This window comes from Labrus mixtus, chromosome 11 (genome assembly GCF_963584025.1).
Source record: "Labrus mixtus chromosome 11, fLabMix1.1, whole genome shotgun sequence".
NCBI classification, from domain to species: Eukaryota; Metazoa; Chordata; class Actinopteri; order Labriformes; family Labridae; genus Labrus; species Labrus mixtus.
In genome coordinates, this window is record NC_083622.1 from 28299301 (window position 1) to 28549300 (window position 250000).

At 40.6% G+C, this 250000-nt stretch overlaps 6 protein-coding genes and 4 long non-coding RNA genes across 16 annotated transcripts; 4 read left to right on the top strand and 6 right to left on the bottom strand.

Moving 5' to 3' along the window:
* Positions 1 to 50322: 50322 nt before the first annotated feature.
* Positions 50323 to 57372, bottom strand: gdf6a (growth differentiation factor 6a). The gene is made up of 2 exons (XM_061051184.1): positions 56835 to 57372; positions 50323 to 52582 (listed from the first exon to the last, which is right to left on the bottom strand). The coding sequence occupies exons 1-2, from the start codon at positions 57193 to 57195 to the stop codon at positions 51621 to 51623; spliced, it is 1323 nt and encodes a 440-aa protein (XP_060907167.1). The 5' UTR covers positions 57196 to 57372; the 3' UTR covers positions 50323 to 51620.
* Positions 57373 to 62613: 5241 nt separating this feature from the next.
* LOC132983139 (uncharacterized) lies at positions 62614 to 64915 on the bottom strand. Of its 2 annotated transcripts, XR_009674791.1 has the most exons (5): positions 64822 to 64915; positions 64548 to 64648; positions 63020 to 63066; positions 62798 to 62942; positions 62614 to 62670 (listed from the first exon to the last, which is right to left on the bottom strand). It is a non-coding gene; the product is annotated as an uncharacterized LOC132983139 (long non-coding RNA). The 2 variants fall into 2 exon arrangements; XR_009674790.1 differs by lacking the exons at positions 64548 to 64648; positions 64822 to 64915 and having other exon boundaries at positions 63020 to 63270.
* A 6300-nt stretch (positions 64916 to 71215) lies between these two features.
* Positions 71216 to 83638, top strand: sybu (syntabulin (syntaxin-interacting)). 4 transcript variants are annotated; one of them, XM_061051185.1, is made up of 8 exons: positions 71216 to 71394; positions 75807 to 75853; positions 76002 to 76188; positions 76963 to 77163; positions 78851 to 78950; positions 79066 to 79218; positions 80584 to 80742; positions 81985 to 83638. In XM_061051185.1, the coding sequence occupies exons 2-8, from the start codon at positions 75830 to 75832 to the stop codon at positions 83168 to 83170; spliced, it is 2010 nt and encodes a 669-aa protein (XP_060907168.1). In that variant the 5' UTR covers positions 71216 to 71394; positions 75807 to 75829; the 3' UTR covers positions 83171 to 83638. The 4 variants fall into 4 exon arrangements, with proteins under 4 accessions (XP_060907168.1, XP_060907170.1, XP_060907169.1 ...); XM_061051187.1 differs by having other exon boundaries at positions 77017 to 77163; XM_061051186.1 differs by having other exon boundaries at positions 71219 to 71394; positions 80587 to 80742.
* Positions 83639 to 85932: 2294 nt separating this feature from the next.
* ebag9 (estrogen receptor binding site associated antigen 9) lies at positions 85933 to 94714 on the bottom strand. The gene is made up of 7 exons (XM_061051189.1): positions 94406 to 94714; positions 93959 to 94053; positions 93403 to 93484; positions 93089 to 93244; positions 91899 to 92009; positions 87739 to 87830; positions 85933 to 87239 (listed from the first exon to the last, which is right to left on the bottom strand). Exons 2-7 carry the CDS (start codon positions 94039 to 94041, stop codon positions 87122 to 87124), a joined length of 642 nt encoding a protein of 213 aa, XP_060907172.1. The 5' UTR covers positions 94042 to 94053; positions 94406 to 94714; the 3' UTR covers positions 85933 to 87121.
* Positions 88022 to 91448, bottom strand: LOC132984371 (uncharacterized). The gene is made up of 2 exons (XR_009674917.1): positions 88201 to 91448; positions 88022 to 88137 (listed from the first exon to the last, which is right to left on the bottom strand). It is a non-coding gene; the product is annotated as an uncharacterized LOC132984371 (long non-coding RNA).
* A 714-nt stretch (positions 94715 to 95428) lies between the features above and the next one.
* Positions 95429 to 106027, top strand: ttk (ttk protein kinase). Of its 2 annotated transcripts, none has more exons than XM_061051190.1 (25): positions 95429 to 95559; positions 96026 to 96113; positions 96217 to 96439; positions 96533 to 96639; positions 96733 to 96876; positions 97019 to 97133; positions 97216 to 97297; positions 97396 to 97511; positions 99031 to 99109; positions 99199 to 99307; positions 99426 to 99651; positions 100276 to 100382; positions 100884 to 101027; positions 101111 to 101283; positions 102287 to 102432; positions 102535 to 102661; positions 103140 to 103232; positions 103308 to 103465; positions 103545 to 103696; positions 103819 to 103943; positions 104211 to 104285; positions 104381 to 104557; positions 105377 to 105473; positions 105575 to 105660; positions 105745 to 106027. In XM_061051190.1, exons 1-25 carry the CDS (start codon positions 95557 to 95559, stop codon positions 105808 to 105810), a joined length of 3018 nt encoding a protein of 1005 aa, XP_060907173.1. In that variant the 5' UTR covers positions 95429 to 95556; the 3' UTR covers positions 105811 to 106027. The 2 variants fall into 2 exon arrangements, with proteins under 2 accessions (XP_060907173.1, XP_060907174.1); XM_061051191.1 differs by having other exon boundaries at positions 99429 to 99651.
* A 4953-nt stretch (positions 106028 to 110980) lies between these two features.
* bckdhb (branched chain keto acid dehydrogenase E1 subunit beta) lies at positions 110981 to 171358 on the top strand. Of its 2 annotated transcripts, none has more exons than XM_061051193.1 (11): positions 110981 to 111213; positions 114234 to 114311; positions 119450 to 119518; positions 122882 to 123015; positions 127829 to 127984; positions 130636 to 130744; positions 137237 to 137334; positions 138884 to 138994; positions 161060 to 161146; positions 168268 to 168418; positions 170814 to 171358. In XM_061051193.1, the coding sequence occupies exons 1-10, from the start codon at positions 111018 to 111020 to the stop codon at positions 168406 to 168408; spliced, it is 1179 nt and encodes a 392-aa protein (XP_060907176.1). In that variant the 5' UTR covers positions 110981 to 111017; the 3' UTR covers positions 168409 to 168418; positions 170814 to 171358. The 2 variants fall into 2 exon arrangements, with proteins under 2 accessions (XP_060907176.1, XP_060907175.1); XM_061051192.1 differs by having other exon boundaries at positions 110982 to 111213; positions 170889 to 171358.
* A 24036-nt stretch (positions 171359 to 195394) lies between these two features.
* Positions 195395 to 195857, bottom strand: LOC132983140 (uncharacterized). The gene is made up of 2 exons (XR_009674792.1): positions 195658 to 195857; positions 195395 to 195568 (listed from the first exon to the last, which is right to left on the bottom strand). It is a non-coding gene; the product is annotated as an uncharacterized LOC132983140 (long non-coding RNA).
* A 5056-nt stretch (positions 195858 to 200913) lies between these two features.
* Positions 200914 to 201354, top strand: LOC132983141 (uncharacterized). Its single transcript, XR_009674793.1, has 2 exons — positions 200914 to 201088; positions 201181 to 201354. It is a non-coding gene; the product is annotated as an uncharacterized LOC132983141 (long non-coding RNA).
* A 41088-nt stretch (positions 201355 to 242442) lies between these two features.
* tent5aa (terminal nucleotidyltransferase 5Aa) lies at positions 242443 to 247253 on the bottom strand. Its single transcript, XM_061051194.1, has 2 exons — positions 246049 to 247253; positions 242443 to 245623 (listed from the first exon to the last, which is right to left on the bottom strand). Exons 1-2 carry the CDS (start codon positions 246472 to 246474, stop codon positions 244844 to 244846), a joined length of 1206 nt encoding a protein of 401 aa, XP_060907177.1. The 5' UTR covers positions 246475 to 247253; the 3' UTR covers positions 242443 to 244843.
* Between the last annotated feature and the right edge of the window lie 2747 nt (positions 247254 to 250000).

Consider the following 250000-nt stretch of genomic DNA (forward strand, 5'->3'; position numbering starts at 1 on the left):
CAAGGTGCATGTCCCAAAAAAAAAAAAAAAAGAGAAACAGATTGGTGATGAGCGGCATGGTGGCAAGGATATATTTCTGTCAGTGTCAGAGTGAGTATTTTCAGCCATTTGTCCAGCAGTTAGATCGCTCCGCCATGTGGATGGAGACCTCTCAACAGAGGTCTATGTTTGGGAGATCTCAGACAGACATAATGGTCTGGGGCCGAACCACTGCTCAGTCTCTCCACAGACCAGGCGGAGAAATGGGAGAGAGAGAGGCCTGGTAATGGGCCCTAATGTGAGGACGTATTTATTTCATCCACTGGCCCAAGTAATTGGCTGTCTTTCAGTGTTGCCGGGGTTAAAACGCGGAGTGATGGATGGCAGTTTTGACAGAGGTTAGCCGGCTTCCACTTTCACTGCTATTCTTCTCTGGGAGAGGTGGATCCTGTCACTGATTCTGGTGGATTGATCCACTTTGAACCCCTTGATTCTGAACCAAAACCTCAAAAATTACAAATCACAAACTCAACATTAAATACAACAGGAATTAAGAAAACAATAGAGCTATTAACAGAAACACAGCCCACATACTTACTGTGGACTGGGACATAATTCTCCTGCTTTGGGTTATAATGTCACATTTAAATTCCTTCATGCCGTACCACAGCCACTCTGGGAGTATGGGATGAATGGGCATGTCAAACCTTTTAACAACTAATCTTAATGAAAGCAACGATGAGAGATGATTCTAGAGGGGAAAGCGTAAACCAAACCAATCATAAAAGCCACTGCTATGCTGGCATGTTTATGTTTTCCCGTCTATTAGTAAAAATGTATTGTACAATAAACTCAAATGATTCCCAAGTCAAAGGATCCGGGGGGGAAATGAAGGTCTCTGCCAAGCGACCACCTCCGTTGTTGAAAAATAAAGCCAAATGCGGAAGTGCAAAAAAAATGCTGTTGCTCAAAAATTAATTGAAGGCTTGATCCAAAACCTCTGGAAATCCCCTTAACATCCGTGTTATAATGCTTGTTTACGGCAGAAATAAACATGTTTACAGCCTGGTACCATAAAAATAAAACAGCTTCGGACGTAATTTCAAATTTCTTCATAGGTACACATTATTCGAGGAGAGTATTGTTTTATTAACTTATTAGTTTGGATGACAATAAGGTTAAGAGTTATGCGTAAGAGGTGGCCTGGCCGATCTGACTGACAGGGAGGCATTTTGTAGTTTTTTACCAGGAGGCTTAAGGCCTGTCTCAGCTCCATCTCTGCCTGTTTATAGGTTGACCAGCATGTATTTTCAGATAGCATTTTACATTATGGTGACCTCCGTTGTTGGGCTTCAAAAGTTCACTTTAGAAACCAATGGGTGACATCACTGAGACTACATCTCTGGTCGAGTTTCTTTGTTTATAACCTTCACTGCTATGATGACCCCATACATGACCCAGTGAAATGATTTGAATGAAAATGTCCTCAGTTCTTAACTGTGCCAAAGCCACAAAGAGTTAACTGTGTAGGATCAAGGCTAAAAACAAGGCCAGAAGAGTTACATCTGAGATTGGAGCAAGTTTCCTTTGGCTTGAAGACAAATTGTACAAGTGATTCTAATTCGAGAAATAAAAAACACATCCATGACAAAGAAACAAGGAAATATAAAACCAGGCAAATGAACAATACACCAGGAGGTAGTCTCCCCAGCCCCCACCTCTAATTATTCTTCAGTCTTGGCTCAGTGTCTGGCCTGGCAGGTGGATCCAAGCATCGCCCTGTAAGGGGGCGGGGCTGGCACATTTAGGTACAACTCGGGAGACGAGTGCTTTCTCATCTGCCAGGCCACCTAACCCTTCCAGTTATATAAAATATGTTTAATGCATTCCATAAATCTAATCAAACAAACCCCTCTCCCTCATTACTCCCCCTCATGCCATGCACGCTGCTCCACGCCAGGACAGCTGAAAAATCACGGACCTGAAATCCAAAAACAATGAAGAGGACTTTTAAAAACCAGACGTGGACACAGAGCATGTTTTGCTTTCCTGCTCAGAGGAGACATGAAGAGTTATGTTCTCTATTATCCTTCAGTTGATCCCTTGATTATAGTCATACAGGTTATGCTGAAATTCTTAAGCAAGCTGGGAAAGGGGCTTTGAGCATGCAAAACATACTGCTTTATGGGAATGAATCAACCATGTGACAGCCTTTCAATTCCTCTGAGTCTCCCAAACAAATGTTACTCCTGATGGTCGGAGAGGAAGTATTCGCTGCATCCAAAAGTAAATCAAATACATATTTATGTCTCTATTCTGTGTCTCGCACTCTTTTCCTTTTTTTCTCCCTCCACTTCCTTCTGTGAAGTTGAGCCTCAGCAGAGAACTTTCCCTGCTTGAGCGGACTAGGCCGTAGGGATATTAGTCGAGACAGGCAATAGTGTTGATTACTCATTGGCCATTAGATTGCTTTCACTGCAGTGGCTAAGCCTCCTGCATCATGAGATCACTTGGCTGAGTGCAAGATTAGAGAGCGTGCTTTACTCAAATCCCCCCCGCTCGCCCCCACCCTGTGCCCCGCCACCCCTTCACCCCTACAAGCCACCCTTCCCTTTCCTTTCCCCACCTTCGAAAAAAAAAAGTTCATCTGGCTCCCCTCAGGTCAGCGAGGCAGTGCAGCAGCAAGACAGGTTGACTAGCTGTGCAGTCCTTATTACCTCATTTCCTGTGACCACGCTTTTACCCCCTTTTTTCTTTTTCTAGTGCAGGAACATGTTTTATGATGGTAATACATAGTTAATGGTCCCTATGACTTAATTGTTTTTAGGGTCAATTTGGAGTGACAAATTCAACTGAACCCAATTGTTTTGTTGGCTCCTTGGAACATGTTTGGCAAGCCAGGAGGCAGCAGGTTCTGTTTATGATTTTAGCGAGACCTATCACACACACACACACACACACACAGAAAACACAGGCAAAACTTCACATATGCATAAAACACATGGATAAACATACTGCCACTTCTATTTGTACTTATTGCACCCATGTGGACAGAATGAAGGATGGTAAGAACTTTAAATAAAAATCCTGTGACCTTTTTCAAGCTGAGTTTTATCCCTTTGTTTCTAATGTTGGCTTCTCTCGCTCTGATGGGACTCAGGAAAAAAACAACAAAAGATTTCCTTCTTAAAACAGAACAAGAGAGAAAAAAGCTCACATCCAAACGTTCCCTCAGAGACAGTTGGCAAGAGGAACGCAAAACTTACATCGAGGGTTTATATCGTTGAGCCTCCTCTTCAAAATAAGCTTGGACTTGAAAGGTGGCAAGCAGAGGCAGAGGCATAGCAGTGCAGCTTAAAGCTCATTACTCTCTCTCCCCGGCACCTCGCTGAGTTGAAAAGGCCTCGGCTGCCTCTCGTAGACACATCCACCGGCTCCTAATCAGGTCAACAGCGGAATTAACCAATCTTTTAGATTTGGTCACTGATGCTTGCAGGTTGTAAAAATACTTGCTTTTGAGTGTCATTGTGGTTTACTGTGATATAGTTCTTGTCTGTCATTTCGAACAAAGAGGGAAACTTTGAGCGAGTTAGAAGACGAGGCTAAACTTCAGACAAGAACTCAGAAATATTCAACATATACGTCTGCTTGTAAGTTACTGAACACATTCATTCAAATACTGTACTTTAGCCTCATTTTAAGGCAATGCCATTTTGTATGGGTGTTTTTATTTACGCCCATGGTATACAACTCTACTCCATTTTGTAAGCTCTAAGTTGTCTCCTTGTAATCTATGATATCATATTAACATGAATCTTTAAACATAATAATACCCAACAATCTTAACCAGCTGTAACCTTGAAATGGGGCTTACAGTACATGCAAGTGCATTGGAAGAAGTCCAATAATATATTGCATCATTTGAAAAGACACATAATTCATTGTTGTAAAAAAACATACAGTATATAAACAGCTTTTCTAATTCATGTTTTCTTATACAAACAAAGTGTCATATTTGATTTCAGTGCAGGTGAAAAACATACTATGAAGTCATGTTAATCACAAGTATCAATTATTAAGATAAAAGCTTCAGGTACAGTGCATAGCTAAAAATGATAGAGTTGAGTAAATCTCCTTGTTCCTGGTCTCTGGTGGTCACAATCCCCCAGAGGAACGTCATCAAAGGTTTTTTTAATAATTTTTCAGGATGCTGTTTTGGTTTGTGCCGACCACAGATTATCTATTATCTACTTTCATGAACCTCATTTAATGTGTCAGCAAAATAGTTCCAATGACCCGCCTATGATCTTCCTATCCACAGTGACACAGTGTCAACACGTTAGGCAGACTAAGTTAGCAAACTAGCTGGTAAATGCTGTGGAAAAAATGAGCTGCTAAAACAAGACACCAAATCAATGCAAATGTTGCTTGTTCAGCTAGCTGTGTGAATTAAGAATTTGTTAATGTACAAACAAAACCTTTCTAATGCCATAATATTTTAATGTAGTGTTATCAGCGTTTTGCTCTGCCCCCTAGTGGTTAAATATCATTCAATGATGCTTTAATTATATTTATGAATGCTTTTCAATAAAATACAAAATTTTACAATGTTACATTGCTATTTAATATAAGTTAATGGTTTACTTCCTCCACTACTTGGGCCCATTTATTTGCAACGGGACACATAATGATAGAAAATATATGTTAACATTTCATGACTTGGTTTCTGTAAGGCCAAATATTTATTCCTAATAATAGTTGAAACTTTGTAAACATGTCAAAAAGTCCTTGGATGAGATACTGAACCCCACATTGTTGCAAGCTTCTTCAGATTTGCTTGTGAGTGTGTGAGTATGGCTTTGAGTGTTCAGAAGATTAGAGAAGCGCTATTTAAGTGCAGTCTGATTACCTCCTGTGCTGACTGTCCAGTAGACACACACCCTCACAAACATGCACATGCACACACAGACACTAGGGCAGTTGGTATGCACTCCTATCCAGCCTGGCTGACACAGACAGTCTTACAGCACATTGTCCTTGCTGAGAGGAACATCAATCTCTCTCATGCAGTGCTGCACTATAGGACCATTAAACTGCTCAGATGCAGAGTAGCATGTGTGTGTTTTCCCCTGAGGAATTTTTATAGAGCTTACCTTCTGAAAGACTACATCCCTGCCTTCAACCTCTTTTACTTACCACCTCCTTAACACACGCTTTCTCCCCCTCAACACACACACACACACACACACACACAGGGACACACGTCACCTGTCAGAATGTAATGCACTGAATTCCAACAGAGGTTGTATTGAGTCTTTTAGAAATGTGACAAAATGTCAGCAGACAAAATTGAGGTTGAAATATGAGGTCACAGAGCTCTGACAGTTACAACATAAAAGGTTGCTGATCTCTCTTAAGGGACGGATGTAAAGCCCCCCACCCCCCCTAACCCTCGGTGCAGTTTCCCCCCTGAAGTCATGCGGCCTCAGGGTGGCAAGGGAAGGGTGAGGGGTGAGGTGAGGGGGTTGCAGCAGTGGCAAAGACCGGGGACTTTTAAGTGCTGTTGGAATTTTTGACATCTCAGTGCGGATTACACCTCACAAGCATGACTCTACTGTAGATCGCTGTCCAACTGGACCTATCTAGCCTGTTCTGGGCCTTCACCTTCACCTAAAGCAGGAAAAGAAGGGGGGCTGCATGGGTAAGAAGGAAGCTTCAGCAAAGAGAGAAGTTGGGATTACATGTGCAATCTCAGGCCAGAAAGATGAGGTGACAGAAGAAGTACGCGAAGGTGCTACAGAGCGTCACTGAGAGGGGTCTTAGGAAAACCTGATCATCCGTCAAAGATTTATCTAAAACCCAGAAGGTTAGAAGATATAGTGTAATGTTTTGATTCTATGATCAATACAAAGTCTTCAGTGCAAAAATAAAAACAAAACTCTTCTACACTTTTACCAAGACTGTTTAGTAGGCAGTTCTTGTAACCGCTCACTTGAAACTGTGCGTGATTGCATTGTTTCTCAGTTTATCAGGGTATTAACTAAGATTAAGATATTAATGAGCCTAACCACAGTTCATCTGATTTGTGTAAAGTGCAAATAAACAAGATCTGTGCCTGGCTGTTTGGGCATGTGTTGCACTTTAAACACTCTAAGCTCCAGTGCTTTCTGCAGCTTATCTTGAAATACTTGAGATAAGACACTTTTTACACTGCACGCCTGTATTCATCCCACGGCAGTATGGCGTTATGTGAGACTGATGCTGTAGGCTAGGGGATGCAGTCTAATGAGTGAAGTGCCTGCCACATAACCAGAGCATGAAAACATGACTTCTCTCCCCCACATTATCTTTTAACATTAACTGATGGCAAAATCACAAAACCAAACATTTGTCGCTAAACATCATTAAATATGGTAAAGCTTTAACATTAAGGATGAACCACACATGACTTCATTCCTGTGCATAAAACTTTAATGTTTTGCATGAGAACAAACCCAATTTCCAATCAGAGAGGCTTTACTTTGCTCTGTGATTTGGGCAAAATGCAAATATTCTCTTGATTCACATATTGTTGTTTAGTAAAATAATTGAATACCATCTTTTTTATAACAGAGGTGCTAGGGCAGGGGTGGGCAAACTTTTTGACTCGCGGGCCACAATGGGTTCTAAAATTTGACAGAGGGGCCGGGCCAGGAACAGATGGATGGAGTGTTTGTGTGAACTAATATAAATGACATGTAAAAGCCATTACATGAAAGGATTTGGCCTTTAACAGGTAGCAAAGCGTGAATATGCAAGGCTCATTGTACAGATTGATTTCCAAATGCATTCATTTAATTCCACTCATTCATGTGTGAAAATATGTCCACAGCAAATGCAAAGTCACAAAGCCAGTTCTTGTCGCTTAGCTCAGGAAATTTGTCAGATTTCCCCATTAACTCCCCATATTGAAAATGCGTTGATCTCCTCTTTCAGCTCCCACACTCGTTGAAACACTTTGCCCAAACTTAACCAGCGGACACGAGAGTGGTACAGTAAGTCCTGATGATCCGCATCAGTTTTCTCCAGGAACATAATAAACTGACGATGCTGAAGTCCCCTTGCTCGTATAAAGTTAACAAGTTTTACAACTGGATTCACGACATGATTAAGCTGCAATACAGACTTACACAGAGATTCCTGATGGATGATGCAGTGAAAATAACATCCTGGTCAGGGTTTTCCTCTTTCACTTTATCCTGGATTCTTTTCAGCAGACCAACATGTTTTCCAGTTAAATTTGGCGATCCATCCGTTGTGACATTGGCAAGTTTACTCCAAGGTAGCTTCATTCTCTCGATGACAGCAGACACCTGGTTATACAAGTCCTCTCCTCGCGTTTTTCCTTTCAGGGACTCCATGGTCAAAAACTCCTCCGTTATCTCAAAACTGTCATTAATCCCTCAGATAAAAATGAGGAGCTGACCAGTGTCTTTTACGTCATTACTTTCATCCAGGGCTAGTGAATATAACTTAAAGGACTCAGCCTTTTTGTTTAATTCGCTGGCTATATCTTCATCAATCAGTTCCACACAGCGAGTCACAGTCCTGTGTGATGAACTGATTTTTTCAAACTGGCCTTGGCTCTCCGGACACAAGAGACCTGCTGTCTCTACCATGCATTATTTTAAAAACTCACCTTCGGAGAAAGGCTTGCTGGCCTTTGCTAATTTGAATGCCAGCAAAAAACTTGCCTTGGTAGTTGACTCTTGAATCGCAGTTTGTTGGTGAAAAAAATGTTGCTGAGTCTGTAAATTATCCTTCAACCTCTGAGCCGCAGCCGCCCGTTCTTGCGGGGACTGCTTGCTAGCGTAGTTAGCATGCTTCGTAGCAAAGTGACGGCTGATACTGTACTCTTTGAAAACTGCGACAGTTTCTTGGCATATCAGGCATACAGCCTTTGATCGGACTTCAGTGAAAATATATTTAGTTGTCCACTCCGTATTAAACACTCGGCATTCACTGTCCACTTTTCTTTTCTTTGGTCCGCTCATTTTTACAGAAGGGCTCATACGGGTTCATAGGGCAAAGCGATAAAGTGAAGAAGGGAATAATACACCACACTCTGAAGTGCGCCATCTATTGGGGAAACGCGGGCATTACAGGGGAAAACGAACGAGGTTTAATTATAATAACATTTTATTTAATAATAATATAATTTGGACAAGTTCGGCGGGCCGGATTAAAAAGCCCAACGGGCCGTATATGGCCCGTGGGCCGTAGTTTGCCCATGCCTGTGCTAGGGGGAAGTACAGGAACACACCGAAGTGAGTGCAGATTGTCATGCGGGTATATTTTAGACCATTTATCATGGCAGTGAGCCAGGCAGCTTGCCTCGCTGAATACATCCTGCAACTTTAAGGTTGAGATACTCTGTTGCTGATGATTCCCACAGCTCAAGTGTGTGTAAGAGCCATACCAGACACTGAATTACACGTTTACATTCTTAGCGAGGACAACAGGACATCACAGGTGAGAATGAAGCACAGCCATTACATGACTTACGATTCATCACCTACAGTAAGTCCACTTCACAAGGCGTTAATAAAAGACAGTCTGGGCTCTGCCAACATGACTCACTCTGAATACGTCTTAGTTAGGGGGCATAAGTACGCAAAGATGGATGGGTTAGAGAAAACAGAAAGAGGAGATCATGTGTGCAGCATTTAATTCTTACAATAACAGAGAGAGAGAGAGAGAGATATCAAAGCTGAGAGATAAAATAGTCCCTCAGAAAGCTTTTACCAGAGAGTTCATTCTTCAAATTCCAGTCAGACGCGGGAGCGAGTCCCGCCACTGGCTCATGTGGAATGATTGACATTATTTGCTACCATTAGCCACTAGTTTGCAGTTGCCCTCTGACCCTCCAGCAACCATGTTGTTTGAAACAACTTTAAGCAGTACGGTTTAATCTGCATGGGAAAAAAGCTTGAAGAACCCGTCTGTCCAGGGCCTCTTAGATCAATCAACAATTAGAGGTGAGATAATGGTGGCCGTATCTCCAGGGTGAATGATCGTAGACTCTCCTCCCAGCAGTCTGGGTTTCCCAAATCCCTCCTACCATTTACTAAATGCAGGCACAGTCATCTTTGTGTGTCTTGAACTACAGGGGTTTGATAATAAAAAAAGCAAAACTACTTTTTTTTTGGGGGGGGGGGGGGGGGGGGGGGGGGGCAGACATAAGTTTTGGCCAAGAAGTTTCTCCATCTGCCTCATCAGACTGACGTAAGTGTGAGTTAAGCAGCGCAATACAGAGGCGAGGAAAAGCAGGCTTTAAAAACGAGCAACACATGAAGGTTTTGATTGACATTTTTTATCCAGGAGTTGAAAGCTTGTTTACCATACAGCATGCATGGTCTGTGGCAGTGCTGAGACATTTATGCTCAATAAAAGAAGTTACATAAGGTCTTGTTACAGTCTAATAAAGGATAACCTAACAGCTGTGATGGACTAACAGTGCCACACAGAGTTTTATTTCAGAGGAGACAAAATGTTTTGACCTACAGAAGTCCTTCCGAGAATGATCCTCTTTTTTTTTTGGCTTGACCTCTGTTCTGCCTCCCTGCTGAAACAAAAAGCCGTTACAGTAACATGGTCACAGTGCATCCTGTGTATAAGTTACAAGGAGCAAGTAGTGTAAAAATGAAGAACACCTGAGGTATATCAAGTTTGCAACAGGCTGAACTGTGACCCACCTGTACTGAGCAGCTGGTGTGAAACAAGGGTTAACAACATCGACACCCACACTTGCCTCATCTGTACCCCCTGAAAAAAGCCCCATCTTCACACCCTCTTAAAAATCCAGCAGAGGTGCCGAGGAACTGCGGGCCACATTAGGCTAGGAAAGGGGAACTGAGAGGGGGGCAAAGAGAACCGAGGGAGGTTCCCTGCTTAAGAGAATGTATGTTCAGTGCTACAATGTTATCAGTAATGAGAGGCGTTTTCATTTCACACAATAGGAAAGTGTTTTTTAAACAGCGGGAGAAAACTTCCAGGTGAATGATTCTAGGAAGACTTTCTCTGACATGTGATATCGATTTGCTCTCGTCTGTCAGTAAAGTGAGTCATTGTTTAACTTCCTCTCCAACACCCAAAGCGGGGTCTCCACGGGATGAGGAATGTTTGGATGTTGAAGGATGAGAGTTCTACTGTTGGTAATAATCCTCCTCGCTGTGTTGGGCTGCACAAACACATCAGATTTAAACATGCATCACACCGATGACAGCTCAAAAGCTGAACGTAAACACATGACGATACCGTTTGTGTCAAAAATGTCAACTATTTACTTGTGTATTTTGAAAAGTCTGCAGCACATGAAAGCGGTGATGAACTGTAAATATTGTAAGTACATTTATGAACGCAGCATGTACAAACTGTATGTGTCATGTGTTTTAAATTGTGTTTGTGAATCTAAAAAACAATATTTGTATAAATCTGTTAAGATTTTTCTAAAACATTTAAATTGCACTTACATTGTTATGCATCTGTAATAAGATACTCATCATCTAAAATATAATTGCATAAACCTTTTTTAATATCTGAGTACATAAATTATGCATTCAATGATATATCTGTTGTGAAACGGACTTACTAACAAAACGTTTTAAATTGGTAATGTTGACTTGAGTAAAATGTCTGATTTTATCTCAGACTGTAAACATTAATGAAGCCTGAGTGATGTCAGCCATGTGTTACTGCAGGGGGCTCCTGAGACTCATCTGCAGCAGCCGCAATGTTGGAAATCCTGTCTCAGTCTAGCTTTCAGCCGACCTAACAGACTTGAGAGTCGGAGCTGAGGCGGGTTTTTAGCCTCTTTATCTGCATCAATCATGTCAGCTAATCACCTAACTATCAGCTTTCAACTTTGTTATCAAGGGGAAATTTGGTTTCTAGCCATGTGAAAACAATATGAAGAATCGCAGAAACACAGGCACATAGAAACAACATACACCAAAGTCACCTGCTGGTTCCTACAAGAGCAGCGCACACCTAATGGAGTATTTTTTTTAAATACACCCCTAGAGTTTGTGCCTATGATGACAATAACTAAACAGACCTATTTATTTATTTTTACCAGAATGTAAACACATTTATTTATGCTGTAAAAACTGTTTTGTTTTTTTGCTGTGGTGTGTATGTGACTTCCGGGGTTCCTGGAGCCAGCCTCGAGCGGACACTCAACGAAGTGTGGCTTCATTTTTCAGGACTGGAGGTTGCCGATCAGCTGAAGTGAAGTAACAAAAATTAGGAAATGGTTAAAAATGCTATCAATTGAACCCCTCCAGATGTAACATATCATTTTCAAGATCCCATGAGAAATCAAACATGACAACAGCTTTAACAATAAAGAAAATACAATTATACATCGCAAAATTGTCATCAATATACAGACAGACAACATAGAGAACACAGACAAAACATATTAGTAAAAGAGAAATATTACAACCAGATGTCTGATTGGATATGTTTTAATATATATATATATATATATATATATACATACATATATATATATATATATATATACATATATATATATACTGTATTAAAAATACACCCACACACACACATTTGGAAGAAAAGAAGCAAAAAAGTCCCGCAAAGCCAAAAGTTGGGTTTAATATGCTAGATGCTAAGTACAGCTCTACTCTTCTTCTTTAATCAGATCCAGTACAGTTGAATGAGGCCTTCTTTACATGTTAGAGGATATTGTGCCACAGCTCTGGATACATTCTTTCTCAAATGAAGCAATTTTAGTTTTGCGGTGGCAAAAAGACAAAAAAAGTGACTGAATGAGAGCCTCAGCTTGACTTTCTTTTTAAACTAAAAAAAATACCTAATTTTTTTGTTCAAATGTGATAATGTGAGAGACAAAAGACCATGAGAGACAGCCAAAAGCCACCAGTCCAACTTCTTTCCATTCTCACTGGACAGAGAAAAGCCTAAGGCTGTTGTTTATGTCATGCTACACATGTTCCTCTTCTCAGGAATCAACACTTTTTCCTGTGCGGTTTAATCATTGCGATTCAGGATGCGTCTTTAAGCACCATGGACTTACGGTAGCCTGATAATTGTTTAAATGTGTTTTTTTCTCCAGAGGGCGCTTTGCCTTCTGGTGTGTATGTGTGTTTCTGTTTACTAAAAGGAGGTTAATAAAATAACATTTCCGTACTTCAGGGAACATTCTCTTTCAAAGGAAGTGTTAATAAGTGCACTTTAAACCTGTTGTGCATTCCCAAAGTGATACCAGGCTATCACTCGCTCAAGTACTTGATGCAACAACATTACAACTCTTTGCACTTTTTTTTTTGTTTGATGCTGAGAATCTTCAACTCTAACAAAAAGTGTCAGTACTGATTTCATTAACAGTCAACTGATTCTCCTATCATTTTAGCAAGTAAAGCTGAATCCCAGCCCAGAGCAGATAAAGCTCTTCCAGCTAGCATGAGGACTTCTATACAGTAGTGGGTAGTTGCTGTGAACACACGTGTCCTGCCTTGGACCTGTTTGTCTCGTCTCTCCGCGGTGCCAGATGCTGCACTGATGTGTTCTTCCATATGGAACCACTCGGCTAAGCAAACAGCGAGGAGGCTGGAGCACCACAGTGGGAAGGGAACCATCCCTCCGAGTAATAATAATGAAAAGTAGGCTAACCATACGTCAACTATCCCACATTTACAGCAGTCTCCATCCTTCCTCTGTCTTACATAGCCAACTCCTCTACACTCCTTACCTGCTGTAATCCATAACAGGTTCACAACAAGTGCATTCGGAAAGGTGTAGGGTTTTTCTAAAAAAAAGTGTGATGCTGTTTTGTGCATGTTGATGCTGTTACAAACCAATACTGAAAAGTAAATAGGCCTGTTTGTTGTTATAATTTGACATAGATTGTTTGCTAGAGACTTCATTATTGTCTCTCCTTATTGGTAAAACAACAGTTTAGTTACATATAAACATATAAATGTACTTACGTTTAAGCTTAGCCTTAATAGTTTATTATGAACACATATGTTCTTAAACAATTTAAGAAATCCTTCAAATTGTGTAATTCCAGCTGAGATACTTAATGCCTGTATTGATTTTCCAGGTTTTAACATGGTTGTTGATTTTTCCCACTCATTGAAACTAAGACCATCCAAAAGCCTGAATTTGATCCTTAATTCAAGTGAACATTCACTACTACTTAGGACATAGATAGTCTGACAATAAACTGACCTCTGAAGGAGGAGAATATATCGACCTTACAAATAATTCTCCAGTTAAACAAACTCAGTTCCCTCATGGCAGCTCTTTGATCAGAGAAGATGACACATCCTCTGTGTGTCTGTGTCTGTGTGTTTAAGTCTGCCCTGGGGTCCCCTGGGGGGAAAATGAGAAGGCTTCATTTCAAGAGAAACACACACACACACACACACACACACACACACACACACACACACATGCACACACGCACGCACGCGCACACACACCAGTGGCCCCCCCATCCTCCTATATTACAAAATATGATTTATAGCCCTTGAATACATCCACAAGGTGCTTTAATAAGACAGGGAGCTTATAAAGAGGGACAAGTGATTAAGAGCAGATCCGTTTCCTCCTGGGTCAATGAGGAGCATAATATGGTTCTAGGGGGTGGGGGTGTGAGGGACAGTTGTACAGAGATCCTGCAGGTAAGTCAATAAGATTGTCGGACAAAATCCAACAGCCCGGGCTATGTGAGCTCTGCAATGACCCTCCTCTGTGGGAGATGATATTACAAAATGGAGAAGGAATTCTCCATATATATCTCTGTTGAACAATTAGAGCGGTATTTATCTCCTGTAGTAAACGGCGGAGACGTTGATTGATGTGTGGGTCTTGTTTTTTTTTTACTGCGAAAAAACTAAATGCTCTCTGTGCGACTCCTCCTGACAGAGTCTTTTTGAAACTGAGTCTGTTTAACTCTTAAACAATTACAAACACACTCTGTGATATGAAACAGGCTGCACTTGCGCTAATTGTGGCATTTTAGTCAAAGGGTGGGGTCTCTGGGATCCTCTATGAGGTTAGAAACACACACGCAAATGTGTCTATCCCTCCCTCTGCTCTGAACCTACAGGGAACAGAGTTCAGCTCTGGCTTCAGTCATATACCTCGAGTAAAGCTGAAGACAGTGTTCCGCCTGGGCTGCATGTGGGCTGAAGAAAGTACAAAGATGTGAGGGTTAGATCTAACAAAGGTCAAATTCTGTTTTAAACAGCATTAATGTCTTTAAATAAAATGTAACACTAAATGAAATTAAATTATTTCAATGCTAAATGCATTTGCAGCACATGAATTACAACCAGCATAATTATTTATGCAAAGAGTGAACATATGAAACACACATAAAATGCACATACCTGCACAAGTCAAAAAGAAATACAAAAGTCTCAGTAACAGGCAGTCTCTCTCACACACGCGGGTCTCCAGTCCCCTGTTAGCAGATAAACATAAGGGAAACCCTGTAGCACTTGGAAACATGTGTCTGCTAATAAACTTCATAAAGTTCATTTACAAGTCTACATTTAAAACACAACTCTTCTGCATGTTCACCAACTTAAAGAGTAACCTCCAATTGCAAACTGCTGCATTTTACATTGTCTATAACAAGAAATAGTGCTAAACCATGAACAGAGCAAACTATCCTTACCTTCTCTCAGTGAGCCTAGCGCGGACTGAGAGAAGCACAACACATGACGTCACGCACACTGCGACCTCTTAAAGTGACAGTAAAGGTATTAACAGTTGAACTTCAGTGAGCCACAAAACACACATTAAACATTTTAAAACGAATATTTCTTCAATGTTTATCAGGATTTGGTGAAGTTTCAAATATAAAATAATAATAATAATTTTAACCTGGTTACATTGACATCTCCCATTGTTTTATCGACTGCCTTTTAGAAGACTCAAGTTCAGCCTTTTGGCATCCAACATGTTGAATTTTGGAGCCAAAATGTACAAAATTTGGACAAGAGGATGGTGCTGGAGAGGGGCTTAGGTTTGGCTAATGCCAGATGATAAGAACTTTACAGTATATGCCCATGGCTGCTTCAATAGCAGGTGAAACGTTTCAGGCTGGTGAGCGACAGTAACTGGGTAACCTGTAACAACTGCTCTTCTTATCATGATAGCAGCCAACTTCTCAGCTCTTTAACTCCCTGTCAATGGCTGCCACACTTAAATGAATGTCTGAAAAAACACTAAACTAGCTAACATGCCAGGTACAGTGAGTGTAGACAGCAATGCCCAGTCCTTACAGATTTTCAGCTGCAACATAGACTACTTGGACATGTCTATATGACGCTGCAATAATCAAATGACACAAACACAGCACATGAACTTTAGGTTTGTTAAATAACAGAAGACTGTGTTATTAACCACCAGGCCAAATTTCAGTTATAAAAACAAATGCCAAGTATATAAGATTAAGTGTCATAGTCATGAAAATTAGGCAGTAATCTCTGCTCTGGTATATGCTGTGGGCATATATGTTGAATGTGCTGAAACCACGCCCATTTGAACCACCACGGAATCATAGCAACAAGTTAGAGCCGAATCCCATGTTAGGGTGACCATACATTGTGATTTGACAGGGACCATTCCATTTTCAAGCCCCTTGTCCTGAGTCCCCCCAAATATCTATAGAGCGCTAATATGTCCTGGTCCCAGTTTTAACCAACCAAAACAATACACCAAGCTTGCAACACTTATTTGGCTCTTTATATGTCAATCAATGTTGTTGCCAAAGCTGTTGCTGTTTCAACCAGTGAAAAACATCACTATGCATGAGTCCAATATTGATATGTCTGTACATGTGTCAATCAATCTTGGGGTTTAGGAGCATTTAGCTAGCCTAGCTAATCATATACTGGACATGTAGGCTAGTTGTTATATAGAAGAGTAAGTCAGCGTTTTCCAAAGAGCTCCAGGAAAGCTACAGCTTCCTTTGAAAAGTTGCAGGCAGACTTCCGGTTTGGCGCGCATGGAGTAGAGACGCGTTTACCTTGAGCTCCCATAATAATTATTTCGAAGTTCACCCCACCTGCATTTGACTACTCGACAACCCTAATAACCAGAGGCTACAGGCTAAGCTAACTGACCTGGAAGGTAAGAGTAGGAGGAGTAATGTCAGACTGGTCGGTCTTCCTGAGGGGATCGAGGGTGCACAACCCACTAAGTTCTTCTCCCAGCCACTGAAAGAAGCCCTCGGTGAGGTAGTTTTTCCTGCTGCACCGGAGCTAGAGCGGGCGCACCGTAGCCTAGCTCCCAAACCGGGCCCCGGGGGCAGGTCCCGGCCGGTCCTGCTCTGCTTTCACCGCTTCCAAATTAAAGAGCTATTGGTCTGAGAAGCAAGGAAAAGAGGCACACTGACGTACCAGGGACACACTTTCAGGATATACGAGGACTATTCTCCAGAGGTGGTGAACCAGCGGAAAGAATACAGGAATGTAATGTCATCACTGTACAAGATGGGATTGAAGCCTTCTCTCCTCTACCCGGCCAAACTCCGCATCACGCAGACCGACGGCTCCCGTGTCTGGCTCGGATCGGTTGCAGAGGCTGAAAAATTCATCAAAGCCTTTAATGACTCTTCGTAAACGATCACGGATCCTGACAGGCTAAATGCCTACAGGTTGGCCTAAGTCTGGACTAATTGATCACTACACAGTTAGTATTACCACAAACGTATACGTTACGACCTTGTCTTGATGATACAACTTGTGTAAATTTTGAACACCATCACAGAGGTAATCTGAATATACAGATTTTATGTAGCCTACCATTTATCTGTAATTTTGTTATCTTCAATTTTTTATTATAGATCTTTTCCTGTAGTTCATAGTTATATTTTCTCATTTGGAACTGGATAAGTATAACTATCTAGCTTAGTAAAATGTTAAGTGACTGTAGTTTGCATTTCCTGCTACCCTGCTCATTTTTTACTTATTTGTTTACTTTTAGTACTTATCCACATCCAGTCTTTACTTCAGGTGGGGTGCCTTACATGACATCCTAATGTGAATAATGGAGCAGAGGTTTAGGAAGAAAGGAGCACCAAGTTGGAAGTTCATAGGTTAGTTAGGGAAGGTGTGTTGTTAGTTCCGACAACTGATTTCACCTTAGTAGTGGGAAAAGGGTATTTTTGTTCGGCTGTCACTCTCAGTCAAATGGCTGGTTCTGTTTTGTATCTGATCACTTTGCACATTTGTTACTGGCATATTTAATTTTTTTAATTTTTTTTAATCTGTTGTATAGCAGCCTACGCATACCACATTCACAGACGCACCATGGCCATGGATCTTAACCTTATCAGTTGGAATGTCAAGGGTCTTAATCATCCAGTTAAGAGGAAAAAAGTTCTAGCACATCTAAAACATTTGAAGGCAGGGATCGCCTTTTTGCAGGAAACCCACCTCCGCAGATTAGATCATGCTCGCTTAAAATGTGGGTGGGACAAATTTTCCACACTACTTTCCAGGCAAAGGCAAGAGGTGTAGCCATACTGATGGATAAGCAGGTGGCTTTTACCCCCTCTAGCTCCATAATAGATCCTAATGGGTGTTATATCATAGTTTAAGTAGGTCAACTCTATGACACCAAAGTCATGCTGGCAAATATATGTGCCCCTAATTCTGATGATGCTCAATTATTCCGTCACCTTATTAAACAACTTCCCGATTTAAATTCACACCTCCTCATTATGGGAGGAGATTTCAATTTATGTCTGGACCCTGTGCTGGACAGGTCATCAGTCAGAGCTGGATATGCAGTATCCAAGTCAGCTTCTTGTATAAAATCTTTCCTTTCCGAATTTGGCATATCTGATGTTTGGCGCTCTCTACATCCAACAAGTAAACAATATTCTTTCTTTTCCCATGTATATCATTCCTATAGCAGAATTGACTATTTTTCGCAGATAATAAACTGACCTCATACATCTCTGCGTGTGAATATACAACCATAATAACAAAGGCAAACCGAAGGAACTAGAGGTTGAACTCCCTCTTATTATCAGATGAAAACTTTATAAATTTTGTATCTGAACAAATCTCTTTATTTCTAGAAATCAACATGACCCCAGACGTTTCTGTTTTGACTGTTTGGGAGGCACTAAAGGCATACTTAAGAGGTCAGATTATATCCTTTATGGCCTACAAGAAAAAGAAGTCAGAAGCAAAACAACTGGAAATTAGTAAACAAATAGCGGAATTAGATAAAACGTATGCACATAATCCATCCCCAGACTTATATAAAGAGAGGTTGAAACTTAAAGCAGAATTTGATCAGATCTCCTCATACTCCATCGAAAACCTATTGTTAAGAAACAGAAGCAACTTTTACGAACATGGCGAGAAAGCTGGGGCAATTTTGGCCAGACAATTGAGGGGTGCCAAAGCTAAACAAATTATCAGCAAGGTGATTTCTCAAGATGGCAACGTTACTACAGACCAACAAGAAATTAATAATGTTTTTAAGGACTACTATTTCAAATTGTACACTTCTAGCTCTCCTAACCCTGATGTCATGCAGGACTTTTTTAGGGGCCTAAATATACCATCCCTTTCCCCAGATCAGGTTTCTGGTCTTGACAAGCCAATCACACAACAAGAAATCATGGAAGCCATTCAATCTCTTCGAACTGGGAAATCACCAGGCCCAGATGGCTTGCCGAGTGAATTTTATGTCACATTCTCTAAACAGCTAACCCCTATCCTGTCAGCCATGTTTTCAGATTCGCTTGGATTAGGAGTTCTCCCACCTACTCTGAACCAAGCATGTATAACATTATTGGCAAAAAAGAACAAAGACCCCTTAGATTGTGGATCTTATAGGCCTATCTCCCTGTTAAATACCGATTACAAAATAATAGCTAAAGTTTTGGCTCGTCGCCTGGATGATGTTTTGCCCAGTGTAATATCTACAGACCAGACAGGCTTCATCAAACACAGACGCTCCTTCTTCAATATATATATATATATAATATATATATAATATGCATTGCGGTACTCGTCAGGGGTGCCCTCTGAGCCCTCTTCTCTTTGTTTTGGCCATTGAGCCCCTGGCTCAGGCCATAAGAACCAATAACTCTATACCAGGCATAGTAAGAGGGGGCATAGAACACAAAGTATCACTGTATGCTGACGACCTCCTCCTGTATATGTCTCATGCAGAAACCGCGATCCCTTCAACTCTTAATCTAGTAGAGCAGTTTGGGAAGATATCAGGCTACAAGCTAAATCTACATAAAAGTGAGGTTTTCCCACTAAATTTGGATGTGGCATTATTTGAGAACATAAGGTTGCCTCTTAAAATAACATCGGATAGCTTTAATTATCTTGATATCACGGTGACAAGGAATTATACGGACCTCCATAAGCATAACTTTGCAAAACTGCTAACACAAACAAAACAAGATTTGTCTAATTGGTCCCCTCTCTTCCTGTCGCTTATTGGCAGAGTCAACACAATAAAAATGACTGTACTTCCAAAGTATCTATATATGTTCCAATGTTTACCTGTATTTGTTCCTGGTACTTTCTTCAAAAGGTTGGATTCAGTAATATCATCATTCTTATGGAATGGCAAACGGCCTCGTCTGCGCAAAAGTTACCTACAAAGATCGAAACATGAAGGAGGTATGTCCTTGCCAAATTTTCGATACTATTACTGGGCGTCGGATTTGCGGTGTATATCTTACTGGACATATCATCATTTGGACAATAATTGTCCAACCTGGGTAAAGTTGGAGATCAATCTCTGTGGCTCTGTTTCTTTGCCGGCCCTAGTTGGTTCGTCACTTCCCTTACCGATGACCACGTCCATCACCTCCCCTGTAATCAGTCATACACTAAAAATGTATTCACAATTCAGGAAACATTTTAATCTACCCGATATGTGCCTTTCTAGCCCAATAGCTTTTAACCATCTCTTCTCACCCTCAATGCAGGATGTGTCATTCAACATTTGGCATGAGAGAGGCCTGAAGAGTTTCAATAATCTTTTTATTAATGATACATTTGCTTCTTTTGAACAGCTAGCCAAGAAATTTAATATACCAGGCTCACACTTTTTTAGATATTTACAGATTAGGCATTATATTAAAGGATCTTTGTCACAATTTCCCAAAAAGCCTCCCAATAATATAATAAATAACGTTATGTCTCGTAACCCTGCAGACAAGGGAGCAATTACATCTATACTGGGACTGATCTCTAAACTAGATAACTCTTCCATATCTGATATTATGAATGCATGGGAGCGAGACCTAGAAACAACAATTGATGAGAGAGACTGGGCTAGGATTTTGAAAACAATTCATTCCTCCTCAATGTGCGCCCGACACTATTGGTTTGCTTCAGTTTAAAGTGGTGCACCGTGCACACCTTCCTAAATCCAAATTAGCTAGAATATATCCACAAATAAATCCTACATGTGACAGATGTAAGACTGTGGATGCAACACTGATCCACATGTTTTGGTTATGCCCCAATTTAGAGGGGTTCTGGAAAGCTATTTTCGAAGCCCTCTCTACGATTCTGGGTGTTAGAATTGACCCAGACCCCCTTATGTCTCTTTTTGGAGTAGTTCCCGAGGGGACGCAGCTACCAGTCGGAGGGAAAAGAGTTGTAGCTTTTACCACTCTCTTGGCTCGCTGCCTGATACTCCTGAGGTGGAAGGATACTGCCCCACCTTCAATTTCTCATTGGATAAGGGATGTACTTAATAACCTGAAACTTGAGAAAATCAGATGCACACTGCGTGGTTCTGAAAAGAAATTCAATGAAATCTGGAGATCGTTCCTGACATTCTTTGGCAAACCCTCCACACATGTACAGGAATAAATAGTGAATTTGCTTTGCCTTGACCCTTGACACATTCTATCTACTGACCTGGTAATGCTGCTTCTGGCTTTTTTACATTTATTTTTATTTATTTATTTTTATTCCACCTTACCTATACATCAGAATATTATTATTAATACTTAATTGTGTATATTTATGTTTATTTTATTTATTTTTCACCAAGTGCCTCAACAACTATTATTTCATTTTAACCATCAACAGAATATGGCAAGGTAGTGAAAGTCTTTATACGTGAGTGACAGCAAGGGGTGGGGGATTGTATTGGGGTTGGATCTGTTTGTGTTAATGTGTGTAATTATCTAAAATTATCTAAAATAAGTTGCAAACTACTTTAGTGAGGCAAATGCCGGGCCAACTTAAACAAGCTGCTCAGGAGGTTCACCTTTGCCTACCACTTTGTGTGACAGGTGCAGGTCACTTATAGCCTTGGATCGATACATGTTGGTTTGCGGTAAAAAGTGAAGTGTCCTGATTTGGAGGTTTGAAAATATGGTCACCCTATAGTCCATGTCCTTGTAGCTAATGTAGCTAATGCTAAATCTCAAAATGTATTTCTAATGCTTTGTTGCCATGCTTTGTTTTCTTAGACTCAATTTTACACTGTCAGAATCCTACCTAAAACATTTAATATAAACTGTGTCCGCCATCTTTCCTTTTTTGGAATAATCCAACTCTTCAATCTCAAAGAGGCACGCTCAGCATTCGACTTTTGAAAGTTCTGATATTAATACAATAATCAGTATGAGGTCTTTTCAAAGGCAGCCTTGTTGAATCAACTGTATTTTTTATAAATGTATCTGATTTTATGTCCACAAGTTGTGCGCTTCAAGACATCTCAGACATTTTTTCACAGCTTCTATTTGGAGATCGAGCTTAGAGTTTACAAAATGTGTGTGATCACTCAGTATAAGATCTTGTGCTATCAGACTTGCAAGAACATCTGAAAGCACCTCTGATTTGTGTTGGCATAACTTTGGCTATCATGGCTCATTATTTAGTTTGTTGTAAAATGTCACGCTTGCGGATCTTCATGGTCAGAAGTGACGGAGATCTTACACACTGCTCTTCCCCTAATCTTCTACTGTTTGCTTTTTGAGCAGTAAGCATGATAACAAAAGTAGCCCCATCATCACACGCCTTTGGGCATTAGGGTGTCTCTCAGTTAAAGGTTAATTCTAAATAGCTGGAAGGAGGGGAAGTCAGCATCCTTCTCAATGAGCCATGGCTGGTAGACTTCCTAGACCTGCTGAACATGAAGAGAGCAGCCAGTTTGTTTGTTTTGAAAGACTTTGATTGGGGTCTCACTCGGCTTTGTGATATGTCAAGATATATCTGAGTGGAGAGCTGCGACTAATCTATACCATTTATGTTTCACCACAATGTTGTAACATCACAAACTCAAGTGTTTGTACTTGCTTCCTGTAAATGTGCAGTGGTCTTCTGGATTTACCCTTTACACCTGTGCTGTGAATCTTCACGATGTATTCCATTCAGTTTGTGTAATCCTGTACTTTGAGAGTCCCCCCCTGTCGAATGTGTTGTGTTGTATTTGATGCACTGTAATTATCCTCTTGTCTATATAAAATGAAAAATCTTTATTTAAAAATAAATTTGCTTTAATTCATACACAAATATCTGTATTCAACTGAAAGTAGGACAACACTTTAAAGTCTTGCACATCTGTCAAGGATAAAATTGAAACCCTTTTATTGCACTGCTCTTTCACCCTGGATACGCTGTCGTGCTTCAGCTAGGTCTCAGACCAACACTGCAGCTCAGCTGTGAAGCTGGGGAAGCCATTAGCATCAGAGAGGCTTTAACAGAGACATCCCTGCAGCTTTGAGGGCCACGGCGGTCCAGGCTCCGTGGCCCTTGGAGTGGACTTAGGCGTGTGGCAAGCAGGCAAGGTCTCATCATCACCACCACTCCCTCACTCACTCACAGCCTCCCTTCCCTCATACTCTCTCTCTTTGTGTGGTCCAAAGTGTTGACCACCTGAGAGAGATGGAAGAGAAGGACAGGGTCCCAATCCAACTAGCTCTGTCAGCGAGGTAATGCATCCCCCCCCCCCCCCCCCCCCCATATGTCTGGGTGAAAGACAGATAGAGGAGAAGGAGCTGAGAGAGAGACGGACAGACAGAGAAAGAGAGAGCCTGTCCACACTCCGGCTAGTGTCTGCTTACTGCTAACCTCCCCAGGTCCTGCATTGCCTCATCCTATATGAGCTCAAAATGGGCTGGGACCCATGTGTCAGGGGTCGCACTGTGGGGACTAGGCTTGGCCTGAAAGCCTGGGAAACATGTAGACATTTGGCCATATATACATTGGAGCTGCCAAGAGCAAATACTGCATGCCTGCATGCTTGTGCACAAACACAGAAAAAGACACTACATCTAAAACACATGGCTAAGTGAGTGGGTGTAAAACTGAGAAAAAAAGGAGGAGGGAGCTGCTGTAGGTAAACAGGTTGGGAGCATCGTGGTAGTGCAGAGGGGGAAATCCCCCTGCAGGATCCCTTCCCCCTGTTGTCCTTCCACCACACACCTCACAAATCACAGCAGCTTCTCACCAAAGTGCACATTCCTCAAGATTCAACTTCATGAGAAACATATGGCTGACGTGAATCACATTATTCTTGATTAAGTGAGTATTGGGGAAAGCATCCATAATAAACATTAGACATGAATTCATTAGATTTCTCAAGTGCATAACTATGTGAAGAAGAAAAAAATGCTCTGCCACAGGTAATGCATTCAGGTGATAGTTTAAGTTCCCTGGCATGTGATCAATACAGCCAGCCAAATATTAGGAGAGAAATGCAAACAATAATTTGAGAACCTATGGTTAAAATATTAAAGATTTGAAGGAGGGGGTTTTCTGTCACTCACAATAAACAAACAGCGTTTATACAAAAACACAAATCAAATGATACATCTGGAGACAAGAGGATGAGAAACTATCAAAACAGTAATGGCTTTAGGTTCAATATAATCTACTGTAAGGAAAAGCAAGCAAGTTCCTGAAAATGAGTAAAAGAATTGTAACAGGGTTAGTATACGGGTGCTTGAAATACTTGAAAATACAAATACTACTAATAACTTTAATGTTGTGTTTTAAATGTTTGAAAAGTGCTTCAACTTCTGATAAAGTGCTTGAGATGCTTTGAATTGGAATTGTATTTTTTCTCAAAATAAATAGCTATCTGACTGAACAGCTTCCACATAAAATAAACACCACTCCACCCGGGCCTCACTTGCTCCTCAGTGTGAGTGTGTGACTGACATCTGTCAGTGTGTGTTGGTTTGTCCTGCTGAAGACACAGTGAGTAGAAGTTGAGAGAATACCAGGAGGATGCTTTGGCTGGACTTAACTGTAACTGTAACTGTAACGTTAGTTCCTTCTGGCAACTGAAATGTTGAGCAAATCGATGCATAAGTAGCCAACTTATGGCTAACTGAATAGGCTAACACCCAATTCACACATACTCCGTGTGTGCCGCAGTCCGTCAGCGCCGCGGTTTTGCTCCGTCGGACGGCTCACGCCCATTCACACTGGATCCGTTTCTGGGACGTCAGCGCAGCGGAGCGCACCCATGACACATCACAGGAGAACTACAAGATGCCGCGGGAATAAAGAGAAAAACATGCAAACAACATGTTGCTTTGTCTTTCTGAGGATGCATTGTTGTTCATTCGGTTCCTGTTTTGACATAATGTTGATAAAGTGATTAATAATACGATCGCGAGTCCCTATATTGTGTTTTATTTTGAAATTGACCGGATGCTCTGTTTGTTTCCTTGTCTGACTTCCTGTCCGGGCTGTCATATTCTGTCCAGCTTGACGCGTGCCTGCAGCGTACTCCTGGCGAAAATAGACTCATTGCGTATTTGAAACGGAGCAGAGTGTAGTGCCGTCGGTGGCACGCGCCGGAGACGGACCGCAGCGCGCCCTGTGTGAACACAATGATTGACTAGAGTGGAAGCTAAGTACAACGTAGTGCGCGGCGCTGACGGACCGCGGCGCACACGGAGTATGTGTGAATTGGGCTTTACAGTATCAAAGCGATCACTGGCCAGTAAAAAACATACAATAATTTTAGGCGTGTACAATCTGAAGTTATTCTCAAATCATAATTCTGCTTCCTGGGGTTCGACTAATATCCATCCAGTGACTTCCCCTGCAATGTAGGGTTAGGGTCACTACTGCAGTTAATAGGACAAGAGTAGATTTGTCTTGGCAGCGACAGATATTTCCAGTCCGCTTAGCTCATAAACCTGTTCACTAGCTGTAGTGAACAGGTTTATGTAGTAGTTCTGTCATCTGGTGCGATTACCATCCTGTTGTTTTCTGAGGAGAAGACAGAATTGTTATATTGTAATAAGCAATATACCACAGCTACTGTACAAAGTGCTGGAAAAGCTTGAAAATGCACATTTACTGCTTTGATTTATACAGTCTAATGATGTAGAAGGCAAAGTAGATCAGCTGCAGACAAAAACTGACTTGAGCATGTTAAAGACAGTCTGTTACTAAAATTTATAAAACCTTGGTTTACCTCCAAGCTAAAGTAGTCTGAACATATACTCCTCTGTTTCAACTGAACTTGGAAAGTATTGACAGGAAGTCTTGACAGATCTTGGTTTACTTCAATTGACTTTATTTAGCCATTAGGAACTTCAGTTGTGTAGAAGAGCATCAGTGCACACACAGCTCAGCACAAAAATCTAAGAGTCAAATCTTGATCAGAGCAGTTATGGGGATTTTTCAGATTATTCATTTTTGGTCAACTTTTGTAAAATGAGCAGCAATTTTGTAAAACAAAAAATTAAATGTGAAACTCGTCCTGCAGCTTTAAGAAAACAGAGCTCTATAAGTCATCCCCCTACACCTTACAACATGAAACTTGTAATACCCCCTTTTGTGAATCCTCCTTTACTGTAGGTGTTCACCTGAGTTAAAAGGTGAATACTTGTGCTTTGACTTGTCATGTATGAATCACAGAGATTAAATAGTGTCAGGACGGGAGGAGGTGTACAGTTTGTCTGTTTGGCCTGTGGGGACATGGCTGACAGCTTGCGGAGTCATTACATGAAGAAGAGAGTGGCGTGTAAGTGATGGCATGTCATTTGGTCAATGAACACACTCTACCCTCCAATTCACACCATCCCACAATCAGCTGACAACGCAGATGAAAGGGACGAGACAGTGACAGCACAGTGCTGAGAGGAAAAAATGTAGAGAGACAAAATACAGACAGGAAAAAAAAACTGCCGAATCCAACATTGGAGGAGGATAATTAGAGGGCACGATCTTGTCATGCCATGCGATTACTCGATTCCTGTGATATCCCTGAGTAGTTCCAGTCAGTCTGCTCTATAATCTAAAGCTCGGCCAAGAGACAGTGCAAAGGAAGAAGGCATGGGAGACAGATGGATGCAGTGAGAGAGTTCACAATGTCGTCGGTAAATCATGAACATGAGAGGATTTCAGGAGGTATTTATTCTTATATCTTGACACACAAACTGCATCCTGCGACAACCATAAATAGACCGTTATCAATAGGGTTTAAGAAAATACTTACTGCAGCCATATTCAAAAGTATGTACCAATTAAGTTCCTACATGTAACAGAATAATACAAAGCCAAAAGTGTTGAGCACATACTGACTCATTGCCCAAGGGAGTATGGGAGTATGAAACTTTATTAAGAGTAAACCTAAGGGCATCTAAATTACACCTTTGATTATTAATTACCCAAAAGGCAACCATCTATTACTGAAACCACGTCATCCTGCTTTTGGCAGAGCAGCCAGCCAGTGATTCAGAAAGGTGAAGCACAGGAAACTACTCTGGCAAATTACACAGAGGGCAGGAAGAGTGTGAAGCATGTATACAGGAAAACATCAAGCAGCCTGCAGTCATACAGACTGGTTAAGAGAGAGAGGGGGGGGGGGGGGGCATAGATTCCTCCACCCACCACAATTATTTCTGCTAGCAAATATTTTAAAAATATATTAAGGGTAGTTTAGTCTGTGGAGGAACCGCCATCAAATATTTAAGCATACTGGATTTTAAGAAGAAAAACAACAATACAGGGAAAATATGAGGTGTCACCAAGAACAATGGGAAACTGTGGGTATGATAATTATTGATACTTGAACTGACTATCAGTTATTTCGGCAGATAAACTTCAGAGTCTTTATATATATATCATACTAGGCATAGTTTTGATCTCTGTCAGCTCTTATAATGATGTCACTTCATCATTCTATCAAAAGGTTGTAAATAACTTAGAACGTTTTCACAATGCACGATTGTTTCATACCGTGCCCGAGCATGATTGCCCGCTCTCCCCCGCTGGCCTGCGTTCGCATCAGTACCATTGTTCCATACAGAGAACTCTTGTGTTTATACCCTGTCCGATACAGCAGGTGGTAAAATGCACATAGTTGGTTTGCAGACCAGCCAAGAAGCAAGAAGAAGAAGAAGAAGCAACCGTGGCAACCGCTCATGAATTTAAGTCCATCTTGCTAATGTGGATGTTTTTGTAAATTCTAAGGCACCAAAAATGGCCCTCTTCCTACTTCTACATCTATCGTGCAGCTCAGAGGTCGAAATAGGCCCATGCTGTCACGACGGGAAACTTGATGGTTTTTGAAGCAATAGGAGCCATTTAGAATTACGTCATATCTCGGTCCACTTTCCTTGTTTGAGCACAGATGCGTTCAGATCTCCCACAGTTCACACTCTAGTATACATGGATTGTGCCCGAGACCACCTCTCCATGCTGCCCCTAACTTTGTGTTCACACTGATCAAACCAACCGGACTTTGGAGGTTAAGAATTCAGGCCCCGGTCCCTAATGTGAACCCCCCCCCCCCCCCAATAAGAATTGCATTGGATCTGTTCAGTGGAATTATTACTTCAAGTAAACAAGTAAGTCTCAGACAGATCATCAATTTCCAAACTTACTTTTTTTACAATCTCTGGATAAAATATCAGGCTTCAAATAATCCTCTGAGAAGTTGATGTCTTTCCTTTTTAGCCAATGATGGCTCATTTTTTTTGCGTTTTAGCATTGGGCTTCATATTGAGCAGCTTTTATTTCCACTTGGTTAAAGTATGCATTGCACCCTATCTCTAAACAACAATCACATTATTTTACCATTACTTCAAATGCTGCACTATGCAACTTTATGATTGAGTAATGCACGTGGACCTATGGAGCCCATATGGACTGACAGGACACATGAATCCACAATTTATGACAAGGATAAGGATAAGGATAACTCCAGTTTAAAATGGCTTGGTGTCTTTTGTTTCACTGTCAAAAGTATCTTAGAGCATTATAATCACACAGTTACTTACTCAAATTAAATCTTATATTAACTGATATAACCACCACTCACTGAAGCATAGACACATAATTGAGATATTAGCAGCACACATGAGTGCAGTGTGAGTTTTGTTATTCATGTGTCATGTGATACATTTATTGTGTAGAAATATAGTATATACAGAATAGGCATATTTGAAATATTTCCACAAAGACAATATTTGAGAGCTTCTCCCTGCATCTTTTCAAGGATTGTTATAACCCCAGATAATTTCTACAACAACACCTCCATCACACAAATGACCAATAAAAACTTGAAACAACTATACTTTGTTTAACACCCTGAAAATGGGAGATAAATAACCACTGTAATATTTCCTCATAGTTTAAACATAATTTCAACTTTGTAATATATGCACCTTTCAGACAGTTGAAACATTCCCTGCAACATTATTTTACTTATTAACTTGCTATAGTTAATGTTCTAAAGGCTTTTATTGTATAAAGTGATCTTATTGGTAAGATTATTGAATTAAAAATTCTACTGGCATTAATGATAAACTGTAAACATACAATACATCTTAATTAGATTCTGCCACACTTGTCAGCATGACTTTAAAATTAGGCTGTAATAGTTCTTCTCAGTTCTGACTTCACTTTAATTCTTCTTACACTGCATTATCATTTGTCTCACCTGACGTTCAAAATATTGTTTTTTGGGCAGAAGTAGCGGTCTCAGTTTTAATGCTAGCGTGACAACATTGATATCATATGAACTACTCTGAATCTGTTGATATCAAACATGTTACTGTAGCTCGCTGGGAAAGACGCTAAATATAGTTCCAAAGTGGACTCTTTTTGACCGCGATGTAATATTTTTATAAAATAAGGTCGTATGAAATTGTATCTGTGAAGGGGTTTAATAAGATATATTTATACATAAAACACAAATATGATCCAAACGATATTCTTGGCTGAATTCCTCTAACAACTGGTTTAATCTGCAGCCTGCCACATCTCTCACTCCTGACTTGACTGACCGCTGACAGTTCAATCCAGGTGAGAGGTGGTGGGAGGACTAAACCATTCTGCGCATTCAGAAGGGAGAGGGGCCTTTTAGAGAGACTTCACATTATTTCCAGAAAGGAATTCTGAATGTTTGTTTATTTATTCAGACAATTCTAATTATCTTATTGCGTTTATAACTTAGAGAAAAAACCTTAATAAGAAATACATTTTTATTTCAGGCCCATGAAGGGCCCCCCTCCCCACTAGGGCCCTGGGTAGTCAGTCCCACTTTTCCCCCCACTACGACCCCCCTGATTCCTAAAAACAGATTAAAATCTAAAACAAAAGGTATTTTGACTCGTCCAAAAACTGAAAAACGCTACATTCTTCAACCAAAGGGCTACTGTGGGTCAGTGGTAGAGTCTGTCGTCTCTTGTTGTTTGATACCCAGCTCCTGCAGTTACATGATAATTAACCCCAAGTCACAAGACAAGAAACTCACTATAAAGGCTCAAGTCCATTTACCAACAAACTGAATTATATATCAAATTAGAACTGGAATTTTTTAAACAAAGAGAGAAAACAACTGACATTAAACAGAAACTGTGATATATATCCAGAGAGAAGCTTGAATAGCTTTTGATCCAAACATTTCAACATCAATTAATTTGCACTTTCACTGAGTAGCTGCATCCGCTCCGTCTGGTCGGAGATTTATTCCTGAGAGAGGGAAAGACAACGAGGGAAGCATTCTCTGATTTCAGACTTTCTTTTTTCTTTCTTCTTTTCCTCTTCCTCTTCAGACCCACTCCCACCTCCCACCCTCCAACGCTGATCTATGAAAACATACAAACATGACACTGAGCCGATGATAAACACCAGGTCTGTATTTGGGGAGGAGAGGAAATCAACTCCAGTTCAGGATGTGACCACTACCTCTGCCCAGATCAATCATACTCCACCAGACCTGCATGTGGGGGGCAACCATATCAGTACAGGGGGGGGGGGGGTTGAGAGCTGTACACACAATCCACATAGAGGGACACACACACATACAAACAAAGGCTATGGTAGTCTGTGTGCAGTGCAATGCATACATGGGCACAGCACACACAAAGTTAACAAGACTCCCAGGCAGGCAGGTAAAGAATGAACCTGCTGCAACTGGATTCCAGTGTGCGGGGCTGGGTTTACACTTTCAGCTTCCCCTTCCTTATCTCCCAGATTAGCTCGATAAGAGAATTATGAAACCAGACGGACATCTAAAGCTTCTTGGGGGGTCAACAGTGTGATGAGAGACAGCCCGGGAGGGGAGACCGCCGCCTCCGAAACGCTTAACTCTCCAGCAACATATATGCACACACACATGTGCACCCATATGCAAAGACCCCCACCCCAGGGCTCCAAATTATTCATTGCTCCATCATCCCTTCTTTCCTTTATCAGAACGAGAAAGAGTGAGAAACAAAGGAGGAGGGAAGCAAAGGAAGGGGGCGAGTACAGATAGCCTTGCTTCTGTGACTTCCTTCCTGTAAATTCCAGGTTTTGTGACCCTCTTTCAAGGACAAAGAGCTGAAATACACTTCCCTCATTCCTCTCAGAATTCTCGGGAAAAACCAAAATGTTTCTTTCCAAGTTGCGGGATGTAAAGAACGATAAATTATGAAGGACAGGAAGCCACCTGGTCACAGGATCAGCTCAGCACTGTGCAGGTACGAACATCTGGGTAAGGAGTGTCTGTGAAATGTATGCAACAGTGAGAGGAACGATGTTACTACGTGGGTTAATTAGGAATTACAATTTTTTTAAGCATTTTTACGAATTACATTGAGTGTTTTAGAAAAATACATGCAAGCATTGCAAATGGAAGTATCAATACAGTGAGGGAAAATGGCGCTGATACTGTATGAAATATATAAAGGAGATCTACTACCATAGAAGTTGAAGTGTCTCTTGAAGTTAATCATAAAAACAAGTTTAAAGAGACAGTAGAAGAGTGAACAGTGCAAGGAACTGGTAGTTCACTTGAAGTGCTCGAGTTGAAAAGGTATCTACAAAAACTTAAAGGAAGTGAAAAGTCTTGTAGGAGGTTGAGTTGTAAATTTGTGGCACTGAAAGTAGAGAAAGTGTAGCTAAATAAATCACTGGTGTGAAATAAGGCTGAACTGTTATCTGTGATTGAGTAGGAAAGAAACCCATGTCCATTTTTGTCTTAGCAATTTAATTTAATTTAATTAATTAATTGTCAGTTTAAATACACGGAAAGCAGTTAAAGGTATAGTATGTGAAATGTTATGACAATGTTTACATTCAAATATCTAAATTAATTAAAAATTGACTAAGCCTATGTTATATAATTTTTTTGTTGAGTACTTACATTAGCTCGAAGGGAGTAGCAGAGAGAACTCCCATGATTCCCCGCTAGCCTCGACTTCATCTTTTGCTATTGTTTTGATTGAGAGCCCCCTGGCAGCGGAATTTACATACTGTGCGTTTAAAGGGTAATCTGAAGAGTGAGAAAGTAGGGACTGTGATTTAACTGTAGATTAAAGCTATTTGATGTTGAGATAAAGCCATTAAAGTTGATGTGTTTACATTGGAAGTGTTAATTCATATGTAAGATGTGACAGCAATTGATTTTTCTTTAAGTGGGAATTGGGTTAAATGCCAAGAAATATTATGGTATATGGTATACGGTATATTATGGTATATGGTATATTATAATATGGTGGAATACATATAATCAAGTGGTTGTCATTCTCTATAAATGGTTAACATATTGTGAATAAGGTGCCTTACGTGGAAGAACAAAAGTTCATATACCTTACAATAGCAATTCTATAAGATTCTTTACAACAGAGATTCCCAAAGGTTTTTGCTTCTGACCCACTTAAAACATCATCCATATTGCATTATGTCAAGGGGTTGTTAATATTTTCAGTGAACTGATGTTTTTCTGCCCAGATTTTTTCGCTTGAATTACTTTAAGAAGCCTAAAAAGGTACAGAAGGTTTTTACAAGCGATATGCAACATTTCAGTTAATGCCATGGAAAACAGTTTTTCTCTATGTGTTTCTTTACTGTAAAAGACCCCTCAAGTTTATCAAGTTCCTGCTTTAGAGTCTCTCACAGTACACCTAACAGCCACCCGAGCCACACAGGCCTTGTGCTGATATTGTGTGCCACTGGAGAGAGTATGTTGCATATAAAAAAACGTTTTATTTTCTTTCTTCCACATAGCCCTCAAATTATGGCTGAGAACGTCTCCTGCAAGGTTGGCTGTTGGCAGAGGGGCCTCGGTGCCCTCACCCATCACACGCCCTCCCTTGGGTGAACCCTTACTTGCTGCCAGAACCATGGAGTTTTAAAGAGGCTTTAATGGAACAACCAGCACCACCCAACCCATATACCCCAACCTTCTCTACGTTTCCCCTGCATCTCCAAACCTGCAAGTCTCGGCGTTCATCCATCCCATGATTCACCTTCCAGCTCTGTCATCTGTGACTAGTGACGTACCCTGCTGCCCTGCTGCCCGGGGTATAATGAAACCCCTTTATGTAGATTGCCATTGCACAACACCTTGGCCATCTGATCCCCTGGTCTGGTATCATCTTAACCTGACAAACGACCCCTTAACGCCAACCTTTGTTACACTTGTGCCCTCACCCTTGGCTCAGGCCAGTCATCCTCTCATGCCATGCTAATTTAATCCAAAAACACTTCCTATAGCAGCCTGTTAATGTCAAAGTAGATTTCCTCTGCGCTCTCGGTAACCCAGAAAAGAGCACCACCCTGCTACTCTGCCAGGAACCTTCCTCGGTTTAGTGTTTCTCAACAAACGGCAAATATGCTTCAAAACCAATAAACCTACCCCTGATATTTATTAGGCTGTTATTCAAGTATTCCCTCCCAAAGCTGCCAAATATGCATGCATGCAAGTGTATGCACACACACCTACACACTCACACATGCAGCTGGTCACACACCTTTTGTCAGCCGCAGACATATTAGTAATTCTAATGAGGAGTGGAAGATTAAAGAGTCACGTTGTCTTGGGTGTTACAGTACACGTCTAGCTTTACTATGAGGACCAGAGGTCAAGAAGAGGAACACGCGGGGAGGAAATTGAGAACATTTCTTGATTAAAGGCCTCTGGAACATCTAACCTTTGACTGCACATGCTGTGGTTTTTTTTTTGCTTGGAACCTCCAAAAGCACCTGGAAAGAAAAGAGGATAGAGGAGGATATCCAGGGACTACCACTGCTTGCCCAGACCTCTGGGGACAAACTGGTAAAAGCAGCAGCCAGCTTGGCAGCAGTGGTTATTGTTTGGCTCATGTAACTGTGTAGAATGACATCTGCATGTAAAGGCTGCTCTGTTTTTGTATGGAAATAACAGGCATTGAACATTCATTTTCCTCCCTTATATCCCTACTGAGTCTTTTTCTTTTTCTCTACAGTCCTTTCTTGGTTGCTGACAAAGCTTTGGAAACTATCAAATATTAGTTTAGTTTAATCGTTTATTTGAATCAGGGACAGTGTACAAAAAAAAACATTAGTCTCAGAAGAGAAGAGATGCTTTGTACCAGATTTAGCTAGCTAGCTAATTTCCATCTGTTGTCCCTGGGCAGATGATGGCAACAGCAAAATACAAATCAACCAGTCACACACGCATTTCATAAGAGAGAAGAAAGACATAGAACAATTTACAGATATTAAAACATTATGTACAAGTTCCCCTGAGAGATCTAAAAGGTTGTCGAGATGACACATTAATGCTGACAGGACTGGTTCCTTAAAATAAATTTTTTGACTTCCCGGGTGAAAGTGCAGAAGTTTGTAGAGTTTAAGACTAGTTGGAAGACTATTCCATTCTTTAACGGCTTTCAAAGAAAAAACAGATTGTGCTATAGCGGATATTCTGCTCGATATACATGGCTATTGCACTTGCAGAAAACCTACACAGAAACAATAAAGTCTAGAGTTTTTCCTTGGTTCTAGCTGACCAAGGTGTTAAAAACAATTTGCACGCTGAAAAAAACTTTATGAGGCGCATCTCCACCTCTTCCTCTCATTCTCATGAGACACTGTTTCCTCGTGTCCCCTGACCCCCTAACTCCCTCTTCCCCACCCACCATGTTTGCTTATCAATCCTCCCTCTGCACTGTCATCAATCTCTCAGGGAAACTCTTCTTGTTTCTGCCAGTTGTTTCCTCGACTGCCATCGTGTTTGCTAAGACCCTGCAAATGCGCCCCCTTTTCCTGCCGGGTTAGTCGGAGGCTAATAAAACTGTCTTGGTCAGTCATAAGACACCCTGAGAGAGAGAGAAAAAGACTGTGGGGTTGGTGTATGTGTGTGTTTGGGGGGTGGGGGGTGGGGGGTTAGCAGGGTCATGGGCCCAGGACAGGCTCAGTCGGACCTTACTGGCTCAGCCGAGGGGAGGGTCTCGCCACGAGGACCCACAAAGCTGGAGGATGATAAATGGCATTTAAAGGAGACAGTAAAACACAACTATTGCATAAAGTCATCAGTTAAAGTTAATTAGAAAATATATGGGAGTTTGATTGAATGGGTCTCTGGGGAGTGATCAGGGAGAGAAGCTGCAGGCGAGCCGTAGACAGTCATCGGATGAGCGGCAGTGACTCACACACATTCCTTGAAGTGGGACCTGGTCTGTGTAAAGGACTCCAGTGAGCAGGGATGTTTCTTCCAGAGCAGCCATAAACGCATAAACCATGGGCTTTAATAAAGAACTTAAATATCCAGGTAATCAATTTAAAATCATTTTGTTTAATACTGACTTTTGTCGGAATTATGAGAGATTTATTCTTAATTCAATGACTCCTTGAGAGAACAAAGGGACTGTAACTACTTCATCAACGCCACCTAAATCAAGAGCAAACTTGACTCCGATAACATCAGACTTCACAGACGTGCAACAAATATGATGCATACAAGTTTCTAATTATTCAAATGATTATTGATGTAACATGTATTTCATCAGTTTACACTGGATCATGAACATCATTAATAAACTTCTCCATATTGAACCATGGGCGTGCAAAATCTGATCCACAGAAAGTCAACAGCCAATACATACAGAACACCTATAACAATAGTATGGAGGCTATTATGTATGCTTTTTGTGAGTGTTTCTGTCTGTGTTTGTGAGTTGGTGCTTGTGTGTGTGTGTGTGTGTGTGTGTGTGTGTGTGTGTGTGTGTGTGTGTGTGTGTGTTGTGTGTGTGTGTGTGTGTGTGTGTGTGTGTGTGTGTGTGTGTGTGTTTGTGTGTGTGTGCGTTCATGTACGTGTTTATTGGGATCTGTGAAGTATCAGAGAGACTGCTTTGTTACTGCTTCTGAGTGTTGAGGTGCAGCCATTCATGCAATCTCTGTGTCTGCGTTTCTCTATCATTTTCAATAAGTCTGTTTTTTCGTCTTACTATACCTCAGTGCCTACTCAGTAACATAATTACATATTCCCAACATGCTAACACTATACATACAGGAAAACACGCATAACACCTTATGTACTCCTTTCCATGCCAAATGATTCAATCCTCATTCACCCAGTATACTGCAGGCTCTCATGTTGCCCTGGCTGTGCCTTCTCATGAGCTTTTTAGTCCAGAATTAAAGGGCCACGAAGCCTAATCCCTGTATAACATATTATAAAGTCAAAATAACATTAAGATAAAATGATAGGAAGGAGGAGAGTAGGGTGGGGGAGTAGGCCTGGTGCTGGTGATGATGAATACATCTCTATGGTTTGCACCAAAGGAAACTTTTATGCTGAAGAACAAGAAGCACATGTAGCGAGCAAGCTACCAGGAAATTGGTATAGTCTTGTATGATTTTATAGGGAACTTGGGCATGCCCTTCACATTAATTAGGATGTGGAGTGCGGAGGTATTTTTTACAGGAAACTAAGTATGGAACCCCTGCTGTTCGCCTCGGGGCTACAGCTCCTGACTCAAAAAATCCTAGAGGACTCTGTAACCAGAGTAAAGCAGGATAATGCAGGTCATATGCACACAAACATGCTGACACACACCAACAGGCACGATCACAGACATGCACACAAAACTGATGTACATTGGGAAAACACTTTTTGCTGAGGACAAACAAAAACAAATGACAAAATGAGATTTTGGAGGTTTGAGTGGCATGTGCAGGTACTGTTTAAAAGTGTAATGTCTAGTTTATTGATTCATTTGTAAGAGAAAAACATTATGTGCTTTGCATTTGGACTGATGTTGTTGTGTAAAGATTACCAAATTAAATGTCTTATGATCCTCTGGTGCAAAAAAAAACCTTAATTTGGTTTACTGGGTGTGTATATACTTGTTTTAAGGACATTGCAGGGACTGTGTTCAAATTAAGTCACATTACAGAGACTTGTTTCCAAGAGGGGACAAAAAACATGATCCCAGCAAGCAAGACCTGTAAAGCTGAAACACTTAGTCTTACCTCATATCTGCTTCTTGTTCCCATTCTTCTTCTTCACTCGTGTGTGTGTGTGTGTGTGTGTGTGTGTGTGTGTGTGGTGTGTGGGTGCGTGTGTGCGTGCGTGCGTGTGTGTGTGTGTGTCTGACTGCCCATGTCCTCTCTGCCCACCCAGGTAGTTCTTCAGAAGTACACAACAGTAACGCTATCCTCTACTTGTATGGTACTGTTGAAATGCCCTGTGTTCATTGAGTTAACTTAAACTCAGAAAAATATCATCAGATAGTATTAACACCTAACAAGTGCAAAAATATGTCTTTGTGTACAAAGCAAAAAATGCAGCTTTTAGTCCAAACTCCATGCTGTGTTCAGTTTTCCTATCTACATGAGGGATTTGAAGTAAATGATATAGCAAATGTAACAGTTCTTGGACTTGTCTAAATCAACCTGACTGTTTACTTTTGCAATCATTTTTTACCACCTTCTGTAATAAAACATGAGTGTGTTCACCTGAACCAAAACACACACTTATTGATCTTTAATTTTATTTCCAATAGAATAGCTTTAAATAAATATATATTCCAAGTGGACACAGTTTTTACTATTCTTATTTGAGTGTCACAAGAAGTCAACATGTTTGACTCTTTTAAGACTTGAATTAAGAGTAGAATTTTGCAGCATAAAAGGAGAAATGTGAATTTAAGATAACCTTTGTGTTCTCATGGATTATTTTACGTCTTCAAGGCCTAAAGAAGCTGATCAAATATCGGAATGAGAGAAGACATTACGTCTGATTTCAAGAAATGTAATAATAAAAAATGTTTCACTTTTTTTTGCAATATCTTGAAACTAGAGATTTTTATGGACAAGTCAGATGGATGTGGCTTCTCTCGAGTGTAATGCCATTTTATTATAAAGAGAATTTGACGAATTCACTTTGACAGGAAACTTTTTTTTCACTTTGAAACTCATGTATAACAACCCTCCCTCCATAAATGCTCACTATACTGCGTTTATTCCTGACTCTTTCCTCTCCCACACTGAGGCTAGATGTGCAGTTGAGCGGATGAAGGGCCATGGCAGTGTGTAGCACAGTGTCAGGACAAGCTGTGTCTAAACGTCTCGATGTATGTTTACACAATCTAATGCACAAGTTCAAAGGTGAAGGGGAAAAGGGCTTTTAATGTTTCCGGGTTTATTTATTCAGCCTAGTGCCTGGCTAAGAACTAACTCCTACACTCCCCACCCAACTCAACTCCACCTCCACCCCCCCTTACACGGGGTTCCCACCTCGAATGACATTGTGAGACCTGCGATATGATTGGTGAAGAGCACAATGTGGTCTGTGTGAGTGGAAAAAAAAGACGCTGTAACTTCTATCCACATGTTTTCTGAGGCAAGTTAAGTACACACGGTAGTATATAAGCGCAATAAATCAGCAAACAGGCAACCACAACAGTCCCGCTCGTTTCTGCACAGGGGCGGGGGAGGGGCAGGGGGGCTCTGTTATCAATTTCAAATAGCTCATGTAATTTTCTTTACAAGATCTAAGAACTAAATGATAGCTTTCTGTTTTGTATTGTTGTTTTTAATGAGAAGTGAAATCTGAATTATGTTGGGAAACTTGTGCATCTGTATATAAGTAATAAAAAAAAAACATCTGTGTTGGTACCTTTCTGAGCAGATGTTCAAATAGTATTAACACACACACATATACACATAAAAATTGCTTTAGGTAGGGAGACGTAGTATGCCAAACTTTAACTGTTGTTCCTGAGCAGTCAATCATAAACAGTCGAGCCATTTTATTTGGCCAACTCGCTGTAAGTGGAAAGTGTTGGCACTCTGGACAGAGGCTCATAAAATTGACATGTCTATAAATTCATGCATTTATTGACACAAATTAATAGATGCAATGCCTTCCTCTGCTATTTTATTCTCTACTTTTCTCTGCACCCAATTGGACACAGATTGGGTGGGGTTCCCAGTCTAAAGGAAGTGCTCTTTTTTCTTTACAAAAGAATTAAGTTTCAAAATCTTTTAGTAGAATTTAGCGGCCAGACTAAACAGAAAACATGAAAGTTTACTGTGCACAGATGCACTCAAGTTCAGTTTGAGTCCAGGAACTGAAGCCAAAGAGTCATGGCTGAGTGTGTATTATGACTATCAGGGGGCTCTCTTCTTCAGACAAGGACAAACCATTACATTCTGCAGAGGAGAGGATATTTTGGAAGGGACAGATTGAAATGCATTGCTTTCTGTGTGCAGTCTGCATGTGATGTCTGGGTTTGAGGGGGTTTCCTGCAGGTGATCCAGCTTGTTCCAACAGTTTAGATGGATGCAGGTGAACATAAAACCCCATTTTGTATCAGGTAGTTGCTTTGCATTTCAGGGGCACTAACCCTCCACATCCCAAATTAGTCTATCAATATTAAGTTATTATTATTTTATTACACTTTGTGCATAAACTGCTACATCATACAAGAACAAGATGGATAATTCTTTGTCGATGTTGAACACATTTTGTATGACAGTATATCTGGTTTGTCCCAAAATTTGGATTCTGATCCTATAAGACCATGTGACCTGTTCTTTTGGCAATAGCATTGTTTTATCTAAATAACATTTGAACATATCTGCCCCTTTAAGTAGTGGAAATAAACAGTATAAAACATACTTTTTTCCATTAGTCACCGGTAGCCTAGCAGTTATCTCACAGAGGCTGAAGTCCTTGGAAAAGCAGCCATGCGTTCAAATCCATCCTCGCCCCTTTCCTGCATCTCATCCTCACTCTCTCCTCCTAAAATGTCCTGTCTCTCTTGAGCTATCATATCTAATAAAGGCAAACATGGCCCAAAGATATATTTAAATATATTTTAAATGTATTTAAAAAAAACAAAAACATAAAAACATATTTCCACTATCAGGAGTGTTTTGTGTGCATTTTGTCACATTTATTAAATAATCAGTTTGTCACAAAGGAAACTAATCAGTAGGATTTACTTATTGTGTTTCAATAAGGTCCAAGGAAAATAAAAGTCTGGATATTTGAATGAAAAACGTGAATAGTATTTAAACCAATATAGTAGTACATAGCAATCCCACATGAAACATAATACATTTTTATTTCAAATGTATGTGACGGTACCAGTCTTGTCTAACCCCTTTCAGACTTTTGTGATCCAGCAGTGATCCCACCCAGCAACAGGAAGCACTGTATGTTATGGGTTAAACGTGCCATGAATTATGGGTTAAGGTTTTACCCCGGAAGAGAGTCCTTTAATGTCTCAAATTGCTCGGCAATGAAGGAAGGAATGGCTCTCACATGGCTTTTGTTAATGAGTTATGGTTCCTAAGTCATTTTGTTGTATTACATGTATTGAAATGATGCATTTCTGCAACTCCTCCCCTCATTTTTAACTAACGCTATAACAGGCTCCAGGCTTGAGAACAAACCGACTCTGCTTTTTCCAGGCTCATTTTCTCAATTTCGTCCTCGCTCATCCCCTCCTCCCTGTGCTAACGAGATGTGCCAGTCACAGGACACCCTGCTGGCTGCACCGAGCACTGCCTCTGTGGGACAGGTGAGGAGCCGGCTTTTGCCGATCAGCCTGGCTGGAAATCAGGAATGCCCTTCTTACCCTCCTCCTCCTTTTCCTCCTCTCCTCCTCCTCCTTCCCTTCCTAATGGCTCATACCAAACACACCAGGAGATCTGTGACCGCACCATGAGAAGACTGCCACCAGCTTCCCCAGAGGTGGAAGATCATGAGCACAAATGCTTTGCATCTGTTTTCTTTGTTTCTCCATGAGCTGGATGTAAAGGGAGACAGTCTAATGTCCCTGGAGGTTGAATGTTCATGCAGGGAGCCCCGATGTTTTTGGTTTGCAAACAGAAAGATACAAGACAGTTGTTTATGTTATTCATATTTCACATCACTTCTGTAGTTTTCATTCATAAACTTCAGAAATTAAGCCTAAGGGAGGCTCAGTTGCAATTTAAACAGCACTCTGTCATGAAACTGTATCCATCAATGCTCACTCTTGTTAAGAGGTTTTATTAAAATATGCTGAAAAGATGTTTCACTACTGCTCTGGTATTTTTATTATTTTATTTTTATGAGAACATCACTTTTTTCCTCCCTTTCCGTTTGGTTTTCCTTTCCTTCAGTTTACATTCTCTTTACTGCCTCTTCTCCAGAGTTCAGCTGGAAGTGCTCTGTTTTCTCCACAAGAATTTTATGACTCTCTAACAGAGTGTTGAGACACAGAAAACTGAAGCAGCACAAGAAAAGACGGTGAGACGGGACTGACAAACGGGGACACAAAGCCACAGAGGAATGAGTAGGAGAGAGATGGAGACAGACAGGAAGACAGAGAGAGAGAGAGAGTGTGTGTGTGTGTGTGTGTGTGTGTGTGTGTGTGTGTGTGTGTGTGTGTGTGTGTGTGTGTGTGTGTGTGTTTTTGCGTATGTGCTTGTATTTGTGTGGCCAACATATTTCAGTGTAATGACTTAGCATTTCTACTTACATTAAGTCATTTCCAAATCTCACAGGAAGTTTGGCTTCCACAGGACATATGGTGTTAAATGTACCTGCTCTGCCCAGTTGTGCTCTGAGTTGAAGTTGATGAGCTACATCTCACATGTTTAATGGTTCACAGCAGCCTTGCAGCATCTGTTCAATGTCTGTCTGAGGGTGGATATGCATTTTTAGGGCCAATAAGTGCACGAGTGACAGGGGTGGATGGAATAGTTCGCTCCAGATTAATCAGATTCAGTGCAATAACCCTGCACAATCCTAGAAGTCTGAACCGGATCTCAGTTCTGACTTGCATTTGGAACCCCTCTTATGTAGACAAAGAGGTAATTTGCAAAAAGCATCTGGATCCGGTGGCAGGGCAGGCCGAGCACTGGAGTACTCTTCCATCCAAAACCCCTCTCCACCCAACCCCCTTTCCCCTCCAACCACCACCCTCGTCTGTTTATCATAGGATCTCTAACACACAATCAAACATGAAAGGATGAGTGCTCGCAAGAGCCCTTTCAGATTTTGTGGAAATGTGACATATCTGGAAACATTTAGCCTGTCATAGCTGCTGCTGCTCTTCAAAGAGCGCCGAGAGGAATAGATTAATGTCGCTTCTGTAACAAACCTTCTTCCTGTCTGTCCTCCTTTCCTACTAAACACATTGGCTCCCTACATCCACTGTAACCATACACAGAGATTACTGACTGTATAGTAACAAGCCAGCAAATCATTTAAAGATGTGTGTGTGTATTGACATCATACTAGTCAGGATTTCCAACTGATAAGGCATTTGTTGTTCATTTAATACTTTAAATATTGCCTCTGTATCCCATTATGTAAACTACATTTACCATAATTTATAAATGTTTTGCAAACTAAATAGGAAAGGCATGTGACTACATACATTTGTATGTCATTCTACTAAGGGGAGGTACACGTGTTTATTATACTGAATTTTATTGCATCACAATGTAATGTAAATATCACACATGCATTCATTAGCATGAGTTATTATTCATTCTCTTTGTATGAGTATTGTACCGAAATGTATCAATGTGTCTTTACCAAATATATGACCTACTCATTTTACACAGTACCAGACCTACCAAATTGACAGAAAAATACAATTCAAATCCTGTAACAAGGTTTCTTTCAGGATTTCCCTTTTTAGTTTCCGTTTATTATTCTAACTCCATACATGTGCCAGTCCAATTCCTGAGCACTGCCGAGGTGCCCTTGAGCAAGGCACCAAACCCCCAAAACCGCTCACTGTGGGCAGCCCCCTCACTCTGAGACCTCTCCATTAGACAGAGTGTAAAACTGAATTTCCCCTCACGGGATTAATAAAGGATAAATTATTATTAAATTATTATTATTATTATTATTATTATTATTATTATTATTATTATTATTAATAATAATAATAATAATAATAATAATAATAATTATTATTATTATTATTAATTATGTTGAGGACTTGGGAGTCTGACTGTTAAGAGTGCACAAGCAGATATTATTGGACAGAAAGTTAATGAAAAGACAATGGAGGACACAAATAGATGTTTACTGCATACACCAGGGCACACCAGACATATAATGACACATGCTGGAGAAATAATGAAAAAGAAAAAAAAAAATTCAATTTGAAAAATCTGCAGAGTGACTCTTTAAGTTATATGCACCAGACAGACAGCCACACTTCAATACTTATCCCCCCCCCCCCCCCCACCATCATTCTTAGGTGTGCTAAACGTCTTTGTACAATTCGTTGAATTCCTGGCTGGACCAGATTAGATTTTTGGAACAAAGCATGCAAATAATCCCAAACATTATTTTTCCTTTTTGTCATACATTGCACTGTATTTTTTTTATTAAGTGAGAGAAAGAACAAAGAGTTATGCAAAGGCCTGTTGCAACAGACACTTCTATTGAGCACTGACAGCACAAATCAAGGCATTTTAACCACAGAGGGGTGTTAAAATACCAACAAACCAGCAACAGGCGATTGAGGATGTCCCAAATTTGCAAGTTTATACCGCATTGACCAGAGGTAGGACCGGGTTTTGTAGCCACAGAGTCAATGTTGGTCCAGCAGAGGACAGAAGATGCCTGTGTGTTGTGCAAAAGCTACCCTTCACTCACATTGGTTCTGTTTGAATCGAGCTGTTTTCACACATGCACCCATGGGGGGGTCTTAATGTAAAAAAAACAAAAACATGACGTACAAAACAACAGATTCCAACACTATAATAACAGTTTTTCCTTTAACATATAATTGAATGCATTCACAGTATCATTGAACGAGTGGAATATAACTGGCGAGCAGAAAACAATATGAAGCCGCTTTATTACGTGCACAACAATTACACCAGTCATGTGACATCACACTTACACGCTCAAAGTCCATGCTCGACTTTGCTCGGAAACTTTACTAGTAGGGCTGTCAGGAAAAATCCTGGGTAAAGTTTGGGTAAAGAATGTGGCCGTTTTGCATGCACACATGCAGATAAACCTAAAAAATTCTGGAAAACTTCAGTAGTTTTGTGCATGTGTGAAAACACCACTAGGTGATGATAAAGTAATCAGTCACTTACCTAATTCAAAAAGTCAGTCAGCTATTGTTCTAGTTTGTACTATTGATTAAGCATGGGGTCAAAAAAATGTCAATGTGTTGGTTGATTCATCACATTTTAGATTACTTTAGTGTAAGTGACTTGTGAACTTCAAGAGGACACATACAAGCAGCTTTTGTCATCAAAGATATTTTTACTCACTAAATTGTTGGCCACATCTCATTAATATTAAGTGCAAACAAAAATCCACCACAAAACCTTGTTTCACTTCATGTCATTCATCATGTCAACAAAGGACATAGTTTTATATGTTTTAAAAAGGGTGACGATGTTGAGATGAAGATGAGTTCTAGTGGACACCAAACAGCAGATACAAACTGGGAGGTGAAGTGTTTTGGCTAGATAGACAGACTTTAAGAAAGACGAGAAAGAGAGACAAAAATAGGAGGTCAGACAGAGAGAAAGGAATGCTGTTTACTCATTGCACTCATCCATAAGAGGGCTCCATCTCAACAGTCAGTCAGCCGGACGTTGTCTTGAGTTCAGCACCACATCCAGCCAACTACTCCTCCTTTCTTCCCCCCAAACCCCCTAACCCTAAACCGTCACCACTTTACCAACACAAAAAGATGCAGCACGGCACTTTCCTTTTCACCCTAGCATGCAACCCCCCCCCCCCCACACACACACACAACCACCAACACACACCCTACTGAACACACACACACACATACACACACACACCCCTGGCCTCCCCCTTTCCCACCTTTGTATCAGTTGAAAGGCATATGGTTACTGCCATCCGATTCCCCTCGACTGAAAGTGCCTTTCACTTTACCGCAGTTCACAAAGAGGTCAGACAACTGCAAACAGAAATATTGTGTGAGAGCTCACTTTTTTTGTGCCTGAGCTCAGAGATGTGAGAGACACAAGAATAGCAGGGGAGAGAGAGAGTCCCTGATAAAGTTACATCTGGTCAAACAAACCTCACTCCATTCCTCATGCCAGAGTGAGAGAATTTATGTTGTAGTGAATAAAGAGCGGTATTTGGGAGAATTGACAGAAACTAACCTCGGACATGCTCAGCCATACATCATTCATTCAGCTCCACATCCTCGCACAGACATTTCCAGCCAGGTTAGATTTCCTGACGCAGCTCAAACAGCTGCGGTTGAAAATGTTTCTGTTTAGAGCAACATTGTTCAGGTTTTCAGTGAAGTCGAATGCAGAAATGATCAGGAACGAGAGGATAAGGGTGCCTTGTTTGAGATGACCACAACAATGAGTAAATCAATCATGGACAGGCGGGTAGGGCTGATAGGAGCAAGGTGTCAGAAATGTCACAGTGGCCGGTGTGTGTAACACGATGAGGCCGTGTTTTAGTCACAACCTCTGGGTCCTCGGGGCTATCTAGTCCCTCCAGCTCTTTGTGCTGCTCGGGTAAATGATTTATAATGAGTGATCCACTGCTGACCTTGTTTGTTAAAAGACTTGCACCTGACAACTTTCCAAAGTATGTGCACGAAAGGAAAACTGTTTCTGACACAGACATTGACCTACTCAGATCTCTAAATGTGTCCTTCGGCTGGTTTAACGAGTCAAAGAATAAATGAGCTCTTTGAAGCTCTGCGATCTCTACCCCAGTGTCCCTATTGTTAACCTTAATAATTGCAGCCATGAGTTGCAGGGTACATTTTCAGACCACAGCCCTGTAATTACACTGCCTATTCAGGCACCAATTTATGACCAATATTTTTGTTGGCATAAAATCTACCAAGCTAAAGATTTGATTTCCAAATGGGAACTTGGGGGTGAACCACACCAAAACAGCCTCTGGAAAGAAACCACACAGCCAAAGAGTCCTCAGCACTTCAAACACTTCCTGCGAATGAGCAGAGATTAATTCTGAACTGGTGTTTACTTTATACCCTTTATGATGGTTCCTCTTGGAAGGATAACATTTGGTGAGAAAGTGTCACTCTTGGTTTTGCTCGAGGCCTGTTGCTTCCCACAGACCTTGGACGAGTTGAGGAGATCTTCCCTCACCAACCTCCATCCCCCCCCCCCCCCCCCCCCCCCCCCCGCCCTTGAGGACCTGACTGACGACTGGCTTGGAAGTGTGCCTCGTTCCACGGGGCCATTAAATATTTTGTTCATCTCACAGGCTGCTGCAGCGAGCTTGGAGGGCATAGGAAAGGTCAGGCTCATGCTTGTGACAATATCATATATATGCATTTCTATGTTTGTGTATTAGGGAATGCAGTGGTGAGGGGTTTTTTTTACCCCTGAATGGAAGACTGCCTCCCACCATAAATCTGTCCCTCATTGGGAAGACAAAATGAAAATGGCCCCGTCATAAAACATCTGTAATGGCTCCATCCGCCACCAACACATAATGGGGCAATTACCAAGAAGGGGGCTGGGACAGCATGAAGCCTTTAGCTCTCTTTGGTTCACCACACAGCACTTGGGTGTATGCGTTTGTGTCTCATATGCATATATGTGTGTACACATGGTGACGCTGATGTCTGTAGTAGGATCAATATTTAAGGATCATAAAAGAGGCAACAACTTTCACTTTCAGCCGTGCATTGACCCTGAACCTAAAGGAACCACTTTAGTCATTCTGCACAGTGACAGGCAGGCTCATCTGATCTGAAATTGCATTATTGATGCCTGATCTTTGGGCGGTCGGCCCAGCCCGGGCTCTTGCATCTTCCACACCTCGTAATCAAGCATAATTGAGGTTAACTGTACGGCACGGCTGAAACGTTAGACAGGTAAGCCGCAGCCTCTCATGATTAATGTAGTGCGTTAGTGTTCTGGGCTCTGACCTTTTGAGATAGGCCAGGCCCCATTTTTAAGTGAAAGCTCTGCCTCTGCCGAGTTGTGGAGTTGTCCATCAAGCCTTCCTGCAGCCCACCACCCTCCACCCCACCAACATCTCCCCTCCCAAAGGCAGATCCTTGTCTTGCTGCCTCATTGCCCCTGACCCATGTTTGTTTGCCTACAAGTCTCGTTTTACAATGCAGAACCAAAAGCTCTGTTTACCACCCAGGTCCCTTTTTAAATGTGGGAGTGTTTTGTGTATTTCAGAGACAAAGTTCATGGGTATTGATTGAGAGTGGATCAGAAGTGAAAAATTTCAGATCCTGGGTTTTTTCCTTACTTTTTCGCATGAAATAATTTTCAAGGCTACATTAGAGCTGCTTTGCTTTTAAATAATTTTTTACCCCTCCAAAATTGCAAGTCAAAGCGTTCACTTTAGGCCTGAGTTGTCCTCCTTGGTGTTCAGACCAGTGAATGTCTTTGTCCGGCCCCTGTTAGTCAACGACCCTCCCTCTCCTCCGCGGATGTGAATTGGCAGCGAGGTCATGTCCTTGCCTTGCTCCCCAAACATAAGCATTGTCAGAGTTAACTGAGTAAATTTACTTTGGACTCCAGCTCATTCAGAACCCTCACACAAACACACACAGACACTGAACACAAAAAAAAAAAGATGAACTTTGAGTACACAAAAAGGCAGTCTTCTTTGCAGGAGAATCAGAAGGTGTACTTGTTAATCAGGGATGGCGAGGACCAGGGTCACCATGTGTAACATAGACCAGGGGCAGTAAATGGATGAGGAGGGGTGAAAGGGCAGCCTCAGACATTCCTTTCGAAAATAAACAGAACAAAAGTGAGTTTCCCAGGACAGGTATTCCAAGCAGATCTATCAAACTGACTTAAGGTTTGGTTTTTTTGTGAGTTGTTTTTAGACATTTTTGTCCAATATACATATTTTGTTTCCCATGAATTCAAATGAAAGCAAAGTTTTCACTGCAGTGGAAATAAGCTACATTAGCTCTATCCTCATGTTTCAAGGGTCCAGTTGGGAGTGAATTTAATGCAATTAGCAGGTTATCTTTGTTGAAGTGGAGGTGTCTGCTCTCTTCCTCTTACCGTATGGTCTGACAGGAGGGAGGGGACAGCTTTCTGCAGGACCACAGAAGAAGAGGTGGAGGAAGAGACAGGCAGCTGCCCCCTTATAGGAAACACCCTGGTCTTTTGTTACACTTAAGCTGCTCTCTGTGGGGTTTATTATCTGTCTCTGCTTAAGCAGCAGCTGCCAAGTGCAACTACCTCCTCTTTTAAACAGCAAATTTTTTAGAGTTTAAGTTCCTGGAAAGTGAGTAGAAAAAAATCAACAAAGCACATTTTTGTTCTGTCAAAATAAGTCTAAGTGGATCACAGTAGAAAAGGGATAGTGACCTCTGGCATTAAGGCACAAGCAAGTGTATTTAATGTTCGGGGCCGACCCTGCCTTTGTGTTGAAGCCAGTGGTTCAATGGAAGGCGGCAGTAAGGGTCACATCAGGCATCTGCTGCTTTCCTGCACTGCTCATCTGTCCATCTGTGTACGCTGTGACCCTTCTGTCCACTCACAGAAACAACTGCATACAGACAACCAAATCCTTAATGTTGCATGTAAATGCACACAAACACTGCAGACATGTCAGATTATTTTTTTATTCTGTGTCTGTTTACTGCAGAGAAACAGCACCTTGCTTTGGTTTGGCTTCTTGGCCAGAGAAAGGTGTCAGTCTTTATTACAGAAGAACTATAGTATCTGCAAACCAAAATTGTGCAAACTAGAAGAAAGTAGAAAATGTGATGCAACAAAGATAAAGGAAAGAAAAACAGCTAGTAGCAGTTTAAAAATCCGTCCCCTCTTATTGATTCGCCTCTCTACATTTGAATTGTATCCTTTCAACAAATCAAAACACAAGATCTAAGCCCTCCCGATCAAGTTTGTAATGCACCGTAATGCCCATTAGACAATATCTGCTTGCTAAGAGGTCCCTGCTGTCTGGGAGATCAGCATGATTTATGTCTTTCTTGTCGCTGATGAGGACATCACTGATAACGCAGAGGTTAAGTATGAGGAACATTTATGTCTTCGTACGGGCCAAGACTTTTTTTTTTTTTTATATCTTGGATAGGCTCCCGGGCTTTTCACTCACAGAAACACCTAGTAGATCTTCCCTCATGCAGTTTTACAGATTTCTAAAGAGGAGCCTCTGTGCACAGATGTGGGGTGTCAAGGCTATTTGTGCTCTAGATGAAAAGGACCCGTCTCTGTGCTGGTTTCAGACTGCTTGGACTAATATATTAGGACCGAGTCTCAAATAAACACCACTCTCTTTTTTTCTGCTCTCTCTGCTTCAGTGTGCAGCTTAGGGACAATAAGCCAGTTGTGATGAAGAACTTTATAGGAACATTTAACTTGAGAGTGAGGGATTGAAGCGGGTAAACAAAGCATTCCTTTCCCTTTCATCACCGTTTAACTGTTCCCTTCACATTCAGTCTCACCTCCAGGCCTGTGCCCACCAGACCAGGGAACTTGTCAAATAAATATAAATCAAAAAGTAAACGTTTATCCCACAGGATACCATGAAAGTTGCTCAGAAATGTACACTGGATTGTGAAACATTACACTGTTTCTAATCCACGATCAGCTGCACAGCCTCACCGCTGCACGGTATCTCCCATGGTGCACTTGTGCAGCGGGGATAGCGTGGCTGACAGCAGCACCCCAGCGATGGTGTTCCAGACGTTTAGCCTGGAGGGCCATTTGGTTATACTCAGGGGAATGCTTGTTGTGTCAGTCATTTGCAGCGACCGCTAAAGAGTGCACTTAGCATCCTCTGTTTCCCTGTAGCAAACATGTGGGGAGTGACATGATACTGTACAAGAGCCTGGACAACATATAACATTTCAAAGCAATTTCCTAATTGTTTCCAGGCCAAGGTCGATAGCCTATATGGAAGCAATCCCTTCTTTCAAACTTTTTTCATCCACAGATTGAGAAACATTAAAGTGTTAAGTAAACTTGACCCAGGCAGGCTAATTCATTGGGAAATAGTTGTGGTTTGTGCATTCAGTGCCATATCAGTGACAGTCAGTCAGTGGATTTCCTTCTGCTTGGATGGTCACCATATGTTTAGATATATGTTCTGTGGGGCACCATCCTGAAGCAGACAGTCCCTAAGTAATGACATTTGTTGTCTATGATGAGAGACTGTTTACAGAGGGGAAGAATAGATTAGCATATCTGAAGGCAAAGGTAGACTATAAGTGCTCCATATGCTCTGCATTGTTGGATCCTACTGCTATAAAACTTTCATTTTAGATAGCCTATAAAGCCATTATAGTATTTATTTCCCAACAGGTCTCATAAGAATGCGGTGTTTAACTTTATGTAAATGTATTCTCTAGGAATAAGAAATATGTGTTTTGTTCTTAGCCTGATTGGATATACGCTTGATATTCACACAATAGAATGTTACCCAGAAATAAAGGATTTCAGAGAGAAAAAAATAATAATGTGATTTTCTTTTCATGTGATTAATCCAAAAATTGAATCAGGAAAATGTATTGGCCTGGTATACCTTGAGTGGCCAGCGATTTTTGTAATTGTCTGTGTTTTTCCTGTAGTTGGAGGCTCTAACCAACACTTCCAACAAATGAAATGAGGCCAAAAAGAGTTGCATTAATCATCAGAAGTACCAGACTTTGTTTTGAATTTTATTTGTACAGTAATGGTGTGGAATATTATCCAGTAATATATGTAAATAAATGATCTTATATATCATTGAAAAAGCTCTTTACACTCTAACTGAATGCACCTCAAAACTCAGATCCGATATGCAATTATGAGGTAGACATTAATAATGGTATTTCCACCCTCTGCGAAAAAAAACTGAATACACCTTAAATTACTCTTATCAATGTACGAAATATATGATTATCATGAAACTCTGTACATCACAAATAATAAAATAATTATAGAATAGAAATTATACCGATTTGAGTGCATTTTGTATATTTACAAAGAAATGCCGTTTTCTCATTTCTCTATTCGTTGCACTTTGTAAAGTATTCCTGTACAAATATTTACAACTCAAAAAAATAATGAACAGCAGTGCATTCAAAGCTAATGTGCATTTAAATATCGTCTCGTTCGCGAGTCTTTCTCTTATATTTTCGTCATCAGAAAGATGGACTCTCTGCCTGACCTGCGTGTCCTTCGCGCAGTCAGTTGTGGAAGTGCATTTCGTAAAGATGCTGACTTTTGAGCAAAAAGTTCGCCTCAGTTATGTGCTTATTTTTTTAAACAACGGGAGCCCAGTCAGGCACGAGTCTTTCTGTGTGTCCTTTCTGTCCACTGGTCTCCAGTAAGGCAAAACAATCTCTTGACGGCATTACTGTCACCACCATTTTATCTCCTCTGCTCAGAACAGTCCATGTTTGTGTGTGTGTGCGTGTTTGGTATGACATATGCACCCCCTTTTTTTTGGGAAACAAGCACTTGCTCGGGTCTGTAATGACTCCAGCTGGACGGTGGCAATTACGGCCTGGATGCACAGACCCAAAAGAGTCCGGCCTGGCAGGCAAGATCACACGGCAGAGCTGCAACAAAGCGCTGACAGGCAGAGCGCTGTCCTCTGCTCTCGGCACGAACAGGTGCACAGCCGGGCTCCCATCACAACAGGCTCCCATCCCGCCTCGTACCCAGTCCCTGTGCCATATGGACACGTCTCACTCTGGGAAACAAAAGCCTGTTTGATGAGCGCTGACCTGTTGCGTGGATCGGAATGAAGGCGTAACACTTTAAGGCAAAGAGTGTGAATTATTGTGACTGTGCTGAGTCTGAATAAATAGCAGAAATCACCTTCGCGTCAAAGCATTTCAGACCGTTGAGGGCTTCAGCTCTCTGCAGGGACCCATCAAGACTCATATTTGATGTGAAGTCTTTTAAAGTTTTTTATGAACTAAAGGGCCGCTACCTGCACCCGCACTGCTCCACCACCATGTCCTCATACTGTTTGTACACCACGTTGTTCCCTGAGTCTATGTACAGGATGCTGATGGGGCTGAGTTTGGTGGGGACGCAGCAGCTGGGCGGGGTGCTGTTGGGGTCCATGGAGTTCATGAGCGTCTGTATGATGGCGTGGTTGGTCGGCTCGAGGTGCGACCTGAGGGGGAAGTCACACACACCCTCGCAGTGGTACGCCTCGTAATCCAGGGGCGCGATGATCCAGTCGTCCCAGCCCAGCTCTTTGAAGTTCACGTGCAGCGCCTTTTTGCTGCACCTGGATTTAGACTTCTTCCCGTGCCTCTTTCCGTGCCGGTTACTCAGCGCCGTCCTCCGCCGCCGTCGGGGCCCCTCTCCTTTCACTCCCCTCAGCGACACCCCCTCCTCCGCTGCCGCCTTCACCGCCACCACCTCCTCCTCCTTGTCGACCACCGACCTCCGAGACTTGATCTTCTCCTTCATCTCGTTGAACAGGTTCTCTCTCTTCTTGGAGCGCGTGTAGGCCACCAGGATGGCCTTCTCCCGCTGGGACCGGCCGCTCCGGTCCAGCCCCAGCTGCCTCAGGTCCACCTCGGTGTCTGATTTACCGAGAGTGACGCGGAGCTGGAAGCAGAGTTGGTTCCCCTGCTGATGGGTGTGATGATGGTGATGATGCTGGTGTGCTTTAAACATTTCCCACACATCCATAACCTCCCAGCCGGCCTTGGTGGAGTCCAGCGGGTCAAGGGACCTGGAGTCCAGCAGTCTGTCGGAGCGACAGGGGTAGAGCTGGATGTCGTACAGACCCGGGGTCTGCAGGGGACTCTTCAAATCCCCGCGCGCTCTCCTAAATATCCTTAATTCCGCCCCGACCAGCTCCTCTTTGTCTGAAAGGGTTGAGACATCAAACAGATACTTTTGTCTTCGCAGAGGAGAGTGCAAAAGATCGTCTGCAAGGATAAAAGAAGAAAATAATTGCAGTCAGATTCACTTAGGGTGTACAGTGTTCAGAGGGAGGGGGGAGGGTGGGAGGGGGACTCATTTTCTTCCACAGAGGCCTTCTCTCTCTCTCTCTCTCTCTCTCTCTCTCTCTCTCTCTCTGTCTATCTCTCTCTCTGTCTCTCTCTCTCTCTCTCTCTCTCTCTCTCTCTATTTCTCCCCCTGTCTCAGTTGTCTTGTTTTTCAACAAACTGTAACTGACAAGTGAAAACCTCACAGTTAACACCATGTTTGTTATTGATCAAACTTTTGTACCGTCCTAAAAATCTTTGTATTATTACATCTTTAAATCAATTAAGACTGCAATTTCTCTTCAGTTTCTTTGATTCGATGTAATGCTAACATTTCTCAGTATAACAAAATGATTTGCATCTGAAGAACCAACAATGGTTCCGTTTTACAACGAGTGTTAAATGATTCAACCGTAAACTGTAGTTTCTAACCTTCCTTATTTTCCTTTGCACCTTATTGGCATAACGACTATTGGGAATTATTATCTATTGTTATTCAGAGCATACAACTTTCATGTCATAACGATGAGATCCGAATCGTTTGTCCTCGCATACATAAATGTGATAGGCAAAGCATATTCGCTAAGGCAAAATTTCGTTGCAATGACAATAATCCAATCAAAATGAAACGCAATGCCGCTTTTAATCAAAGCCGGCATGTTTTAATGGAACATATTCTGCCTTCGTTTCACTTGATGACAGATTAATTATTAATTTCCAGCTCCTTGACAGGGGTGGAAGTGAACTTTTCCCTCTCTGCAGTCTCTAAAGCTCTTAAATCAGAACTTCAGACATGTTTTCTTTTTGGGGAACTCTTGCAGAGTTGTGAGGCAAAAGGAAAAAAAAGAATAGAAAACAAAACAAGGGGCCTAGTGATATGAAGGCCCCTGGCTGCTACCAGACACAACGGACCAAAAGGCGACATACTGTACACTCAAAGAAACAATACACAATTAATGCATTATTCTCCGCTGCAGACCCAGGAGGCCTGCAAAAATATTCCACCGAGGCATCCAATGAGACTGGAATCTAACAGGGTGGAACAATGCATGAAAAGGCGGCAGCGTTCACTAAACGCATTTTTTTTTTATCTAAAAAAAAATGTGAAATGCACTTTCTACTGTGTTTAAAAGCAAAGTTTTGTATTAGTGTCAATTATAGTCAGCATATTTGATCAAGCTGCAACTTGGTGCATATATTTTCTACTTGGTTTGATTAAATTCCACTTTAACAAAGTCCTTGTATTGTTCCATGTTTTTTTTAGGGGATATAAAAAATGGCAATTAGGAGTGATATAATGATCTTACTTCCAACATTTAACCTTTTGTTGGGATGTTTTTGCTAAAATTGTCAGCAGTTTGCTTAAATGCAGAATTAGAAGAAGAATTCATCAAATGAAAAGGGCCCAATGATTTACGCGTAGGTATGTGAAAATGTATATGCACAAATGTTAACCTATTTAATAAAATTTAAATTTAAATCCAAAAGTGTTACTTTAATTAAATCAAAGCGTGTGATTCCCTTCTTTTCTATCTCAAGGCTGTTTAACCAAAATAGCAGTGGCATTTCTCTATCCCTGTGTTATAATTTATAAAACTTTGTTCTAAGGAGGTATTTGAGTCTAGTTGTCATTTTCCCTCTGTGAGCCCTGCCGAGTGCCGAGTCCAGCAGTAAAAGCAGATTGAAACCTTGTGCTCGTTTCAGGGATTTGTGCCGTATGGTCTGAATTAGGTTTCTTTTTTTTTAATAAGACCTCAAACAAATCGAATACAAGTTCACCAAATAATTAACAGTTCTGAATTCCCAACTTCCTCATTAAAGCACTTCCCCTCTTATATTTCATCCCATCCTGCCAACGACAACATTCCGCTTCAAACGCGCCTGCACGGACTAACTGACTGACTGACTGTTTGGACCACTGAGAGATATTCGTGTTGACAGTTAAAAATGTACAAAGTTGTCTTAATTTCATTACTATGTTTAAAACGCGTTTTCCCTTAACGCATAAGATGCCTGCCGGTGGATAATTGGGGAGGAATTCGATGAATTTAACTTTGTGGTTATAACTGCACCCGGCGCACTTTTGTATGACCTTGTATCTTGTATTTTGACAAATGAAAAACATGTTTTTGTCATCTATGCCTCTGTTGGAGAGAAGGAGAGAGAGAGAGATGGAGTAGGGGAGAGGGAGAGGGAGAGGGAGAGAGAGAGGCCGGACTGCACCATCTGCGCTTTAATGAGTTACCCCAAGTGCCAAAAGTAATTTTCAGATTCGAGTTATTCTTTTCTGATCTTGCCTTTGTGACCTCCAGGAAATACCCTGCCTAGTTTTATAAGCCAACTTCATTTACCTACAAAAGTGTGGAAGCCAAAGCACCTGTAGATCATAGGTGCGCACACGGTAAAACCTGCATGGATAATTCATGCGTAAAAGACGCAAAAGCTGTTACTTTACGGGTGACAAAGCTGCCTCATGAGTGTTTTTTCCTTATGGTTTTGAATAATGAAACTTCTCAGCTGAGGTTCATTCAGCAGGTTAATGCAATGCAACACATTGGGGATGCTGGGAGGAATCCCAAAAGAAACCAAATACGCTTGAGCTGAAAGAACGGGAAGAAAAATAATTTTCCGTAATTAAAGTGGCGGTCGCAAAGGGAGGTTCCGCAGGGAAAATAAATACGAACCACTTCACAGCGTAGAAAATGGTCTTCCATATTTTTTTTTCCTCTCGTTGTTTTTTGGTGATGTGCCCATCGTGGCCGAGCTGGGTCATTATGGGAGAATAGACAGTGTTTGATATGTTATGACATGAACACTCAATTGGATCACCGAGTTCAAATACTCCAACCAGCCGTTCGATGCCAAGCAGCTCTCAGAGGGTACAGCTCGGGGTCAGAGCCAGTGACACATCACATCAAAATCACAGGAGAAAGTGAGGCGTTTCTCCTATCAAATCAGTTCACACTGCAAGAAATGGCAACAGCGAGGAGCCTTTAAGCTTTAACTTCATTCTTAAAAACTTATTTTTGGTCAAAAAAAAAAAAAAGTTAGGGTGGGATAAAGACGCTATTGTTTCGAATGGAGTCTGGCTGATTTAGAGAAAACGTAGTATCCTTTGATATATGATTTTATTATTTAATATAACTTCAATTGAAAAGAAACGTGCAATGCAAAGAATGAATTGCAGCCCAAACGGAAGATAATGTGATTTAAGCATCCCGCTCTGTAGTGTAAATCTCGTGGTGATGGATGTTTTTTTTGCAGCGCGCATTTTGGGACTGGCAGTATTTGAGACAGAAGGGAATGCAAACATAGATAGCTTTTATTTCTCCAGCAAATATTAACTCGGCTTATGTTCCAGGATGTGTGTTGGATGTGTTAGTGTTTATCAGTTAGTGTTTGTCCACGCGGGTTGGTCAAGTCGCTTGGTAACACATGTTAACTGACCCAAACACCTGCTTCTCACACCGAGCCGCTCTGCCATGGCCCCCAGCTTCCTTTGTCAGCACAAGTGGGCCAAACTGAGCTCCATAATGGCAACAAATTGAACTTTTTCCAATGTTCTGGATTTATGGAGTTTGTATTTTTGAATGTTCAGGATTGTGCTCAAGGTTTGTGTTTGGACGTATAGGCTACATGAAAAAAAAATCGAAAATGAAAGAAGAACAATAGGGTCTTATATCAATGAAAAGTTTCACGTATTCACGTGGTGGTTGGGAGCGGAGTAGTTATGCTGCAGCTTGCACTGACAGTGATTTACAGCCTTCATTTAGCGAGCGCCTTAATTAGTGTTTTACTGTCGTGTTACCCGGAGGTTAATTTAAGCGTAATATAACTTAATACTCGGAAAAAGTTACGGGAATGGCAGCTGTGCAGCTTAAAGATCCGTATGTAATGAAAACGTTGTTAATCATCAACATGTAACTTTGCAGCTCTTAAGACTCTTTTAACAAATATTGTGATTTAAGAGTATTTTGTGCGCGTAAAACTACATTAACACGTCATTTGACCTGATCCGAAACGTGCGTAAAAGTTTCCGCCGTGCATTTGCTTTTCCTTAATTTTGATTAACTAGTTTTTTGTAACATTTTCTTCACAAGAGGAGACTATAAGACATGTCAGCCGAGGACAAACTGTGCCACAGAATTATGCAAGAGTGAGTCGATGGAGTTTGCAGCAGACTGAAACCAACCTGTTCCTCTGTCCACAAAACTTGTTATGGTGTTGGCAGATTTAGAAGAGCGGAAAAAGCTTGCGTTTAGTCCGAGCTTCTCTGCAGCCGAGTATGTCCTGTATATGGAGAGCATGTATTCATGTGGCACAATAGCGTCCTTCAGGTCTTCTTTGTGATGGCCAACGATAGGATGCGAAGACGTAAAGATGTCTTTCAGGTATTTGGATGACCTTTGTCCGTCCTGATGAGAGATCCTGGCTCCCCTGTTTCTCCTCGGCGCAGAGGGAGAGATGATAGCAGCAGATTGGAAACACGGTATATTCCCAGGGAAAACAAGCAGCAGGCCCAGATATAGCGTCACGAGTCGAGATGCGTCCATGGCTGGAGGAGTCACCGGGAGATGTTAAGAAGCTCTTTATTTACCGCTCTGTGAAGTTGGATTCAGGGGGCCGCCAGAGTCGGAGATGGTGTGCGCGTCAGGGTCGGAGAGCTGCTGCTTTTGCGCTCCCCTATCCCACCAGAAGAAGTGCGTTTTGCGCTCTGGACTCAACACAAGAGCGGAGACTGTTGGGCCGAGGGAAACACGCCCACATGGTCGCTCAGTGCAGGGCTTCCCAAACGATTTCATGTCACAGACCACAAAACGGACGCGCATAAAAAAAGCCAAAGTACCGCCATTGGAAAAGTAACTGTGGTTTAGCAGGCAAATGCTGAACAGTCTATGCCGCCCATATATATGTTGTGTTAACTGTATTTTACGTGCCAGCTCTGACTTTACGTCATTTTAATTGTTTGACTAAATTACATTAAAATGAAATCATGGCTAATTATGCTGACTCTTGTCTTAGAAATAAATGAAGCCACACATGTCTGAGCAGCATGGGTGTCTTTAGATTATCAATAAGTTTATAGTTGAAAAAAATATGTAAATCCAATTCTTTCTTGGTTTTGTTTTTTTAACAGAAACAAAGTTATTGTCCTGCTTATCACTAGTATTTGGAGCACTGACGCTTTGAAGGACATGTCAGATCTGATTAGATTAGATTGTACGCACAGATAGGCTGAAGTCGTCGTTTTGCATCAGGTACTCATAAAGCAATTGCATCTTTGAAAGAAACATAATTCAAAACTGAATTTGACACTTTTTAGTGCTCGATTATTAATTCTATTAACGTATTAGTGGGATGAGACAGTTTGCTGGAAGAAGGGGGGGAGAAAGATTGATCTAAACATACATACATACATACATACATACATACATAGAAACATACTTACATACACTGAACACAGGCGTCTCGTGCATTTAAATAAAACCTTGAGGCTCGCTCACATTCATTTCAAAATATTCAGCAACTGGTGTCGACCTAAATCGAACGACATCAAAAACTTTGAAACGACACTACTGACCTCTAGCGGCCATTGCTACTTATTGCAAGCCGATGTTTCCCATGTGCAGGAGTGTACGGAAGATACAGAGACGACAAATGCTGCGTTCATGTCCCCTTGAAAAATCTGCGATTTAAATATCCTTTATCAGTCCTGATCAGCTTCCAAACATTCAATTAAATTTCGTCTTTTTTATTGAGAGCAAAGTGTAGAACTATCAAACATTGTGGTAAGCATGCACATTAGGGGATTGAACTTGCAGGTTGTATTTCCGAGTGCTAGCAACACATTTAAAAGAAAATAAAAACATTAGTAAATATAATCTGTTACCTGGCATCCATATGCGTCATAGGACTTTCCTGGAGCAAAATCCACCAACAGATCGGAAGAGGAGAGATTTGTAAATTGATTGATTGTTAAATCTAATTTAAAGGTGTACTATGTAGATTTGGTAGTGAAATTTGAAAGTTCGAGAAGTAAAACTGTTCCATGCTATATTTCCTGAACTAAATACAAACACCTTATTCAAAGGACAAAATGGGTCCCTGGAACTCTGTTTTGGAGCTAAAACGGTACCAGGAGACAGTTATAGTTTCACTGTTGCGGCCCACGACCATAACTTCTCGCTTTCAAACATTGTTCCAGGGACCAAATATTTCTCTGAGGACAGTTTATATATAGTTATGAACATATACCACAGAATCTGTAAATTTATCCAACTTTCACATTTTTCGACCAAAACTCCATGGTGCACCTTTAAATTCCAAACTGTGAAATATCCTGGTAAGTTGCCTAACTGAACCCTGTCATATCAAAAAAAGTCCTAATACAGTAGCCTACCACATACAACCTTTATCCTTTATGGTAACACTTTATAATAACCATCATCTATAAAGGGTAAATAAGGGTAAATATATAGTTAATTAACCATTAATTAATAGTTATTTACTGTTAACAAACAATGAAATGATAGTTAATAATGTTTGCTAATGATTTGTAATACTATAATTTATGTTATGTTAACAGTTTATTGATGTTCACATTATAACATTTCATACACTTTATAAAGTGTTTGTTAATGATGACCAAATGATTTATAAATCTTTAAGAGATGGTTTATAAAACATCTATAAACATTACAGAGATACATGGACCAGATATTTGTTCATGGTTTGTAAATATTTTATAAAGCAACTATTAGCATTATTTGGATGGTTATTATAAAGTTGGAACTGAAGATTATAATCCCTTATTAATACTTTGTAAAGCATCTATAAATATTTTTTAGATAGATAATTAATACTTTATCAATGATTAATAATTGGTTTATAACCCATCTACAATCATTATCCACACCATGTTTGTATGCCTCATTAAATGTTTCATAGATGACCTATAGAAGATTATTTTTTTGCACACCAATAACAGTATTGAAAACACTATATTTTACAAACCTTTAAGTTAATGTTGACTAGAAGGAAGACTCAGGGGGAATCACACCGAGGACCTGCCAAGAGATCACCTGATTGTAATAGAGTGGAACGAATGGCTGGGTAAAAAACATTATAGTGTTTCTTTAGGACGCCTGCTTGATGATATTGTTAAGTGTAGCCCAGGTTTAACTATGACACATTCCTCTATTTTAAAATGAACATATATGTAGTGGAGGTGTAACTCAAAATATAAAGTTATTGAAAGGTAGTTAGAGGGTTAACTTTCTGTTGTTGTCTTTGAGTGATTTGATGAATTTGTAAGTGAGCCAATCGGTGAACTCTATTAGTCCGTGAGCCGGCCAATCCAAGTATCAACGCCTTATTTGCTACATATTTTCCTACAAAAATGAAATCATAGGATGGGTTTAATATGTAGCCAAAACCCCCTTGTATTCATATGTCATGTGTCATACTACATACCTCACTGAAATCACAGTGGGGTATGTAGTTAATGTAATTCATGATAGCAAAGATAATACCTATAACTCTTAAGATACTTATAGTATAATATAATAATATATTATTATATTATAATTAATATAAGACCACCAGCCACCACGGCTCAAAACATCAGCATATAGCTCTTTATAGATGCTCATACTGATTTATATATTTTCATATGCAGCTCATGCATGTCTCAGTATTTTGCTGTCTTTTTTTTATAGTATTTTGTCGTAGATGTCCTGACCTTGTCTGTTTGTTTTTTTGTCATGTATTTGTCCCCAGTTTGTCATGCTATTGCACCTAATAATAAAAATTAAAAAAAATACTTACCTGTGCTTCTGAGTGACTCACAGTGCTTGCCTAGTGGCTCCTTGTTCCCCTTTTTCGGATTTTGAACGTTTTTTTTTGTTTTTTTTATCTTTTTGTTTAATTAAATATTTTACTTCCATATCTGCAATTGGGTCCAGTTCCTTGTTTTCCACTTCCTGACAGTTTCTTGCCCATGTGTGCAAGGCTTAGTCCTGCCTTGTTGCTGTTCTGCCTTCATGGGCAAACTTTTAAGATGTGCAAGGACCTTTTTATTCCATTTGAACTACTGTAGCTTTTTCTTTTTGAAAATTCGGCATATATCCACAAAACACAGGACCCTGCTTCAGATGAAAATGTTTCCCCGTAGTGAGTTAATATTGTGACACTGTCATAGACATGCGATGGACTTTTTTTACATTTCAGAATGATGGTTGTTGTCTTACATGACTTGTGACATTTTGATGTAAATCTGACTTTCTATCTCAATTACTTTTTTTTATCACACTATTCTGACTTTGGCCTTTCTCATTTGGCCAACATGACTTTTTATCTCATAATTTGAACTTTCTTTAGGTCGACCATGTTATGTTTTCCCATTGTCTATTTCCTATTGTGTCCAAGTTTCAATCTACTGCTTACATGCACTTTCCTAATATCATGTTCCAAACATAAAGCTGGATCCTCTCCTTAAACCACATTTACACAATTATCCTTTATTTGCCATGTAAACATGTAATTGATCATTTTCTCCATTATTTTGCACATTTTAATGCAATTGGTCTGTAATGTCCTGGACTTGTACAATCTTTTTCTTGTAAATTAGAGCTAGGGGATATTTGTTACAGAAGTGTATTTGTTTTGAACACAGAGAACATCTTTGTGTGTGTTGGAAAAAAACTAGGATTAATACACGAGTAATAATTTCTTTGACTTTGTTGTTAAAGAGTTCCTGAAGATTGAATAGACCTTTTTTTTGTAGCAAATATTCTCAACCTGTCATTAAAACACTTTGTTTCATTGCATTGGATCCAAAGATGGATTTAAGGATGTTATAAACGACCTGTGTCTTTAAGTGTGTTATATGCTATATGAAAAGTTCTCAGGTCTCAGTTTGATTTGAAACGGTTTGTGAAACATTATCCTGGAGAAATGTCAACTTTCATCAAGTCAAAGATCATTTGTATAACACCTTGGTAATTAAAGTGCAGGGATTTCTCATTATATGGAGAACATTTTTACAATAGCTCAAATGAATTGTCATTATTAAAAATGTTGTATTGAAGGAGCAGTGCTGAACGACAAAATAAATATGTGACTCTGGTGTGACGAGCCCTCCACACCGTGCTGCTGGTTTGTTCTCTGTTACAGGTTCAGGTCAAGGCGGGGTCGTAATCAGGGGATGAGCTGCACCTTGGCCCGGTGTAGTCCTCATCCATATAATCCTCTCTTCAGGACAGACGCTCTCTCTCTCACCTTGTTCTCACATTTGATCATTGTAAATAAACGTGGTGTTATTTTGGTAGAGCTCGTCTTCGACTCCTGTTTTTGTTGCAGCCTCAGAGCCGGGTTGTAACAATGGAAAGAGTTTCTTCTTTCTTCCATGTTTTGATATCGTTTGACACAATACAGACGCAATTACTCTCCACTGTGGATCTTCCTCCAAAAGAAAATATAAATGTCTTTCAACAGATATTTTGTCAAATATGTACTTGAAATTGGAAATTTGATCAACTCCTCTGTTGGATTTCAGGATTGCATCATATTGGGTATGATAACAGCAGCAAAACATAAACTTCTAATTAAATAATTCAGAGTCAGGATATTCAACATTTTTGAGAAAACCTGTTTTTTCCTTAAGGTGATATTATTAAGGATATATAGATGACCCTGACATCAAAATAAAGAGAAAATACCAACAGTTGACAGAAGAGATTATTCATGGATCTATATTTATTCAGATTTGATTTGCAAACTCTGTTTTTGCAGCTGATTCTAAATGTTGTGCCGACCTCCTGCACATGGGAAACATCGGCTTGCAATAAGTAGCAATGGCCGCTAGAGGTCAGTAGTGTCGTTTCAAAGTTTTTGATGTAATTCGATTAGGTCGACACCAGTTGCTGAATATTTTGAAATGAATGTGAACGAGCCTCAAGGTTTTATTTAAATCCAAACTCGTCCGTCTCCTCTTTAAATGGAGTCCTCTGTTTGCTTTGAGGTCTCAGCTGAAACAATACAATTGTTTAGTGGACATACATCACAAATAAAATGAAGTTCATCTAATGTCAGAGAAATGTTCCTCAAAGTGAGCCATGTTTTCTTATATATTCAGAGCTGTTTTCATGAAGTTACCGTTGACACTTGTCTCTCGTCTTTTCTTCTTCTCTCTCGTTGTCGGTCTGTTCATTCAGCCTCATCCTGTCTGTGTCCTCTGTGCTGCTTCCTGTCTCCTCTGTTCTGTTGTTCAGGGCTCTTCTTTAGATTTCACCTCCTGTTCCTGAAGAAAAAAAACAAAAAAAAGAATCAAAAAGGATCCCATGCTGAAAACAAACGTTGTGTAGGAATCAAACTCACCTTTTTTAGATCCCACCTGTCCGCTGAGGGAATGAATCAAAGAGACGCTGGGACATTCAAGGAACCAAAAAGTTCATTTTGATGAAACAAAATGTAGCTCACATCACATGACCTGATATTAAGTGACATCATTAATCATCACATCACATCAGATCAGATCACATGACAAGACAACACATCACAACAGAACGTAACACACAAAGACACAACAAGACACAACACTGCACAACAAAACAAAACACAAACAAGACAACACATCACATCAGATCAGATCACATGACAAGACAACACATCACAACACAACGTAACACACAAAGACACAACAAGACACAACACTGCACAACAAAACAACACATGACATGAATAACACAACATAACACATGAACACAATATAATACAGAAACATAATATCTGAAAAAATCTAACAAAACAACAAAATACAAGACAACACATGACGTAATATAACACAACATTAAATATTTACACATTAACACAACATCATGTGAAAAAACATAAAAATCTGAAAAAATCCCAACATCACATTAATATCCCCTGACTATGTTTTCAAGTTTCCAGTTTTCTATTGTTAAGGTCTTAAGAGCCAGAGTTTACCGTATTTGGATGAGAGGAGGAGTCGAAGAGGAGCAAGAGGTTACCAACAGAAACATATCAAAAAGTTAGCAGACAGTCTGAGCCCGTTGTTAGTTGATGAGCTGGTGAGGGAGCTTTTTGACAGAATAAGTCGACAACAAACCTGAATCTCAAACAAGAGCTGCAACAATAAATGACAAACACTAAACAAGATTCATGTTCAGTGAGTAAACACACTGATATGTGCCTACAGCGAGAACAACCAGAAGTTCATGATAACATGAATAGATGCTGTCACTGTGATATAACTCATTGGTTTGTTGCCTTTTTAAAGCCCGTTGTTACCTGGAGACACAGGTGCATTAGAACCAAATACTAATACAAGAAGATACCAGATAACCAAACAGTCTGGACAAATAGCTAGTAAACACAATGTTCATGACATTAATGTAGTATGAGACTGAAGTTATCTAAGATGCAAGAGTTCATAAAACAGCAGACTTGCCCCTTACCCACATTCATTTCAAAGGTTAGAGCAGCAGGAGAATGTCAGGTACCAGGAACTAAAAGTAACAGGTTTCTCATCACACAATCCTGATAACCATGCAAGAGCCATTACAATTCAAACAATGTAACAAGCCAGGTACATTTAGCTTATGTTTCTATCATACTTCATATTCAGGTTTTTGTTTAATTTCAAGTTAATTCTGATGCGACCATATTTGGACATGAGGAGGAGGAGCTTGAGAGGAGCAGGAAGTTAGCAAATATCAAGTTATCAGACCAAAAGTCCTTACTCCTTATCAATTCATTAGCTGCTCAAACAGCAAGTTTCCAGAATGAGTTTCTACATTAAGTTATAGTAGGTGATAACATCACAAACACATCACAACCATAGACTGTAACGCTTTTGTTGCCTTTTGGAAGCGTTTGTTACCTGGAGCCACGGGTGACTTGAGGAGAGGGTGGAGCTGAGGAGGAGCGCTACATGAGAACAACTTTGTGCAGGAGATGTTCAATATAATGCTGGAGGAGGAGCTGGAGAGGAGCAGAGGTTAGCAAATGCTTATTTAGCATGTGGCTAACTCATTAGCTGCCTAAAGATAGTGATGACAAAACATGACATCACAACCACAGATTTGTTAAATGAATGGATGATCCCACTGTAATAGAACTCATTATTTTGTTGCCATGTCAAAGCCTTTTGTTACCTGGAGACGGAGGTGACCATGTTTGAATACGACGGTGGAGCTGAAGAGGAGCAAAGCACTGGCAAAAGACAAGTTACACGACCAAACAATGTAACAGTGTTAAAACACAGAACAACACAATATACCAGGTACAGTGAGTAAAGACACTGATACCATGAGCACAGTGTTAAAACACAGAACAACACAATATACCAGGTACAGTGAGTAAAGACACTGATACCATGAGCACAGTGTTAAAACACAGAACAACACAATATACCAGGTACAGTGAGTAAAGACACTGATACCATGAGCACAGTGTTAAAACACAGAACAACATAATATACCAGGTACAGTGAGTAAAGACACTGATACCATGAGCACAGTGTTTAAATAATTCAATGAAATCCTGGGTGTTTCATTTTCACATTTTTGTGATTTTTGGAGGAGAGGAGGAGCTGTTGAGGAGCAAGAAGTTAGACCAAAAGTCGGGACCTCTTATTAATTCAATAGCTGCTAAAACAGCTAGTTTTCTTCACATTATAGAAGAGTTATAACATCACAGCACATCACAACCATAGAGCGTTAAAATGGATGTATCCACTGTGATGTAAACTTTGGTTTGTTGTCTTTTTAAGCCTTTTGTTACCTGGAGCCACAGGTGACCATGTTTTGAGGAGAGAGAGGAGCTGAGGAGGAGCGCTACATGAGAACCACGACGTATGCTGGAGATGATCATTATAATTTTATAATAAATTCAACTTCTTCTTCTGTGACCATATTCAGAGGAGAGGGTGGAGCTAAAGAGGAGCGAGATGTTATCAAATGCCAAGTCATCAGACCAAACAGGGAGTGCCCAAAGAGCTAAAGAGAGAAAACTACATCACACATCACAACCTTAGTCTGCAAGAATATCTGAACTTAACTTATCTAAACTTATCTGAACTTAACTTATCTAAACGTATCTGAACTTAACTTATCTAAACTTATCTGAACTTAACTTATCTAAACTTATCTGAACTTAACTTATCTAAACTTATCTGAACTTAACTTATCTAAACGTATCTGAACTTAACTTATCTAAACTTAACTTATCTAAACGTATCTGAACTTAACTTATCTAAACTTAACTTATCTAAACGTATCTGAACTTAACTTATCTAAACTTAACTTATCTAAACGTATCTGAACTTAACTTATCTAAACTTATCTAAACTTAACTTATCTAAACGTATCTGAACTTAACTTATCTAAACGTATCTGAACTTAACTTATCTAAACTTATCTGAACTTAACTTATCTAAACGTATCTGAACTTAACTTATCTAAACTTAACTTATCTAAACGTATCTGAACTTAACTTATCTAAACTTATCTGAACTTAACTTATCTAAACTTATCTGAACTTAACTTATCTAAACTTATCTGAACTTAACTTATCTAAACTTATCTGAACTTAACTTATCTGAACTTATCTAAGCTTAACTTATCTTATTCTATCTTATCATATTCTACTCAACACAGTAGCTTATCTTGAGTGAGGACGCTTCCGTGGAGGCTCTCCTTCCGCCCGAGGAGGAGCGAGAATGGGGGGGGAGAGGGAGAAGAGGAGCAAGAAGAGGTAGAAGAGGGAAAGGAGGGAGAGAAGGAAGTAGGAGGGAGAGAAGGAGGGAGAGGAGGGAAAGAAGGAGGGAGAAGAGGGAGAGAAGGAGGGAGAGGAGGGAGAGAAGGAGGTATAGGAGGGAGAGGAGGGAGAGGAGGGAGAGAAGGAGGTAGAGGAGGGAGAGGAGGGAGAGGAGGGAGAGGAGGGAGAGAAGGAGGTAGAGGAGGGAGAGGAGGAGGTAGAGGAGGGAGAGGAGGGAGAGAAGTAGGGAGAGGAGGGAGAGAAGGAGGGAGAGGAGGAGGGAGAGGAGGGAGAGAAGGAGGTATAGGAGGGAGAGGAGGGAGAGGAGGGAGAGAAGGAGGTAGAGGAGGGAGAGGAGGGAGAGGAGGGAGAGGAGGGAGAGAAGGAGGTAGAGGAGGGAGAGGAGGAGGTAGAGGAGGGAGAGGAGGGAGAGAAGTAGGGAGAGGAGGGAGAGAAGGAGGGAGAGGAGGAGGGAGAGGAGGGAGAGAAGGAGGGAGAGGAGGAGGGAGAGGAGGGAGAGAAGGGAGAGAAGTAGGGAGAGAAGGAGGGAGTGGAGGAGGGAGAGGAGGGAGAGAAGGAGGGAGAGGAGGAGGGAGAGGAGGGAGAGAAGGGAGAGAAGTAGGGAGAGAAGGAGGGAGAGAAGGAGGAAGAGGAGGGAGAGAAGGAGGGAGAGGAAGGAGGGGAGGAGGGAGGTGAGGATGGAGAGAAGGGCGGAGTGGAGGAGGGAGTAACAAGAGGAGAGAGAGAAGGAGAAATAGGAGGCAGGGGAGGAGGCAGGGGAGGAGGGGGGAGGAGGAAGAGGAGGGAGAGAAGGAGGGAGAGGAGGGAGGGGAGGAGGAAGTGGAGGAGGGAGAGAAGGAGGGAGTGGAGGAGGGAGAGAAGGAGGGAGTGGAGGAGGGAGTGGAGGAGGGAGTGGAGGGAGAGGAGGGAGAGAAGGAGGGAGAGGAGGGAGGGGAGGAGGGAGAGAAGGAGGGAGAGGAGGGAGAGGAGGGAGAGGAGGAGCAAGAAGAGGAGCGAGAGAAGGAGAAAGAGAAGGCAGGGGAGGAGGGGAGGAGGGGGAAGGAGGAAGAGGAGGGAGAGAAGGAGGGAGAGGAGGGAGGGGAGGAGGGGAGGAGGAAGATGAGGCAGATGAGGAAGAAGAGGAGGAGCTCACTTGAAGGTCAAGGATCAAGCAGTTAGAGGGACAGGCAGGAGGAGAAACAGAAGGGGACCTGGGTGGAGACGGTTCTGGAGAGCTGGCTGCTGCAGGGACCCTCAGACTGGTCTGATCCGGGTCGTGGACAGTCCAGTGGGAGCACTAAAGACAGAAACAAACCAACATTTCAACATTCAAAGTCTATTTGAACTCGACCTGGTCTGAAGCCTTAAATTAAACTGTGTTACTATTTTCAGTTTGTGTGAAATGTCTGTCATGTGTTAATGTGAGTTTTAAATGTCATTTAATAAACTTTAATCAATCCTCGTTTAATCTCAAAGTTATGATCGTGTCGACAGTAAAACAGTTTTATTCAAAGAATCAATCTTACGTCGTCCATGTTGACACTCTTGAGCTTCGTGATGATGTTCAGTCGATGTTTGGAGAACAAAAAGTCCTTGATGAAGATCTTTGTCCAAGAAATCCTCCAAAATATCAAACTTTGAAAGCACAGTGAATATTTGCTGCTGTCTCTCACTGAGATTTGTTTCAAAGTACTTTGACTTTGTTTCTGTTCGAATTACTTAATTTTAGAATCGTCTCCTGGCAACCTGGGTTACTATGGAGATTTGAAGTAGACTATTTAAATCTACGATCTACATTTTTTAAAAATATATAAAACTGGGATTTATTTTTAGCCAATTATTTTTTTGTCACATGCACTTAATAGTCTTTGGTTTGGTAAACTTCATTACAATATATTCAAAATGGTAAATGGACTGGACTCACAGCACTTTTCTAGTCTTCTGACCATGAAAACCCCAGATTTGTTTGATTTTTTTTGCACATATTAACCCTTCCGTGCATGAATTATGATATCAGGTAACCAGTTGTTTTTTTTAATGCAATTTGCAATTTTGGTGACATTATTATTTATTATTTAGTTACAGAAATTTCCACCAGTGTGGACATGATGCAACCCTAAAATGCCCAAAATACTTGTATTTATTTATTTTGGAGACCAATTATCTGTCCTCATTTATAGGTCAGGTTTTGGTGACGGGTTGGAAATCATCGGACAGCCCGAGGTCCATTCCACGGAGGACTACGGATTCCAGATTGTCCTCAGATCCAGATATACACAGATTCCAGTGTTTCCAGAGTGCACAGATTCCCAGTCCTGTTGGTTGGGTGGGGAGCCGGATCGTGACTTTGACTCTGACTTTAGAAGGATTTTCCCTTCCTTGCTCATCGTGTGGTATGACAAACACTGACACACATTCATAAGGGACAAAAAGGGTTTTCTTTTTGTGCGCACTTGATTATTTTAGTTTGTTATTTTTCACATCTGTCATACCTGTTTATCTATGTATGTATGAACCATATTTTGTGTATTTAATATACAGGTTCAAACTTTCATTCTGGTGTGGAAATGCTCTTTATTGATATTCAAATGATCTGGCTCTTAACAATCTAGTTTCTTTTGATATCGGTCCACATTCACATTGATGACAACATATAAGATCAAATTCTAAAACTGTTTAGACCATTACTAAACTGTAAGAAGGGCTACAGAAGCAAATAGATACAAATCAAATATAGCTGCAAGCAACAATTGTAGGGGTCGAAGCATTGAAACATTGAAGTAGCAGCAGCAGTATCTGACTTTGTCAATTTATTGATTGTTTGTGTCTCTCTGGCCTCATATGCTGTTTGTTAACTTTGCTGTTGCAAGAATTGGGGAAAAAGTGTTTGCATTAAAATAAAGTTGTCATTTCTGAGTTGTTGTGTTATCTTCTTTTGAAGTCCCATGACTTTCTGTTCATAAATGTGTGTTACTTGATGTTTTATAAACCACTTAATATTTTGTTAATTATAAATATTACAAGCATTAGTTGCAACTTTATAATAGTCATTCACATATTGTTTATGAATGGTTTATAAACCATGTATAAAGAAATTGTTAACGTTTTATAAACATCAATTCCAACTTTATAATAACCATCCAAATAATGTTAATAGATGCTCTACACATTATTTATGAACCATTTACAAAGTATTATAATCTTCAGTTCCAACTTTACAATAACCATCCAGATAATGATTGTAGATGGTTTATAAACCAATTATTAATCATTGATAAAGTATTAATTATCTATCTAAAAAAATTTATAGATGCTTTACAAAGTATTAATAAGGGATTATAATCTCCAGTTCCAACTTTATAATAACCATCTTAATAATGTTAATAGACACTTTATAAAATATTTACAAACCATGAACAAATATCTGGTCCATGTGTCTCTGTAATGTTTATAGATGTTTTATAAACCATCTCTTAAAGGTTTATAAATCATTTGGTCATCATTAACAAACACTTTATAAAGTGTATGAAATGTTATAATGTGAACATCAATAAACTGTTAACATAACATAAATTATAGTATTACAAATAATTAGCAAACATTATTAACTATCATTTCATTGTTTGTTAACAGTAAATAACTATTAACTCACGGTTAATTTAGTATCTATTTACCCTTATTTACCCTTTATAGATGATGGTTATTATAAAGTGTTCCAACCTTTATCTATAACCTTTTGCATGGTATTTGTTTTGCAAGCTTTTTTTGTCCTTATTTTCGAGAAAAACGTTAGGGGCGGTATTTCAGGTGAATTTCTTGCAGCAGCATATATTTTGCACTTGTTTTGGCCTAATTCGGCCTGTCACTCTTTGATTAAATGATTACCTTGAGAAACGTGCGAGTGCAGCCCAAGCATTTAGCCTAAATTGCAGGGACACAAAATAGGGATTCAGGTCATATTGGGATATTATTGTCAAGCCGTTAAGTCCGTCATCATCCAGCAGAGGGCCTCAGTGATAAGAAGAGAAGCAGCTGCTGACAGATCGCATGTTGACATATGATTCAGCACCACCGAGTGCCCAGAGCGTCTTCACAAGCCAATTTGACGCATGCGTAATGATAAACAGCTGCGAATGCGAGACCAAGCACGTTTATGTTTGGGTATTTCATCAGTCACATTGAAATATTTTATTCATCTGGACTACACTGACTATCAGTCGGGGTTTTTTCTTAATTTTTTGTTTGATTCATGGCGCAGTTTTCAGGCTGTTGCCATAATGATTTTTACATGACATGAATAAATGAGGACATAAGAAACTGCTTCATTCCTGATTTCAGCACCATGGAGAGCAAACTGGCTCGTACACTGAGAGGTAGTTCAACACAGTACACACAGACCTCCTGCCGGTGTTCAACACATACTTGGCCTGTAGGCTATGTCATGTTGTGCGTCAAACCGGCTTTGTAATAACGCGAAACTGTCAGAAACTAAATGAAAGATAATTAAACTATCAATCACCATTAAGCATCAATGATGAGCACATCTTCGTCAACGTCATGTTTATGAATAATATCAATGAGGACATATTAAACCCTCTCAGATAAAAACGATATGGTCTGTATATTTTGGCCCACATGCTATTTGACCCTGTTCTAGATTTACGCATGTGCAGAATAAACGTGTCAGAACATATAACCTATTAAGCGTGTGGTTGGACTGGAGGGGATTCAGTGGTTAAGTAATGCCTTGAATGCATTATGTAACTCACTTGGGATGGTCGTCATATTGCGCGTGCACAGTCAGTGGTCTCTCTTCTTGTCCAATCGTGCGTGTCCTCAGTCAGCACTCTCTCCACCCAACAGCAGCAGAACGCAGGCTGCCACCGCCGGAGCACCAGCAAAGGAACGACCCTTTGTGCTTCACCGACTGATGCGCACTATTCTAAGGAAAATCATCACCAGACATCCAGGTGAGCCTTGTTTTTTTTTTTTTAATTTACCTTCATGGAAGAAGAAGAAAAAAAGTAAAAAATCCCATTATTTCTAGAGGGCGAAAAAAATGAAATGAACAATCGAGAGGATGGGAGCAGGTGAGGTCAGGAGGAGATGTTTACAAGTTCAGGATCGTGTCATTTGTCAAATTATATAAATTCTGACGTGTTTTTTAACAGTTAACGTTGCTTTTGTATGAAATGTGGTCAGATTATGCCTGGCTGAAGTTGACTTCGTATGTTATCATTGTTGAATTCCTGAGTCGTAGCCTTTATTCGAGGCGGTGGCATCTCGGCGCCTGAGAAAAACATCCAGTTTCTGTGGGGGCGCTGCATGAAACAAAACAAACCCCCCGCTGGAAACAACATAATAATATGTAAAACAAAAAGGCATTGTGGAAGAAGATGCTATCACTGTCAGGTGATACTGGGACACGAAGATGTCTAAATTTGCATTTAAAAAAAAACCCATTGGCGTTGGTGTCAAATGGGGAAAACAAAGAGAGGCATGTAAACATGCGACCACATGGGAGACACTTTCAAGGGTTCATTGTTTAGACCAGGGGCTTATTTGAAGGGCGGTTGTTGCCGAAGATGTTACATTTAGTTTAGAGTAAGTATTAAAAAGGATATGGAATCACTTCTACTGTGTTTTTCTATTTGGCACATGCCTAATAACCCTTCAGTGATGGACAGAAATACACGTAATGAATTCATGTGTTGGTGTCATACCAACCTTATGTTCTCTGGAAGAATACTGGCAGCAAAAGTGATCATCAGTGATGACATCATGCAGGGAGAGTGATGATGCAAAAGCTGTTGAACTACAGAGCAAGTGCTTTGAATAAGATCCTGCTTAGAAGAGAATGAAATCTAAGAAACATTTTCCAATACATTACTATGTGATTAAAAAAAAGGAAGGGTTGCTGCTTTAAGCTTATGGCTTTTATCTTTTTAGCTTCATCATGTTAATATATTTGACTTATTTTGCTGTCATTGTTGTGTTTTATATGGATTGTGGATTTGTGGTTGTCATATAGGGACAAAAAAATGTATCATATCTTATTGGGTCATATCATCATGTCTTGTCATGTTGGGTCGTGTTGCGTCCCTTCCTGTCATATCATAAAATGTTTGTCACTTGAGGAGTTCATATTTGTGACTCAAATGTCTTCATCTCTGAAATAAAACTAATTGCCTATTCATTCATCATCATATCTTCAGAATAAACAGAGTTTATTGTTGTGCTTGTTTCAAATTGCAATGAACAGCTTCACATTAGTGGCATATTGTGGCAATATTAGAGAGCACATAGATGAGGAAGGATTAAGGACTTTATTATTATTTACGCCCACTCCATGCTGCAGACCATCTGGATGAGGGAAAAAGCCTAAATGCAGGCTTAAAGACTTGTTTACCAGTCATGTACACATGACTGACAGCTTCCATCCAGTCGTCATTTTTTTCCTGAAACATCTGTTAAAATGAGATCAGGACACTTTTCATGTGTTTGTATGAGCAGGGAGTGTGTCATGATGCAGATAGTTTGGTTGTTGGTCATTTCAAAGAGAGCTGAAAATCCTGTGTTTGCAACTTAAGGTAAAATTTAGCCTGTCCCTCAGCAGGTAGCCAATCAACATTGTCTGGAGTCAAGCAGATTATCAGGGATGGATCAGAGGAGTGAATGCATAATGTTGATTTAGTCCCATCACAGTGAAGGTGGAAAAGTTCAATTTTAACACAGACAGCACAGTGTTCAAGTATCTGTATGCCACTGTATCATCTCAAATTGATCAAGTATCTATTCTTTCAGGGATTTTTTGCAAAGAAAGAACGCACATGGGACAAATAGTATGAGGTGATTCTAAAACATAGTTTGACTAGTTTAGCTCTTGACAACTTATCTATGACTTTTTGTTCTTTTTGTTACCAGCTCCCGGAAAATGTTATATTTGCTTTTAGTTGCATTCATTTTTAAACGTTTTTTCATAACTTCAATTCCTGATCAAGAAACATTTCTATTTAAATATTGATCCCCTTATTCATCAAATCTTTTTGTTTTGTTTCCAACTCCTCACCATTTTAAATTATCAAACAGATTTCATGTTGGAAATGTTTAAAAACCATCCATCCATAGCCATCCATCTATCATCCATCTATCATCCATCCATCATCCATCCATCCATCCATCCATAGCCATCCATCTATCATCCATCCATCCATCCATCTATCATCCATCATCCATCCATCCATCTATCATCCATCATCCATCCATCCATCCATCATCCATCCATCATCCATCCATCCATCCATCATCCATCATCCATCATCCATCATCCATCATCCATCCATAGCCATCCATCCATCCATCCATCCATCATCATCCATCCATCATCATCCATCCATCCATCCATCCATCAATCCATCCATCCAGCCATCCAACATTGGCTTGCTTTCTCTCTGTAAGATTTCATGAAAATTATCTTTGGCACTCATCATAAGAAAGTCTGTTGAAAAGCAAAGTTTCTCAAATGGTTTCTAAAATGTCATTTGCATAACAGTTGGAATGTAAGTCAGTAGAGCTTGTTGAGTTTATACAGAAGCTCCCTGAGCTCAGACTTAAAGACCAAAAGACAGACTGTTCATTCAGCCAGAGAAAAACAGTACACAGCTGAATGGTGAACACCCACACATCACCTCAGCACACTCCAGATATATTCTCTCAGTGAAGGACAGTGTATCAGGATGAGCGGCAGAAGCCTTCACTCTCTACACATTTACTCATAATTGGTCCCATCTAGCCTGAGACATTCATGTAGCTCGGTTGCTAAGACTGTTGCTAGGGCATGACTCTGGCTGCTTTGCCCTGCTTGATGCCGATAATCTAATTCTGCTGTGCCAGTGTGCCAGGCAGGCTGGGCCCTGCTGCTGTATGGTGAAGCTGTGGATACCGAAATCTGAAAGTGAAACTGCAGGCCACCCAGAACCCAATCTATTTTTGAGGCTGATTAAAGGAGGTGGAGCTTGATTCCCACGGCTCTCTGCTCTATTTTTGCAATCCTCTTTGGGCCTTGATGGTTAGAAAAAAATAATTTGTAGGTATTTGTCTTTGGCTGCTCATACAGGAAATGTGGCTTAAGTAGGGCATTAAGAGGTGATATCACTTTTTTAATGATGTTGGTTTTTTGGGGGGGGAGATGAGTTGAAATCAGGACAACACTTGCATCTGTAGAGGGGAGAAAAAGAGGAAGGAAGTAGAAGACAGGTTCAGATTCACTGATGCGTCAGCAACACAGAGACCTTGGGGTCAATTACATCATCAGATGCAAAAAAGAGGGGGAAACACGAATGCGCTTACGCAACTAACCCCCTCAGGCAACAACCTTTTCGAGGAGAAAAAAATAGACGTGGAGGGAAGTGAAGTGATTGTATAAAGTTGATTCAAGCGTGACAGAAAATCTGCATTATTTAGCACAAAAGCATCAATAAAATATGCTACTTCCTTGTTTTAATGTGTGTGTGCCCAACCAAAAGTTCAGTGTTAGATAAGAGTTTAGTTCTACTTTGGTCTCTACTTGTGTATGTAATATTGCTCAATCATCTTTAATATCTCAGTGAAAGAAGCACTTTTGGCAGCAGCCCAACAGTTCCTGTTCAGGAAGCTGATAAGGAGAGTTACTGAAGTTTATCTTAACAGAGGGAGGTACTGAAGTAGGACACCTTTCATCTTTTACTGTGTTGTATTTACTTAACTTAATCCAAAATGGAATCGATGGAAGAAAAAAAGATCAGGCATTTCCTGTGTCTTTGTAGTCTGTGAAATCTCTGCCCTTTTGAAAACACATTAGCCGTGTTAATTGAGTTTTTCTCAAATGAAATTGCTTCATGCTAGCAGCACAGCTATATGGCAATAAGGGATTGTAAGTTGGTCCACTACTCTGGTCCTGACCTGAACATTTTATGTTCAATGGATGAATTTATGTATAAACATTCATGTTCCCCAGAGGATGATTTACCGACTTTGTTAAACCGGCACCATATCTTGTCGTGCCAAAAAGAAGTTAAATATCTGTTCTGATTTGAAAAGGTACTTGTCTGTATATTTTTAGCGATGACGTGTAAAAGTGGCTGGCTCTGGGCTTCTTGTGCCATCTGTACCAGGCAGGATGTGTGTGTGTGTGTGTGTGTGTGTGTGTGTGTGTGTGTGTGTGTGTGTGTGTGTGTGTGTGTGTGAGAGTGTGTATGTGTGGGGGGTTGAATTAGTGATGTAACAGCGTTCAGACAGAAGGCCCTTGTTGGGAACAGTTTGAGCTCCACATCAAGATGCTGCCACATTCACAGTCCACAGAAAAATGACTCACCTGATTCTTCTTCTATTTTTCGCTCATCAGGAGAGAACAGTACGTGAAGCACAATGGGACCATTCCAAGAATATGAGGTTAGTGTCAATGCTTTTGGTAATGGCTTTCTGCATGTTGTGAATGAGTCCTTTCCAGAATGTTTTTTTAAAAGCATTAAACCAGAAAAATAATAAAGTTGAGTTGCTACAGCCCTGCCTCAGCACTGATAGATGTTGCTTTAAACAGGAGAAGAAGTCACCAGAGAAAGGAAGTCCTCGCAGCCGCATCCCACGCTTGGTCCTCCATCCCAACAGACCAAAAGACAAAGGCTCCCCTCTATCTGATTCACCTTTTTCAGAGGAGGAGGGAAAGGAGTGTGACATGAGCTCAGACCACTCCAAAAGGACCATCAGCACCAACAGCTTTTGTTCAGGTAAGAGTTTCAGTGTCAGTTTGAGGACAGCTGAGTTCATAGCCTATACCTGAAAAGAAATCACTTTGTTCCACGTGGGCTGTAAGGTGCACGATTGTGCTGCGGTATCTCTTTAATATTTGGGAACAAATAAAACCTAACCTGTATGTGTGGTGACAGCAGAGGTGGCAGAAGTATTCAGAACTATCAGTAAAATTTCAAAAAATACATAAATATTTAAATAGTATTGAAATAAATCAAGAGTACTAACCTCTCTGTTTCAAACATCTAACATCGTACTACTTTTGCATTTAAATGTGGCTTACATTTGAGCACATTGCATGTTTCCAAGGTGAAGTTATTTGAATGATTTTACATGATGATCATTTTTTAATCATATCTTAAAATAAATGAATATAATCTCACAGTCTTGATGGTTTGTTTCAGTCTGTTTCCAAAATATTGCCACAGTGCAAGAACGTTAAGAAATAAGACGTATGAAAATGGGTTATACGTTGAAAGTAAGAAGAATGTCATGTGCTTTCTTAAAATTGAGAAAACTCTTATTCATCTCTACATATTGCAGATTTATTGGCTTGATTCAATTCAGTTAATGACACACATAACTTGTTGGGGTTCAAATGTGTGTGTGTGTGTGTGTGTTGTGAAAGCTGTTGTGCTATCAGACAGATAAGGACCGGGCTGAACCTTGAGCTCTGGCTGCCTGCTTGTGTTCGCTGCCTGCCCCGCGCTGTCTGTTTAGGCTATTACTGTCTGTGTGCCTGTTTACAATAGATGACACCGGCTGCCCCACTAGTCAGTCTGTGTCCCCCTCCAAAACCCCGTCAGGCTCAGAGCAGAGTGACCGCACCTCTCCCAAACTGCCGGAGCGCAAGACCAAAGTGAAGCGAGTGAGGGTGATGGCCGAGGGAAGCGGCGAACCAAGGAGCACCCAGAGACACAAGAGGGAGATGAGATCGGCCATGAAAGCCAGAGGTAAAGATGGATACAAACATAATAATGGAAAGATGAAGAAATTGTTTTGTTTTTGGGTTTTTTTCTCAGAAAATTCAAAATGAAGATAAAGGACAATTTTAAATCTTCACCTCAGGGCTACACTGATATTATCAAATCCTATACTGTATGAAAAGGTTTTGTATGTTTTACAGTGACTTATGTTACAGTACATGCACAGACTTGTAGCAAACTGCATATACTTCTGCATGCCAGTGACTCCCTACAGACTAAAGAACAATAACTGTGTTTTTGTCATATGTCAGCAGCTAGCACATTCCCTGGTATGTTGACTTGAACAACAAACACTAGTTGGGAAGCAGCTGCTTATCTTAGAGCAGAATAATAACCGGAGTAAATGGTTCTCTCCTTACACACATTCCTGCTGAGAGTTTCACTTGTATAAGATCAATATCACTCTAATATCTAAAAGCTAAATAAGAAGCTTCAGCCATGCAGCTGCCAAGTAGGCCTACTTTGGAATTTTAATACAATCAGCAGTGCACTCTTCCTGAAATAAATAAAAAAACATTTTATTCTGAAGAAGCAGGAAGAACTGCCTGATGATGAGTCAAAATGAAGAAGAAAGCTGATTGGTGGTGGAAAAGCAGTTCCAGCAGCTTAGCCAATTAGACTGATTAGCAGGAGGTTACTACACTGATTGAATGTGCACTGACCCTCATTTGACTCACCGAGTTGAGGAGGATCACTTAGTTCTCAAGTATTTTATTTGTCACAGTCATCACTGGACACAGCACAATGGTTTTGTTTGGCAGCAAGAGATGCCTCTCAGGTAGGCCTATGGCTTTGAATTGAAAACCAACACAGGAATAGCTATTTTGAAATGATTTAAGTTCTAGTATTGTGTTTATGTTCAGGAGGCGATGTAGTGTGCAGATACATCTCATGACAGGGGGTCATGACCACAGTTGAGTGTTAATGGCATTTGGGATTACATAAAGTGGTTTATCTTCAAACGTACATTAGTCTAACAATGATTTAGATTGTGGGGGAGGCACATGAGAGAAGCTGAGTATTTGTTAAAGGCACTGCTCTCTGGTGATCAGAGATTAATGTTAGTAGAAGTTTCTAGATTTCACTTGATTCTAACAGGCCTATAGCCTACATAGACAGTCTTAGCAAAGGGATAGACTACTATAGAAGACAGTTCAAAAACCTAAATGATAGCCTAAATGTTGATGTTATGGGCTAGAAGCTACTAAAAGTGGACTAGCATTTAGTGTGAAGCCACCACAGAGACTAGGTGAGAGGGGAAAAAAACATTTTTCTTGCTGAGGTTCAGTATTTTTACTTATGGTTTGGTTGCTTTGTGACATTTTTAACGATGAATTGTTTAAATATATTGTACAAGAAGCAAAGTTAAAGATATTAAGTTGCCTAAGAGACAACATTATACAAAGTTAGCTAATATTAGCTAGCTTTAATCTAATGTTTGCTAACATTAGCATGCAGAAACCACCAGTTCTTTTCAAAACTAAAAAAAGGGTTTATCTTCAAAACTCTTGGTGTACTGAATTGAATAATATGTATTGTGTTTCCTCATAGTTTGTCTACATTTAATGATATTTTAATTTTATTTTATATAGCCTTTTACAAGTTTTATTGTGAGTTTGCTATACTCTAAACACATTGATGGTTCTTCCTTTAGGTAGTGAAGCAGACTTCAGCTCGTCCAGCAGCACAGGCAGCCTGAAGGCCAAGGAGAGCCTCAATTTTAGTTCAGCTGGAAAGAAAGCACCAACACGCAGGTATGAATATGTGTTTCATTACTGTTTGCCGAGACAAAGAAACTTCTCTCTTAAGTAGAACTGAAGTGTTCATCATGTAGCCATTAATCCTTATTTTGTGCATTCCTTTATAAAGTCGTGGGGCCCACGTAAGACCACTCCCAGTGTTCAAACCAGCGGGGAGCCCTACGGCAAACCGGGATGCAGAACTCTATGCTCCCTGCAGGACCCCTCCCAGAGTGGACTCTTCAACCAACAGCAGCAGCTGCAACTCCAGCCCCACATCCAGGTACTAAACAAGACTTTAAAGTGATTAATTATTCAAAACCACAGAGTAAAGACCGTAGGTATAAAGTTGTGGATCATCTCCAACCTCTATCCTTGAGGATTCATTACAAATCCACCCTTTGGTCGGAGAAACAAGAGGATTTCAAAGACTTGAGAGATTTGTTTTGTGGTTCAGGCAATGTGCAGTATAATGATGACTATAGGGGTGGGCTGGATTAAGCTCAGACTGTTTTATCATTTCCTCTCTCGCATCCGTCTGGGATTATACCGGTCATGATTTGGCTGTGGTTAGGATTAATGAGGATTTTTTGGGGGGAAAAAAAAGCAAATGTCTGATGCCCAGACAGTGACCCTACCTGTTGCAGCCAAATTGTAACTGGATTATATTATTTTGCCTTGGATTTGTGGTGCTGCAGGGTCAAACAAATGTCAGATTTGCAAAATTAATGTATGAATTGTATAGCCTGAAGGTGCAACAGTGATTGGGACCACTGTGAATTGCTGATACGGTGCTCCAGGCTATATCTTGAGATGTTTACTTCTTCGGCTTTATATTTGTTGGCAACTTAGGTCTGCATAATATTTAACCAAAAAAATCTTCTCTCAGCCGAATAAACGACTAGCACTAGCATTTCAAGTTTTGTGCAGCGGCAGAATCTCTGCTCTTTTATCTCACATTTACAGCCCCCATGAAATTTCACTCTTGTCACTTTAAGACATTTCCTCTGCGTGGCTAAGTGTCATGTGACATCTTTCCCTCTCACATGGTACCTTCTCCTGGGCTGTTTCTATTTCTGGCTGGGATGCAGAGCGCTTGCATCAAAGCTTCAAGCATGTGAGGTTGCTAGGATATTGGGCTCGGGAAAGAGAGGGGCTTACATGCTGCTTTGCATATTGTCCAAATCCACCCACTCATCCTCTATAGAAAAAAACCCCCCACAAATCCTTTTATCAGTTCTCTTTGAGCATGATAAAACACTGATCATAGGACATGCAGGGGTCGTTTAAATGCTAATGCAATTAGCTTCTAGATTAAGGGGTTATCTGGTAAGGTGATTTCTTTTGTTGACTCTGCTTGTATTTAGATAACCAGCCTTTTTTCTGGGGTTTTTTCCCCTCTAGTCAACATGCCAGTAATCCTGTGTCAGACAGTAATTCCAGGCTTCAGAGAGCATCTGCCCTAACAGCACTCTTAGTCTGACAAATTGCTGTCTGCATGGAGCCATTTTATGTTTAAAAGTCAAATTGGTTTGTTTTCTGCTGTGGCTTCAAAATGTCTAGTTGGAAACTGATTGATAATGTTGGTTTTTAAGGGAAAGGGGGGGTCAAAGTTGCCTTTCACCAACACACCTGTCTCTGTGGTCAGCAGAAGAGCGAACCTGGGTCGATACCACTCCTGTGGAGACAACCATGGCATCAGACCCCCAAACCCCGAGCAGTATCTCACTCCGCTACAGCAGAAGGAGGTGGCCATCAGACACCTGAAGACCAAACTGATGGAGTCTGATAACAGAGTGCATGACAGGTCAGTTAAGCAGCACAGTCGCTCCTCAAATTGTATCTGTTGGTCTGCTTTTTTTTTTTTTTTAAGGCAGAATAATAGTAGTTTTATCAGGGGGAAAGTAAAATCATAGTGTGACATAATGCCTACTGCAGCTCTGCTCAACCGTTAACATCCTCCTGTGAAGTGAGAAACCACTGGAAAATGACTTACATAAGATGCTTGTTAAAACTATAGAAATATGCACTCTACAATCACAGTAATTCATTTGAAACATGTACTTGATCTGCTCTGCTTCATTTACATGAACAAGTACACTAAATGGTTTTGGATTATGTAAATCATCTAAAAAAGACTATATTCAGGGGTGCAGGCGACCTAGCTGTTAGGTCTTGCCCCATGTACAGAGACTATAGCCCTCCAAGTGGGAGGCCCGTGATCCACTGTCACTTCCTGGTTTCCTACTCTACCCACTCTCCCATCACAAATCTAGATTAAAAAAAACATTGTATAATGCTGATGAAATATCAAAACATTTAACTTTTTAAAAACATGACAATGAAGAAACCTTATTGGCTTCCTGTCTACAATTTTAATTGCTCTGTTGTATATCATCATCATCATCAGAGGCTTGATGGTTGTAGGTTACTCAGTAACTGATATTTGAGTGCATGAAAGCATTGTAAGCTTAAGGGGGGTTGTGTAGGGTTTGTATGTGCAAGGCCAGCGCACAAACAACATTCCTGTAGATTCATGGGCTTTATATTTAAGACTTTTTTGTCATAACTTTCACTATCATGATTCTAACTGCAGCTTAGTATTGCCACTACTTCTGTAAGAGATATAATAGGTCTTAAATGGGTTGATTATTTATGCAAGTGTCAAAACAAAGAGGGTGACTGCATTGTCATTGTTTTCATCATCACTGATTTTGAGGTTGTTATTTTTTGCCTTTTGCATTGGATTATTTTGGCATTACTTAGGGTTAGGGTTATTATGATTTTTGAACGAACGAGTCACAGTTACAAGCTCACTTGTGGTCTCCACAGCATTTTTTCAATGTTTCAGTCGCTATAACTCCCCTGCTGCCTGTATTATTATTTAAAGGTCCTTGAAATCAGGTAGATGCTTTTTATTTATCTCTGAGAAAGGAATGGTAATATTTTTAATATCAGTATACAGTGTATAACTCACCAGAATTAGTGTATTTTTCAAAATCTGACGGCATTCCTTAAGTAACTGAACACTTTATTTTATCTATGTTAGGGAGACTGAGATTGATGAGCTCAAGTCCCAGCTCTGCAGAATGAGGGAAGATTGGATTGAAGAGGAGTGTCACCGTGTGGAAGCTCAGCTGTCCCTCAAAGAGGCTCGCAAAGAGATCAAGCAGCTGCGTCAGGTGGTGGAAACCATGAAGAGCAGCCTGATGGAGAAAGACAAAGGTATCCAGAAGTACTTCATTGACATCAACATCCAAAACAGGAAGTTGGAATCCCTGTTGCAAAGCATGGAGCTCGCCCAAAGTGGTTCCACCCTCCAAGATGACAACACCTTAGACTTCATGTGCGACAGCCCTGATAGTGGTGGGAAGAAGATGGAGGAGGAGGAGGTCGGACTGGAGCTCGGGGAACAAGGGGCAGAGGCGATGGCAGACAGTGGGCTGCTGGTGAACGATGAGATGGCCAACCGAGAGGACATTTTGGAGCAGGTCCTCATGTCCACTGCAGTGGATTTCAGTCAGGACTTGAGTATTACACTAATGCCAGAGTCTGGACCTGGGGTGTCTGCCATAACAGAAGAGGGACAGTTGATTGATGAGTCTGCTGCACCGCCACCAGATCTACCAAATACAGTTTCCACTGCGGTCACCTCAAGCGCACCTTCCCAGCAGTACACAGAAGATAAAGAAATCCAGACTGAAATAATGCCCATATCTTCAGACCTGCAGGCTCTGCTCCTCCAGCTGCTGAAGTTTCACGGAACAACCGGGGACACAGCTCTGTCAGCCTCCACCAACCTTCTGGGCATCCCAAACCTACCCGCCTCCTCTTCTTCTTCCACTGCCAATTTCCCCGAATCCACACCTCTGGCACCCAGCATGCCAACACCTACCACCCCAGAGAGCCCCGACACCTCCACCGACTCCGGCATGTGCTGCTCTGAACCTGCAGAGAGCCGCCGCTTCATGGAGGAACTGGACTTTGTTGTGGGCGAGGAGGAACCTCTTCTGTCACCGGGTCTGGATGTGGTCGGAAAGCGTTACTGGAGCAACAGCTTTTTTGTGGATCTGGTTGCCGTGGCAGCCCCGGTTCTGCCAACTGTGGCCTGGCTTTACTCGCGGCACGGCGTGGACGGAAGCGCTCCGGTGTACAACATTGCTGCGCTTATCAGGGGCTGTTGCATCATGGGATTGCACTCTCTTCGTCAAGTCTCTCACAGGCCGGATGTGTAAAGGCTTCAACCACGCATGCACACGCCTAACTTTGAACTGAAAGCACTTAAGCATTTTCTCGAGAGTATTTGTGAGATTTGTTGGTTTTTTTTGTTGAACACTTGATGCAGTTATTTTTGGTTCCAACACTGTTTCTTTGCACTGTACACTCACCATGAGTTGAAGCGAAATGGTGACATGAAAGGGATTATTTTTAAGGGGTTATTTATTTATTAATCATTTCCATGTATAAGCTAATCATCTGGGTAGATGGTTAAGTGATATCATCGTCCTGTGGTGTCCCTAGTTGTCCCTGTGTTTGGAAAGCTAGGTGTTTATGTTAGAATGAGATTTGTTGGTGGAGAAAGATTGAATGTTAGTTCCTGTTTGATGGGTTCTGAGAATTCAACTGTTTTTGAGTTAATGTTCAAAAGGAAACTTTAAACCTTCAGCCAAAGCTTTAATGTGAGTTCACTGTTTCTTGTTTTGTGAAGAAGTGTATATATATATATTTTTGTTCCTCCCCAGGAGTAGAGCTTTATTCATTAAAGCCTGTGTATTTGTTCATAGAAATAAGTTCGCTTCAAAGCAATTGACACTTGTTATGTGCCTGAGCTATGTGCAATACTGTTGGTTTACATCAAATGTCCTTGTATCTTTATTAATAAAGCATGATAAAAAATCTGTACCTCTGGTCTTCTTACAGGTTAGTTACAGGGAAACAAATGGCTGAACTGGAAGAGTAGGTTAAAAAAAAGTTTTGCAGGAAAGACAGGGCGGGACCGGGTTTATTCATTTGCACAAGATGTTCACATAAATTATTAAGAGGGAAAATATGAATGCAAGTGCAACCGAGCAGTGTTCTCTTGACAGCTTGTGTTACGTAGAGCTTTCTTGGGCTGTATTTTCAGGCGTCCCTTGGGTTGTGGGACTGACGGAGGAAAGTGCATTAGATCCACTTTACTGGGATCTCACAGAAGCTGTGAAGTGCAGTCAGCATCTTCACACAAGTAAAAAAAAAATACTGGGTGAATGCCAGAGCAGACGTTTGTCTACCCATGAAAACTATTAATATTTTCTTTAGTCAGTACATGATTAACACCCATATTCAAAGGAAATGTAAGAAAAATGCATTTAACTCACACTCTAACTTCTCTACTTCTGTTACCATCTGTTGAAGTGTCAATTGCATAACCATGACCTCTCGCTTTAGAAGGCAACAGACTAATGATCCATCAGATGCTCTAATCCCCACACTAGTCTTTGGATGCTGGATTAAATGAGTGGGCAGCAATGGCCGTAAATCAAACAGCTGCAAACACAAGAGTCTTGTGCAATCAGTAGTAGATTGTGAAGCCCTTCAGGCCAGTTATTCGCCCTCACAGCTTGTTCCCTTTCTGAAGCCTAATGACGTGCATTTTCCCTTTTTGAAAGTGGGCCAGTCTCTGGGAGGCTGTGGCAGGCAGGCAGTGTCCCCTGACAGATTGAGGTGACATTGTAATTGGTGTCATAGCCAATTGTCAGTCCAGGTTAAACGCCACCAGAACAATAGAATGTGAGGATGACAACAAGACGAGTGAGTATGCATGCAGGCTGTTCTGTAAGTAAAGCAGTGCTTTTAGCTAATGGCTAACATCCAAATATTGACAATGCTAACATGCTGCAGATTAAAAAATACATTTTGTGAGCTGAATCAAAATTGTGCATGTTAGCATGGTATGCTAATAATTAATAAAGTATAAATTCTTCTTCTAATAAAAGGCTTCATAGCTAAAGCCAACAGGAATGTCAAAGGTTTGAAGGTGGTTGATCATAGAACAAAGTATTGGACAAGGAACGTTTTAACCCAATGATGGCCCTAGAGAAGAAATTCATGATGAGGGGAACGTAACTCGATGTACACAAATCCCAAGGCAATCCGTTTTTAAGCTCTAAACATATTTCAAAGAAAAATGCGACTTTGATGCGGGGGATAAGGAAGTCAGGTAAACACAATTTACACAAAGTTCATCCTCTGGGCACCATGAACATTTGAACCACATTTTATACAAATTGAGGTTTCTGTCTTGAAAAACAGTATACATTGACCAACCACTACTGTCATCCCTAGAGCAACACCCCCCACCATAGATAGTTTAGACTCATCAGTTGTACCAACCACAAAGTTAAAATATCTAATTATCTGTCAGGGATTATTCCTGTACCAGAAATCCTCAGTGTTTAAAGTTTCTCATCCGGCAGGTGACCCTAGACCCAAAGTTATTCACCTCTACAAGTGTGATTTAAACAAGTTTATAAAAAACCTGCAGGACTTATACAGGAAAACAATCTTTCAAACCTTGTGTGTTGTTGAGCTTGTGGACTTTTTGGATTGGACTAAGACAGTTCCAATTCACTGAAATCTAACTTTCAATGATAAAGAGGTTATCTGTAATTCATTTTTGGAGAACTTGATAAAATGAAAGAACAGAACATGCAGCTTATCTCAATGAAGAGGGTGGGACGAGTGCCTTTGTAAAGAATACACTAATCCATTGTTTGCCAACTCCTCCATTCATGAAGTCTTTAACTTGATCATGCACGTATCAAGTTTAAAGAAAAGAAGAGAATCAGCACGCCAGTGAAAATGAATCATTTGATTTGGTATTAAATCCAGTATTTCTTCTCTAGAACCATCAATGAACAAATCAGAAAAAGAAAACTCTAACATTCAGATTAGAAATGTCTCCCCCATCTCCACCCAAGTCATGAACCAGACACCATAGACCTGACACCATACTGTATCATTTCTGTTCATTTTAATTTACAAGGACTTTTCTCACTTGACAATGTTTCCATGACAACAGCTTGCCTATTCCCAATGTTACCAAATCCTCCAACAGTGGCTGGTAATATCAGTAAAATAATGCATAACAGAATGTTCTTTCAAAACCATTAACTTCAGTTAGCCTCGTGTTTACAGAGATGAGAAAGAAGCAAGAATTTAATTTCCATCTCTGTATGGAGACTACATTGCGATCATGATTCATATTTTATAAGGACTGCGCCTGTTCAGTGAGTGTATCAGTTATTTAAGAGCAAAGTAACCGTGCCCATGGAATAAAAATAAGTCATTGATGGGTTCTGGATAGTTTCTTTCTATATCAGAAGCAGACAAAGAAAAAGATGTAATGGCATATCTGTGGCCATGTGATTACCATAGGAACCCACAGCAAGCATTTATAGATGGGCAACACTCAAATCTGTGGTCACTAATACATACTAAGATTGAATATCTCCTGCCTTCATTTTAATGCTATTTTCCAGTGTACAACAGGCCGCACAGTACAGGGAGATCCTGAAATATTGCGCAACATTAATTAGAAAAAGAATAAAGATTTTAGACAATGCAAGACATAAAAATCAAATCAAAACAATTAAGCAAACCAAGACATCCCTGGCATACAGTGATGCTTACAATGAGTTATACTCCTTTGTCATTAAAGTTCATAAATAAGACAAAGACAAGGAATTGTTTGCCCAAATTGTGTCTGAAAAGGTAGCACAGGTACCTGTTTATTTACAGATGTTACTGGGGGAAAACAAAAAAACAAAGTAGATCATTTTCCGTCGCAACCGTACAGTTTGAATCAGCTCCACATGGTGTCTTTAAATGCTGCAGCTAAGATGAACCAGATAATATGAATACAGTTTTCCCCTGAAGACAAGAATTACCCAGCAACATGAACCGATATTGTCTCCTCTTTAGAATGATGCACGTTACACTGCTGCAGCTAGAAAACACATGAATGTGGCTGCTGGTGGAAAAAGGATGGAGAAACAGGAGAGTTTGCTTACAGATGAGTAGTGCGGGTGGTCATCCTGGTCGTTTTGATAACTTAAAAGACAGAATAACAAATTATTTAAAGTCTTTGCCCCCCCCCCCTCCCTCCCCTTCATCTCTTCTGCTCAACACTGAGCATTTCTAAAGTGTTACGAGAGCTTGACTGCAATTTTTTGTTCCTTCTTCATCATCCTCTGAACCTCTTTCTCCATCTTCTTCCTTTGCTGCTCCATGGACCGCTTTTCTCTTTCAGCCATCTTCTGTTGTCTGGTAAATGAAGGCAAGACAAACATGGGAAAACAAGCCATGTCATTACAGTGCACATCAATGGAAGCTAGGACAGCAGGGTGTGGGGAAAACAAAAAAATCCTATTCCTTTCTCTTGTGTATTTATTTCATGGCTTACACTGCCACCTGTTGGCCACTTTTTGAACATACACTCCTCACATAGTAAAAAATTCACTTGCAGTATTCATCTCATAAAGAGTGAGCCTATAACATGCCTTCCATTGGAACAAGAGCAGATGTGGTGGGTGTTAAAATTATGTTAGACAACTAATTATGCTGCCTGTTTGGACACTGATTTATGAAACGGACACTGATTTATCAGACACACAGACACACAAACACACACACACACACACGTTCCCATAACTGGCTGTCAGGATTTTTCAGTTCTATATTCATCACTAATAATTCACCAAACTGGTACAAGAGCTAATCTAATTTACGTAAAAAGGCATTGAAGCAATTTTTGAAAGGTTACCTGAGCATCCCCTCCGCCTCCCAGGCAGCATCAGACTCGTCCTCCCAGGCGTTTGCGTCCTCCTGCCAGGTGTCCATTTCTCCCAGTTCCGCCTGTACAATGAGAGCGTTTACAATTCAGAAGGATGGCCTATGATTATAGCATTTCTTTCAAGTTTTCAAGGTTTCTATTTTAATTTTTTATGAGTATTATAGCATTTATATTGCAAGTGCTTTAATTTTAGAATTTAGGTTAAAACTAAGGATTGCAATTTGCACCCCTTTACCAATCACTCTTTTAGCTGAGTAAATGATCCCTTCACTGCAAAGGCTGAAGTGATTACACAATCTAATGTGCAAACATGACTTAGTCTTTGCTTACCAGCTGTGTAGCGTCTTAAGGCCCCTCTGCAACATGGGTCTTCAGCTACAGAGAGTTCCTGTGCTATGGAAAACATTGTGCCCAAGAAGGCACAACCTGCACAACTAACCTCTCATCTAATAAAGGTTATCTAGAGGCTGGTCTTACCACACCTCAGACCAGCTGTATGCTCCTCACAAGACCCTCTGCAGTTTGCATTTCGCCCGCACGTGGGTGTGGATGACACCTTCATATAGCTGCTGCAGAGATCATACTCCTCCCTGGATAGAGCCAACACATCAGTGTGGATCATGTTCCTTGACTTCTCGAGCGTCTTTAATACCGTCAAGCCCATGCTAGTGAGAGAGAAGCTGGAGGACATGCTGGTGCAAACCCCCTTGGTCTCATGGATCATAGAATACCTCATAGGTAAGCCACAGTTTGTGAGGCTGCAGAGCTGGGTGTCTGACAATCTGGTGAGTAATGTTGGAGTCCCGCATGGAACAGTCCTACCTCCTCTCCTCTTTACCATCTGCAGATCTGACTTCAAATACAACTCCAACTCATGTCATCTTAAAATATACTCCGATGAAACTTCTATCGTTGGGTGTATTGAAGATGGACAGAAGGAGGAGTATCAGGGCCTGGTGGAGTGGTTCATGAGGGTGTGTGGGGAGAATCACCAACAGCTGATTGTGAACAAGACAAAGGAGATTGTGGTAGACCTAAAAAGGAATAAATCCTCTCCTTTCCCTGTCTGCATTAGTGGGACTGACTTGTAGGTGTAAAACTGGACGACAAACTGGATTGGTGCACCTAAACTTACACAATCAGTCTGTTGTTGTGAGCATCATGAATGAAACCTTTAATGCCCTTCCTTTAATGAATTTGCCTTGCACAGAGAGCATAAAAAAACACAATACAAACAAACATTTACAGGACAGCACATAAAAACACACTAAAGTATCACCTGGTTAAATTAGGTATTTCAGCAAGTTAAATAAAGTGCAGAGTGCCGAGTTCGTCCTGTATAATCAGAGCTTATTAAGAAGCTGAATACTGTGTGGAACAAAGGATGTAATGCCTCTTTTAGTCCTCATCCTGGGCATTCTGTACCTGCGCCCTGAAGTCAAGAGTTCATACTCTGACCAAAGGGGGTGCAGAGGGTCAGCTGTGATCTTGATGGCTAAATTCAATGTGTACCGGTCTGTTAGGAAAGAAATTATGTACATTTGCTTCCCAGTTATCTTGCTGCCTAGTTTAACAACCTTTTCCAGTTTGTTCTCATTTTGTAAGGACAGTGCTCCTCCCCAACACTGAATACAAAAGGTCAGCACACTTTCAATAACAGTCTTGTAAAATAGTTTCAGCATAGTGCTGCCAACATTAAAATTTCAAAAAATAGAAGCGCTGTTGAGCCTTTGCATACCTTGCATTTGTGCTGGCGTTGCATGTCAGTTTGTTGTCAGTTATTGTGCCAAGATACTTATACTCTTGTACATCTTTGCTGTTGTGTGCTGGTTAGTGGGCCCTGGGCACCAAAGTAAAAGATGTAAACACACTGATCAAGAAGGCTGAGTCTGCATGTCAGGTTGGATAAGATGGTTGAGGCCAGAATACTGGCTAAACTGTTCTCAGTAATGGACAAAGTCTCCCACCCTCATATTTTAGAACATTGCACGTATAGTTACCTAGTATGTGTCTTAATATTATCATTACTCTGCAATCTTGTTTATATCATTTTATGTATTCTCTGCAACTTACTGACCTCAGTTGTTTAGTATCTTTTAGCCTTTAGTGTGTTTTGTGTGCTACTTCCTCTTGTTGTTCTTTAATGTAATGTCCAGTTTTTGTTGCTACAACAACACAATTTCCCTCCCGGGATTTAAGAAAGTTATACTCTCTCTTTCAAATATCTATCAGCCTGTCTATCTAAAAGAAAGGTTAGAAGGTCATTCAGACAGTCAGTTCGCAAATGTTCATTCTGTTTGAAAAGGTGGAGGGCCATGCTGGTCTCCTGGAAGCGCTAAGGGAAGACAGTCCGAGGACAGACGAGGAGTTTACACATCATTCAGCTTTACTCTTGGATTGTGTTAATCGTAACTATCATCACACACTGGAAAAAGCAAGCAACACCTTCATTGTAAAGCTCAGTGTCCAAATGCAATGTCAGCATACAGCAGATACTCTGTGTGTAAGGACTATTGATTGCATGTTTCCTGGAAAATGTTTATGTCTAGCTTTTTTCTAAGCCTCATTAAGTCTGATTGTATCATCTAAGTGTGTGGAATACCAGGATTTCCACATCTCTCTGGTCACTTAAATTTGTAGATAACTTTTTTTTTTAAGTAAATTGTCAGATACATTGGCCCGACAAGTATCCATGACAACAATAATAATCACAAGCCTAATTAGTTTTACTTATTGAGAGTGTACATTCTTTATACAGTGAACATACACAACACAGGGATCCGTACTAATCGTCTGTATCAACCAGAGGTGGGACAAAGTCATTGCTTTGCAAGTCTTTGGTCTCAAGTCCCGAGTCAAGTCCCAAGTAAAGACTGGCAAGTCTCAAGTCGAGTCAAAAGTCCTAATCTTTGAATTTCGAGTCCTAAACAAGTCATTAACTCTCTTCACCAAATGAAATGCCATTTTAACAGAGTAATAATTAGTTACAGTTACACAAATCATGATTGATTATTTGATTTTATTTAGCCTACTTCTTAAAATAAAATAACAGTACCAGTGTGACTGACTCTGTTTTGTTTATTTTTCCTAAATTCAGTTTTTTCCATTTTTATTTGACTGAATTCTGTTTAATGGTGTGTTCCATTAGATCAGATCACTGATTTGGGTCATTTTATTAGATCATGTCAGGAAATTGAGACATTTTTAAATATAAATTAGCTCACCTTTATTTATTTTCTAAAAAGGTATCATGCCTAGTGCCCAGGCCACCCTTGCTCCCACTTTTTTTTACAGTGTGTGTGAAGACGTTCCCAGACTACAGCAGGCTGTGAGATAACAGCCTACCAATTTCAATGTACTGATTGTTGATAAATACAGTATGCAGACACAGTGAGAGAGAACGGGGAATAGTCGAAACGGCCGCTTGACTGGATTATGTACCCTCCCGAGCATCAAGACTTGGTCCATATCGACAGTAGATATCAAGGTCCATACAGATCACGGACTGTGTTGCGCTAAAAGTAAATAGATGCGCGCGATGGCTGGCGTTCCAGTGTGTGTGTGTGTGTGTCTGTGTGTGTGTGTCTGTGCGTGTGTGTGTGCATGTTGCAGGCGCGAGCTGACACATACACACACAAACAGAAGAGGAGCAACAGCGAGAAGCTGCAGGTACATCAAATTCCGTCCGTGTTTTGCGCATCGCTGAAATCATATATGGGACCTAAAATAACATTAAAACCTCAAGTATTTTCGAGTCATTAGGCTCAAGTCCAAGTGAAGTCACGAGTCATTGGTGTTGAAGTCCAAGTCGAGTTGCAAGTCTCTCATTATTTTGTCAAGTCCAGTCCAAAGTCATCAAATCTGTGACTCGATTCCAAGTCATGTGACTCAAGTCCACACCTCTGGTATCAACTTTTACGTCCCTCGCTTTAAGGGTATCCAATTAGGTTTTTCTATCAAACATGTCTATCATTGACATTAATCGGGTTAATGTTGTATTTTAATAAAGCTGCATTACATTGGGCACTACTGTCCAGAAGAAAACTCAGACAAAACTGCTAAAGATTCTGGATGTGTGAGAAACAGAGAACCTGCCGGATGCTTCAGGCGGTATAAAAGTTCAGACTTACCGAAGGTGGACTGAAGGTCATCATGTCCTGAGAGGCGGCCAATCTGCTGGAGAAACCTGCCGACCCATCAGCCACCGGGTAGTTCAAAGGCTCCCTCTTCTTCAGCACTATCTGCAACACGGAAAGCACAGATTGTGTTTAACTAAGTCACTTTGTAAGGCATTACAATACCAGTCTTGATATAAATGTATAACTGGACAGAATGCAAGAGAAACGTCATGTTAGTTATTATGTAGGAACACTATTTTGTGCACTGTCATGCTCTCTTGCGTTTAGATGAGAATTATTTACACAGTGAATATAGAAAAAACTCAATCAGTCACCTCAATTTCTTTAAACACTAGTGTGAAGATTCTGTTGGCTGACCTTTTATTCATTCTACATCACATTCAAATCCATCTTTAATGAACAGAATATATGGTGATACCGGCTGTACATCATAGCAGGTAATTCAAGTTTACCAACTACTTTTCTTCATTTTGCTAAACTGTCATCTGCCATTTTTTTATCTAGACATACATGAGAAATATATTACATCTTTGTGTGTACACCTTATAGCAAGATCATAACAAGCTTTGTCTACTTTTGTACAAACATGTTGTACAAGCAGGAGGACAATGCTGGCCAGGATTTGTCAAAGACGCCTGAAAAAAACAACAAGCTCCTACATTTACATCAGCTGTGCATGTATGACTGTATTTACTGTTTCATGTCTAGAAACAGAAACCATGACGTTAGATTCTGTGAAGCAGTGGACTTGTGCATTGCAGCATTCCTTGACCAAAAGCTTGGATCAGCTCACAAAGTATCTGGGGCAACAAAATTGATGATGGACTGATGACATGTCTCAAAATCGGAGTCACCATAGCTTAAATATTCCCTGCTAGAAAACCGGAACTGTTATATATTTTAGCACATATTTGATAAGCTTGAGCATACACATGAGGAAGTTATGTTTTATTGATGTGGACATGTGGAGGGATGAAATGGACATTATGAAAAAAGACTGCACACTTAACATTTATCTTGATGTCTGAGGACATGTTTAATAAACAAAGGACATTTTTAAACTATTAAACACTGCCAGATATGTGACATGTAATAAAATGATCTGTCCCAGATGTTTTGTATTTCTTGAATTGTGCATCTCCATGGTGATGATAAATCAGCTGTACTGTCTGCAAACATACCTTCTGTGTTTTCCTGATGGTGGGAGCCATGTCTTTGAAGTAGTCCGGTTCGTCATCTTCCTCGTTGGGTGAAGGGGAAACATTTCCGTTTCCACCTTCGATCTTAATACTTGTAGGAGCATCTTCATCCCAAGAGCTCCATTCCTCAATCTCTGGCTGTGCAGATAACAAAATTAAATACAATTTATATGTGATAGAACAGTTTGTGAATACAACAACAGTAGCTACTACATGCAAGTTCAAAATAATTATTACAACTGTTTTTTTCTTTTAAAGATATACCCTAAAATTATGTTAATGGAGGCAATACTGACCTGTTTTGGTACTGATGATGAAAAATCCACTGTTGTTGGGAGAGTAATTTGATCACCGCTGAGCTTACGGCCCCTTCCAGTCCTACCAAGTCAAATCAGAACATGTCAAAAGGATCTATGTTGTAGAAAGCAGCAACTTACAGAACACTGTTATCAGACACTAACGTCATGTATCTTTTATGTAGGGAGATTGATCCATCGTTAGTAAATACATTTCCTTGCAGCATTATAGCCAGTATGGTTAAAAAAAAAAAAAAATAACTCCTCTTTCCGGGAGCCCTGTTTAAAGGCAGTTCCACAAAACTGCCTTGCAAAAAGGAATCAACATAATTTTGAATCAGATTTCAGACAAATATCAGCATGCACAGATCAGGAACAATATGTTTATGTGTGGTTGTGAAAATGATTTATAAGTAATAACAGCTATTTAGTGATGTTGATGTTATTATGTGCATCCCGTCCTTTTGTCATGTGTGTTTGTTAAGTAATGTTGCATCGACAATACTGTTATTAAAGACAATAGTGTGTATTAGTGTTACTTGGCCTTCAGACTTACCTGCATATCAACCTTTTAAAGAAAGAGAGCAAGCTGGCAAGACATGTGCAGATCTTGAAAAGACGGAACTGAGTGATGGCCATGATGATTTTGGGCTATTGGGAAAGGAAGGAGAACATATTAGTATTAGGGTTTACAGTGATGTAAGAGTGGCTCTTGTTCTACTAAAGAGGATGTGAAACAAGTCCAGTCTAAACCTTGTCGCCACCATCACCATTGTAATGCTATATTGGACGTGTATAGTGTTTGCCAATGTTGACATGTGGTGCAAATATTATAACTAAACAGCGCTGATTTTATTCTATTGGTAGATTCGTCGCAATTTTCACCATGAAACAAAAACATAAGGTAAGGTATAAGACAACCATTACTAATTGTAAATTAAAGAAACGCGTCTTAAAATATATGGAAATTTGCATCCTAGTAATTACAGAAAGAGATTCTCACCTTGCAGTATGTCAATAGACCGTATGCAAAGCAGCTGCTGTCTTCTTGTATCCAGAAGAGAGAGGTTCATTTATTGGCTAACCGTTCCTTGCTAGCTTAGCTCACAGGAAATCATGATATATCTGAAACCCTTAAATGTATGGCCAGGACAACACATTTGCAGCTACAAAATATATCGTTGTCATGTCAAAACCAAGCATGTAACAGCTGTTCATCCCGATGAGGTTTCATGACCAAACTCCTTAATTTGTGTCGTCTCTCATCTCTGTCCCATGGCTGCCATCTTTGAACTGGGAGGAGCAGGAACAGGGAAGTAAAGCGTGGTACTGATGCATTCACGTACCGTGGGAAATTGAGCCAGCTCCAATCCTGGCTACTTCCATAAACTAATTCCTCCTTGTAAATTGTTGAACTACGACGGAGGATTAGGGCCATGTTAAAATTGTTTTATTTTTTTTTATTTCGAGATTAAAGTCCTAAATTTACGAGTTTAATCCAGTTTAATCTCGTAAATGTACGACTTTATTCTCGTAAATGTACGACTTTATTCTCGTAAATGTACGACTTTATTCTCGTATTTTTTTTTTTTACGTGGCCCTCCGTCGTATTGAACACATATTTCATAGCTATGTATTTCTATGAAATCCACGCTATGAATTAACTACTTCAAGACATGCAAGTGGGAATGTCCATCAAAACAACAGGCTTGGTGCATTTTTTTAAGGTCACCCTGATGGATGTCCTTTATCCTGACATTTTTTATTATCGTAAAAATTAGTAAATTAGTAAAATTGCATAAATGACAATGGTAGAGGAAGACGCAATAAGAGGCGAGGTTAACTCACAAAGAAAAACTCAACGGTACACCCAGTCTTTGGATTACATTTTAAAAAAAAATTGTTGTTTGTCGATATTAAAAATGTTAAACTAGGTAAAAATAATGCAAATTTGGTAATAATGCATTGAATTATTTTAAAACGAGTAGTTTCACATTTACGTGTCTGCGGTAAGTGTAATACAAGCCGTGTCGTCATCACAAACTAGCCAATCAGAAAACGACTATGACGGAAGTGGCATATTTGAAATCTGGCAGTTGAAATCGAGCCTTTTTTTCTGTCGTATTCAAGAAAAGGGATTAATAACATCGGAAAATGGTGAGAGCTTGTGAATTTATTTATTAAATACGCCTCTATGTTGATGTGACAACAAACGGGTATGCGTTACCACGGGGGAACAACTTTGTCAAACTAGTTATCCTGAACAGCAGGGTACGCTTACATGTCAGCTAGCTAAGTAAGCTAAGCTAACACCGAGTGTAAACACGAAAGTGCGAATACTTTAGCGAAGGACAATTCATTTAGGAAAAATATGCTCAGTTTATCTCCATAACAGGTTTACATTACCCAATGATTAAAGACAGTTTAGACATACGTGTAATAAGTAAATATTACAGTCTCTGTGTTTACAACATCTTTGCTGTAAGTTCGTTTCCGCATTACTTCTTACATACTGATGCACGTTGTCTTTCTTTCGATGCATTGGCGATCTTTGTTTATGCATCCTTTCAAGAGATCACGCACAACCTCATCTTGATTTGATGCATCTGCCCTTCAATTTCAGATGGAGGAAGAGGAGCATACAGACAGAAAGCAGCAGCTGGCCATGCTTCATCAAAAGCTCAACAAAATTAAAAAGTATTTTAATGAAGGTAATTGCATGTCAGAAGTCACGTCACTATTAGATCAATGTAAGTCAAAGTCCATATACCCATGCTTCATGACACTATAATGACATCATGGACTTCTTTTCAGATGACACAGACAATATCAACCAGGTTATTGGCTCCAACTCACCTGAATCATGCCGTTCATATTTGATGGACCTGGAAAAGAAAGGGGACCCTCAGCTGGATCGTAACCACCTCACCAGACTCGTTGACTTCTATACCAGGGTGTTCTCCAATATGCCACTGGGGAAACATTGTCAGAATGAGAGCTATGCCAGGATGTTGGTCAGATTTGCAGAGTTAAACGCGTAAGTCACCAGACTTATCACTTCAATATCAAAGACTTTTCATGTGCTTGCCAAATTAATCATGGTTGGTTTTTATTCTGATTTTGGTTTTAGAATCCAAGATGTGAATGAGGCAGAATCCAACTTCAATGTTGCAAGATCTCACAGCCAGAACTTTGCATTTGTTCACATTGCACATGCACAGTTTGAACATTCTCAAGGTACAGAGATTTACTGTTTGGTATTTCTTTCACATCTGAGCTCTCATGATTTGTTATCTTGGTTATTTAAGTGTCTGCTTTTCATCTTACCAGGCAACACAAAAAGAGGCATTTACATATTGCAGAATGCCGTTGAAGTGGGGGCCAGACCAAAGGAACTGCTAGAGGCGGCTTTGCAAAGCATGCAGACAGGAAAAACACAGCTTGTCTGTTTAGAGGATAAGGAAAACATATCACGTGAGTTTGTGTTTTTGTTGAATTTTTAGGGTAAATGCTTGACTGATGTAAAAAAGAAGAAGAATTTACTGTTACTGTCCCATCCTAAAATATAGTGTTGTGGCCTTTTCTTGTTTAATGTTTCCTGTTTTCACTCTTTCAGATTTTTCAAACAGTGATGTGCACAGTTCTGTCAGAAAAGGCTCAGAGTCACAAAAAGTTAGCAGAATATCTGACGGGACGGGCGAGCTTCAGCTTTCTAGCGTTTTTGGTTCAGGGTAAGAAAGAACAACTTTTTCCGTGCATAAGAAGGCCTCTGTTTGATTTGAGGAATTGAACAAACTATGTTGATCCCCACAGGCCTGAGCCCTCTGTTGGCTCATCAGATGACCAGCTATCATGCTGGAGATCTGGGTCCCAACGAAAGCGAGCAGTTGGCATGGTGAGGGATACATTTTTCCTCCAAAAAAAATAAAAATAAAATTTGTATCAAATAATGTTTTGGGCTATAAAGTTTCTTTCTGATCTTTTGGGTTCCAGCCAGTGAGAGTTCCTATAGTGCCTTTCTCTATCCCGGAAAAGGATGATGATGAAGACTACATTCATGAGAGGCACTCAAAGAAAAGTGATGCTTCAGTTCACAGCAGTTTATCGAGGTGACATTCTGTCCTCAAACTAGTTTCAGTGTGTTTTGAGGTAAAATGTTGGAAAGAGTTAAAAAGTGGTTTTCACACGTATCTCTGAAAATTTGAGGACAGCCCGACCCTGAAATCTTCCTGAGTAGTTTATTCACACATCATGTTTCTCACACTGTGTGGTTGTCCCTGTTGGATGGGAGGGAGGGGTGGACTCAGGAGGCAGGATGTGATGTGAAAAAGATGCTGCAGGAATCCAATATGTTGGCAAAGCAACAGAGTTTAACACAGTACTGACAGTTTTTGCCTTTATATCAATGATACGTGTAATTACACATATTACCAGTATCAACGAATGGGTGGAAAAGAACATACTGGCAACGAAGAGATTACTGTATGTAGCTGCTTCAAGTCCAAGCATTGGTGACGCATGATATAAGCTTATGTTGTCGCCCCCGAAGGCTCAATCTGAGGGGAATTTTCCTTGATACATCCTGCTGTGTTCACACGTCGTCTCACACTGACTTCACGCAGAAATTTGACTAGCGAGCTGGCAGGAAAATGTCTGGGTAAAGTTAGGGTGAACAATTGAGCTGATTGCATTCACCAATGAAGTTCACCTGCAAAAAAAAAGTACATTTTCAGGATTTTTGTGCATGTGTGAAACAGTTTAACAGTACTGAAGACACACGTGGTTAGCTTTATTTATGATATTAATCAAACAATTTGCAAAATAGTTTTGATAATCATAAAGTGCTGTGTTTATAATGCTCAGATAGTGTCCCCCTTTTGAAATGTATTTTGGAGCACTGCTGTTTTTTATTTTATTTTGTTTTATCATGACATTTTTCTGCTGAGAAACTACAGGGCATATATAGAATCATGATACTGGAGTAATGTGTGACTCTTTAAAAATATATATATTTTTGGGCCATTGTTGCCTTTTATTAGATAGGACAGCTGAAGAGAGACAGGAAATGTTAGGGGAGAAAGATGGGGATGACATGAAGCTAAGTGCTGCGGACCTTCGGTCGCTGTGATGAAGACTATAGCCTCCGTACAAGGGGCATACAACATAACCGCTAGGCCATGCAGCGCAGCTTATCAGTGAAGTATGTCCCTAAGAGCAGTGTTTCTATTGTGTTGCAGTGTTTAAGGAAAACAATTCAAATAGGCACGCACATCCGAGAAGGTTAAAATGCTGGACCCAAAAAACATCAAAGATAGAAAGAAGTACTGAGTCCGCCCACCTTCTGGTATGTGTACTCAGTACTTCTTTCCATGCTTTAATTTAAGGGCCATAGTTTTTTTTTTTTGTGTATAATTGAGGTTCACTGTGAAGTGTTATTGTGTTTTCACCTCCTTAGCCTGAGCTCAGTTTTTCCCAACAGTTTGGTCTTTATTTCATGTCCTTAGTAAAGCCCCGTAATGTGTGAATTTTGTGATTGGTGACATCGCCCTAGAATATACATTTCAATGAATTTAATAATAATGTGTGAGAAGGGTTTTTATAACTTGCTTGTGTTTTATTTTGTCTCAGGCAAACATCAGGTTCAAGCATGAACTCAGTATTTGGGCTGTCATCCACAAAGAAAAATGTTGTCCATAGAGCTTTCCAAGTGAGTATGAATACTCTTCTGTTATTGAGTATTATACAGAAACACTGTTTTTATTATCAGTGTAACATCTTTCTCTTCTGTGTTCTTAGCCACACGTTATCAGCCCAGAACATTGCTCTTGGGAGGACCAGGCAGCTGTGGACTCCACCACCACTCTTCTTCACTCACATGACACAAAGAACACCTTGAAAATGGAAGGTACTGTTAAACCTTTAAACAATGCTCCACTGAATACCTGCACTTTGTTAAATAGCCAATACGATTTTAGAGCCGAGTTAACTGTTGTGATGTCCTTGTTTTTATTTCTTTTTCCAAGCAGATGTTACATACAGCTTTGACCAGGTGGTAAATACAAACTCCCCCGAGTCATGTTGGACATATCTGATGAACCTGGAGAAAAGAGGAAACCCTCACACAGACATCAACCTTCTTAATAAACTCAAGGACTGTTATTCCAAAATCTTCTCCAGGCTTCCAATAAGGCAGTTCAGCAAAAACGCCACCTATGCCAGAATACTAGTCAGATATGCAGAACTCAAAGGGTGAGTGTGTCTGCATTACAGTTTTGGGACTGTGTGGTGTTTGTGTTAAACTGCCTATCCAATGGCATCCATGGTTAAAGGACGGCCTTGTCGGAAAGTACTTTTGCAATTACTTTTAGAGGATCATCTTAATCGATGTGTGATCGATGATGTTTCCTAAAAAGATGAATTAGATGTTAAACACATGAAAAACTACTGTGAGCAGTTTATGAAATAGACTGAAATGTACTCTGATGCATCTTCATAACAAGACGACAAGCAAGAAATGCCTCTGTTTACTTTCTGCATTTTATGTTACTTTATTCAGTTTTATTAGTATTGAGTTTTTAGATTTGTTAAGGAGGGTAATCCAACTTTTTTATCGTGTACAAAGTGAACCATTATACGTCAATGTGAATGTTATCTCTGTAGAGTGAATCATGAAGAGGTGAATAATGGACTCCTTTCATGTCTAACGTTGATTTGTGAGGATTGAATGTCTGCCTTTTCTTGTTCCATACATTTGAATTCTTTGCATACAGCTCTTCGATAACATAAAAAAGACTAGGTGTCAGAATGCTCAGCTCAGTATTTGATAAAAAAAAATTCAAGGTGTACCCTAATTTCTTTCTTTTTCTTTTGAAGGATTGAAGACTGTGATGAAGCACAAGACCATTTTATAGTTGCCAGATCAAACTGTAAAGGTTTTGCCTTCGTCCACATAGCACATGCCCAGTTTGAGGTGTCCCAAGGTATGGCTTTGTTCGTTATATTTACCTACATTATATATGGAATAGGCTGACACATACCAAATGCAAACATGTGATTCATATACAATAATAATAATTTATACTTTATTGATCCCGCAAGGGGAAATTCGTTTTTTACACTCTGTCTAGTAAACATGCTACACAAACATGCACAAACAGGATCCTATGGACATGCACTAATGGAGAGGTCTCAGAGTGAGGGGGCTGCCCACAGTGGGCGCTCCTGAGCTGGTGGGGGGGTTGGGTGCCTTGCTCAGGGGCACCTCGGCAGTGCTCAGGAAGTGGACTGGCACCTCTCCAGCAACCTTGACTTGGACTTGAACCGGCGACCCTCCGATTCCCAACCCAAGTCCCTACAGACTGAGCTACTGCCGCCCCATATACGTTCATGTCCTACTTTTCTTACAACTGTAACGTTTGTTCAGTAATTGTGTCGACTATGTTCTGAATAGTGTTTCCCTTTCTTTCTCTTTTTCTAATAAGGTAATGTGATCAAAGCCACTTCCATTCTGCACAAAGCTCAGGCATTGAATGCCAGGCCAGCAGAGCTCCTGGAGATGGCCATACGAAACCTGAAGGCTGGCTTAAAACAGCTTGTTCCTGCCAGAGAAGAAGAACACTCCACAGGTACGCAGTAGTCATCAAAGAGTCCTTCATAAAGCACACACTAGGGCATTGTCACTGAAATGTGCTTTCTGTTTTTTATTCAGATTCGCAAACATATGTTCCTGGAAGTTTGTCCACTTGTGTGAGACACCAGGAACCTCAGCTTCCTGCTCGGGTTCCTTTGAGCCAATCAGGTGAAAAGCTGAAACCTGTCAGCAAGGAGCCTGTAAGAGAGTGGAAAAAGCCAGCACTCGTCAACCGGCATGTTTCTCCAGAGGTCTGCTGGCACTTTTTAATCTGCTGTTAATCTTTGCAATGCATTAAGAGTACCTGTTTTAAAATGTCCTCAAATGAGCATGGGTACACAACCTGGACAGCTTTCATTATCGAGAAATCCCGTAGTGTTCTGGCTGTATCTGACACAAATGACTCAACTATGCCACAAAGTCAGTAAACTAAGCAAGCTTCATAATTACATAAAGCTGTGCATGTGTTGTATTATGACGTTATGTACAAGAGGTAGGCTAATTGTGCTCAGGCACTGGGCACTAGTCCTGGAGCAGTGTGAGTGCAGGGAGGAGGGGGTGGGCAATCGTGCACAGTACGAGACAACTTTGCATAGTGTGAGTGCGCCCTTATATTTGCTGCTTCGCCCCCTTTTTCTGATTTTATATTGATTCTTAAAGATTATTACCGTATGTATTAAAATAATTCAGGGTTTTAATTCCACCAGATCAGGAATTTCAGATGATCTGACCTTAATAAGTGACCCTTGTGAATTCTATATATCTGTAATAACTCGTGTTAAAGGGAGATAAGAAGCTGTTGAGTGAAAAGGAGAATGTCCTGACATCTAAAGGGTTAAATGTGTAATGATACTGTACATTTCCAATCATCCATCCTGTTGAGCTTGAACTAAGCTTGTGTAGGTAGGTTCTTAGTAATCCAGGTCATGGTGAAAATTCAAAGCTTGATCCAAAGGCATCTGGACTAGTGAGGTGAAATGTCTTCAAGATCTTCAACCAGTCCCTGTGCCTTTGGATCAAGCTTCGGATTGAGCTCAACTTGTTTTTACATTTACATCAGTGAGTGGTTTAGCGTAGATATCATCTTCTAAATAACATCCAATTTATATAAATGCAATGCCAAAAGGCATATGTGCTGAATGTGTGAGAGGTTTTTCCTGCTTTTTGTCCGTTGCCAATCACATCTCTGATAATCTCATATAAGTTTCAGCTTTAGTTGCAAAACCTTAACAATCCTTAACAATTCCTTTCTAGGATAAACGCACCTCACCTCCTGACCCTAGAGCTGTTCCCTGTGTGCTGGAGTCTCTCCGTACTCCGTCCTACCATCTCCCATCCAGACTGAACCCTCCAACAGTCTGTCAGACACCCAACAGCTACAGAGATCCACCTGCTAACAGGTATTCTCTTGACTGTGGTATATGCTGGTCTGGAACAGAATCCTCATTTATTTATCATCATTCACTCTGACTTCATCTCTCTCTCGCCCCCATCCCCCCCAGTTTTGTTACTCCTGTTGTGAAGAGAGGCCCTGAAGTGTCTTCCTCTGCAGTGGCAGCTCACAGAGCTGGACCTGTCCAGCAGCCATGTACACCACTAAACCAGTCTGCTTCTTTTCAAACTCCACAGGTACAGCACATTCAAGCAGTTTCTTTTGCTGCGATCTTATAAACATCTTAAGACTCCTTCTACATATTACACCTGTAATGTAGTTTGTAATAAACCCAAACCTGGGTTTATGTAGTAAAGCTGTTGTTACTTAGAAGAAACAATTCCATAACAGTGTTAAGTAAAGTCAGGAAGTAGCTTATTGATATAAGAGTGTCCATACACCACATCACCAGGTGAAGTAAATATTCTTATGTCCACAATAGCACTGATAAGTTACAGCTGCTGAAATAGTTCACTGAAACTCAGTCACACACTAAGAACAATGTTGGGTCTCCTGTGTCCTACTGTGTGGGTGATCAGCTGATTTGAGCAGAGATGAATATATTATATTACTGGACATTTAGAATGTAACTTCTATTGTGGTACAAGATGCTCAATAACCTTCACAAGGAATCATTTTCAACTCATGCCAAACATTTCTTTAATCTCCTCGTAGGCTTCTTTTTCTGGGTTGTCAAATGAATCCATTACCATCAAGGGCAAGCAGTTCTTCATACTTAAGATGATTGGACGAGGTGGATCCAGCAAGGTAAAGTATGATCCAGCATTTTGTACTTTTGTCATTCTACCTATTCCTTCTGATTTTGTTTTCTGTGTCTTTAAGGTCTACCAGGTCCTGGACCACAAAAAGCAGCTGTTTGCTGTGAAATATGTCGACCTCTTGGAAGCTGATGCTCAAACAATAGAGAGTTACAAAAATGAGATTGAACATCTGAACCACTTGCAGCAGTACAGCGACCAAATAATTAAGCTCTATGACTAGTAAGTAGTATGCCTGTCGTTCAACACATACAAGATACGTTCAAGATACACAGTGATGGTTGTATCTATGTGTTTTCAGTGAAATAACAAACAGCTACATCTACATGCTGATGGAGTGTGGAAACTTGGATCTGAACACTTGGTTGCGAAACCGCAAAGTTGTGAATCCGCTGGAGAGGAAGTTCTACTGGAAGAACATGCTGGAAGCCGTCCAGACCATCCACAAGCATGGTGATCTCTCACTACTGTCCTCTCAAGAGTCCATGTGTTGTTTTCTAAATGGCATAATAAAACCATCTGAAAGTGTCCCCATTATAAACACACGTATACACATTCTTTAATCGTCTCTTCAGGAATCGTCCACAGCGACTTGAAGCCAGCAAACTTTGTCATAGTGAATGCTTCGCTCAAGTTGATCGACTTTGGCATCGCGAACAGAATCCAACCAGATGTAACAAGCATCATGAAGGATTCACAAGTAAGATTTGTGTGATTTACTATCTTTCAGTTAATGAACACCTTGAGTATTTCATGTGAGGAGTGTTAGCTTGCACCCATTGTTATCGGACTGAATTTAACTTCTCCTTTCATCATGCTCAGTGATGTGCATCATTAGAAATGGGTTTTCTTATAGATATGTGGAACTCTGTGGAGAGACTAAAACGATTTTGCTGCACACATAAACAGTTCAGTCAGATGGAGAGTGCTCTCCTTGTGTTTATACATGGTTGTTTGTTGAACACAGGTTGGAACCTTGAACTATATGCCCCCTGAAGCCATCAAAGACACCTCATCCCAGCATGGGAAGGCACGCTCAAAGGTATTTGGTGCAAGTCAATTCAAATAGCAAAACAATCATTTTTCAATGAAGCTATAAGGTAAAAATCTTACTTGTTTATTTTTTTCACTCCAAAGATCAGCCCTAAAGGGGACGTGTGGTCCCTTGGATGTATCCTGTACTGCATGACTTACAGGAAAACTCCGTTCCAGAGCATCACCAATCAGATTGCAAAGCTGCACGCCATCATCGACACATCTCATTTGATTGAATTTCCTGACATCTCAGAGAAGGATCTGCTGGATGTGTTGAAGGTGAGAGGCCATGACTAAACTCTATTAATGTGACAGGAACACTCTTTTTCAAATAATAGCTTAATCAGTCACTTGTTGTATTGAATTTCACAACTTTTTAAGAGCTTGCATATTTTTTTATCTCTTAATAAAATGTTTAGGAAGAGAGTACATTACAGTCAATTCTGATCTTTGTTTTTTTGTTTCCTTTTATTACCGGGGAATTATTACAATCTGTATGGAAATAGCACACATTAAGACACAATGAACGGACATGAAGAGAATCCTATTTGAAGTCAAAACATGCAGATTTTTTCAACAGTTGGATTTATCTTGCAATATGCTTCTCTTTGGCAAATGTGTTGGCAAATTATTTTAAAAATGATTAACAAAATAAAAATATTTAAACAGAAACAATAGTTTGTATAATAACTGTGTTTAGAAATATACAGGATACAGGCCACCCGATGGTCAGCTCTAGTGATCTAGCTGTTCAGAGGCTGAAGTCGTGGGTGTGCACAACCGGCCATGGCCCTGTGCTGCATGTCATGCCCGGCCCTCTCCTCCCAACACTTCCTGTCTTTTTTCAGCTGTCCTATCTAATAAAGGAAAAATGTCACAAAAATATATTTAATAAAAAAAAAACATACAGGAAACTGAAGCCAGTGCTCCTGCTGAGTTTTGTGCTTGATTGTTGACAATGCAGTAATGATTAAACGTAAACTGAAGCTATAATATTTACTACAGAGAGGGATTTGACTCAAACTGCGATGAATTTACAACTGCAGATTTATGAAAGAGACTTACTGTAAAATGTTTTTGATGATTTTGTTGTTCCAGAGGTGCTTGGTACGAAACCCCAGAGAGAGAATCTCCATCACAGAGCTGCTGGAGCATCCGTACCTGCAGCTCAAGCCTCAGCCATCACCTGAGTCAGGTATACAACACAAACACACCTTTATAGATACCAAGTCTGTGTACCCTGAGGCCACCTCTGTTCCCCCTGCACTTCTGACATGTACACAATTCACCTTTCAGAACCTCAATGTAATAGTGATCTCCAGAGGATCCTGACAGACCTTGCAGCCCTTCAGTCTCCAGGCAGCATCGTCAGAGCTGCCAATGTAAGTTTACAAGATCTGGTAATAAAACTCTTTCTCCATTCACAAGTTGATCAGCTAATAAACTTTACTTTATGTCTTTCACAGAATCTGGCAAAGATGTGCAGCAGTGGCAGGAAGTTGGATGTGGCTGAGTGTGCAAAGTCAAACTAACAATCCTGGAAAACATTTTTGAGGATGTTCTTTTTCCCTTTACTTTTTGGACCCCTTTAATACACTTCCATTCAGTAACTGTATTTTCTTTCTTTAAGTTGTAGTACTAAAAGATCTTTATTTTTTACCTTTGCTTCCTTGAAACCACTGTCTTTATATTGCCTTATTGTAACGTATACCATCTGATAATAAATGTAGGCTAGTCAAACATCCTGTATCCTTGGGCGTTGTTGATTTATTTGTCAGAGTTGTTATACAAGTTGCTTTAAAGGGCCGGTTACAGAAAAGTTACACTTTTTGAAAGTTTCTTTTTAATTTTCTCTGCGAGTGATGTGAAATATAAACGAGTAATGTCGGTTGGTTTGGCACTTTACAAAGCAGCCTCTGCCACCAGAGTGTGAATGTGTTGAAAAAGTCCTTTGAGTAGTCAGAAGTCTAGAAAAGGGCTAAACAAGTCCAAGTCCATTTATCAACAAACATTTGGATATATAAGAATCTTATTTAAGTCTCACTGTGAGCCTTCCCTCAGTGACATCTCTAATATGTCTTACTATGACCTCATTCCAAGATCTTAGCTAAAAGAAAAAGAGGAGACTTGTGATCTCTCAACTGTGTCTCCATGTAAAGGTTCAGTCTCACAGTTCAAGTTCTTTGAGCAGGTGTCTTACTCCCAGATCTCAGCTAAGACAAGTGTGACACAGTCAAAGTCCTTTAACATGTCTTCCATCTGTCTCATTTAAAGATGTGAGCTGGGAGACAAAAACAGACTAATGCAAGCTCTCAAATGAATGAATATGATCTAAAGACATAGAACTTAGACACCTAATGGACACCTATAAGCTCATCAAGCCCGACGAGCAAGAGCAACAACCAATGAACACAAGACATTAAATAAACAAAGATAAGACTGATAATAAAGATTATATTTTATATGTTAGTCTTGTGAAATTATCTTGAGGCAAACATGACACAAAGCCTAAACAAGACAAAGTCAAGTTCTCCAAATGACTGCTTCAATATTTTCTCAAATCAGTCTCACCTGACTCATAGTTGTCTGTATTTGTCTGATGTATTGCTCCTTGGGGTTCCTAATTAGGAGCATTAAAACACAGTATATATGTTGACAATGAGATTGACATTTTAGTCTCATCAGAATGAGCAAAAGATTTGTTACGTATGTTGATGTTTACTATAGTCCCATTAAAAAAACATTGAACAGAAAAACACAAACAATTATTCAACTTTTGTAACATTTTATGAGAATATTTTTTGTGTTTTATGAAAATCCCAAATGGGGCGGCTGTGGATCAGTGGTAGAGTCTGTCGTTTCTCAAACAGAAGGTCGGGGGTTCGATTCCCCAGCTCCTGCAGCCCTTGGGCAAGACACTTAACCCTAAGTTGCTCCTGCAGCTTTGTCGGCGGTGTATGAGCACATTAATGGGAATGGTTAATACTGATGGACACTTTAAATAGCAGCCTCTGTCATCAGTGTGTGAATGGGTGTGCCCTGTGGTGTCAACACGCTTTGAGTAGTCAGAAGACTAGAGAAGTGCTATTCAAGATCAAGTCCATTCACTATTTATCAAATAAGAAGGGACAGACTTATAACTGCTTCTTCAAACAGAATTGGAGGACTTAAAGGCTAATCATGAATTTATTGAATGAATAATTGTAAACACAGATCCTTATTCTTCTTGAACGGTTAGTTATATTTTAGGTTTGTTCATTTCAGATTTTTGTCCAGATTTGGTAATCTGTCTTCACCTTTGTCCTGTGTACTTCCTTTACAATTTGGCCGCTATAGTTTCTTAGAAAAGAAGAAAACACTGGTTTAGAATACATCTATTAATTAACATGGTTAAGTGATTTACAGATCTGTTTTCAGCTCTCATGTTTTATGATAATTTATTGTTTATATTTGAAATATATATATATTTTTTTAAGTTTGGGAAAAGTAAACAGAACTGTGGAACTCCAGATCAAAGCAAAATGAAACGGAACCTGAACGCATCATAAAGGCAATGATTCCAGTTTCTATGCTATGAGTCAGAGGTGACATTACTGAGACAGAGAGAAATCTTAGTGATCACAAAGACAGACCATTGATACAGTCTACATCTGTTTATCTCAACCAACTGCAAACTGTTTTGTAGCTGCATTTCTTTTGACACTGATTCAACCAGTCAATCAAAATGCCACAAAAGAAGAAATCAGGACAAAATGAAAAGACCTCTGAAAAAGAGGTCAGAGTCAAATGCAAACGTCAGGAGGACTTCTCCAGTACACTTGGTCGAGATGTCAAAAAACAAGGTAAACTCTCAAATACAGAGAGGGAAAGCTGCCAGAAGAAAAACAAAAGAATCGGGTCTTTCAATCTATTGGAGAAAGAGTTGACCAGACAAGATTCTCAGCAAGAAGTGGATCTAGAGGAGCAGCAAACTTCCTTTGATGAAGACACTCCTGAAATCAAACATCTAAAAGCTCAGGTGAAGGACGCTATGAAGCAAATGTCCAAGAAACTTCTTCTCCAAGAGTTCATGAAGCTGAAGGTGGATTCTTTAATCAGCAAGGGGGAAGTGAAGAATAAAGAGGATATCAAAGTGTCTGAAACAGAGGTCCCCACTGACACTCAGCAGGCCGATATCCATCACCCTCACCTTGAGAAGAAAATACTGACTCTGGAGGACAGGGTGTCGGAGGACCAGCAAGTGATCTCAAAGCTGAGGGATGACAACGAGGCCTTCCGTCAAAAGGAGAGGGCTCTGTTGGAAAAGCTGGAAGAGCAGGAAACTCAGCTCACCCTCATGGAACAGCTTCAAAAAGAGATTGGGGTCTCAAGTGAAATTGAGAAGAAAGTCCGGTCTAAAGAAGAAAGGGCCATGGAGGACCAGCGTGTCATTTCAAACCTGAGGGCTGAAATGAGCGCCCTCAGTCATAGAATGACGGAGGAGATCAACACCCAGCAGCAACATTCATCTGAAAAGGAGAAAGATCTCTTGAAGCAGCTGGAAGAGCAGAAAACTCAGCTCAGCATCATGAAACTGCTTCAACATGAGAATGAGGTGCTGAAAAATGAACAGGAGAAGTTTACCACTGAGCTCCAGCTGGAAAGAGAGCAGAACAAGACTCTCCAAGAAGCACAAGAGAGCCTCCGTCACCTGGGGAAGGAAGTCCAGTCCAATGCATCCAGGGCGATGGAGGAGCAGCGACTTGTCAAGAGCTTGATGGTTGAACAGAAAGCCGTCTGTGTCAAAATGGAAGAGGAGCTCCAGATCCTGCAGAAAAAGGCTTCGGAGGACATATTTTATATCAGAGAGCTGGAAGACTTTAAAAAGATGACAGAAGTCCAACTCCAGGAAAAGGTTGAAGACTGTGAGAAAACCAACAACAACAAGACCTCCATCTCCAATGTAACAACCCAAGAACTCCAGGAAGAGGCTGAGGTCCAGACAACTTCACAGAAGCCTTCATTATGGAAAAGCTTTCGACACTCTATAGGATTGAGGAAACCAGCTTGTTTGAAGAAGAAGAAGGAGTCCACAAATCCTCAGGGAAATCCTTCTGACCCATCCTTACCCCTCAAATAACCCCTCATACCCCTTCCCCCTTCATGTGGGTTTTCCTCCGGGTCGCTCCGGTTTTCCCCACAAATCCAATAATTAACAAAATATAAAATAAAATAAATATTAAAAATACATTTTGGGGTTCTCTAAATCGTCACTTGTTTTTACAAAACATATAATAAATAAATAGAAATACCCCAAAAAAGTTGTGCATAAATGGTTAGTTTGTGTATTGATTTTTGGTTCAGTCAAATTATCAAAGAATCTTGTTGTCAAACTTAACTTCAGAATACATGTTATTTGAATTAATATCATTGCACAATACATCATTAAATACAATCCACTCTGTTCCCTGACATCAATGTTTCATGTTGACAGCAATGAAAATGGCCATATTATGAACTGCTAAATAGAGCCCAAATCTGACATGCAGGTATGGAATTCATCATGTTTATTGAAAATGTTGGATTTGAATTATGCTTTCATGATAGTATTTACGGGAAAAATATATCCCAAATATCATAGCCTATAACAATTAACTAGAATGCCAATACAAACTCCCAACAATAAATGGATTCAAATTAGCCTATCATGAATGCTTGCGTATTGCCTGTGGAAATAAATCACATCTGTAATCTAATGCCACCCTAACGGTCTGTTTACTGAATGATGAGTGGCTCAACTTGCATCAAAGTGAAATTGACACTGGCGTCAGTAGATTTTAGTTTTTTTGTTTATTTCTGATGTAAAAAAAAAAAAAAGAAGTTTGCCAGCAGTCAGGTATTTTTTCACTTTTATTAGACATCTAGCAACATTTTTACAAATAGCCTACCAGTGTGTGTTGATAAGATGTGAAACTCTAAATCCAAGAACTTTTAGGTCAATGTGAATATCATACTGCAGCCTAAACACTGCACATCACCAGACATGTAATGGAAGGGCCAGGTGCAATACAACCTCATTTTCTTTCAAGCATGTTGAAAGCGTAGACTTTAAATATTGGTTGAAAGTTGTTGCAGACTTCCTCCATGAGGAACGTCTCACTGTGGATGACGTGACATCACCGTACCCACTTGCATTGTGAGCTCTGACTGAGTATCACGCACACCGCCCTCCTTTTTGACCAATCACATCCTTATCTGCACCGAGAGGCTGGCATGAATAGGGTAAATCAAGAGTTCCCACTCCGACACTTTTTTCGGTACCACAGAGAGCCAGTGTTCATTTCCCTTCCTGCTTCCCTTTTCTACAGGCTCTATCAATATAAATAGGCTTTCTCACCAGATAAAAACGTTTATTTATATATTTTTTAAATAAATTATTTTAATTCTTAGAATTTAAAACACGAAGACATACTATAACGTTACGCTGATTTATCTCCCCCGTTGTAAAATATTACAGCCAGTGCCGCAAGGAATACTTATAATACTTATTCAAAAACACTCGTATCGATTCTTCTAAGGCTCAAAATGTACTGAAAAAAGCCAAATAAATGATAAATGTAACCCAGATGTCGGGCTTGATATCGCATAGCTATCAGTATATGATCCCGTGTCTTTCCACTGAGTGGTGATGTTTTCGTTTTAATAGACGATCTTCTCACTTTGATTCATCTTGCCCTTCCTGTCAGCCATAACAACAGTGATGGCGGCGGTTGCACGGTTTTTCATCCGAGGTGCACACTCCAAACTTTCAATCTCCAATGTTGCCACCGGGGCTCAGAGCTCTTTTGGGGCCACATTGCTCAAGACTTCGCCGGACTGCAGCTCCCGTACAAAAACACAACGAAGACATGCGGCGCACTTTACCTTCCAAGCTGACCCCGTCCCGACACAATACGGTGAGTTAGCCGGCTAACCTTAGCCAACTTCACACGAAACACTGGAAAGTTAACATAGATTATCTTTCAATGCGACGGGTTCTTATCACCATCACGAACTGGCCTAGTGAGGAGGCATGGGACGTTTTGAAGTATCGTTGTTAATGATTTTTTTCCCCAAGGTTTGTCATTCAACACCAGTGTTTAGGGTGAACGCGTTTCAAATCAATATGTCAAGCTCCTGTGTAGACATTCGTGTTAGCATACACATGACGTCATAAGGACACAGATTTTATTTGTTTTTCTGAGTAAACTATTCGATGATTAGAAAGTGGACGTCTCCCACCTCTTTGAAAGTCATCTCTATGTGCATTTGAGGATACAGTTTCCACATCACACCTGTGTCAAGTTACATAATGGAACCAGTGCTAGAGGACTTGTGGGCCCTCTTTCTGCTACAGTGATGTCTTCATGAGACTGAACTGTGAACCTTGAAGCCTTGTAGACAGACCATGTATCTGTATGTCATGTTAACAGACTAAAGCCTGTCACATGTAAAACACATTTGAAGGTTTGTTTTTAGATGTGATCAGAAGTGGTCTCTAATCCAACACAGTTTGAGGCCCTATGGACCCCTGCTTGTTTTAGTTACAAAAACGTACTGTTATATGGCAAGACAGCAAACTTTGACAAACTGTCACAGCCACATTTTTTGAGATTTGTAGACTAACTTTCCTTCAATTAGACATGGCAGATATATTGTCCCTGTGGGGAAATGTCCTAGTTGCACCTTGACATGAATAATTCAGTCCAAGGAGTTAATCCCAGAAAATGCAGGGAAATTGCCAATTTTCCCAATTTTGAAGGTCAATTCTAAATTGCTGTACTTCCTGTTGGTTTTACAATATCAAGAGGCCAAGAGGTCTTTTGGAGGTCCTGTTTCATATGCCTACCACATTTTAAACTCCTAGGTTCAACGTGGGGCTGAATTTTTTAAAATGTTATTGGGTGCGCCTCTGAAGGCATTGAGCTATGCCCACTGACAAAACACAAACCAATTGTTTAATCTCTCCATTGACCTCATGTCTACCAAGTTTAGTGAATGTACAGCAGTTTCAAAAAACTTCCTGTTTCATGGCAAAAAATGCATCAACATGGACGCAGCGTTAGACAAAACCTTTTCAGCTTCACTAAAATGATTACCACCAATCTGTGGCCACAAACTGAAAAAAATAAGCAGGATATCCTTCACTTTGTAGGTATCATAGGCAATAATTTAGCAACACTACTTGATGTTGCCAGTAGGAGGCGCTGTGACTTAGATAAAAATGTTACAGCAGCCTGTGGTTCAGACACACACTTCAATCAAGTACACACACTACACAATATAGATCAGATAGATGATTTACAGCTCAGTTATAACTTCACTGTCAAAATTTGCTGTGACGTCACAACCCTCTGATGAAATCTTACAGGTTCAGAGTACTGGCATGCTCACATGTTCAGACATGAACTCAAACTAACCTTGAAAAATGTTATATATAAAAATTGTGTGGGGCTATCACAAAGCCCTCTTTCATGGTTAGACAATCTTAGTTTTTATTAATATCTTTCTATATTGTGCATTTATTATAAAGTGTGATTTTTAGTTTTAATAAAGAGGACTAAAGAGAACTCACAGAGCTGAATGTCTTCATCGCCTGCACTTATTTAATGGTTAAATAAGTAAAGTGTGGAAGTGGGGCCATCTTCCAAACGATCATGAGGCCTAAATATCTTCTGCATAAGTCACAGTGCAGACAGAGTTTGCCACAATAAAATGTGACCAACAAGTAAAAGTTACTGTGTGTGTGTGCGTGTGCGTGTGTGTGTGAATGCAGCAACAACGCAGCCAGTGACACTCTGATTTTTCTTTCGTTTGTGACCCTTCAGCTGTAGCAAACAAACAATATGGATGATCTCTCACTTCCACTGCTTTCACAGGCACCTCCATCTCTGGGTCAGAAAGTTTATTTTCTTCTTCTAGCTTCTGGTTGTTTCCGTGATCCAGCACTGGAAACCTTTTGCTCTGCATGCTCGTTTGTTTGCATTTTCATTCATGAGGTGTTTTGCATTGACCGGTTATGGTGGAATGTGGGCGTATAGAGGGTAGATTATGGGGGGGGGTGCCCCATGTGTGCACCATGTGTGCACATTTATGTTATGGATGGTGATCTATAAAGGGAGCATTGCGTGCAGATGTGTGTACGAACGGTTTTAGAAATCTGAACTATTTTTGGCGCACGCCTTTTCAGAGTTTTGGCCACACACCACTTTCAGCATGGATTCTATGCACTGTTTAATAAGTAAGACTCCTGGCCTTTTTTGAAAATTTCATAGGGTCGCTATTCAGCCACTTCTTAAAATGAATCCACAAAACCAGCATGATATCATATTTTCACCAGACCTGCTGCACATGCCTCATTTGGTGAGTTTTCAGGCGTGCTCAGGTCCCCAACAATGCGATCATTTAGGCGGAAAGAAAGAATAATTCCTCTCATTCCAAAAGGGTCCTCACTCAGAGGTCGGTGCTCGGGACTGAATAATGAAGTTCCAAACTAGTTGTGTTGTCACTGAAATCGTCTGGTACATGTTGTTGTTGTTGTTGTGTGATTTCAGTTTACAACTTCACCCTTAAGCAGATCAACGCTGAAACAGAGCTTATACTGTATGTGAATAACTCTAACTTCATTATTAAAAGTACAAACAACCAAAGTAAACAGTGCAGGAGGACGAGATCATTCCAATGTGACACATCATGGTTAACTCCAGCTCAAACCAAAATCTGTTTTAAAATGTTGATATGGCCATTACTGATGACCTCAAATACTTTGTCTTCTAGTTCTAGACTTCTATTATCTCTCACCCTACCATTAGGCAGCATGTTTTCAATTACAATTACAATACCGTGCACCATTGCATTGTACTTTATGCTGCTGGCTAAACATGTCTTGCTCGTCTTCTTTTTTCAAAACATTTTTTCTAATCATAAAACCTTTCAGGTCCTACCCAGAAGATGAACCTGTTCCAGTCAGTAACAAGTGCCTTGGATAACACCCTTGCCAGTGATCCAACAGCAGGTAGGTAACAGGAAATGGAAATGTATATCTTTTTTTATTAGATCTCTGTGAACAGGTCACCTTTTAAAAAAATCTTCATCATCATCATCATCAAACACATTTTTCAAAGAGTCCACTGGCTTTAAAAGTTAAGAATAATGTTTCACCCTGGAAATATTTAGAGAATAGATGTCACAAAGAGGGACTTGTTGTAAGATAGTATAAGGGAGTTTGAATCATAGTGAGGGAATTTTATCAGATATATGGCCAATCTGGGAATAAATTCCTTACCAACCAATTTCTACACCAACGTGTTTCTAAAGGTGTCTAGTTACACATATAAAAATATTTAAATTCAACTCCTGTAGGAAAATCCGTGAGAACTGCTGAAACGTTGGGTACCTGGAACCTTATTGGTTGAAAATTTGAAATTTTTTATCTTTTTTACATGTGCCTTAAATAGCTTATTTGGGATGCTGAATCCATTGCAAGCATTTATTTTGCACCAAAACCACTCCTTGGTAGAGAGACGGCCACGCCCACTTTTCCAGCTCTCTTGAAAACCCTTTGTTTAGGTGAAAATCAATGTTGCTTGTTGCATGTGAATTATAAAGCATCTTCATAGGTCTATTTATAAATGTATTAGTGATGGTAACTACCTTTTATTAAATGTTAAATGTTGCAGTTGGTTAACATTTGTAGCAAGTGAGTGAGTTTTGAGTGGCAGGTGCCAGACGTGCTCAAGCCATTCTGTGGATCATGGACAGACACAATAGAGTCCACACATATCAAATAATATTCACCGGTCAAAGAGAAATTGCAAGATGATTTTAACTCTGATATGTACGTATTACTTACATTATTTACAACTGTAAATATTGAATGTCACTACATTGATTAATACTATTATAAGGAGTGTACTGTCATCAAACTAGCTTATAGCTAGCAAACACTAGGTAGTCTGGTTAGTTAGCTAACATCCACACACCCCAAGTGCATCTGATTACTATTTTACTTACTTGAATGATAGCTGACTGCCTCATGCTAACATTAGCTAGCTATCACAGGGGTTTGTTTTGGTTTCTCAAGGTCTTTTTGCAGTAACTGTACATCTGACCTCCTATTTGCTTCAAAATACAACATAGTAGAGAAGATATCTGTCCACATGACAAAGGATGTCTTGCATGTCACAAGAATGATTACAGATTTTTTTTTTTAATTAAGATTCTACGAGACAGATGGTCATTACTCCAAGACAAAAGATGTAGGAAGGAAAACTGATGAGGAGCGAGACGTTGTGTTTTATGAGCTCTGTGAATGGTTAGACCTGGAACTCGAGGGGGGTTATGGGGTTATGACGCTTGACCAAGTCCACATAAAAATGCAGCAGTTTGATCAGTCACTGGATAAGAATCTCTCATATTCAAAGAAGTGGCTGAAGAAGAAGCTCTTAGAGAAATACCAGGATACACTGTATTTAAAATCACAAAAGAGGAGAGCAGATGTTCACTGTTTCAAAGATAAGACCAGCAACATCCTTCGAGAGCAACATGCTAACATTAAGTTTGGAAATGAGAAGACAAATCTTAAAGACTGCACTAAAGTTAATTTGCAATGACATCACCACCATTGATATAGATCCAAAGTCATACCCAACTGCACACAGTATGACTGATGCTTCTGGCGCTCTTGGTACCATTGTTGAAGAAACTGACAATCAGATAGATGATGAGATTGAGGTTGACATCCAACTTGGGGGTCTATTAGTTACGACAGCTGGTAAAAGTGAAATACAAAGTTACAATCAGACGAACATCATGGATGTCAATCTGCTCAGTCACTCAGTTTGTCGGAGACAATATAGATTTGAACATTGTTTAAATTTATGGGAACACTCCTCGAATGTGACCCTAATGACCACAAGACCATCTTCATCACTCTCAAAGAGTGCATGTGTCTCTCCAGGGACAAAGTCACCATAGTGACCTTCGATCTCCCCATCTGACTCAAGGCAGTGGATATCATAAAGCAGGTGAATCTACCCATCATTTCAAGGTTGGGTGGGTTGTACTGAAACTGATTAAGGCAGCCAAGTCAGATGTTGGGTCAGATGTTGGGTTGAGCAGAGGGAGGATGAGAAATAGTGATTCAGACCACGACCAAGTTCTGGGTGCAGACCCTCAACCACTTCTCCGATGTCAACCAGCGCATGAAGGAAGGTGTCAAGAAACACAATCAACTCCACAAAGACCTGTCCAGAACAATGATGAAGCGAGATGCTGAAGCAGTTGAACTTACCCTCAAAAGGTTTGAGGAGACCAACCCATTTGACCACGATCGAGTTGCTTGTGTCCTTCTCAGGATTCATGAGCACTGCAGGTGACACAGTCAATGCTGAGAGAGCGGAAGTTGGGAGGTAAATGCAGATCAGATTAAAGCTGGATGGACAGTCAGTGACATTGGCCATGGAGGTGAAGTTCAAGGTGCAGGCCCTGTCATCACTGAGAAATATTCCCAAGGTCAAAGACAAGAAGGTTTACCTAAACTCACTCAAGTTGTTCAGCTGACTGATAATCTTTGCCCAACGGGATATGACAGTTGAGACAAGCTTAGAGTATGAGCTGACTCCCTTCCCCTTGTCATTGTTCAACAAAAAAGGTCAAAAAATTAACAAGGCGAACAAAGCAGGCTTTTCCAAAACAAGCCTGAAAGACTTGGCCGATCAGCTTGACCTCACAGAACAACCGTGCTCCAGTCTGGTGGTTGATGGAGGATGGCTTCTCTACTTGGTAAAGTGGGAACACGGTCAGACTTGGCAGGAGATTGCAGGCAGTTACCTGAGGTTTGTGCAGTGTCTTGGCAGTCGCTCCCAGAAGATCATTGTGGTCTTTGATGGCTATAGTAGCTTGCCAAAAGATCATGACCACATCCAGTGTACCAAGAACTCCTGCTGTAATATACAGATTCGACCAGATATGATACATTTGACAACATCAGTGTTTCCCCTACCATTATATTAGGGGGGCGGCTTTTTGTGCCTTTATTGTAGAGATAGGATAGTGGATAGAGTCGGAAATCAGGGGAAGAAGTCATTTAAGGATACCTTTCCCATAGAAAAGGACAGCTGTCATGAATACCAAGATTCCTTCAAGTGTTTGTGTCGGTGTGTCGGTGTGTCAGCGTGCGCCACCACCCCCCCAAAGCTGTAAACCTAGGGGAAACACTGAACATTCATAACAAGTGTGTGCTTATCCAGCTCCTCTCTTCAACGTTCCGGAAACATCAGATCACCGTGGAGCAGTATGACAATGATGCTGACACTTTGATTGTGAAAGCGGCATTGGCTGCTGCAACAGATGACTCTGTTGAGGTCACTAAAACATTAAGTAGCAATGTTACATGAATTACATCAACTCAAATTTAATAATACTTACATATCAGAGTTAAAATCATCTTGCAATTTCTCTTTGACCGGTGAATATTATTTGATATGTGTGGACTCTATTGTGTCTGTCCATGATTCACAGAATGGCTTGAGCACGTCTGGCACCTGCCACTCAAAACTCACTCACTTGCTACAAATGTTAACCAACTGCAACATTTAACAGTTAATAAAAGGTAGTTACCATCACTAATACATTTATAAATAGACCTATGAAGATGCTTTATAATTCACATGCAACAAGCAACATTGATTTTCACCTAAACAAAGGGTTTTCAAGAGAGCTGGAAAAGTGGGCGTGGCCGTCTCTCTACCAAGGAGTGGTTTTGGTGCAAAATAAATGCTTGCAATGGATTCAGCATCCCAAATAAGCTATTTAAGGCACATGTAAAAAAGATAAAAAATTTCAAATTTTCAACCAATAAGGTTCCAGGTACCCAAAGTTTCAGCAGTTCTCACGGATTTTCCTACAGGAGTTGAATTTAAATCTTTTTATATGTGTAACTAGACACCTTTAGAAACACGTTGGTGTAGAAATTGGTTGGTAAGGAATTTATTCCCAGATTTTCACAATATTCCCTTACTATCAGCCACTTAGGAAGTCATGTTTCTTAAAGGCAAGGTTTAGGCCGTGTTCACACTGGACTTCTTTTTTCAGAAAAAAGCGCTGCTTTCAGCGCCTTTTGAGCGCTTATGCGCGAGTGTTCTGTAACCTTAACAACGGGATCTAGTCTGCGGTGCAACCGCGCCGGAGCACAACGCATCAATTTAGCACAGAAAAGAACAAGCGGGACGGGAAGTCAGACACCGATACAACATTAAAACATCCGGTTTATTTTCAGAATAAAACCCTCCGTTTTGACGGTTCAGAAAAATGACCGTTTGTTTATGTGTTTATAAGGTTTGTATTGAGTTTTATACCACGAACATCGTATTATCCCGTGCTGTCGCGAGTGAATCTGTTAAATTACCGCGGAAACTCCTTTGTCTCCGTACTCCAGCTGTCCGGCTGTGCTCTCCGTGTTGCGGACTGAGAACACAGCCGGTGGGTGTTGACGGATGAGGATGCACGGACCCGTAACAGACCGGAGCGGACACACAATGCACACATATCTGGTGGAAGTTTGCCGTTGTTGGGCACCGGTAACTAGGGACGTAGGTTACTAGTCTGTCCTGATTGGTCAGCTGTCAGAAAGGCGCTTGATGTCACCCAGCGCTTTTCTGAAAAGTTGAAATAATTCAACTGAAAAAGGGTAGGGGTTAGGGTTAGGGTTAGCGCTTTTTGAAAAGGCGTCCGCTTTTTAAAAAGGCATATAATAAGGCAATAATGTCAAACATGTTTGAAATGTTCAGGATGGCCCGGATGAGTTTGAGCAGTTGAAGAGGTTTAAGATTAGATCTGTAGATCTCTCACGTTACCAGTGGGCTCAGCATATGGTGCCAACCAAAACCCTTATCCTGAGTCCTTCTTAGGATTGGTGAGACATGGTTTCATATTGATAAATCATTCCAAAACTCCAAACTAAACTCTGAGAACTATATAAGGAGTAGAAATGTAACTACTAGTAATGTAACAGGATTTTTCTCAGTCTAAGACAATCATGCCTCTGTAGAAAAGGTTTGAGATGGGTACAGTGTTTTTAACTTTCCTTGAAAAAGTAGAAACTTAAATAATTGTATCTTATTACCACTGACTATTCCGTGTCTTTATCTGCAGTGATCTTTGGGGAAGACGTTGCCTTTGGTGGAGTATTTCGATGCACGGTTGGCCTGAGAGACAAATATGGTAAGCTCCTCCCCCTTTTGATTCTCTTTAATTAACAGCATCTCCTGCTGAATTTGCTGTTCATCAAGAAAAGGTGTCAGTATATTGCTCTTATGAACTTGCATAATTCTGCCACTAGATGGCAGCACATGACTGTAAAGAATCTTTTCAATTGCCTTTCTCACAATGTCATATTTGTGTTCACTGTTCACCCAGAGGACCAGAAGGCTCTGTTGTGTCAGAGTAGCCTTAGAAACATGAGCTGATATCATCTGTCAGTTTACTTTAGAGTCTACTGTTTTGATTTGGTTATAATAAAGCGTCTTTTTGATGTTTGATTACATTTTTGTTTCTGAGAATTTATCACACTGATGTTTTTAAAATCACATCTCAGGGCCAGTCAAATATGCTTACAATGTGTTTATGACTGGAAGTAAATTGGCTCTTCAATTACATATGACAGAAACGTATACTGCTCTGTTCTTAATGCATTTTATTGGTCCATCAGGAAGCATTAAAATCAGATATTAGCTTTTAACAGATACTGATCCACAGCAGACATTTCATCTCTCTATTGTAGGAGAGCACGGCCCATTAAGCTTTCATTATGTGACAGTGTGCCAGAATACACAATACCAGCACCTCCAATCTGAAGCAGCTAAATGGAATTCAACCATCTTTCATTGGATATAACTGGAGCGTTTTCTAGTGGTTTCTAATGGAACGTGCAGGGCTGAACAATTCATTGAATTTAAATGGCGATCATGAGATTGGCCTTCCCATTATCAAAGAATCAAGATTGACGATTATTGTCGCCTGCTTCAGAAGAAAAAAATATTTCAAAAAAGACATGACCATATTCAAAAATGATGTTTGGTTATATATAATTGTTCTGTATATTCTCTCATATTCACGACTTGAATCCGACTTTATCACTTCACCTTTTTGGGTCGGCACTTTTGATAAATTTATCAGCAGTGATTTTAAAAAGTCATCCAAATAATTCAATAGGTGTGACAGTCAAACATTTCCCTTTTTTTGTTTCTTTTGTCGTAGTTAAGTAACTGTCATGAGTCGCATCAAACGAGAGTTAATTTAAATCCTTCAAAATCAAAGTCAGATTTTGAATCCAAACAGGAAATAAAGAAGCCTTAGCTTAAGACGATGGAAAAAGACAAAATAAAAGCACTGTAAAGACCAGTTAGAAAGACTTTCATTAGCCTTAACAAAATATTAAGTACTGTTTAATAAACAAGGATGAATACTGAACATTAGATCTCCTTCTTTGACATATGTGTCAATACTTTGGCTTAAGTATGAATATTGTGTATTAGCTGGTGCATTTAGGGTGCAGCTGCTGCGTCATGTTTGGACAATTTTTAACGACCAGTGGGATTTTTTTTTGTCCCAGTCCAGTCCAGCCCTGGCAATAGGTGTCATGCAGGATATATATGTTTTACAATATAATAAACAATACAAAAATCTCTTACTAAAATTAATAAGGTATTGTGATCCGTAATCATGATCTCAATATTGATTCAAAAAATAAAATTGTCATTATCATTTGGCCAAAATCGTGCAGCGTTACTCAAAAATTCTTCCATAAAAGGAAACTTATGGGCGTTTAGCTTCTTCAGCAACACGGTTTGAAGTTTGAACCCGCAGAGAACAATGCATCTGCTGTTTATTACTTTAGTCATTTAAACTTGTTGTGGTATTAGTCAGCGAGGATTTGGCCTTTAGAAGAAGCTGGAAGGTCCACTTTGATTCTGTAGTTGACAGCCAGACAATAAACATGAATCACAATGAGAGCAGATAGAACAAAAAAACATGGCAATAGCAGGAACTGTTTTTCATCTGAGATTGATGCTGCGTTGAAGATATGTTTGTGGTTTGAAAAGAAGAAAATAAAGCCCAATGTGTCTCCAGATAAATTCAGGTCCTGTGAAAAGTCTTGATGCATTACAGAAGCATGCAGGGACAGCAGTAATGTGTGTGTGTTGTATTTCATTTTTATCATTGTATATAATACATACGACAAAATACGTCAATCGTGTAATAATAGTGGTGATTGTATGTTTGTTTTTTAGTTCATTTTAGTTGGTCTTGTACATTTCTAAGCAGGGAGTCTGAAATCAAACCTGCAGAAGCCAGCTTTTATTTTTGTGTTTTCATTGACGTCAGAAGTGATGACCTTTTGGAGAGGGATCATTATTTTCCATCTCATCCTTTTGATGATCGCTAAGCTGTTTGTAGCCCTCTCACTACTGAAAGGATGCTGCACACCTCTGCCACCCACTGCTATCACACAGAACAGAGGTTAATGCAGGGTAGACACACTATATGAATGGCTTTTTTTTTTACAAGGCGGATGCATTCACCTTGGTGACTCAGTCCTCCCGTCACTGGCTGATGGCTACGTCTGAGGGCTGTTTCTCCGAAAACAAGAGCACACATTGACCCTGTGCTTTGGCTAGCTCTTCCTATGACTTGGATTCTTGATTCTTGACTTGTGTGAGCTACTGAGGAACAACACAAGCATGCATCTGATATTCACTTGGTTGTAGTTTTCCTGTCACAAGTTCACCAACTACTCATTGCTTTGAAAACACACTGACGTACGCCCTAAACTTTTATTTGTCACATATGTCACTTTCTCATGAAGCTGCATGTTTGAAGTCTGCTTCACTCATAGCGGCAAAGCATTACGTTTTGATCACTTATTGTTCATTTCCCAAAGGGGTTGTAGGGCTGCGGTGGCTTCTTGAACTTTGTGAGCATGCAGAAGGGCACATAAAGGCATACTCAGAGACGCGCATTTCCCAGCATAAAAGAAAAAGGCTGGATTGGCAAATACACAAAGATGAGAGCAAAAATAACACACTCAACCCAAATATAGAGTCCCACTTTGGCAGCTCGCTTTCAAATTACAGGGTGGAGTGGAAAAAAAAAAAAAAAATCTTCAGTTTTTAGTCTGAGGGGGATGTGTAAGCATCACTGGCTTGGTTAGCGACAGGAGGAGTCATCAGCTTGTCACTTCATTTATTTCTGGCCTGCATGGCATTTTAAGAGAGAGGATTCTTTGCAGTCTCATCACTGAAGTGTAGTATTTGGGCTTTACTCTGTTATCAGATCACTCTGTTATTCACATGACACCCTCTACAATTGTGGTCAGTGGTCTTAATTAAATAATGATATACACTGAGCTGTTCAGTGATCCATGCTATGATAGTTGCTGCAAAGTTGGAGACTGTAAAAGTCGAACTTTTATTTTTGTGAAACTTTATTAAAAGTTAGCTGCATCCCCCAGTAGCTTCTTTTTGCGCCCTCTAATGGTACTTGGGTTTCTTATACATTCTCTCCTCTCTTCTGCTCTCTTCCCAGGCAAGGACAGAGTCTTCAACACTCCTCTGTGTGAGCAGGGGATTGTGGGATTTGGTATTGGTGTAGCTGTTGCTGGTGCCACAGCCATTGCCGAGATCCAGTTTGCTGACTATATCTATCCTGCATTTGACCAGGTAAGAAAGGCAGCAGCTAGGCATTCACTACGCTGTAATGTAAAAGAACATTGTGATGACGATGTAATGAGCAATGGTTAAACAAATATTCAAACAGAAATGCTGTTCTTTTTTTTCAACAAAACGTCTTCATTTACACATTTCACCAACCTTAACTCTTACACAGACACAGTAGCCAAAAATCTAATTTAAGGGTATTTGTCCGCTCGCTTGGGCTGCATCTGATTGGCCAATGATGTGAATTCATGGTCCATGTATCCAGTTTTCCATCTGATGTAAATGTTTTTTTATTTATTTTGTTTTACTTCTGGGCATTTCAGAACGTCTATTGCAATGTATTTATTTCAAATCTTCATATCATGAATACAATGAAAATTCAATTGATCTGTAAAGTTCTTATGTCATCTGGCGGGAATGACAGGAAGAGCTGGGTATCGTCAGCATAGCAATGGTATGACTAAACCATAAGAGAGGATGATTGCTCCAGGGGAAGTGTATAGAGAAGAGAAGGGGACCAAGCCCTGACCCTTGAGGTACCCCTGTGGATAAGCTGTGCCCTTCGGACACTTCTCCCTTCCAAGACACGAGGGCAGATCCTCAGATGCCAAGTTCAAGGAGTGTGGATAGGATGATTTGATGGTTAAATGTGTCCAGGGCAGCTGAGAATTGAGGACTAAGCCACAGCTCTAGCCAAACGTAGCAATTCTGTTGCTGACAGTAGTGCATTCTCACCAGAGTGGCCCCACTTAAAGCCTGACTGATTTGGGTCAAACTGAATCGTTTCTGGACAGGAACTCAGAGACTTGATGAAAGGTGTGCTCAAGTATTTTTGACAGAAAGGGCAGAAGTGGAACCAGTCTGTGGTTTTCAAACCTGGGCTGGGTTGAGTGTGGGTTTTTTGAGCAGTGGGGTGACCCGAGCTTGCTTGAATGCAATGAGGAACACACCAATTGATGGAGAGGAGTTGATGATATGCATAACTGCAGTGCAAGTGTAGAGAAAATGTTCTGTAGGAGGCTTGTTGGTATTGGGTCTAGAGAACAGGTGGTGGGCTGAGAGTCTAGCATCCTGGGTCAGGGGGGAGAATGAGGTGAGTAAAGGCACACCAAGGAGATCGTCGGTCCTAGTTGGACCGTCGGTGAGCGATCGTCGCCCTAGTTTTTGCGGTGTGTCCGGCTCTGTCACTACTCATCTGCCCCTGTTGGCCATTTTTTGGCCCATTCGACATGTTCAATCGGCAGTCGGTGAGAGGAATCTCTCTGATTGGCTGTTCGGTGATTCATTTATCTCCAGCTCTCGACACAAGTTCGACAAAGCCCCTTGAGCAGAGCATGCCGCTGAAGTATCCATGCTCACAAATTTCCCCCACGGGATCAATAAAGTTTATCAATAATGTTTATCTTTATCTTACACCCATTATTGCAGTTTCTCCTTATTTGTCGACTCTGCCTCTTCTTTTCATTTTCCTCCAAAAGACCAAAGGCTGACACCAGCGCCATTTTCAACTTTTTGAAGACATTATTCTTGATTAGTAAGCTACCTATAAAAAGAGTGGTGAGCAACAGCGGTGTGAAAATGGTTTTCTCGTATCATAACAACGAGCCGTCGGCTGTAGTCTTTGCCTTGCATTCTAGTGCAACTTTTTGGCCAAGACATGAGGCGACGCCACAGGCGGCTTTCGACGCTACTAGTTCTTTGACATTGCAGTCATAAACCTCCCTGTATATGTTAATAAGAGCGGTAACCATGATTGCATGATGATTTAAATGTTGAATTTTCTAGGACCAAATATTCCCAAATACAAAGACATTCAGTTTACTTGTGTGGGGCTGAAAATAGTTCTTAACAGTTACACTTTTTTCTTCTTCTTAAAAAAGAGGCTCAATTCAGCCAATAAACTAGTTGAATGTTCTGTCACATGGCTGATCAGATAATTGACTGGTCGCTGCAGCTTTAGGGTCTATACTCTTGGTCTAACTAAAACAGCCTCATAGAACCATGAGGGTTGATGCTGTGGAGACCAAAAGCTCCTAAATATGGGAAATGAAAAGTAATTTACAGTTTCAATGTTAATGTATGTTTCAGGAGGAACCTTCCTTTAAGAGCTATATCATTTCCACTGGCACTCTGTGGGTGTATGGTTAAAGAGACAATAGTTGAATTAGAGTTCATTGACGTAACTCTTCAAATCTGCTTTTTGCATCAAAAATCCTTCCTTCAGTGTCATAACCCCAGAACGCATAGACATCACACAGTATCTTATTATAGCCAGTGATAGCTGTTTTTCTTAAAGCTCAAGGAGGAACTTCTTTTCAAAGGTGCTCCTGAAGGCTTCAAGTTTCTCTCAGAACCATCAAATGCAAACCTTTTCTTCTGCATCACCAAAAGCATGTATCGTTAAAAATCAATCTGTCATAAATTAAATGGAAAGAAGAAAACATGGAATTACCCTTTTAAAACCCTTTTACATTCAATCCCTGTTACATTTCAGTCGTCGGGCTGAGGAGTCTTACTAATGACTGTTTGAATCTTTCTAGAATGTGAAAATATAGAAAATAGAATGCAGAGATAAGAGATAATCTTTTAAAGATTATTTAACACCATTTTTGTTATACTTTACGTATCAAAAGACACTTCCACCGTTAATAATTGCGTAAAAATGAAACAGAATTCAGGTAACAAAAGGTTTGACACACTTGACTGTAATAAATGGACTTTTGATATCTATTGGAAAAGTGTGCTGCGTCCTTCACCGAGTACAGCACGCAGGCGTCATATGTATCGCGTCACATCGCACATGATCGCACGCTGCCTGTCCACACTGCATCCGTTAAATATATAATTCTTTGCAAAAGGAAACTGAAATTCACAGAGCAAACAATATGACATCTAGTGCTTTTGTATTGGGTACAAACTGAAGTGTGGTGCTTTGTATTTAGGAGCTGTTTACTCAAATAAAAACACAGAGGTTCGTCAATAAACGGCTTGCGGTGAGCCCAAAAAATTGTTTCTCCGGTGTTTTTTCCACAAGTAAAAGCTCAACATTTTAATCACGGATGTGGATATTATTAATTCACTACGACGGAGGATGAGGGCCATGTTAAATTTTTTATTTTTTTAATTTCGCGATTAAAGTCCTAAATTTACGAGACTAAACTCGTAAATTTACGAGAATAATCACAACGTGTCAGAGTCTTGTAGAGCCCTTCCTTGTTCTTCGTCCGTCTATGCGAGTGACGGAGAGGAAAGAAGAAATGGGGTGTCAGGGTAAAAACGGCGTGTCGTGTCACGCCGCTTTGTGTTGCTGACACTCACTCACGTTGCATGCTGTTAGGACAGGCTGTTGTAAACCACTATGAAATGCTGAAACATGCATCGTCATTGCCATGAGTGCAGCCTCCACCATCACACACTGCACACAACCTTACCAAACTTGACGCAACAAAATTCATCCCCCTTCATTATGTTTTGCAAGCTGATTGCAAGTGGTGCTGGGATACATAGGAAATAAACCTAGTGGTTCCATTGATTGAAAGAGTATTAATGTTGACGAGTGACAACTTTTCTGAACACAATAGACAGTTGAAACCATTTTTCCTTTTCCTGGAAACTCCCCAAAACAGACTGCGTCTTACATACCGGTGCGACTTATATCCTGTATTTTAAAGAACTTAACAGTCAGTGTTGTGCTTAAAGTTATTATGACACTTTAAAGAAAGAAAATCAGTATCGGCCAAAAATCTGTCTGCAGGTCAAACCAAGTAAAACAAAAAAAATTGCAATTGGGGCATCTCTACCATATTTATATAAGAGTTTTGTATCCATGTGAATCTCCACATGTATCAACTCTGACAAACTGCATTTGTTATACAGTTTTTATCAGGGTTGAAGTGGTGTCACATAAGATTCACTATGCACAGGAACCCTCCAGACAAAAGAAAGGAAATCAGTTATTTCCTTTTGCTAGCCCGGCAGCAACAAATGTTTGTGACGTTATTTATGTGACTTGTGTTCTGGTTTATTTGTGCAGCGTATTCCTCGTTTCATGCAGGTATTTAACAAACAGACCTCCAATTGTCCATTTAATCATATTCCACAATCTAGCTTGGTAAAAAATAGATTAAACAAAACAAAGTCAAGAAGTGGAACAGACTGGGAAGTGGACAGTGCTGCTGTGTTAGCATGCATACATGTTAACATTAGTGTCAGTTTGTGTACTTTTGCCCTCTGTATGATGAATGGGAGTCCTCTCTTTGTCAAGGTAATGTCAAACACAACATGTGACAATGGAAACAGTTTCTTAGAGGCTCCTGCCGTGGCGCTAAAAAAACAGTTTATTCAATCTGTTCTGAGCCTTGAGTCGGCTCATCTCTCTCCGTCTGTGCTCTCACTTAAAGTGATGCGGTCCAAACTGACCGTAGAGAGACATTAAAGCTGAATTAACTGCCCACCTGAGTGTTGGGGAGGAAAACTTGGGACACCTTTTCTGGAGGAAGCCCACTATGAGAAAACTGTAGAAGAAGTTAAAGAAACCAAACACTTGCGGTGAATGTGCTCGTTAAAAATAAAGTAGTGTTTTTAAAAGCATCAGGAGGAAAAGCAGAAAGAGAGTGGTGTCTCTCATGAAGCCGAAATCCAAAATTGGCCGGTGTGGTCTTAATCCAGGAAACAAAAGAAAGTACTCTGTTTTCAAGGTTTCTTTTTGGCTTTATTAAAATATTTTTTTTATTAAACCAGCACACACATCATCATCAAGATGACTGATAACTTCTTGCTGTGCTAATCTTTAAATGTCTCTTTCGTCTCTTTCCAGATAGTCAATGAAGCAGCAAAGTACCGCTACCGTTCTGGCAACCTGTTTGACTGCGGCAACCTCACCATTCGAGCTCCGTGGGGGTGTGTCGGCCATGGATCACTTTACCACTCTCAAAGCCCCGAGGCCTTCTTCGCCCACTGCCCTGGCATCAAGGTCAGCAGTGGGGTTTATTACAGGACGTTTGAAGGGCTTTATTGAATCATAGCGCGGGCTGCCGCTTTTAAAGTGTGATTGATTATATTTGTTACAAGAGTCCATGTACATTATTAAATCTCTTTTATTATTTCCTCTGCAACAGTTACTATAAAACAATTCAGAAAAATACTTTTCTAGTTTATAATTTCAGAATGGACACCCAACCCTAACCCTAACCCATTTGAAGCAACTTAAATACAACCTGCACCAACCATTATTAGTTTAAATACTTTTTGATATGATTGTACCTGAGACCATGTACAAAATCAACCTCCAAACCCCATTAATAGACTACTGCAAACATGTGTTTTTCTCTTGCTCTACTATTTAAAGGTTTGTCTTGATGAACATTTATTGTTTTAATGTAAACAACTTTTCTTGCAACTTCCAGATCAAATATTGTCATAATGTCACCCACAGTCATGTGAAAGACTGATGGAGAGCATGACAAGATACATGAACGTTTTAATTCAAAATTATTAGAATATTTTATTTGGATGTTGAGAAAAATGTTGTTGTACGATACATCAAATGTTCATTAGACTCAAACACAAACGTTGAACCAGAGAAAAACATACTTTTGCAGGGATCTCCTATTTATTTTTTCCATAGCTGAACGTTGAGAGGAAGTGCTTTGTACCAGATTTAGCTTCTAGCCAATTTACATTTTTGTGTGCATGCATAGTCCCCAAACACACACGGAATGGGGCAGTAATCCAGAAGAATGCCATACTTCTGAATATTAACTAAAGAGGACTAAAAGGTGAGATGTTGGAAAGATGACATGAGAGACGAAGTGTGTATTCTTGTGTAACATCGAGGCTTAAATGAACCAGAATGTAAAGAAATGCTGCTCTGGCTGTGTCGCTGCATTGAGCATGATTTAACAAAGACTAGGTTAACTGACTATAAGACACTGTTTTATTCTGCGTCAGTGCAGTGACAACTGTTGAGTCATATAAATTGAGTGGTATATAAAAGTCATGCTTAACGATAAACACACAAGCTTCAAGCTTGTAAAAATGCAACGGAGAGCTTGCTACTTTTAGTCCGTATGTGTGAAAAGGGCATGAAAGGAGAAAATGATTCTTTAAGACCACTGACATGGATTTAACAGCATGTGCTCAACATAAACAAGCCTATGTTAAAATGTAAAGACTTAACCTCCCGACATACAATCATCATCTTCATCAACGGTTACTCACACCCCACAGACTGGGAATCACTGTGATGTGAGGCTACAGCTACAGCTTAGAGCAATAAACAGGCTGAGCAAAGGTCAGGCTGATAAATGTTAATGTTTGTGTAAACTATCAGCGTTCGCTGTAAACTCCATCTGAGGGTCAGTACAGACTCACAGCCTGAGTGGCTGCATTCAGGTTTGCCCCAGTGTTATCATGATACCCTAGTTCTGACCTGAATCAAAGAGATTACCCCGGTAAAGCTGACAAAATAGAAATGCCAAAACAAAAAAAAAGTAGATAGGGGTCTGTTTCTGTTTGTGCACCACTATCATGTATGTATAAATCTAAAAGTGTACATTAAAAAGAAGAACTTCACAAAATGAATTGTCAATGCATTGCAGTCAAGAAGTTGAAATCCAGAGTTTCTCAGTACTTTTATTAAGCCTGAAGACAAAACGAGTCTGTTGTTCAGTGTTTGCAAACAGTCAGTACATTTACATGATGTTAGAAGAGTCTGTTTATTGTATAAGAGGGACTAAAACTATACTTTTGAACTACATTTAAACATTAGTCCAACTGAAATAGCAAAAAGTCTAATTTCTCATAGTCGTGCTTAAGCTGTTTTCACATAATGCACTCCTGAAAATATCTAGATCATTTCAGAGATCGTAGCGGTCGCATGCGCACAGTCTACACACTGACTCCAGTCACATGATATAAACGTCACCACCCTCTACCATTTACTCGAGGTGAATTCTCTTGATTGTATCCTGCTGCGGTAAAAATCCTAGGGGGCTGGCAAAAGAACCGCTCCACAGCTCTGACGGCCATCTTTGACCCAGAAGTCAAAAAAGCACAAATGTGTAGAAGAAAGCCGGGCAGAAAACAAGACGAAGGAAGCGAGTGCTAGAACAAGAACCCTGCATTATGAACAGACACGGGGACAAAGTTTTGTTGTTTCAGCTCAAGGAGTTAAACATATGGAAGTACAGGAATTTGACAAATTGGTATAAGACATACAATAATACAGTAGGTCAAGTGGAAGAGGGTCCAATAGTAAGAGGCTAAATGGGAGCATATTGCCACCTACCTTAGCAGAGTCAGATATACTTCCATCAATGACCATTCTCCCTTGGTGCTTTTATACTGGAACAAGGGCAGGAGTCCTTTTAAACAGCCTAATCAATCTCTACCTGTAGTTCTAGTTTGACTTAACTGTACATGTAAACATACATGTAAAAGGAATAGGATCCAGTTTAAGGCATGCTGGTCGGTTTGATCCCTTACTATGACACAAGGATAACACATGATATGTTGAGGAATGTGTAATTAAACATGATTCCAGTCCTTTAAGCAATAATCAAATGAAGGTTGTTTAAACAACATCGTGACTGGGTCTCATAAGGTGTGTCATGTTTTCCTCAGGTTGTGGTACCTCGTAGTCCAGTACAGGCTAAGGGACTGCTCCTCTCCTGCATTGCAGACCCGAACCCCTGTATATTCTTCGAACCCAAGATCCTGTACCGAGCAGCAGGTGAGCTGGATTCTAAATACATCTGAAGTCTGTTTGTAACTGATCGTTAGGGTGACGACTCGTTTGTCAGAGCCTCAGCCTTCATTGGCTACAAGAGATGCCAGTCATCGGCACAGTCGAGTGCAATTGGCCGTCAGAACAGGGAGACACACCTCCTTCAACAAAGGCTCTCATTGGATGTTGTAGGCTGTTATGAAGTGTCATTAAAAGGTCGTCAGAATAGTGGATCATTATGGATGTAATGTGTTTGGATTAAAAATGGTATTTATCATGGGGGACCCTTTTTGGTGGATTGTTATGATCAGGAGAGTTCAGTAAATCTTCAAATGGTAAGTTAAAAGACGCTGTTTGTTGGTGGTCTGACCCACCCACACCGGGCCGTCAGTCTGTATTGGACATCGTTATAAGGTCACATTAATGCGGACTTATTGAGTGAGAAAAAAAGGATAGATCAAGTCCTATCATAAAATAAATTATTATTCAAAGCCTAGAAGACAAATAGTTTAATGATGTGGTTAAACTTCAATGAGAATATGGATCAGTAACTGTCAGTCGACTATAGGCGAAATCTGACCAATCAGGTTTGACTAGAACTAATTAGTAGACCTATCATCATCTACTGATTTTTCAGTCACCCTCTGATGTTCAACCTCCTCCAACATCTCGCCTCGCTGGCTCTCATTCTGGTCTCCTGCTTTCTTTATTGGAAGCAAATGTTCTCCCTTTGGAGAAGTCGTGCAAAACAAACAGACAATGTTCCTCACAACAAGATGTGATCAGCAGGACCTTCTGAACGGGCTGTGAAGTGTTGACACAGTGCTGATCTGAATCCTCTCTCCTTCCCCTCACTGTGCAGAGGCAGGGTCGGGGTGTGGGGAAGCTTGATTACACTCCATGCTGGCATGGCTTTGTGCAGGCTGCTTTGCCAAGGTGTCAAACCTTGTTGTAAATAAATGCTCGAACATATGTTGGTGGCTGTTGCCGAACAGTTCTGCTACATAAAATAATATCCATGATGAAAACGGAGTTGGAAGTTTGAATACGATGTTGAGGCTCATTAAAGGAATGAAAGACAGACCGTTAACAGATTTGGTACTACCCGGCCGTGCCTTGGATTTTCACAAGGTTCGTTAGTTTCCAGCTTTGATAAGAGCCAGATGAGATTGTGAAATATTAGCGCTAAGAATGTTTCCATTATGGCTCCACGTTAGCGATCACTGTCCAATACGTTTCTCATGTTGCAGTTCCGTCTGATATTTAAACCAGTCATTGGCATTAAGGGAGGTCCTCCATTCCTCATATCTTATGAAGTCTTTTTCTTTGAAGGGTAACAAAAAAAAACTTGAACGTATGGTCAAAGTGGATTTAATTCATAACGGACAAATATGACAAACTTAACAGCCAGCCAACTTCTTGATGATATCATCATATTTGTGTTATAGTTCTTGAAAAGTAGGTAAGGTGGTAGAAATAAGAAAAATGTATTTTATGCTTTGAGTTGAAGATGGCAGTCAATATCTTTGACATTCACTTTTCATGTTTTCTTTTGATGTTATAGTTTTATCTGTTTGAAATAAAGATATCAATGAATCACTTTGTTAGCACATGAGTTGGCTTTATAACAGGATAACACATTCATATAGTGAAGATGTTTTTACATGTTTTTTAAACTGTCTGTCTCTGAGCAGGACGTTTTAGACCTCCAGAGGTGGTTAAATCTAATTGAACCACTCGACATAGCTGATACACTATAAAAGCTTTCATTGCTTAGCATGGTTTAACTGAATACAAGAAGTTGCACAGATTTACTCCTGCTTTTAAAGTGCTGGTGTGACCAATCCGGTAGACTTTGTCACAGCTGTGTTAACGTTGCTGCAACAGCGTTAGTGGACAAAATAAGTTTCAAACCTAAATTCAATATATTCCTTTAAAATGAATGAACTTAAAGGGATACTTCATTAAGCTTTGTATCAACCTGGTAATATTTTTGAATGGTCTTGTATCCCGCCCTCATTTTCCCCTGAGACGGGAAAACCCACCCATAGGGAGCTATGCTAACAGGCTCTGTGGAGAAAGCTGAGAAGAACCGTCAGTGGTAGAAAGTATGTTTCAGCTTCAAACTGATATGGATGAAGGGGATTTTGAAGGTCTCTACGAGCAGCCATGTAGCGACCAGCAGTTGAGGCTGATGGCTGAACAGGAGCCGCAGCAGCCGAGGCACCACACCCGCTGTGCATTCTGGGAATTGTTGTCTTTCATCCACATGAGCCAAAAAGACACTTTCTGCCTTTTCTTGGTCAAGAAGGCACCAACTTCAAAATGTATTTTACATTTCTACATATATGACCCAATGTCAATACAGATTCATGTTTCAACGGGTGAAGTAACGGGGAATGCCAGACCTGTTTTAAGACTGTCATGGCTGGATGGCTTACCTGCCATGTTCACTCCTTGTGCATTCTCCCATAAGTTAAAGCTAGTCAGCTAGTCATAGAGAGGAGAAGAGAAAGGTAGTTGAGCTTCTCTGACATTGCAGGTTCATTTGTTGTGGAAAAGCGTCTTAAGTTCTTTCTTACTACTACTCCATCTTTAATAACCCTGCAGTCAGCTTCATTCTGTCAAAGCATTCTTGTGTTTAGTGATTGTGAATCTACTGTGATCACTGTAATTGTGACCATGTGTGTGTTGGTGTGTAAATGTATAGCACTATGTCAGAGCAAATGATTAGCTATGTTGTTATCGTACAAAAATGAAGCCTTTGATTGATGTGGTTCAACAGGACGGCTTAGAGCAGGCATCTTAGTTCTTGGCAGGGTTTTTGTTTTCATTGTTACTAAGTTCATATGAATCTTGGTTTATGAACATCTTTGGGAGTGATGAGATATGTTGAGTGCATCATGTGCTGTATTATATTAGAGGTTTTCCTTGCTATGTGATTTGAAGTTTCCCAGATGGACTGATGATGGCAAATGTAATAATGACCTTTTCTTAAACCTGTGATAAGATACGAGTCAGTCAACGTTAGGCATGCAACAATTCTCAATAAAATATTGAACCGTTCGGTATGGCATCCACGGTTCAATACTGACTTGTGAATTGCGGTTTTAATGGTTTGGCGTTTAACTAGTTTCCGCGCATTGTATTTCTCTCTAAATTGGCTCTGTCTGTATGTGCCTGTGAGTCAGCATGCAGGGATGAGGAAACCCTGTCCACCAAGTGAGTTAATAGCCAATCACCACGCTGACAACAACATTACTTTTAGCATGGCGAGCAGTGAGGAGCAGTGAGGAGCAGCCAGGCCCGGAGTGGCTAATCAGGAGAACCAGGACAATTCCCGGTGGGCCGGGCTGCCTGAAGGGCCGCCAGGGCCCGTACAGTGACAGTCTATAGATCATACAGGCTGCAGTCATTGCTCAAGTAGCGATGTTGACCAGTTTCTGATAGTGTGGAGCGAGTGTATGCGCCTGGAAAACATGTGCTGCGCAGTGTTTCCCACTCGTCCAGGTATATTAACGACCACAAACGCCCTTTTTCCGAAAGCCTCTCTCCCTCATTATGTCAAAGACATGCATTAAAAGATAACTGTGGGTCCGTGAACGTGAGAGGGAGAGAGAGCTATACGGGTGAGCGAGAGTCGGGGAATGTGCCATTACCCATAAGTGGACGGACAAGAAACAAAAAGTGAAATTGATCATCTGCTCTACAGTTTACATGTTAACCAGTGAAGTATGTGAACTACATGGCAGGCTGCTGTCTGTTAACTAACTGATGTCTTTGAAACTGCTCCAATCCACGCTGAGTGCTCCTCTGTCTGTGCGTCTGCGCATCACCCTCACTGCTCTTATTAAAAACTCTAAACTGGTCATAAACCACGTCTGAACCTTCAGTGTGAGGTTTGAAATGTTCTTAAATCGTCGTTTGAGCTGCTGTTAATACTCAAAATATTTACAATACTGAACATTACATGAATAAGAGAGGAGCAATAATCGTAACTAAAAGAGAAATATGACAGTATGCCACCAATGCACTTTTTTGTTGACATTCATTGAGCTAATTGTAGTTTACTTCATGTTCAAATCTAATCTGACTTTGCAATAGGCTGAAAGGAGAGCACCTGAATTTGTTTTTGCTTCAAAGTAAAATAAATAGTTTTAAAATGAAAAAAAGTAGCTCTCTTTCTAAATCCCTTGATGTTCTGTGAAATTTGCCTAAAATACACTGGAAACATTTTAACGGCCCGGCCCGTCAGAACCAAACCGAACCGTGAACCATGACCAAAAAACCGAGGTACGTATTGAACCGTGGACCGACTGTATTGTTGCATCCCTAGTCAACGTGTAACCGTAACATTTGGGTGAAGTGGCCATCACGACTGTTTGCAGAGGTGAAACACAGCATTGAAAGAGAGCGTGAGAGAGAGAGAGAGAGTGTGTCACCCTAACATGTGACAGCTGGACATCCAGAGCAACAGGTTCATACCTGACTGTTCTCATTATGTGGACAATGAGTGGAGACTCGCGTCACATGTTTCACAGGCTAGGCTAATTCAAAAGCCTTGTGATTCATATCCTTGTGGCTTTAGAAGTATAATCATGTTACTGCTTTGGGGTCAATCTTTTATGTATATTACCTGAACATTTTTTTGATAGCCTAAACTTTTTAAATATTTTTTCTGAGTGTCCTAATCATATTGAAACAGAATTGGTATTTTAACTTAAATATCCCTAAATGAATGGATATCATATTGAATTGAATCAAATCTGAGATTGAATAAAATTGGGACCTTCTCAGTGGTGATACCACTAGATGTTTTACTGCTTTGTTTTGCTTCTATTTTTGTTTCCATGTGCAGGATTTCAGTTGTAATGCTGCCATGTCTTCATTCTACATAAACATTATTATTGTGCGTTTTTTTTTTTTTTGCCAAAGGTGGCAGAAACAGCAGTGAAAGACAATTAAGACGATTGTCTGTTTTTCTTGATTGTCTGTTTGCCTTGTTTTATTCGTCTCCCCTGTCTCCTACATACTTTTGTTCTTGTCATATCCCTCACTTGTCTTGTATTGTTCTGCATCAGCTAATAAAAAATAAAAAAAGACAATTATGAAACATACAATTATTGACCCAAAGTTTTTTTTTATTAATTCAACTTAAATCCATTTAGGAGTAGTTACGGTAATTGCTGAAGTTGTTTTAACCAATCCCTGCAGTCCTCCACAACACCCCTAGGGGTACTTGTACAGCTATTTGAGATCCTCGGGTGACAGAGCCAACCAGCCCTCGTGCCAGCTCCACATGCGTCTAATGATCTCTGCCTGGATGATGAAGTCATGTCTTTAATTGCAGCGGCCTGTCTTTTGATGGAAACCACACATACGTCTCATTGAGTCCGTACTGTTTTGTGGGACCTGAGATTCCACTTATTAAACCATAACCTCGTTTTCATAATTCAATTTTAACATTCTGTAAAATGCTATTATTCCACTCAAGCGGCCTATTTTCGGGCTGGTCTGTAAGTTGCATATGATTCACCCGTCGTGTTGTTTTAACAAAGTGAGTCGTCAGGATGGGTAGTTTGTCTTTCCTTAGTGGCTTGAAAGGATTATGGGAATCATTCAAGGTTTCCATAAAGGTCTCAAACCCAGCGTCTCCCCAGAGTATAATTACTGCCTAATTGTAATTTTGACTTCTCTCTCAGCCATGTGGGAATGCAGTTAGCAGTTTGGCTACCCCTGAGTTCCCCTCGCATGTAAACCATCCTGTGATCTGTGTGTATTACATCCAAAGCCATGATGGCAAGTAAGATTCAAAGAAAGTAAAAAATAATACATTTAATGATTACATGTTTTATCCTGGCAGTAAAACTATTGCTAATAAGCAGCATGTTTTAAAGTGATGGCAGTTGTAGTTTATGATAAGCTTTTGCATTATAATGGTTTCCATGACTGTACTTCAGCTTTCCAAAGACATTATTAACTATTATTCAAACCATATACTTGAAAGCACTTTGCTTTGGACTTTGTTTCAAAGAAACGCTGGCTGCTAGGCTCTTCTTTTTGGACAGATGTCCTGTTTATGTGGCCCCTTCCTGATTCATATCCCATCCCACCAATGTGTTGTTGTCAACTTTAATCAGGGCTCTGGGCCTGTAGCTGGCAGAGGATATCATGAGGTCATACATCAGGTTATGCTGATAATACTCTCTGTGAAAGATGAGGTTCTGGAAAGAACAAGAAGTATAAAAGATAGACCAGATAAAATGTTCCAGTTTGTATTCTTTGACATTCAGTCTTTTCAGCAGCTTGTCATCGAGTCTTTCATTTCGAGCTCTGGTCAGTTAAAGATCGGAGTATTTAACATGAAACCTCAGGGTGCATGGTGAAATGATTGAGACACTCGTTTACTTTGTGTGAGCTTGCATGTAATGTGTTTGCATGCAAAGCACCGAGGGAGTTGTTTATAATGTGTTGTTGATATTTTTTGTGTTTCCTCAGTGGAGCAGGTTCCTGTGGAGTCCTACACCGTCCCTCTCTCGCAGGCCGAGGTCCTACAGGAAGGAAGTGATGTCACACTGGTTGCCTGGGGGACACAGGTAGGTGATCCCGTGAATCATTAACAGACTCTTAGTGGGCGACCTGAGCAGTCCTCATCTATGTTTGGATCATTTTCCATGGCCACAGGGAAAAAAAAAAAGTCCTCTCCACTAAATGACGTTTAAAGCCACAGACGCAAGCAGTGGATTAACTTAAAATCTGACACAAGCCCCCTTTGGTCCCAGCAGGGTCGCTCAGCCGGCAGCCTGTGTCTCTATCTGCTCAGGCATCTCCACAACATCCAGGCTGCTCTCGACTCTCCATGTGTTAACACTAAATATCTGCTGCACACTTTCCATTGTTGCCTCTCTATTCATCCGTGAGATTTTATTTTCTGCAGCTCAGTATCAAAGTGCCTGTAACTCACCAGGAGTCATCCCCAGCTTTGATTGTACACAGCCACTTTAACAGGCTTATCTAGGCCATAATGTACCTGCAGCACTAGAGGGGGGTCTGAGGGTCTTGATGGAAAAACGCCTCCATTAAGGCCAGTATTACTGTTGAAGGGTGGACAGGGGAGCCAGTGAATTTGTGGAAAATGCATCTCTCCCTTTCAAACTGCAGCTTTATTTCTGCCCTACTCTGCTCTGCTCTATGCAATCTCAAACAGATTGGCTACCTTCTGAGGATTTAGCCTCTGGGGGCAACGTCTCATATTTTGGGGCTTCAGCTATCAGTCCACAAAACTCAAAGTGTATAGTGAGATAATCAGACTGAGAGGTGTGTTAGAGTTGAGAGACATTATCTAAAACTGGCTTTTTATCTGCACTCTCACGGATGTAGATTAAACAAAAAGAAAAGTCGTTGTCTGATGATTTGGAATGGGTTGAGGGATATTGTTTTGGAGAAGCGTTCCACCTCCTTTGCTCTTCACAGCCGTCTTCAGACAGTTGTGCTGCAAACAAACAAAGCTTAAAATGTGATTGGTAAAGTCTACAGGTACTGCAAACGCCAACTACAAATCTTTTTACACCAAATATCTTTCCCTTACATTTTACCTCCATAGCATTTATTTCAAGAGTTAAGAGTAAAAATAAATAATGCCCAGTTTTCACTTCCTAAACATCCATTCAGACTTAACGGTACCTTGTATGTTTTCCTTCCTCAGAGGAAACCCCACTATCTTTTTTTTTTTTAAATGGGAACATCAATCTATCATAGATGCTGGGGGCTAAGGCCCGTCACATTCTAACCTCCAATCTGACTTCATGTTGTGATGACTCAGATTCAGGGGTGGGTGATACACAACACATATGAACTCTTTGGCCAGAACTAGATGGCTTGTTTTTCTGACAATTATTACCAGTGGCAGTTACTGAGTGTCTGCAAGTGATACGACAATTCATGTTTTTTATTGTTGATCACCTCAGAACTTGTTGTGTAAGTTTCCCAGAATGAAAATACATATAATGCACAACATGCAGTATGTAGGAAAGAATGAATATTATATTAGGTATTGCATTCTAGCACTCTTTACATTTCAAGAGCTCATGATTTAAAGACATTTTTCATTTTCTTTTTTACTGATATATCTATCTGTCTCTTTAGGTCCATGTGATGAGGGAGGTGGCCAATATGGCTCAAGAGAAACTGGGAGTGTCCTGCGAGCTCATCGATCTGCAGACCATCCTACCCTGGGATGTGGAAACTGTTTGTAAGGTAACAGAGACACACGTGAACAATGAAAAACACAACAGCTGGAGATAAAAACTGCATCCAAAGAAATGAAAAACTCTCCCACTCATACGCATGCTACTTCTTTCTGATGCACATGTAAAGTCCTGCTGAATACGTTTTGATAATGTCTTTATCTTTGGTGGCAGAGTTCATGGCCATTTTTGCATTCCCAGAATAAAAAAATCTTCAGTTGATAATTTAGCATTATTGATTTCACCATTGAAGAACTCTATTACACTGTGATCACACCTAATCCTGCTGTGATTGTGTTTATTGTTGTTGAGAGAAAATGTGCCTCTCTGCACTGTGGGTTTCTTTGGTGCTGGATAAACACAATTCCTTCCACAACTGGTAAGGCTTGATACATAGTTTGTTTTTGCCTCAGCCTCATGTAGGCTACAGTGCTCTCCAAAACGTAATATGTGTTTGGAACAGCTCTGAGAAAGGAAACCCTTTGCAGTGGGTACTCCATATTTATTTGTTTTGAAACGGGAGAAGGATCACGCAAGGAACGGTTTGGGAAGTAGTGCAGTGAAAAGAGTCTGTCCTGGTGACCACTGGCAAGTATCAGTAGATTGAATGATGTATGTGCATCCTCCATGTTTTTCAATGGCCCTTGCAAAAAAAAAAAAAAAAAACAAGTTCTGTCTTCTTGTCTGAACTTTGTCTTGTTTTTTTTTTTGCAGGATAGCCAAATGCATTTTTAATTTGACACATTTATTGTCCTTTTTTTATGCTTCTCTGGTAAGATATTTAACTTTGTCAGCAAGCACCACACGTCTCCTGCTGCCAAGCAAATCTTTGAACCAACAGTTGAGTCATGGGACAAAACTGTGGTATGAGGGTAGTAATTTAATAGGAAGTCAATTGGAACTGATGGCATAGACTGAAGTAATGTGCAACCGCTGAAGGACTCACAACTCCAGTTGAGCTGAAGTCAGTAACTGTTCGATCAAAGAGGTGACTTCTCACGTGACTCTTTGTTTTTTGCTAAATAATTGCCCCATCAAAACAACTACAGACTTCAGGCTTGATATCAACATCTCTCCTGGTCGTTTCTTGTATTTCTGTACATTTATAAAGAACGATCAACCCCATACATAAATACACACACATCCTGTTTCTTTCATGTTTCATATTCAGCAGTAAAGTCATTGAGGCATTAAACTGATACACTGGTACCCTACAGTATTCATTTTCTGACATTGCCCCCCCTTTATTCTGACATGTTCTGCTAACGTCACTTTTTAATAAAGCTATTAATAAATGTCATTTAAGGCACATAATTAATTCTGAGCCATGCCATGCTCATCATCCAGACTAATGAAATGTAATGCACATTAAGGACATTTTATTGTACATTTTAATTAATCCGATTCATGCATCAGTCAGAATCAAAGGTTATTCTGGTCTTACAGTGTTCAGACATGTCAACAGTACAAATTCAAGCTTTTTAATCAGTACTGGTTTGTAATGTTCACACCTCTGCTAACACTCAGCATCAATACAGTATCTGTGTTTCCTTTATGCATTACACATTTTGAAATATCGCTGTGATGACCTCTGGAGGAGTTTGCAATGTTCATTTGAAACTCTTGGCATGAACGTCTCTGTTTCTGCTTCCTCTTTAGCATCAATCAAGAGTTCAGAAGTATTTCAACTTGCAGTAGACAGCTTTGATTTGCATTATTTTTTATATTATAAAAATTGTTCCATGTATAAATGTATAAATATAAAGATATTTCAGTATTTAAAAATATGTTTTTTTGATATTTTTCGCTGACTTTAATAGATCGATAGATAGATAAATAGATACTTTATTGATCTTGAGGTAAATTCAAGATAAAGACGATACAAAATTATGGGGTTGATATTTCATTGTGTATGGTAGCTTTATTTCAAACGCTTCTTCTCCGTTCACTCTTTCCACCGTCCGCATCATGCAGGAATCAGCTAGTGGCTGCATGACAGCCTGCGTACATGACAGCCTGCTGTAGTCTGTTGCTGTCAACTTTTAGCCACACTGTGTTTCCATTTGAGCAGCCGACACATGTAGAACGATGTTTGCCTTTTTTTGTTTACCGTTATTTTTCCCTTGTCATTATACTCAACGCTGAAACCGAAACATCCCCACATGACTGATTTGAAAGATGGCCGTGTTTACTCAGCAGCCTTTTATTCTTATTTCTAAAGTTCTTTTGGAACTTATAGTAACTTGTGATATGGAGGGAGAAGCAAAGATGCTAAAGGGGGCTCGATTGTGCTTAGGTCCCCTCAGTGCAATATCAAGCCACCCACTCGGCCCCGCCCACCTTAAAAATCCAAAACAATTTAAAAGTCTAAATGGGTAATTCATGGAAACATAGTTCTCTGTTTTTTCACGTTTACAGCAACTTATATCCAACATACTTAGTGTGTTTACAGACCATGCTCAGATTTCTCTTTACACAGACTTTTCACTTAAAGGGATACTTCACCTGTTGAAACATGAATCTGTATTGACATTGGGTCATATATGTAGTAGAAATGTGAAATACATTTTGAAGTTGGTGCCTTCTTGGCCGTGAAAAGGCAGACAGTGTCTTTTTGGCTCATCCCAGAATGCACAGCACCGCAGGCCACTCCCACTAAGGTTCTCTAGTTCAGGATCAGAATCAGAAATACTTTATTAATCCCAGAGGGAAATTCGATCGATACAGTTTCTCCAAAATATACAGTATAGCAGTAGAAATATATTAATAAAAACATTTACAGACATATTTACAGACCATTTCCTCAACTGATTCAGAGATTTCTTCCAGAAGGAATTGTCATCTTGGAAATTCCTGACAGAAAAACAGACTCTATGTCTGTGTCCATAGGCAAACAGTGAGAGCACCAACACTACCAGTCCGCCCCAGCTCTAGCCGGCTCCGGCTCCTCGTCCTCACTGCTGCTGACAGGTAGGCCTTATGTCTTGGCTGCTGAGCTGGCAGCCATCGGCGGCCACAGCAGCCAAGACACAAGACCGGCCTGTCGGCAGCAGCCGTCTCACAGTTATATTTATATTTTTTCGCCATTATCAGCTTTCTCCATAGAGCCTGTTAGCATAGCATTCCAAGCAATATGGCGGACGTTAAGTTTCTATTCTGGGAGTGAGTTCCCACCCACTGATCTGTGATTGGACTGTAGCTTCAGTGGTCGAAAATATGAGGAACTAGCTTTGCAGCCCCCCCCCCCTCTAACCACCACAGCTTCCAGTGACGCAAAATGGCGATTTTTGCGTCACTGGAAGCTCCTTTTCAGACTTAGAAATACAAAGATTTCCCATCTCAGGGGAAAATGTGGGCGGGATGCACGACCATTCAAAAATACTACCAGGTTTCAAATGATGCAAAGATTAATGCAAATGGGTGAAGTATCCCTTTAAGCTTTACACAATTATGCATAAATAACAACAACTGAGGATACCAGAAAATAACATAATATCCAGAGCCTAGATTTTAATTTTGTCATTCAATAAGATCTTTCATTAGCTCTGAGAGATGTTGTGATTCAAAAACCTCAACATAGCTGACATGTTTCCTCTTCATAGAGAAACAATAAAGCCTTTTTTAAAGTGCCTTATGAATACATTCTTTGGACCAGTTCTATTCTTAGCCAAAGAGAGGGAGTAGCCCAGACCCTATGTCAGCTTCTTAACTCAAAAGATTGTTCACCTGCTGTCACACACACACACACACACACACACACACACACACACACACACACACACACACACACACACACACACACACACACACACACACACACACACACACACACACACCTCAGTAAAGCCGGCCTTTTGTACCGCTTATTAACTGGCCATCAGATGCGGTGAGTGTGCAGACAGAGAGATAGGCTCCAGACACACATCCGGCTGCTGCAGCCAATTAAAATTCTTGTGAGTCACATTTACCCTGCGTATCTTTCATACAAGGTTGTGCACACGTGTGTGTGTGTTATGTGGCATATTTATATGCAGCCTGCATGTTGTTTTTGAATGAGGATGTATATAATATATGTGGAATGATGTGCATTTAAGCATGAGCAATCATTAAGGCAGTGTCCTGGAAGAACATGCTATCTTCTGTTTCCTGAGGGATCTGTTCTGGCAGCCACCAGCTATACTTGGATCTAAATGTATTCAACAGTGTCTTTGACAAAGGAAATCATGGGTGGAAATTGCCCTGAATATAGAGAATATGTGTATTTTGTTTTATCCTGCTGTCTACAGCGGTCCAGTAAATGTAACAGTTGATCTTTAAGGGATAAACAAAATGGCTGGTTTACCTCTGCCAGACCAACGAACGAGATGATATGCTGTGGGAAGTTGTGCAATGGTCAGAGCACATGTGGAGATGTTGTTGTGTAAGATGCTCATTTAGGGAGCACAAGCTGCAAAAGAGCTTTTTTGATTCCTCATTAAGTGGTCTGCTTTCACCCCCTGTTGTTTGGGCTTCTGAACACATATAGAAGCCAGCAGTCAGCAATCCATCCTGTCCAGTCTTTTATCAATCTACATTTGTTTTTGATGGCTGTGACATTGCCATTTGACTGTAAAAAAAAAAAATCCAAGCTCCCATTATTCTGTTAGTCCGTAACTGCTGATTCAGCCCTCATTCTCAAGTGTTCTAGATTTTGGATCTGGCCAGGCACAAATCGGAGTGGCTCACCAAGGCCAGTCCTTTAAACAGTAATTGTTTCTTAAACCACTTCTCACAGCATCACACATGGTGCCTGTGTGGTACTGTTGGGCAGCAGCTCTTGCACCAGAGAGACATTGAGGACCTCTTAAGGTTCTCTTTGATGAAAGCAGGTTGGGCTTTGGAGAACCAATCGGCTGATGTTAAAAGATGCATTTTCAGAACTTAGTAAAGCCCCACAAAACGGCTCCAGAGTCGATGTGCTTAATACAAACGAAAGTAAACAATGTAGTGAAAAATGATGCATTCCCATTTTGTGTTTTACCCAAGATGTATCACCATTATCAAGAAGTGATCCACTTTATTCACCCCAGTAGTTTAACTTCTTCAAAGCCTTTAAGTTGAACTAATTCAAACATTACATCAAGTTCTAACATACCCACCACTTATCAACTTCATCCTTATTTCAAGGATCAGTGTAGAAGAACCTGTGCAGGTGGATTATACAGATTATACAGTATAAGTGTTTGATTCTCTGGAGGGAATATCTACTTCAAACTGTCTTGTTGGGCTAATTGACTGTACATTTTGAATTCAAATAGGTTGTTACGGTTCCAATATTTTTCTTAAAGAAAACAACTATGAATTTCTGATGAAAAGTGACTGCATTAGTTTTGCCAACTTTAATTTCTCTGTTACTGTGCATCAACCTTACAGCAGAGAGTCAATAGTCCTATTCATATCACCGTTTCAAGCCGGGATATTTACACCCCTGTGACCTTTCACCTTCATTATAAATGTCTATGAGGCGTAATAGAGGGACGAAGGGATCCTTTCCCCTTGGTACCGTCTTCAGAGGTAGTAAAAGAGATGGTATCAGCAGAGCCAGTGGGGGGAGTGCAGCGCTTTGTGTGCGTGTGCATGTCTGAATGTGTGTCTGTGGAGCCTCCGCTGTGCCGTGCTTTCAACGCCGAAAATGCAATGTGAATTCACAGACTGGGACACTAATAACGCCGTCACAGAACCATTATGAATGTCCAAAAACGTGATGACGGGCGAGCTTTGTTAAAAGAGCAGTCTGAAAAGGTCTAATGACCCTTCATCGTCTCTGATTGGTGTATTAAAATAATGACTTTTACACCACTAATAATCTAGGAAAAGGTAACTGCATGAGATGTAGCCGACATGCTGTCACTGTAAAGAGTGGGAAACTCGAGTGATTTTACAGCTTCTGTTGGGTTTGGTTTTAGCTACTTACTGAGCCCAAAGCTTTGTCATTTTCTCATCTTGTTTCCATATTACTTTCTGCCTCTCTCACTTGTATAATATTTTTGGATTTGTCCCTTAGATTTTTGTTCATTTCAAGCCCAGGGAGAAAGTTTGGGCATGTCTTCATTGCAGGTCTGTGCTAGCCTGTGAGGCCCATCTGCTCCCATAAAAGTCGTAATTCATCAAAAATCCGTCTTTGGAGTATGAAACACTCGACCCCTGTGGGCTTGAAATGTGGATGCAAAAACTCAGTCTGCTCCTTTTGTGAAGATCAGCTGTGGCCAGCTTAAATTCTTGTGTGCCTAGCAGCATGAAGACAATAAGACAGACACATTGTGTTGACGACGTACCTCGATCTATGTGTTAAAATAGCTGTGTAGTTATATCTGCATTTCTATAAAGAATTCTGGTAACATCAGCAGGCCAAATGAACAATATCTATATTATGCAAGTTATTGTATATATATCATAATGTTTCCCTAGAGAGTTACTGTAGCTGCCGTAAAGCAGTTTTTGTTGCTGTAATCCAGCTCGCTGCGTCTGCTGTGTGTATGTTGAATAAAATTAAGCGGTAGCTGGAGAGGTTACACCTTTGTGTACCACTTTTTATTTTCTTACTAAGTCTATTCAGTTAGGCACTCCCTTCAAGCTCAGTTACACATGCAACACTAACTAAGTTTAACTATTGTAGCTTATAACGTGAGTGTATGCAGATGTGCAAGTAATGAAACGTTACTCAGCTAATAACCTCAAGCACAAGTATTAAGAGTACTTGTACCTATCCCTTATGCTGATAGGATGTCTTGATATGGCAAACCAAACCATCTTAAAGCTGTTCTCCCTGGACACGAGGTGTCCTGTAGGTCCCTGGTGTGCCTGGTAACAGTTTATCTTTAGCACATTGTCTTCTCTTGATATTGTCTCTGGTCCCGCTGAAGTCTCTGTGATGCCTGGATCTCAGCCCGTGTAGTGATGCAACCAATTTGGCTGAACCTGTTCAACCCTCTAAAAAAAACACATGCAGGATGAGTCATTTAAGGACATGCAATGCTCAAGTGCACCAGTATCTTCCAGCTTAAGAAATACAGTTCTGAAGTTGGGAACACAGGCAGCGTTAAACTGATTGTTGATAGAAAAGGAGAAGATGTCAGGGAATGGAGAGGGGGGGGGGGGGGGGGTTAAGGAAGAATGTGCAGCAACATCTATTCTGTTTCTTGGAAGTGATGCAGGTGGCAATGTCTGAAATATCTGATAGCTCCTGCATCTGTTGACTTACGGTACAGATGAAAAATCCTTATCAAGCCCCCCCCTCCCAACACACACACACACATTCACTCTCTCCCTCTTAATGGTTCGGCTGTAATGTGTGTCCATAGCCAGGTAAATACAGTGCAGTGAAGCAGCAGGCGGTGGCAGTCAGGCAGGACACTCACATATGTTTGTCTGACTTCCATTGAGGTGGAAGAAGACTCGAAAGCAAATGGACTCCATTTGAGTCACAGGGGTTTTCTGCTCAGTGTCAAGTTCAACATGCTGGTCTGGTCTTGACAGCTGCAGTGGTTATAGTTTTGTGCCACCTACCTTAATTACACAGAGTGAATGATCCCTCATTTGAAGTTGCCATGCAGAGACTTGAGCAGAACAGTTCACAAATGAGTGATGGAAAAAAAAAAACACAACCAGAAAATATATTGAACATAATCATTAAAGGGATGATCCTTGAAATACATTTAATTCTCTGTATTTGTGCAGAGCTGATTTTGCCTGACTTGGATGGAACCAGTCTCTTGATTATGATTAAAAACAGACACGTATGCAGTTTCTTTCATTTAAATAATTAGATAAGTAGTTATGACTGAAGAAGTAGTCTGCCTGTTGATTTCAGTGGGGAAAAAAACAAACAACGGATATCTATGCTCTGAGTTTTAAGGCCTCGCTTCAGTCCTCTCAACCTCCTCTGAACATGTTTTGGAAAATTTGATCTAATTTATAAGGTTTGACTGTTGGAATTATTGTGGTTAGATAGGCTTTCAATTTCATGATCATGTTTTTCCTTCAGGCAAGAATCTGCCAGGGCTTTTTACGTTTCCCCTGTTTTGACAGGATTGATCTGCTACATCTGGCAGGAGGGCTTTTTTGTAACGTTGTAACAAACATCAAGACTTTTACTCTGTAGCTGTGGGTCGCTTGTGAACATAGTAGATGAGGATGATGATGTCAGCTTATGACTATACCAAAGCTTGAAGCATTTATTCTTGTCAGATGGCCATTGGAAAAAAAATCTGCAGACTTTTTAAACATTTAAATTATGCAGAAGCCAGAGAAAAGTGACAAATTAACATTTTACAAGGACTGGACGCTTTTATCATCCCACCAATGAAAAGTTCTGCTTTGACATCTTCCACTCAGAGCAGCCTCATTATCCTTGTGTTCATGTTGAGTTTTGAAAATGTTTGAGGCATGTCCAATGAGGCCAGGTCTTTTGAACAGCTGCATGGAAATGTGTTGAAACAAGTCTGCTGGCAGAGGCTGCTGCAGAGCATGCTTGCTTGATCCTATTTTGCCTGTTGCATATGGCAGCATCTGGACCTCGCGACATCACTGCTACTCATCCTAGTTCCAGCTGCAGCTCTGCGCTTCCATGAAAGCCAAGTAGGAAACATACAGTAGAAATTATGCCCTATTCCCTTTGTTTCATTTCCCAAAAAGAAAGCAGAGCCATCATGATGTACACTAGAACACCAACTCATAGCTACCAACAGCTGGCCTCCAGATGATGACCCGCTTCCTTCTGCTGTGATATTAGCTCTTCACAGATTGCAATCTCGCAACAGTAGGGCCCTATGAAATCTTTTTAAATGTTTTTTTAGAATCCGTTTAATTTCCCCCCCAAATTCTGTTTTTTGTTTTTTCGTTTAAAATTTTCTTGATACTGCGTTTTATGATGTATTCCATTGAATCAGATGACGGGTAAAAGTCACATCATTTTATCAGATCAGGAAATTGAGAGATGATAATAATATATATTTGCTAACCTTTATTTATTTATTTTTTCTAAAGTTAGTTGCACCCAGGCCATCCCTGCTACCCTCTGGAACTGCCCCTTCATTACAATATTACAAACTCAAAACAAAAATTCATCTCACAGACGACAGCAGGCTGTGGGATAACGTTACTAACGTTAAGTTACTGATTGTTGATAAATGCAGACATGGAGGAAAGTTGAAACAACCATTTGACTGGATCATGTGCATCCCCGACCAATAAGACTCAAGTGGCATCATGGCTGTTGTTCTTTTGTGTGTGTGCAAAGGAGTGGATATTAGTGTGTGTCTACATGCGCTCCGACATGCAGACAGCAGAGGAGCAGGAGAAAGAAGTTCCAGCACTAAAAACATATTTTAGATTAGTAGGAAAAAACATAAACCATGCCCACATTTGGGAAAATTCAAAGATTTTTTGCATTGTACAGTTGATTCCATTTTCATTCACAAATTCCATGATTCTGTCCATGTTTTCTGCATCATGGAAATCATATGGCCCCACAACAGCAGCATAATGAAGATCCTTTGTCATTATTTTTTTTTTTAATTTAGTTAATTTTTGGGGCCATTTTTTTACTTTATTAGATAGGATAGCTAAAGAGAGAGAGGAAATGTTGGGAGGAGAGAGTGGGGTGTTTTGGAAAGGTGAGGGGTGAATCTTTACCCCTGACTTGGTTGTGCTCTGTCAGTATGTGGTTCACTGGAAATTGACCAGTGGTGCCCGATTTTTTTTCGATGATATCATGTATGTTATTTATGAAGTAATGATGCACTTCTTTTTGTAAAACATACATATATTCCTCCTGTGCCAAGCAAAGTGCTTTCACTTGTGTTACTGCAGAGTGTATAAGATGGGCATTTAGTCCATGGACCTGCTTCTTTGTCATTTAGGATCTCATAGCACACATTTGCATTTTGCAATGATGCCAATGCATCAAATATTAGTTCTCAAAGCTAGCCGTAAACGTATCAAACGTTTTAAAAATCAACACATGACAGTTCCTCATAAAGAGCAGTATTTATCGGAGCACGTTGGTTGGATATTCATCATCCTCCTTTTCGCTGGGACAATAGTTCCCAGCATGAACATACCACATACTGGATGTTGAGAAAAGCAGATGTAAGGCATCTGATGAATTGGCTGTACATTTAGTCCCTTTTGTTTTGTGAAATTGAAGGACATTCCAAAATGGACTGAAACTAGAAAGTCATGTGCCTACATATTTACTAGATTAGACTTTGTTTTTTTCGTTTCTGACATGTCTTGCTGAAAACCTCTGAAGTCAAAAGAATGAAAGGAGCACATTTTGGCCTCTGCCTTGGTGAGACCTGAGCAGATCTGACACCCACCAGTGCAGTGTTGAGCAGACTCAGCCTTTATCTGAATCTGTGGTCTGGAGCCAGGCCAGGGATGGGTCAGGCAGCCTGCTAGCGATTAGCACGCAGACGGACCGGGCTCATGCTTGGGTTTCCCTTTCAGTTGAGGGGTCCTTGCCAGGATCTGCTAACTTGCCCACCACATCAATCCTTGTTTCTTTGGCCGGCTGTCTGTCACACATACACATACTGGAAACAATCAAAGAAGAACAAAATGGCACAGGAAGAAAGTGGCCAGAGGTTTGGACCCCAATCACCACATTCTTATTATTGTAGCCCCCGTCTGTAATTACCATGTTAACACTGCGCTCAGAACTAGAGGAAACATGTGGGGCAAGAGAGAGACGCATAAAGATTGGGAGTCCATTATGGGGGGGGGGGGGGGGGGGGTGGTCATGTCATACTGCGACAAAATCAGTGGAAAATGACTCATGGTTGTTTTTTTGTCAATTGATCCAGCTTCTCTTTCTCTCTCTCTCTCTCTCTCTCTCTCCTGGTATCGTGAAAAATATGGTGTAATGCAAAACTGCTCAAGTGTAATCCTTGGAAAGAGTCGCCAGCCTTCAAGTAATTAAAATGGATTAGATGTGAATGTCACACAATAATTTTTTTGATTGCACCCGTTTGTCGTTTTCAAGAAGTTGTTAATGTACAGTAGTCTCTCCAAGTTGGTGTCTCCCCTCCACCTCCCCCCCACCCCGACTGTCTGCTACTGACTTCTTTTCCGTTCTTCTTCCTGGCAGACACTCCACAGCTAGGCACTAGAGATTTCTCAAATTCTCCCCAGTGTCACTCACAAGAGAAATGTAACCCAGACCCTTTGTACTACATTGAAAAATCATATCAGCCCCCAGCTCTGATGGATGTTGAGAAATAGTTTGTATCGTATAAAGCATAGCCTCATTTTAATACCATACCATGACCACGATAATATGATAGCAGTAAGACTTTTTTTTTTGTTATTATGTAACAACCCTGTAAAAGCAAAAGGCCCTTAAGATTGGATCAGTTAAAGCTTATCTGGACCGGGTCGTCAGTTTTCCACTGGAGAGAGGACTGCTTGGTTAAGTATCTTTGGCCAGAGGTGTGGGCAGATTGAGATCATTGAGGTCTGCCGATAGCAGCTCTGGAGAGGAGTGGAAAAGGCTGAGAGTCACAAGGGCACAGAGACATCCAAGAGGTCTGCTCAGACATAACACACACCAGCAGATAATCTGCTGCCCCGGGATTCGCCAGGTCCTTTTAAAATTAGTCATAAATCATGAAGTCAGTTACATAAGCTGAAACAAAAGAAATAATAAAAAACTCTCTTGTTCTGTTAACACATTAACTAATGTGTTATCATTACCTTTCATGAATTAATTTGAAAATCAGTTTCTTACATAATACAATTTCTTTACTTGTCATTTAGCTCTTAACTACATACAACCATTCATATGGATTGATTGCTGTAAACGTTGCCTAAACCTATAGTCTTTGTCTGAGCATTTCTTATGACACCTTGTGACTAATTAAAAAAAAAAAAAGTATTGCTAGCATTGTCAGATCTTTGCTGTCATCATTAGTGGTGGACTAGTGGTGCTTCTAGAGCCCCTGCACACTGAATGTGGTGGACCAGCAGCTGACCCTTATTCAGCTTTGATGATGTATTTCACAATGATGTGAATCACAACAAAAAGAAAGAAAGGCACATAGTCAGAGTAAAGGAATGAGTGTTTGTTTCACAGATGAGACAAATACAAATAGATTTCACCGATCCCTTCACAAGAGTTGCATTGTCAAACAAATCTCTGTTGCTGCAAGTGAAACCACTGACTGTATTTTAAAGAAGATTTTCACGGCAATGAGCAAACTGACCTTGGATATAGAAAGTTATTGTTCTGTATTGCTCATTGATAAAGTCTCAGATTTGGCCTTAGAAAATGAAACTATGAGAAATGCATATCTGAAAAACTGTAGGTCCCTGGCAGTCTTTGCTGCACATATAAAAAGATACATATGATGATGGTAGTCAAAATAAACTCCTTATACATTCATACTATGCACAGCATGAACTTTGATTAAAAGTATTTCATTTCATCTTGCTCTGTCTGATGGGAGCCAGCTGTAGTCGCTCTGTGCTCCTGTAGGAATGCTGTGATACTGGAACACATGAAACGCGTTTCCTGTGGTGGAGCGGTGTAGAGTGCTGCAGCGGGGGAGGTTTCTGTTAGTTTTCTTCTTCATAGCTTCCTCATACAGTTTTGTGTCTTGTGGTGACTTTAATGACATTCTGGTGTTCTAGATATGATGTTACTACTGCCTTAATGCATCCCTATTAGAAGCCACTATAGCAGTTGTTTTTCATTTTTATTGTTGTCTTTACATCCATAAAACTTTTTCATTTTCATAATTCAACACTTTGTTATTATTGTGTTCTCAGGAGACATTTATTTTCTAACATTATAGTTAGAAAGTTGGATTCATAGTTTGATGTCGTGACAACAGCATTTGTTTTTTTGTTGTATTCATGAGGCAATGACATGCAAATTATACACTTGAAAGATAACTTGTCCCACACACTGTCAGATAGTACTGCTATCAGTGAAAACAAACAATAAACTGACTTTACAGTCGCTTTATTGTGACGGAACAATGCGCAGGTTCTCTCAGTGTGTACTGCTGTCAATAACGGAACTAAGCGTCACCAAAGCAGACAACAAATCACGGTCATTTCATTTCAGGTAAATTGTGGCCGATGGTTTTTGTTAGTCCTCAGCTGTAACCATCAGTGAACCGTCTGTGTTCATTCTGCCTAGTTCTCTATAAGTCTGACTTCTTTGCCCATTTAATTTAATTAGATATAATTTAACTCAACCCAGCTCCAGTAATGTTGTGAATGAAGTTATAAGTCTGGATTTATTGATGTTTATGTCAGTCTCAGTACATTACCTTAAAGGTGATACGTTAACACAATGACATGATCCCTCATTTATTGTATTGTGTACGATGTGCCAATATACCTACAGTTTTCTCCATGCTGTTTTATTCATATATAAAGAAAATACACAATAACACAAAAAATAACTGTACAATAGTAACGGGAGTCGGTGTAACTTGTAACTATTGTTACTATGTCCTAAATGTTTGTGCTAATCTGTTCACCCACACAACACTCTCCATGTGCTTTACTTTCATAGTCATAATCAGTTCTTAGTCCTGACCCAAAAGGTCAAAGAAGATTGGGGTTGTGCTTTGTCAGTGACTCGCTTTGTGCATTTAACATTTTTTTTTACCATAAGTCGAAGATTCCAGACGACTAACTTTTTAATTCTATATAATTTGACTTTATACAGGTTATCCTGCTGAGCGAAAGTCCTCCTTACAAGAAGTAGAGACCACCCCTTTGTTATGTTATACACCATTTTATGGAGCCATTAAAAGTGATTGATTGATTTTTACGACCTCTCTGTGTGCTCGTACATGCAGCAGCCAGTGGGAAGCTCACAAACAGCTGTCATCAAGTTAGAGTGTGTGCGTCTGTTTGTACACACTGTCGTACGGGCGGCATGACTGTGTTAATGCATGGCAGAAAGGTAGAGAGAGAGAGAGGTAGAGAGAGAGAGAAATTGGTTTTAATGGGTCTTTATGGGATGTTTGGAGTTATTTCTGTCTGAGGTCTCCTCTGGCATCCTGGCTGCTCCAGAGGATGGCTTGGCTCTCCACCCAGCGCCAAGGCTGTTCTACACTTTCTCCTCTCTCTCTCTCTGACTTGATTGTATGGCACAGAACGAGTGAGCGAGTGTTTGTGTTTCCTCTCACCCCCTCCTCCTCTCAGCGCTGGGATTTTACAAGGCCTCCAGTTTGCCGAGCACTCACCCCTCTCCGCTAATCGCAGAGTACCACTTTCAAAGCCCCAGCGAGTAGTTGAGCCTCGTCCCGACTCTCATTTGTCATGGAGATCACATGGTGGTGCGTGAGTTAGGACCCTGTGGTCGCCACACAATTAAAGGGTCAACAGAAGGGAGCACAGCCAGCGGATCCAGTGGCAAGGACGACGTCTCGGTGGCGGCACAGAACTAAACTTTCTCTTCCTGTCGCGTTATGATGGATGTCTGAGGGAAGAGGAGGCATTATATATTTGGAAGGCGTGGAGAGGCATGAGAGATTTAGTTTTTTATCATTTATCAACTTTTATCAACTCTTTTTGAATAATTCTCAAAAAATTTAGCTGGCAAATCTTGTGGAAAGATTTGTGTTTGGAAAACTTTGAAGTCATATTATGTGATTCTGCACCAGACACACCACAGCATATAAGCTTCAGATATCCACTGTTTTATACAATGTCTATTAAGAAAGAGTTAGAAATTAAATTAATGAATTTAGTTTTTGATACATTTGCTTTTGGAGACTTTGATTCCAAAATACCCTGAGATCAGTCAACGTATGAAAGGCAGTTTGTGTCTGCCTGTGTGGTAGTTACATGAGCAGTCTATGTGCGTGCGTGCGTGTGTGCGTGTCTTGAGTTTATATGCCATGGGAGAGTGACAGCACTGACCTTAGTCTCTGAGGCCATGCCAGGTCATTGGCCACTCGCCACTGAAGTGGTGAGGCCGCATAGCGGGGACTGATGGACTGAAAGCGCAGGCTTCGTAAAAGCAGAGAAGGATAAATTGATGGTTTAAGGGATGGATGGAGGGAGAAGCGATGAGAAAAAGTAAGGGACAAACCACAAGATGGTGTAACGATGGAGTCAGGAAGGAATCCTGATGGAGGAAAAAAAAAAAAGATTCAAGTTTGAAGGAATGGGACGAATGCAGGTGGACAAGCTCCATGCTGCTCATTAGGTTTGGGTGTGTATGGGAATGGCAGTAATCATGACATTTCTCTTGCAGCCAGTGGAACGACTCCGGCATCTAATGACAGCCCTGCAGCACAATGAGTAGTAAAGCTACAGCCACTAGAGCTGTTGCCTAGCCCAACTACCACCAGCAGCCACCAACCAGGAGCCTTGTTTTCACTCTGATCCAGAGCTCGGGCAGCGTTTTAATGCAGAAGCAAACTGGTTTGATAAATACAGATCAGTATTCCACCATGTAGGAAAGTAGTGCAATCAAATGCTCATGTGCATTCTAGCAAACTTAGTGTCCGTTCTCCCACAATACTTTACTGAATCTCTTTTCTTTCTGAGTTGCAAATGCAGGTTATCTAACATAATATATATCTAGAAGTGTGCTGCAGCTCGGAGCAATTACAACCCTATCTTCTCAGATTTACATTGGCAGGTGTCCACCCTCCACTGGAATGAAACTGGTGGCGTTGAGGTGATGCCACAGTGTCCTAGCTGGCACTTAAATGGAGTACAGCCCTGGGGTGTATTCTTGTTTTGTCATATAATTATTGTCTGGGAAAATTTAGGCAGTAAATGAGAAGTTGACTAATTTATAGCCTGACTTTCTTGGAGAGTCTTTTCTCAGATGTTTAACTGTTTGGAAACTTTCAAAAGTGATGCTTGACTTTAAACAAATATCCACTAATAGTATGTAGTACAACATCAAATGAATCTGCAAATAAAAGTGTGACAATATTTAACTAAGATGAAATATTTAAATAGTAGATATTGTGACAATACTAAACAGTTCCCTTTTCCATGGCTTTTCACTATACATCAACCAACCATATTCTCCATTTTCTCACTCATATCATCAGTAAATCATTAACCATCTTAACCACCAAAGATGTTGTTTGAAGGTTTATACCCTGGTTCCGCCTTGGTAGCAGCACAACATCTATTTAAAACTTGAGACACATTCAGAGCTTGTTTAGCCTCAAAGTCCACACTATCCTTAACTTGTCTTCTCCTGTTTTTTTCCCACTGGTGTCTCTTCTTGCAATGTCAACTCTGTTCCTCTGTCGCTTTCCTCCTTAAAGTTGGTGTTGTGTCTGCTGTTTGCTCCAGACAACCTCCTCTCATAGCTCTTCTTCTGGTAAGAGGAGGAGGTTTTAATCACAGCCACTCAGTAATAAACTCATCAGGGATGACCCGGTGTGAGAAAGACGGGCCTGCAGGTGGATGTCTTTGTATTTCTTTAAGAGGTTGTGCTGAAAGATTCATGACATCTTTAATTGTTCTAAGCTTGCAAATGGCTTCTAATTTACTTTCTTCGATGCATCTAACTGTTCATCTCCTCATAGTGTCATAGATTGACTGTCTGTGCCTCCACTGCTGTCCTTAAAGGAACCGCTTTGCCTCCACTCCATGTCCTAATTGTACCAACTTTAAAGGTAGTTGTCACTGGCAACTAAGACTGACTGGATGACTTTAGAGAAAACGGTCAAACCACGCATGAGAGTGAACAGTTCTGTCTCCTGAAAACCAATCCAGCAGCCGGAAGCTGTTGGGTTGGAGAGTACAGCCACAATTACTATGTAGACTTCTGAGCGCTGTCACAGTCAGAGATGTAAAAACGACTCTGTGCGGGCACTTTTCTTTTTTCTTTTTTTTTTTACTGCGTCATTGCACCTCGGATGGTGGATGAGTTGAAAAATGTGTCATTTGATGGTCTTAGTATGCAGATGTGTGGGTTACAATCTGACAATAGAAACTAAAGCCTCGTTTCCACCGAGCGGTCCGGTATGGATCAGTACAGTTTGGTACGGTTTGGTTCGGTAAAGTCTGATCCTGTTTGCGTTTAAACTGCCAACTGTTTTTTTTTTTTTAATTTTCACATCACACAACCTTTTTGACACCACACCACTTATAAAAATGTAAAATATTGTCATCTTTATGTTGAATATAAAATATGTGTACTGTATGTTAAGACATGATGACAATAAAAAGTAATAAAAAAATAAACTGCCAACTGGAGTTACCGTACTCTTTTTTTGGTAGGCGGCGTGTAAGCCGGATGCCGATAGCCGCGTCAGCTACGTAATAGTGTGACATCATAGCAGTGTGACACAGTATACCCTGCTAATAAATTCGACGAAGAAGAACGCGACACAGTAAACAAAGAGCAACAATGGAGGACATCCAGCAGGTCGTGGTCTTCCTCATCGGCTTGTGGTTATTTGTTACAAAACGCAATGAAGCTTTGTTTCAGACGAGGAAAAATACAGTCGTCCTTTATTACCGCTGTTGCACAGGAAGTGACGATCCTTTCAACCAATCAACGGACTGCAGTGTTTAGCTCCACCTTTTAGGGTCGGATCAGTAGACTTGGCACCCCAACAGAAGGGGAGCAAAAAGTAGGATGGGACAGTAATTTGGGGACCTTTCCCGACTTTTGATAGTGGAAACGCCACAGAATGCGTGACTAACCGAACTGAACTGCTCTGTGGAAACGGGGCTTAATACACTTACCTTGAAGCCAATGGATACCCAACTGACCTTTAACCTTTTGCTCCAGTCAAATAAAAATACCAGCTCCTGCAGCAACATGTCCAGTGAGTCCTTGGTGTGTGCAAGTGTATGAATGGGGTTAGTTACTTCTGATGGTCTCTTTACATAGCAGCCTCTACCATCAGTGTGTGATGTGCTGTGAAAGAACTGAATAGCCAGAAGACTAGAAAAGCGCTTTACTAGCTCAAGTCCATTAATATTGAAAAAATATAACGGGAAAGAAAATGTGTCTATGTGCATCAATTCAATGCTGCGTCCTACTTGCATCACAGACTGGATCCAGCCCTCTGACAGCAACTCTGACACACACACACACACACACACACACACACACACACACAGATGTAAAGACAACATGTGGAAAGAAAATGAGAGCAGCACTTTTCTTCTTCATAAACTTTATAAATAAACTTTGTTTCTACTTCAGTGTTGCTTGTATGTCCTCATCCCTTTCTAATGATCTTCAAAGTTATGTTTAGTTTGCATGACCAGCCAAGTGATGGTCACTTCTGATTACACAAAAAGCTCACCGTCTTGGGCTGCCAGTGACTCTCTAAACCTCACGGGCTGCAGGTGCAGCTGCTGAAAGTCAACAATCAGCTGCACATCCATATATGTGGCCAAACTGTTAACCTGATAGGGGACTTTATGTATTTAAAATCTGCCTCGAGCGTCATGAAAGTGTATCTGTAACGGCAGCAACAAGTCTACATTTCACATGCAGGGGGAAACACAGACTATGCATGCACAGCGGTCCGTTCTGTTTCCACTGAAGGTGATATCAGACAGACTTGTATTGTAGATAACGTGTGCAAATGAGGAAACTGGCAGCATGACGTGCTTCAGGTCACATTATTGGTATTGCATGTCCTGCGTTAAGGCTATTGCAATGTGCACATCGCAATTGCGACTGTTATGATATATCGATCAGCCCTGATTTGTAGTTCTTTTGTTTGACTTGATCATGACCACACTTTTCCCTAGTACAGCCTCACAACGCCACTAGCATGGCTGGAGACTCATCAGCCACTTTTGAACTCTTGCATGAAGCATTTATTCTAAACAAGGCATTGTAGCTACTCTGTAGTCAGTTTTCAATGTTGCCTCAGTTATCTTCTCTCACAGAGGCAAGCCTTTACATCCAGAATGCTCATATAGCAAATATTATTGAAGCAAATTGTATCCTAATCAGACAAATGTCAAATGTTGTTTGAGACTATGAACTACTCTAAACAATTCATACTTTGTTTGAACTAGACATACAATTTCTGTCTAGCATGGTGCAGATTTGGCTCAGTTGGTAGGACTAGCGCCTCCTGTGCAGAAGCTACAGCCCTCGCAGCTTTATCTTGATCCTGACACCATTTGGTGGATGCTGCTCTCTCTCTCTCACCACATTTCCTGTCTTTTTTTTGTCAGCTGTCCTATCAAATAAAGGGCGGGTACCAGAAACATCATCTTTAAAAATGATAATAATAATTCTGTCTAGCAAGTGCAGCATTGTCAGGGGATATATTAAACATGCAGGAACCCTACTAAGTTCAAACAATATGTTCAAAGCAGTGGTGCAGTGAGAAAATGTCATAGTTTAACAAAACATTTTTATACTTTGTCATTCCCTTTTTCCACATATGGACTGCATAACCTTCTTTACCAGTGCATGAGGTGCCACTTTGCTGTCCCAGACATTACAGCATTTTGACATCTTTTAAGCACTTTGTCATTTTATGCACTGGTATGTGTTTTCTAAACCAGTTAATAGCAGCCAGTGACCGTCACTTATGTTTACTCTACAGGGTTTTGGGACAAGTCTATTAAATGGGTCAGAATTTTTCCCGTGGCCCCAGAGTCTGAAATTCTATCCCAGGATATTGTAAGACAGTGGCAGGATTCTTTTGTGTCAAAAGCATCTGAGTAATGCATTCCTGACGCAGCGAGTGCTATGACGAGTGTCCCCTCTGGGAACTGAGCAGCAGGGATATTAGGGTGATGCTAGTGTCACAGTGTTCATTCAAAGTTATGTTCACACATTCATAGTTTGTAGAGCATGTGTGTAAGATGAGGAATGGGTTCAGAATCAGGGCAGGGCAGAAGATTGGACAGCACCACACCTGTATGAGTCATCACGCTAAGGCGAACCTCACAGCAACATGTCATATCAAGACATCGCCCTCCTCTCAACCCCTCATTTGATTGGTCCTCACTGTGCAGATTGCCAACTGTTGTTATTGTCCTCCAGTGTTGCTATTATCTCCCACATTCCTGAACAAAGTGTCATATAACCAGTGATTTTTTCACTCTGAACTCATTCCCCTCAACAGGATTAGCATTGCTTGATATGTCTCCTCTGTGAACTTAAATTAGATTTTTTTTTTCACTCCGAACTCATTCCCCTCAATAGGATTAGCATTGCTTGATATGTATCCCCTGTGAACTAAAATGAGCATTGAATTTAGATTTTCTATATCAAGGTTAGATTCATTCATTTTGCATCTCAGCTGCTAGATAGCTCAAAATATTAAAGTGTGCCCCACCAGGAAGATGCATTTTGGTAGATCTTCAGTTGAGCCCCGTTTCCACCAAGCTATATGGTTTGGTATAGTACAGTTCGATATGGTTAAGTATGGTAAACTCTGATCTTGCTTGCGTTCCACAGCCAATTGTACCCTTACTTGGTAAGCGCGGGGAGGCCGGATGTCAGCTACATAGCGACACAGTGTAGCCTGCCAAAAAAATTAAATGAAGACTAACTTGACACAGTAAATAAAGAAGAAGAATGGTGGACGTCCAGTAGAGGTCTGCACCTCCCAGGTCATCCATGGGACATTTCTACATACTGATATTGGCGGAAAAGAAAAACCAAATGTCAAATTGTCCCTATATTACCGCTGTTGCACTGGAAGTGACTATTATTTTGAACAATCAATGGACTGCAGTGTGTCCAGCTCAAGCCTTTAGGGTCCTATCAATAAGCTTGACACCCAACAGAAGGGTAGCAACGAAGTAGGACGGTATGAACTGGTTATTTTGGTACTATTCCCAAGTTTTGACTGCTGAAACGCCACTGTACTGCACTGCTGGGTGGAAGTCCAGGAGTGACATTGCAGATTCAGTTAGCTCCCAATATTAGTGTGTGATAGTGGTACAGTTTGCCACAGTTATTTAGTACTTCACAGCCAAACCCAGTACATCGAAATGTAAACATTAGCCTGTTTGGCATCACTGTGGAGCCTTAGAATGTCCCTTTGTTTGATACTGTGTGGCCCTGTTTGAAGGGAAAATGGCTGGTGTGATTTACTGTGCCATGGGGACATATGAATCTTAATTTTAGCTGAATTATGGTTTAGTGATGGTGGCTGTTTGACTTGGTTTGTTGTTTTGAGGTAGAGGTATCTAATATTTACCCCCAGGTAGTTAAATTAAGACTTTATAGTTCAGTGCTGATGTTTGAGTGGAAAATTAACACATCAGGATTCCACTTTTAGAAGCAAAACAGAAATGCAACAACTTTGTAGTGAAAAGGAGGGCTTTGCTGAAGTTGCAAAGAACAGACATAGCTTTGGTCTGGACCTGTGGCCAGTGGATGAGATTATAGTATAGTATCGGTTTAGTGCTGTGGTAGATAACGGGTGGAGCAGAGGCATCCTTCTGCAGTAATGTCAGGTTACAGAAAACCCAAATGCAAATGCCTCTGGAGTCACAGACCTCTAATGTCCATGATTGTCCCATTGGCCCTGTGTACCAGTCTAAATCAGCCTTCTACAGCTCATACAGTTGTGTCATATCCATTTTATACAGGGACACAGCTACACACACATGCAGCCAGAGAATAGTATCAGACATAGAAAACCACAGCAGGCAGTTTTTAAACCAAACTTCTTTGGTAACACCCATCTCCTGGCACAGCCTAAACATGACACCTCCAGCTGTTACAGCCTTAGCTCTGCACGCCTTTATGTCCAAGCAAAAGTCACTGCTTGGTAGCTTTCTTCAGCCACAGCATTTTGTTTCTTGGTGGAATCTTTTATACCTTTCCCATTAATATTTCCATAATTATGAAATCTGATGTGCATGAATTGGTCAACTTGACCAGTTTTAAGATAAGATAAAACTTGATTACTCCAGTTGGAAATACTGGTGCCAGGTTGCTCCAACATTACATTACAAAAAAAGAGCATCCAGTAAATATCTGCTATTGTTGATAACTGCAACCATGTCAATAAGGATCATTGCTTGCTTGAAATCATTCTAAAGAGGATCAATGATGCCCTTTTTAATAATAATGTATTTTTTTCTTCTATTTTTACAGTCTGTAGTGAAAACTGGACGTCTGCTCATCAGTCATGAGGCACCAATAACCGGAGGCTTTGCTGCTGAAATCAGCTCTTCAGTACAAGTAAGTGTGTGCCTTCAGTGTAAAGGAACATACTCTATTTAATGACCTTTTGTGGGGATCTGTAGCTCTCAGGGGCGGAAGGAGGTCTTCAAAGGTATTGGACTTAATAGGTTGCAATGGCTTTGTCAATAAAAGACCAACTTGGTATTAAAGTTAGAAATGCCTTTCACTGAATGCCCCAGAGCAGTGAGTTTAAAAACAGAGGCATGCCTCCATATGAGGATGCAGAAGAGTTGAAGGGAGATGTGTGGTAAAGGTGAAGCATAAGATGAAATGTAAAAATCCAGTGTTAAAGAAATGAAGTAACTCAATTTGCTGGTAAGAAATAGGGAGAGAAGCTGTAGCCCCTAACCTCTTTACTGACTCCATGTAAACAATACACTTCCTTTTCACATCCCCCAAACATCACTGGAGCTTTTTCTATCTGCTCCAACTTGGAATCTGATATTCCTCCAGTCTGCACTGGAGGTAAGACTAAGAGTAAGATTAGTATTTACAACAAACATGAATGAAAACAGTTTTTCTTGTGCCCTGCAAGTTACAGCCACCTTGATCTTAAATGGGCACCATGGTTTCATAGTTTGGATTGAGGACACTCACTTTGGGGTCTATATGAGCAAGAGACCAATGATAAATCATTTATTATAGATTTTCTAAAGACGGGGATCTAAAAAGTACAACTTATTAATTTTTATAATGTAAACAATACAAACACATTTTTGTTGAATCTGGCTCTGTTTTTAAATTATTTTTGAATTGAGATTACTGACAACACCTGATGTATCGTTGACTAAAGCACAATGATTTATTATGTCCAATATTTACATATCCTATAGACTTCAATGCTATTTGTATCAAAAGCTCCACTGATTGTTTCAGCGTGACTTCGAAGTAAACAGTATCTACCATGGAAATCAAAGGACAAAACACTCCTTTTGTCTTTAGATTTTTCCACTTTCAAATTTTGTTGGAAATGTCCCTCATTATTAAGGTAAACAAACAGGTTTTAATGACCTAATGGTGCAAATGTCCAAAATAACAACAAGCATAGGCCTTAAAACTGTGCCCAAAGCTGACTGTGAAAACTATAGAAAAAAGAGGTTAATGAAAGATCCCAGCAGGCAGCAGCTTCACAGAGTGTTTAGTAAGTTCATGTTACTCATCTGAGATTGTTGATACGTTAGCTCTAACCTCCTATATATGCTTCATGAAATATTGCTTCCTGCTGGCAATTCAAAAGACCTCAACAATGAAAACAAGACATACAAGAGACAGCTCATGACAAAATCTTAACTAGGTGGGACATGGGTAAAAGTCATCCCCCTCACATCACCCTTATTACATCAATGTTTGCATGGTGATATGATAATTCTAGGTATGTTGAGTGTTTTCTCACTGCTGGGCTCTAGACAGTGAGCATTACTCTGCTCTCTTTGAGCAAAACAAATCTTCCCTTTGTACCACCCTCCTCAAAATGTGCAGGTATTACGATTATAAACGAAACAGTGTCCACCCTGTGCTGTGTTTTTGTTAATCTGCATGAACTGTTCAGCTAAAGCAGTCAAATCAATGGATCCTCTCCTTATTTCCTTTCAGTCAGCTGTTCTCCTGACTGCTCTCCCCCTGACAGTCAGAGCTTGTATGGCTGATGAGTCATCCCCTTAATTTTCATGTTTCCATGTTCTCACATTGTGTACGGGTGATGTAAGTTGTTGGTCTGTTCACTGATTGCATTGATCTACATTTTTCACAAGGCTCAGCAGTATGATTCACTCGTTGGACAGAAAACCTTAAGCTGGTTTGGTTAGTGGTTTTGTTTGTTCAAAGACTCAGATTGAACAACATGAGACGCTCACATTGCTTAATGCTGTGTTACATATTACAGATCCTCTGAAAAGGAATTCTTCTCACAGTTTATATGGATTATCAATCAGTGTTGATAGTAAATGAATTGAAGGATTAAATCCCAATGTGTGCTGCCTTCTCGTCCAAATCATCCTGTGCACCCAGATTCTGGGTTGCTGCTCTGACAAGTCATTTTCTACACAAGCACAGAAAGAGCAGAAATCCAAGCTGACAGTTGAACTCATGTAGATGGACTTGGTAAATGGACCTGGACTTGTATAGTGCTTTTCTTGACTCTTGTCTACTGGATGCACTTTTACATTACATGTCACATTCACCAATTCACACCACATTCACACACTGATGGCAGAATAAAGTGCCCATCATTATTAACTAACCCCATTCATTGAAAAATACAAAGATATCAAGCATATGGATGAACATAGTGAATTTTGGATAGTGAGGAATGTAGCCGACTTGATTCAGGAAAACTGCAGACACCAAAGCCAGCAGTGGCCAAGATGAATCATAAAAAAAAAACATTCTGTCATGAATACCGTAGGTTATTAGTCAATACTCATGGGGGGTTTGGGCTCTCTATTATCTTAACTTCCCGCCTCATCATAAAACTGGGATTATGGTAAACTGAACTGAACTGAACATGTTTTTTGCAGGTTTTCTTTCAGACTTTGGTTTCAGCCAAATTTCATTTAATGGCATTGGCTGTCCTGTAGCATAGTGTCGGTTGATTACTAGAAAGGAGTCAGGCAGAATAACAGGTTGCTATATACAATGCTTTCATGGACCTCATGGATACAGGGAGTGAAAAAGTGAATCCTCTTTCTTTCCTTAACCTGCTAACACCAACAGACAGAAACCATTAAGTACACACTTCCTCATCTCATCTTGTAAAAAGAAATGAACTGGACTGTTTTTTAATCATCACCACTGTGTTTTACAGGAGGATTTGATTGCATTGAAGTGTTAATTGTAGTTTTTAGCTGCAGTTTATCTCTTCCTAATGATATATTGAATTGAGTTATATAGCTTTGTCACTCAGGGTTCTTATCCATGGGGCCCTTGGATTGCATGGTTTTAGTTCCACTGGTAGTGCTTTCCATTATGTCCGTCTAATTCCCAACATCCAACCTATTACCCTGAGTCATGGTTCTGATTTGGGACAAAGTTCAAAGACTACTGACTCCACCCTGGCCGGTTGGTGTTGGCTTCAGATGGTTTCTGCCCTTTGAATCAGAACCAGTCTACAAGTTGCCTTTCAGGCTAGTCTGAATGAGAAGCATGAGGCATGAGGCCCAGGGCATCAGACAGTACTGTAAAAGTCATGGTAGTCCCTCCACATGTCCACCAAGGGGTCCATGAAACTCGCTTCAAAGGACAGTGTTTATACAAGAGGGCGTCTTTATAAGACTGGGGAATTGGATACAGATACCACCATGTTGGTTAAGTGTTTATATGGAGATTATTTAATGGTGCTCTACTGCTGCTCTTTCCTCTTAGTTGCTCTGTAGCCTAAGAGATATTTCTTAACTTGTCAACTAAACTCATCTTTGTGCAAAGTCTCTGTGAGTCTATTATTAAAGTTAAATGTCAACTTCCCTCACTAAAGTCTTTTGACTGACTGGATGTTTCATATTAAAGATGAGAAATATGAGTCTGGATTTGATGTTTGAAGAGACACCTTACCTGGCTTTACCTATCCTGCTGAAGTAGGTCCATTTTAGGTGTTGTCTCAAAATTGACAAGATATAAATTATTCTCTCTGCATGTTTTATTGTACAATGGTAGATTTTTGGATAATGTACACTGAGCTGGTCCGGTTGAGCTCTTTATAGGTCTAGGTATTTTCTAAATGCAGAGATGTATTACTTGACCTTTTCCAAGGCAATCGAGTACAGATGCTTTACCATAGGTTTACACTTAAACCTTTCTTTAATATGTTTCTAATGCTTCCTGAATGATGTTAAGTAGTTGAAGCCATTTTTCATGTCAAATCAAGCTGCTTTTAAGGCCTGGCTGATTTACATAGGCCCTTTCCTACCCTAGTCTTACCATAACCCCCAATCTGTTGGTGTTTCTGACAAACTCTGATTTTGGTGAGCGTAGTCACAATATCATCACTGCAACTCCCACTTTGAAGTATTTTTAAATCCTGTGCCACTGCAGGATTCAAGCATTTGGTACTGCCATTTTGACATATTTTTATTCTGACATTTAAGTTTATTACATATAATGATGCACTTCTCAAAAGATAAACACTGATTTGAATGAAATCTGAGTGGTGTGGCCATTCTCTGTCCAGCTGTGGTGGCAGCCAGTCAGACTACTGTACTTTGCTCCCACTTCCAGTAAATGTATTTAGAGGAGATTACAGATGTGACCTAGACAAAAGGGCAAACTCCCTCTATACTGTCTGACTGGTTGTCTGTAGTTTGGTGAGAGATCTTGGGTTTGGAATTTGGATGGACACAGATGATCACATTGTCAGTTTCATCAGTACGAGCTGTTAGAGTTAGAATGCAGAAATATAAAAAAAAAAACACTTGGACAATAACTTCATCACAGCAAATCCGGCTTTCAATTAATACTGTAAAAATCATTTTCAGTCAAGCCTGCATGTAAGCAAATGTGTGGAACAAGACCAAACCTCATGATTTGAATATTGTGTGGGCCTCCAACCTGCCTGTTGATTCAAAGAGGATGACATCCATAGCAAGCCTTGCTCAAGGCCCACTCTGTTCAAGTATGTTCCTGTTCAACTTCAGCATGCCAAAGTTTCTGTTATCATTAGATGAACTTTGGCTGAGTGACAGCACATGTAACCTTTGAGAAATCTCTGCCAGCATGTATTTAAAGTATCTCTTAAACATGATTTACTCTAACTGTTTTGGTGAGCTTGTGGGTACAGAACCAGTTCTTTAATAAATATCCACTTCTGAAGATCTCGACCCAAAGAAACCTATAAGCAGAAGACCAACAGTCTTCATTCTAGGCCTTGAATAAGAAAAGAGCTTTATGCAATCCACAACCGCTGACTTTTTTTCCCCCTGCATGCATACTTTTTCAATGTAAAACTCGACTTTGAATGCACTGTATGAAACCTAAGGCTATGAACATTTGTCAGCACATGAACAGAGAAAGTATTGGAAAGATTAGGCTTTTCCTCACCGCTTGAACAGTGGATGTTGTCAGGATTTGCACACAGCCTGTTTCATTGGATCACTCAGAGGTCGTTTCTCAGTCTCACAAAGAAGGCAGAAACAGAGCAGTGAAGTGGAAAAAGATGTTTGTAAATCTTGTTGTCTTAGTTCAGTGTACATTCATTTGATCTAATCACTATTCATTAGCTGGGTGGAGCAGACTGCAAATCCCACAGTGCAGAAGTCTAGCTTCTAACAGTACAAGCAGCGCAGACCCCTGTACAAAAGAGTAAGTGGAGCTCGTCCCGGTTCTTTGGGTTTCATTCTCATGGCAGTAAATTTAGAGACACCTAACTTGCCCCTCTTTCATTGGTTTTTGTTCAGACAAATCCAAATCTGGTGATTGATATGAGCCACATTTTATTAGGTTAATTATTGGCAAAAAGGACACTGTTTAGTTTGTATCATCCTGTCAACTAAAGCTGCTGCTCCACTGAAGGGATATTCATCAAGGACAAGGAACGTTTCAAAAAATTCTTTGTATTTCCATCTGTCTTTTACCCCATCAATGATCCTTTGCAGGAAATGTGTATGTGTAACTTTTTGTGTTACACATTTCTGCATGTTTGTTTTATTGGTCATTTGGGCAGCTCAGTGGTAGAGTTGGTCATCCCCAGCTAATGCAACCACATGTACAGTACAACACACAAGACACAACCAGCCCCTTCAGCGATCTAACATTGCAATATATTAATAAGTCTTCATCTTAGAAAGAAATCCATACTTTTTATGCTCACAACATGGCTCTGGAGGCATCAGCATCTATTGATCTGTCAGTTAACCATTGATCCAGATGAATCATCTCAAAGCTATTGGACAGTTTTACGTCATTATATATTTTATTTATCCGCCTCTGCCTTGTATGTTGTATAAGGTTAGCTAATGACTTTCCCATGATCCACAGTTTAATGTTTTAGCTCATTTGCAAATGGTAACCTGCCAACACTGTCATTGTGAGCATGTTATAATGCTGATGTAAGACCAGAGCATGTAAGCATTCAGATCAGAGCGTCACTGTGCCTAGAAACAGCCTTGACAGGGTTTTAAATAGTATTCCATCCTCTCGTTAAAACTGCGTCATTCTAGACTCAGCTTCCCTCCCTGCAATATTTTGAGTTTTTAAACCAAGACCGGTGAGCAGGAAAACTCTTACTAACAGTTCTTCAAGCAGACAGTGCATCAAAAGCTGCTTTCATCTCCTGATAATTTAAAAAGAAAATGACTAGTGTGAAACACAACACACAAGTCTTAAAGTCTTCAAAAATGGCTCCACTGAAAATAGTTGGTGGATTGGTACTTGGGGATAACATGGAGGGGATTGTGAAAACAGGTAACAATCTGTTCTGTGTCTTTGCCAATGACACACTGCGCTTCCTCAAACACACAAACAGGATGCTGTGACACTTCCTCCGAGTGGAGTAGTATGCTTTTGTTTGGATTGCTTGAGTTGCTTGCAGGTCGGTTTAGACTGAAAGAGGGTACTTCAGGTCTCTTCCTGCAAATCTGCGTGCCTGGTCCCAGTAACTCATCAGGGGGTTTGTCCCATTTGGAGTGTTTTGACCAACTTCATTCTGTTTTGTCTCCATGGGAAGAGGTCAAGAGCCAAAATAGAGACACGAGTCATGGTTTGTTTTGCACTCTGGCCAAATTGCCTGCACTTGCCTGCTCTGAGGAGCCTGAATGAATGGTTTAAGCTTGTATCATATAAATCTAATACAGCAATTAGAATCAAATTTAGACGTCAGGTGGTTTGACAACATTCAACATATCCATTTGACTTGTGTTTCAAATCAATACCATATTTTCTGTCTTGGGATATGCCTCAGCATCGAAAAGAGATAAATGAAACCTATGTTTTGACTGAACACTGTGGTTTCATCCAACAGCTGTTATGAAGCCTTTATGAATATTTCTGTCAGGTTTAACTCAAAGAATCAGGCACTTGAGGTTAAGAGCTGTTGCAGCCTGAACATGTTAAATTGTTTCTCTTGTCTGATTGAATGATGTTTAAGGACTGACAGTATTCAGCCCATAGTGAGAAGTTTTTTTCTCTTGCAGGAGGAGTGCTTCCTTAACCTGGAGGCTCCCATCAGTAGGGTCTGTGGTTACGACACCCCCTTCCCCCACATCTTTGAGCCTTTCTACATCCCAGACAAGTGGAAGTGCTTTGATGCGATCAAGAGGATGATGAAGTACTGAATTCCTTCAGGTGGGAAAGATCTGAAAGCTCTCTTTAAGTACATTTGTTCAAGAGATATTATGTCATTTTCAAACACTTATTGTATATTAAGACCTGTCAACAATTGCCCTATAATCTGCTCTATGTTTTCCTGTAATGTTTATTTGAAGTCAAGGAAACCATGACGTGCCATCAGAAATGATTACCCATACATCCTTGGAGAGACGGTGTAATTGCATTCAGTGTTTTATTTCCCCACACAATGTTTAACTTATCTTGTTCTAGACATATCGTTTATGATCATCCAGACTGTAGTGGCACTCCGTCTCTTTCTTCGTCCTCTGTACCACTTTTTGGAGTCAACTCACTGTATTTACAACGCGAGCGAAAAGACAGGACAACTTTCCTTCGTTTTAAAAGGTTTACTGAAAAAACTTCAAAGTAAAATACAGGTTTAACGCACGGTCTAACGCATGGTCAAAAAACTGTGTAGCTTCCATCAATATTGGACTCCAAACTGCTTACGTCACATCCGTCACAACTTTAACTACGCAGTGCTGTCATAACATAAACATCCAAAAACATAAACACTAACCTTTTTATCATTTATAAATGACTAAATTATGCCTTTAAAACAATTTTAAACATTGTGAATTTACATGAAATTACTGTTATTAGGTTTTAATCATTTTTAACTAGATATTTAGTATTAATCAATAATTTGCATATTGACTCTTACACAGACACATTCCAGGGACCCATTCAGATGTTGTATTATGTATATCTGATCTGTATTTCTACTATCCAAGTGAGACTGTGTTTTATTTACTAGCTAACATGTTAACAGCTTAACTTCTAAAAAGAAGAAAATACACATTTGGTCATAAAGCTAAAAACTGAGTTTGAAGAAATAAATTGTAAAAAAGTTCAAACTACACAGAAAACTCTGTTTTGGTTTCTGTATGACTTCAATTGATGAACATACTTTCCAAACATTTGACACTTGATTTAGAGGAGGATGTTTAGGCTTTGGTTCATTTGACATGCGTTACTGACCTCAGAGTAACATTTTTTATAGAACCTGTTTTAGTAACGGTGCTTTCATATTTTTCAAAATGAACAACAACCTAATGAAAATAATACATCAGCAACAATATACACAGGGCTTAAAGTTTTCCAGAACTGTGCCGGCGTGAGGCTGTTGGGAAAAATACAAATAAAACATTTTTACGCATGGGAATTTGTTGTACATGCAGTTTATGAAGTTCGAGGGAATGGAGTTCACTTATCAATGATATGCCAATCACGCAGCTCTTGCTCTCAACATAACCAACAGTACTAGCCAATCAGAAACAGAGTTTTTTTTTTTTTGCAACATAGGAAGCATGTGATCTAGCGATGTCGTGTTAGCATGTAATGCTAGGCGGGCTGTCCCCGTATACTTTCTGCCAGTTCTTGACATTTAAGACCCATTGAACCCATTCAAAGTCATTAAAACACCATTAACAATCACAGAGCATTAAATGTGAAAATATGACATTAAACGTACAATATGAAGAATTGAATTACAATATTTACGTTACAATATTGAAATTAATTAAAATTGGACTTATTTATATATTTCTTTGTTGAGTATTTACATTACCTCAAATATTTCCAACAGTTATGAAGAGAAATAAGTCAATTTTGTAACGGAAGAGAGAGAGAGTAGCAGAGAGAACTCCCATGATTCCCCGCCAACCTCAATTGTAACATGCCACAGGCAGTGGACAGGCCTGTGTTCTTTGCTAAAAACTTGTAAAAACAGTTTGAAAGACATTATTTACAAGCACCTAATGTTTGATTAATACATAGCCTATTGAGCATGCCATGCAAATACAATATTTCATTTTGTTTACAAGAGGCACATTTTATAAAAAAAGTTTGGTAAAGTATTGTTGAAATGAAAACAAATGGTATTTGATAAATTTCTTGTTCTGTGTTTCGTAGGTTGTTTGAGAAAAAATCGATCAGGTGTGGTTTAAAAAGAATTGGTGATTTTATTTTTAGGCCATATCGCCCAGCCCTAGTCGGCTCTGTGCCTTTCAGGGTTCGAGGACTCTGGAGTCCTCCACTGCTGAGTCTCATAGCCCCGACGGACACAGATTCACTTACTGAATCAGGTTTGGTTTGACAAACCTCTCTAGAATGTCTTCTGTAGAATTTAGACTCAGTTTGTTCTGTGTAGGGCACATCACTAAGGTGCCCTTGAAACCTCACCGAGGGGTGCTAGTTGGGGTTTCCAATTTGTAATGGAGAATATTTTTTAAACAACTTTGTAATCTAGAATTGTGTTGGCTCTTTCAATAATGATGTAGAGGTAGAATCAACAAAGTATTCAATCTAATCCAAAAACCTCCCTTCAATGCTAACCTTCTCCATGCAGCTCGACTTTTCCTCCTCATCTGCCGTCTGCTGTGGATCGCCAAGTTTTACTTATTGAACCTCTCTCCTCTTCCAGGGCCAACTTCGGGTCACCGTGAACTCCAAACACTCTTCTTTTCCTCTACATTCATCCAATCAGTGGGAAGCAGCCAGGAAAAGACACTTTGTTGACCATCGTATCAGGAAGTAGCATCCAGATGGGCTCCATGTCCCTCGAAGTCTGCCCGTGAATGGACTGTTACAGAACCTCTGGATCAGAGAACCTCATTCTTTTGCAAGACAAAAACAGCCTTGATTCACTCTGTTTGGTAGAACTCTACTTATGCATTCACATAACATGATTTATTTTCTCTTTAATAAGAGTGGGGTTCTGTGGGGATTAGTAGGTTGAATTTTGCGACTGTCTGCTTCTTTGTGCTGTTACTTTGAATGTGTTCAGCTCTGCTCTAATCTTTATTTAGTTTGACACAAACTCACCCTTATTGTAATAATATAATGGATCTGTGGTTTTTATTGAAAATAAAGTAATCAGAATTGGTGAAAACACATGGTTTGGTGATTGCCTTTCTGTTGGATCTGTTAGAATTTCATGGTATCCTTTTGGCAGCTAAACATAAACAAGTTGTCCTTCATGGTTATCATGAAGTCATTTAGAGAAATGTTGCCAGTCAAACGTCCAGAGATCTTACTTCATGTCCACTGTGGGAAGCTTGTGCTTGAATGAGAGTTTTTCCATTTTAATAGGTAGAAAATTGTCTCTCCTCGAAAAACATTGTATTTTCGATCTCTTACGATCACACTTGTTTTGTGAGAAGAGTCATAGAAGCAATCACGACTATTGTTTGAATCCTGTTTCCTTTTCAACAGGGTTACTGTTGCCTTATTAAAAATGCAGAAGTGGCTGTTTTGGACATGCCTCCATTAGAAAAATATGATGAGAAAATTAAAAGGGAACGTGTCAAACATGCTAACCTCCACAGGTTTAAGTGTAATATGGTGACAGAGTTAGAGAGATTGATTATAAATGAACAGTCGTTGTATTTAAGGTGGTAAAATGAAAAGTTTTTCATCAGAATGACATCACAAGAATAACTTTCTGCCACCGACAAAATACGTCATCGCTTTCTACAAACATGAAAATGGTATATACCCAAAAATATAATTGAATCCAACCACAGTATATGTGTTTTGAACAAGTGTTTGAGGAAAGCATTAAACAATGAGCTAAGTGGCTAAAAGCTTTGTAAAGCTTGTTTTTATTTACATTCAGTCATTTTATTTCATTTTATCATGGTAAGAATCCCTTTGACCAGAATGTTTTTATCATTTTCACCACTTTGGTGCACTAAACAAGTAAACATCAATATTGTTTTCAGGTGTTAGGGTTGAACATTTTGTAATAGGTAATATAAGCTGTTGCAATATTTCACATTAAGCAGATTCAAACCAACACAAACATTCATTTGTAGTTTCACACTCCATTACACGATGTGTCAATAAGAGAGAGATTTCCTGGATAGTTTCTCACTTTCTCTGTCTAACATTTGTGGCTTTTTTAATAGCTTTTTTTTTTTTTTTTTTTGTGGCTCTTTATGCTTTTATTTTAGGAAGTGCGGGAAAGATGCTAATGATCAGATTCGAACCCGGGACGCCCACTTGGAGAGCTAGCTTCTGACATGGGGTGGCGCGCATTAACCATTAGGCTACCGGCGCCCATAATCAGAGGCTTTTATTTCAAAAAATTGGCTTGCTTCTTCTGGAAATAGTAATGGTGAAAGTGAACTAAGAAAATTGTAGTTAGGGGAAATTAAAAACAAAACAGTGAGCTTAAAGATGCTTAGAAAAAAACAAGCTGAGGGGAAGGGTTGGTTATGATTTGAACCCTTCTCATATCACACATTGTCTTTTGATCTATTGTATATTTTGAAGGATTGATTCACATCAAATGCATCTCGCATCCAAATGTGTTTTATGTGATTGTTAAGTCTGTGAATCAGAAAATCCTTGGGGGCACTGGGATTTCCATCCAGTGTTCAATTATTCACTGTCTGTGGAGCAGCTGCATTTCTCTTTTTATACAATCATGACTGCAACGTTTTTCCAAGCTTCAGGAGACACTCCAAGTTGACTGAATGGAATATAGCTGTACTATGTTAGAACCAATCATTGGTATTTCCAGCTGGATTTCCCCTCAAATAGCTCAAAATGTGCTCTTCATGTCCTCATGACATTGAATTAATCAGCTTATGAGCTATTTGTCACAACTAGTTAACCTCTTTAGCATTTTCCCCCTGGACTTTTATGTGGACACAAACCTTCAGGTACTGACGGAGACTTCAGTCTATAGTCTGTTTTTCTATTTGTGCCTGTTCATCTTATTTAAAGAATATGTGAAGCCATAGTACATATAACCAAACAGAACTGCTGCTTTGTTGTTCTTTTGGTGTCTTTTGCACTTTTTCAAACGTACAGGAACACACAAACATGTGGACATTGTTTTTTTTTCTCTCTGTCATGGAATAAAAAAAGTCCTTTTTATGTTTACAAGTCGTGGTATAGAACTGTATATTTGCTTCATGTGTTCATGTTATTTCCAATATGTTCGGTTGACATTCCACAAATCAGCCTGCAGCTCTTTGTGTATGTTCTTTGGAGACAGCTCAGTATTTCAGGGCCTCATTGTGTACAGCATTGCTGCCTTATGGTCATTCACTCCTCATGCAGTTTTCGCAGCCTGTAGGGGAAGAATAATCAGCTTGCTAATGAAACGTTTACAGTGGAGGCATAAGGCAGACCCGCTGGAGCAGATGGCCCCCACGCCTCCAGGCCTTTGCTTTTCGTTTGTGTGATGAGAGCTGAACTTGAGCCATCAGTGTGGAGTTCAGGAGAAAGGAGAGAATGACTTCAAAGTGTGACAAATCAATAAACGGAGTGATCTTTTCCCCAGGGCTCTATTTGTATAATACTGCACTACAGAGAAAACATCTTCAAAGGATGGCTTGAATTTTGACCGGACATCGAAGAGTCCACAGTTTTGATTGTAATAGTCTTTTGGAAAATCAGATACAGTAACCATATGTACTTCTTTCTATGTCTTTGTGGGATTTAAAAAAAAAGAAAATATGTTTAAAAGTATACAGATCAAAATGTGAGATGTAAAATGCTTTCAATATGTCACTTTGTAAACAAATATGAAAGTGTTTGGAGAGCCTCTCCGTGCTGTAGAAGAAAACTGCACCACTGATGTTTTTCAGGTATCTAAGTGATACACTCTGCGTCTAAATAAAACCACTTCACACAGTGTGTTGTGGCATGTCAAAATAAATGCATTTGGAATGGCTTTGATAGAAGTGCACTGCAGTGTATCACTGTAACAACGACCAGACCCCTTTCTGCAGAGCATACACAGCCTACAATGATCTGAACTTTCAAAGGGAGACATATGTTAATGTCTTCTACGCTGGAATGTACGCGTGTCTGCGTGCAAGATACTGTTTTTCATAATTGTGTGTTTGACTCCTGCTCACCTTGTTTGTGTAAGAACTGTCATAATGTTTGGTCGCTTTGCAGGACGTAGGACCCAGAATCAGCGATCAAGTGAAAAAAAGAGCCTAGATTTAGTCAAAATAAATTTGAAATGATTCCACTAATCAGCGAGTATCTGCTAAATCTTTGTAAAGTTTTCGATAGGATTCTCAGCGCTCTCCACCACAAACCCAGCTCGAAATGTTAAGATGAAATCCTGTCTGTCATTTTGGTCTGGGTGAAAGCAGGGCCTTAACCACGGCGGTGAGGCGCCCCCTCTTTAGGGCGGGGTGGCAAAGATGACCTCTGCTTGGTAGGAAGGCCATAATAGCATCTATGCTCTGACAGTGTGTCATTACACACTATATTTACATGAAACGCAGAAACCCAGGGTGGCAGGTCACATCGTGAGGCTGCGGGGGGGCGAGGATTCTCTGGTGCATGTCGAAGCGAACAACCAGAAATTACTGATGATTATAGAACCGCTCATCCTGTAATATGGCCTGTTGTGAATTTTAATGGTTGTCGGGGCATGTTTTACAGCGTCATTACAAAAATCATTGGACTGCTACCATTGAATTCATCTCACTGCCATTTGATATTTTAATTTGTTGGATAATTATAATATACAAACCCTGGGTTAGTGTGTCCTGGCTGAAGTTGAAAATGATGATGACAAATCATTGGCATCGGATCATTTCAGCTCAGCATTAGAGAGGGGTCTTGTCCTGAAATACACGTTCATTTTGACTGATAAGAAGATGAGGATGGCATAACAGCAAATTAGAGATAACCATATCAAAATGGCAGCTTTCTTAAAGGTACAGCTCTGGCCCGCCGTGGTCATGGCTGACAGGAGACTCTGGAGGAAAAAAGTCCTCGACCTCAAACGACATTTTGGTCGCACAAGTGTCATTAGATTAGATTAGATTAGAAAACTTTATTCATCCCCAGCGGGGAAACTCGTTATCAAACTGGTCAATTCATACACACAACAAACATCATCGACAGTACACAACAAGTAAATAAACAACAAACACAAATGAAACCAATTGAGACATCATGTACAGCCATGAGTCAGAGCCACAACTAAAAATGTTCATTAAAATATCTGACTGCTGCTGGAACAAAGGAGCTCCTGAGCCGTTCAGTGGAACACTCAACGCTAGTCACTCATTGGAGGAGCTTCGGAGTCCATTAAAAACAGCATGAAGAGGGGCGCTGGTGGCACAGTGGTTAGTGTGAGCGCCCCATGTATGGAGGCTATGATCCTCCAAGCGAGCGGCCCAGGTTCAAATCCCACCTGTGGCTCCTTTCATGCAATTCATTCCCTTCTCTCTCTCTTGCTGATTTCCAGCTCTATCCACTGTCCTATCTCTCCATTAAAGGCAGAAAAAGCCCAAAAATAAATCTTAAAAAAAAAAAAAAAAACAGCATGAAGAGGATTGACTTCAAATATCAAAACAACAAGTTTTTAGTTTGGTCCTCATTCTCTTATCCAAGGTAACCTCAAGTGAGTGTGGGGTAATGCCGATCACAGAGCCAGCCTGTTTGATCATCTTATTGATTCTGTTCTTATCATCCACACAGAATCAATAAGCCGAGTAGTTAAAGTCTTTATCGTTGCTCATGGTTAAATTAAGCTTGCTAAATTACTACTAAATCAGTTTGTGTGTGTGTGTGTGTAAACATTGTATCATTTTGTGGCTGATGGTGGAGGCACAAAGGAGTGAGTGGGCGTGTCCTATTCCAGATTCAGTGTGCATCAGTGTCTCTCAAGTTTAAAATGCTAACTATGCTATGTATTGTCGTAGTATAAAATGATGCATTACTGAACTGAAACCGGTTATAAAACACGTTAGTTCTGAAGACAGTTCATAATAGGTTCATATGTTGTAAGCGCACGTTCAGTCAATATCCCCTTGCAGTGGGCTAGCTGTCAGTAGTGAGTGTGAGCTAGTGTGAGAAAAAAACAGATATTTCTATACAACCTAAATCATCAATTCTTTCTGCTCATCGTCCGCATAGTTTGTTTACTCTAAATTAACGTTTGACCACGAGCGATTACGAATTTTGAGAGTAGAGACTCTGGTTCATTGGCTGAATATATAAAGATGGACAACATGTCTACACCTCCACTAGTTGTACATGACCATAAGAATTTAAAATACCACTGTGAAGGTGCATCATAAAAAACATGGACATTCCTGAGGGGTTTGAAGCCCAACATTGGCGTAACCATGTTAAAAGTGCTACCTCAGTTTAACACACGCTCAGCCTAACAGGCAAAAAGGTGGAGCTGAGGCTGTGTGTGCGCCAATAAAGACTTGAACTATTAGGCTGTAAACATGTTTAATTCTACTGTCAAAATGGGCATTTGAGAATGGATGTGTGTGTGAGTCTCTCTTAAGTGGACACTTGATTAACTGCACTTTATTACACTTCAGCATAGGCTTCATTTTTAATCCCGCTGCCACTTTGATGGGCGCTGATATGTTGCTCATTTGAAAGCCAGAGTAGGGATCGGCATGTCTGGTTTCCCAACATCTAGGTCAGATCTGAACGGGAAAACTTCATTCAGAGCTTCAGGGAACATTGAGTGAATATATGCTAATGCTAAATAGAATGTTTATTGATTCCTTATGCCGGGGAAACATGAAACTAAGCCTTTGTTCGACTAAGAAAGAGGCTTCAGAGTTCAGTAACTTGTTTTGTGGTCGATTCTTCACATTGTGTTTTATAGAAAAGATTAAGTTGGGTTACTCACACAAATCCTACCCCAGGGGGCAGAGTTAAAATCTCTCCAAACATTCAAAGCCTTTCTTTTGAAACCTGAGCCATACCTTTAATGTATTGCCGACATATTGCTCTTATGTAATGTGTTTTTAACTTGAAACACAGGCTTCAATATTTGCCTAGAAACACAATGGACGGATGGAGAACGCCATCTGTTTTGTTCCGTTTATCCAAAGCTTCATTACCCTATCAAACATTTACCTGCAAACAGTCTGCGCTCAGGACTTCACACACACACACACACACACACACACACACACACACACACACACACACACACACACACACACACACACACACACACACACACACACACACACACACACTCAGAATCATTAAGCATGCACTGTACATTAGTTCACTGATGCCATCAGATTAAAGAGTCCAATGCACAGTGTATACTGTTTGGGTTTCCATGCTTTGGTCCGCTGCCTCTTCAAGCCTGTTGTATAAAAACAAAACACATGTGAATCTACCTGTCTGGCTCTCAAACCATCACACCTCACACACACACAAGTAAGACTGTAATTAAGGTTTCTCGCTTGCTTATAATCAGCTTTATCCGTTAAAAAAATATGAATGCAATACTCTGTTTTAATTTGAGATGTTGGGGAAAGCAAATGGTTGCTAAGGCAGAAGAGATAAAAACACTTGTGGTCAAGCATTGCTGTCAGTTTGAGGGGGTGTTTATACTGACACATTGTAGGTCAGTCTAACCTGATGTAAGCTCTGCTAGTCTGTGTGGCCACAAAATCATTTCCAGTTCTGATTGCGGGCACTCTGCATGTCAGGTTCACATGTTTACACCCTTCATGGTAAACAGCTGGTAAAACATGATGTTTGTAAAGCTCCAGTTCACAGTTGATTCTTTTAGACTCTGTTGTAGAAGAGAACATATTTGTTAATGATGAGATTTTTTCAATTTTGATTGCAATGAAAAAAGTTTTGGTTATGGTTAAAAGCTGGGATCTTTGGGTCTGTTTGATGAGTTACCAGAAGTTGCTTTCAGGGCAGTGCTCACAAAGAAACCAAGTATGTGCTGTTTGCTTCTTGTATAAAGTATTTCTGAAGCAAAGCATCTTTTGTTGAAATGTGTTTTAAATTTCCCAGTGCTATTGCTTTTATCTGATTAAATAATGGAAACATTGACACACAAGCCTTCCAGTTCTCTTGAGTCTGAGCAGAGAAAAGTCATCAAGAAAGAGCAGAGCTGGCTAAACACTGAAGTTTCTTTGTCCTCAACATGGCAACTCACAATGGGCATCATTCACAAACAGTGCATATGCACAAATCTGTTCTTAAAGGCAGAAAACTAGGATGATTTTTAAAATAGCATTCCCTTAATGCTCTGCCTACACCCACCCCCTCCCCTCCGTGCTCCCTCAAAAGACACGCCCCCTCACTTACATGCATGAGTGTCGTTGCGCCAAGAAGCGGACCTCAGATCATCGTTTGCATTGTGTAGAAACTACGTCGTCTCATGTCTCATTCAGCGGAAAGTAAACACTAAACTTTATCATAATACATGGTGGCTATTTTACTACTCACAACAGCCAAGGACAAACTCGCAGTATAAACTTCGTCATTGGTGACGCTCTTGGTGTGACGTAGAGAGGGGTAGAGAACGAGCAGGGAGACAGGGAGGCGTCTGATTGGTTCATCAAATTGGTACCTCGTGGCAGACATTGGTCGAAGTTTTTACAGGCTTACAGCTGCTACAGATGATGGATTTTCTTTGTTCCATTTCATGAGATCATGAATTCATCATTTCTGTCAGGACCTAAAGACCATTTCAACCAAAATCTTAAAAACCCTGCCTACCTTTCTGTGATTTAAAAACTTTAAAATCATTTGAATGGCCTTTGTTTGAGATTACATTAGGAACATGGTACAGTCTATCTAAAATTCAGAGCCCATTCCTTCAAACCTAAAGAAACAAGTACTACTTATGTGTGGTGTTATATTCGATTCAGTATTAATCGTTTTTTCCTTCATTCCTTCAAACCTTCCCTGTCGGTTTTTCCCACATTTTTATTGGACGCATGATGTTTCAACCAGAACATACAGAGAAGAAGTTTACACAGCTTCTCCCTCGGGTGATTGATGATCTGAACTCAGTGAAATGATAGAGTGGGAGTGTCCCTTTGTGTGTGAACTTTAATGCACATGGCTGGAGTTTGGGACTGGAGTTATAGGTTAACAAATGAATGTTGTGTCAGTGAGTGAAGTTCTGCCAGGTTTTAAGTACATTTTTCTTTAAGTATTAAGTATACTATCATCCATGTGTGGTCATCAAGTGCTGACTATGCTCAGCAGCTGGTCGGCGGAGAGTTCAAGATAAATAGAAGAATTTGAACGTAAGAATCAACTGGATCCCATATGCTTCATCTTCATCCAACACTTTGATGTGCATCTGTGGAAAGCTCATGCTGCAAAGGACAAATGTAAACTACTGGTATCTCGCTCCACAAAGTGCTGTTTAGACTTCACTTACATCTCCATGATTTATGTTTGCAGATTAGCAAGCTGCATCATTTTTGTTCTTAGAGCAGACAAAAGTTTCCTCTGAGAAACAAATTAATTCCTTATTGTAAAGTTAAACAGTTCAAACATGTCTAAAAGAGGAGGATGTTTGACATTAGGATTTAAACTTTCTTTGTGTTACTACTGCACTCTCTAAGTTATTTAAACAACACAAAGCACTCATCTCTACAAAATAATATTAAAAATACAAACATTTTGTTATAATTGTTGAGAAATCAGTAGCTTGCAATGTCAATTTCACTAATCCCTAACACAGCTTGATGTCAACAAAACTCTTCCCCTCAAGCTCAGAAATTTTTATGCAAAAAAAAAAAAAAACACGCTGGTCACATATTTCCATGGTTTGAACATGCCAGTCGGGGCTTGTGGCATGGCTTCCATTCTTCAGCCCTTGACGCACTCTCATTTTTCAGAAACACTTGTAGACACAGAGCACTTAATCCACTCTTGGTTCCCAGATGTGTCAGATGTGCCGTTGAGCGGCGGTGCTGAAGGATCTCAAGGAACGCTATTTTGCAGGGAGGGAAGAGCGGAGTCATCTGAGGTCAGCGAAGGGGTAATGTGTGAACAGTAAAACATTTCACCTTCCTGGAGGCTGAGTCAGAGCACTTCTCTCTGAGCAGGAGAGAGGCAGGGGAGAGAGGAGCCGGTGAAATGACGGTGAAATTGATGAAAATCGACTGCCCTGTGTCACAGCTGAGATCGCACTGGAAGACTTAACGAGTAATTACCCCTCTGGTACAACTCACAGACAGGAGCAAGATTCTGCAGGAGAAAAACTGGAGACTTTAGTATAAATGCACATGCCTTTGCCGTCTGTGGTGCCAGGATTTATGGAGGATTTGGGGTTTCGCAGGGACATCCAAAAATAGCTGTTTTTTTTGTTACAAGTCATCTTCATGTTATTTTCGTAACAAACTTGATTTTTTTCCTGATATAAAAAGTTTCCCTTGAAGTATTTGTTAGTTTGTCCTTTGGTTGAATCAGATTTAAGGACTTCCAGACCAATTCTAGTATGCCTCTTCAAATTTTGTCTTTATCATACTGTGCCAACTTTCTTCAGAAGCTTGTCATATGAATTTCAATCTGGAACTGGTTTGCAGGGATACCTCCAGCAGAAAGGAATTTCACACTTAGCCTCATCATTTTCTTATGTAATATCTCAAACATAGCAATATGATCTCTTTAGTTTCATTGGGTCAGACAGAAGGGTAATCAATCATCAATCTTTATTTTGTACAGTGCCCAATTCATAACATAACAAGACCCAAAAATCTACCATGAGCACAGCGCTAAGCAACATTTAGCATCAGTGCTAAGAAAGTCCTCCTTCGCACGTAAATTGGACCCCAGTCACAAAGCTGCTGTTGGCGCACTCCAACATACAAAATACGCTACCTTGAGCAACAGTTATGGCTGCCACTTCAACGACTGGCGGTGTCTGCAATCAAAAATATGTGTGTGCGCTGTCATTGCAGAATATGATCTGTCCTTCACAATTACTCAGCCACTCCTCAATCTCTGTAAGAAAACAAATCTGCTTTGACAATGCTATCAGTCTCCGATCAACATGCCTGAATATGGAAAACATTTTCAGTCACCTCGTTTGCTTTTCCTGATTTTCTGACAATGATGTGGCCAAAGTAACAACACAACACTTAGGAAAGTAAATATTGCCAATGCAAGCTTTTGCACTGTGCAGTTTGTCAAACTCACCCCCTCCCTACTTTAGGCCGTGTAAGATGCTCAAATCTGCTAAAGCTGCACTAATCAATTGTTTTATATTGAATGTATTATTGACTAAGTATTATATGAAGGTGTTGCTCATAGCAACAAATCTCTGCAGTTTCCCCCGGCTCTACAGAGGGATCTCATGTCTTTCATAATAGACTGCCCTTTTATAGTGCCATACTAGTGCTCCAACCACACAGGGATTACCTCTTTGTGCATGTACACACACATTCATAAATACTATGCCAATATGCTCATCATGATTGTATGTAATATGGACACGCTCTCACACTAAAGGCAAACATTTAAGAGCAGTTTGAGATCAGTGTTGTGCACAAAGACACTTCAATATGTGGCTTGAAGAGTCAAAGAATCGAACCTGCTCTGTTACTCTTTTGGATTTAGGATCCTCAATTTCACTGTTTTGTGTCACTCACTGTCAGGATTAATTAACGCTAGCTGCAAAGATAGCAAAAAGGTCAACAAGCCAGTGGAACATCTAGCAGCTCACAGGTAAGATATTTCCCCCAGGAGCTGGTGGGGGAAAGAAAAGACAAAAAAGAGGAGTATGTAATGGTGAAATTCATCCGATATCCAGAAACACTAATCTAATGTTAATAAAATGCTAAGGTTGCTAAGTGTTGCTTGCTTAATGTGTATGCTAATACATTTGTAAATCAAATGTAAAGTGGAGCTGGCTCACATTGTTACAGTGTGGCTGAAATATGAAACTAGCCACCTAACTGTAGCAACTGTGAAGTACCAGGAATAACTCATTTTGTGTCGAATATTGCTTAATTGCTTTTTTGCATTGATTGTGTGACCTTTCTCCCCAGCTCTAAAATTACTGACAGCCACACAGTTGCATTTTCAAAGCTTGTGACCAAACTATACTGACGCATGTTATTGCTGTGTTCCCCTCCTTTCAAACAAACACACAAAAAAGTCACTCTTCCAGTTGTATTTGCATTTTTTCCATGACTTTCTGTCTAAATGTTTATAATTTTCCGTTTGGAAGGTTTGTTTTTGTTTTGGTATATTTAGCTGTTCCTCGTCCTGGGCTCAGTGCCCGCCTGACAGACGGCCTCTAATTAGCCCAGCAGAAATACATATTTAGAGCTGTGTGGCTTTGGAGACTCTCTTTATTTAAGTCACCAGGGAGAACAATGGAGGAAACAATGGGTGCCTGCAGCCGACGAGGTCTTCATGGCACTGACTCGCTGCCGATCTTTTCAATATGACATTCCAGTCAGAATTAAGATACTGTAAAACAAGCCACTTATTGTAAAAACTGAAAAAAATAATTGTTTATTTCTTTCACTGACGGCATTGATTGTTGTGCAGCTGTATTTTACACACATTATGAATAGCTGTGGTACAATGTCTGGTAAGGATTTAGTTTAAGCAAATGTTTTTGGCATTTCCGTGCATAAAGAATAATGAATCCTAGCGGAAATGTTGAATATTGTTGCTGCTTGTAATTAACACAAGTGTTTGTTCCCCCTGACATGGCTGATTTAAGGAATAATAGTAAGAGGCATTTTGGGAACAGACTATTTTAATCTCCCTGTGGTGGTGTTGATAAGAGGAAGCTGTGTCTTAATACTGATGGCTGTTTGTGGTTTTGTGTCCTTCATGGAGGCAGGCCTGTGCAGGAAGTGTGCGTGCGGCGGGCAGACATTTTTCTTGGCTCCCTGCTGAGAAACCCTTAAAAAGTCAAACTTGAATTAAACCATCTACATATTCACTTCAGTCTGCGATTCTAACATGACTAAGCATTAGAGGACTCCATTTCTTCTGCAACATCATTTGGGAAATTATTTCACATTCATTTATGTTTTATGAAATGTGTCTTCAGATGTGCATTAAACAAAACCAGAAAACCAGTAAATAAAAGTTTGTCATAATAACAGCGATTATGACGTCGCCGATTATGACTCATGCCCCATACAGTGAATATAGTTATGATAGAACCACAATGGGGTTAATATTCTCACTTCCTAAACATTTCCTCTGCACAGGGATGGATTCAATCAGTGTTTGGACCATGCACCTTCCGCTCCAAGAATGAAAGGTTTTCAAAACAAATCTGTGGCATTTCCTAGATAAATAGCTGGAATATTTCTCAAAATTGAAACGTTACACTTTTCAAAGTAATTTCTCATTTTTAAATAAATTCTCTGTCGCAATGTTTATCAGCTGTCACTAAACCTCTGCTTTTTTTTTCTTTCTTAGCTGCCTGAATGAATTTGTCCGCATTGACCTGCTCCCATTATGTGGTCTCATGTTCTCCGTCCCTCAGCAGACGGCGGCGGCGAGGCCCAGATGTGTAGGTGTAAACACGCCGGTAATTAGGCCAGAATTCTCTCTGATCTTCTTTTCAAAGGCTGACTGCACACACACCCTCTCTCTCATGACCCCAACACCCAGCCACTGACCAGCCCTACACCCAAGACAAATATTTGGGGGAAAAGCAATGAACCCTGTGTTATTAACACACACACACACACACACACACACACACACACACACACACACACACACACACACACACACACATATCAGTCTGTATTAGTGGTATGAGAACCTTCAGTTGTACTGAAGACTAAATATCAAGTTATTTACAGTGATTAAAGAAAGTATTGAAATGCTGGCGTGTTTGCGAGAGAAGACTCTACCAAAGGGAAAGATGGGCATGAAATGAAGTGCAGACCTGCTATTTTAATGTTAAAGTTCCTTCAAGGACAATCACTGAACTTACTCTGCTTCACCAGCCTGTAAGAATTACACTAACATATTGTACTATTTAAATCTTTGAAACATTTTACCTGTATATATTTTTGCATGCTTCTCTTCAACACTTGGATGATTAAAAAAGCATTTTAAAGAGATTAGCATTAGCATGTTAACATGCCAGTCACAGAGAGTTTTCTTCTTTACCACTCTCAGGCCAGGTTTTTTCTTTTCACTGCAGGACCAAGAAAAACAATAAATTCTCATACCCTATTCTGTACTGGATCAAAGAGAAGACAGCAGTGTAACATATACCGTCCCCTTTCTTAAGGGGCGGCTGTGGCTCAGTTGGTAGCGTTGGACGACTCTCAACCTGAAGGTTGGGGATTCGATCCCCAGCTCCTGCAGCAACATGTCTGATGTGTCGTTGGGCAAGACACTTACCCAACCTAAGGTTAGTGTATGTATGTGTATGAATGGGAGTATACTTCTGATGGTGTGTAGGTGTGACATGCGGTGTAAAAGCACTTTGAGTAGTCAGAAGACTAAAAAAGTGCAAGTTCATTTCAAGTTCATTTCCCATTCTTTTAGCATGTTTGTACAACCAGCTTCTCACTGCAGGGAATTACTCTCTGAACGCAAAAACAACCCGTCATAAGAACAGTTTCTTCCCCCAGGCTGTCACTCTGATGAACGTTAAACAGTCACAGTGTCAGACCTGTCGCGGTGAAATGACTCTAAACCAACCGTGAACTGTGAATATACATATATGTATATATATATTATTTAATTTAAATGATCAATATACTCACACTTTATGTAAATACTGTAATTGACATCTTAATTGACCAATCTGTCACATAACTGCATTTTACTTATCATGTTACTTCAGCATCTTTTGCACTATTCACCACTGCACTGTTTCATATTTAGTCATGTAAATATTAGTCTTTTCTTTTCTTTTCCTTGTGTGTGTAAGCATACCTGGACAATAAATCTGATTCTGATTCTGGTTCTGATTCTGAAGGTCACTTTTTGCCTGGTTTGTTTTGAACAACAGGACACACAGACTTTTTAATGCTTGTATGTCTCTGTCAACTACTGTACCGTTTATGTTGTTGTTTTGTCATTGCTTGTTGTTTTTTTTTTGCTTGTGGTTATGTAAATGTGTGTACCACCAACCTGCCAAGGGACTACAGATGGAAATTAGCCTGTGGGTACAATCAGGCATATTTACATGTTTATGTTCATTGATGTGCCCTGTCCCTGTTTGTAAATACAGAAATACATTTTATGAAGCTTCAGGGCATTTTCTTTGAGAAAGACACCAGGGGAAGATGAGTTCAGTGCCTCTGGAGATGTTGGCCGGTTTGAACTGATTGGTTTTATTACACTTGAATGAGAACAGCTTTGCTTGAAATTGTTCATTGAAGAAGAGGAACTGGCTGAACCAGGCAATGTGAAGTATTCCAAGTTCTCTTTGCTGAAAGAATGAAAAAAAGAAGCAGATTAACATTTCTGAATGTGAATTACCAGAATTTTCAGATTCTCTTGTACATTAATTTGTGTTTCTTAAAGTGGAAATGACGTTTTTCACATCTGTCATCACATCATTTTTTTGAGAAACTATTAATATATGTGTATATGTTCTGTTTACTGCAGCATAATTATATGTAAAGAGGGTTTAATCCACGCATACACACACACACACACACACACACAAAGAGGACACTGTTTAAAGGCAACCTGGTGGGAACATCAAGCTGAGGCTATTGAGGGGGGGATGGACATGTCAGTTAAATCCCTTTCTGGCCCAGTGTTGCTGTTGAAAAGAACTGAATCTCCCGTAATGTTTTTGACTGGTATATTTCCTTCTAGAGACTGATGTTCTGTCTGGCTGCTGGCATTCCCAATATGAATGATCTCCCTCAAAACCATCTTTTGAGAAAGTCAAAAGCCATTTCTGGTAAAAAATAAAAAAAAAAGAAGAATTATTTTGCTGGTACATAATACCCAGTCTTTGCATCACTTAACATCGCAGGCTGAGTAGAAACTCATTCTGTAAGGGACCACAATCATCTCATCAACCCAATCATTCAAACATTGAAAACTCAACTAAAAGCCTGCCTCTTTTCTTTGGCTTTTTAAAAAAGTCAGTCAAATTGTTTGCATTATTAGGAGTATTTGTCCTCAATATTTGTCTGCCTTTGATTTTATTTTCCATCATTTATTTGACAGTGTTAAATTTGCCCATGCAGTATCTGTGAAGCACATGGGTCAGCTCAAGCTGGAAGTCAACCTGACTGGACTTGACCTTTTTCACATTTTGTACATCATCATTTTGGTCTTTTAGGCATTAAAGTCTCCTTTAAGCTTACAGTAAATGGTTTGTCTGAAGTGGCGCCACTTTATTTTGTATTTTCCTCATCGAAATAAAAGTCCCTTCTAAATATATCTGCACATGTTCTGAGTCACAGATTAAACCCATTGACTATTGTTTTTCTTTTGCCTCTCCAGCCAGTCCCATCCGTCTAACTTTCACTTTATTCCTGTTATTTATTGTGTTTGTCTCTTTATCCACCAATTCACCAGGGTTACTCTCGCTGAATGCTGGTTCTCATCTCCACATATCCTGTTCACCACATGTCTTAATAAAGCTGAGCCGCTCTACATTTTTAACCCAGTTCTTAGTCTATCTCTGTGATAAGTTTGTCTTTATACATACTCTAACTCCATTTCATTGTTTACAGGATTTTCACAAATGTGTAGGTTATTTTGATTGTAGGAGATTGCACTTAATGCTCATCAGGTGTTTTTAATGATGTATCTCTTTAAGTGAGAGAACCACTAACATTTCATCTGGACACACTTCTGACATTTTCTCTCTCCCAACATTCACATTCAGGGACCACACATACTCAAAATATAACAGTATGTGCAGGGCCATTAATACTTACGATTTGTGTTGAATTCAGCAATAATCCAAAAGTTTTCACAAAACCTGATATCCTAAAATATTTCACTCATTAAAGCAGGGAAATGAAAAACAGCTCTAGATATTCTCTAAATCCAATCATTGCCACCAGCTGAGAGGGTAATGTGAAAATATGCTTTGACATACGATATGATTTACTGTAATTGCTGTTTTCCTTGACGTTCTCATAGATTTGTGTGTGTGACTCCCATGCTGTAAAACTCTTCCAAGTTTCCCTTAATTGATTCTCACCACATTCCAGTGAGCTGGATGCCAGGCAGCCGGTCAGATTAAGTGTTCAGGTGAGATCCAGGAAATAATCAGGAACTGAAGGGAATTTTTAGCAAACATTTAGATCTGCATACTGAGCCCGCCGGCAGGAACACACTGTGTCAGATCAACTTGCTTAGTAAGTTCTGCAATTCATCCTTGAATCTTGGAAGGCTGTTTGATCTGTGAGGTCACAAATTAAAGACAGCAACAGAGGAACATTTGAAACTACAGATGGCAAATCCCTGATTTATAAACTTTCCCATCTCGGCACCAAATTGCAGAGTGATTCGATATCATCAAATTAGCATCACTGCGTTCATTGGAGATCCCTTGAGACAAATCAGTCTTCTTAGACAGGAGTACATTATGAAAATCAAACTGTTTTTGTACCCTGATCATGTTCTAAAGAATCAACCCATAAAATCGAGGGAAAACACAGTTTGAGCAGCTATCATGACTCACTCTGTATCACTAGTTCTTATTACTCACCAGACAGGCTGAGAGACACAGCATCACCCTCTGCTTTCACCTCCCACAGGAAGCATTTCACCCACAGATCAATTGAAGGAAGATATGAAGACGGTATTTCATGTTGCTGTTATTTAGCTGGATGTTGCGCTGTAGCCCCTGGTTGTTAATTCACAGATGTTCCGAGATGAACACCAGCCATTACTGACACACTGTTTGTGCCCGTGGACTCTGTGGATTGCTCATCCCTGTGAAATTATTATGTGTTTACTGTTCTGAGAACTTGAATATACAGCACTATGCTGTGCTAGCATTGCAGTACTTTGTGTCCTTATGTGACCTCAGCAGAACTGGGCGATTTGGCTTCAAAAGGGCCCGGCCCTGATGTAATTACACATCTGTCGTTTCTTTATCCTCCTTTTTATCCTTAATTCCCATTTTCGCCATGTAGAATATTTACTCAGGTCAGTCATAATCACAGTGTCACTGGTGTGGATACTGACCTGCATACTTTTTACCACGCCCCTGGAGTCCAGCATGTTATTTTCCTCCAAAGATGTTGTAAAGATACATCTGAGTGTCTTCTATAGGTCATCAGTTTTTCCTGTTATTTTGAATAAGTAGAAACTGCACAGCACAGTTTCATGAGAGGTTTTGGTTTCATCTTTCCTCCAATACTCAGAAATGATCAGAAATGATATAATAATGAATATCATTTCATCCCATTCCCGCTTAAACTGTACCATATAAAACTTTATAGCTATCTTTCCTGTTTTGCATTGCACAATATGCAACATCCTCTGTATATTATCCTTGTGTTACAAGGCATAGAGGTCCAATCAAGAAGAAAACCATGGTTTCATCATAATAACCTGCCTTAACCTAATCCCACAGAAGCTTTTCCCACACAGTAAAATGGACCTCTGACTGCTCAGCCCTCCATGTATGCAGGCAGCAGCCCAACACAGTGCTAGCAGAACCTTAATTTCTGTACCTCCCAGAGAGTTCCTTGTTCCATCCGTGTCATTCCATCTGAACCAGACTGACAGCTGCCCCTTCACGTTCTCTGTGATTTCAACCTCAGAATATGTCCGTAAATTGGGTTCCCATGTGAAGGAAAACGCCATCCATCCCATGCTGATGTACCCCCTAATTACGATTGATGTTTTTCCATGGATCCTGACCAAACTTTTGCAACAGCAGACTTTATGGATGAAGAGTATGTAGAAGGCAAGGATCATTTGAGTCCCTGCAAATGTAGTGCAAACGTATTCTACAATTCTACAATTCATGTAGCAGACACAGAGGAGTAGAGTTTGGTAGACTTAGGGCCCTGTGTGAAGGTTGGACTAAGCACCTTTCATTGGTGTAGTGGACGGGAGGGAGTGTTGATCTGGATGAGAGAGTTTATATAAGGAAGAGCTGTTTTTTTCTTTATTTTTAAGCGAGCAGTAGGGTTTAAAATTAGATGCAAGCAGTAACTTTGAGTCGTGGATATGAACAGTTGAGTGACGTGCTGTTTTGGGTAGGTTGAAGACCGGCTGTGCTGCTATGTTTTGGATCATCTGCAGAGGTTTGATTGTGCATTCAGGAAGACCCGCCAGTAAGAAGTTGCAGTAGTCAATGCGGGATACCTCAAGAACCTATTCTAGTAGCTGGGCTGCATGCTCTGACAGGTATGGTCTGATCTTACTGATGTTGTACAGGGCAAAATGACACAACCAGGCAATCAAGCCTTAAATGTCACTTGTCATCAATCATGACACCAAGGTTCCAGGCAGACTTATGGCGCACTCACACGAGCAAAGTTGTCCTCTTACCGTGCTTAAGCACGATTGCCCCAATGGCCTGCACTCACACTGCTCCTGGACTAACCAGGCCTGAGCACGGTTACCTCTTGTATATAAGGTCGTAATACAACACATGCATGGCTTTACATAATTATGGAGCTTGCTAACTTTACAAGACCGACTGACTCGAAAATGAAACGTAAAAAAAATCAAAGAAACGCGCTGTTGAGTCCGCAAATCAGAGAACTACATGGAGAACAAGACAGCTACTTTACTGACTTTGTGGCTTATTTTAAGTCATTTTAGTCTGTTTGCAGAGACTGTAATGCCATGAATGCACCAAGTGAGGGGGTGTATACAGAGAAGAGAGGAACCACAATATTATATGGTTATCGTAGCTCATAAAAAATAAGTTTTAAAGGTCAAAATCATAAAATGTTTTAATAGGAGAAACATGTCCTTTTTGATATGATGATTTTATAATTAATAGCACATTTTTGTTTCATTTTTGTATTTTTTTAAATCTGCACTTGTAAAATTATATTTAAAAAAAGAAACCTCAAGGCTACATGATGTGTTGCAATTGTACCTTTCAGTTGCAAACAAAAGATAACTATCGGCCACATTCTGCTTCCCATCAGCCCGACAGAACCTTTTAGTGTCATTGAGCTTATTGTTGAGGTTTACAGCTTACACTTCTTTTGGGTTCCCTGGCACAGCATCAACCTATTTTTCTGATGCAGTAGGCAATAGTTTATATAAAAAGTTCATTACACTTATTCAGCACCAAAAAACAGACGATAGTGTAGACTTGTGTATCATCAAGATTTAAATATTCTTAAGAGTTGTTGGACACCAAACACATCTAGAAAATTGTGACTGTATACCATTTTCACACAGAAGCCATTTTCCAACTGCTCAGGTAAGGAATCTGTTGCAGGGAGCTGATCCAATAAGCACAGGAAACATGAAAAAAACATAGAGCCATATTTCAAGTTTAAACAATACATTCAATTTAGACAACAGCTAATGTTTTGGAATTGGCTAAATACAAAAGTGAGTGGTAGATAGATAGACAGACAGACAGACAGACACACAGACAGACAGACAGACAGACAGACAGACACACAGACACACAGACAGACACACAGACACACAGACAGATAGTTTATTGATCCTGAGGGAAATTCAAAAAATTTCAGGACCTAAACTCTAACTTATAATCAGGCCTCACCTATCACAATTGATTGATCACAATATTTGGCTTAACTTGAAACACATGTTGTGTCTGCACTTTGGAAATATTTTCATGTAATCAATAAATCCATCCATCCATCCATCAATTTTCTTCCACTCATCTGGTAGCGATGGCAGCAGGCTAATCAAGTTGACCCAGAAGTCTCTTCCCCGAGCAACGTTTTCTAGTTTCTCTTGGGAGATCCCCAAGAGAAGCGTTCTCATTCCAGAAGTGATAATCCATCCAGCAAACTCTGGGTTTACCCCAAAGTCTCCTCGCAGTTTGACGTGCCAAGAAGATCTCTAAAGGGAGGCGACAAGGTGGCATCCTAATCAGATGCTGCAACCTTCTCAACTGGCTCCTATTGATGCAAAGAAACATCGGCTCTACTCAGAGCTCCTCACCCCATATTTCTAAGGCTGAGTCCAGCCACCCTTTGGAAGATACTAATTTCAGCGGCTTGTGTCCACAGACTTGTTCTTTCAATCCACCATTTTCCTCACACTTGAAGGTGTTGACCCTCATCTCAACCCCTTCACACTTAGCTGCAAACCGCCCCAATGTCTGCTAGAGGTCCCAGCCTGAAAAAGACAACAGAACCACATCATCTGCAAAAAGCAGAGATGAAATTCCGGCAACCCTCCTCCCACCGGCTGCACCTTGAGATCATGTCTACATACATACAAGCAGTCACCCTCACCTTTTAAAGTGACAAATTAACCTAACAATCATGTCTTTGGGATTCAAACCTGAAACAGTGTTGCTGTGAGGTGATCATCTTGCCCTCTAAATCCTTCGCTGCAGTTAATTAACCTAAAATCTAACACACTTTAGCCCTTTAATAAACACTTTCAGATGACTGATGTGTTCTCCTCTGTTCAATAGTCCCTTCAGAGGGCTGCCTTTAATTCATGAAATGCCACTGTGCTGTGATTCATGCCCGTAAACAGACGTCATCAGAGCTAATCTTTATTCCTATCACCTGACCCATGACTCCCTGAGTGGCAACTTGTGGCAATGGCATGTTGACTGATGTCGTCAATGTTATGAATTTGTGTCGACGCGAGGATGTGAGTCACAGGAGCCAAGACATTTAGCCTCCTGTGACATTGCAGTGGAGCACTCTGCATGAAGAGATAATGGGCTGACATCAGGAGGGTTCAATTATTTATTATTCATACAATGATTGTGATTAAATCATTTTGAAGTTAATGCCTATCAGGACATTCTCATCCACTTGCCATTTGTTCATTCATTAGTTTCAATTTGACAAAGAAGAGGAAAACCTATTATTATATTTTATCAGGTGTGCCCTATCTTTTGCTTTTCATAAATATCCATTACATTATTAGTGATTTGTTCGCTATTAACAATAGTATGTAAAAGCAGTGTTCTTCAAAAAAAAATGGATGAGAACATTTTGTTAGCACATTGCCAGAGCAAAGGAACGAAAACATTCTCTGGCATTGTTCTCGCATGATCCATATGCTCTCACATGTTTTTGGCTTTGCCCACATGGATCTAATAATCCAAGCTGCATCACAGTCTTCTACTCCTTTCTCCTCTCTGTTGTCATAAGCACTTCACCCTGTTCTATAGGAGGAACCACGATCCAGTGTGCTGACATTATACCTTTAGGGTAAAACTATGTTCCCTTTATCTAATCTTCACTTTTATCTTGATATTTCACGCTGATAGGTGAAAAGTGATGTTCTCACAGTGAAATGATATGGAGTTTTGTCTATTCACACTCCTCAGTCTGATGTCAGGTGACACAGGCCTTCAGCATGGAGCCTGGTTGATCCAGACCAGATGAGACCTCAATATCACCCTCATCGTGCTCCTGTTCCTCAAATCAAACTAAATAAATATCCAACACTTTCAAAAAATGTAATATTAATTTGATTGTGGTGATCTTATCCATGCACTTAATGACCTCCTTTGATCAAAAATAAACTCTCTAGTCAGTTGAAGAAACATCTAGAGAGTGTGACACACATGTGACAGGGCCAGTATCCAGAAAAAAATGATGATGTGCTGGCCTGGGAAGAGGCCATGGAAAACAGCTTGTTCTGGTTAGATGCTGACCAGTGTGTAGCTCCATCATGCCAGAGGTGTGACGAGGCGCGAGCAGTTGCAAAGTTCACGATTTGACAGTTGAGTAGCTCATCTACTCTGTCTCAATTTTCTGATTGGATAATATACTGTAGTTGTGATGAGACAACACTTTTATTTAGTTACAGCACTGATTGTTGATCCCGCTCTCTGACAGCAGATCAGATCAGCCACTTTAAGACTTGTAACACGGACGCACAGCAAGCTCCTTTCTGAATCTTGAATTTTTCACGCATGATTAAAGTTAAAACAGAGGAGACTTTTTGTCCATATGGAGCACATATTGTTTGACTTAAGACTTTAGACCACAATCAAATGCTGTTTTGATCCGAGATGCTGATCTTTATTTGCACCCAACTGTGCATACTGTGATAATAGTTTCAAGACTTAGTATAGCATTTCTTTTAAAAACATGCAAAGAAATGTGGCTTGTCCTTCAAAATGCTATGCAGGATTTCTTCAAATTCCCCAGATGAGATCCAGATTGCTCAATGTTTTAGCAGTCAGACAACAGGACCCTACATTTGTAATCATCCTATGCAATAGTCAAACTGACACTGAATCATCCAAGCATTTTCTTAAGGTTGGAAGCTGACACTGGACCATCAGCCTCCAGGTGCAATGGGATGCCTGTTGGGACAGGAGGACTAGAAAACTTGAATCTTTTGTGGTAACTTATATAATGCATCATCTGGCAGCCTTTTAAGATACTGATACCATTTCAGAATGGGGTTAAGATGGCCTTAATTTAAACACAGACGTGAAGTGGTGCTGTGAGTTGATGATAGAAAGATCATTTTAGAGGGAATTACTTTCTTTGAGGTAGGGAAAGGGCCTGAGATTTGCTGAATACCTCTCCTAAATCTTGGTACTCAGGGGGCACCGAGGATAAATCTGGAGGCTCTGGGGGTTTAGTTGCTTGGGAAGGGCCTGGAGCAAGGGCTGACTGGAGACAGTGGGAGTGGCAAAAGATACTCCAGCTTACTATGGTGCCTTGAGACCAATCAATATGGGGGTTGTGAAGTTTGAGCCAGGGTAGGGGGAGAACGAATAACTTAATGGTCTCTCGATGATTACCAGAGACAATAAGTGTAACAGGGGTGGTGCAATGAGTGACGTGGGCCATTACTTTGCCATCAAGAGCAGTAACAGTCTTAGGTGAAGCAATGGGCTCAATAGGGATGCCAACTTGACTAACAAGGGAGGAATCAATGAAATTATCATCTGCACCAGAATCAACAAGGGTAATGAGAGGGATTGACTCACTGTTCCAGAGCAGGGAGGCTTGACACAAAACACGGTTGGGAGAGGTCTCTGGGGAGGAGGTGGTGTGGCTCATCAGGGACCTCTCTATTACTGATGAGCTTCCCCTTTTGGTCGCTGGGGGCAGGTGATGCCCATGCTTTCCACAGTAGATACAGAGACCAGAGTTAAAACGGCATTGCCTCTCAGATGGTGTAAGGCGAGCCCGGGCCAACTGCATTGGTTCCTCAGCAGGGGGGGCATTTGAAGACTCAGGGGGAGCCTCATGGGTCTGAGGAGACCCTGGGAAGTGTGGAGGCAAAGGCCGAAACTGGGGAGGGGTCCTGGAGGCTGGGATACGTGAAGGGAAATAAGAGACTCTAGACTATCTGTCTCATCCCTAGCCGCTAACTCATCCTTACTATAATCACTCAAACTGTGGAGAAAAGCTCCCTGCAAGGCAACCTCTTCCTACCCACCTTCAGCAGCCAGTATCCTAAACTCTAAGGCATACTGAGCTACGGAAGATACACCCTGCTTTATGGTTAACAAACGCTGTCCTGCCTCCTTTCCCTGCATAGGATGATCAAAGATACGTTTCATTTCAGAGACAAAAAGATGGTATGAGTTTCAAATAGAGGAGTTGCTTTTCCATGCTGCAGAGGCCCACTGAGAAGCTTTACCCGAAAGTAACCCCATGATAAAGGCTATACGAGACTTAGCAGTACTGTAAGTTAGTGGTTGTTGCTCAAACACAAGGGAACATTTTAGCAGAAAGGCCCCACACTCCCCGAGGTCTCCTGAGTAGTGTTGCGGGATGGGAATATATGGCTCTCTAGCAGAGCGAGAGGGAATTGGGAGTTCGGGGGGGGGGGGGGGGGGGGGGCACTAGCAGAAGCCAAGGGATCAGTAGAGGGATTTGAGGAAGAGAGCTGAGATGTTACCTGGGTCAACTGAGCGCTGAGATCCGAGACATGTGTGGAGAGGTCCCGGAGAGTTTTCATAATTGTTTGTAGGACTGTTTCATGACGTCCAACTGCAATGCCTTGGGAGGTTAGGGCTTGATGGAGTGCGTTCGAGTCTGCGGGGTCCATGTGGCCAGATTATTTTGTTATGGTTTGTATCTTGACCCAAAAGCAGACACGGCAGCAAAATTGAAGGGTTTGAGGTTTTATTGCAGGGTTTGGGAAAGGTGGATGGCTGACTGGCTGGCTGGTAGTGACGGCATGGAGGAGACTTATGGAGTTAGCTGGTTCTGTCGGCAGGCAGGTGATTGGCTGAGTTGTCCGAGAGGAGAGCGGACTGGAGGAGATGACACCGGTGAAAATCTGGACAGGAGAGAAAATCTGTTAGGATTCACTTGAAAAACGCTAGGAACAAACTCTAACAAATGTTAAGAGCAGCAGATCATAGCTACCACTTCAGTAGACTCAATAATCTGGCAATGAGTCGAGTTGGACCCAGGGTTTTAGCTTGAGGCAGATGAGCAGATGAGTTGCAGGTGTGAGTAGTCACCCAGTGTTGATTGAAGCCACGCCCTCCAGACACACACACACACACAGACAGAGGGGGAGGGGACACAAAGGATACACAGAAACAGGATCACAGCCAGAGCCGTGACAAGAACATGGATCAAAATGTGTCCGATGGCATGCCACAAGGACACAGCAGTGTAAGTGCCAGTAGTTAACGGTCATGCCATGGCTGGTGGTATACTATTAGGCAGGCAGCAGCATTTGCTGATGACTAGGCTGGTGTGTAAACCCCCTCAGTATGACTGTCACATCAGTACCACCCATTTACTGTAGTTAATGTATGCATTTTTGTCTTAATATTCAACTTAAATGCAACTTAGTGATGTGAGTAAAGGAATGTATTTGTTTATCTTGTCTGTCTTTCATGTGTATTTAAAAAAAAAAAGTTGGTACATCTGTGGTGACAAAAAAACTAAATTCATAGCCATTTCCTTGTTGTAGCGCCTGCAGAGTCAGAATCCTCTTTGTACACACCTCCATTCATTGCTTCCTCCGTCATCCACCCACATTCATCTAACAATCCAATGGAAAACAGCCACAGTGCCCGCGAAGTCTGAATCCGTCCTCCAGGAAGGGCATTTGTATATGTGCAAGTCACCGGTGATCGGCGCGGACAGTCATTGGAAAAAAGTCAGTGAAGGAGAAGTGTTACCTCGGCATAGAGCGTGTTTGAAAGTTTGTGTATAGCCGTTTGTTAAAATCTTCGTCGCTGGAGGTCCGTTGCTGTCAGGCCCGGCTACCTGTTGGATTTGTTATTTCCCTGTTCCTGGTGGATCATCTGTTCCCTGGAGTCAGGAGATGCCAGAGGAAAAAAGCCCAACTCTGACTTAAACCTACTGACTGACTTAAAAACTTCGGTACCGTGAGTACCTGGTGTGTCTTTTGTTTCTTTGTGTTTTGATTGTTGCACCGCGAAGAGAGACACTGGTTTTTCCTTTCAGTTTGTTTCCTCATTTGTTTTCGAGGCCCGCGGTAAAACCCGGAGCCGAGTTTTTGTTTTGTATTTGAACATTGACCTGAAATGGACAGAACTGTGGGTTGGGGGTTACCGGAGCGGACTTTCGCCGGAAGGGACTAAACTTGGAGTTACAAACACAGACTGTGAACCACGCACACACCGTGCTCACAGTCATTTTGTTGCAGTGTGGTTGATGCCTGTGATAATATATGTATTTGAAATCCCATTGTTGTTTTGTTTGATTGTTTTTTGCTTAGCTCCTATTTTGTGCAGGTTGACTATTTTTTTGTTTGCATTTAATTTTTATTTGTCAGACTTGACTCTGACTGGCACCCCAAAATTAAAACCTTGTCAAACCCGCTACAAGGTAAATAGCAGGCTCTTTGCAAAGCTGCTCATCTCAGCTAACAGAGTGTTTTTTTTTAGCCTAGCCGCTATAGCTAGTCAGAGTTATCAATAACAGAAATAACTCAATCCCACATTGCATCATAGACACCTCATCCTTGAGAAAAACTCTGAATGGCTAACCTGTTCCTATAAACATAACATTTACGCTAACCCCCCACCTGCTCATTTGTTATTGGCATAGATTTTGGGCTGCATGTATTAAACTCTAAACACCCCTGATATAGTTTCACTGTAAGGTCTGTGGTCTTATGAGCACGGTAGAGAACAGCACATGCCGCTGAACTAACCGCACATGCTGCTGACTAGGGCTTGCCATCAGCCGCATTTCGATCTTGCTGTCACTCTGGCTTGGTTGTAGGGTCACTGAAAGTGTTGTGCTGCAGCATTATTATACCTCTGGGAAATTTTGGAAAGACATGTAACAGGCCTTAAAGGCCATTAAAAAAAGCCATGTGTTTAAAAAAAAACTGAAAGTAGTGCATTGGTATGGATTTTCTGCCCTCTATACTAGCCAGAAAATGAAATACAAAGTCCAGTTTAAGTTATAGATTCATTAGTTTGAGATTTTACAGATGACATCGGACCTTACAGACATATACAGTATAATACTGTGAGAAAGAATTTAATTACTCTGGACAGTTATCATCAGGGGCGCCGTAAGGGGGGTGCGTTAGGAAGATTCTAGGGGACCATGACTGACTGGGGCCCTAAAAAATAGAACATTCATTATTTTTATTCATATTAATTAATTAACATAGGGGTAAAAAAAAAAAAGAGTGCACTTTGGAGTGCCTTTCCCAGCAAGCTACAGATCAGTGTGATCTCTAGATTCATATGATACCAATGTTGTTGTGCTAGCATTAAAACCTAGCCCGCTACTTCTGCCTAAAAGAAAGTCTTTAACATAAGGTGTCGATAGGTCTCATTGAAATAAAGATTTTAAATATATCAATACTAGATTTAAATAGAACAATAAATACTTTACAAAACGTCTAGATTCCATTGCCCTTACTCCTCACCGTCCCTATGATTGCTCCATACACCTTCTCTCCGGGGCCCCATTGCCCTCCAGTCGTCTGTACAATCTGTCTCGCCAGGAACGGGAATCAATGGAGAAATACCTTCACGACTCACTGGCTGCTGGTCTGATCCGTCCCTCCTCCTCACCGGTTGGTGCTGGGGTTTTTTTTGTCGAGAAGAAGGACAAAACTCTTCGCCCTTGCATTGACTACAGAGGTTTGAATGAAATCACAGTTAAGAACAAATACCCACTTCCCCTCATTGATTCTGCCTTTGAGCCCCTGCACTGTGCAACCATATTTTCCAAGCTGGATCTACGCAATGCCTACCACCTGATTCGAATCAAAGAGGGAGATGAATGGAAAACGGCCTTCAATACCCCCCTTGGTCACTTTGAGTATTTAGTAATGCCCTTTGGTCTTACCAACGCCCCTGCAGTTTTCCAGGCTTTAGTTAATGACGTTCTATGTGACATGCTCAATAAGTTCATTTTCGTGTATCTGGATGACATCCTCATTTTTTCCTGCAACATGGAGGAACATGTGCAACATGTCAGGTTGGTTCTTCGCAGACTCCTGGAAAACAAATAGTTTGTTAAAGCAGAGAAATGTGAATTCCACGTCTCATCAGTGAGCTTCCTTGGCTTCATCATTGAACAAGGCCAATTAAAGGCAGACCCAGCTAAGACCAAGGCAGTAACAGATTGGCCCACACCCTCCACCCGGAAGCAGCTCCAGCGCATCCTTGGTTTTGCCAACTTTTACCGTTGTTTTATTAGAGACTACAGTCGTGTGGCAGCTCCAATGACCCAGCTAACCTCCACCTCCGTTCCCTTCACCTGGCCCCAAGAGGCTGACATGGCTTTCAGAAATCTTAAGCAGTTGTTCTCCTCAGCCCCTGTACTCATCAATCCTGATCCCTCTCTGCAATTCATTGTGGAGGTGGATGCCTCCGACTCCGGTGTTGGTGCAGTTCTCTCCCAGAGACTTAAAGCTACATCCCTGTGCCTACTTCTCCCGTCGACTCTCTCCAGCAGAGCGCAACTATGATGTGGGAAACCGGCTGTTGGCTGTGGTCCTCGCCTTACAAGGGTGGAGACATTGGCTGGAGGGAGCAGAGCAGCCATTCATTGTTTGGACAGATCACAAAAATGTGTCATATTTACGTTCAGCCCGGAGGCTAAGTTCCTGTCAAGCCCGTTGGTCCCTGTTCCTCGGGAGATTTAAGTTCTCCCTAACTTATCGTCCGGGCTCAAGGAACGGGAAACCAGATGCTCTCTCTCGCCTTTTTGCTCCTGAAACTGAGGAGACCCAGTTCCCCCTGCCTGTGTGGTGGCAGCAGCTCACTGGGAGATTGAGGACATTGTCAGGGAAGCACAGCGCACACAACCTGATCCAGGTAATGGGCCACAAGGCTGTTTATTCATACCTGATTCTGTGCATTCCCAAGTGCTCCAGTGGGGACACTCCTCAAAGCTCTCCTGTCACCCTGGTATTAACCGAACCCTAACCTTTGTTAAGGAGAGATTTTGGTGGCCCACCATCTCCCAAGACACTCGGCCCTTTGTGTCTTCCTGTTCTGTCTGTGCTCGAAGCAAATCATCTCATCAGGCCCCTGCTGGATTGTTGCGTCCCCTGCCTGTCCCCAGTCGCCCATGGTCAGACATAGCTGTGGACTTTGTTACTGGGTTGCCTCCATCTGAAGGTAATTCTACTATACTCACTATTATAGACCGTTTCTCCAAGGCTGTGCATTTTGTTCCAAGTTTCCTTCTGCTACTGAAACTGCAGATCTCATGGTGTTGCATGTGTTCTGCCGCCACGGAAGACATTGTCTCTGACAGAGGTCCACAGTTCTCATCTCAAGTGTGGAGGGCTTTCTGCCATGCACTCGGAGCCACTGCCAGCTTATCCTCAGGCCACTGGCCCCAAACTAATGGACAAGGTGAGAGAGCAAACCAGGATGTGGAGTCAGCCCTACGCTGTGTCACTGCCCACCACTCGGCGTCCTGGAGTTCTCACCTCCCATGGGTTGAGTATGCCCACAATTCCATGTTCAGCTCGGCAACTGGTATGTCTCCTTTCATGGTTTCTCTGGGTTTCCAACCTCCTCTCTTCCCAGCCCAAGAAGAGGACGTGGCAGTTCCCTTGGTCCAGGCAAACCTCCGGCGCTGTCGACGAGTCTGGAAGGCTGCCCGGGCTGCACTCCTACGCTCAGCAGCAAGAAACCAGAGAATTGCTGACAGACACCGCACCCCTGCTCCCACATACCAACCTGGACAGAAAGTCTGGCTCTCCTCACAGGACCTGCCTCTACAAGTCGACTCCCGTAAATTGGCTCCAAGATTTATTGGACCTTATGAGATTGAAAAAGTCATCAACCCTTCTGTTGTTTGCCTCAAACTCCCTCTGGCCTTAAAGGTCCATCCTGCCTTCCATGTGTCCTTGCTCAAGCCTGTCTCCTCTAGTTCTCTGTGCCCTCCAGCCGACCCCCCTCCACCCCCCCAGGTCATTGATGATCACCCTGCCTTTACGGTCAAGCGGCTATTGGACGTTCGCCGCCGCGGCCGTGGGTTTCAATATCTGGTGGATTGGGAAGGTTATGGACCTGAGGAGCGCTCCTGGATTTCCCGTGAACTCATTCTGGACCCTGCTCTAATACAGGACTTCTACAGGGAGTTTCCTGCCAGGTGGCGCCCGTTGAGGGGGGGGGGGGGGGGGGTCCTGTCACGGCTCTGGCTGTGATCCTGTTTCTGTGTATCCTTTGTGTCCCCTCCCCCTCTGTCTGTGTGTGTGTGTCTCTGGAGGGCGTGGCTTCAATCAACACTGGGTGACTACTCACACCTGCAACTCATCTGCTCATCTGCCTCAAGCTAAAACCCTGGGTCCAACTCGACTCATTGCCAGATTATTGAGTCTACTGAAGTGGTAGCTATGATCGGCTGCTCTTAACATTTGTTAGAGTTTGTTCCTAGCATTTTTCAAGTGAATCCTAACAGATTTTCTCTCCTGTTGTCCAGATTTTCACCGGTGTCATCTCCTCCAGTCCGCTCTCCTCTCAGACAACTCAACCAATCACCTGCCTGCCTACAGAACCAGCTAACTCCATAAGTCTCCTCCACGCCGTCACTACCAGCCAGCCAGTCAGCCATCCACCTTTCCCAAACCCTGCAATAAAACCTTAAACCCTTCAATTTTGCTGCTGTGTCTGCTTTTGGGTCAAGATACAAACCGTAACAGTTCTGCTGCCAAGCTGAAGGGGAGGGGATTACATTACATTTACATTAGTGTAATTTACAATAACATTTTTTTCTTGTCACATCAATATCAGTTCTGGTAGTTCAAGCAGATTTAAGAGAATCCTCACCCAGATTACGATATAGTTAAAGTAATCCCTTTCTGTAATACTAAAAGTGCTTGATGGTGGCTGTCGTAAATGGATGCTCAAGTTGTCAGGCTTTTCTTTTGTGGTAATGTAGCATTTTTATTGGTGTTGTCTAGTAAAAAGTAAATGCACATTAGTTTCAAGCAACTCAAAAAGGGTCATGCAGTTGGGGAAGGGCAGGACACAGCCTTTAAGTCAAGTGAGTTAATAAAGTCTGCTGTGGGGAGAGCTGGAGAGAAAGAAGTGGACGTGTTAAGAGATACAGGCTTCCTGCTGGCAGGTCAAACACCACATCAATCTTTCCTATTTTTATTGCTTGAGAGCAAATAATATTTTAGTGTTGGCAAACATGTAATCTGCTCTCTGAAGAGAAATTAATCCATTCTGATATGGCCTTAGTTTCCCCAGTGTGGAAGACAATTGTGAACATCAAGGCTATAAAATGACTGTCAATTGCATTTCAGTTCAACAATTATGGTATGAGAGCATGTCAGCCTGAGAGACCACAGTTTACTCTGCAACCACAGCTACCAAACAGACAGCATTAGAGCTTTTATATTTTACAGTATTATGCCACAAAAGGAAACCATGCAAGTACTCGAGTTAATGTCAAGTGAAGAGTGAAGTTTGTCCACAACAGCCCCTCAATAAATATATTCTTATGCGTAGCGTTTATTCAACCCAATATTCGGGGATGAAGTCACAAAACATTATCTCTAAAATGAATGTAAAGGTACACCAATTTTCTTTATTTTCCCTTGTAACGACCATGACCTTACACTGTATTACATATCTGTGCTGTATTTCACTGTGTGCAGTGTGAGAAATTATAGAGCTCTGGTCTTTCACCCAGCATCTGCTCTTCATGTCCTGAGTAAAACTTAGGTCAAAGTATTATTTTTTATTTACCTAACCCAGTAGCTGAGGTGCCCTGACCTAACCATACTGTGACCTTTTCACATTAAATAAATTAAAAAATAAGAAAGAAAGACAAAGATTGGAAGAAAAGGTAAGATTATGTTTAGTGTAACCAAAATGATAAGCATACTTCTGTTTGTCAGAACCACTTTGTTGCTCTTTACACAACATTACTTCATTAAGCATCTGATGGGCTGACATGAGTACTTCTGATTAAATTATGAAAGTCGCCCAGACACATTTCTTTTATCAGGAAACCAAAATACCATCTTGTGACTTTCACATATATCAATCAATCATCGATCATTATTTGTATAGCGCCAATTCATAACAAGTGTTATCTCAAGATGCTTTATAGGATAATATGCAGGCAGGATTTCTCCTTTGTATTCCTTGTTGTCCACACTTTCTTACCGCTGAGGTGGAAGGGCTGGGCATCAGGCGGTGGTCGAGGGACGACTCAGTCCGATGGTGGTGGCTGGACCTCAGGGACATGTGGTGGTAGTAGTACCAGATTACCTCGCTGAACGTTGGGGAGCTCCGTCTACTCGAGAGCCTGTGTTTAAAGTTATTGGATCTTGTGTTTTTAGAGGCCTATTTTTTATTTTATTTCAACAAGTCTTGTTTTAATAGTAAAAATAACTGTAAAAAAAATACTTGCACCAGTAGTGTTCTTTGAGTGTATTTTTTCTGCTTCCCTGCACAAAAACGTGCAAACATGTGGCTTTGTCTGTCCGAGGTCGCTTTGTTGTTGGTTTGGTGCCTGTTTGGAGGTAATGTTGATAAAATGATGGCAAATACAATTGTGAGTCTGTCTATTGTATGTTTTTTTTTTTTAATTGACTGGATGCTCTGTGCATTTCCTTGTTTGACTTCCTTGGCGGGTTGTTCTATTCTGTCCATCTTGCCTGCAGAGTACTCCGTCGAAAAATTGACTTGCAACTTACTTGAAACAGAGCAAAGCGTTGTGGCTGTGCTGGCACGCTCCGGAAACGGACTACGCCCCCTCGCTGTGGAAACACAATCATTGACTAGCGGTGTAGTGCATAGCACTGCATAGCACGGGAGTATGTAAATTGGGGGTCAGAGTATTGCTTTGTCTGCTATTTCCAACTTATCCTTTTCATGCTGTGTCCTTTCTCCTGAGATCCAACCCAGAAAACAGCTTTTGACTCAGGCTGAAACCGAAGCAACAAACGAATCATGATTTAGTTGTCCATATAAACAGCTTTTCCTAGAGCGATGTGTCAGAATGTCTTCCATGAAATTACTCAAAAAGCCCAAGGGAAGGGTCTTACTGTAATACAGATTTTTCTAATCAAAAGTGGGTCCAGTAATCCAGAACACATGTGAAACTAACCAGGTGGTCACTTTCAGCCTTATCTGTTAGAAAATGTGCAATTTGAAAAAAGATAAATCCGCGGCTTCTTAATTTTGGTCCATCCCAGATTTTAACGTTAACAACTCAAAACTGTCACAAAAATAAGTTATGGTGTATTGGACTTCCTGTAGGTGTACCTTTACAATGTCAAGTGTGTTAAAATACATTTATTATGTACTGTTTTCATTCACTTGTCAACCTATTAATACAACATTACATTATACTGAGATTCCCTGAACTTGATAATTGCTTTAGATAATGGATGGATGTTACCAGGGATAGAAATGAGGCTTTCCAGCTGGTTTCAACTCAAAGCTATGGTGTGTTTAGTGCACAATTATCAGCTAAAAGTGCCTTTGATGTGTGTGTTCGTGTGGTAAGCTTGAGAAGCTGCAACATGCTGTGTCTGTTAGAGTTGAGCTGTATCTTGATGATTACAGACTTCTCATCTCTCCTTCAGCATGCCAAAGGTTCTTCCATTGATTACTACGTCCTCCTCTCCCCTGATTAAAAGCTTCCATTCCTGCTCTGCAAACAACCAGCTAGTTTAGAGAAATAGTTCATATATATATGAAAGAGTCTGCTAAGATGCAAGTAGTACAGCATTTTTTGATCATATTGTTTTCTATAGAATAATAAGCCAACACAATATGGATGTATTTTTAATCTTAAACTTGTAATGTGGCAAATGTTTTAATGGAACATATACCTGCTCATCAAATAGATCACTCTACATCCAATATAAACACTTCTAAAGACAGGGTCTACTACAACAACTTGTGACGGAAATATCTCTCTAACTTTTAATGGTTTTTTTTGTTTGTTTTTAAAGAGGTTTCATATGATTTGAGAACCTGCAGAGCTAGACATTATTTTCTCTGCGAATGCAATATTTGTTAGCATTTAATTGTAAAAAGTAATATATACTGTATATATATATATATATTTTTTTTTTATGTACTTTGAGTGTTTTTGCTCTTTGTTTTATTATACAGATTTACACAAGTCTTGTATAAATCAATATAATAAAAATTCCCGAGGTTACAGATTGTGGGCAATGAGTACATAAAGTGTTTGAACAGTTGTAACAGTGATGTGTCAATAAATCTTATCTATCCTTTTCTTATCATATTAACTAAAGCTTTAGGATCTCTACACAGTTTTGGACTAAAAACACATCAGTAACTAAAGTTGTATGAGGACTTGAGGAATGAACAGATCTGAAAACAAAGTGAGCCAATAGAAAAGTCCATAGACATACAATGATTGTTCTCACATGACATCTTACAGACATCTGTCACTGCCCATGTCTGGGCATTGCTCTTACTTGCCATGAAATTCCAATCAAGAACACTTCAGCCGAGCATGAAACCTCAGATTTCTTAAACATCACGACAATGTGGTAGAGATTACACTGAAAGGAAACAATCAGAGAAGACACTCAGTATGGCACTGGATAACAGACTATTCATGACGTAGTTAAGCAGGGATCATGAAAACACTGCTGGTTCTGAGGTTTTGGGTCCAGGATGTAAAGCTCTTGTCATCACTCGTTCTTAGAGCATGTGAGGTCTTTGAGGGGCAATTTCTTTTAAACATTTCACAACTGCTGCAAATCCTATTTGATGTGAAGTATTTTCCCATATTACTTAATGCAATCCTGATAGTCCATACCATACCTCGTAACCATGACAACCCTGATCTGCCCGGTTGTATGATATAGGTTTATCTCAGACTCTCATCAGACACTTCATTAAACATCACCTCAGGGGGAAAACTCTTGGACTATTTCCCAAGCTAACAGAGCAGCATTTTAGATTGAAATTGATTTTCTTCCCTGTCCCTGAAGGCAGCCAGCTTTAGAACAGGTATGAGCTAAGCCTGACACCTGAGTTTTCTTATGACATGCAATAATAGTCCAAAGTGAAGTAATTGAATAATTTCATAACAAAAACAGAAAAAGAAAAAAATGTACAATAACAAATTGATCAACCAATGGAATTACACTATAAGTCATAACATTTAAACTGTTAGTAGAAATAATATAAGCTTTATTGTTTGAAAGAAAACTAGCTTTTGACATGGGAAGTAACCAGGGGGACTCGTATTTTCATTTGAACCTTTTTGAACTCTTAGTGGCAAATATAATCTTAATCTTAATCTTAGAAGTAAAGTTGATGAATATGTTAAAAGCTTTTCAGGTATTTGATTACAAGTTCTACAATTGGACATATATAATTGTTCTATTCTCTTACAGTAGTGTTGTACATAAGGTACTTATTGTAAGCAGTAACAGTACAGTAGATACCAGTCAGCACCGCCCTGTCTGGATAAGTGATGAGTTACTACACAGCTAAGCTACCAGTATGTACCAGTATGCTGCACTTTATACACTTTATGTCCTTTAAAAAATCAGTTTAGGTTGACAGTATATTCATGAATAGTTGTACTGTTTTAAAATGGTAAATTAAGTGTTCTCAGGCCCGGAGTTATTCATCTGGAGAAGAAAACTAATTCTCAGTGGGCCGGGCTGGTTTTACGTCTGCGAGGGCCAGTGAACAGTTTCAGGAAATAGATCATACACTAGCTAGTGATGTTTACAAGTACGCATTGTTCTACAGCAGTGTTTCACTATGGACAGTTATGATCCCCGACAGCCAAGCAGGTTGATTCTGTAATTGCTTTTGTTCCTTGACATCGGTTGACCCCTCCGCGCCAAGAAAGTCAAGAAGCAATGCAATGGTTAATAAAAAGAACAAAGGTGGAACTGAAAAAGCCAGAGTTTGAAAAGAAGGAAAGCTTTAGAAGCTGATGCGATCAAATGCACCGAAACTCAAAACTTTCTTTAATTTACACGAACCTGTGGCTCGATGTAAATGTGCTATGTTGACATGAAACAAGTGAGTGAGCAGTGCAAGATCAGTATGCCACATGTGCAACACATTACACAACATTAAAGGTGCAAACCACCATTCAAGTTTATGAATCAAGTCAGTAGATTGAGTGGTCTTATATAGCCTATACAATAGGAATACGTTCTTTGCAAATAGTATGTTACAACAAGAAGTTAGTGTGAAACACTGCCATGTACATTGCCTTCTCCTTAAGACCTTTTCCCTTGAACCTGCTTTTAGATCTTGTTTTATGCTTAGGTTCTTAACTCTGATTTTAACTTTGACTATTGCTATTGTTTTTTTGGTTTTATTGAAATTGTAGCACTTTGAGATTTTCGTTTAAATGTAAAGTGCGTTATAAATAAAATGTATTATTATTATTATCATTATTATTATTATTATTATTATTATCATTATTATTATTATTATGTAGCCTCTCAGCAGTAGCTGGGTAGCCGTAACTCCAGACTGGTACAATTGGGCCAATGTTAACAAAAGAGTACAGTCTACACCTGTTCTATATGAAAAATACTAATTTAGCAGCAATAATAATGAAACTGACCTTTCTTATTTCAGAAAAATAGTTAGGTTCTCATATTTGTTAAAATATATGATATTTGTGAACTTATGTGTGTCGACTTGGAAATTAGATTTTTGTTAAAATACATAATGAATTGCAAGGTTGTAGAGAATAGTTTACTATTTCAAACTTATGCATTAGTAAGCCTAATATAATATATCTCCAGTGAAAAGTTGTGAACTAAAGTGGACTGATTTGAGCCATGAAACAACCAGACTGAAAATGAGTCCCCTGACTGTACAGTACTTATATAGCCTACACCTTCGGATCCAAAGACACTACAGACTTTTCCACTAAGCCACAGCCATAGTAGCGCTATATTGTAAGGCACGCAGCGCTATGCAGCGAGATAACGTGTTTTTCAAAAGACAATACCAACTCATAATATTATATACATAATGGACTTAACTAAGCAAATATATGAAAGCAGAGAAGTGCGTCTGTGCCATATTTAAATATAATAAACTGATCAACATTGATTTAAAAGAATAGCATTTCATAGATATCTGTGTCAAACGTCAAAATGACAGATGAAAGCTTTGAGATCTTTTTTTGTTTCATATTGTTTTGTTTTACTTATGATGAAAAGGCAAAGAGTGAAAAGCCCAAAGAACTCTCAGAGGCCGGTCAAGGCTGAATTTAGCAGGAAATGTATTTCACTTTGCATCACAAACTTTTCACTGAGATTTACAAAAAAAAATATCTCAGGTCATAAATCATTCCCCAACAACCCGTTTGACTAACCATGGCCTGCTTTCTGTAGCAAACACTTAACAAACGTGCCAGCACACACACACACACACACACACACACACACACACACACACACACACACACCCTCTCCCAGATGTTTAGTCAACAATTTCCCATTTTTGGCAGTCTGGTTTCCACTCTTCACACTGACCTGCCAGTCCTGGTTTCATAGGGAACCTCCTCTTTAGCTTTGACAGACTGTATAATTATGTCAAAGATGCTTTCAGCCTGCTTCACAAGATGCCTCTAAAACATTTACTCTAAGCAAAGGTACATATTAGTGTCCCACACCTTGCTCCATTTGCACACACATGCCAACACACTCACATAAACTTTACAGTAAACTTCGGCCTCCAGCCAGCCCCACTACGCCGGTATCCTGTCATCCTCTTCACACCCGCGGCAGGCTCAAACAGACCCAACAGCATGCTGTCGGTGTTCATGGAGCATTCCCCAGATTCTGTCTTTATGGGAATGTTTGATGTGCTGGCATACAAGGGGCAATCTATTGACCCCACACCTAAATACAGAGACCATATTGTTTCCCTTACACTGAAAAGCTTGTTTATTTTTGAGTGTGTCTACACGCATCTGCATAGGTCTCCCTTCTCTGGTGTTAAGGTATATTTTTTGAGGAGTATTCCGTATGTCCACATCAAAAGGATGATATATTCACTTAGCTTTATGCGGCCATAGGGTAGACATACTGTGGGTCTTGGCAGTAGAGGTTTCCTGTACAGTAAATTTGGAACCCCAGGATGGACTTTTGGCTCAGGGCGAGTCTCCCTCCTACAAACTGTATTAAAAAAAATCAGTTCACAGCTGTGCTTCAAAGGAACACATACTGCTCTGGGTCTAAACTCTGCTTTTAGTTATGGCCATATTTTGGCCATTGAGTTCTGTTAATCGATAGAAAAAAGGTAACGTTTTTCTTTGTCTTATCCTCTAGATCCAATCCCAGATTGCTGATAGTAAACACAAGCCAGGTGGAGTAGTTCCACCGATAAAAAAAATATCCTCAAATAGGACAATAAATAAGCATCTAAATGTGTTTAATGGTAACCATTAAGGTCAACCTAATCATCAGGACGATGGAACCGTGAATGAGCAGTAGATGTGCTTATACCTTATGGCCAATCACTGATTCCTAATTTTCCATGCAACTACTTCTTTATTTTTATTCTATTGATTTGACAGGTTAAGTTTCAGTTTTTCTTTTTTTTGGATATTCTTTGCCCAACAGCAGCCTCTGCCATCAGTGTGTGAATGGGTAAGTTTGACCTGCAGTGTAAAAGCAATTTGAGTAGTTAGAGGGCTTGAAAAGTGCTAAACAAGCTCAAGTCAACTTACCATTTCAGGTTCACTGTTTGTTTAACAGCCTTTGCTTTAAGTAACTTTAAGAAAAACTTGAGAAAAAATACGTATCCGTTTTTGAGGTGTCTCTTAAGACCCTGTTTCAAGCCTGAGAAGAACATACAGGGTGATTGATAAAGGTCTTTCTGAGCCAACACAATGTGGGGGTACATCAGACAAAAGAAGCTGTGACTCAACGAGTTTTCTGTAAGTCTATAGGCCTAGTTCCAACCAAAGCCTTAATTTGACATGGCTGTTTTTCATCTCTCTATGGCAAGGACACAAAAATGTGATGATATTCAGCTGATCATGTTCCATAATCTCTCAGAAGAGCAACATCTGACTACTCTCCTCTTGCATATGGGACTCCTCCTTGAGTTGTTTTGTTTTCTTTGGCAGGCGTGACTGTCAAAGCGCCTTTTAAGCAGCTGTCCTCTCATCCCTGTATGCCTAAATATTCATTTGTCTCACTGGATTTGGATCCTTCCTGCGCAGCCAGCATAAAGCAGTGGAGCCAGTATAGTAAAACCCTTCAAGGTTTAGCAAGCACCTGGTGACGTCCAAGACCCTGTTGATCCAGAGCAAACGGCCGTGAGAGAAACGACGGTCTGAACATTCCCTACCTAGGACAGTGTTACATGATGTGCAGTACATCCCGTCATTTTCTGCACGAGAGACATAATGAGAGGTTCTTGCAGGGATCCGGACTGGAAACCAGTATGACCAGTGCTCTAATGTTTCTGGATGTTGTGTAACAAGACAGAAAAAACATCCATCTGTGACTGTTTCACTACTTTTTGTTTTCCAGCTCTGAAACTTTAGAGACGGCTGCAAATGAATACATTAACTTTTCAAAATCCAAACAAACACAAATAAAAGGAACAGAAGAATGTGAAAATGGTCTTCACATGGAAGTTATTTGTAAAGTAATTCTGTGTGCACAGGGGTACAACTCATGCTGTCTGTACATGTGTCACAACAGAACCCAATGGTTGCCATGATAAATATGTAATTATATCGTTTCCTACATGAGACATTCAAAACAGAGTCGTCAGAAGCCAATGAGTATTACATGCAGCATTTAATACTCCTTGTTCTCAGTGTGAGCGCTCAATTCATATAGTCTGTCTCTCGCTCTCCATGACAAACATCTGGGAAGTGTTTCTGCAGCCTCAGCATCTTGTTTAGCTTTGGGTTTGCTGGAATGGTAGGAGAGCTCGGCTCTTGTTTATAGCTGTTTTATTTGGTAAAGCCAAATGGAAGAATTGTTTGTGTCTTGGTGGGTTGGAAGCTGCCAGATCTCATCATATTACTCTCAGCATGGACGTTAAAGTAACACCAATGAGCCGTGGAGATAATGATCTTGCTCTAAAAAGACTTTTATTTTATAAGCAAAGTGGATTGTGAAAGCAACCAATACACACTGTGATTAGAGGAGAAATGATGAGCATGTGTGAGACTCAAACACAGATAAATCCAGAGCAAAGGAAGCTCTCCATAATCTCCACAGCATGAGCGTGTTACCTGTGGCTTACTGCCTGAATGTGTGGGACATATTCATACATGTTTCATATTACGGAGCAGTGAACGGGGTTGAATCAGTGGGCGAGGATGCCACACAGATGAATTTAATGGCAGCAGCACAGCACTCATCTGGATACCATGTTTCTTGGAGAGATTGTAAAGAAACAAGGGTGAGTTTGTCAGCAAGCACAATAACTTTGAACTGTCTCAACCAATTACTACTCTGGACTTGGATGATGTTCTTTGCCTCTACATGTGCTATTTTTGCCTATTACCACTTTGCATTTTTTCCACACCAAATCAGCCAAGTGGTAAGACCACCAAACAACAGTAAAGTTGTGGGAGACTTCCAGTATTTCAGAAAATCACTGCATGTTCAAGCTGCTCAGATTGCTTATATAACATCTGGCAAAGTCTGGAAGTGATTTAGATATGCAGGAAGCCTACAATATAAACTTTTTATTTATTGATTAATATTATTAAATAGTTTGGTATCATCCCAAAAGTTAAATTTTTAATTGTATGATAGTCATAGTCAGACCCAACAAGGGTTAATGGACCCAAAGGCTGTTTGCTATCCAACATGGCGAGCAGATGAGAGCAGGAAAACTATTGTCGGATGATTGGAAACAATACAAAGTTTTACCAGTGTTCACAATTACTGTAACTTTTAAAATACTTTTTCCAGTCTGCTTTGAGGTTCTTGTCTTTAACTAGTCTCTTACTGGAGATGATGCTTTTGAAGAAAATGAAACAATTCATTTAGTGTTGAAGCTTGCTGCACACTCTGAAATATGGTGGAAGACAAAGGCAGCTGACCTGCAACAGCCAAAACGACTAATTGGAAAAATGTGCAGCCAATTCAGAATCGCTATAAATTCAAAAGCAAATGCAAAAGTCCAAAACAAATACAACGACTGAAACACACTGCAAGTGGAATAAAAACTTGCTGCAATAAGCCAAAAATAACTGCAGTATCAAACACTCTGGAAAAAACAACCAATTCATATACTATAGACAAATTGTTTCAGAAAACGGCGAATAGACAAATGCTGCGAATCCAGTCTTAAACAGAAGTGCTCCAGGCCGCTATATTGCGGCTCGTAGAGATAGCCACGAACATCCGATTTGAGCACAAGACCTTCAAAATCCCCTTCATCCATATCAGTTTTGAAGTTGAAACATAATTTTTTCGCCATTATCAGCTTTCTCCATAGAGCCTGTTAGCATAGCTCCCAAGCAATATGGCGGACGTTAAGTTTCGATTCTGGGAGTGAGTTCCCACCCACTGATCTGTGATTGGTCTGTAGCTTCAGTGGTCGAAAATATGAGGAACTAGCTTTGTAGTTTCACCCCGCTAACCACAACAGCTTCCAGTGATGCAATATTACGATTTTTGCGTCACTGGAAGCTCCTTTTCAGACTTAGAAATACAAAGATTTCCCATCTCAGGGGAAAATGAGGGCAGGATGCACGACCATTCAAAAATACTACCAGGTTTCAAATGATGCAAAGATTAATGCAAGTGGGTGAAGTATCCCTTTAAGAGACGACCAACTATCACTGAGCCACCAGCTGCACAAATCAAAGTAATAAAGACACATGTGGTGAAATGGTGTGAACGGCTTGAGCACAGCTTGTTCAGCTCAAATGAGCTGCTTACACAAAATAAAGTCAAAGCTGAATCAAGAGTTAATTGACAGTTGAAGTTTTTATCATTTTGGTATTTCAAATTATTTTACTTTTCTCACCAAACACTTTTTATTCACAATATTTGCCTTTGTTGTTCTTGCTTTCACTGAGCTTTAAAAACATAAAGGTCATGCATTAGGGAATTAAAGCAGTGAATGGGGGTCTGGAACATGCATAGCATTCTGCAGAGAATTGCATTATGTTCCAGGAGAGGTTTCGGAAGCTTTTATGGATGTTTTGCTTTTTGTCACCATTAAACTGGGTCACTCCTTTGTCACTGCTGTGAATCTAGGCTAACGCAGACTAAATTCTCTGCTTCAGACAGTTTAAAGTCATTATTCAAGTCAACACAAACTTTGATTTATACCTTGATGCTTGAATCTTTAGAATTTCAGTCCTGGCTGATTCTGCAACGCTGGTTGTTGGACTTTTTATGTATCAGCTTCCAAAATGTATTTTTTAGGCTGTGGCAGAAGAAGAGGAACTCTGAGACAAAAAAAGATCAAAGAATTCAAACATAAAGTAAAAAATGTAAGTAATGCCCTTTTTATTCAGTCTATTGTCTGTCCTTGTCATATGACCCCTATCTGCATGTCCATGCTTCATGATTTCTAAACAGAGACAGTAACAATAAAAAGTATTCTACAGAGACATGCAGATGACTGAAAACATCAGACAGAAGTGCTTTCAACAATGAAGAGTGATCATTTGAAACTTGCCATAAATCTTAAATGTAACACTCCTGTTATATAATTTCATCCAGTTCAGAGTAATCATTGGAATCAGTTTCTCAGTAATACATGGTGTTAATCTGTAGCTGTGGTTAATCTATGAAAGCTGTCCATGGATTTCTATGTATTGTATTTATGGGAGAGAGAGAAAAACACAGGGAGGTAGTGAGGATCAAAATGGTGTAGAGTGAATAAACATAGAGTATAAGTCCAGTTGATTTGTATGCATGAGCTCGTGTATGTGTGTTTCCAAACAGCGGAGAAGCAAAGGCTGACCTCAAGCAGCTGACCCTGGGACTGAATACGTCTACTGCTTTGTGAAGTGTCTGTTCTGGCTAATGGTGGCGTTGCCTTTGAGACCGGTAAAAGCTTCTGCATATGATCAAGGCATACAGCGTGAGAACCCGAACACACACTGTCAAAAGCCTTGTATGGTGTTACAATAACACCTGTAAATATAAACACACAAAGCTACCTTTGCACACACAAAATCTTTGATAGTTCACAATTTTCAGCTGGAGTGCTTGACATACAGTCATAAACATCCAATTACCGCCAGGCTTTTGTTTGTGTAGTGATCCTGCTGACACTTCATACTGTGGTGCTTTATTGATGACTACCTCGTTGGCTGGATGGGCAGATGGGGTTTTAGTAACTTTATTTTCTTATAATTTATGCATGCTTTTGTGTGTTACTGATCACATCTCCTGCTATATGAATGCTGTTTTGCTCCTCAGGTGACATCCGAGAAGAGATTACAAAATGCATAAATTTTTAAGATACTGAAGGTGAGTCTCATGTTTTTTCTTCATTTTGATCTTCGGGGGGTAGACAAAGGAACAGAAATACTTTACTGCTGTAATAAACAATCCCTGCAGCAAATATCAACTTGTCAAGTTCGTGAAACTTGTTTGAATTACTTTTGAAACACTTTCACATAGTTCATCTTGATGGCTATTTAGAGGCCGCAGGTTAGAGAGAGAGTCCACCTGTGGTTATTTTCCACAATCAGTGTGGGTTGTCTAGGGGTCTTGAGTTTTAAAACTGCTCCCTATACCTTAAGTAGTATTACCATCTTGTAAAAAAGAATACATCAAGTGTGAACTTTCCCTGTAAATACCCTTCTTTAACCTCGATGACAGGGAAGTTTTAGAGAATCCACTGAGTCAAAAAGGGTTTGAAGAAGCCTTAAGAGGGAGACAGTTTTTCACATTTGCAAAAGGGTTCACAGTCAAATAAGATACATGTTTTTATACCAGAAAGTAGCATGTTGTTGTTTTTAAAAAAAAATTATTTATTGTTGACTACAGCCTCCATACATGGGGCGCGCGCTCTAACCACTGCGCCACCAGCGGCCCAGAGTGTTGGTTTTTTTTGTTCATATTTTGAAACCGATGTTAGTGACTGGCACATTTACAGCTTGACATTTTTTGGGGCATTTTATTGAAAAGCATGCCCTTAATTTCACAGAGAAATATAAAAACTAGGGGTGGATTCGGATTGTCCCTCCTATCCCGTTTCACTATCCTCTTTACCTTAACCCCGGGGAAAACGTCATGAGATTAAAGGCTTAATATGCGATTTTTCACACTTAAACGTAATAGAAATCAAGTATATCCTCTGAAAATAACTCTGAGTCACTCAGGCTTTCCGATTTTTCCGAGTCCCATCTTCACTTTGTTTACATCGCCTGGACGGCCGGCCAGCTCATCCCTTCACGTATAAAAGTTGTTTAATTGAGGGACTAGAGAAAAGAAGAATAACATACTGTACTCACTGCTTAACTGTGTTTCTAGATCACGCTCATTTCGGGTAAATTTACATGCAGTGTGAAGATACGAGCATAATAAAGATCGCTAGCATTAGCATGCTAACACAACAATAAACAAGAATCCATAAAGGACAAAGGGAAAGGCGACCGCGGTGAAACTGCAATGTTCCGAAAATGGACTACTAAAAGCGCATTTAAAAAACGTTCCCCCGTGTCTTCTTTCCGGTGAAATAATCCTGATTACCACAAGGTTGGAATTGAAATAAAAGGAGTATAGGTTACCAGGCTACCAGTAACAAAAGTGTAACCAAATAGCTGTCACATTGAGAATGGTTGCTCACGCTCACCTTCCTGTCCACTCATAAATCAACATTAATCCAACATAAGTGATTGTATGAAATTAATTGATACATTAATGCAAGATATACATAATGTTTTAGGCATACAAATGTACAACTGCACAAAACATTCTGAAGTGAATTAAATATGTTGACTAAAACATCACCAGACTAAGAGACAAATACCCCTATGAAGCTTCAGACATTGGAGCAAGCCACCTTGCCCCTAAGAGGGAAACCGGGGCACCCCCCTGTAGCCAGGCCCAGGGGGGGATCTCGAAGGCGAGCGTCTGGTGGCCAGGCTTTCCTCCATGGGGCCCGGTCGGGCTCAGCCTGAAACAACCACATGGAGCCGCCGCCCTGTAGGCCCACCACCCGCAGGGAGAGGCATGGGGGAAGGGTGCATGCAGAGCCAGGTGGCAGGCGTAGGCGGAGGCCTGGGCATTCTGATTCCCGGCAGCACAGACTCGCTCTAGAGACGTTGAACGTCACCTCTCTGGCGGGGAAGGACCCAGAGCTGGTGCGGGAGCTGGAGCGCTACCAGCTAGACATATTTAGGCTCGCCTCTACGCACAGCGTCGGTTCTGGAGCCAAACTCCTGGAGAGGGGCTGGACTCTCTCTTTTTCTGGAGTTGCCCAGGGTGAGAGGCGCCGGGCGGGTGTGGGGATACTCACAAGCCCCCGGTTGAGTGCCGCTGTGTTGGAGTTTCCCCCGGTGAACGAGAGGGTCGCCTCTCTGCGACTTCAGTTTGCAGAGAGAAAGGCTCTGACTGTTGTATGTGCATATGCACCTAACAGCAGCTCAGAGTACACAGCCTTCTTGGAGTCTCTGGGTGGGGTCCTGGAAGGGGTTCCGCCTGTAGTTCTACTGGGGGACTTCAACGCTCATGTGGGTGATGATGGGGACACCTGGAGGGGAGTGATTGGGAGGAACGGCCTGCCCGATCTGAACCCGAGTGGTGTTTTGTTGTTGGACTTCAAAGCCTCCATTGTAGAAGCTGCAGCTAGGAGTTGCAGCCAGAAGACCGTCGGTGCCTGTCATGGCGGCAACCTTAGAACCCGCTGGTGGACACCAGTGGTGAAAGAAGCCGTCAGGCTGAAGAAGGAGGCCTTTCATGCTTGGTTAGCCCAGGGGTCTCTGGAAGCAGCTGACAGGTATCGGGTGGCTCGGAGGGAAGTGGCTTCAGTGGTTGCGGAAGCAAAAACCCGGGTGTGGGAGGAGTTCTGGGAGGCTTTGGAGAAGGACTTTCGGTTGGCCACAAGGAGGTTCTAGCAAACTGTCCGACGGCTCAGGAAGGGAAAGCAGGGCTTGCCACAGGCTGTTATCAGCAGGGGTGGAGAACTGCTGACCTGAACTGGGGACATTGTTGGGCGGTGGAAGGAATACTCTGAGGAACTCCTGAACCCAGACAACACGTCCTCTGAAGAGGAGGCAGAGTCTGAAGATCCAGTGGAAGCCTTACCACTAACCTTAGCAGAGGTCACTGAGGCAGTTAGAAAGCTCCTCAGTAGCAAGGCGCCAGGTGTGGATGAGATTTGCCCTGAGATGCTAAAGGCTCTGGACATTGTTGGGCTGTTTTGGCTGACACGCCTTTTCAATGTCACGTGGAAATCTGGGATAATGCCTGTGGAGTGGCAGACCGGTGTGGTGGTTCCCATTTTCCAAAAAGGGGGGCCGGAGGGTGTGCTCCAATTATCGGGGTATCACACTTCTCAGCCTTCCGGGGGAAAGCTTACTCTAGGGTGCTGGAAAGGAGGCTCCGGCCGATTGTAGAACCTCGGATACAGGAGGAACAATGTGGATTCCGTCCCGGCCGTGGGACAGTGGACCAGCTCTTTACCCTCGCAGGGCTTCTTGGGAATTTGCTCTTCCAGTCCACATGTGTTTTGTGGATTTGGAGAAGGCTTTTGACCGTGTCCCTCGGGGGATCATGAGGGGGGCACTGCGGGAATATGGGGCCCCGGGGCCGTTCGTACGAGCCACCCAGTCCCTGTATGACCAAAGTGGGAACTGTGGCCGCATCCTCGGTACAAAGACAGACACTTTCCCAGTGCGTGTTGTCCTCCGCCAGGGTTGCCCCTTGTAACCGGTCCTGTTTGAGATTTTAATGGACAGGATCTGAAGGTGAAGCCGAGGTGAGGAGGGTTTCCAGTTCGGGGGCCTCAAAATCTCGTCTCTGCTTTTTGCAGATGGCGTGGTTTTTGTTGGCCTACTCATGCTGGGACCTCCAGCAGGCATTGGGGCAGTTTGCAGCCGAGTGCGAAGCGGCTGGGATGAGGGTTAGCACCTCCAAGTCAGAGGCCATGGTTCTCTGCCGGAAAAAGGTGGATTGCTCTCTCCGGGTGGGGAGTGACTTGCCCCAAGTGGAGGAGTTCAAGTATCTCTGGGTCTTGTTCACGAGTGAGGGTAGGATGGAGCGTGAGATTGACAGACGGATTGGCTTGGCGTCAGCAGTAATGTAGGCGTTGTGCTGGACCGTTGTGGCGAAGAGGGAGCTGAGCCTGAAGGCAAAGCTTTCGATTTACCGGTCGATCTACGTTCCAACCCTCACCTATGGTCATAAGCTATGGGTAGTGACCAAAAGAATAAGAAGAAAATGGATGGATGGATGGATTGACATCATCTGGCTCACACCTTTCCTTAGCTTTTAGAGAATTCAAATGGCTCTTATCATGGCCACTTAGATGCTTCCAGGTCATTTCACTCAGTTAGGAACCTTCATAAGCAGAAAAAACAATTCGAATAGACCCTAAGCCTCAAACTTCTAGTCAGCAACATTCAGTTTTGTTGGACTAAATGAAATCTGCTGGCAGATATCATCAGCATTAGGTAGTCAGCTAATTAAGTTTGAGTCAGCTCAATGATTTTTTTTAAGGCCACCAATCCCGTGCCTTTTCTGTTTTATATTAAAACGTGGAAAAGGTAGTTGTTAGTTTGAAATGAATATTTTTAGTTCCTATCCCCTCCACTGTAGCTCAGCAGAGAAAGAGTGCCAAGGGAAACACAAAGAGGGAATTATATACTTTAAAGCATTTGACTTTGAAAGATACCCAGACCAACTAAGACTGTGAAAGCCTCATATCAACTTCAGCTGAAGCTTGGAATGTTTTTTTGCACAGAAAGACGCCCATCACTCTCATTGAAAGCACATTTTGAATAATATGACATGAACAGGAGGCGAACATTAAAAAAAAGCAAAACCAATTTCAGTATTCACATGTTCACACGAATAAGGCTGACTTAAAAAAAAAAAAGATTAAACCAAGCTTTAATATTAAGTGTGAAAAGACAAACAGTAGATAAATCTTCACTATGATGGAAATGTGGATTGTGTAAAGACAAAACAAACAACAGTGACAAAGTTTCCCATACTCAGTATAGTTCAGGGAGACTCGTGAGTCTTTTAAAAGGAGGTTTGGGGTTTTCTGTGGCAGTTCCTGGTCATATGAAAGCGTTTTTTTACTGAATCCATATAGAGCAGAAATTCAGTAGATGCTGAACTCCCTGGCCCTTCTAATTTTACACACGTTTGTGCCGGCATGCACTGAAAGCTTCACTTGCAAAAGCTCCTCTGTGGGTGAAACACTGTAGTTCATGCATGGATTAGGTCCTGGCGTTTTTGCTAACAGTTTCTGTACTGTCTTAGACTCTACAACATTACAGCTTTCTAGATCAGGCTTTTGACACTGAATGAAGGACTTTTCTATTTACCATGAAATTAGTTGGAAGGCTTTACTCCTTGTCAAATTTAAAGCCATGGTTAAGAGATTTATACATCTGACAGTTAGATGTTTTGTAGATACTCTCTTCTTCTCCTTTCCTCCATTATTCAGCCTTTGTTTACTACCTCTTCTCCTCCATCTGCCCAGTGTCTTATTGTGTTTACCATCAATCGTTCATTAAGAGCTAAGGTCATTTGCAGTCTCTCGATAAACCCAGATTGTTGAGTCACACCTTCAGAGCAGATAATACCGACACAAATCAGGCTTGTAACTTCACCATTGAGACATAACTTATCCCCACTTTACTCTTCAGACATTATCCAGACTAAACCCACACACAGACAGACCGTTTTAGAGAGTGTGACGGACCTGGGAAACTCTCTCTCCTTGTCCATTGGCGTTGTGCCAGAGGGGTTTCTGTGCTGGCCGAGGAAAATCTGTGTGGAGCCACATATGAGGACAGCTTACCCACTTAGTCAGTGAAGCACAAGATGCTTGTCACGCAGGTGGGAAGCAAGCATATGGCGGAAAAATCAATGTTTTTATGTTTTCCTTAGCTTTCACAGGTGTCTAGCTCTTTACCTCTACGAGCAGTATGATGTTGTGACAAGGTGAACGGAGACCAAGTTGCTGTTTTTATGATGCTTACTCACTGTGCAGTACATAATGCAGTGATTTTAAATGTTGGTTCAAACTCAAAAGAAGTCACCTAAATCAAATTAAACCAAGGAATTCAAGATTCATGCTTTTAAAAAACAGCAACTGGAACAACGCTGTCGTTGTTGGAGCTCCAGAAATAAAATATGCACATCTATGAGCAATTGATTTTTAATCGACCAAGATTAATCTGGTAGGGGGATGACTCCCAAGGCTAAGCTATTTATTCTAAAGTCTAACTGTGGCCTGGCTACAGCACACCAGATTTGTTCAGTCAGTGGAGCAGACAGCCCGACTCTTAATGTTTGGTCCTCAGAGCCCAGAGAGCCAGTCAGCTGAGCCCCTAATGGGTGAACACTCTGCCATCACTTCATCACTCAGCTTCTGGGAAAACATGGCTGGAAAAAAAAACATGCTAAAATGTTTAATTTTCCACCTTATCAGGAATTGACATTTTCATGTAAGGCCTACTTTAAGCTGCTGCTGACCACTGCAGCTCTGATTGCTCAACTCCCCATTACCAATCATTCTGTTGTAAGATTCTGTCAGCCACTCAGGTTTTGTTTTATATAATACTGAAAATACAAAATTGAGAGTTTCTGGACAGCCACTTGCACTCCCATTCCCATGACTTTCCCACAGCAGGTCTGATTTATGTCACTCCTATATGCCAGATGTTTGTCTTGAGCAAATCATTTCTGTTATAAAACCCTTTAATATCACTCTCAGCTCTTTGAACACGGGACATATCAAGTATTTATTTTACATTTTAACCTCTCTAATCTTTTGCTGTAAGGACAGATAGTAATTTCCCTCAGTGGATAATATACCTACCTAAAATACCTAAATAGGTATAACAGTTTATAACAATGCACCGTGTCTTATCTTGGTATGAGACATAAAACAGTAAATGGACTTGAGCTTGTAAAGCGCTTTTCTAGTCTTCAGATTACTCAAAGTGCTTTTACACCACATGTCACACCTACACATCCACACCCATTCACACCCTGATGGCAGAGGTTGGTTTTTAGTGACACCATCAAAAGTAACTAATCCCATTTATAAACATTCATACACTGCTGATGAAGCAGCGGGAGCAATTTGGGATTAAGTGTCTCGCCCAAGGACACATCGGACATGTTGCTACAGGAGCTGGAGATCAAACCCTCGACTATCCGGTTGAGAGATGACTGACTGAGCCACAGCCGCCCCAGTACACAACTGATATCCCTTAAAAACAGGAATAATCAACCTTTTTTTTTAATGGTGTGCAGGCAATATAACAGTGGGACATTTTATGTAAGGCCATGTGAAAGTAGATTCGGTCACCTTTCATGACAAAAGTGCAAATGCTTTGCAGGAGACAGGTGGCTAAGAACAAGGAGATCAAACTGGCCAAGGAGGGGAAAAAAAGAAAAAGAATGACCTTGGCATGATCAATCTTTCTGTTCAGTTCATGATTTTTGAATAACGCAGTTTGACTCTCTGCCTTGTCTCTACATGTGACATAGCAAACCGTGTGTATTTACTGTGTGATGTCAAAGAGTCTCTGCTGCTCTGCTGCTTTTAAAATGCAGACAGACAGCTGCACTTCAACACCTCAGGGTTTAAGCTCAAGTGTAAGTATGGCCTTTTTCAACCCAGTCTCATGTCAAAATGTGTAATACATACGTTGGTCCACAGCGCAAAACGTAGTAGTTTCACAATAAGGGCTCTAAAATTGTGACATGCCTACGTTTCCTTTTGTCTACTCTTTTGTATAGGCATACCTCAGGTCACGTGACTGCCCAGTTTTCCCCTGGCGAAAAAATAAACATGGCGGACATCCCTTCTATTTTCGGCGGAAAATGCAATATTTTAAGATAGTTTGAGGCTTAAGTGTCGTTTTGATAACCTTTCTGACGACAAATGTACATTGTATCTTCATAATCTTCGTTCGGTTTATGTTTATGATCTTTAGTTTGTTCGTTTCTACGAAGATTCTTTCAGGTCTCGCTAGAGAAACGTTGGACTGTTACGTTTTCTACTGTTGCTATGGTGATAGTTATGGACGCTATCAACAACGAACCGGAAGGAAGTGGATTTTTATGGATGTCTTGCGTTACAACCAAATTTAATAAAATGATTTGAACAGATCGATGCATATTAACAACATTATAAACTATAACATGTAACAATACATAAAGACAATACTGTACAGTTTGTGTGATTTATATGATTTCATAATTTTATTTAACAAAATAATCCTGACAGATTAGATTAATACCAGAAAATGCAATCAATAACGTAAACGGCCGGCGATAAGAACTACAAACGGGCGCATGACACTGACATCAAATAATGACGTATTGAAAATCGTCACTTGTGAGCGATCTCTTTATTAGATCTTTCAGGGGGTATTTACTGATGTTTTTTAAGGTTGGTTGCAAAAACACATCTTAAATCTGTGTTAACCAAAGATCCCATTCCAGGAATCTAAGCAAAAACCCTTTCAAAAATACCATTATGCTATGGTCTGCCAGTGTGCTGCTGACATGCGCAATCGTGCAGTCACGCCCACTGTCAGTTTAAAGGCCGAGGGCGCGTTCACTATCGATTCAACTCCTTTTAAAGGTGCTTAAAAAGAGCTAATTTGACCATTTGAGGCCTAGCAGAGACATGAAGCCTTTTGACCTGTTCAACCCTGTTGCTCTATGAAAGACATTAAACTGAATATTAAAACAATGAATGATGACAAGTTAGATTAACTCTTCTATAAGGAAAGAAGGATAAAAAAAGTACTAGGATGAATTAATATGGACAAGAGCATAAGAGATTTTTACTTTTAGCCATAATTCCAAAACAAGCACTTAAGGCTGTCCTCCAAGCATATAGTTCCCCAGATTCTATGATATACTTACACCAAAACAAACAAACAAACAAACAAAATTTAAAAAAATAAAAATAAAAAACATTTTATATACTGGGCTTTGAAAGCGCTCTATGAAAGTATGACTGCAAGACCCCTATGAAATGAGAATATTTAAGTTTTTGGCTTATAGCTGAACGACATACATCGTTGGAAAGGTCTCATCCTGGAGAGTAACATATGTGAAGTTTCAACATGACCCCTGTTTTGAAATAATGCCCTTTGAACCTTGACCCAAGGGCATGTTTGAAGGCTTATACCTCAGCAACAAAAGGGGCTACAGATATGGGAATAACTGTTTTAGAGAGGTCTTAAAACAAAGTATCATGTGAGGGTAGTCAGCTCACCAAAACAACAGGGGGAGCTGCTATATATGGTTAAAATACATTTTAACAAATGTATCAATTATTTTTTAAATTTCTGATAACAAATGTGTTAACCATCCAATTAAACTCCTGTGTACCCTCAATTAAATATATATTACGTCTTAGGGAAACACTGAGATTTGTCTAAAATACTACAATTCCTCAGAGTCAAGTCATACAGCTTGATACTGAATGGCGCCATAATTGTAGTCTTTTCCATTTCCAGAAAAAGGCTGTAACTAGGATTATAAAAGGCTTACAAAAGATATATTCACTGAATATGTCACGGATCTCATGTGGCCGAAGTATTTATTGCATAGTACATATATGATCTATGTTAAAATAAAGAACATATATCAGTTAATTTCAGATATTTTGACTGTTATTCTAGAAACGAGAATTTTGGTAGTTATGTCTGGCGTTGTGCACAGAGGGAACATAATTAGGGTTGTAAAAAATGTATATCTACCCACTATATCAAATATTTACTAAAGCCAAATGGGTTTTGTAAAATAATCTAGACTATATATATTGTAAAAAAGTGGTCAAATCAAACCTGTTTTAAAAGATAGTATTAATCTGTCAGGATTATTTTGTTAAATAAAATCATATAAATCACACACAAACTGTACAGTATTGTCTTTATGTATCAAGGATTGTTACATGTTATAGTTTATAATGTTGCTAATATGCATCGATCTGTTCCAATCGTTTTATTAAATTTGGTTGTAATGAAAGACATCCATAAAAATGTAACAGAAATCATTATTTATTGCATAGAGTTTAGTTTGATGTCTAGAGTCTGATGTAACCCGTTTTAAGAGCCGCGAACCGAACGTTCACTTCCTTCCGGTTCGTTGTTGATAGCGTCCATAGCAACCACCATAGCAACAGTAGAAAACGTAACAGTCCAACGTTTTTTTCTGGCGAGACCTGAAAGACTGAATAAACGATATAATTCGCAATGTATTGTGGGATGGGTAGTTCCTTGACTCCGGATGAAAATGACGTACACAGTCTTGAACCTATACCTTTGTTTCCGTTTTTAACGCCGTTTTGGTGCCGAATTGAATGTACTATAGTCACGAGTGTTGGGGTAGCTTGTTGTCTTGGTCCCAGGCGCCAATCTCTTGATATAAGGATTTTGTGAAAAATCAATGGAGGATTTGAATGGGAAAATTAAACTCCGGAACCAGAGCAGCCGAAAAAAGAGCCGCGAACCGAACGTCCACTTCCTTCCGGTTCGTTGTTGATAGCGTCCATAGCTACCACCATAGCAACAGTAGAAAACGTAACAGTCCAACGTTTCTCTAGCGAGACCTGAAAGAATCTTCGTAGAAACGAACAAACTAAAGATCATAAACATAAACCGAACGAAGATTATGAAGATACAATGTACATTTGTCGTCAGAAAGGTTATCAAAACGACACTTAAGCCTCAAACTATCTTAAAATATTGCATTTTCCACCGAAAATAGAAGGGATGTCCACCATGTTTATTTTTTCGCCAGGGGAAAACTGGGCAGTCACGTGACCTGAGGTATGCCTATACAAAAGAGTAGACAAAAGGAAACGTAGGCATGTCACAATTTTAGAGCCCTTATTGTGAAACTACTACGTTTTGCGCTGTGGACCAACGTAGGTATTATACATTTTGACATGAGACTGGGTTGCCTTTTTGAACCTCTGAGTGCTCCTTTCCTTTAACAATTGACACCACTATCTTTATCTTCCTCACAGGGCACCTACAGCCAGTGGAGGGGCCTCTTCCCTGACCCTGAAAAAAAACAGACTCATCTGAATAAAATCTTGTACTACTTCCATTACATTTTTTTTTATCTTGAAATAAGCTAACTTTTTGTCTGACATTACGTTTTGGACCAGAAAAAATCTTTCCCTAAGTACAGAAAGTGCTTGTATTTAAACTTTTCCTTTTGTGTCTCAGGCAAGCTCTGCTATTCCAACAACTCTGATCAGAATAACTGCACTCATCCATCTTGCTTTCTGGCAACAAACACCTGGAACTCTGCACCGGAATCTGCCCTAATGGTCGTCTTTCATCTATGGGACTGACTTTAGCGAATTAGCTTTCACATTGCTGTGTTCACTTGGTTTCCACTGGCCACTAGGTGCATCTGTGGGAACGTTTTTACCTCCATCATCCACTTTATCATCTGAAAAAAGAAAAGGTTAAGTGTGATTACACCGCGGAAAAAATGAGATTATTCATACCGTTGCATGTGTCTTACCAGTAATACTGAGAAGTGTTACGTTATGGTTGAGTAATAAAAGTTCACATAAGGTCCAATATAAATCTCCAACATGCACCCTGGGTTTCACATGGTAACCGTCCAAATAAGAGCTGGTATACTGTCTGCAGTAATACTTACATAATATAAAATGAGGGACGCTGCTACAGTATATAAATAACTAGAAGTAAAGCTCCAACCTTTAAAAATGTGAGGCAGTTTTTCACAATGTTAGAATGGTTACAGCCTTTTTAAACATCTTGACTTGCAATTTTTACTATAGCATTTCCGTTCACTGTTGACAACCAGCATTAGTCCCTTTCTGTGATTTCTTGACAGTCAGTCTGTTAAATGTATACGTTGTTAACTTGTTCTTGAGGTGATATCATTTACCCAGACAAGATGGAGATTGGGGTGATTGAGTTCACATGCATGTCTTAGAAGCATTCACTCACATATGGACATCTACACACAAGTGATGTCATACTCTACATGTACAGGCACGCATAGCTGCATGTGAGTATGGATGGACATGTGCTGTCATAAGGATTCAAGAACTGAACTGTTTTCTGTAAAACCAAAGCACACACAGAAAGGCATATCAAAAGCTGTAGGACATCCCGGTCTACCACCCTTTCAATACATTTGCTTAAATGTACAAAGGCAGGCCTGATAGGTTGCTGGAAAAAAAAGCACTTAAAGCCTGAACATGTAGGAATTTGGTTTGATGCACTTTGGTGCCCACCGAAGGTCTCAGATTGAAATTGCATAAAACACTTATAGCGCTGTAATGCCTCCGCCTCTCAGACAATGTGACAAACAGAGAGTGCAAAGTCGGCAAATACGCTGCTCAGTCACTCTCTCTTTTTTTCTTCTTAGCTGCATCCGTCATTGTCTTCTTCCTCTTAGCCCCAGCCATGGTATTTAACAGTATATGTAAACTATTTCATTTAAAGAATCGTGTTAACTGATTTATTTTTGGCTAAGGTTAAATGTCTAAACTCTTAACTCAAGGCTGATCAACTAACCCCAAGAACTGAACTAAGCTGTGAAGATCTGAGACTGGTGGCTGCATTGGAAATTGTGACTTCTGGGATCATTATGTCTTGCAAGCTTAAAAAAATACTTTTTATACACAGCTGGCTGTAAATAGTTAACTATATTTGATATGGTCTGATATTCATAATTTGACTTGTTCAGTGTAGCTACATTTGTAAAGTGTTGTAGAACTGCAAGAATAAATTGTTATTTTATATGTGAGGAGAAAATCTGACATCAGTGTAAAAGGCCAAATATGTCTTGGACATGCAAGCTCTCAACTGACTTGGCTGGATGCTTAGGTGCAGGCTCCAAGGGCCCAATATACAGAGCTGTGTGGAAAACTGCTGAGATATTCATTCACATGCATCAGGGTGGAGCCAGGACTTGTTTTATTGGGTCGTTTTATTTAGTACATTATCATCTGACAAATTGTATGGTGGATAAAAACATTGACAAAAGTGGAGCTTTATGATCATTATAAAGGGTATCATATTAAACTGTGTTATCAGACAACCTCACCAAATAGCAGGAATAGAACATTAGACTATTTTGCAGCAGATGGTAGCCTCAGTAGATTGAGTAAGTTAAATAATTGATTGATGATTACAGAGTAAATGTTAGCACTTCAGTGGAAGCTTTGTTTTTGGAAATATAGATGACTAAATAAACGATGCAAGAGAAACATGATAGTCCAACAATATCGGGAAACAGTAATACACAAAGAGTGGGTGAGAAAACGAAGAACAAGGATTGAATTCTGAAGGCTCTCGTGACGCTGTCAGCATTCATTTGTAACACATTTAACTGTACAGAAGGGGTTGTTGTTTTTTCCCAATGATACCCCAACTCCATGCATCATTGGAGCGACATGATATTTTCATTTCCATTTCAAAGCTCTTGTTTTTGGGGCCATTTGCATTACGCAGTGTGACACACTGAAAGTAGCTAAGAGAGAACCAAGAAACTGTCTTGATTGGCTGATTGTTTGCAATAATGTTTCTTGGTTTGGAAGAGCCCTATTGGCCACGTCTTGCTGTCAGATCTGTCTGGTTACGGGGGTAAACAGTGATGAAAATGTGTAAGTCAAGGCTCTCCATAGTATTAGGTAATCCTCATGTATTTTGGTTCTATTTCCATAGGCCTATCCAGAAACCTTCTGCCATGTTGAACAGAATTTGATCTGTGAGGTTGAAGGTTTTTCGTCGGAGCCAGAGACTCTGTATGGGTTGGCTAATTGTAGGTGATGGTGTTTCCTGTTGTGGGACGGGACATGCTGGCTGGATCACAGCGCAGGGTCGTGGCGGTCACGCCTAATAAGAAGCAGAATTAGACTTCTCACATGTCGGGGAAACAGAGCACTGGAAGGAGTCATAGGACAGAGGCAGGAGGAGAACGGATGGTGGATGAAGTAAAACAGGACAGAATAGGAGAAATATTGGCTTCAAGAGGAGTGAAAACCAAGGCATTGATCCCTTTATTGTTTCAGCTGAAGAGCGTCCAGAGCCAGGAGGCCTCAGACAAAAGCTAAGTGTCTACAATTAGAGCACCACATCATAAAAGATGCGAGAAATGTACGTGTGGTTACATATGTCAGGAAAGATGAATACAGTGTAGCACCCATCTTCTGTCACTTTTATGTGTTTGTGGTTATTGCAGGTATTATCACTGCCCTAGCAGGCAGTCAGTGGACGTCTGTTCTCACTCCATAGTGGTTAGAGCAGAGAAAGTGGTGTCCAGCTCCATTCAGAAATATAAATGAGGTGTGCCGGTGAACTTTAGTCAATGCACTGCCAAGAAGCAGAAAGCGTGATCCAAAGAAAAGGTGCAGCTTATTATGTCAAAAGGCTAAATGATTGTCTTCTGTTTTCACTTTGTGTTAAACATTGCTGTGCACATTGTTGTTCTTTGGAACTTTTTTTGTAAACTTTTGGAAGTCCACTCTCTTGCTGTTAACAATATTTGAAGACCTTACTGAGACCTGAATTTTACTCACAGTCTACTTGAATCAACAGGCCTGTTAGACAGCAGATGCTCGATACACTATAAACCTCTTCACAGGCTGAATCATGCACTGATTTATGAGGCAGAAACTCACAACAGCAGACTATATCTGAACCCCAGAAACTGATAAAACGCTTGTTTGGCTTTTGGCATGGCAACCACAACCGGATAACACTGAGACGCCACTGATGCTCTCTTTCTCACTTGTTTTTTTGGTACATGTTAAGTCCTTTGTAATCTCTTTCACTCTCCCTCCCACTCCCCATGTTTTGCTTTCCAGATTTTTCTCTGGAGTTGTCAACACTGGAGCAGTCGAGGACCGGCACGGCAGGATCCCAAAACAACAGCATTAGTCACATGAGGGCCACAGCGTGAACTGGACCAGACCCTGACCTGGAGTAGGACTGTAACTCAGATACAAAGACCTCATGAAGCACAGGCTGGTTCTGAGGCATAACAAAACACTTACAACACTGTGAATTATTGATGTAGTTTAGTGTGTGTTCAGGAAAGACATGAAAACTGGGGAGACTGTTAGCCTAGTTTAGCTTAGCTTAGTATAGGTGGGGGGGGGGGGCACAACTGGTTAGATGGTTTCAGAAAAGCATGTTCATTCTTGTCTAAAGGGGCATTTAGAAAGGAAGCGATGTGCGCTGCGGCCAATTTGAAACTTTTTAACTTCCATGCAGTGCACAAAGATGAAAAGCTTGACCTAGCACTGCGCTCACCTCTGTGCAGCACTGATACGCTCTCGCAAACAACTTCATATAAAGGACCCGATTTAAAGCATGTTTCTGGAACACTTTGTGGAGCCCATTTCTTATATTATACAAATATTTAACTATTTTCTCAACCACTATAAAAGTGTTCAGTTTTGGAGTCTTTAAGTGTGAGAGCCCTGAATTAAATGTTTTATTCAAAAATGTTAATAAACTACAAAATCAGTTAAAATTCTACAGTTTTGTTTGATTGACAGGTTAGCTATGTATAACAAACACTCACAAAAGGCAGAGACATCCCTTGCTGCGACAAATGATGTTCTCCGATTTTTCTGTCACACCAGAAAACAAAAAAGTCACACAAGATGGCGACCCAACCCTTTTGATTAGTGTAGTGGGTTTTAAATGAAATGGGATGTTTTTTAAAGAAACATCTCCTATTTTTGCAACAAAAAAAAACAGTTCTGTGTTTAAACTTCATGAATGTTTATCTTCTATTTTCCTTTCCTTTCATCGTTCTCCTTTATCCTTAAAGTTACTCGTTGAAACAAATGTTTTCCAATATGCCAACCTTTCATTTTATCTTTTTATTTTGTTATGCACATTATTGCTTCTTTTTAAAATGAAACTTCACCCAAAATCTACACATTCTGTAAGTTCTCCAAGAAAAGGTGATGAAACCATTTTTTCCATTTCATGGTCACATATTTCCATTATGCTTTATGGAATGGAAGCATCTGTCCTTGGAGTTGAAGAATTGTAGCACTGCAGGAGGGCTGTACTTACCTGTGTAGAGGCAGGTGTGTAAGTTGTATTAGGGATTCCGCTAGCACAGGTAAGACGATGGAAGACCTGATAATTACTGTCATCCTTATCCCAGGTAAGTATAGCTGTGGCTCTAGATGTAAAGTGTTGCCCCATCGCCCGAGCATAAAGGCCTGTCGAAGAAACCCGAGATGTCTTTGGAGAGCTATGCTTTCTCTGTCAAGTTTCTGCGATACAGAGGTTTATAAGCCTTTAACTGGTGTAATTTTAGCTTTAATGAGCTCTTGAGGAGGGAAGTATGTCGAAGATTGGTACTTTGTGCCAATAAAACATTTGAACGAAGCTCATGGAAGCCCTTATCTATCAAACTCTCCGTCTTTGCTCCCTGCAGATGTGGATTTTTCCAGTGCAATTCTTTCATTGCTGTAGCTTGGTGATATTAAAAGTGGCAGTGTTCGCTGCCAATAAGAACATTGTAAGAGAACATGACATTTAGCTCATGAAAATGAAAGATGATTTAGTTCTGTCAGAAAACTGTCATGGTGTTACAAATGTGCCCAGAGCAAACAAATCCAAAGTATTTCGATTTTGAAAATAATAAGTCTGGTTTTAAAGTGTTACAGTTTTAGGGAATGCGCAGCATGATGTAATAGTAAAATTACAATCAATAAATTGGATTGAATGTTATTTGGTTTGTATTTTCACAGAGTTGAGATTGTTATCTAGTACACATAGCATTGCTCAGTCGACAAACTGCATTTGAATGAAGATGTTTGTTGATCTGAGAGGCATTGTGAATTTTTTTTTTTTTTTTTTTCAAACCAGCAGCTGAGATAAGTTAGTTGTCCCCCAGTGGATCAGATCTGTGTTTTACAAGGCCAAGAGTCCAGAGAATGTATTCAGAGGATCCTGTAATCCTTCAGCTGCAGTGAAACTGTAAAAATCAAATTGGTTTTATGATGTTTTCCCCCTATCAGTGATAAGAATTATGATGTAATTTACAGCAGTTTTCATCACCTCAGCATTGAGGCAAATGCACTGATGTTCCACCATCTGGGGAAAATCCCCCCAGGACTCCCCTCTTATGACCTCTCCAGGAGGTCCAGTACACATCCTGTCTACAAGTAAAGGGTAGAGTTGGTGTCCAAACCAAGCCAGTGCTATGACAGGCTACCCTCCAGAGAGGTTTGGGTCATTCATACATGAAATGAAAAGGAAAATGGTTCTAAAACGGGTCTGCCCATGAGTCATCGGGAGACCTGGCACTCAGAGAGGAGAAGCCTTGAGCTCACCCTCAACTTGTTCTGACCTGGACTGTCGTTGTAATTCTTGTACATTCCTCTACGTTTTGAAAAATGGTGCTGCAAAGGCTCCTGCACATTTCTTAGCATTTAGACGGATGTTTCAGATATGACCTCAGTTCTGCAAATTAGCCTCTGTGCAGCCTGGACAAGCATGTTCCCACCTTAATCAAACTTCCCTTTTCGAAAAGGAAATTAGAAATCATCCATGAAATACACAAGAGTGTAACACAAGAGTGGGAACAAATTAATAACTAATAAATAAAGTTAGCCATGCTACTACAGCTGTGTTCCCTTGGCTAGTGTCAAAACATCAACTTTCTGGGAGGGTTTCCGAATAATTAAGTTTGTATTATGAATTATGAATAAAAAAAAAACACTTTAGAGACTTAATTATTTGGTCACAAATATCAATAAAGTTCAATTCATGTTTATAGAAGCCCTAGGCCATGTAGGCAGTATAGCAGAGATAACACACTTTGTCAGCTACTTTTGTCAGAAGTGAAATATATCCCCAACTATTGGACTAAAAGGAATGACTTATTACTTCCGGGTTCCTTCATGTATTTTTTTAGCCACATCTATTCAAATTTTAATTAATCTCATAACTTGGTTTATAATCAAATATCTGATTAACTAAAAAAACATTTCCTCTCTGTGTCTGTAGTGTGTAGGGATCAAAAATCTGTTTAATTGACTCTTAATTTCACTCTAAAAAGCATAAATAACTTTACTGTAATTAAATAGCTTGCAGCATTTGCAGCAAAGTTCTTCCATAACAAATGAAGCCAGTGTTTATGAAGATGTCCAGAAAACCTGTAAAAACAAACACTGTCACATAATTAAATTTAAAGCCTAATTAGATTATACATCTGCTGGAGCTTGGTGTTATGTGTTTTGGACATTAAACAGCTGGATACTAACTAATGGGAGGAGATTTGTGTTGGATTCTGGACCATTGGTGTTCTATTAGTGCTATTTACTGGACCATGTGTCAGCACTGGGCCTTTTTTTTTTTTTTTTTTTCAGGAAACCCTCCAGCTGGCTCTGTGTGTGGAATTACACCCCAGGATCCAAGCAGGGCCGACTCACAGAAAAGAAAACAGCTGTCAGACAATGAATTACTGTTCTGTGACCAGACAAGTGCCTTTCTAAGGAGTGGATGAGGAAGCTGGGAGTGTGTCAGGAACCACACACACACACACGCTCAAACACAAACTCTCTCTCACACACACAGCATATACACTCAAAGTATGTGTATGCATACTATCTTATATCCAGAAGCTCCTGAGGTCACACACATGCTGAAGCAAAAACTAATTCACCAGTTGGACCACTTTTCATTTTTGGATTCAACCTGTTCAGGCTGCAATATTTCCTACTTAACACTTAACTTACTGAGCCAACACAAAATTACACTAACAGATTTTCCCCTGCATACTAACATTCATATGTCCAGTGTTAAAAAGTAAAAACCTGAGCGGAGAAAGGGAAAAAAATCTCAGACTTTCCAAAAATGCTGTTCTCTTAAGGTGAGAGCTCTTAAAGTTTTGTATGGCTCACTTTGGCAGCAGCATGGCTTTGCAGTGCAAACAGCACACATCCTCAGACTGACCCCTGTGAACCGAGAAACCTACCTCCCTACAGACCTCAATGCTGCCTCAGTCTCACACAGGACTGTGAGGGTCTGAGGCCCGACGGTCTCACGGCACATAGGAGGCACTTGGGGGAGATTAATTAAGGGGCTCTAAGTGTGATTAGTGTGTGTATTGGACTAAAACCCAATGTGACTATTGGCCATAAGATCAGTCAGATTTGGTTATCAGGCAGTTTGAGATTTAATTTTACTACATACCTTTGCATAATAAGAACCATCCATCTGAAATATCTTCCTGGTTTCAATGAATTAGAAATGCAATGAACACATACTTTAATTTATATATTTTCCATCCATCCATTATCTGTACCGTTTTTCCTGTTCAGGGTCACGAAGGGGCTGGACACGATCCAAGCTGTCATTTGGGCGAGAGGCAGTGTGAAGATACATGCAAAATAAAGAGCGCTAGCATTAGCATGCTAACACAACAATGCAGCGCAAGTTGTTTTGGTTTCATGCTGGTGCTGACGGGCGCAACTTCTGGATCAAAAAGTAGCATATTCTTCCTTTAAAGCTAAAGCAAGAAAAAAAAGCAGCTAGCTTGGTTGGATCTATTTTAGTGTCTCTTGTTTAGTCAGCTTGTCTCAGGGCACGGTCACACTGGCCAACCGTACCGTGCCCAAGCACGCTTCAACGCTAAAGTCCAGTTCGTTTGACCAGTGTGACCACTCCATATCATGCTCAGGCACGGTACACTGCCTCGACTTTGGCACACTTCAGAGAGGTGTGCTTCAGCACGGTACACGTCATGCACGAGCACAAGCACGCGGGTAAACAACGCTGACAGTCTTCATGGCGAAATCCAGAGTTTATGGCTGTATCTGACTAAAATGACACAATATAAGACACAAAGTAGCTGTCATGTTCTCTGTGTCGTTCTCCGATGTGCGGGCGTCTGCGCGGCCGAGTCCGCGCACGAGTCCGTGCGGCTATTTTATTTTTTTATTTATTTATTGCTGTGTCTGATTAAAATGGTTTAAAATAAGATGTAAAGTCAAAAAAGTAGCTGTCATGTTCTGTGTTTTTCTCTGATGTGCAGACTCGAACTCGACTGCGTGTCTCTTTCTCTCTCTCTCTCTCTCTCTCTCTCGTTCGCCTGTTTGTAAACTGAGCACGCTTCATAATAACATAAAGCGTGCATGTGTTGTATTAAGACGTTATGTACAAGAGGTAATCGTGCTTAGGCACGGATAGTCCTGTGTAGTGTGACCGCGTGCCGCGCCGGCCAGCGGGGGAATGGCGCTGCGGGGGGGCAATCGTGCTTGGGTACAGCACGGTACGGATGACCAGTGTGACCGCGCCCTCACAGAAATAAACATAACACATATCACCTCTTTACATCATTATCGTACTTATTTACAACACATCTAGATACCCATGTTGTATGTTAAGTGCAATAGTTGTGAAACCAGTCTTTGCTGGTTACACTCATGCTGATCATGTCTGTTTTGCTTACAATATTTGGTCATTGCAGTTACATGCTTGTCAAGAAATGTACATAGGACCCCATACATTGTGATATTCAAATTCAGCCAAGGCACAGGTTAAATTAACAATTCACTCTTTTAAAAAGAAAGCAACTATGCCTGTTTTCCAAATATCAGAATTTGTATTATTACTGTACTTAATAATAATTATAACATAACATATAACATAATTACATTCCTGTCCCCTGTTTTCTTGAGCTGCTGTAATGCACAAATTTCCTCCACGGGGGATCAATAAAGTTTATCTATCTATCTTTATCTTTATCTTAAAAAAGTCAGAGTGTTTGACTACGTGATTAAAGTGATTGATGTTTTGCTTCACTTGGACATAAAAAAAATGCAACTTCAAATCATTTCTACATGAATTACTCTTTTATTACACAGTCTATGATGAGACCACGAAAGCCATCTAATGTAAGCATTTACTTCAAAGCATTGATATGCATAATCACAGCCTTGAATGTAACCTAATATGCTTGTTTTCACCACTCCTCACATCTAGTTGTCCCTGTGCACTCTAGAGGGATTTCAGATTATCTTTACTGAGGGGAATGCCCGCCCGTTTAAGTAGCTTGATAATGTCAGCGTCTCTTATTTCTTTAGACAAAGAAAGTCAGTCAGCTCCCAGCCGGCAGCTTCACACACCACGAGCTGCAATAAGGGATCTCTCCAAGTCTCTTTTGTTTTTGAGGTGATGACGGACTCATTCATCATTTAATATATGATAGTGGGAGGGAAAATATTACTGTCGTATCAAATAGAATGTTTCATGTTTTCCCTGTGAAACTTAAAGGTAACTCTAATTTCATACTCTCTCTCTACGCACCACCTGTCAGTCTTTACCTCGTTCTCTTTTACACAAACATACCCTGCACAGACGCACAGCCATCCATGCATAACCACGACGTGTTGTGCTGATATGGGTGTAATGTTTCCTCTGTGTGAAAGGGAGGCATTTTATCCTCACAGTGGTTAAACACAGAACACCACACACACATCATAGAGAGACCTGCAGTGGCAACTCTCTCAACAACACAGAGCCACACAACACATCATAACCACACTTTGTCACTGCAGACAACCAAATACATAACAGGAATGCCAGTTAATTAAACAGATATATTTTTTATATCTTAAGTTTATTAAACATACTGTGTAGAGTCTTAATTGGTTGTGACACTCTTGGTTTAATACCATCTCCTATACACAGTATAACAAGACCAGACCACCAGAGAAGACTGACTGTTTCTATATAGTGATTTAAAACAGATAAATGATGTACACACTTCAACATTACTTAGGACTGATCCTGGGATATTATGCTTAGAATTACAGTACATCTAGCATATAAAATGTCTTTATATCAATTCAGTTCTCATGCCCATTAAGGTGTTTATGATTTACTTGTAAGGCAAATTGTGTTTACTAATCTCACACATTTTCTATTTACATCATCATTATAATAACAAATAAAACAAAGAAAAGCTTAGTTCTGTCTTAAAAGTTCCTTTTAATGTATTTGTGGGTGGCTGTGGATCGGTGATCTTCTCTCAAGTGGGAGGTTTGGGGTTTGATCCCCAGCTCATGCGTTCACACGTTGCTTTGAATGCATAGTCAGCCAGTGTGTGAATGCAATTTATACCCCCCCCCCCCCCCCAGAGGTGAATGGATTTGTACTGTGGGGCGATGGGCACTTCACGTAGCAGCCTCTGCCATCAGTGTGTGAATGTGGTGTGTATGGTTGATGTAAAAAAAGCCTTGAGTGGTCAGAAGACTAGAATGTCCCTTTACCATGTATTTAAAGAATGTTATAAATAATAATCTGTTTCAAGATTATATATTTTGACACATCAAAGCATAAGAAAAATATAACTATTGTTTTATTTTTATCTAACCAGGAAAAGTCTCACTGAGATTAAAAATCTCCAGCTATTTTAAGAAGCCCCTTAAAAACATAAGGAGACCTGCTCCCGAAGATTTAGAGTCATTTTGCAACCCGATTCCAAGAAGAGGGAGCAGCATACTTGAACGCCCTTTTTCCCAACTCAGTACAGGCTTTAGGGTTACTTAAAAGGTATAAATCCTGGGAGCGAAGGTTGTAACTTCCAGAAAGAAAGTGTGTAGCTCCGTAGGTAAGATGGAAGCTGACAGAGAATACCCTTGTGGTTTAGTCTACGGGCAGACAAGGCAGACCAATTTATTTGGTCACATGGAGCTAATGAAAATAAATGAAAAAAACAAGCAAATATTTATCAGAACCAAAATCACGATGTTGTCACTGCTTCATTTTTCCACATTGCGTTGTTTTGTAAAGAATCCATACATTTTCTCAAAACGGAAAACTGACAGTTTTTACTGTAATCAGAATGTTGAATGATGCTCATGTCAGTGTATGAAGTCATTGTCTCGGTCATATCTGATACCTAGTTTCTGTAACATGTTCAACAGGCCCAGTGTGTATAAAAGATTATTTTGGTGAGGAAATATTTGCAGAGCCCTGTGACTGACTGACCCCGCCTCTCGCCCAATGACAGCTGGGATCGGCTCCAGCTCCCCCGCGACCCCGAACAGGAAGAGCTGTAACGATAATGGATGAAAGGATGGAAATATTAGCAGAGGGTTGAGATTTCAAAGACATATAACTGCATTTTATTTCTGATCAATATAAAAATTGTTGTTCATAGAATTTAGATTCTGAGTCGCCCTGGTTGTTGAATCAGAGGAGGTTCGTCTGTCCTGCAGGTTCAGAGACTTATATAAGATAAACCTGCTAACCTAAATAACACTAATCTGTGAGACGAGAGGATCACCTTCCCTCCCTGACCTCCCTCCACTTCTTTTTCTCTCTCCACACACACACACACACACACACACACACACACACACACACAAACACACACACACACACACACACATACACACACACACACATAAACAGCTCTTTTATGATCCACTCCCCTTCGTGTCTACACTCTCTCCATTTTTCCACCCAATGCCTCCCACCCCATGTCTGACCTTATCCAGAATCCATGAATCACTAAGCCCTACTCAGTTGTTTCAGCTCGGTTTTTTCCTGATACTGTTAGCTGAGGTATACTTTTAGAGGAGTCGATAAATCTTCAGACATCAGCAACAACAGACATCAGCTCCCCATCGCTCCCACTGACACCTGCCCATTGATCTACAGCTGTGTTCCTCTTCCTGTGTTTGCTTTCTTTCCCATAAGTTTGTTGACTACAGGTCAAGACTCAACGGGTGTAACACTAAGAGTCGTCTTACATTACAACTATGATACAAAGACCTCCTCTGCTTTGCTAAAAGGTTGCTCCAGCTCTACTGGAAGCCTGACTTTAACTTTAACTCTGAGCTTTAAAGCAAATTTCTTTAAGTTTTTAAAACACAGAGAATTTTATTTTATCTTTTCCTTTTTTTGTGACTGTATTATTCTGTTTTAGTAAAATGCCAAAAAGCATAACTCTTCAAGATTCAAAATGTTTATTGTCATGTGCACAGTAGGAAACATGATGTTTCCCTGTACAATGAAATTCTTTCTTTGCTGTCCACAATGAATGCCAACAATAAAATATAAAAAATTAAACATAGCCAAATAAAAATAATTTAATAATAAAAACAATAATAATATATACAAATATACAGAATATACAAAAAATAAGGCAATTTGAAGGCAGTAGAGTGCAAATAGAAAATTTAAACTGTGCAAAAAATGAGTGTAATATGTGTAAACTGAGCATGAGGTAGTTTGTGATTACACACTACACTATGACTGGAACAGGACATACAGATCTGTTTTCAGTCATAAGCAAACATTTCAAGTTTAAATGTCTGGGTGACACAGCTGTCCGGTTAGTGACATCGCCTGGAAGCAGATGGTCAAAAGGTCAAACAGGTGACGTCTACAGTAAGTGAATTTAAGGATTAGAAAAGGCCAGTATTGATTTATGTAATGACAGCTTTATGGACACTGGTACACAGAACTCTACTATGATAGCAGCGTGTAATCATGTAGTCTGATATGGTGGCATGAAACCAATATCAGCTCTCCTGTGAGAGGAATGTGCTGTATCTGCTCATGTGAGATGGTTTCATGTTGGAGGCAGCGGAGTGAGAGCAGGGGCCCAGCCCAGACCTGTTCAGATGATGTTGTTTTACTAAGAACAGTAGTGTGCTGTAGGTCCAACAGTCTGTGACCTGTAGCTGACTCTTTATCTCCCTCATGGCTGTTAACATGCATGATGAATGTTTCCTTACTGTTTGTACAAACTCATCCCACTGGAATTTGTTTACAAGCCTGGCTTAATGTCGGGGGGAGTTCTGCTCTCATGCTGTCTGCTCAGTGTTATCCCACACTTGTCTTATAAGTCAAATGTTGTATAATGTGGAAATGTTGTGTTTACTGGCATTTCAGAGACAAGGCACCAAGTCAACCAAGGCATTAGTTAGGTTGGCCAGGGTCAGCATTCCTCAGACTGGACCCCAGACCAGACCAGACCAGACCAGACCAGACCGACCCAGCCGTCAGTTTGGTAAAGCCAAAGTCCAAACAGTTCCAGCTTATTCCATAAAAACTTTCATCTGGAAAAAATTCTTCATAGTCATAAAAAGGAAAAAAGGAGAGAAATCCCATTCTCCAATCTTTTCAGTGGAAAAGCCATTAGAGAGCAGCTGAGCTCTCCGGCAAGCGGGAGGGACCAGGAGGATGACTGACAACTGTCTGAGCTTTTATTCAAAGGTAAACAGGTTATTATAAAGACATTCATTCCTCCTCTCCGCTGGAGATCTGTAAATCTCAGTCACTAACCACCTACTTTCCTGGGAGCTCTTGAGCTCTCCTAGGCTCCTCAAGATCGTTGGTTGATGGCCTGCCAGCTCATGATGGATAGACCGAGTCTTTGTAACATAACAATGAGTAAGGTCTTTTTACCTGCTCTTTTGTAATGTTAACAGACAAAGAGTAAGGTATTTTACCTGCTTCTTGTAAAGTGTCTCGAGATAACACTTGTTATGAGTTGACGCTATACAAATATGAATTGATTGATTGATTGATTCATTGGCACATACTGTGGGGATTCACTTTGTGGTCGGCTTCAGCTATCACCCTCTGCCAGCCAGCTTGCTGCGGCAAGAGTATTTCACAACTCACTCTTTAAACTTTCAAATGAGAGTTCCCTTAAATTAGCAGGGCTTTTCATTTGATGCATCTCAAATTAAGGATCTGAGATTTAGGCCCTGTGGCGCCTCTGTTACATCAATCTAACTTCTCAGAGCAAACCACAAATGAGAAGGGTTCTTAAGAAGGGATAAAGTCAAATCATGCCTGAAATTAAAAACTGAGACTTGAAGCACCAAAAGGTACGAGACATTAACTGTAAGCAAGCAAATAAGCTGCCCTGACGGCTGCTGTTTAAAGGCCAGGGTGATAGGGATGAAGATGTGACTTAAGGCTTGATATTTTGAGATGACAGTTTAATACTAGTTGGTTTTAAAGTATTTAGGTTGTCAAAGGTCAAATATGTAAGATATTTACTGAATTAAATAAATACATTACCTTACTATATCATCAGACGTGTTATGTTGAAGTGCCGGCTTCTCTGTCAACAACGCAGCAGCTAGTAAGTCCTTTTAAGTTTTGATTCCGATGCGGAATGGTTTGTTTTTGTTTTGGCCAGAAAAGGAAGGCGGTTTTAAGGCGCCCCCCACATGGGAGTTTTGCCCATCACCCCCTCGGTTTGCCCGGCATTCAGCAAACCAACAGGTGCTGCAGCAACGAAACGGGCAAGTGAACTATAGTTCAGTATATAACTGATTCAACCAATCTAAAAAGCCTCTGCAGTTTTTCTAATAAGCAGCTCTCTTCAGTGTTTTGAATTTGGACCGCAGTACCCATTTTGAACTCCAGATGTCAGAGTTACATATTGCTCCTTTAATCATAAGGAGTGTCTGTTCATTCTTTTTTAGCTGTTTTCACATATGCACTCCGGATAATATCTAGATATTTACAGGAGGACTTCTCCGGAGATTCTCCTGACCTAGTCATTCACATATGCTCCTCACAGCGGAGGACTTTCCCTGTCAGAGGGGAGGGGGTTCGGGGGATTTCCTGAGGTAAATAAACAACGTGGAAGTTGCGGCCGTAGCAACAGAGTCCGCTACACAACATTATAATGAGAATATTTGTCTTTATATCAATGCTATGTGTAATCCAATGGAATGACAACATCCACAAAAGAGAGGAGAACAACATACTGACGAACAGAAAACAGAATGCAGACGTTAAATTAGTGCACGGAGATCGTAGTGGTCGCGTGCAGACACTTCAGACAGTCACTGTATTTAAACGTCATTCTCTTTCTATTGGCTCGAGTTGAAATCTCCAGAGTATATGCTGCAGTGTTCAGACATCAGCTCACTCTGACTTTCTGCAGATAAAATACTAGGGGTCTGGCCAGGTAAAGACCGTGTGAAAAATGCATCTGTTTGCATTCACACATAGCCTAAAGAACCTCCAGGTAGACAAATCTCCAGAGTTTTTCAGGAGATTTCCGTATGTGTGAAAAGGGTTTATGACTGGCCCTCAAACAATCAGACAAACACTGAGCTCCGATGACCACTGTGCCAAATACTTTATCATGATCCTAAATGGATAATTCAACCTGCCACTGGTGGGCAGTACAAGAAGTTAAAAAGCATATAATGAACTTCTTACAGTAAGTTGACATGGGGAGTGTGTTAGCAAACACATGAAGGAGAGAGGGCATGCACAGCATTGATCGCCTGAAGAGAAAAACTGCTTATTACCACATACTCCATGTGCATCGTGGTCCGTCAGTGCCGCACACTAGGCTGCCGTTCGCTGCCACTTTAGCCAATGCTCCTGTTTCCACAGCGAGCGCCATGGTCCATCACCTGGCGCTTAACAGCAGCACTAATGACAAGTGCAAGGCTAGGAACAGCTGGTAACGCCAACCGGAAATCCTCTGTTGTCCAGAATTTCTTCATTTCAGTTTTGCCTGAGCGGTCTAAGCAAGCTACAAAGGATGGTTCCTTCGAAGGATGCTACCCCTAAATTAGAACGCCACTTCTGCTTCTGACAGGCAATCATTATATTTTTGTGATTAGTTCTTTAGGCAACATTCTTCACAAAGGAATACAATCTGTTTTTTTATTTTTAAAAATGTGTTTGTGAAAACCTTAAAGGCATGTTTTGTCAGATAACTGAAAGTAATATGGGGCTTCAGTAGTCTGAGTTAGTCAAACAAATAGTGATACAGAGTTTTGTAAGTTAGTTTTTTTCAGAATATGAGTAGCCAACAGAAGATTAAAGATACATGAAATATATATCTGTGTGTGTCTGTGTGTGCATTACTGTGCAGCACAAACCTGTCAATCATTCAGTCCATGGCTCAGATTAATGAGCTTTAAATGCGCTTAAGTAAAAGAGATAATGTCTTATCATGTCTGCTAAGTATAGTGAATCTCTTACTCATTTTAGGGGTTCTTCTCCATATCCCTCAGTATCTAGGACAGCTTGTCACATGACCTGTGTGGCAGTCATCTCTGTTGTGGAGTTTTATTTCACCTGACATCCATGAGATATGTGGACCCTGTTCTCTGCAGGCCTAAGCACTGGTCGTCATTGCATTGCTGTTGTTGTACTGGGTAGGGGGAGGGGGGAGCTGTTAGCAGAGAGAATTTGATGAGCAGGCAAAGATATTCATTCTACAAAAGCGTTGAAGTGTCTTTTTTAGGTGGATGAAAATCCCCTCACATTGAACAACAGCTCTTTCTGGCAGCAGCAGGCCAGTTCTGGACGGGTTTCTGGCTGGGCCTGTTGGGCCCAGCAGGCCATGACTGGGATTTGCCTCTCTGTGTGAGTGAGAGGGGAAGCAACTGGAAGCCACTGAAATGCTAATATGCGTGAAAGACACAGGGACTCTCCTTTGGAAAAAAAGGAAACCTGAAGCGAGTCAACAAATAAGCATTTTCTCATGTCTGGCAGAAGGTTTCAGTTTAGGCCGAGTCAGAGCAGTAAACGTGACTAGGAGAGATAAACAACAAGAGACATTACAAATCCAATTTTCAGATATTTTATTGATGAAAACATCTTTTAACTTTGACCCATTGGACACATAACATTATATAGCAAAAAAAGCTATTGAGAACATATCCTGTGAAGCCGGATCACTGATTCAAAAGCACTGCATCAACTGCAGTGTGATACATTTATAAAAATAACAATCATAAAAAATATACATACAAGACGAAGATCTTTTTTTCCTCCTTTTTCAAACTGTGATTTGTAAAAGACTGCATGAGCAGAAACAGATATTTGAGACAACGCGTACAACACAATCTCTAACTGATAGGCACAATCACTATTTGACAGGCAGACTGCAGCTAGCTAGCTAGTCAGCTGTTAGGGTATCACTGAGTATTAACTGACAACACATTGCCTGCACAATCCAACGGATACCATCAACATGGGCTGAGAAGAAGTACAACGGAACAGAGCTGTTATGGATAGTTAGACAGGAAAAACAGAGGATGACAAAGAAATGCTATTTGCAAGAGAATGTCCCTTTATACTGCAGTATTGAGTTGATGCTGGTTTTCTAGCCATAGTCTACCTTTTATGCTTGAAATCATCATGTCCTTTTGTCCTATCTTTCACAAGGAAAGGCTGCACTAAAGTTTGCAAGAAGTAGGTGAGTTGGCAAAGCTGAAGCTCGTTATCATGTATATACACTGTTACTTAAATGATGTGGAATAAAGCATGAACAAGCATCAATTATAACCCTTTCAAATCAAAAGACATACTTGCATCTTCAGGTCTCCTGAAGCAGGAAAGTATTTTCTCGTCTGTTTTCACTCTTTTGTACAATCAGATGATTAAAACACAACGTTAATAACATAATGTTTTGGTCCCCTGAAACAAAGGGAGAGCTGCAGCACTGTCCCGTTAAGTTAGGATGTGACCTTAACAGAGACAGTTAATACAGTAAAGTTAAACCCCATCACCAGCTGCACCCATCTCTCCAGACTCACTCACTCTCCCTCCTGTCTTTTACACTAATACATGAATGCTTCATCTCCCATTTCCACCTGTATTGTCTATTTCCTTGTCTTCTGTATCCACTACTTTACTTTTCCTTGGTCAACATTGCCTCATTAAACTTTTGGTTTTTCAGCGGAGCCACCAAAATGTTTGGCACATTTCTAAGCCTTGAACAGAGCGCCTGCACACCCTACCCCAGCAGTGAAGTTCAAGCTCTTCAGCAGCAGCTGAGGAATTCCCTGCAAGGGTGCTACTGCAAATAAGTGTCTCATCATCTGAGGTGTCTCTGCAAATACCCTTCCACTGCATGAGGAAGCGAACACAAGCTCTCTGTCGGCCCTCTCTCTGAACACACTCTCTCTGTCTCTTATCTATTTCTTGTGAACTTACAGATGAGAAAAGAAGAAGCACCATGAAATAAAACAGACAAGAAATTGTGTGTGAGTGACAGTTTTCTTTGTTGCAAATGATAAAAGGCTCATCACCCTTTCTTACAGCAAAATAAAAATGAATTGAATGTAAAACTGTTTGGTAATGTTTGGTTTCCACTCTGTAATTCAGAATGTTCACACAAAAATGTAAAACAGCAACACTGAATGCTACCTTACTGCAATGTCTGAACTGATGTATGGTGTTTATCCAAATGTACACAAACAATGACATGTGCATGGTTTAATATATACATTCACAATCCTCTGGGGTGCTGTTGTAATCAGAATAAACAAAAAGGGGCTATTTCATAAAAATCATATGGGCTGCTCATTCTTTTCTCTGCCGACTGAGAGGCAATAGGCACTTAAAACACAAATAGTTTCACATATACAAATAGACATATTCTCATATTGTATTTATTTTCCCCATCAACATTGGGATTTTGTTAGAAACAATCAAAAAGAAAATATTTGGTCTGTAAACAACCATAATTATATCCAAATGCAAGGCGGAGACGCCAGTTTGTCATCCAAACTATGGTTAAACAGTGTCTCGCCTCAGTTAAGCTGTTATAGCCGAGTCTTAGGTGTTCGATTTGTAGCTTTGCACAGCTGTTTGGTTTGCAGTCGAAATATGCTGCCTTATCAATTCTTGACTGATTCAAACAGTCTCGTGCAGGTTTGGTGACGGATCAGATGCTTGCACTCAAGCAGCTGCACATTTTGCATTTAGCCTTTTTTTTCCCAAGCTGCACAAATGAGTGTTTTCTGCAGCTTGCTGGCCAAGATAGGATCAGGAGACATTGGCATTTCAACAAACATGAGATATTCACATTGAAATACTTGTAGTGAAAGCCAAGTGTTCATGCAAACCGTATGAACAAACGCACAAGCTTTGTGTCAGCTGTCAAACGCAAGGCAGGGCTGAGTGCTGCTTCCTCCTGTTCAAACAAATCAGGCTCCCTCCTCCTACGCTCGGGGCTCACTCAGTTACAGGGCAGCCAGGTGGAGTATGCAGGCTGCTGGCAGGCAAACACCGGCTGTACCTGTGCTATGTAGTAGTTACTGAAGTTTCCATCTGCCACATAAGGAGCAGGTTGGTAGTAACATGTTACATTAGCCACATTGGGGATGATGTTCTGTTCTGCAAGAACTCGCACTGCCAGCATGGCTATGAGCCCTAAGGTCTGCCGCCTTTCATGTCCCATCAGGCACACCGTACTCTCATTGACCACTCCATGGAGGGTCATCAGGTAGTCATACTTGCGGTCCTCCAGGCCCACAAAGTGGTTCTGAAGGTAAGACTCCAGCTTGCGCTGCTGCTCATTGATGTCAGAGAAGTCAATGAAGAAACGTGAGCACATGTAGCGCTGCAGGGACTTCATCTCGGTCTCAGAGGCGGCCCTGAACCCCCTCACCAGCAAGTGACAGTACTTCAGCAGACCGCCGCCTCGGATCTCCTCAGGGTTCCGGGTGCAGATGATTTGGTGACGTAAGTGGTCCAGGGCCTCGCCGAAGTCCCCGTACACGCTCTCACCCACAATGGTGGGGTGAAAGGTCTTGGCCATTGGGTTCTCTGAGCACTCATAGAAGAGCAGCAAGGAGTCCAGTTTGATCTGAAAGGAGTCGACGCTGAACTCAAACTGCCGCCGTAGAGAGTCCACAAACTTCAACTCCACGTTCTTTCCCCGGTTGTTGGAGAGGGAGATGAGGCTCCAGCGGTCTGAGTCATTACACACCTTTACCATCTTCTGCACATAGGCCTCCTGTGTGAGAAAAAAAAACATTGTGAATATAAAGTAGAAACCATTAAAGTGTCAATACATGCACATTTAGGAATTATTTTGGATGGTGCAGGTTTTCTACAAATACTAGTAAAAGCTGCACATCTTTCTGTTAACCATCCTGTGTTATTAATAGTATTGACCCCAATATTAAATGTTCTGGGATATGGGATCTAGGTGGCTGAGCTTAGGTTCCCTTCCAAATTGGTTTAACTCAATCTTCTTAACTACAGAAAATCAACATTTTACTATCACTTAACTAATCTAATTGCACATTAAGCTGCAGGTAATGGTCGGTAAGCCGAATTGGCACGAATGTCATTAAGCGTTATCAAATGTCTAAAAGTAGCCTAAACAAGACAATCAGGAAAAACAATAACAGCACCAAGGTGTGAGAGTGAATGTACCTTTAACGTTAACGGGGTGATTTTCTCTTTATTCACACAGTCGGGTAAAAAATCCAGGAGACAGTCCAAAACTATGTCCTTCACAGTCTGGAAATCACTTTCACCTTTCATGTCTGCGCAAAATATGAGGTCGAGGTCCTTAAAGCCCAGGCCGCTGTCCTCGTGCAGGATGTGGCTGGCTGCAGAGCCGTTTAACCGCACGTCCCGCACGTGGATCTGTTTCTCCTCCATCCGACTGCGCACTACTTTAACGATCTGCCGCGGCTGCATCTCCAGAGTGGGGAAGTTTCCGCGGCCGTGGATCGGTATGGTCTCCGTCAGGATGGTGTCAAGACGCTGCACTTGTTCCCAGCTGAGGACGCTCACGTTGCTGCACTCTGTGTCAGACGTGCAGCTGGTGGTGGAGCTGCTGTCGTCCTCTGACATGTTGAAGGAGAAAAGTCCTCAGATAATTAATTGAAAAATAAAATGTTTAAAAAGGGAACAATGCTTTACGCACTAAATCTGAAGTGTAGATTAGTGATAACTGCATCCACATCAGGTTGAAGTCGTCCAAATGATCAAAAACATGAAAAACTTTAAAGTTTAACTAAAATAAAAGACCCAAGGCAAATGTTGACAGCACGTTACAGAGTAACGCAGTCCGCCTGGGGTTGGAGGTCCAGTGGCGCAGCAGTCAAAGCCGGTGTTTGCGTTGAGGAGAAAGTGCATCCAGTCAGCAGAAGCGTGTAGAAATGGAGCGATAACTTTCTCTTCTGATTCTCTGCGCTTTTAAAACATTTGCTCCGGTGCTGCAGTCAATGTGTCCGAGCGCCGCGCATCACAGTCTTTGAAGGTCGCTGATGATCCAGGAGGGGGTTTGCTTTCCCAGCTGTGACTCCATCGCCCAAAGGCACGCCTATGATTTTATGAATTTGCATGAATAAGCTGCTCCTCAAGTCGCGCTTTGACAAAATCCTCCCCCTCGACCGACGCTCAAGCCTTCAATGGGATCCTGTGGATTTTTACGCACAGCTCCTACATTTTTTTTAATATCTTCTCCTGTTTCCAACCAATAATCCAAATAATGCAAAGTGAATGTGCCCAGGAAATCCAGCTTGCTTAGCCCGACTCCGTTAAGAAGAACATATTTCTTTCACTTGTGCAGAAGTTAACCGTTGCTAGCCCACTTGGCACGCCGCGTCCTTCTGCAACAGTCAGCTCTGTAGTCTGAGAGGATGTCAGTTTACTTCACCCCGCCCCCCTCTGACAGTCTGCTGCTCGATGCAAACCCTGCACAACATGATCATACTGCACGACTCCACTTTAGAAATCGGCTCCCCAGCCGTCCTTGATTAAAAAAGAAAAATGCTTTTAATCTAAAAACCTTGAAATTCTCATTTACATAAACACGATGTTACCCCTTTGAATCATTTCAGTTTATACAAGTTAATTGCTGCACATGAATTCATTCAGAAATTACAGGAAGTTTACCATCATTCTAGAAAAACAAAACTTAAAACTTTAAATAAAAATAAAGAAATAACTTGAAGTATGAAAGTGTTTTCTTGTGTGCATATAAAACTCACTTGACGTTTCAACGTCGCCCTCCCTAGGCTGGTTTGGCATTACACGGACTGTTTCATTCCTTGTGTCACATTTAAGCACCCTTATATACATTTAAGCACCCTAATATACATTTAAGCACCTAATTAGCAATGTAGGAGAGGGGTCTTTTCCTGTTTAAAACAGACAGGAAATACTTTTTCTGTGATCCCATAAGCCTTTTAGCCCCAGACCGCTAAAAGGTCCAGATCAGGGTCTGCAGCTTCTCTGAAAGATTACCCTCAGCTTCTGACAACATATGTGGCTGTCACTCTTCCCTCTGAACATCATACAGTACTCATACCTTTAAATACCCTTGATCATGTGAATGTATAGCATTTTATCTTATGCATGGTATTCCTGTTAGGACTTTTGTATAATGACTTTTTTCTTTGGCTTCAGGTTTTCTTCGGGAGAGACAGAGTCAGCAGACAGTCCCTGGTTCAGGCAGAATTTGAGGCGGTCGGGCAGTCTGGTGAAACAGAGCAGTCGAGGCGTGGCAGCTGTCATGGCCTCTCCATTAGGCAGGTGTAAAGCCCTGCGTCACTACAGTCACCCAGATCTGTAAACCCTGATTATCTCATTTTCTCCATTGCACTGTCTTAACACGGACGCCCACACAAGAGCTCACCTGCCTCAGATCAGTGTCACTTCCTATGCAGAATGCACACTCTCCCTTTTGTACCTGTTGTAGAGTCTACTGTGCATAAAACTGAAATAGAGCTCTTCATCAAAACAAAAGGAGACATTACGTTTTGGGAATGACACAGGAGAATTGTTTTGAATGGATCTGCAGCTCATTTTTTAATACAACTTTTGTATTGCTCTAAACTTTGCTTTGGCAACCATCAGACAGGTTGATCACAGGTCTCTGTGAGTGAATTCCACATCTGGAAATATACATGGAACTATTAGTCGGTTACAGTTCCGCCAATAGGTTTCCCAGGTGTGGAGAAATGAGTGCTCCACAATGAACGATGCAGAGCTAAATCAAAGCTGCTGTCAGAAACTAACAGCAGCTATGTGCATAAAGTATACAGCCAAGAAAGAGCTCTGCTGATTAGATGTGTTGTGTCAATATTACCTAGCACCTCACTCTTGGTGTTTGCAATGATTTATGGGTTGTTTGCTACTGAAAGACATGCATGAGATTATGTTGTCAGAAATAATATGATCGACACCTTCCCCTCTGGTGATGTCTCCTCTGATCGGTTTGCATTCATTTAGTGAAAACCTTCAGCAACTTAAAAAGAGGAAAGTAAAAAAAAACAAGGCAATATTTCTGTGCTCTAATGTATGTAGGAGAGACTTATTCCTCGTCCCCTCCTGATAATGGAATCTTTTACGGTGCTACTCTCTGGGGTCTTTGAAACATCTTTTGGACAGTTCAGCCCAACAAAAGGAAAAGAGAAAGCCTTGTTTTGTTTTCCAGTGCCATTTATCTGACTGCATGAGATTTATCTACCATGAAGTGTAACATCCTCACTGCATTTTTCCTTTAGTTCAGGGATGTCTGCTGGGATAGACCACTAAACCTGCTAGCTTAACATGATCTAGCACCTGTCTTTTCCTTTTATTTCACTTTACATATTTGTTCTATATTTACCACTGTACTCACATCATAGTCTGTTTCTAGCATTAGATTTTTTTGTTATCTTGTACATGACAATATATGATTTATTTGCGTGTCTTTTGAGCTTTACATGCAAAAAATCCTCAGTGTGAAAAATATTGGCTTTAGCTACTCTCATTTTTGAAGATTTCAGCAATCAAGATACATTTCCCAAAAATACTCATACATGTCAAACCTGTAAAATGCTGAAACTCATAAAAACATGTGAATGTATATTGTTTGGTAGACTCAATATAACATATTCAGATAAAAAGGTATACTCTATATTGTCACTTTATCTTGCCATTCGCTCCACATAATGTCTAATTGCCCTGTTAACTTAACCATTTATATCCTACTTGTATATACCTCCTATCGTTATTTATATTTATCTTATCTATTCTGTTTATATTTTTTATTTTGTATGACCTTCTTCTACTGTCCTTGTAGTGCTGCAAGGACAGTAGAATTTTCCCTCCCTCTGGGGATCAATAAAGTATTATCCAATCCTATATATTGTTGTGTCATTTAGTCATCTAAGCTTTCTTTTAGCCAGGTTTGTCCTATTGTACTTTAACAAGGAATAACTAGTCAAGAGAAGCATGGTATGTATAAGAAAAAATCTAAATGATCTGCACACCAAAAGCCTGGACTCAAGAGATTTTACACAAGTTTAAAAACATGAAAATCAGTTTTCAGCAGTAAGTGCAGAAAACTTTAAAGCTTTCTGACCCACTCTACTCTTCTGACCGCTCA

Coding starts and splice junctions, on each gene's coding strand:
- tent5aa (XM_061051194.1), bottom strand. CDS start 246,474: ATGTCAGAGGACGACAGCAGCTCCACCACCAGCTGCACGTCTGACACA. Junction 245,624..246,048: donor TCACCCCGTTAACGTTAAAG/GTACATTCACTC, acceptor TTTCTCACACAG/GAGGCCTATGTGCAGAAGAT.
- ebag9 (XM_061051189.1), bottom strand. CDS start 94,041: ATGGCCATCACTCAGTTCCGTCTTTTCAAGATCTGCACATGTCTTGCC. Junction 93,485..93,958: donor TTTAAAAGGTTGATATGCAG/GTAAGTCTGAAG, acceptor TTGACTTGGTAG/GACTGGAAGGGGCCGTAAGC. Junction 93,245..93,402: donor CATCATCAGTACCAAAACAG/GTCAGTATTGCC, acceptor TTATCTGCACAG/CCAGAGATTGAGGAATGGAG.
- ttk (XM_061051190.1), top strand. Junction 96,640..96,732: donor ACAGTTTGAACATTCTCAAG/GTACAGAGATTT, acceptor TCATCTTACCAG/GCAACACAAAAAGAGGCATT. Junction 99,308..99,425: donor GAACACCTTGAAAATGGAAG/GTACTGTTAAAC, acceptor TCTTTTTCCAAG/CAGATGTTACATACAGCTTT.
- gdf6a (XM_061051184.1), bottom strand. CDS start 57,195: ATGGACGCATCTCGACTCGTGACGCTATATCTGGGCCTGCTGCTTGTT. Junction 52,583..56,834: donor TTTTGTGGACAGAGGAACAG/GTTGGTTTCAGT, acceptor TTATCCTTGCAG/ACGATCTTTTGCACTCTCCT.
- sybu (XM_061051185.1), top strand. CDS start 75,830: ATGGGACCATTCCAAGAATATGAG. Junction 77,164..78,850: donor ATCGGCCATGAAAGCCAGAG/GTAAAGATGGAT, acceptor TTCTTCCTTTAG/GTAGTGAAGCAGACTTCAGC. Junction 79,219..80,583: donor AACTCCAGCCCCACATCCAG/GTACTAAACAAG, acceptor CTCTGTGGTCAG/CAGAAGAGCGAACCTGGGTC.
- bckdhb (XM_061051193.1), top strand. CDS start 111,018: ATGGCGGCGGTTGCACGGTTTTTCATCCGAGGTGCACACTCCAAACTT. Junction 119,519..122,881: donor TGGCCTGAGAGACAAATATG/GTAAGCTCCTCC, acceptor CTCTCTTCCCAG/GCAAGGACAGAGTCTTCAAC. Junction 130,745..137,236: donor GATCCTGTACCGAGCAGCAG/GTGAGCTGGATT, acceptor GTGTTTCCTCAG/TGGAGCAGGTTCCTGTGGAG.